General features: G+C 42.7%; 10 protein-coding genes and 1 long non-coding RNA gene across 31 annotated transcripts; 7 read left to right on the top strand and 4 right to left on the bottom strand.

Moving 5' to 3' along the window:
* Positions 1 to 37,757: 37,757 nt before the first annotated feature.
* LOC147874017 (transcription-associated protein 1-like) lies at positions 37,758 to 55,152 on the bottom strand. Of its 8 annotated transcripts, none has more exons than XM_087346960.1 (10): positions 54,944 to 55,115; positions 49,490 to 49,919; positions 48,588 to 48,737; positions 48,006 to 48,103; positions 46,988 to 47,182; positions 46,410 to 46,621; positions 45,662 to 45,875; positions 43,584 to 43,668; positions 43,344 to 43,482; positions 37,758 to 38,074 (listed from the first exon to the last, which is right to left on the bottom strand). In XM_087346960.1, the coding sequence occupies exons 3-6, from the start codon at positions 48,628 to 48,630 to the stop codon at positions 46,559 to 46,561; spliced, it is 399 nt and encodes a 132-aa protein (XP_087203086.1). In that variant the 5' UTR covers positions 48,631 to 48,737; positions 49,490 to 49,919; positions 54,944 to 55,115; the 3' UTR covers positions 37,758 to 38,074; positions 43,344 to 43,482; positions 43,584 to 43,668; positions 45,662 to 45,875; positions 46,410 to 46,558. The 8 variants fall into 8 exon arrangements, with proteins under 8 accessions (XP_087203086.1, XP_087203090.1, XP_087203089.1 ...); XM_087346964.1 differs by lacking the exon at positions 43,584 to 43,668 and adding an exon at positions 47,453 to 47,533 and having other exon boundaries at positions 46,988 to 47,208; positions 54,944 to 55,106; XM_087346963.1 differs by lacking the exon at positions 43,584 to 43,668 and having other exon boundaries at positions 46,410 to 46,618; positions 54,944 to 55,152.
* A 100-nt stretch (positions 55,153 to 55,252) lies between these two features.
* On the top strand, positions 55,253 to 57,538 carry LOC147874018 (uncharacterized). The gene is made up of 2 exons (XR_015534658.1): positions 55,253 to 55,394; positions 55,972 to 57,538. It is a non-coding gene; the product is annotated as an uncharacterized LOC147874018 (long non-coding RNA).
* A 2,220-nt stretch (positions 57,539 to 59,758) lies between these two features.
* Positions 59,759 to 75,876, bottom strand: LOC110838207 (X-linked retinitis pigmentosa GTPase regulator). 3 transcript variants are annotated; one of them, XM_087346955.1, is made up of 16 exons: positions 75,802 to 75,876; positions 75,557 to 75,627; positions 75,152 to 75,277; positions 72,991 to 73,083; positions 72,475 to 72,537; positions 71,903 to 72,055; positions 70,306 to 70,458; positions 69,196 to 69,348; positions 68,621 to 68,779; positions 67,647 to 67,768; positions 64,743 to 64,844; positions 64,124 to 64,381; positions 63,530 to 63,692; positions 61,875 to 61,988; positions 60,950 to 61,028; positions 60,190 to 60,858 (listed from the first exon to the last, which is right to left on the bottom strand). In XM_087346955.1, the coding sequence occupies exons 2-16, from the start codon at positions 75,609 to 75,611 to the stop codon at positions 60,735 to 60,737; spliced, it is 1,917 nt and encodes a 638-aa protein (XP_087203081.1). In that variant the 5' UTR covers positions 75,612 to 75,627; positions 75,802 to 75,876; the 3' UTR covers positions 60,190 to 60,734. The 3 variants fall into 3 exon arrangements, 2 of the variants coding, with proteins under 2 accessions (XP_087203082.1, XP_087203081.1); XM_087346956.1 differs by lacking the exon at positions 60,190 to 60,858 and adding an exon at positions 59,759 to 60,145 and having other exon boundaries at positions 60,916 to 61,028; positions 75,557 to 75,844; XR_015534657.1 differs by lacking the exon at positions 60,190 to 60,858 and having other exon boundaries at positions 60,993 to 61,028; positions 61,875 to 62,496; positions 75,557 to 75,844.
* A 1,201-nt stretch (positions 75,877 to 77,077) lies between these two features.
* barc (RRM1_TatSF1_like and RRM2_TatSF1_like domain-containing protein barc) lies at positions 77,078 to 143,666 on the bottom strand. 6 transcript variants are annotated; one of them, XM_022081201.2, is made up of 11 exons: positions 143,486 to 143,665; positions 115,573 to 115,650; positions 114,870 to 115,055; positions 92,367 to 92,892; positions 91,217 to 91,437; positions 90,459 to 90,615; positions 89,303 to 89,508; positions 80,084 to 80,253; positions 79,208 to 79,394; positions 78,862 to 78,998; positions 77,078 to 77,805 (listed from the first exon to the last, which is right to left on the bottom strand). In XM_022081201.2, exons 4-11 carry the CDS (start codon positions 92,839 to 92,841, stop codon positions 77,634 to 77,636), a joined length of 1,725 nt encoding a protein of 574 aa, XP_021936893.1. In that variant the 5' UTR covers positions 92,842 to 92,892; positions 114,870 to 115,055; positions 115,573 to 115,650; positions 143,486 to 143,665; the 3' UTR covers positions 77,078 to 77,633. The 6 variants fall into 6 exon arrangements, with proteins under 6 accessions (XP_021936893.1, XP_021936892.1, XP_021936890.1 ...); XM_022081200.2 differs by lacking the exon at positions 115,573 to 115,650; XM_022081198.2 differs by lacking the exons at positions 114,870 to 115,055; positions 115,573 to 115,650 and having other exon boundaries at positions 92,367 to 92,834; positions 143,486 to 143,666.
* Positions 85,121 to 89,773, top strand: LOC110838210 (lectin BRA-2-like). Its single transcript, XM_022081205.2, has 3 exons — positions 85,121 to 85,595; positions 86,986 to 87,192; positions 87,796 to 89,773. Exons 1-3 carry the CDS (start codon positions 85,517 to 85,519, stop codon positions 88,110 to 88,112), a joined length of 603 nt encoding a protein of 200 aa, XP_021936897.1. The 5' UTR covers positions 85,121 to 85,516; the 3' UTR covers positions 88,113 to 89,773.
* A 766-nt stretch (positions 143,667 to 144,432) lies between the features above and the next one.
* On the bottom strand, positions 144,433 to 184,428 carry vg (transcription factor vestigial). Of its 2 annotated transcripts, XM_087346957.1 has the most exons (7): positions 183,868 to 184,428; positions 169,726 to 169,948; positions 168,908 to 169,111; positions 164,705 to 164,936; positions 161,560 to 161,804; positions 150,964 to 151,017; positions 144,433 to 148,254 (listed from the first exon to the last, which is right to left on the bottom strand). In XM_087346957.1, exons 1-6 carry the CDS (start codon positions 183,994 to 183,996, stop codon positions 150,995 to 150,997), a joined length of 1,056 nt encoding a protein of 351 aa, XP_087203083.1. In that variant the 5' UTR covers positions 183,997 to 184,428; the 3' UTR covers positions 144,433 to 148,254; positions 150,964 to 150,994. The 2 variants fall into 2 exon arrangements, with proteins under 2 accessions (XP_087203083.1, XP_021936844.2); XM_022081152.2 differs by lacking the exon at positions 150,964 to 151,017.
* An 8,385-nt stretch (positions 184,429 to 192,813) lies between these two features.
* Positions 192,814 to 195,312, top strand: LOC110838205 (uncharacterized). 2 transcript variants are annotated; one of them, XM_022081188.2, is made up of 4 exons: positions 192,814 to 193,113; positions 193,467 to 193,625; positions 193,973 to 194,255; positions 194,825 to 195,312. In XM_022081188.2, the coding sequence occupies exons 2-4, from the start codon at positions 193,468 to 193,470 to the stop codon at positions 195,044 to 195,046; spliced, it is 663 nt and encodes a 220-aa protein (XP_021936880.1). In that variant the 5' UTR covers positions 192,814 to 193,113; position 193,467; the 3' UTR covers positions 195,047 to 195,312. The 2 variants fall into 2 exon arrangements, with proteins under 2 accessions (XP_021936880.1, XP_021936879.1); XM_022081187.2 differs by having other exon boundaries at positions 192,814 to 193,010.
* A 2,094-nt stretch (positions 195,313 to 197,406) lies between these two features.
* On the top strand, positions 197,407 to 200,179 carry LOC110838199 (uncharacterized). The gene is made up of 3 exons (XM_022081179.2): positions 197,407 to 197,591; positions 197,837 to 198,109; positions 199,581 to 200,179. Exons 1-3 carry the CDS (start codon positions 197,574 to 197,576, stop codon positions 199,665 to 199,667), a joined length of 378 nt encoding a protein of 125 aa, XP_021936871.1. The 5' UTR covers positions 197,407 to 197,573; the 3' UTR covers positions 199,668 to 200,179.
* Positions 200,180 to 200,992: 813 nt separating this feature from the next.
* Positions 200,993 to 215,544, top strand: LOC110838198 (popeye domain-containing protein 3). 5 transcript variants are annotated; one of them, XM_022081175.2, is made up of 9 exons: positions 200,993 to 201,965; positions 202,632 to 202,706; positions 210,952 to 211,095; positions 211,752 to 211,933; positions 212,570 to 212,701; positions 213,278 to 213,385; positions 213,843 to 213,995; positions 214,757 to 214,898; positions 215,211 to 215,544. In XM_022081175.2, the coding sequence occupies exons 2-9, from the start codon at positions 202,646 to 202,648 to the stop codon at positions 215,414 to 215,416; spliced, it is 1,128 nt and encodes a 375-aa protein (XP_021936867.1). In that variant the 5' UTR covers positions 200,993 to 201,965; positions 202,632 to 202,645; the 3' UTR covers positions 215,417 to 215,544. The 5 variants fall into 5 exon arrangements, with proteins under 5 accessions (XP_021936867.1, XP_087203092.1, XP_021936865.1 ...); XM_087346966.1 differs by having other exon boundaries at positions 202,639 to 202,706; XM_022081173.2 differs by having other exon boundaries at positions 200,994 to 201,965; positions 202,596 to 202,706.
* Positions 215,545 to 216,498: 954 nt separating this feature from the next.
* Positions 216,499 to 233,084, top strand: LOC110838202 (uncharacterized). The gene is made up of 7 exons (XM_022081184.2): positions 216,499 to 216,748; positions 225,234 to 225,740; positions 225,944 to 226,270; positions 226,572 to 226,680; positions 226,764 to 226,875; positions 228,945 to 229,166; positions 229,500 to 233,084. The coding sequence occupies exons 2-7, from the start codon at positions 225,253 to 225,255 to the stop codon at positions 229,796 to 229,798; spliced, it is 1,557 nt and encodes a 518-aa protein (XP_021936876.1). The 5' UTR covers positions 216,499 to 216,748; positions 225,234 to 225,252; the 3' UTR covers positions 229,799 to 233,084.
* Positions 233,085 to 240,103: 7,019 nt separating this feature from the next.
* Positions 240,104 to 243,295, top strand: LOC110838206 (endocuticle structural glycoprotein SgAbd-2). The gene is made up of 3 exons (XM_022081190.2): positions 240,104 to 240,199; positions 241,052 to 241,179; positions 242,963 to 243,295. The coding sequence occupies exons 1-3, from the start codon at positions 240,191 to 240,193 to the stop codon at positions 243,177 to 243,179; spliced, it is 354 nt and encodes a 117-aa protein (XP_021936882.1). The 5' UTR covers positions 240,104 to 240,190; the 3' UTR covers positions 243,180 to 243,295.
* Positions 243,296 to 264,229: the final 20,934 nt, after the last annotated feature.

Below are 264,229 nucleotides of genomic sequence, written 5' to 3' on the forward strand. Positions count from 1 at the left end.
ACCTGAGTAACCTAACCTAACCTAACCTAACCTAACCTAACCTAACCTAACCTAACCTAACCTAACCTAACCTAACCTAACCTAACCTAACCTAACCTAACCTAACCTAACCTAACCTAACCTAACCTAACCTAACCTAACCTAACCTAACCTAACCTAACCTAACCTAACCTAACCTAACCTAACCTAACCTAACCTAACCTAACCTAACCTAACCTAACCTAACCTAACCTAACCTAACCTAACCTAACCTAACCTAACCTAACCTAACCTAACCTAACCTAACCTAACCTAACCTAACCTAACCTAACCTAACCTAACCTAACCTAACCTAACCTAACCTAACCTAACCTAACCTAACCTAACCTAACCTAACCTAACCTAACCTAACCTAACCTAACCTAACCTAACCTAACCTAACCTAACCTAACCTAACCTAACCTAACCTAACCTAACCTAACCTAACCTAACCTAACCTAACCTAACCTAACCTAACCTAACCTAACCTAACCTAACCTAACCTAACCTAACCTAACCTAACCTAACCTAACCTAACCTAACCTAACCTAACCTAACCTAACCTAACCTAACCTAACCTAACCTAACCTAACCTAACCTAACCTAACCTAACCTAACCTAACCTAACCTAACCTAACCTAACCTAACCTAACCTAACCTAACCTAACCTAACCTAACCTAACCTAACCTAACCTAACCTAACCTAACCTAACCTAACCTAACCTAACCTAACCTAACCTAACCTAACCTAACCTAACCCTAACCTAACCTAACCTAACCTAACCTAACCTAACCTAACCTAACCTAACCTAACCTAACCTAACCTAACCTAACCTAACCTAACCCTAACCTAACCTAACCTAACCTAACCTAACCTAACCTAACCCAACCTAACCTAACCTAACCCAACCCAACCTAACCTAACCTAACCTAACCTAACCTAACCTAACCTAACCTAACCTAACCTAACCTGACCTAACCTGACCTAACCTGACCTGACCTGACCTGACCTGACCTGACCTGACCTGACCTGACCTGACCTGACCTGACCTGACCTGACCTGACCTGACCTGACCTGACCTGACCTGACCTGACCTGACCTGACCTGACCTGACCTGACCTGACCTGACCTGACCTGACCTGACCTGACCTGACCTGACCTGACCTGACCTGACCTGACCTGACCTGACCTGACCTGACCTGACCTGACCTGACCTGACCTGACCTGACCTGACCTGACCTGACCTGACCTGACCTGACCTGACCTGACCTGACCTGACCTGACCTGACCTGACCTGACCTGACCTGACCTGACCTGACCTGACCTGACCTGACCTGACCTGACCTGACCTGACCTGACCTGACCTGACCTGACCTGACCTGACCTGACCTGACCTGACCTGACCTGACCTGACCTGACCTGACCTGACCTGACCTGACCTGACCTGACCTGACCTGACCTGACCTGACCTGACCTGACCTGACCTGACCTGACCTGACCTGACCTGACCTGACCTGACCTGACCTGACCAGACCTGACCTGACCTGACCTGACCTGACCTGACCTGACCTGACCTGACCTGACCTGACCTGACCTGACCTGACCTGACCTAACCTTGTCCCAAGTCTTGAGACGTTCTTGTCCCAAGTCTTGAGAAGTTCATGTCCCAAGTCTTGAGAAGTCACTCGTCCCAAGTCTTCAGAAGTTATTGTCCCAAGTATTGAGAAGTCACTCGTCCCAAGTGGCGTGAAACGCGAAGAAAACTAAGAAAAATCGAAATTTTCGAAAACAATTTGAATTCAGCTAAGATGAGTGAGGCACAGCCCTAAAAAAGCAGACAACACTTGGGACAAGAACTTCTCAAGACTTGATACAAGAACTTCTCAAGACTTGGGACAAGAACTTTTCAAGTTTTTCTTAGAATTTTCCGAACTTGTACCAAAAACTAAGTTTTTGGCAAAGTTCGAAGAAATTCTCAGTTCTACCTAGAGTGTATGGAAGGAATTCAGGATTACTAAATGATAACATTATTCAAAATAAAAAAGTCTTTATTATGCAAAAAAATTCTGTTTGTACATCAGTTTACAAAATATAATTCATTCACTTATTTCATCTTCTTAATCTCGACTGGAAAAAAGTATCATCACCTGAACAAAATCAAAAAACAAACATTAATTTCAATCAAACCAAATAAAATTAACTGAAAACAAAATAAATATATTCTGCGTAGGACTTCTCAAGACTTGGGACAAGTGACTTCTCAAGACTTGGGACAAGTGACTTCTCAAGACTTGGGACAAGGACTTCTCAAGACTTGGGACAAGGGACTTCTCAAGACTTGGGACAAGGGACTTCTCAAGACTTGGGACAAGAACTTCTCAAGACTTGGGACGAGTGACTTCTCAAAACTTGGAACGAGTGACTTCTCAAGACCTGGGACAAGTGACTTCTCAAGACTTGGGACAAGAACTTCTCAAGACTTGGGACAAGGACTTCTCAAGACTTGGGACAAGTGACTTCTCAAGACTTGGGAGTCTAGTCCTGATAAGGATGGGACAGGTCAAATTTAGAAGAAAAAATTTTCAAATTTTTCGAAAAATCAAAAAACGCTGCAAACCTACTGAAATGCGCACAAAACCAAAAATTTTCGGAATATTCGGAAAAAAATTAAAAGTTGAAATTTTTCAAAAATTCTTAGTTTTGTGTGCTTTTTGGACGATTTGCTACGTTTTTCGATTTTTTGAAATTTTTCGAAAAAATTGAAATTTCTCAAAGGGGTACCCCTTTGAGAATTTTCAAAAATTTTCGAAATTTTAAAAAAATTAAAAAAAACTGCAAATGGCGCGAAACGCGAAGAAAACTAAGAATTTTCTAAAAAATTTGAATTCAGCTAAGACAGGTGAGGCACAGCCCTAAACAAGCAGACAAGACTTGGGACAATAACTTCTCAAGACTTGGGACGAGTGACTTGTCAAGACTTGGGACAAGAACTTCTCAAGACTTGGGACAAGAACGTCTCAAGACTTGGGACGAGTGACTTCTCAAGACTTGGGAAAAGAACTTCTCAAGACTTGGGACAAGTGACTTCTCAAGACTTGGGACAAGAACTTCTCAAGACTTGGGACAAGAACTTCTCAAGACTTGGGACAAGAACTTCTCAAGACTTGGGACAAGGACTTCTCAAGACTTGGGACAAGTGACTTCTCAAGACTTGGGAGTATAGTCCTGATAAGGATGGGACAGGTCAAATTTAGAAGGAAAAATTTTCAAATTTTTCGAAAAATCAAATAACGCTGCAAACCTTCTGAAATGCGCACAAAACCAAAAATTTTCGGAATATTCGGAAAAAAATTAAAAGTTGAAATTTTTCAAAAATTCTTAGTTTTGTGCGCTTTTTGGACGATTTGCTACGTTTTTCGATTTTTTGAAATTTTTCGAAAAAATTGAAATTTCTCAAAGGGGTACCCCTTTGAGAATTTTCAAAAATTTTCGAAATTTTAAAAAAATTAAAAACGACTGCAAATGGCGCGAAACGCGAAGAAAACTAAGAATTTTCGAAAAAAATTGAATTCAATTAAGACAGGTGAGGCACAGCCCTAAACAAGCAGACAAGACTTGGGACAATAACTTCTCAAGACTTGGGACGAGTGACTTGTCAAGACTTGGGACAAGAACTTCTCAAGACTTGGGACAAGAACTTCTCAAGACTTGGGACAACAACTTCTCAAGACTTGGGACAAGAACTTCTCAAGACTTGGGACAAGAACTTCTCAAGACTTGGGACGAGTGACTTGTCAAGACTTGGGACAAGAACTTCTCAAGACTTGGGACAAGAACGTCTCAAGACTTGGGACGAGTGACTTCTCAAGACTTGGGAAAAGAACTTCTCAAGACTTGGGACAAGTGACTTCTCAAGACTTGGGACAAGAACTTCTCAAGACTTGGGACAAGAACTTCTCAAGACTTGGGACAAGAACTTCTCAACACTTGGGACGAGTGACTTCTCAAGACTTGGGACAAGTGACTTCTCAAGACTTGGGACAAGTGACTTCTCAAGACTTGGGACAAGTGACTTCTCAAGACTTGGGACAAGAACTTCTCAAGACTTGGGACGAGTGACTTCTCAAGACTTGGGACAGTGACTTCTCAAGACTTGGGACAAGAAATTCTCTACACTTGGGACAAGGACTTCTGAAGACTTGGGACAAGTGACTTCTCAAGACTTGGGACAAGTGAATTCTCAAGACTTGGGACAAATGACTTCTCAAGACTTGGGACAAGAACTTCTCAAGACTTGGGACGAGTGACTTCTCAAGACTTGGAACGAGTGACTTCTCAAGACTTGGGACAAGTGACTTCTCAACACTTGGGACAAGAACTTCTCAAGACTTGGGACGAGTGACTTCTCAAAACTTGGGAGTCTAGTCCTGACAGGGATGGGACAGGTCAAACTTAGAAGGAAAATTTTTTGAAATTTTTCGAAAAATCAAAAAACGCTGCAAACCTTCTGAAATGCGCACAAAACCAAAAATTTTCGGAAAATTCGGAAAAAAATTAAAAGTTGAAAGTTTTCAAAAATTCTTACTTTTGTGCGCTTTTTGGACGATTTGCCACGTTTTTCGATTTTTCGAAATTTTTCGAAAAAATTGAAATTTCTCAAAGGGGTACCCCTTTGAGAATTTTCAAAAATTTTCGAAATTTTAAAAAAATTAAAAACGACTGCAAATGGCGTGAAACGCGAAGAAAACTAAGAATTTTCGAAAGAAATTTGAATTCAGCTAAGACAGGTGAGGCACAGCCCTAAACAAGCAGACAAGACTTGGGACAATAACTTCTCAAGACTTGGGACGAGTGACTTCTCAAGACTTGGGACGAGTGACTCCTCAAGACTTGGGACAAGTGTCTTCTCAAGACTTGGGACAAGGACTTCTCAAGACTTGGGACAAGTGACTTCTCAAGACTTGGGACAAGTGACTTCTCAAGACTTGGGACAAGAACTTCTCAAGACTTGGGACGAGTGACTTCTCAAGACTTGGAACGAGTGACTTCTCAACACTTGGGACAAGAACTTCTCAAGACTTGGGACGAGTGACTTCTCAAGACTTGGGAGTCTAGTCCTGACAGGGATGGGACAGGTCAAATTTAGAAGGAAAATTTTTTGAAATTTTTCGAAAAATCAAAAAACGCTGCAAACCTTCTGAAATGCGCACAAAACCAAAAATTTTCGGAAAATTCGGAAAAAAATTAAAAGTTGAAAATTTTCAAAAATTCTTAGTTTTGTGCGCTTTTTGGACGATTTGCCACGTTTTTCGATTTTTCGAAATTTTTGGAAAAAATTAAAATTTCTCAAAGGGGTACCCCTTTGAGAATTTTCAAAATTTTTCGAAATTTTAAAAAAAATGAAAACGACTGCAAATGGCGTGAAACGCGAAGAAAACTAAGAATTTTAAAAAAAAATTCAATTCAGCTAAGACAGGTGAGGCACAGCCCTAAACAAGCAGACAAGTCTTGGGACAATAACTTCTCAAGACTTGGGACGAGTGACTTCTCAAGACTTGGGACAAGAACTTCTCAACACTTGGGACAAGGACTTCTGAAGACTTGGGACAAGTGACTTCTCAAGACTTGGGAGTCTAGTCCTGATAGGGATGGGACAGGTCAAATTTAGAAGGAAAATTTTTTGAAATTTTTCGAAAAATCAAAAAACACTGCAAACCTTCTGAAATGCGCACAAAACCAAAAATTTTCGGAAAATTCGGAAAAAAATTAAAAGTTGAAAATTTTCAAAAATTCTTAGTTTTGTGCGCTTTTTGGACGATTTGCCACGTTTTTCGATTTTTCGAAATTTTTCGAAAAAATTGGAATTTCTCAAAGGGGTACCCCTTTGAGAATTTTCAAAAATTTTCGAAATTTTAAAAAAATTAAAAACGACTGCAAATGGCGTGAAACGCGAAGAAAACTAAGAATTTTCGAAAAAAAATTGAATTCAGCTAAGACAGGTGAGGCACAGCCCTAAACAAGCAGACAAGACTTGGGACAATAACTTCTCAAGACTTGGGACGAGTGACTTCTCAAGACTTGGGACGAGTGACTTCTCAAGACTTGGGACGAGTGACTTCTCAAGACTTGGGACAAGTGACTTCTCAAGACTTGGGACAAGGACTTCTCAAGACTTGGGACAAGTGACTTCTCAAGACTTGGGACAAGAACTTCTCAAGACTTGGGACGAGTGACTTCTCAAGACTTGGGACGAATGAGTTCTCAAGACTTGGGACAAGTGACTTCTCAAGACTTGGGACAAGAACTTCTCAAGACTTGGGACAAGGACTTCTCAAGACTTGGGACAAGTGACTTCTCAAGACTTGGGTGTCTAGTCCTGATAGGGATGGGACAGGTCAAATTTAGAAGGAAAAATTTTCGAAAAATCAAAAAACGCTACAAACCTTCTGAAATGCGCACAAAAACAAAAATTTTCGGAAAATTCGGAAAAAAATTAAAAGTTGAAAATTATCAAAAATTCCTAGTTTTGTGCGCTTTTTGGACGATTTGCCACGTTTTTCGATTTTTCGAAATTTTTCGAAAAAATTGAAATTTCTCAAAGGGGTACCCCTTTGAGAATTTTCAAAAATTTTCGAAATTTTAAAAAAATTAAAAACGACTGCAAATGGCGTGAAACGCGAAGAAAACTAAGAATTTTCGAAAAAAATTTGAATTCAGCTAAGACAAGTGAGGCACAGCCCTAAACAAGCAGACAAGACTTGGGACAATAACTTCTCAAGACTTGGGACGAGTGACTTCTCAAGACTTGGGACGAGTGACTTCTCAAGACTTGGGACGAGTGACTTCTCAAGACTTGGGACAAGTGACTTCTCAAGACTTGGGACATGTGACTTCTCAAGACTTGGGACAAGGACTTCTCAAGACTTGGGACGAGTGACTTCTCAAGACTTGGGACGAATGACTTCTCAAGACTTGGGACAAGTGACTTCTCAAGACTTGGGACAAGAAATTCTCAAGACTTGGGACAAGGACTTCTCAAGACTTGGGACAAGTGACTTCTCAAGACTTGGGTGTCTAGTCCTGATAGGGATGGGACAGGTCAAATTTAGAAGGAAAAATTTTCAAATTTTTCGAAAAATCAAAAAACGCTACAAACCTTCTGAAATGAGCACAAAAACAAAAATTTTCGGAAAATTCGGAAAAAAATTAAAAGTTGAAAATTTTCAAAAATTCTTAGTTTTGTGCGCTTTTTGGACGATTTGCCACGTTTTTCGATTTTTCGAAATTTTTCAAAAAATTGAAATTTCTCAAAGGGGTACCCCTTTGAGAATTTTCAAAAATTTTCGAAATTTTAAAAAAATTAAAAACGACTGCAAATGGCGTGAAACGCGAAGAAAACTAAGAATTTTCGAAAAAAATTTGAATTCAGCTAAGACAGGTGAGGCACAGCCCTAAACAAGCAGACAAGACTTGGGACAATAACTTCTCAAGACTTGGGACGAGTGACTTGTCAAGACTTGGGACAAGAACTTCTCAAGACTTGGGACAAGTGACTTCCCAAGACTTGGGGCAAGAACTTCTCAAGACTTGGGACAAGTGAATTCTCAAGACTTGGGACAAGAACTTCTTAAGACTTGGGACGAGTGACTTCTCAAGACTTGGGACGAGTGACTTCTCAAGACTTGGGACAAGTGACTTCTCAAGACTTGGGACAAGGACTTCTCAAGACTTGGGACAAGTGACTTCTCAAGACTTGGGAGTCTAGTCCTGATAAGAATGGGACAGGTCAAATTTAGAAGGAAAAATTTTCAAATTTTTCGAAAAATCAAAAAACGCTGCAAACCTTCTGAAATGCGCACAAAACCAAAAATTTTCGGAAAATTCGGAAAAAAATTAAAAGTTGAAATTTTTCAAAAATTCTTAGTTTTGTGCGTTTTTGGACGATTTGCCACGTTTTTCGATTTTTCGAAATTTTTCGAAAAAATTGAAATTTCTCAAAGGGGTACCCCTTTGAGAATTTTCAAAATTTTTCGAAATTTTAAAAAAATTAAAATCGACGGCAAATGGCGCGAAACGCGAAGAAAACTAAGAATTTTCGAAAAAATTTGAATTCAGCTAAGACAGGTGAGGCACAGCCCTAAACAAGCAGACAAGACTTGGGACAATAACTTCTCAAGACTTGGGACGAGTGACTTGTCAAGACTTGGGACAAGAACTTCTCAAGACTTGGGACAAGAACTTCTCAAGACTTGGGACAAGAACTTCTCAAAACTTGGGACGAGTGACTTCTCAAGACTTGGGACAAGAACTTCTCAAGACTTGGGACAAGTGACTTCTCAAGACTTGGGACAAGAACTTCTCAAGACTTGGGACAAGAACTTCTCAAGACTTGGGACAAGAACTTCTCAAGACTTGCGACGAGTGACTTCTCAAGAGTTGGGACAAGTGACTTCTCAAGACTTGGGACAAGAACTTCTCAAGACTTGGGACAAGAACTTCTCAAGACTTGGGACAAGTGACTTCTCAAGACTTGGGACAAGAACTTATCAAGACTTGGGACAAGAACTTCTCAAGACTTGGGACAAGAACTTCTCAAGACTTGCGACGAGTGACTTCTCAAGAGTTGGGACAAGTGACTTCTCAAGACTTGGGAGTCTAGTCCTGATAAGAATGGGACAGGTCAAATTTAGAAGGAAAAATTTTCAAATTTTTCGAAAAATCAAAAAACGCTGCAAACCTTCTGATTTGCGCACAAAACCAAAAATTTTCGGAAAATTCGGAAAAAAATTAAAAGTTGAAATTTTTCAAAAATTCTTAGTTTTGTGCGCTTTTTGGACGATTTGCCACGTTTTTCGATTTTTCGAAATTTTTCGAAAAAATTGAAATTTCTCAAAGGGGTACCCCTTTGAGAATTTTCAAAAATTTTCGAAATTTTAAAAAAATTAAAAACGACGGCAAATGGCGCGAAACGCGAAGAAAACTAAGAATTTTCGAAAAAATTTGAATTCAGCTAAGACAGGTGAGGCACAGCCCTAAACAAGCAGACAAGACTTGGGACAATAACTTCTCAAGAATTGGGACGAGTGACTTGTCAAGACTTGGGACAAGAACTTCTCAAGACTTGGGACAAGTGACTTCTCAAGACTTGGGGCAAGAACTTCTCAAGACTTGGGACAAGTGAATTCTCAAGACTTGGGACAAGAACTTCTCAAGACTTGGGACAAGAACTTCTCAAGACTTGGGACAAGAACTTCTCAAGACTTGGGACAAGGACTTCTCAAGACTTGGGACAAGTGACTTCTCAAGACTTGGGAGTATAGTCCTGATAAGGATGGGACAGGTCAAATTTAGAAGGAAAAATTTTCAAATTTTTCGAAAAATCAAATAACGCTGCAAACCTTCTGAAATGCGCACAAAACCAAAAATTTTCGGAATATTCGGAAAAAAATTAAAAGTTGAAATTTTTCAAAAATTCTTAGTTTTGTGCGCTTTTTGGACGATTTGCTACGTTTTTCGATTTTTTGAAATTTTTCGAAAAAATTGAAATTTCTCAAAGGGGTACCCCTTTGAGAATTTTCAAAAATTTTCGAAATTTTAAAAAAATTAAAAACGACTGCAAATGGCGCGAAACGCGAAGAAAACTAAGAATTTTCGAAAAAAATTGAATTCAATTAAGACAGGTGAGGCACAGCCCTAAACAAGCAGACAAGACTTGGGACAATAACTTCTCAAGACTTGGGACGAGTGACTTGTCAAGACTTGGGACAAGAACTTCTCAAGACTTGGGACAAGAACTTCTCAAGACTTGGGACAACAACTTCTCAAGACTTGGGACAAGAACTTCTCAAGACTTGGGACAAGAACTTCTCAAGACTTGGGACGAGTGACTTGTCAAGACTTGGGACAAGAACTTCTCAAGACTTGGGACAAGAACGTCTCAAGACTTGGGACGAGTGACTTCTCAAGACTTGGGAAAAGAACTTCTCAAGACTTGGGACAAGTGACTTCTCAAGACTTGGGACAAGAACTTCTCAAGACTTGGGACAAGAACTTCTCAAGACTTGGGACAAGAACTTCTCAACACTTGGGACGAGTGACTTCTCAAGACTTGGGACAAGTGACTTCTCAAGACTTGGGACAAGTGACTTCTCAAGACTTGGGACAAGTGACTTCTCAAGACTTGGGACAAGAACTTCTCAAGACTTGGGACGAGTGACTTCTCAAGACTTGGGACAGTGACTTCTCAAGACTTGGGACAAGAAATTCTCTACACTTGGGACAAGGACTTCTGAAGACTTGGGACAAGTGACTTCTCAAGACTTGGGACAAGTGAATTCTCAAGACTTGGGACAAATGACTTCTCAAGACTTGGGACAAGAACTTCTCAAGACTTGGGACGAGTGACTTCTCAAGACTTGGAACGAGTGACTTCTCAAGACTTGGGACAAGTGACTTCTCAACACTTGGGACAAGAACTTCTCAAGACTTGGGACGAGTGACTTCTCAAAACTTGGGAGTCTAGTCCTGACAGGGATGGGACAGGTCAAACTTAGAAGGAAAATTTTTTGAAATTTTTCGAAAAATCAAAAAACGCTGCAAACCTTCTGAAATGCGCACAAAACCAAAAATTTTCGGAAAATTCGGAAAAAAATTAAAAGTTGAAAGTTTTCAAAAATTCTTACTTTTGTGCGCTTTTTGGACGATTTGCCACGTTTTTCGATTTTTCGAAATTTTTCGAAAAAATTGAAATTTCTCAAAGGGGTACCCCTTTGAGAATTTTCAAAAATTTTCGAAATTTTAAAAAAATTAAAAACGACTGCAAATGGCGTGAAACGCGAAGAAAACTAAGAATTTTCGAAAGAAATTTGAATTCAGCTAAGACAGGTGAGGCACAGCCCTAAACAAGCAGACAAGACTTGGGACAATAACTTCTCAAGACTTGGGACGAGTGACTTCTCAAGACTTGGGACGAGTGACTCCTCAAGACTTGGGACAAGTGTCTTCTCAAGACTTGGGACAAGGACTTCTCAAGACTTGGGACAAGTGACTTCTCAAGACTTGGGACAAGTGACTTCTCAAGACTTGGGACAAGAACTTCTCAAGACTTGGGACGAGTGACTTCTCAAGACTTGGAACGAGTGACTTCTCAACACTTGGGACAAGAACTTCTCAAGACTTGGGACGAGTGACTTCTCAAGACTTGGGAGTCTAGTCCTGACAGGGATGGGACAGGTCAAATTTAGAAGGAAAATTTTTTGAAATTTTTCGAAAAATCAAAAAACGCTGCAAACCTTCTGAAATGCGCACAAAACCAAAAATTTTCGGAAAATTCGGAAAAAAATTAAAAGTTGAAAATTTTCAAAAATTCTTAGTTTTGTGCGCTTTTTGGACGATTTGCCACGTTTTTCGATTTTTCGAAATTTTTGGAAAAAATTAAAATTTCTCAAAGGGGTACCCCTTTGAGAATTTTCAAAATTTTTCGAAATTTTAAAAAAAATGAAAACGACTGCAAATGGCGTGAAACGCGAAGAAAACTAAGAATTTTAAAAAAAAATTCAATTCAGCTAAGACAGGTGAGGCACAGCCCTAAACAAGCAGACAAGTCTTGGGACAATAACTTCTCAAGACTTGGGACGAGTGACTTCTCAAGACTTGGGACAAGAACTTCTCAACACTTGGGACAAGGACTTCTGAAGACTTGGGACAAGTGACTTCTCAAGACTTGGGAGTCTAGTCCTGATAGGGATGGGACAGGTCAAATTTAGAAGGAAAATTTTTTGAAATTTTTCGAAAAATCAAAAAACACTGCAAACCTTCTGAAATGCGCACAAAACCAAAAATTTTCGGAAAATTCGGAAAAAAATTAAAAGTTGAAAATTTTCAAAAATTCTTAGTTTTGTGCGCTTTTTGGACGATTTGCCACGTTTTTCGATTTTTCGAAATTTTTCGAAAAAATTGGAATTTCTCAAAGGGGTACCCCTTTGAGAATTTTCAAAAATTTTCGAAATTTTAAAAAAATTAAAAACGACTGCAAATGGCGTGAAACGCGAAGAAAACTAAGAATTTTCGAAAAAAAATTGAATTCAGCTAAGACAGGTGAGGCACAGCCCTAAACAAGCAGACAAGACTTGGGACAATAACTTCTCAAGACTTGGGACGAGTGACTTCTCAAGACTTGGGACGAGTGACTTCTCAAGACTTGGGACGAGTGACTTCTCAAGACTTGGGACAAGTGACTTCTCAAGACTTGGGACAAGGACTTCTCAAGACTTGGGACAAGTGACTTCTCAAGACTTGGGACAAGAACTTCTCAAGACTTGGGACGAGTGACTTCTCAAGACTTGGGACGAATGAGTTCTCAAGACTTGGGACAAGTGACTTCTCAAGACTTGGGACAAGAACTTCTCAAGACTTGGGACAAGGACTTCTCAAGACTTGGGACAAGTGACTTCTCAAGACTTGGGTGTCTAGTCCTGATAGGGATGGGACAGGTCAAATTTAGAAGGAAAAATTTTCGAAAAATCAAAAAACGCTACAAACCTTCTGAAATGCGCACAAAAACAAAAATTTTCGGAAAATTCGGAAAAAAATTAAAAGTTGAAAATTATCAAAAATTCCTAGTTTTGTGCGCTTTTTGGACGATTTGCCACGTTTTTCGATTTTTCGAAATTTTTCGAAAAAATTGAAATTTCTCAAAGGGGTACCCCTTTGAGAATTTTCAAAAATTTTCGAAATTTTAAAAAAATTAAAAACGACTGCAAATGGCGTGAAACGCGAAGAAAACTAAGAATTTTCGAAAAAAATTTGAATTCAGCTAAGACAAGTGAGGCACAGCCCTAAACAAGCAGACAAGACTTGGGACAATAACTTCTCAAGACTTGGGACGAGTGACTTCTCAAGACTTGGGACGAGTGACTTCTCAAGACTTGGGACGAGTGACTTCTCAAGACTTGGGACAAGTGACTTCTCAAGACTTGGGACATGTGACTTCTCAAGACTTGGGACAAGGACTTCTCAAGACTTGGGACGAGTGACTTCTCAAGACTTGGGACGAATGACTTCTCAAGACTTGGGACAAGTGACTTCTCAAGACTTGGGACAAGAAATTCTCAAGACTTGGGACAAGGACTTCTCAAGACTTGGGACAAGTGACTTCTCAAGACTTGGGTGTCTAGTCCTGATAGGGATGGGACAGGTCAAATTTAGAAGGAAAAATTTTCAAATTTTTCGAAAAATCAAAAAACGCTACAAACCTTCTGAAATGAGCACAAAAACAAAAATTTTCGGAAAATTCGGAAAAAAATTAAAAGTTGAAAATTTTCAAAAATTCTTAGTTTTGTGCGCTTTTTGGACGATTTGCCACGTTTTTCGATTTTTCGAAATTTTTCAAAAAATTGAAATTTCTCAAAGGGGTACCCCTTTGAGAATTTTCAAAAATTTTCGAAATTTTAAAAAAATTAAAAACGACGGCAAATGGCGCGAAACGCGAAGAAAACTAAGAATTTTCGAAAAAATTTGAATTCAGCTAAGACAGGTGAGGCACAGCCCTAAACAAGCAGACAAGACTTGGGACAATAACTTCTCAAGACTTGGGACGAGTGACTTGTCAAGACTTGGGACAAGAACTTCTCAAGACTTGGGACAAGTGACTTCCCAAGACTTGGGGCAAGAACTTCTCAAGACTTGGGACAAGTGAATTCTCAAGACTTGGGACAAGAACTTCTTAAGACTTGGGACGAGTGACTTCTCAAGACTTGGGACGAGTGACTTCTCAAGACTTGGGACAAGTGACTTCTCAAGACTTGGGACAAGGACTTCTCAAGACTTGGGACAAGTGACTTCTCAAGACTTGGGAGTCTAGTCCTGATAAGAATGGGACAGGTCAAATTTAGAAGGAAAAATTTTCAAATTTTTCGAAAAATCAAAAAACGCTGCAAACCTTCTGAAATGCGCACAAAACCAAAAATTTTCGGAAAATTCGGAAAAAAATTAAAAGTTGAAATTTTTCAAAAATTCTTAGTTTTGTGCGTTTTTGGACGATTTGCCACGTTTTTCGATTTTTCGAAATTTTTCGAAAAAATTGAAATTTCTCAAAGGGGTACCCCTTTGAGAATTTTCAAAATTTTTCGAAATTTTAAAAAAATTAAAATCGACGGCAAATGGCGCGAAACGCGAAGAAAACTAAGAATTTTCGAAAAAATTTGAATTCAGCTAAGACAGGTGAGGCACAGCCCTAAACAAGCAGACAAGACTTGGGACAATAACTTCTCAAGACTTGGGACGAGTGACTTGTCAAGACTTGGGACAAGAACTTCTCAAGACTTGGGACAAGAACTTCTCAAGACTTGGGACAAGAACTTCTCAAAACTTGGGACGAGTGACTTCTCAAGACTTGGGACAAGAACTTCTCAAGACTTGGGACAAGTGACTTCTCAAGACTTGGGACAAGAACTTCTCAAGACTTGGGACAAGAACTTCTCAAGACTTGGGACAAGAACTTCTCAAGACTTGCGACGAGTGACTTCTCAAGAGTTGGGACAAGTGACTTCTCAAGACTTGGGACAAGAACTTCTCAAGACTTGGGACAAGAACTTCTCAAGACTTGGGACAAGTGACTTCTCAAGACTTGGGACAAGAACTTATCAAGACTTGGGACAAGAACTTCTCAAGACTTGGGACAAGAACTTCTCAAGACTTGCGACGAGTGACTTCTCAAGAGTTGGGACAAGTGACTTCTCAAGACTTGGGAGTCTAGTCCTGATAAGAATGGGACAGGTCAAATTTAGAAGGAAAAATTTTCAAATTTTTCGAAAAATCAAAAAACGCTGCAAACCTTCTGATTTGCGCACAAAACCAAAAATTTTCGGAAAATTCGGAAAAAAATTAAAAGTTGAAATTTTTCAAAAATTCTTAGTTTTGTGCGCTTTTTGGACGATTTGCCACGTTTTTCGATTTTTCGAAATTTTTCGAAAAAATTGAAATTTCTCAAAGGGGTACCCCTTTGAGAATTTTCAAAAATTTTCGAAATTTTAAAAAAATTAAAAACGACGGCAAATGGCGCGAAACGCGAAGAAAACTAAGAATTTTCGAAAAAATTTGAATTCAGCTAAGACAGGTGAGGCACAGCCCTAAACAAGCAGACAAGACTTGGGACAATAACTTCTCAAGAATTGGGACGAGTGACTTGTCAAGACTTGGGACAAGAACTTCTCAAGACTTGGGACAAGTGACTTCTCAAGACTTGGGGCAAGAACTTCTCAAGACTTGGGACAAGTGAATTCTCAAGACTTGGGACAAGAACTTCTCAAGACTTGGGACAAGAACTTCTCAAGACTTGGGACAAGAACTTCTCAAGACTTGGGACAAGGACTTCTCAAGACTTGGGACAAGTGACTTCTCAAGACTTGGGAGTATAGTCCTGATAAGGATGGGACAGGTCAAATTTAGAAGGAAAAATTTTCAAATTTTTCGAAAAATCAAATAACGCTGCAAACCTTCTGAAATGCGCACAAAACCAAAAATTTTCGGAATATTCGGAAAAAAATTAAAAGTTGAAATTTTTCAAAAATTCTTAGTTTTGTGCGCTTTTTGGACGATTTGCTACGTTTTTCGATTTTTTGAAATTTTTCGAAAAAATTGAAATTTCTCAAAGGGGTACCCCTTTGAGAATTTTCAAAAATTTTCGAAATTTTAAAAAAATTAAAAACGACTGCAAATGGCGCGAAACGCGAAGAAAACTAAGAATTTTCGAAAAAAATTGAATTCAATTAAGACAGGTGAGGCACAGCCCTAAACAAGCAGACAAGACTTGGGACAATAACTTCTCAAGACTTGGGACGAGTGACTTGTCAAGACTTGGGACAAGAACTTCTCAAGACTTGGGACAAGAACTTCTCAAGACTTGGGACAACAACTTCTCAAGACTTGGGACAAGAACTTCTCAAGACTTGGACAAGAACTTCTCAAGACTTGGGACGAGTGACTTGTCAAGACTTGGGACAAGAACTTCTCAAGACTTGGGACAAGAACGTCTCAAGACTTGGGACGAGTGACTTCTCAAGACTTGGGAAAAGAACTTCTCAAGACTTGGGACAAGTGACTTCTCAAGACTTGGGACAAGAACTTCTCAAGACTTGGGACAAGAACTTCTCAAGACTTGGGACAAGAACTTCTCAACACTTGGGACGAGTGACTTCTCAAGACTTGGGACAAGTGACTTCTCAAGACTTGGGACAAGTGACTTCTCAAGACTTGGGACAAGTGACTTCTCAAGACTTGGGACAAGAACTTCTCAAGACTTGGGACGAGTGACTTCTCAAGACTTGGGACAGTGACTTCTCAAGACTTGGGACAAGAAATTCTCTACACTTGGGACAAGGACTTCTGAAGACTTGGGACAAGTGACTTCTCAAGACTTGGGACAAGTGAATTCTCAAGACTTGGGACAAATGACTTCTCAAGACTTGGGACAAGAACTTCTCAAGACTTGGGACGAGTGACTTCTCAAGACTTGGAACGAGTGACTTCTCAAGACTTGGGACAAGTGACTTCTCAACACTTGGGACAAGAACTTCTCAAGACTTGGGACGAGTGACTTCTCAAAACTTGGGAGTCTAGTCCTGACAGGGATGGGACAGGTCAAACTTAGAAGGAAAATTTTTTGAAATTTTTCGAAAAATCAAAAAACGCTGCAAACCTTCTGAAATGCGCACAAAACCAAAAATTTTCGGAAAATTCGGAAAAAAATTAAAAGTTGAAAGTTTTCAAAAATTCTTACTTTTGTGCGCTTTTTGGACGATTTGCCACGTTTTTCGATTTTTCGAAATTTTTCGAAAAAATTGAAATTTCTCAAAGGGGTACCCCTTTGAGAATTTTCAAAAATTTTCGAAATTTTAAAAAAATTAAAAACGACTGCAAATGGCGTGAAACGCGAAGAAAACTAAGAATTTTCGAAAGAAATTTGAATTCAGCTAAGACAGGTGAGGCACAGCCCTAAACAAGCAGACAAGACTTGGGACAATAACTTCTCAAGACTTGGGACGAGTGACTTCTCAAGACTTGGGACGAGTGACTCCTCAAGACTTGGGACAAGTGTCTTCTCAAGACTTGGGACAAGGACTTCTCAAGACTTGGGACAAGTGACTTCTCAAGACTTGGGACAAGTGACTTCTCAAGACTTGGGACAAGAACTTCTCAAGACTTGGGACGAGTGACTTCTCAAGACTTGGAACGAGTGACTTCTCAACACTTGGGACAAGAACTTCTCAAGACTTGGGACGAGTGACTTCTCAAGACTTGGGAGTCTAGTCCTGACAGGGATGGGACAGGTCAAATTTAGAAGGAAAATTTTTTGAAATTTTTCGAAAAATCAAAAAACGCTGCAAACCTTCTGAAATGCGCACAAAACCAAAAATTTTCGGAAAATTCGGAAAAAAATTAAAAGTTGAAAATTTTCAAAAATTCTTAGTTTTGTGCGCTTTTTGGACGATTTGCCACGTTTTTCGATTTTTCGAAATTTTTGGAAAAAATTAAAATTTCTCAAAGGGGTACCCCTTTGAGAATTTTCAAAATTTTTCGAAATTTTAAAAAAAATGAAAACGACTGCAAATGGCGTGAAACGCGAAGAAAACTAAGAATTTTAAAAAAAAATTCAATTCAGCTAAGACAGGTGAGGCACAGCCCTAAACAAGCAGACAAGTCTTGGGACAATAACTTCTCAAGACTTGGGACGAGTGACTTCTCAAGACTTGGGACAAGAACTTCTCAACACTTGGGACAAGGACTTCTGAAGACTTGGGACAAGTGACTTCTCAAGACTTGGGAGTCTAGTCCTGATAGGGATGGGACAGGTCAAATTTAGAAGGAAAATTTTTTGAAATTTTTCGAAAAATCAAAAAACACTGCAAACCTTCTGAAATGCGCACAAAACCAAAAATTTTCGGAAAATTCGGAAAAAAATTAAAAGTTGAAAATTTTCAAAAATTCTTAGTTTTGTGCGCTTTTTGGACGATTTGCCACGTTTTTCGATTTTTCGAAATTTTTCGAAAAAATTGGAATTTCTCAAAGGGGTACCCCTTTGAGAATTTTCAAAAATTTTCGAAATTTTAAAAAAATTAAAAACGACTGCAAATGGCGTGAAACGCGAAGAAAACTAAGAATTTTCGAAAAAAAATTGAATTCAGCTAAGACAGGTGAGGCACAGCCCTAAACAAGCAGACAAGACTTGGGACAATAACTTCTCAAGACTTGGGACGAGTGACTTCTCAAGACTTGGGACGAGTGACTTCTCAAGACTTGGGACGAGTGACTTCTCAAGACTTGGGACAAGTGACTTCTCAAGACTTGGGACAAGGACTTCTCAAGACTTGGGACAAGTGACTTCTCAAGACTTGGGACAAGAACTTCTCAAGACTTGGGACGAGTGACTTCTCAAGACTTGGGACGAATGAGTTCTCAAGACTTGGGACAAGTGACTTCTCAAGACTTGGGACAAGAACTTCTCAAGACTTGGGACAAGGACTTCTCAAGACTTGGGACAAGTGACTTCTCAAGACTTGGGTGTCTAGTCCTGATAGGGATGGGACAGGTCAAATTTAGAAGGAAAAATTTTCGAAAAATCAAAAAACGCTACAAACCTTCTGAAATGCGCACAAAAACAAAAATTTTCGGAAAATTCGGAAAAAAATTAAAAGTTGAAAATTATCAAAAATTCCTAGTTTTGTGCGCTTTTTGGACGATTTGCCACGTTTTTCGATTTTTCGAAATTTTTCGAAAAAATTGAAATTTCTCAAAGGGGTACCCCTTTGAGAATTTTCAAAAATTTTCGAAATTTTAAAAAAATTAAAAACGACTGCAAATGGCGTGAAACGCGAAGAAAACTAAGAATTTTCGAAAAAAATTTGAATTCAGCTAAGACAAGTGAGGCACAGCCCTAAACAAGCAGACAAGACTTGGGACAATAACTTCTCAAGACTTGGGACGAGTGACTTCTCAAGACTTGGGACGAGTGACTTCTCAAGACTTGGGACGAGTGACTTCTCAAGACTTGGGACAAGTGACTTCTCAAGACTTGGGACATGTGACTTCTCAAGACTTGGGACAAGGACTTCTCAAGACTTGGGACGAGTGACTTCTCAAGACTTGGGACGAATGACTTCTCAAGACTTGGGACAAGTGACTTCTCAAGACTTGGGACAAGAAATTCTCAAGACTTGGGACAAGGACTTCTCAAGACTTGGGACAAGTGACTTCTCAAGACTTGGGTGTCTAGTCCTGATAGGGATGGGACAGGTCAAATTTAGAAGGAAAAATTTTCAAATTTTTCGAAAAATCAAAAAACGCTACAAACCTTCTGAAATGAGCACAAAAACAAAAATTTTCGGAAAATTCGGAAAAAAATTAAAAGTTGAAAATTTTCAAAAATTCTTAGTTTTGTGCGCTTTTTGGACGATTTGCCACGTTTTTCGATTTTTCGAAATTTTTCAAAAAATTGAAATTTCTCAAAGGGGTACCCCTTTGAGAATTTTCAAAAATTTTCGAAATTTTAAAAAAATTAAAAACGACTGCAAATGGCGTGAAACGCGAAGAAAACTAAGAATTTTCGAAAAAAATTTGAATTCAGCTAAGACAGGTGAGGCACAGCCCTAAACAAGCAGACAAGACTTGGGACAATAACTTCTCAAGACTTGGGACGAGTGACTTGTCAAGACTTGGGACAAGAACTTCTCAAGACTTGGGACAAGTGACTTCCCAAGACTTGGGGCAAGAACTTCTCAAGACTTGGGACAAGTGAATTCTCAAGACTTGGGACAAGAACTTCTTAAGACTTGGGACGAGTGACTTCTCAAGACTTGGGACGAGTGACTTCTCAAGACTTGGGACAAGTGACTTCTCAAGACTTGGGACAAGGACTTCTCAAGACTTGGGACAAGTGACTTCTCAAGACTTGGGAGTCTAGTCCTGATAAGAATGGGACAGGTCAAATTTAGAAGGAAAAATTTTCAAATTTTTCGAAAAATCAAAAAACGCTGCAAACCTTCTGAAATGCGCACAAAACCAAAAATTTTCGGAAAATTCGGAAAAAAATTAAAAGTTGAAATTTTTCAAAAATTCTTAGTTTTGTGCGTTTTTGGACGATTTGCCACGTTTTTCGATTTTTCGAAATTTTTCGAAAAAATTGAAATTTCTCAAAGGGGTACCCCTTTGAGAATTTTCAAAATTTTTCGAAATTTTAAAAAAATTAAAATCGACGGCAAATGGCGCGAAACGCGAAGAAAACTAAGAATTTTCGAAAAAATTTGAATTCAGCTAAGACAGGTGAGGCACAGCCCTAAACAAGCAGACAAGACTTGGGACAATAACTTCTCAAGACTTGGGACGAGTGACTTGTCAAGACTTGGGACAAGAACTTCTCAAGACTTGGGACAAGAACTTCTCAAGACTTGGGACGAGTGACTTCTCAAGACTTGGGACGAGTGACTTCTCAAGACTTGGGACGAGTGACTTCTCAAGACTTGGGACAAGTGACTTCTCAAGACTTGGGACAAGGACTTCTCAAGACTTGGGACAAGTGACTTCTCAAGACTTGGGACAAGAACTTCTCAAGACTTGGGACGAGTGACTTCTCAAGACTTGGGACGAATGAGTTCTCAAGACTTGGGACAAGTGACTTCTCAAGACTTGGGACAAGAACTTCTCAAGACTTGGGACAAGGACTTCTCAAGACTTGGGACAAGTGACTTCTCAAGACTTGGGTGTCTAGTCCTGATAGGGATGGGACAGGTCAAATTTAGAAGGAAAAATTTTCGAAAAATCAAAAAACGCTACAAACCTTCTGAAATGCGCACAAAAACAAAAATTTTCGGAAAATTCGGAAAAAAATTAAAAGTTGAAAATTATCAAAAATTCCTAGTTTTGTGCGCTTTTTGGACGATTTGCCACGTTTTTCGATTTTTCGAAATTTTTCGAAAAAATTGAAATTTCTCAAAGGGGTACCCCTTTGAGAATTTTCAAAAATTTTCGAAATTTTAAAAAAATTAAAAACGACTGCAAATGGCGTGAAACGCGAAGAAAACTAAGAATTTTCGAAAAAAATTTGAATTCAGCTAAGACAAGTGAGGCACAGCCCTAAACAAGCAGACAAGACTTGGGACAATAACTTCTCAAGACTTGGGACGAGTGACTTCTCAAGACTTGGGACGAGTGACTTCTCAAGACTTGGGACGAGTGACTTCTCAAGACTTGGGACAAGTGACTTCTCAAGACTTGGGACATGTGACTTCTCAAGACTTGGGACAAGGACTTCTCAAGACTTGGGACGAGTGACTTCTCAAGACTTGGGACGAATGACTTCTCAAGACTTGGGACAAGTGACTTCTCAAGACTTGGGACAAGAAATTCTCAAGACTTGGGACAAGGACTTCTCAAGACTTGGGACAAGTGACTTCTCAAGACTTGGGTGTCTAGTCCTGATAGGGATGGGACAGGTCAAATTTAGAAGGAAAAATTTTCAAATTTTTCGAAAAATCAAAAAACGCTACAAACCTTCTGAAATGAGCACAAAAACAAAAATTTTCGGAAAATTCGGAAAAAAATTAAAAGTTGAAAATTTTCAAAAATTCTTAGTTTTGTGCGCTTTTTGGACGATTTGCCACGTTTTTCGATTTTTCGAAATTTTTCAAAAAATTGAAATTTCTCAAAGGGGTACCCCTTTGAGAATTTTCAAAAATTTTCGAAATTTTAAAAAAATTAAAAACGACTGCAAATGGCGTGAAACGCGAAGAAAACTAAGAATTTTCGAAAAAAATTTGAATTCAGCTAAGACAGGTGAGGCACAGCCCTAAACAAGCAGACAAGACTTGGGACAATAACTTCTCAAGACTTGGGACGAGTGACTTGTCAAGACTTGGGACAAGAACTTCTCAAGACTTGGGACAAGTGACTTCCCAAGACTTGGGGCAAGAACTTCTCAAGACTTGGGACAAGTGAATTCTCAAGACTTGGGACAAGAACTTCTTAAGACTTGGGACGAGTGACTTCTCAAGACTTGGGACGAGTGACTTCTCAAGACTTGGGACAAGTGACTTCTCAAGACTTGGGACAAGGACTTCTCAAGACTTGGGACAAGTGACTTCTCAAGACTTGGGAGTCTAGTCCTGATAAGAATGGGACAGGTCAAATTTAGAAGGAAAAATTTTCAAATTTTTCGAAAAATCAAAAAACGCTGCAAACCTTCTGAAATGCGCACAAAACCAAAAATTTTCGGAAAATTCGGAAAAAAATTAAAAGTTGAAATTTTTCAAAAATTCTTAGTTTTGTGCGTTTTTGGACGATTTGCCACGTTTTTCGATTTTTCGAAATTTTTCGAAAAAATTGAAATTTCTCAAAGGGGTACCCCTTTGAGAATTTTCAAAATTTTTCGAAATTTTAAAAAAATTAAAATCGACGGCAAATGGCGCGAAACGCGAAGAAAACTAAGAATTTTCGAAAAAATTTGAATTCAGCTAAGACAGGTGAGGCACAGCCCTAAACAAGCAGACAAGACTTGGGACAATAACTTCTCAAGACTTGGGACGAGTGACTTGTCAAGACTTGGGACAAGAACTTCTCAAGACTTGGGACAAGAACTTCTCAAGACTTGGGACAAGAACTTCTCAAAACTTGGGACGAGTGACTTCTCAAGACTTGGGACAAGAACTTCTCAAGACTTGGGACAAGTGACTTCTCAAGACTTGGGACAAGAACTTCTCAAGACTTGGGACAAGAACTTCTCAAGACTTGGGACAAGAACTTCTCAAGACTTGCGACGAGTGACTTCTCAAGAGTTGGGACAAGTGACTTCTCAAGACTTGGGACAAGAACTTCTCAAGACTTGGGACAAGAACTTCTCAAGACTTGGGACAAGTGACTTCTCAAGACTTGGGACAAGAACTTATCAAGACTTGGGACAAGAACTTCTCAAGACTTGGGACAAGAACTTCTCAAGACTTGCGACGAGTGACTTCTCAAGAGTTGGGACAAGTGACTTCTCAAGACTTGGGAGTCTAGTCCTGATAAGAATGGGACAGGTCAAATTTAGAAGGAAAAATTTTCAAATTTTTCGAAAAATCAAAAAACGCTGCAAACCTTCTGATTTGCGCACAAAACCAAAAATTTTCGGAAAATTCGGAAAAAAATTAAAAGTTGAAATTTTTCAAAAATTCTTAGTTTTGTGCGCTTTTTGGACGATTTGCCACGTTTTTCGATTTTTCGAAATTTTTCGAAAAAATTGAAATTTCTCAAAGGGGTACCCCTTTGAGAATTTTCAAAAATTTTCGAAATTTTAAAAAAATTAAAAACGACGGCAAATGGCGCGAAACGCGAAGAAAACTAAGAATTTTCGAAAAAATTTGAATTCAGCTAAGACAGGTGAGGCACAGCCCTAAACAAGCAGACAAGACTTGGGACAATAACTTCTCAAGAATTGGGACGAGTGACTTGTCAAGACTTGGGACAAGAACTTCTCAAGACTTGGGACAAGTGACTTCTCAAGACTTGGGGCAAGAACTTCTCAAGACTTGGGACAAGTGAATTCTCAAGACTTGGGACAAGAACTTCTCAAGACTTGGGACAAGAACTTCTCAAGACTTGGGACAAGAACTTCTCAAGACTTGGGACAAGGACTTCTCAAGACTTGGGACAAGTGACTTCTCAAGACTTGGGAGTATAGTCCTGATAAGGATGGGACAGGTCAAATTTAGAAGGAAAAATTTTCAAATTTTTCGAAAAATCAAATAACGCTGCAAACCTTCTGAAATGCGCACAAAACCAAAAATTTTCGGAATATTCGGAAAAAAATTAAAAGTTGAAATTTTTCAAAAATTCTTAGTTTTGTGCGCTTTTTGGACGATTTGCTACGTTTTTCGATTTTTTGAAATTTTTCGAAAAAATTGAAATTTCTCAAAGGGGTACCCCTTTGAGAATTTTCAAAAATTTTCGAAATTTTAAAAAAATTAAAAACGACTGCAAATGGCGCGAAACGCGAAGAAAACTAAGAATTTTCGAAAAAAATTGAATTCAATTAAGACAGGTGAGGCACAGCCCTAAACAAGCAGACAAGACTTGGGACAATAACTTCTCAAGACTTGGGACGAGTGACTTGTCAAGACTTGGGACAAGAACTTCTCAAGACTTGGGACAAGAACTTCTCAAGACTTGGGACAACAACTTCTCAAGACTTGGGACAAGAACTTCTCAAGACTTGGGACAAGAACTTCTCAAGACTTGGGACGAGTGACTTGTCAAGACTTGGGACAAGAACTTCTCAAGACTTGGGACAAGAACGTCTCAAGACTTGGGACGAGTGACTTCTCAAGACTTGGGAAAAGAACTTCTCAAGACTTGGGACAAGTGACTTCTCAAGACTTGGGACAAGAACTTCTCAAGACTTGGGACAAGAACTTCTCAAGACTTGGGACAAGAACTTCTCAACACTTGGGACGAGTGACTTCTCAAGACTTGGGACAAGTGACTTCTCAAGACTTGGGACAAGTGACTTCTCAAGACTTGGGACAAGTGACTTCTCAAGACTTGGGACAAGAACTTCTCAAGACTTGGGACGAGTGACTTCTCAAGACTTGGGACAGTGACTTCTCAAGACTTGGGACAAGAAATTCTCTACACTTGGGACAAGGACTTCTGAAGACTTGGGACAAGTGACTTCTCAAGACTTGGGACAAGTGAATTCTCAAGACTTGGGACAAATGACTTCTCAAGACTTGGGACAAGAACTTCTCAAGACTTGGGACGAGTGACTTCTCAAGACTTGGAACGAGTGACTTCTCAAGACTTGGGACAAGTGACTTCTCAACACTTGGGACAAGAACTTCTCAAGACTTGGGACGAGTGACTTCTCAAAACTTGGGAGTCTAGTCCTGACAGGGATGGGACAGGTCAAACTTAGAAGGAAAATTTTTTGAAATTTTTCGAAAAATCAAAAAACGCTGCAAACCTTCTGAAATGCGCACAAAACCAAAAATTTTCGGAAAATTCGGAAAAAAATTAAAAGTTGAAAGTTTTCAAAAATTCTTACTTTTGTGCGCTTTTTGGACGATTTGCCACGTTTTTCGATTTTTCGAAATTTTTCGAAAAAATTGAAATTTCTCAAAGGGGTACCCCTTTGAGAATTTTCAAAAATTTTCGAAATTTTAAAAAAATTAAAAACGACTGCAAATGGCGTGAAACGCGAAGAAAACTAAGAATTTTCGAAAGAAATTTGAATTCAGCTAAGACAGGTGAGGCACAGCCCTAAACAAGCAGACAAGACTTGGGACAATAACTTCTCAAGACTTGGGACGAGTGACTTCTCAAGACTTGGGACGAGTGACTCCTCAAGACTTGGGACAAGTGTCTTCTCAAGACTTGGGACAAGGACTTCTCAAGACTTGGGACAAGTGACTTCTCAAGACTTGGGACAAGTGACTTCTCAAGACTTGGGACAAGAACTTCTCAAGACTTGGGACGAGTGACTTCTCAAGACTTGGAACGAGTGACTTCTCAACACTTGGGACAAGAACTTCTCAAGACTTGGGACGAGTGACTTCTCAAGACTTGGGAGTCTAGTCCTGACAGGGATGGGACAGGTCAAATTTAGAAGGAAAATTTTTTGAAATTTTTCGAAAAATCAAAAAACGCTGCAAACCTTCTGAAATGCGCACAAAACCAAAAATTTTCGGAAAATTCGGAAAAAAATTAAAAGTTGAAAATTTTCAAAAATTCTTAGTTTTGTGCGCTTTTTGGACGATTTGCCACGTTTTTCGATTTTTCGAAATTTTTGGAAAAAATTAAAATTTCTCAAAGGGGTACCCCTTTGAGAATTTTCAAAATTTTTCGAAATTTTAAAAAAAATGAAAACGACTGCAAATGGCGTGAAACGCGAAGAAAACTAAGAATTTTAAAAAAAAATTCAATTCAGCTAAGACAGGTGAGGCACAGCCCTAAACAAGCAGACAAGTCTTGGGACAATAACTTCTCAAGACTTGGGACGAGTGACTTCTCAAGACTTGGGACAAGAACTTCTCAACACTTGGGACAAGGACTTCTGAAGACTTGGGACAAGTGACTTCTCAAGACTTGGGAGTCTAGTCCTGATAGGGATGGGACAGGTCAAATTTAGAAGGAAAATTTTTTGAAATTTTTCGAAAAATCAAAAAACACTGCAAACCTTCTGAAATGCGCACAAAACCAAAAATTTTCGGAAAATTCGGAAAAAAATTAAAAGTTGAAAATTTTCAAAAATTCTTAGTTTTGTGCGCTTTTTGGACGATTTGCCACGTTTTTCGATTTTTCGAAATTTTTCGAAAAAATTGGAATTTCTCAAAGGGGTACCCCTTTGAGAATTTTCAAAAATTTTCGAAATTTTAAAAAAATTAAAAACGACTGCAAATGGCGTGAAACGCGAAGAAAACTAAGAATTTTCGAAAAAAAATTGAATTCAGCTAAGACAGGTGAGGCACAGCCCTAAACAAGCAGACAAGACTTGGGACAATAACTTCTCAAGACTTGGGACGAGTGACTTCTCAAGACTTGGGACGAGTGACTTCTCAAGACTTGGGACGAGTGACTTCTCAAGACTTGGGACAAGTGACTTCTCAAGACTTGGGACAAGGACTTCTCAAGACTTGGGACAAGTGACTTCTCAAGACTTGGGACAAGAACTTCTCAAGACTTGGGACGAGTGACTTCTCAAGACTTGGGACGAATGAGTTCTCAAGACTTGGGACAAGTGACTTCTCAAGACTTGGGACAAGAACTTCTCAAGACTTGGGACAAGGACTTCTCAAGACTTGGGACAAGTGACTTCTCAAGACTTGGGTGTCTAGTCCTGATAGGGATGGGACAGGTCAAATTTAGAAGGAAAAATTTTCGAAAAATCAAAAAACGCTACAAACCTTCTGAAATGCGCACAAAAACAAAAATTTTCGGAAAATTCGGAAAAAAATTAAAAGTTGAAAATTATCAAAAATTCCTAGTTTTGTGCGCTTTTTGGACGATTTGCCACGTTTTTCGATTTTTCGAAATTTTTCGAAAAAATTGAAATTTCTCAAAGGGGTACCCCTTTGAGAATTTTCAAAAATTTTCGAAATTTTAAAAAAATTAAAAACGACTGCAAATGGCGTGAAACGCGAAGAAAACTAAGAATTTTCGAAAAAAATTTGAATTCAGCTAAGACAAGTGAGGCACAGCCCTAAACAAGCAGACAAGACTTGGGACAATAACTTCTCAAGACTTGGGACGAGTGACTTCTCAAGACTTGGGACGAGTGACTTCTCAAGACTTGGGACGAGTGACTTCTCAAGACTTGGGACAAGTGACTTCTCAAGACTTGGGACATGTGACTTCTCAAGACTTGGGACAAGGACTTCTCAAGACTTGGGACGAGTGACTTCTCAAGACTTGGGACGAATGACTTCTCAAGACTTGGGACAAGAAATTCTCAAGACTTGGGACAAGGACTTCTCAAGACTTGGGACAAGTGACTTCTCAAGACTTGGGTGTCTAGTCCTGATAGGGATGGGACAGGTCAAATTTAGAAGGAAAAATTTTCAAATTTTTCGAAAAATCAAAAAACGCTACAAACCTTCTGAAATGAGCACAAAAACAAAAATTTTCGGAAAATTCGGAAAAAAATTAAAAGTTGAAAATTTTCAAAAATTCTTAGTTTTGTGCGCTTTTTGGACGATTTGCCACGTTTTTCGATTTTTCGAAATTTTTCAAAAAATTGAAATTTCTCAAAGGGGTACCCCTTTGAGAATTTTCAAAAATTTTCGAAATTTTAAAAAAATTAAAAACGACTGCAAATGGCGTGAAACGCGAAGAAAACTAAGAATTTTCGAAAAAAATTTGAATTCAGCTAAGACAGGTGAGGCACAGCCCTAAACAAGCAGACAAGACTTGGGACAATAACTTCTCAAGACTTGGGACGAGTGACTCCTCAAGACTTGGGACAAGTGACTTCTCAAGACTTGGGACAAGGACTTCTCAAGACTTGGGACAAGTGACTTCTCAAGACTTGGGACAAATGACTTCTCAAGACTTGGGACAAGAACTTCTCAAGACTTGGGACGAGTGACTTCTCAAGACTTGGAACGAGTGACTTCTCAAGACTTGGGACAAGTGACTTCTCAACACTTGGGACAAGAACTTCTCAAGACTTGGGACGAGTGACTTCTCAAGACTTGGGAGTCTAGTCCTGACAGGGATGAGACAGGTCAAACTTAGAAGGAAAATTTTTTGAAATTTTTCGAAAAATCAAAAAACGCTGCAAACCTTCTGAAATGCGCACAAAACCAAAAATTTTCGGAAAATTCGGAAAAAAATTAAAAGTTGAAAATTTCAAAAATTCTTAGTTTTGTGCGCTTTTTGGACGATTTGCCACGTTTTTCGATTTTTCGACATTTTTCGAAAAAATTGAAATTTCTCAAAGGGGTACCCCTTTGAGAATTTTCAAAAATTTTCGAAATTTAAAAAAAATTAAAAACGACTGCAAATGGCGTGAAACGCGAAGAAAACTAAGAATTTTCGAAAAAAATTGAATTCAGCTAAGACAGGTGAGGCACAGCCCTAAACAAGCAGACAAGTCTTGGGACAATAACTTCTCAAGACTTGGGACGAGTGACTTCTCAAGACTTGGGACAAGTGACTTCTCAAGACTTGGGACAAGAACTTCTCAACACTTGGGACAAGGACTTCTGAAGACTTGGGACAAATGACTTCTCAAGACTTGGGAGTCTAGTCCTGATAGGGATGGGACAGGTCAAATTTAGAAGGAAAAAATTTCTAATTTTTCGAAAAATCAAAAAACGCTACAAACCTTCTGAAATGCGCACAAAAACAAAAAATGTCGGAAAATTCGGAAAAAAATTAAAAGTTGAAAATTTCAAAAATTCTTAGTTTTGTGCGCTTTTTGGACGATTTGCCACGTTTTTCGATTTTTCGAAATTTTTCGAAAAAATTGAAATTTCTCAAAGGGGTACCCCTTTGAGAATTTTCAAAAATTTTCGAAATTTTAAAAAAATTAAAAACGACGGCAAATGGCGCGAAACGCGAAGAAAACTAAGAATTTTCGAAAAAATTTGAATTCAGCTAAGACAGGTGAGGCACAGCCCTAAACAAGCAGACAAGACTTGGGACAATAACTTCTCAAGACTTGGGACGAGTGACTTGTCAAGACTTGGGACAAGAACTTCTCAAGACTTGGGACAAGTGACTTCCCAAGACTTGGGGCAAGAACTTCTCAAGACTTGGGACAAGTGAATTCTCAAGACTTGGGACAAGAACTTCTTAAGACTTGGGACGAGTGACTTCTCAAGACTTGGGACGAGTGACTTCTCAAGACTTGGGACAAGTGACTTCTCAAGACTTGGGACAAGGACTTCTCAAGACTTGGGACAAGTGACTTCTCAAGACTTGGGAGTCTAGTCCTGATAAGAATGGGACAGGTCAAATTTAGAAGGAAAAATTTTCAAATTTTTCGAAAAATCAAAAAACGCTGCAAACCTTCTGAAATGCGCACAAAACCAAAAATTTTCGGAAAATTCGGAAAAAAATTAAAAGTTGAAATTTTTCAAAAATTCTTAGTTTTGTGCGTTTTTGGACGATTTGCCACGTTTTTCGATTTTTCGAAATTTTTCGAAAAAATTGAAATTTCTCAAAGGGGTACCCCTTTGAGAATTTTCAAAATTTTTCGAAATTTTAAAAAAATTAAAATCGACGGCAAATGGCGCGAAACGCGAAGAAAACTAAGAATTTTCGAAAAAATTTGAATTCAGCTAAGACAGGTGAGGCACAGCCCTAAACAAGCAGACAAGACTTGGGACAATAACTTCTCAAGACTTGGGACGAGTGACTTGTCAAGACTTGGGACAAGAACTTCTCAAGACTTGGGACAAGAACTTCTCAAGACTTGGGACAAGAACTTCTCAAAACTTGGGACGAGTGACTTCTCAAGACTTGGGACAAGAACTTCTCAAGACTTGGGACAAGTGACTTCTCAAGACTTGGGACAAGAACTTCTCAAGACTTGGGACAAGAACTTCTCAAGACTTGGGACAAGAACTTCTCAAGACTTGCGACGAGTGACTTCTCAAGAGTTGGGACAAGTGACTTCTCAAGACTTGGGACAAGAACTTCTCAAGACTTGGGACAAGAACTTCTCAAGACTTGGGACAAGTGACTTCTCAAGACTTGGGACAAGAACTTATCAAGACTTGGGACAAGAACTTCTCAAGACTTGGGACAAGAACTTCTCAAGACTTGCGACGAGTGACTTCTCAAGAGTTGGGACAAGTGACTTCTCAAGACTTGGGAGTCTAGTCCTGATAAGAATGGGACAGGTCAAATTTAGAAGGAAAAATTTTCAAATTTTTCGAAAAATCAAAAAACGCTGCAAACCTTCTGATTTGCGCACAAAACCAAAAATTTTCGGAAAATTCGGAAAAAAATTAAAAGTTGAAATTTTTCAAAAATTCTTAGTTTTGTGCGCTTTTTGGACGATTTGCCACGTTTTTCGATTTTTCGAAATTTTTCGAAAAAATTGAAATTTCTCAAAGGGGTACCCCTTTGAGAATTTTCAAAAATTTTCGAAATTTTAAAAAAATTAAAAACGACGGCAAATGGCGCGAAACGCGAAGAAAACTAAGAATTTTCGAAAAAAATTGAATTCAGCTAAGACAGGTGAGGCACAGCCCTAAACAAGCAGACAAGACTTGGGACGAGTGACTTCTCAAGACTTGGGACGAGTGACTTCTCAAGACTTGGGACGAGTGACTTCTCAAGACTTGGGACAAGGACTTCTCAAGACTTGGGACAAGTGACTTCTCAAGACTTGGGACAAGAACTTCTCAAGACTTGGGACGAGTGACTTCTCAAGACTTGGGACGAGTGACTTCTCAAGACTTGGGACGAGTGACTTCTCAAGACTTGGGACAAGAACTTCTCAACACTTGGGACAAGTGACTTCTCAAGACTTGGGAGTCTAGTCCTGATAGGGATGGGACAGTCAAATTTAGAAGGAAAAATTTTCAAATTTTTCGAAAAATCAAAAAACGCTGCAAACCTTTTGAAATGCGCACAAAACCAAAAATTTTCGGAAAATTCGGAAAAAATTTAAAAGTTGAAATTTTTCAATAATTCTTAGTTTTGTGCGCTTTTTGGACGATTTGCCACGTTTTTCGATTTTTCGAAATTTTTCGAAAAAATTGAAATTTCTCAAAGGGGTACCCCTTTGAGAATTTTCAAAAATTTTCGAAATTTTAAAAAAATTAAAAACGACGGCAAATGGCGCGAAACGCGAAGAAAACTAAGAATTTTCGAAAAAATTTGAATTCAGCTAAGACAGGTGAGGCAGAGCCCTAAACAAGCAGACAAGACTTGGGACAATAACTTCTCAAGACTTGGGACGAGTGACTTGTCAAGACTTGGGACAAGAACTTCTCAAGACTTGGGACAAGTGACTTCCCAAGACTTGGGGCAAGAACTTCTCAAGACTTGGGACAAGTGAATTCTCAAGACTTGGGACAAGAACTTCTTAAGACTTGGGACGAGTGACTTCTCAAGACTTGGGACGAGTGACTTCTCAAGACTTGGGACAAGTGACTTCTCAAGACTTGGGACAAGGACTTCTCAAGACTTGGGACAAGTGACTTCTCAAGACTTGGGAGTCTAGTCCTGATAAGAATGGGACAGGTCAAATTTAGAAGGAAAAATTTTCAAATTTTTCGAAAAATCAAAAAACGCTGCAAACCTTCTGAAATGCGCACAAAACCAAAAATTTTCGGAAAATTCGGAAAAAAATTAAAAGTTGAAATTTTTCAAAAATTCTTAGTTTTGTGCGCTTTTTGGACGATTTGCCACGTTTTTCGATTTTTCGAAATTTTTCGAAAAAATTGAAATTTCTCAAAGGGGTACCCCTTTGAGAATTTTCAAAATTTTTCGAAATTTTAAAAAAATTAAAAACGACTGCAAATGGCGCGAAACGCGAAGAAAACTAAGAATTTTCGAAAAAAATTGAATTCAGCTAAGACAGGTGAGGCACAGCCCTAAACAAGCAGACAAGACTTGGGACGAGTGACTTCTCAAGACTTGGGACGAGTGACTTCTCAAGACTTGGGACGAGTGACTTCTCAAGACTTGGGACAAGGACTTCTCAAGACTTGGGACAAGTGACTTCTCAAGACTTGGGACAAGAACTTCTCAAGACTTGGGACGAGTGACTTCTCAAGACTTGGGACGAGTGACTTCTCAAGACTTGGGACGAGTGACTTCTCAAGACTTGGGACAAGAACTTCTCAACACTTGGGACAAGTGACTTCTCAAGACTTGGGAGTCTAGTCCTGATAGGGATGGGACAGTCAAATTTAGAAGGAAAAATTTTCAAATTTTTCGAAAAATCAAAAAACGCTGCAAACCTTTTGAAATGCGCACAAAACCAAAAATTTTCGGAAAATTCGGAAAAAATTTAAAAGTTGAAATTTTTCAATAATTCTTAGTTTTGTGCGCTTTTTGGACGATTTGCCACGTTTTTCGATTTTTCGAAATTTTTCGAAAAAATTGAAATTTCTCAAAGGGGTACCCCTTTGAGAATTTTCAAAATTTTTCGAAATTTTATAAAAATTAAAAACGACGGCAAATGGCGCGAAACGCGAAGAAAACTAAGAATTTTCAAAAAATTTGAATTCAGCTAAGACAGGTGAGGCACAGCCCTAAACAAGCAGACAAGACTTGGGACAATAACTTCTCAAGACTTGGGACGAGTGACTTGTCAAGACTTGGGACAAGAACTTCTCAAGACTTGGGACAAGTGACTTCTCAAGACTTGGGGCAAGAACTTCTCAAGACTTGGGACAAGTGAATTCTCAAGACTTGGGACAAGAACTTCTTAAGACTTGGGACGAGTGACTTCTCAAGACTTGGGACGAGTGACTTCTCAAGACTTGGGACAAGTGACTTCTCAAGACTTGGGACAAGGACTTCTCAAGACTTGGGACAAGTGACTTCTCAAGACTTGGGAGTCTAGTCCTGATAAGAATGGGACAGGTCAAATTTAGAAGGAAAAATTTTCAAATTTTTCGAAAAATCAAAAAACGCTGCAAACCTTCTGAAATGCGCACAAAACCAAAAATTTTCGGAAAATTCGGAAAAAAATTAAAAGTTGAAATTTTTCAAAAATTCTTAGTTTTGTGCGCTTTTTGGACGATTTGCCACGTTTTTCGATTTTTCGAAATTTTTCGAAAAAATTGAAATTTCTCAAAGGGGTACCCCTTTGAGAATTTTCAAAATTTTTCGAAATTTTAAAAAAATTAAAAACGACTGCAAATGGCGCGAAACGCGAAGAAAACTAAGAATTTTCGAAAAAAAATTGAATTCAGCTAAGACAGGTGAGGCACAGCCCTAAACAAGCAGACAAGACTTGGGACGAGTGACTTCTCAAGACTTGGGACGAGTGACTTCTCAAGACTTGGGACGAGTGACTTCTCAAGACTTGGGACAAGGACTTCTCAAGACTTGGGACAAGTGACTTCTCAAGACTTGGGACAAGAACTTCTCAAGACTTGGGACGAGTGACTTCTCAAGACTTGGGACGAGTGACTTCTCAAGACTTGGGACAAGAACTTCTCAACACTTGGGACAAGTGACTTCTCAAGACTTGGGAGTCTAGTCCTGATAGGGATGGGACAGTCAAATTTAGAAGGAAAAATTTTCAAATTTTTCGAAAAATCAAAAAACGCTGCAAACCTTCTGAAATGCGCACAAAACCAAAAATTTTCGGAAAATTCGGAAAAAAATTAAAAGTTGAAATTTTTCAAAAATTCTTAGTTTTGTGCGTTTTTTGGACGATTTGCCACGTTTTTCGATTTTTCGAAATTTTTCGAAAAAATTGAAATTTCTCAAAGGGGTACCCCTATGAGAATTTTCAAAATTTTTCGAAATTTTAAAAAAATTAAAAACGACGGCAAATGGCGCGAAACGCGAAGAAAACTAAGAATTTTCGAAAAAATTTGAATTCAGCTAAGACAGGTGAGGCACAGCCCTAAACAAGCAGACAAGACTTGGGACAATAACTTCTCAAGACTTGGGACGAGTGACTTGTCAAGACTTGGGACAAGAACTTCTCAAGACTTGGGACAAGAACTTCTCAAAACTTGGGACGAGTGACTTCTCAAGACTTGGGACAAGAACTTCTCAAGACTTGGGACAAGTGACTTCTCAAGACTTGGGACAAGAACTTCTCAAGACTTGGGACAAGAACTTCTCAAGACTTGGGACAAGAACTTCTCAAGACTTGCGACGAGTGACTTCTCAAGAGTTGGGACAAGTGACTTCTCAAGACTTGGGACAAGAACTTCTCAAGACTTGGGACAAGAACTTCTCAAGACTTGGGACAAGTGACTTCTCAAGACTTGGGACAAGAACTTATCAAGACTTGGGACAAGAACTTCTCAAGACTTGGGACAAGAACTTCTCAAGACTTGCGACGAGTGACTTCTCAAGAGTTGGGACAAGTGACTTCTCAAGACTTGGGAGTCTAGTCCTGATAAGAATGGGACAGGTCAAATTTAGAAGGAAAAATTTTCAAATTTTTCGAAAAATCAAAAAACGCTGCAAACCTTCTGAAATGCGCACAAAACCAAAAATTTTCGGAAAATTCGGAAAAAAATTAAAAGTTGAAATTTTTCAAAAATTCTTAGTTTTGTGCGCTTTTTGGACGATTTGCCACGTTTTTCGATTTTTCGAAATTTTTCGAAAAAATTGAAATTTCTCAAAGGGGTACCCCTTTGAGAATTTTCAAAAATTTTCGAAATTTTAAAAAAATTAAAAACGACGGCAAATGGCGCGAAACGCGAAGAAAACTAAGAATTTTCGAAAAAATTTGAATTCAGCTAAGACAGGTGAGGCACAGCCCTAAACAAGCAGACAAGACTTGGGACGAGTGACTTCTCAAGACTTGGGACGAGTGACTTCTCAAGACTTGGGACGAGTGACTTCTCAAGACTTGGGACAAGGACTTCTCAAGACTTGGGACAAGTGACTTCTCAAGACTTGGGACAAGAACTTCTCAAGACTTGGGACGAGTGACTTCTCAAGACTTGGGACGAGTGACTTCTCAAGACTTGGGACGAGTGACTTCTCAAGACTTGGGACAAGAACTTCTCAACACTTGGGACAAGTGACTTCTCAAGACTTGGGAGTCTAGTCCTGATAGGGATGGGACAGTCAAATTTAGAAGGAAAAATTTTCAAATTTTTCGAAAAATCAAAAAACGCTGCAAACCTTTTGAAATGCGCACAAAACCAAAAATTTTCGGAAAATTCGGAAAAAATTTAAAAGTTGAAATTTTTCAATAATTCTTAGTTTTGTGCGCTTTTTCGACGATTTGCCACGTTTTTCGATTTTTCGAAATTTTTCGAAAAAATTGAAATTTCTCAAAGGGGTACCCCTTTGAGAATTTTCAAAAATTTTCGAAATTTTATAAAAATTAAAAACGACGGCAAATGGCGCGAAACGCGAAGAAAACTAAGAATTTTCGAAAAAATTTTAATTCAGCTAAGACAGGTGAGGCACAGCCCTAAACAAGCAGACAAGACTTGGGACAATAACTTCTCAAGACTTGGGACGAGTGACTTGTCAAGACTTGGGACAAGAACTTCTCAAGACTTGGGACAAGAACTTCTCAAGACTTGGGACAAGAACTTCTCAAAACTTGGGACGAGTGACTTCTCAAGACTTGGGACAAGAACTTCTCAAGACTTGGGACAAGTGACTTCTCAAGACTTGGGACAAGAACTTCTCAAGACTTGGGACAAGAACTTCTCAAGACTTGGGACAAGAACTTCTCAAGACTTGGGACAAGAACTTCTCAAGACTTGCGACGAGTGACTTCTCAAGACTTGGGACAAGAATTTCTCAAGACTTGGGACAAGTGACTTCTCAAGACTTGGGACAAGAACTTCTCAAGACTTGGGACGAGTGACTTCTCAAGACTTGGGACAAGAACTTCTCAAGACTTAAAACGAGTGACTTCTCAAGACTTGGGACAAGTGACTTCTCAAGACTTGGGACAAGAACTTCTCAAGACTTGGGACAAGAACTTCTCAAGACTTGGGACAAGAACTTCTCAAGACTTGGGACAAGTGACTTCTCAAGACTTGGGACAAGAACTTCTCAAGATTTGGGACAAGAACTTCTCAAGACTTGGGACAAGAACTTCTCAAGACTTGCGACGAGTGACTTCTCAAGAGTTGGGACAAGTGACTTCTCAATACTTGGGACAAGTCACTTCTCAAGACTTGGGACAAGAACTTCTCAAGACTTGGGACGAGTGACTTCTCAAGACTTGGGACGAGTGACTTCTCAAGACTTGGGACGAGTGACTTCTCAAGACTTGGGACAAGGGACTTCTGAAGACTTGGGACAAGAACTTCTCAAGACTTGGGACAAGGACTTCTGAAGACTTGGGACAAGTGACTTCTCAAGACTTGGGAGTCTAGTCCTGATAGGGATGGGACAGTCAAATTTAGAAGGAAAAATTTTCAAATTTTTCGAAAAATCAAAAAACGCTGCAAACCTTGTGAAATGCGCACAAAACCAAAAATTTTCGGAAAATTCGGAAAGAAATTAAAAGTTGAAAATTTTCAAAAATTCTTACTTTTGTTCGATTTTTGGACGATTTGCCACGTCATTGCTAAAATAAACCTCTTCCTTGTATTAAAAGTGGTGGTGTCTTGTGTGAATCTCGTACATCATTGTCAAAAGAAACCCCTGCCTTGTTTTGAAAGTGGTAGTGTCTTGTGTGAATCACGCACGTCATTGCTAAAAGATACCCCTGCCTTATCTTGGAAGAGGTAATCTCGTGTGTGAATCTTGTACGTAATTGCCAAAACAAACCTCTGCCTTGTATTAAAATTGGTAGTGTCTCGGTTGAATCACGCACGTCATTGCTAAAAGAAACCCCTGCCTTGTCTTGGAAGTGGTAGTGTCTGTGTCATGACCTTGACCTAACAGTGACATCAATGTTACAAGAGAATAATCACTCTGATAACTGATGAAGATGTGAGGGCGAAATAATGTACAACAGTGGTCCCCAACGCGGTGCCCGCGTTGATACGGAAAGAGGTTATACTGAATAATAAAGGCCGTTCAACCATGAACATTATAAAATCAAAGCACAGTTCTCTACGTACCAATGCCCATCTTGACGATTGCGAGCAGCAACATCATCCTACTCTCCCAAATTTGAAAAACTGGCCGCTGAAATGCAGTGCCAAACATCACACTAACTTCCCACTTGAATAATAATAATTGTACTTATAAAAGTACGTATTTTTGATTGCGTGGTTTCTTGTATCAATAAACGTCGTGTTGTTTTGTGTATTATTTGGTGTCCATATCTTATTTGTCCAGAGAAAAGGAAATTTGGCTTTGTTAATTGGTTGGCGCCCGCCACGATCTCATAAACTCTGAAATGTGCTCTTGGGCAAAAAAAGGTTGGGGACCACTGACGTAAGGCAATACATGCCAAACATTACCATCAGTGCGTTTGGTGTAATCACGCACGTCTGCTGATATCGAAGTTTCAACGTTCCTACGTGCGGACATCCGTATATCCCATGTACACATAAGATCGAGATTAAATACATTTCTTTTGTACATTCATGTATGTCTGATGGTACTCATGTTGATATGGGTTGCCATTATCCACACATTGAAGGCAGATTCAGATTTATTTATGACGGATTTTGCTCGACTGTCTTAACTACCACGCACCGTGGGACATAGCCGCAGAGCTCGACCGTCCATGTACGACGCAGTGCGAAGAATGAAACAATAAGAGAAGGGGGGGAACTCCAAATTAAAATATAAATAAACATCAGCAGCTTACCGTGTCTCGTTTGTGTGCGGTGTGCGGTAGTTGGCTGCCTGAGTCAAAGTCACACGGTGCGTGATATCTGACTGGCTAACTTCTTCGGTGCGTGCTACTTTCCGCGTTGCCTGACAGCACAAGTCCCTCGGCGATACCGACTACATAAGAATAAAATTAAGAATATATATACGCATGTGTATATAAATATGGATATATATTTTTGAGAGAATAACAAATTTTTGTAGAATCAAAAAAGAGTAAAAACATAATATAATAAGAAATCACATAAAGTACGTTGCCGTGGCTTCTGTGTGTGCGCGCGAGTGCGGTGCATGCTACTTGGTCGGTCGAGTTCCGAGTCAATGTCCGGCGGTGCGTCGTAGTCAGCAGGTCCCGTTCTGAGGCAAAGTCAGACGGCGCGCGGTAGTTTTCTGTTTTGCTTGGCACCACAAACCCCTCGGCGATACCGACTTGGTAAGAATAAAAATAACAATATATATGCATACATACATTTTTATGTACGTATTTATATATTTTTTTAAAATAAGTGTTAGTGAAGGCACGACCGGCGATTGCCGCGAGCGAGGCAGGCCTCGAAGAGGGGACAGATACAATGGTCGGCCGGTCGCCGGGAACTCTTTCGCGGGAAAGGCCCCATGGGCAGCCCGGCCGAGACCGTGAGAAGCAGAGATTGGGTGCTGCACAGACGGAGTCTCGCATGGACTGGGTGTCATTCAACGTTTCTGGTAGGTATAGAATGGGAAAAATTTCGACATTTTCATAAATTTTCATAATTTTTTTGAAAAAACTAAAATTGCTGGAAATTGTCAAAAAAAAACACAAAACCCAAAAATTTTGAAATTTTTCAATTTTTTTTTAAGTTTACATTTTTCTAATTCTTTAAGCTTTCTGCGTCCTTTCAAAGTAAAGAACTATATTGAGGAGACTTTATGGCCTTACAATTTAATGACATTGCACATTAAACAACAAAGGTCCTAATACAGATCCTTGAAAGATACCAGACAATAAATCAAAAGGAAATGACAAAACTCCAGAATAACGTACTTGCGAATGTCTGCTGGTTAGGTAACTAAGAAATCAATCATATAACCAGCAGACAGTTCATAGTCACCAAGTTTGTGCAAACGTAAGACATGCGAAACAACACTGATAAATGTCAAATCACAATTTATAATAAGATGATAAAATATAAAATATTTAAAATATCATTTCACGTTCCGCATCGAATGATCGATTTAGAAATTGGAACGTCTCTTACGACATGTTTCGGTTATATTTAACCGTTTTCAGGTATAAATTAGATTGGTAAATTTAAAACTCGAATTACAATCCTTTACAATGTTATGCAGTTTATGGAAGATGTTCTTATCAGAATTACTCTTATATATTAGAACGAAGGTATTGTTTTTTATATGGCGTGGTTCATCTGATGTTCATTATTAGTCTGTAAAGCAATGATTTAAAGAAAACATTAATAAATATGGAGTAATATAGAAAACAAAATGATGGAAGTAAATAAATGATAAAATCAACATAAAATGCATCAGCTTGAGACTGGGAACAAGCTATAGGGGAAAATACATCCAAAAACGTAACCAGATTAGAAGTGGTGGATTTGGATTTACTAAAACCATGTTGACAAGGGATTCATTTAGAATTAAAATTATAAGAAACATGGTATGTACAATAATTTCAAATATTTTGGAAACATTATTAATTATGGTAGTAGGTCTATAGTTTATAACAGAAACAGTTTTGTCTTCTTTTTTGAAAACTGGAACAATAGCTGCTTGTTTCCACAAAGTGGGAAATTGTTGCTGAGAGAAGCTAAAATTGAAAATAAATTTAAGAATAGTAGCAAGGATTTCAGAACCCTTAATAATAACTTGGTATACCATCTAGTGCAACGCTTTATAGCATTACGAATATGTCTGCGTTTGCGGGTAATATTTTCTTTGCGATATGGGAATGAAATAAAAGTAACGAAATGGATATATGGCTTTTATTTAGCACAACAAATATACAGCCACCTACAGATGCACCCTAGTCAAACAATATCTATGCCACTGAACTGGTAGCTAGCTAAGAACACAGACAAGCCAAATCAACTCATCCACATGAGAAAGTACCCTGCTTTGGACGCAACCAAACCCAACAAACCTAAGTTACTAAGGACGTATGCTGTTACGGACACAGCCTAGCCCAACCAACCTGAAGCGGATTAGACGAACGAATGAAGACAACTGTGGACGCAGCCTAGCCCAACTAAATAAAGCGTATGCAGTAGTATCCCGTTTCGGACGCAGCCATCTCCCAGTAATCTGTTTCGTACGCGGTTTACGGAAAATAACTCTGCTTCGAGCAAAGCCTTGCCTAACCAACATATGTTCGTAGTGAGGTCGGTGAATGGTGGTGACCTGTCAAGTATGTGTAAGAAGCCTCCTGAGCATAGAGCACAGCCAAACTAAATTATGCCCATAACAGAGCAGATCGCTGCAGAAAAAATTGTGTATATTGAAATTAAACAAAATTTTTGTTTTGAATCGTTTAATTCATTTGCAACTTACATTTATTGAATACAGGGTAGTGGTATGAGAAGTAGGATACATATGGCTTTGAAATTATTTGAATACCTCTTGCAAATGTCAAATCTATACAAGTTTTCCCTTGCGTGGTTGGTTTGTCCAAATTATTCACTAGTTCAAGTTTAAAGAATTTCTGAAGGTACGCACATCAGAGTTCTAAATTTTCGTCACTATTATATTCTAGTTCGAATGTTCGAACGTTTTCACGTCAAAAAGTATGGCCAAACATATCTGGAACTGAGCACGTAACCTGCGACGGACGTAGCCTACTCCAACCAATCTATGCAATTGAGCCTGTATCCTGCTTAGAACGCAGCCAACTATCAGAAAATTAAACACGCTAGGATGTAGCTCGCTTGCCTCGCAAAAATTACCGATAGCCTTAACCTGCTTCAGATGCAGCCTTGACCAACATACGACTCCCACGTACTTGATGCAGCCTCGGCTAAAGAACCTATTCACGCTTTGGACGCACACTAAAGTAAACAACCTATGCCAATCAGGTGGTAGCCTGTTTTAGACACAGCATAGCCCAATCACCCAATACACTCGAGAAAGTACCTTGCTGTGGACGTAGCCTAGCCACACCAACCTATGCCTCTAAGAATGTAGCATTTTAGGGAGTTGTCATCAGACCTCACTTTATCATAACTACATATCAACTGTATGATACTACAATTTTAAATTCAGTTTTACTTAATTGCATCTTTCCTTCTGTATCTTTATCAGTTGTATTGTACTATAAATCATCTTGTATCTTCTTAAATAAGTTGCCTGTCTGCTTCCTCGCACAAACAAGAAGCAATGACAATACAAACACATTTACAGATCACTTAATGTTACTGCTACAGTGCGCCGGCCATGCATAAGCAACAGAAGGAACCCATCACCAGTAGAAGGAAGAATTAGAACTTTGTTAGTCGGTTAATAGACACACAATATCTTTAAGAGTGATCTGTTAATGTGTATGTAAGCATCATCTGTTGCATTTATGGCTTCCCATCTCATGAACATAATGTACTACTTCAACTTTAATAAGTGTTTGCCAGAAATGTTTTAACGCTTAAAGATTACCATAGTAAAGTGAACAAGTTAAATAAATTTCTTTATTTTTCTTCTATCTAAATTAAACGTTAAGAATTAATTTAATTCAATTTTTCTGTATTTGAAACAATTTATTATATTTCAAAATTTCATGTGCTCTTAAACATTCTTTTCTGTGCTTCCGTGCACTCCAGTTCTTCTTAAATCACTTTCTTTCAATCATTCTTGTGATAGACTTCCTAAGATATCAATTATAGTGAGCAATTAGCCAGCTACGGACGCAGCATAGCAAAGGACACTGCCTAGTACTATCGTAATATCCACGTTACAAATTATCCTCCTCTGGACGAAGCCTGACACAACAAACCTATGCAAGTAAGGCAGTAAGCTGCTATGGACGCGGCCTTCAACACAGTCGATCTCTTCGGACAGAGCCTTGTCAACCCAACCTGTGATTTATTCAGCCACTAGGAATCTATGTACGCAACCCAGACTGACCAATGTTTGCCTGTGGTCTTGTTGCCTTCTACGGCCACAGCTGGGCCAAACTAAGCACGTGAAAAGATTTATTGCTACCGCAGCAACCTAGGATTAATAACAAACCTCTACAGTGGTGGCCTATTTCAGACACAAAGTAGGCAAGCAAACATAAACCTAACTGGTACAGCACTGCACATGCAGCATTACCAAACAAACCCATACAACTGACAAGGCACACGGCTACAGACGCAGCCTAGGCTAAGCAAGATATTCACGTCAACCAGTCGCCTGGCATGGACGAAGCATCGCCCAACAAAACTATACATGTCGACCACTAGCCTGATGGCCAGCTACTGACGCACTCTAACCCAGACTTCTTAAGCCCTGCAGATGCGGGATAGCCGAACGAAAGTGTGTACCTGAGATCGTAGCCAACTACGGACACGGCGCACCCTCAACAATTCATGCAAGTGAGCCAGCATCCTGCTACCTATTCACGCAGAGCACGTACCTTGCTGTTTCTATAACCTACAGAACATGATGTATCACCATTTTCTTTTAGCCTGATTCCAACGCAGCTACTCCTACTCCTAGTAAATCCAAGCTATCCTCCAAGAGCTGAAAATCTCGAAGACGCAGCATACGCAAACTACACCGTGACCCTTTTCGGGTGGCCTGATTCAAACGAATCCACAATAAAAACATACATATGCTAGTGAACATTTCGGTAGAGGTGGCGTGACATGTGAGAAAGTAGGTGTGCCTCTTCGCAAGCAGAAAAGACTAAAGGCTGATGGATACATGCCTACGCTTCCGACCTCCTTGTCATAGTAGAGTAGTAGTAAACTATGTCTTATGCAGGAAATGTCTGAGAAGTGTTCGCCAAAAAACAAAATTGACAGCACAATCTTCCACGTGCCTCATGGTGGTGGTCCAGGGGGCAAGTAAACAGAGCGAAATGCACAATGCAACCAATTTCCTTCCATCCATATCTCTGCTTCTTAAAATAAATTAAAAAATAAGTCACTCTGCCTCAGTCTCTCCTTGAGGCTGACACTTGCCGTGGTGAGCCTCGTGGTCAACCAAACTCAATACTTTACCTACTCAGAGTGTGTCATACTCTACATTTAATGGGGCTACACGCAATCTGCCTACATCTTTGACCGTTCTAAACAGCCAACAGAGGGCACATGTCAATGTCTGATTTCAAATCAGAATGAAATTTCAAAATTCCTTTGCGTTCGTCGGACTCCGTTAGAGACAATAATAACTCTACCTGATCGAAAAAATCAACTACCTTTGCACGTTGCACCAAGTACTGCACCATACGCCATTCAAAGTAAGCTAATGAACGATACCGCAACACACGCACAAAGAGCCCTTCGCTTCGAGTCCCGTCCAGAACACGCCGCGTCCACTGGTACGTGTCCGATGCACTGGCGTACATGAAACACAAACACAGAATATAAGTCAAACATACCAACCACCGATCGCCAATGCTCAGAAATGACATCGATAAAATGGAAAGAAAACAAACCTTTTAACAGTATCGGCCTTTCTGAAGTTAAAATGGGGAGGTTCTTGGTGTCATTACATCCACCGGCAATCCCATTTTATGTAAACTGGATGTAAATGAACAATGATAACGAGATATAAATACAATATCAATTTCAAAAGAATCAAACATGAGCAAACATTTACAAAGTTCAAATCCACGACAACGAAGACTCAAACGATATCTCAACCTCTCACAAGAAATAAATAAAACACTCTCTCAAAAAAGAGAAACTCAGCCTCAGTCTCTCACCGAGAGATAGGGCAGCTATCTTACCTATCCTAGAAAGCCCCTTTCTTGACCAAATTAAAATACCAATGCCAAACACATAAAATGAAGGCAGAGCTACCTCCAATGGAAAACATGGTAGAATACTATTATTATTATTATTCAGTGTTCTGTCTTACAACAGGTCAATTGCTTTGCCCAAAAAGAGCTCTCCAGTTTTCCCTATTCTCAGCTTCTCATTTTAATTCCTGGAACTTCATCTTCTTTCCTTGTTTCAGATCGTCGGTTAGCTGTATCAGTCTTCTTCCCAGTCCTCGCTTTCCTTCAACCTGACCTTCGATGATGTCACTCAGTAACCCATTCCTTCTCCTAATGTCCGAGCCAGTTAGCTTTCCTTCGTGTAATCGCCTGCAGAATGTTTCTTTGCTCGTCGACTCTCCTCAATACTTCTTCGTTGGTAACTCGATCCGTCCACCTGATCTTCTCTATTCTTCTCCAACACCACATTTCAAAACTCTCCAGGTATTTCTGTTCCTTCATCCTGAGTGTCCAGGTCTCTGCTCCATACGTAACACTTCACTAGTTTCTTCTTCATCTCCAATCCCAACTTGTTAGTGAGAAGTATCCTCTTCTTGACGGAAAACTGCCTTGGCCATGGCTATCCTTGCTTTTACTTCCTTGGTGCATAGGGCGTCCGTCGTGATTATGCTTCCCAAGTACTTGAAATTCTCCACATTCTCCAGCCGTTGGTTTCCAACTACAACGTTCAATGGTTCTGCTCTCGGTGCCATCCTCATTACCTTTGATTTTTCAATGTTGATTTCCATTCCATACTCTCTACCTGTTACCACTAACTTGTCCATCATGTTCTGTAATTCCTCCTCTTCCTTCGCCAATACTACCAAGTCGTCTGCATACTTTACAGTCATTATGATCTTCCTCCAATTTTGAAGTCTCCACAGCTTCCTTGGCAAGCCATTCCCCGTACAGGTTAAAAATAAGTGGTGATACGCAGCATCCCTGTCTTACACCTCTACCTATCTCAACGCTGTTGGTGTCTCCTGAGTCCAGTCTCACGTTGACTTTCTGCTGCATGTACAGGTTTTCGATTAGTCTTCTATCTCTCCAATCAATTCCAATTCTCTGTAGGATCCTCATTAATTTCTTCCATTTTACTCGATCGAAAGCCTTCTTCCTGTCGATGAAGCAGGCACATACTTCTTCCTTGACATCGAGAACTCTCTCTGAAATTATTCTCATAACTCCGATGGCATCTCTGGTTCCTCTTCCTCTCCTGAATCCAAATTGGTCGTCTCCCATCACTCTTCTTTTCTAGTCTTTTAGTCAGTATGGTAGAATACTAACATCAAATAATTAAAGAAATACATGTCTTTGACGGCCCCTACACCTCATGTAAACCAAATAAATTCACATTCCATTTTGAGAAGACATTTTTTGTCATGGGTCTATTTTAGGTTAAGACACCTTATATTATTAGGTCTGCCAGTACTCCACACCACACCCTAATACTGTCCTTCAAACTGTGAAACTTGTTCCAATGCAGATATCAAAACATCTTGTAAACATAAACAAGATCTTTACCTAAATTGACAGGTATTTCTACTTACAGACCAGTTTCATTACCAACGGCATTCTCTAAAAAATTTTCAAAAAGACATGCAACAACGTGCTATTGAATTTTACACACAAAATCTTAAGTGAACTAAATAATGAAGAGCATGTTGGTGGAATATTTCGCTATCTTGCCAAAGAATTTGATTGTGTGAATCATGAATTAGCACATCTGATAATCATATTTCTCGTATACTTACACAATGCATGTCAAGTTGACACAGAGATAAATCTCTCGCAGACATGAGGTCCTTCGTGATAACAGCCGATTGATTTCCTGTCGTCATATCAGTGAGCCACCATAGTGTTTCTGCACATACTCCACTCTTTTCCTGGCAAGCAGTAGTCATGTCAGGTGACGCATCCTTCAACCTCAGTAAAGTCCCATGGATCAATCAAGCTTCTTCTCTGCAGCTATTACCAGAAAAAAAATGCAATCACATTCAACACATCACCTAATTTAAAGGTTTCATAACCGATCCCCTTGCTCAAAATTAACCAAAAGCACAGAAAATATCCCAGCAGCTCCGGTCACTGTGCACAATACTCACACGTCAACAAAACTAAATTCCTCACCTTGGCAATTACTCACTTATTAATTAGTAAACACATCACATTAAAGGCTCCACAGCACTACACACATCACACATGTAACAAAACCACTCATTAACAAAACCTTATCACAAATAGTCACCACCCTCGTCTACAAGCTATACCTAACCTCCAATTTTGATGTCCTATGAACAATATATTCACTAGAGAATCATGAATTCCTCTAGCATACCACAGATACTGCAATTATGCCAATCTCTCACCGCACATAGGTCTTTCAACATATCAAATCTCACATTTAAGTTCACAACATCTGAAGTACCTAATAAAATTGGACAGACTCATCTCTCTCACACGACAACCACATCAAATACATTCTAATGCTCATGTACTCACACAACGAATGCCTCGTTCAGACTGATATCAGTTTCTTGCGGATACGATGTTCCTTCTTTGTCCCAGCAGGTTTAATCTTCTGACATCAAGTCGGTCCGCCAACTGTTGCCGCACGTACTTCAATGCTTGTCTGGCTGGCAGTACGCAGGTCACGTGACAAACAGCATGGTGCTCAGTAGAATCTGAAGGATCATTCTGTTTCTCGTAATCTGCTACTCCCAGAAAGAGAAAATACAGTCACATTCAAGAAATCAAGACATCACACTCTTCTAAGAGCACACAGTTTTACTTCACCAAGCAGTTAACACTCCTACCTTAGCCAATGAACAAGCACCTTCCATTTTCAGAAGACAAATTCTGTCAAGTTCATTACAAACCCATTCACAAGTTAACTTTAAATACGGGTCACGACAGTGTCACAACCAGCGACCTGACAAATTCTGAACTCCCTCACTCACAGATTCATACTGGAGCCTTTCTTTCCTCCCCCCCCCCCCCCCCAGCAAATTTAAAGCATTCGCCAAGTGGGCCATTATTCCACACGTCATAATACTGCAACTACAAACTCTACAACTCACACACATCACGTCAGTCCCACGCAACTTCTGTTGCCACTGATTCAGTGGATATTTAACGAACAGTTCGCTTGCCGTCTGTTTGGAGCCGAGGATGTTGATCGCTGTCTCCAAGATACACGGCTCCCTCTCCTCGTGCCCCATTATGACAGCAAGGGAGTCTACAAACACCAGTCGGTCCATGCCCCTCAGGTTCGCCTGTTTTGATGTCATGGAGAAAGGACCTAAATGAAAGATTAAGAAATGGCAAGCCACTACAACACAGCCAACATCTGTAGCACTTCTACTACTAAGGTGAATTCAACCGACAAGGGGCAAGAGGTAGCCGTAGCAATTAGATTTTTTTTCCATATCACCATGCCACTTTATCATACCTTCTGGAAGCAAAGGTGGAAACTTCACCATCAGTAATATAAATTGTTTCAATGTTGAACAATCTAAATTTATAAAACTGAACTCACCAGCTACCTGAGATATCGCCACCATTGTGTAGTGACAAACAAGGAACACACCGTCGTAACTCTTTCATGGCTGCAGCAACAAACACTCCTACCAACATACACAACAGGCCTTACTGGCTTTTCCAGATATGAAGCAGACGCTTTCAACAAGTTCACATACTAAATGTGGTTTTAAGAGAGATTTCAGGTTCTCACAGTGGTCTTTGGGTTCTAACACCACTTGGACTTACAGAAAACCAACACAGATTATGATATTATGATTTTTAAACATTTAATGGTTCGCTATATCAGCTGCAGTTATCCTTGTGACTAAGCGCAATGCCATGAGGCAGTGGGAGCATGGAGGTACACTCCATGCATTCTCAATTATAGAACAATGTGGAGGTCAGCCTCAAAATGTGGTTCCTTAAACTGGCAAAGAAAAATCACGTTCTTCATTGTTTCTTTGTAGTCTCAACCATTTACTACTTTTCAGGAAAAAAGGTCTTCTTCTTTCAATAATGGCATTGCAATTCAGAAAATAAGTTTATTAAACAATTTACTCAAATGGATGAACTTGCCTGTGACTGCCATCTGGTGAGTGGCTCTGGCTTGCTTATCCTGCAATCTGCACGCAATCCCATGGACTGCGGAGATCTCCACATGCGGATCATCAGAACTGCAACGGCGAATCACAATGAGTATAGATAATTACACTCACATCCTAATGTTCAGTGTACAAAATGTTGGTCACAACAGTGGCCAATGCAGTAGCTGCTTCCTAAATCAGCAACTGATGTAAAAGGGACAGAGAAAATGGGAAATCTGGGTTTATGATATGAGAAAGAAATACATTACGTGCAGATGCCTCCTGGTACTGGCAGGATACTAAACACAAACTAATTGTGATACAGCCTCTAACAGGCTCACTGTACCAGTAAATAATGAGTTCTGGGTGCTCAGAGAAAGATCTATACCAGTGCCTCATAGACTGCCATGGGACTCGCTTACAATTCTGCGTTGAAAAGCCAGTGATTAACAATCTGTTATGTCATGTTAGTACCATCAGGCTGGAAAAACATCTTTTATTTTGTACACTTTTTTAATATCAAGAATGAGGTTAGTTTTACAATATTCTTCTGCCTCCAACTGCTCTTATATACCTTGGACAGGAGAAAAGCTGCTGCACTGTATTCTCATCTTCATTAAAATTCAGGGATGCCACCAAGAAACAGCAAATTATTTCCCAGCACTGACGACGGTAACGGATCCGTCGTGCTTGACTTCAGAGCAATACATGCTGTCTCCACAACCTGGAAAACACAAGCAACAGTTTCAAGTTATAACGAGTGACAACGCAGGCCAGAGTCACTGGTAAGGGAAGTCAAATGTTTTAGTTACAGTAACTTTCAAGTACTGCACTTACTGTAATACTCTAAACACCTTTTCTCCACATCAGGGCGCATGTCATATTTATTTCCAGAACCTTTGGGTTTCATGGACACCAACATATCATTGACTAGACTTTTATTTTGTGGGCGCATGTCATATTTATTTCCAGAACCTTTGGGTTTCATGGACACCAACATATCATTGACTAGACTTTTATTTTGTGGGCGCATGTCATATTTATTTCCAGAACCTTTGGGTTTCATGGACACCAACATATCATTGACTAGACTTTTATTTTGTAAGTGGAGTTTGACAAATCTCAACAATAAAATAAAAATTAATTACAAGTATATAATTTTTCTATAGTCTATGCTAACCCTAATAAACGTCAAAAAGGAACGTATTATAAGCGTATCAAGTCATTTAATGATCTTCCACCAACAATTAAAACTCTAAATGATTTAAAGGTGTTCAAGCCTGCATTTAAATTATTTTTCATACTTGAATTGCAGAATCTGAAGGTTATGTACATTCACATGTGAAACACATCCTTGTAATTGTGTCAAAAGTACTGAAGTTTATATGTATTGTATGAAATGATTTGTTCTCCATCCTTTGGTTTAGTCCTAAGAAGGATCTATGGAATGTAAATAAACTCTACTCTCTAACATACCTGAACAATGCAATTCCTTATCCAAGTCACAAACACTACAGGTGCTTTGTTCTGTCTGGTTCTTCACATCTCCAACTCCAAAAAAGCTGCTTCCCCATCACGCACACAACTGATCTTCTGAAACGCTGATATTCAGACAAATTAGTCCTCCATGTCTTCGTTGATACCAGTAAACACACACTACAGCTACAGTTCACATGAAAGTTGCTACTCAGTACATCCCCTGATCTAAAACTACTCTTTGAGACAGACTAGGCACTCCCACTAAATCTATAACCGTACACCTCCTCGGAAAGCAAGGTAATCGCACGAGGGCCTGAGGTCTTCCTTGTGGCATTGTGAGGCATGCTACGAACACCCCATACTTGGTCACTAGGAATCAAAAGTGGGCAACGGCTATAGTATCCCACATGCTTGCAGGCACTCCTACCTGAAACAATACCAAATACCAAAATAAATATCCGCATTGTGACACCAGTCGTAACTGCTACTACGAATGCACTCTACACCTCATCAATAATCAACTGGCCAACTAAACCAACCCTCCATGCAACCAAAATATTTCACACATTACGTCCTTCACACAAGGGAAAGATGACACACATCAATTCAAATTAACTTCCACGCCCTGGCAATATATATGAGAGTAAATCTGCACTGGACTCAGAATGCATCCTAGCAACCAAAGAAATACAGAGGAGCAGAACGCCCACGCCATTTTATCATAGGCAGGGACGGCAACGTCTGAAAAACAGCGAACTCATCCGACCTCCTTGTCATAGCAGAGTAGTAAACTACGTCTTACGCAGGAAAAGTCTGAGACACATAAACCTCAACCGTTAAACGAGAACACCCCCATCATTCCGTAACCTGATGACAGCCCACCTAGATCGCTGTTCGCACACATAAACTTACAGCACCTCCAAGACTCCGAAGACTAGATTCACGCTTACCAACACACACTCACTCTCTCTCACTCACTCACTCACTCACTCACTCACTCACTCACTCACTCTCTCTCTCTCTCTCTCTCTCTCTCTCTCTCTCTCTGCGCGAACTTGACCACAGCGAATTCTAGTAGCGAACCCAGTAAACTACGTATTGAGCGGGAAACAGAAGGGCAGCCGAATGGCAGTTCGAGACCCAGCGGATTCTTACAGTAGTATTAAGTTCTAAATATAAAACGAGGGCAGGATTGAACCGATTTCTGATTTCTGCCCTCTAAAAAAATAATTGAGGGTTAACGGACGGGTGGGTGGGGAGCCGAAGATGACAGAATGAGGGGGTTATGCAAAAATATATTTATGAGGGAGCAGCCAAAGGTGGTCCAAACAGACATCATATCAATCAACAATCTTTAACCAAAATATGTTCAAAGCACTTGAGTCGAAAGAAAAAATCCAGCCAAATAAATCAACAAATCTGTCATCTACTGGGCATGAGATTTTTGCAAGCAAATCCAAATTCATAACAAACACCACACGCCAAACTTACAAGTTTTAAAACCTTTATCCTTGCTTAACACAGCAGACTCAAAATTAACCACAAGCACAGAAAATACCCCTGCAGCTCCGGTCACAGCACTACATAACAAAAACCGAAATCACTTCACAAATAGTCTCCACCCACGCCTACAAACGATACCTATACCAACTGGAAACAGCAATAATGTCAATCCCAAACTGCATTTACTTCTGTCAACATATCATCTCACGCTTACAATCACAACATTTAAAGTACATCCTATAGGTCAGGTAATTACACACTTCATTCATTGTCCCATCAGGTTTCCTGTTCAGATATCAAGTCATTCTGATATCAAGTCAGTCTGCGAACACACTCAACAGCTTACATGACAAGCATGCAGGTTTGATTTATTTCGCTGGATTGTATTGTTTCTTTTTCGACTCATATGCTTTGATGTCTGTATGTTGTTGGTATACCCCCAACTGAGCCCCCTTTTATATATTTGTGCATAACCCCCCTCATTCTATCATATTAGGCGCCCCACCCTCCCGTTAACCCACAATTATTTTTTAGAGGGCAGAAATCAGAAATCAGAAATCGTTTTGAGTCCTGAGTCCTGCCCTCGTTTTATATTTAGAACTTAATACTTAAGTAAGAATTAATACTACTGTAAGAATCCGCTGGGTCTCGAACCGCCGATGTCGTCCTCCGCACGCCAGCACGCTATCCATTCGGCTACCAGGCTCCTACAAGATTACGATTCTGGATCTTCCTGATATATCGATGCCCTGCTGTTTCCCGCTCAATACGTATTTTACTGGGTTCGCTACTAGAATTCGCTGTGATCAAGTTCGCGCAGAGATAGAGAGAGAGTTGGTAACATTTGTTGCGTGAATCTAGTCTTCGGAGTCTTGGAGGTGCTGTAAGTTTGTGTGTGCGAACAGCGATCTAGGTGGGCTGTCATCAGGTTACGGAATGATAGGGTGTTCTCGTTTAACGGTTGAGGTTGTGTGTCGATGATTCCCGAGGAATCAAATAAATAAACGCCATGAGGCGTTTACGGCATTGATAAGTGACATTTATATACTCAGAAGTGTGTGTGGTGTGCCCCCCTCCCCAAGAACAAAAGTACATGTTCAATCAACTGCGTCATCAGAATGCTGTTTATTTTTGCATTTGTGTTAGTTAAAAGTGAATGCATTTTGTCTTTCTGGGAATAGCTGAGAGAAGAAGCTTAATTGATCCTTGGGATTTTACTCGGGGAAAAGCTGTCTGTCACCTGACCAGCCTACTGCTTGCCAGGAAATCAGTGGAGTATGTTCAGTACACTTGGCAGGCTCACTTCATATCGCAACAGAAACCTGACCTGCCTACTGCTTGCTCAATTTATTTTTGTTTTGCCATATCACAATGTTGTTGCACATTAAATCCCTTACCAGCTGTAACATTAACTTCACAAAGTTTACAGAACAGAATTGTTCCATCAGAACTAAAATATTCCTCACCGAAATCTTTAATGAAAGCTCTTAACTTTGCACTTTCAGAACACCACTTTTGGCATCTGAACTAAATGAAGGATTCACTGTAAATGCCCGAGAAATGTAGTTTCAAGTAAGAATTTCATACCCAAAATATGAATTTTATCCTCAAAATATAACCAAAATGATCCTAACCATGAATCACCAGTATTGTTCCCAACAAACTGTGGTCAACCAGTGTCCTTGAAGATCTAAACATGATTTTGTGATTGTAAATAAAATTTTCATGAAGCAGAGTCCTTGAGAAGCTAATAGTAGATCATACAGTAAAGACTGCACCAAACCCTTAATTTAGTATGACTCCTTCTTGTTCCTGTACGAACAAATATCTTTGAACAGAATGAGCAGTTGATTGATCCACTGGTTGCTTAGCCGCCTGACTGTGATTAAGAGATCAAGTGGCTAAAAGGGTGAATGAACTGACTAATTGATTCGTAGGCTATTTAATAATTATATTTCAACCGTACAAATTACTTAATACTAAATGGGATTAGGATTATTGTGAATGGAGGATCCAAGACATGAAATTGTAATCTGAACAAAATTAAACAAACAGCGATGCAAATACATAGTAATTAAATGGCTAATTTGAAGGGAAAAAAACATGCACAAACAATATTGATTATATAACTATCCACTGCTAATACTGAAGTGCCACTACATTCCTTGGGCAACACCAACCACCCACTGGTTTCTTGATTTGAACACTTTCCCAAAAAAACAGCACAATTCATGAAGCTCCTCATTATGTAATTTTCTCTCGCTGCCTGTATGTTTCTCTTAGTTACATGTATTCTGCTCATCACAGACATCAGTGCAAGACACCAAGTTTAACACCCACACAAAACAGCAGGTGAAATAAGTAGCCATTATTATCTGTAATTAAGAACTTTTCCAAAAGCAGGAACTTTGAACAATGAAGCATGAACTGGCCTTCAACCTAATAGAGGAAATAAATGTCTTAAATATACTGTCTCTTAGTATAACGATATTGCACAGTTCAGTATCACCTCACAATTGAATAAATATAGTCATTTCTTGCACTCTGATGTTGGAAACATACATGGCACCTATCACACCGTGCAAAGACGTCCATTCGACACAGCCCACACTGACAGGTTAATATTTCCCACTTATAGGACCACAGTTCCCTTGTTCTGTAGTGTCCTCTGTATCAATGAAACATTTTGTCCATGTGACCATGCACTCTTTCTCCTACACAGTAACAATTCTAAGGCCATGTGATATCCCCAATTTCATCATGATCATGTAGTGACTGCTTACCATAATATACTACCAACATAATAAACAGCAGGAAGCAGCAATTACCTGGCATCTCACAGAATTAGTGGGGGAGCCTACACAGACAAGACATGCAACATAAATCACATGCGTTGCGCATATGCGCATGCCAATCCAAATGTTCTTGGATCAGCACACAAGAACAAAACACAATTCTAACACACATGAAGAATCACAGCAAGCTACATAAAGGTGAAAAATCACTAACACACTGTCTGACCGGTATTCTACACTACTGTGAATGAAACAGTGATCCACAGAGCAATAAAATTAATTTAGTGTCCTACAAAACAACTCATTACAAAGATGGTTGCCTGCGACGTTGCACAAACTGATTTTTACATTAAATGGTGCAACAACCTGCAAGACAGCCACCTCCATATTCACTATCATAAGAACCTCAAAACTCAATTCAGTAATGGCAGATGACAAAGTTAAAATGAACAGAAGATCAAGAGAACTGAAATGGTAGATATTCACACCAAATTTCACAAAAACCAGTCAACTGCTGTGTAACTGAATCAGGCTAGATGGACATACACATGCAGCGTACTTAATTAATAAGACTGCTTTATAAGTCATTCAAAAACCACTGGATCAACTGGCATATTCTGATACACTATGATCAGATTCAACTGGAAGATCTGAGGAAACTGACAAAAAAAAACCTCTTCAGTCAGGACAGCAAATCCCCTGCTGAGACTTGTGCATAGGACGTAATTCATTTGAGAAACAGGAGTGCTAACACCACACTGCTATAATTTACTGGTAGAATCACTCCTTCCCAAACGAGGATTTGCACAGAATAGTTTTGTCCATGTACTACACAACAATTCAGATCATTTTTTCCTTACGCATAGGAGATATTTATTTATGGGGGATTTACACTAGTGACAGACTTCCTTCCTGTTGCTATAAAACAAGTTTGTGTCCCAAATTCCCCAAACCCTATTTCCTTCATGTATTCTAAAACACAGGTAACCCACAAATTTAGCATTCTGTACTTGCTATAGTACATTCTTTTCCAACTGAAACACATTTGCTCATCTTACATTCAGTTCACATATGAATAAAATGGGAAGAACCCTGAGAGAAGGCACAGACAGACCACAGAAATCACGTCCACAACATTCACAATAACACTCACCTGCGAGCTTCTTCGTACTTAATCTGCTGTCGCAAGAACACCGCATTCTTCAGCAGTTCCTGTATGTTACCAAGGTTATCCTCTGCCCCCTCCATAGACTTCACTGCCCTGGAGAACAATACAACTGCTGAAAAAACTACACAAAGTTCTGGGAAGGTCTTGTGATTCTCACTTTTCTTCCAAATCATATATATATAGATAGATAGACACACGCACACACACCATATTTGGCGACTTTGTGTTAGGACTCAGGATCTTATTCCTTTGCCAGGCAGAAATGTCAAATGAATGAAGGTCTAAAATCACTAAGTTAATTGATTAAATAATAAGCTTTCCTTGTAACATAAAGACAAATGTATCTCATGTAGTAGTTGTCAGACCAAGGAAATATGGATACTTCAACTTCACAGCTGCAGAAGTCAACTACAGACAAACAGAGGATGCCTCTGAAGTGAGTTATCACTTGCATGGACTGTGGTCAAAATTTATAGAATTGTTTGTAATTTCCATTGTGCTGGTTCTAAATTATATATTTAGAATGTACAGGAAGTCATTGTAAAATAATGAGCATAAAACACAAATTCTTCAGATTGATAAAATAATTTTCATTTTGAAACATTTAAATATTACTTGGAAAATCCATCTATGGACACCATACCTGTTTCTGTCTGCTTCTCTGATATTCAAAGCTCATAATTAAAATGAACTGAGGACTGAATATAGCTAACATCAAAGCTAAAATTGAATATTAATCTCCAAACTTCTTACAAGTCTTCCAAGTGGTGTTCCTCAGGTTTCACCATCAAATTTCTGCATACATTTCATTTTTCCAGAACATCTCGACAAATACATATTCCACAAAGCCTGTAATCATGTAAAATTCCTAAGTTTATCTCTTGTTTTATAATGTTTTTTGGGTTTCTGTTAACATAGTCACACAGTTCTGTCTTAGAAACTGCTCCTGTAGGACAATAACAATTCAGGTACATTTGAGCAACAGAAATGCATAACAAGTCTTTCCGTTTCAGCTGCAAGTGGCCGTGACAAGCGAACCCGGCGAGGGTCTCATCATTGCCTTCCGTGACTATAATAAGAAGTTCTCTCCACATGTGGTGAGTCTCGTAACGCCAGAAACTTGCTACTACAACCATTTTTGTTCATATTAATCTCTAACAAGACTGGCAAGGTGAACACTTTCAAGTATACCGACATTCCAAAGGCATTCTTCGTGTAATCTCACTGTTGCACTTTGATCTGTGGTTATTGTTGCATTGTAGGTTTCTCTTGCACTACTGTTATTCCAGGAGATTGTTGAATGTGTTCCAAATGCAAACATCAGTATTGATCCAAGACTTCAAAGACTAGATTCACGCAACAAATCTAACCAACTTCGGACTTGCTTTCTCTATCTGCAAACTTGACCACAACGAATTATAGTAGCAAACCCAATAAACTACGTACTGCATCGACATAAGTGATCAAACCTGAATCCTAAGGTACCACACGCCTCGTAGCCGAAGAGGCAACGTACGAGACTGCGGCGGATGACATCGGCAGTTCAAGACCCAGCGGATTCTTACAGTAGTATTAAGTTGTAGAAATAAAAGGAGGGCAGAAACGGGTTTGGTTTTGTATGCTTAACCTTCCCGATTTCTGCCCTCTAAAAAATTAGATAGGGTTTCGTGGGTGGGATATGGGAGCCTAAGATGAGAGAAGGAGGGGGTTATGCAAAAATATATTTATGAGAGAGCAGCAAAGGTGGTCCACCAACACACTACACATACATCATTTCATTTGCTGGTCAACAATCTTTCACCAAAGAACTGGAGTCAAAAAAGAAACCAACCAAATACATCAAAGCAGTACCCCACACCAAATTCTGGCAAACAGTCATTTACATTTTGCATTTTACATTTTGAAGAACATCACACCAGGACTTCACTCTACATTGCTATCCACTGTCCTGACTAATTTTCCTAAGACTCCTTACTATACCAGCCTGCCTTCTCTTGTTGTCTGTACCTATGTGAGCACACAAGCATATTAATCTGGTTTCTATAAACGAGGGAGGTGTGATTAGATGATATTTGGTACACCTTACTTCATCAAGACTTGAGTGATTTATAAATTTTGGTATTGCCAATGTATCACATTGAGAGGGAGTGGAGGCAATCTGGCGTGTGAAAACCTCTCCTCCCGACCATTACTTTGATAAACATTTCGCACTCGAGGCGGAAATTAAAGATCTCCTTGATGTAGTATAACGGTAACCTGACAACGGTTGGCTTAATGTGACTGCACCAATGTACAAAATTTAATTATAAGACGTAAACATGACCTCTATGTGTCAAATGCTAACCCTCCTAAACGTTAAAGAGGAGCGTACTTTACACGTGTCAAGTTATTTAATAATTTTCAACCAACAATTAGAACTCTAAATTATGATATAAATGTATTCAAGCCTGCATTGAAATTATCTTTCATACTTGAATTGCAGAATCTGAAGGTTATGTACATTCATATGTGAAACACGTTCTTGTAATTGTGTCAACAGTACTGAGGTTTATGTATATTGAATAAAGTCCTGAAGTTTAAGTGTATTGTATGAAATGACTTGTTCTCCATCCTTTGGTTTAGTCCTAAGAAGGATCTATGGAATGCAAAGAAACTCTACTCTCTAACATACCTGAATAATGCAATTCCTTATCCAAGTCACAAACACTCCAGGTGCTTCGTTCTGTCTGGTTCTTCACATCTCCAACTCCAAATAAGCTGCTTCCCCATCACGCATACAACTGATCTTCTGAAACACTGATATTCTGACAAATTGGTCTGCCATATCTTCGTGTGACACCTTGATACCAGTCCACACACACTACAGATACAGTTCACATGAAAGTTGCCACTCAGCACATCCCATGATCTCAAACTCCTCTTTCAGACAGACAAGGCACTCACACTAAATCTATAACTGTACACCTCCTCGGAAGGCAAGTTAATCGCATGAGGGCCAGAGGTCTTCCTTGTGGCATTGTGAGGCATGCTACGAACACCCAATACTTTGTCACTAGGAATCTAAAGTGTGCAACTGTGGTGCGGTGGCCACATAACCAACATTACAACCTGTAACCCTAGCTGCTTACTTCTAGCTTCTTCACTGCGATAAGCTCTTGCACAAATATAAATCAACAGCTACTGAATTTCCACATGCAAGTCACAAAACCTGAGGCTGCCAACACGTGTCTGTGGGACATCCCAACCGCATCGCCTGATCAATTGTGTCCATTATGCACAATGGTCATGTCAGCTCTGTAGTAATGATGGACTCGAAACTGCGTAACGGCTGTAGTATCCTATATGCTTGCAGACACGCCTACCTGAAACAAATCCAAATACCGAAATAAACATCCGCATTGTGACACCAGTCGTAATTATTACTACGAACGCACTCTACAACTCATTAATGATCAACTGGCCAACTAAACCGACCTTCAATGCAACCAAAATATTTCCCACTTTACGTCCTTCACACAGGGGAAAGATGACACACATCAATTCAAATAAGATCAAATTAACTTCCACGCCCTGGCAATATATATGAGTGTAAACCTGCACCAGACTCAGAACGCATCTTACAATCATGCCGACCGCAGAAAGTCCACGCCATTTCCTAATACGCAGGGACGGCAACATCTAAAAAAACAGCGAACACAACTCGCCACCGCCGGTGAACTAGGGAAATTCAATGATCGTTATATGCGCACCCTGACGAACTCTCCTGTCATCTAACAATAGGCGAGAAGTAGATATCCCACCTAGCACACTTCACTGCACTGCCGAACAAAATGCTACCTGAAATACCACTCCACAGATTGTAATTAGTGACTTCTTCCCTCTCAAAAAGAGACACGAACTACAGACAAATTAAGGCGAAACGCGCCTACCAACTTCACCTATAAAAAGCCAACTACGAAACATTTCCATAACCTAAAAACCTTCCAATAATATATGAAACCAACCACACGGTACAGCTAGGATCATAAACAACAGCTCAATCAACTTAGTACGAATCACTATGAAACAAATAACCAACATTTCGCCACTGAATCGCCTACATCCTCGCGCACATTTCTCACATAACCTCTCGGTAGCCGGATTGTTACTGATCCCAGCAACCTCTAACACCCTGCTCAACTCGATACCAGACACAAATCTTCAATACCTGCACTTCAACCTATAAATCACCCAGCTGAATCGTCCACTGGTAACCGTACTTTCCAACACGAACTTATCCTCGTCACATTTCATGTTGGCACTCAAGACATCACGCAAATTCAGCAGCGAGAAAACCTGTTACAAAATCATTTCATATATAGTCAACACCATCTACAAACGATACCTAACCTCAAATTTCGATATTATACGAACCCTATACTCACTAGAGAATCATGAATGTCTCTAGCACACAGCAGACACTGCAATTATGCCAATCCCTCACCACACGTAGGTCTTCCTACATATCAACTCTCACACTTAGACGCACCATTTAAAGTACCAAATAAAATTGGACAGACTCATCTCTCCCAAAAGGCAAGCACATCAAATACATCGCAATAATCATGTACTTGCACAACGCATGCCAAGTTCAGTCAGATAAGAATCTCTTGAGGACAGGAGGCTCCTTCATTGTCTCAGCAAGTTTCCAGTTCTCACATAAAGTGAGTTCACTACAAAGTTATGAGAATAAATTATAAAAGTGACTTACTTTTCTACTTTAAAACTCTCATCATACTCACGAAAAAATAATCTTTCACATAAAGCATCAACAGACTTCTCCATTCAGTTTTTATCTTTTCATGTACACATTCTATTTTGCAGATTCTGATATTTACAAGAACACAGTTTATTTTTCTGTTAATCATATAAGTTATTCCATAAATTGTTAATTTTTTAAATATTTATCATCATTTTTAGGAATGAAAGGGCTCTTCAAAACCAGCGTGACTCATTAAACCGATGACTTCCTAACATGTGCCTTCACACTAAAACAAAATCTAAACATTACTACTGTATAATGCTGCAGCCACATGTACTACACTACACATAGATGCAAATGCATTTTCATTATTCTCTTTGTATATATCAAAGAAAGACTTCCTCCTAGATGATTCACCATGTCTACAGGATCATACATGTTTTTGACTGAAAAGAAAAGATTTTACATAAAAATAATCTGCAATAACAAATACTATAAAACACAAAATAAATAATTTATAAACACAGCCAGTACAACTTGTAACATAAAAAATAAAATAAAATAATTCTTCTAAAAGTACAATACACATTACAGACATGTCAGAAGACTTAAAAAATGTGTCATCAGTGTGAACAGTTCCACAGCTTCAGCAACATTATTTACAAAGAAAGTTAATTTAGAGTTTAGAAATTACAATTCAAAATCAGAAACTTAGCTAATAACTTTTACTTAATTAAAACAGAACTGCATTAAAACTGTTTGTAAAATTTAGTGTGCATGATTTCAAAGTTTAAAGCTCAATCAAAGAAAATTGTTTGATCTGAAAGGTGTCAGTGGTGGTGGTTGGTAATGGAGGTGAGTAATGGAATTGTTAATGGTCTCCATAATGGGACAGTTGAAAAACATTTCATCACAAACTCATAAAATGTTCTTACATTTAAAATCTGAATGCTTACCACAACTGCCTTCTGTTATGATCAGACTAAAATACATAAAAATATTGACTAACAGGTGAAAAATTAAATAACGCCTCACTCAGCACCCTTGCAGAACTATTCTGTTCATAATGCACAGTGGGCTCCTCCACATGGCAGAACTGTCCCATCCATAACAATGACAGGAGTGGAGTGCTGTGATGCTCTTAGTAAATGCTTCATTCCTAGGAGCAGAATATTGAGTAGGAGCAATATTATTTTAATGTACACTTTATACCAACCCTTTTTTCATTTCCTAACTTGCTGTTTTCTGACCTCCAACTGTCTCCTCTCCCTTGCTGAGCATCACGATGTCCTTGTTCATCTCTCCAAACTCTGCCCTCACTAGTTGCTCCTATTTGAAGAAACTTTCTAATTACTTGTATGTAAATAGGATTTTGGCTTGAAGTCACTGTAATTCCAAGTTTTGAATCACGCTGTCTGTGACAGAACAATAAAAGTATAAAGTTGTCCCTGGTACTTTACTCAGCATGTATCATGCAGATGCACAAGTGAGTGCAGTTACAGCTCCACACATTCTTAAACGTGGCACTAGATGGAGAACAGTGGTCAGCTTGAGGGACTGGCCACTTTACCCTGAGGAAAGTAAATCCCGCTACCCATTTTATAGAAAGGTGCATGGCCCCACAGTTGGTCTGGATGTTCTGTGCAGAAAATTCAGTCCTACTGGGAATTGAACACGTTATCTAGACCGTAATCTGGTCATCATTTACGCATTGCCATGCAGAATCATAGGTAGATACCAATATTTCAGAGAAACACAATGCCTATGATTCTCCGAAACGTTACATACCTACAGTCTATATGGTGCCACCACCCAGAAGAAAAATGTTATCATCCTCACTGCCATGAAAAACAAAAGTCTCACTACACTGACAACGATTCTTTCAGAGTATCTTTCACTTAAGATTCCCAGAAACCCACAATTTACATAATAATTTACTTCTTTATGCTTTTCAAGTACCAACATTTGAATAACACAATTGTTTAAATATTCTCAGTTTAGCAAATTACTTTTCAGAGTGTAGTAAAACTGCAAAAGCTGTTCTACAGTATCAGATATGAGAAATTTTTGGATTCAAAAGCTCTTCATAAGCATATGTAAACGGATCACAGCTCATAAATTTTTGTAACCAGAAATTATATCCACCATAATAACATTTATTTCTAATATACTTACTCTGACGTTTCTCTGTAACAGAAAGTCGCTCTCCACAGCTTTCAAATCCAGCAGACTGTGCTGAAGATGGTTTCTTGCGACGAAAAGCACTGAAGAATCGAGCTACTCTACCCTCTGTTCACAAATATAACACAAGCTGTTTTATAGAATGGCATAAAACAAACAATTCTTCATCTCAAAAAGTGAAGTATAATTACAACTCAATGTTCAGTAGCAGACTACTGTAGGCTGAGGACCTCTCCAGTCTCAAAAACATATTTCTCTTTCTAGTTTTACTGGAGTCCCGAAATGCCACATCTTTCATTTGTAATTTTTGGTCTGCTTTTACCATGTTTTTGTCTACTCAATAATAGTGGACTGCCTAAATATAATATTATGAGAACTGTTAACTCACACTCTGGAATTTGTATCTGGTAGCTTTCAGAGAGTTATGCGATAGAAGCCATACCTCAAATGAGACAGAATTAAAGCCTCAGATGCAGTTCTATTAAAAAATGGCATCCTTTAGCAGCTACATACTTCTGCTACCACTCATGGAGAAATTTAAAAATTTCTGGATGCTACCATGTACCAATGGCCTGCAACACCACCTTCAGAGTCACTTGAAACTGTAGTGCATCGCCTGCCAGAAAAAGTTCACTGGGTGAGAAGCATGAGATAATCACACTTTGTACCTTGCTGTTCACAGTGTATCTCAGCATTATCACCTCAGAGTCCCCAGCCTTTTACCACAACATTGCATAATCCTTCAGGTGATCTGCCCCTTATAAATGGGCAAGCAGTGCCTTGCACCTCTCTTCCTTAAATGAATAAATCCATCATCCACAATACCCTGCCAGGTAGGATTTTAGGTTCTCATGGCAGTGATCTTATGGGTTGTAGCTCCATGTAGTCTGGTAGAAGTTTACCAGTCTTTCATAGGTCCTTGCTACCTTAATCACCGGGGTGATCATAACCACTCAATTCCCTGATGATGGAGGTAGCAAGGACCTATGAAAGCCTGGTAAGCTTCTACCAGACTACATGGAGCTACAACCCACAAAACAGCCATCTTAATGCCCCGCCAGTTGAAAAAAACATTTATCACCTTCCCTTTCAAGTGATTCTGCCAGAATGTACAAATTAAAACAGTCAAGTGAATATGACAATTAATACTTTTCAGTGATAATTAGATTGAAAAATATGACTAGACACAGAAGGCACAATACTTAGCACATCTCCTTGCCCACAATACCTGAAATCAGTGAGCCAAAGAGATCAACACGTAATGATTTTCAACACCAATAATGTTGCACACTATGACAGATTAATTTCTGTACAGGTTTTGGTGTACTGCATGGGTAATGCTGTCACCTTTGTATAGAAATACACGAAGGTGAAGAAGCAATTCAAAACATAGGAACCCAGTCACAGTATTCACACCACCTCAGTCTGATGGAGCACAAACAGTGTGCAGCTATAGTGCTGTTGAGAATAATTCCACAGATCATATTTGAAATAGCAACCTACATGCTGAAGAATTCGATTACATCCAGAAAACTTTACAGTAGTCATATATATTGTAACTGCATTAAAAATGTTAAAATGATATGTGTTTATGGTCAGGTAGACCTTTCTATTTTACTATCAAAGACCCATAAATAAAGATACTTGACCTTTATTCTCCTCTGATTCCATTTTTACATCACTGTTGTCCTCTTGATTACCACCACCATCATCACAGTTACTTCTGTCACCTTCACTTTTATCATCAGTACTTTTTATTTCATCATTGACATCTGAATTTTCAGTAACACCCATTGACTTTGAAATAACTTCCTAAAAGAAATAATTAAGACCAAATTAAATAAGAACTGTAAATTCAATATACTGTGTACATCTGCACTTGTACATACTTACTAAACCCACTGTTATGGAGGAAAGCGCAGACAGAGCTTTGCAACACAGTGAAACGTCAACAGACACAGCTGCATGAACGACATTACTCTTTTAAGAAATGCATGTCCTTGTACACTTTAACCTTTAAAGGCCAAAAGGTACATCATGTCCCATAACACAAATTTGTAAGAGGCCAAATGAGACAATGATGTCCTTTTAATTGTTAAAAGATTCACGTACTTAGATAAATAGATCACTCATGTAACCCAAAACCATACATGAGAATGATGACAGCTACCACAAAATGTACCACAATCAGATTATTATGGCAGGAATAATTTAAATTTGAATTAAGTTTTCAAATAACATACCTTTTTACCATTTTTAGGTTTGGCAGACTTTGCTGACATTTCATCATCAATATCATCATCCACACCACTGCTCTCCTTGCTTCCTGACAAAGCAGACTTCACTTCAAGATCTCTTTCTATCACCATCTCATCCACACGACTACTTAGATCTTCTTGGAAGGAGCGAATTGATTCTGTATTGTTATTGGGACTTTGAACTTGAATATGTTGCAAAGGTGGTAATGTATTCCAATTATTGATGGGCCAGACTGAATTCTCCTAAAATTATTAGAAGCTACATTTGCAACTGGTGGTGACTACAAAACAAAATGTGCCAAGGCTCAAAGAGGACTGCCCACTGAACTGGAACATGAGGAATGCTACTTGCATTCAGATACTAACAATTGTAATAATGTCTCTTGAATTTCCAATTCAAACTGAATGGACACTGCTAGTCTCACAAAAACGTTACATTCATAGCGATTCATGTGACTGAGGAAATAAGAAGAAATGTTATTAGTGAAACACAAATAAATAAATAAGCCCCTTTTTCAATAATCACATGTTCTAAATATGGCTCACTGCCTAGCTCTGGTTCAAGTCAAACAAAAATACTCTGAGAAAGAAAACAATGAATTACCTCACTTTCAGAATCAAGTGAATGACTGATCAGGTCTAATCCATTTTCATCATCTTGCCTTGCACTGGCTAAGACCATTGTGTGGCATCCACCACAAGCAACCTACACACAATAAAACAACATTTCACACTCAGCAATTAGTTTTACAATATAAACCTTTACAAACCTTAAAAATGTAAGAAATATATATATATAATTTATTTATTAAATAAACTTGAAACACTTCTTTATTTACCAAAGCTTTAAACAAATCTTTTGTGGTATCAAAACTGTAAAACCATGGGTACAGGTACCTGTATCAATAATTGCCATAACCATTACTAATCCAACTTCCATGAATTCAAATTTCCTGTTCAATTCAAAAGAACACAATAACTTGGTGACATCTCATAGTGCATTGGTTCTCAATATGAGGACCTCCAATGTATTTTGTATGGCCTGCATACATTTTTCTAAGACCTGTGTCAAAGTGTGTAATGGAAAACACATCCCTGAGATCAGAGATCATCATGTAATCAGTATTTGGCATTATCCATTGCTGTGACCAGTTGTTCAGCAACATGAGATGGGATGGCCTATTGGTCTATCATGGGCCAGCAGTTTTCCTCTACTAGAACACTGCCCCCTACCAGGTCATCAATGCCTGAGATTACACCAGAATCTCCTGTGGATTTCGGTCTTCACTTTGGTGAGGACATGAATCAGTGCTACACTGCTATCAAGATTCACTGATTTTTATTCTTTCCTGCCTCATTTTTGAATGCATGTAAATTATTTATAATGAAGTACAGTGGCCTGAGCCACATCGGTCCTTGGGCCTATCACGTACTCGCCCCAAAACAAGGCCTAAAAGCTGGGAGTGCTGTATGTGTGTCATCACCAAGCCTGATAAATGTGGGCGCAATTCAAAACAATGTATGTTTATAAGTTGTCAAGGCCATTGTCTGGGGCAAGTACACAGTATGGTCATGAACCAACATGTCTGAGGCCACTATACTTTAATGTGAATAATATACATGAATCGACAAATGAAAGGACGAGGCCAAGTTCTACAATCTGGAGCACAGCCCTAAGCAGGAAACGCAATGACTAATGGATCAGTGAAGGGCCAAATTCCAAACTGCAATTCAGGCACTATAAGATGAACTTCTCTACACACAAACTCCTAAGCACTCACTTGCCAGACCTTCTTCAACAATTTAATTCTCAATATAGGCAAACATAAGAAATTACTCCATGGGATGAACTACTAGAAGGCCTGCTTCAAAGTCCACCTCTCCCTCTAGACACTGTGCCCAAAATCTTCAAGCTCCCACATGAAGTCAAGAGAATCACCTCACTGATCACCATCAACAAATCACAATTCCATCCCTTAACAACTAAATCACTCTCAACCCATCACCATCCCATCCCAACCCACTTCTGCCAAATCCCACCAAACCACCATAAAATCCATCACCATCCAATAATGATTCCATCACTGTCACATCCATTCCCATCACCACATCACCATTCCATCAGGAAACCATAAAAATCCTATCCCAACACATTATCATACCACCAAGAACACTCCATCACCAATACCATACCATCCCATAAACAAACCACCATCACCAACACATTCTATTGCAATTCCATACCATCACAATCAATCTCAATCACCATTCCAACACACTCACATCACCACTTCACCACCCTATCATCATAATAAGGGGCTAGTACGAAGGCAACACAATTGGCTGACATGGAGCTGCCTGGGTTGTTGGGTTCTTGGACCTTGGTGTATCACATCACCGTCAGAGCCCTTCAGAATAGACAGAGCTGTCTGTTAAGGCATTCAATGAGGTGATACAGAGGCACCTACGTAACCATTGCATCTGGCTGGTATGGAGGCCCCTGTTATCACCTTTAAAGTGTGTGGTCATGGTGGCATCTATGTTACCATCATAATGGGCTGGCACTGAAGCATGAATATGGCCATTGTAATGTCGCTGTATACAGAACTCTACATAGTCATTATAGTGGGTTGGTAAGAATGCATCTATATCAAATTTATAAGGGGTTCATATGCAGGTGTACATATCACAATGATATGGGGTTGTTATAAAACCATCTGTACAGCCATTATAACCAATTGGTTTAGAGGTGTTTATACAGTCATTAAACTGGGCTGGTACGGAGGCATCTGTATTAGCCAACGTATTATTGCTGAGGCAGTGGGATGGTGACGCAGATGGAAGGATAACACTGAATGGTAATGAAATGAGGTAGTGATGTGATGGGATGGAATGGAATTTTGTTGATGATGGGATGGTGATGGTAGGATTTGAGGTTTTCAAGGTGATGAGTACAAAGATGGCTGTACTCTGGGTTGTCTGGTAGAAATTTATCAATGTTTCAGAGGTCCTTGCCCTCGTGATGGAGGTAGCAAGGACCTCTGAACCACTGGCAAACTTCTACCAGACCACACAGCACTACAACCCTGAAGACAGCCATCTTCAAGCTAGTAATGGTTGGGATGGTTATGGGATTGTGATGAAGTGGGATGCTTTTTAGTGATGAAAACTTGGGAGTGGTACATGCAAATTGCAACAGAAATAAACTGGATAGTGAACGATTATTCAAGCAAAAGCAGCATTACATATCTCACCACTCAAGAATCTGCATCAGTTTAATGACAGATCATCAAAAACCTTTAGACAGACACATGAACCCATTTATCATTGTCAAAAACTGTCATAAAGATTTGATAAATTTTACTCATTTATAACCTTGTAGCCCGCAAGTCTATGAGCAAGTGTGAACATGGTCCTTGGTCTGAAAAATGTTGTGAACCCATCTTATTGTGCAGAAACAATCTTCAAGTTTATTAACAAAAATGTATGTGCATCCACACATTCTTACTTTCTGAACTGTGTATCCCTTGAACTTAGTAACTTTAAATGGAATCAACTGATTGTTGTTGTCTTGCTCACTACAAAGTTTCCCATGTCGACCTTCCCCGCATGTATACAGGCTGCCTGCATCTAAAAGATTAAAACACGGAGTGAAAATTTATGAACTTGCACACATTACAGCAGACTCTCAATTGTATGAGTAAACAGATGATAAGAGAGGAAGGAAGAACAACTAAAAACAATAACAAAAAAAATTATATTTTCTACTGACAAACATACCGATTTACAAAGTACTCACACTAGTGACATGCATGCACACAACCAACCCACAATTTCAATTATATGTATAAGCCTACTAAAAACCACAAAGGTTTAAAACAGATTTTTACTGTGTACATAACTGAACAAGAAAACATTTTAATATAAAAAAAGTGACTGCTCACACCACAGAATTTTATATGTACATTTACCTTGCAACAGTTTAACATCACATTTTAAACTTTCGAAGCAAAAAGAAAAATGATTAATTTTTATGTAAACAACATAAGTGACAATGTATAAATGGCCAAAACATTCATGGCAATAAATAATATTTAAACTGTACATAATAAAGTTGTAACTGATGGTTTAGCATTGAGCTGATTTACCTGATAAAAAGGTATGAACCGCACAACCAATTGTAAGTTACATTAAAATACAGTATTTCTCTTCATGTTAAGTGAACATTGTGTGTCATGTTCTTATAGAGACTTCTGACAATTTCAATGTATCCTGTAGCAATTTGGTCCAATCCCTTTAATTCCAAAGCTTAGTATTAACACCAAAAAGAAGGAACGCAGAGACAATAGATACTGGTGGATGAGCGAGACAAAACTCTTAACATGACAATGTCATAGGAAGAAGCACAATGTTCATAAAATCAATTTAATTAATGTATGAATGGTCTGGAAAGCAGCTCAGTGCAAAGAAGCAATGTCCCACCTGTTATAAATGCTGTATGGCTCTCACCACATGCCACATCTCTGATCACACAACCTTCTAAACTTGTGACCCTTGTTGGCAGTACACTTTGAGGAACATCTACTCCGAGACCCAGCTGACCATTAAAGTTATTGCCAAATGCAAACACCTCACCACCAGCTGAAAATTGATAATACACTTAGCTTCATGAATCATGACTCTTATCGCATATAACATTTTACACCAATCTGTAACTACAAAACACCTTGTATTCAATTAAACCAATCCAGAGGCAATAAATTTCAAACCCTATCACGTAGCTCAATCATTATTTTGTTAGTAAATGAACTATCAAACCTGTTTATATTTTGGCACCCCATGATCACTACATTATTTCTTGAACATTTTCATCCATCACCTACAAAAACCACTTGTACTCACAGATTTTCCTACAGTGCACCATTTAGATGTGCACACCTCCACAGTCACTTGTTACAAAGAGAGAATGTTATCTCAACTACATTTCTCTAGAAAGAATCAACAAACTCTTGAAGCCGAAGTGAGCAGTATCAACAGTTAAATGTAACATGCCTCACCTGCCAATGCAACTGTGTGATTTCCACCACAGAAAACAGATTTTATTGGAATTCCAAGCGTCACTTTCTGAGGAGAAGTAATGTTGGTAAGGCTGTCAGGCAGTCCTAACTTTCCTGATTCACTTTCTCCACATGTGTATAAAGTGCTGCTTGCTGAAAACATCAAAACATCTCCTAGTATGGAAATAACTGACAAAAAATTAAATAATTATGTTCATATTTTCAGCTTCCATTAGATCAATTATGCTACTAATAGACAAGTACACCATTCAGTAATGTAAAAGTTTATGTAAGGTGAGAATATTCACTTCTAAAAAGTAAGGAATCAGAATTATTTAAAAAAGTTCCTGCTTTCAATTTTTTTGGAAGCTGGTGGAAGAAGTCTGTTACATTCTTGATACTAGCTATCAAACAAATTTACACGCTCAGTTCATCAAGAAACTACCTCCGATTGATCCTAAAGGTTCACTAGTACATTCACAACAGCTCATTGCTGGATCCTATCCTGAACAAGTTAAATCCACAACCTCACACCCTATTTCTTTAAGATCACTTTTAACATTAGTCCATTTGCAAACAGGGACATCAAGCTCTTGAGAGCTACGACAGACTGTCACGTGAATCCCCGATGTTCAGGGCAGAGACGGTGTCTGGAACACTGGAAACTAATCCATGCTCACATGACTAATCACCCAACAAGACTTCATTACAAGTTACTATAAACTGTAATTCACAATTTCCCATAAACTACTATTACTATTACCATATATGGAATGAGATATTACATAAGCTAAACTCTCTACGACTTTACCTGTTGGAAACTTTCCATAACAAGACTTGAATTCAAACATCTTTGAATGCATTTCAATACTTCATTATGTGCCATATGCAATATCAGCACAAAGAAATAGAAGTATCAAATTGGCATAACAAAACACAGATACAAACGAGGATTCATACACGTTTAACACATAAAATATATTGCTTTTGCATGTCTAGAAAACTGTACTTTAAATTTAGTAATTTTTTGAAAAAGTTTGTATATATGTATTTCTTTGACTCATTTATACAAAATTCTTTAATTTCTATTACTCAAACATTCCAACACACCTGTAACAAACGCTGTGTGATAATATCCAAAACTGATGTGAACAATCTGCTGGTCAAAAGGCATTAAAACAGGATTCAAAACACTATCATTTGTTTCTGGGAGCCCAAGCTGACCATCTGAATTGCTACCCCAAACATAAACATGTCCACATGCTGTAAAAAACAATGTCAAGTGAATTATATGAAAAACTGGCATCAGCAGTTACATGTGCGCAAAGCCCGATACTTTTGATGTACGGCTCCATCTATAAAACGCCTACAGACAGAAATTTTTAATGTGTAGCGTACGATTCATAATGTCACAATCACTGACAGCATTAAATTTATAACAAAAGAAAAGGCGGTGATGTGGATATCAAAACAGCTTGAGAAACCAGTAGAGAAAATATCAAAATTTCAGCCAAGGAGAGTCTAGGTTATTACAAACTGAAGCAGCATAGATATTTAAAACTATCACATCAAACAAAACAAGCCAAACTGCAATGATTACAATGCAGGTGACAACAAATGGAAAACTTATGATCGCATGTACACACAAGCACGTCTTCATATCAAAATTTATAAATAAGTGTTAATATTATGAAACAGTACAAATCTGAATACACATTACAATCCTGGCAGAAGTACAATTATTGTGACAAAATACATAAATTTTCTTGATTGCAAATAAAAATGAAACCTTACTATCTTAACATTTTATTTACTTTTTTACCAACCACCAATGGTTGGACAGAAGTTACCTCTTTTGAAGACTTAACAGACATAATTTACCATGAATGACTGGACATGAACAGAGGCATCAAAGAAAGAATAAATTGCACGTACCTTGTGACATTTCTAACTTATTTCCACTAAAACTTGTTAAAATTTAGTCAACACAACAGAATTCATGAAGCCTGCTTTTTTACGACATAAACTTATAGTTTTGTTAATGTTATACTTACATATTACAGTTTATAACATAACATGAATACAACTGCAAATAAGGTACAGAATGTTGTCGTTGTTGCTGTTACTATGGTAGCAGCAGCAGGTTTTATTTTCTTTTTGAGAAGAACTTTCACTGTATAGATTTTATACTAAACTTGTCAGCTACATATAACTCAAAGTTTCATACTGTCTCAAGTTTGTAAGTGTTTATTTATATAAACAATATTTCAAACATGACTTGTACAAATTTTTATAATCTTTACACAAAATTTCAGATTCTTACCTCCAATACTGCAATGAGAAAGGTGATGAAAATTTTCACAAAGATAACATGTTACTGTTTCACATTCTGCAAAAGAAATTACCTTAACAAAAGGTGCATATTTTTGAAGGACATCAGTCATGTTGCTACCACTGATTGTAGGAATGTCCATAGAATTAAAAAGAAAAAAGGGGAGAAAAGAAACAAAAAGAAAAGAGAAAGAAGCCAAAATATGGAAAAAAGAAGGGAAGAAAGACAACATTGTAATCTCATAAGCCCACTACTTTCCTTAAAAAAAGGAAATTATTATAACAAGTATCATTACAATTAATAACCACTCATTTAAGACATAAAGAAACATGAAAACAACGTAATTTGAACAAACTGCAGCAAATGAAATCCTACCTGTGAGTGCAGCAGAAGAAATGCATCCTGCTGACAGCTGAATGATTTCATCACGTATACCCAAAACTCTTGTCGGTGCTGAACGATCAGCCACGTCACCAACACCCAACTGTCCATCACTGTTGTTCCCCCATGAAAATATTTTACCTGAATCTTAGTTATAAAAAAGAGGGTGAGGAAAAATATTTAAATGCATGAAAATACACACCACATAAAAATTTTGTTTGAACCGACATTTATAGAGAAATTAAGTTACAAGGTGAAGAGACAAAACTTTTACATGCAGACTGTACTCTTCTGGGTTCTGATGCCTCACAGTCTTACACAGAGTAATGTATCACCTCCGCCTTCAGATCTGTGTTCATCTGAAACGTGGCTAACTATAAAATTATGTAGCATCACATCAAATAAACTACAATCCACATTTTCACCACCATCAGATCCTCAAATCTCACAACTTTAGACATTTGTAAACCTTTAAAAAATCAAGTCAAACTATATTTCACCATTTATTCAGATACAAAGGCATAATTAATGCAGCACAACTGTGGGTGTGCTTGAAACATACTAACCTGTACTAAGCAATGTGTGTGCTCTTCCACATGCAACATGAGTAGCCTTTTCTGGCTTCAAACCTAAAAATTAATGCACACACAAATATTAGGCATCAAGTAATAATTAATGTATTGTAACAAATGTTATGGTCTTACATTTTCACGCATTAACACAAAATTTCATTTGGAATTGAGTTGTACTATACTTGATTCCAGAAGGGTTAACCTTTTTCATACTATAATAGGTGCTTAAATCCCCGAACTAAAGGCTGCCAGTTGGATTTAAGTACAAGGTTTAGCAGTTCAGGGATAAGCCAGTACAATGCATTGACAGCTGGCACAAGGTCAATAAAAGTTAAATATGGAATCACAGAGCATCCTCCAAATTACCCATAATTTAAACAGTTGTAAATAAAATGGTTCTGCAATAGAATCTGAGAAAGACTGGGTCAGTCTTTCATTACAGATGCTGTAATGCAGGTGTAATATTTTCAGTAAAACATTTCAATTCAGTGCAGGCAATGATGCACTTACTCTTCACACAGCTTGGCTTCACAGTAACATTCTTGTGACCGAGACCAAGTTGTCCATAATCGTTATTCCCAAATACAAACACTCTTCCTTTCTCTGGAATTCAAACAAAGTTCTACAAATATTCATCAGTCAGCTAAATAGTCACACAGAGCTAATGAAATCACATCATTAATAAAACTTCCAAGTCAAACAATAGTCAAATACTATATGAAATAAAAATAGCACCTTAGCATTCTTTGTTCACCTCTAATATTATTCTTAGTGTCTCTGGGGCATATCTATATTCATGTATATTGCCAGCCTGCTAATGGCCAGTTCAATCCAGTCAACATCCTCAGTTTCTTTAAAATCCATTTTAATATTATCATCTATATATATAACTGGCTCAGTATATGGTCCAGTAGCAGGCTGTCAATGTACAGGCCGTTCGGTGGGACATGAGCTATGGCCTTGAGATGTGCAGTGTATCTGCAACTCGAACAGTGGGTGGGGTGAACTCAGAGCTCAGTTACAAGGCAGACTCGACCCAGTTCACTTTGTGTGGTAAATTCCATTTCAATAACATTGACCCATTTATAATAGACCTGTCATATTCATTGCTGATGTTTCTACTCAGCACGAACAGAATGCAAAGCGTGGGCAGAGGTGTAAAGAAAATAGGGGGACTTAGAGTAATACACAGCAAAAGTAGAGAAATGGTGATAATTGTTTACAGTTGTATGAAGAAAGAAGCTGACAGCGGCAAAGTGATTAACGTTAATCAAATACAAAATTGTGCTTCTGAAGCTACTGGTGTGTCCATAAGTACTCTGAAACGCATTTTAAAAGAGTAAGAACATAATAAACGAGTGGGGAAAGAATTCAGCACACCTCACAAAAAACGGCCAAGAAGGAAAAATTAAAAATGATGTAGATGATTTTGACAAGTGTGTAATTCGAAGGACGATTAACGAATTTCACACTACACAAGGGAGCGTCCTACTTTAAAATCGTTGTTGGCAGTAATTAAAAAAAAGATTAACTTCAGTGGCGGGAAGTGGGCTGTTTGGAAAATAATTAAAGATTCAGGCTTCAGGAGGAGGAAATCGGAAAGTAATAGAAACGTTCTCATCAAAAAGGATGATATTCGTGCAGCTAGACTGTCTTATTTGAGAAATATAAGTCGTTACAGAAATGAGACGACAATGAAACCAACAGTTGTAGCAGTAGTGAGGAAGAGGAGAGGGAGGAAGAAGATGCAGAAGAAGATGCAGAAGAAGATGATGGGGAATTAAGTGGAATTGAAGCTTTGTAAGTTGTTCGTCAGCCGCTGTAAGTAATTCAATCTGTACTGATATTTTTGTGTTCAGTAGTACAGAGAAATCTGTTCCCCTACTCGCCCCACTATCGCTAGCAGACAGCGTCAGTACCCTCCCTCACGCGCATTTGAAAGCTCATGTCTCAGCGAACGACTAATACATAAATATAGAAAAACCCCATAGACCCTAATAAGCAGAGTGTAGGACAGGTCATAGAATAGCACATTGCAGTAACAGAACATTTTATTATAAGAACATAAAATAAATTTAAAAGGTGTCCCACTATATGTCATGTAGGTGCATGAGGGGGAAGGAGGTATAGCTCCTACTCATTCTTAACCTCCGCACTAAACAGGGTAAGTGGTCAGCATCACACCCCAGCTGTGCTTCACCCCTGGAAAAAGACCCCTGTACCCATTAGATAAAAGGCTGGGTGAACCCCGGAGCCGGTCTAGTCTCAAAGGCTAGAAGAAAAATCACCTGCCCGTCACAGATTGAACCCCGGCAGTACAGTCCGTAGTCAGTCACTATTCTGGCTGAGCTACCCCAACTCACTTATTATAAGAACACACACTAACAAACTAAATGACATAACAATAAAATTATTTTGGTTTGCATATCAATTTTACCTATTTGAAGATGGCTGCATTTTCACTACACTGAAAAATATGTTTTATCACAATACACAATTTACATATCTACAAAATAACATGCACTTATACATGTTTTACATGACAATAAACCATTTGGTTCCTCAAAACAAAAACTTTCTGCCTCTCAACAAGGGCCTTCCTCCATTTAGATAGTTATAACTTCATTCTATTTATACAACATACGAATAGATCAAAAGTTATTAAACTTACGACAGATAACAGCAGTATGTTCATCTCCACAAGCTACTTCCAAAATAGGATCATTTCTAATATAAAAATGACTTGGTATGTTATCAGCAAACCGGCTACGTCCAAATGTGAAAACAGCCCCTGTTTCTATAACAGGGAACAAAATCATTCAGCTGCCTATTATAGCATCAAAGGTCAACAGCAAGGTGTTTCTTCATTATTAAAATAACAAATGTTTTCACAAGCAACTTTAATATATTGTACCTTATATTATACACACAAACACAATCTTTTCTAAAGAAAATGTTTACAGAAGGACGGTAACATTTCACTTACATTACACGACAAAGCAGTTTTAATTTATGCAATACGTATCACTGAAACCAAACACCACCATGCGATTAACACAAAAAGAATTTGCAATACCTGGTAAAACGTCGTAGTTATTCTCCGCCATTTTGAAACAATCAATGGGTAACATGCCGACAAGAAACTCCCTAAAGAAACAAAATTTACATGTAAATTCTTAATTGCTCAAATTACATTACGTGAGTAAAAGTAACATCATTACCACCGTGGTTTGTTTACTCTTTTAACAGATATGTTAATATATCAAATAGATATACATTGGATCAGGCAAAATACAACAAAGAAACCAGTCGCTGCCTTACGAAGTTTTGCCGTAACCATTCTGCAACAGAATTCAAACATGTACAATGACATAATGAAAATAAAAAATGTCCGTGCATATACACAGTGAGTCAGAAGTGTTTACAAACTTCGTATTCCAGTATCAAAAATAAGAAAACATGTTCCTATGAACATGGGGTCGCAAATGTTTCATTTTCGAAATAATAGCCAAAAATAATTTTCGATGTATGCCTTTATTGCCAAGTATAAGGACAGGGATGTTTATAACAGATGCTCAAAGGTTTTCCCTCCATTTTTCACACACGAGCACGACGTACACAAGACTGACGGATTCGTTCGTACACGCCAGGGTTTCCTCGAATCATCTGGCATGCATTCTACACACATTCCCATAGGTCATCATCATTGTTTATGGGTGTTGCATAAACGACGGACTTCAAGTGACCCAACAGATAAAATTGAGTCAGGTCCAGTGACCTCGGTGGCCATGCTACTGGGCCACCACGCCCAATCCATCGTTGAGGGTACCATTCATTGAGATGATATCTGACGTGATGGGAGAAGTGTGCTGGGGCTGTCGTGCATAAACCACATGTCTTCTTGTATTCAGTGGCACATCTTCAAAGAGACGTGGCAAGTGTCCTCTTAGACGCGATGGCATGCTGTATAGGGTTTCACTCTACTAATTACCTTCATTCCCTGGAATCAATACTCCTCATGCCTTAATCTTAATGTATGAGGAGACAGAGTGTTTTTTCTCGGACAACAAAACGCCAAGGGTGAATTGCGGAACAGTATTGCCTAATCTCCTTTAGGTATTATCACATTTGTCTGGGAGGGAAGGGTGAAAGTTGGATTGGAATATGAACCACAAAAGGCAAGGTAAGGGCTCTGCTACCAACTCATCCTGCTTTGCAACAGTTTAAAATCGTACATAGGAGAATTGGTGTACATATCTCACTGTGAAATCAAGATGAATTTAAATTTAACAATTTATGAAATGCACACATGGCATAGCAATTCTGTAATGTCTGCCAGAGTTTGACCATTGACATTTCAGAAAGGCACAAGTAACACCAGAGCTGTCCGGGGTCAATGATCTTAGCATGAGTAAGATGTCTGACACCTGTCTAGCCGGTGATGAATTCACTACAGAGGAATCCAAGCTGCTGTTGCATGTTCCTTTGAGATCACTTGGTGACAAAACACTTACCATGTTTACTCAGAATTTGTGAACAACAAGTGATATCACACACATTTTACAGAATGCAGGTATCAGCACATCAAGAGCCTCCCTTTCTCATGACAGAGTGACATGATTTATTAAACTTTTGTTCAACACATAACAGGTATTGGTAAACAACTGGGAGTGTGGGCAGTTCTACTAGTCATTAAAAACACATATGAGTCATGTCCTTGAATGCACAAAAGTTCGTGCCATTCCGAAATGAAACCCAAGAAGTTTTCAGGAAGGTGCGACCAAGACTTCTACTGTAATTATTATGAACTGCTCGTAACAGTAGCTCACACACCAAGTAGTGTGCTGATGAATAAACAATTACTGTAATCACTTAGGAAGGTACTGTTAAAACAACATAAAATGTTGAACAAGAGCACTAATGTAAGATTTGAGGTTTTCAAGTTGGTGAGGCTGTTTTCTGGGTTTTTGCACCGTGTAGTCAGTCCAGTACCGATGTTGTAGAGGTCCTTGCTGCAGCGCAACAACCAGAAGACAGCCAACTTCAATAGCATTAATACCACGCTCCTCTTACCAGTTCACCATAAACTGTAACTAAGCATCCACAAACTAAATGACCTCTGGCAAATACTTTTTACCTTGAATCTTGTTTATCTATAAAGTATTGACATAATTCTTAACAACACCCTTCTGCTCTTCATTACTTGCACTGGTTACATTTTCTGTACGATAAGTTTTATTTTCTCCAGCTGCAACTTCTCCTGATACCAAAAATTTATCCCACTTCTGTAACCGCTGCTGGACTTCAACATCTGTTTCAGCAATCCTAAAATAAACAATAAGTGGACAATGACGCAGATACTGAAATAATTGAGACATATTATTTCAATGGTCCAACAGGCATCTGAATACTGCCCATAATAAATATTTTGGCTCATATGTATTACTAGAGTGAAGTTCTGTTATATCACTGCTGAATGTGTTAACTTTTAACTCCACATTCTTGGAACTACACACATTTAAATGTAATCCAAGTCTCATTTAGACTCATTTTATTTATTTATGTCAAGATCTCCCTATTACAATTTTCACAACTGCTGTGTAATTTTATTTTACTGTTCATGTTTTGTAATGGATCATACTTTCTCTTTAATTCCATCTCTACAACTTTCTGAATTTGTGGTTCATGTACTCATATTATCCTATTCTTTATTACATGCCAGTAACCATATTCTATTTCCACGCTCAATTTCTCCTTCCTACAGTCAAGAATGCTGAAGAACCATGTGTCACCTCTTCAGTCAATTGCCTCTATGTAATACCACACAGTCAAAACCCAATGTTCACTTCACGCTCCTTCTGGCCTTAAAATGTTACTTTAGTATTCACTTGTTACTGTCCACTTGAGGATACTATTTAGCAATTAATGCTTCTGAGTTTCTCTAAATGAGGGTGATAAGACTGATTGTAATAATTATCAAGGAATCTCCCTCTTATCATCTGCCTACAAAATTTTATCCAACATTTTTCTGGCAAGGCTGACTCCATATGCTAATGAAATTATTGGGGATCATCAGCGCGCGTTCCGTCGTAATACATCTACAACTGATCAAATTTCCCACATTGGATATATACTAGAGAAAAAGCGGGAGTACAATGAGAATCGATGGAGCAATCACAAGCAGTCTTTGTTCAGTATTTATATTTTCCAAGAGCTTTAAAACTTGAATTCTTGCTCTAAAAAGAGTGCAAAATTATTAAATGTAGTAATAATAATCATCATTATCATCATCAGGTCTTCCTCAAATTAAACTTATTGAAATTACTACACCAAAGGATGTCATGCCAGACATTTTATGAAAAAAGTTAACAGAATACTCACTTATATTTAGTTTTACCATCCCATGTTTCAGCTGTTATCTTCCTCTGTCCAAACCAACGTCCATTCAGAAGGGTAACACAAGCATCTGCCTCTTCAGGGTCCCTGAATGTTATCTGTGCAACTCCCTCAGGATGTCTCTGAAAAATGTGTAAAGAGATCTTCAATGCTATACCATGCAACAACCCAGAAGACCATCTTCTGTCTTGGCATTCCCATGAAAATCATAAATCCCACAACTTCCAAACTGTTTTCACAACCACATTCTCATTTATAGTATCTTAATATGTACATATTTACTGTTATTAAAATATCATGATTTCTTCCACAATACAGATGCTCTACTCACATCATAAATGGCCACTTTTCTAACAGTGCCGCATTTTGAACATTCTTCACGTAAATCTTGTTGGAATTCTAACAGCAAGGACACGTCTTTATCAAAGATAGCTGGATCAAATAAATTCTTTACAATGACAACCTTTTCATGTTTTGATCTTTCACCACGCAGCTTATCAGGGTGCCAGTCAAATAACCTAAAATGAACAAGACAGTAACATGAATTAAGTAGCACTTTTACATGTCCCCTGTTGCAATCTGTAACTTTTTAACTGAGACAATTTTCCACTCAGTTGGTGATCATATAGCAGAGTCACATCTACATTACAGTCAACGTTGAAATCCTACATGTTTTGACTTCATGTTTATTTGACAAAATATGAGAGAAAGAAACATGCATTTATGCAAAATAAGTGGTTTTCTTTAAGATGGCTGTATTCTGGGTTGCAGTGTCATGTAATCTGGTAAAAGTTACCATGACTCACTGCCCTGATGAGGGAGGCAGCAGGAACCTCTGAAACACTGGCAAACTTCTACCAGAAGACAGCCGCCTCCGGACTCACGGCCATGAAAACCTCAAATCCTACAAGTGTTTTAACTAATCGAACTGAGATTTATTGTAAGTTTAGTGCAAATGTCTTTCAACAAATTTTGTCCAAATCCATCAACTGAGTTTGGCAATGAAACTTGGGAAAAGCAGGATGAGTGTCACATGCACTATAAATCCTTTACATGCATCTGAGAAGTGAGGTATTTTAGAAAATCATTCTTACGTCATTATGTACTTTCACTTTTTGTGTAAACATAAATTATAAATAAATAAGTAAATATTTATATTTAAGAACTACCCAACAAATTAATAAATTACCACATACAATATACTCACTTTTCTTGCATTTTCTTTAATTTCTCTTTAACCTTTTTCTTCTGTTTCTTAGGTTTCAGATTTGGGTCATAATTACCCTTCATTTGGAATTTTGCTCTTTCCACATGCAGCTTATGGCCACGAACCTCACAGCCATCTAAAAGTTTCAAGGCTAGATCCACAGATTCTATCTGGAAAAGAAATGAAGAAATATGAATGAAATAGAATTTCCTTCTTTGTGACCCTTACGTAAATAATGGTCAGTCTAATCTTGAAAATCACTTCAGAGTTCAATGAATGAACCCAACTAGAGTTTTACATGGGTTTGTTAACACAGTAAAATTATTTCAGTCATCAGTACCACGGCACAGGGAAGAAGAGTGTTAACGTCTGACAAAGTTGCTTACCTTGACATATGACAGTCACTGAATTTTAAACACACGACACACATTTACTCAGTACACAATCATATAATTGCATGTAATATTGTGCACAAATTGGTGTCAATGACAACAACTCTGTATTTCCAACAATCAAAACAAACATGGTGGCATTCATGGCCAAAACCTTGAATACCGTGTGCCAACATAATCACTGAACCGTAAAGTGCCACAGTTGGAAACCAACAAGTTGAAGGAAGACAGACATTTACTAAGTAGGAACGGAGATAGTTGAAAAAGTAAAGATTAAATCTCTAATGACATGATATTTATACCGAATTTCATAAAAATCAATCATGTCCTCAGTTGAATCAAAGCACAAACCCAACCATCTCACTGACAGGCTTCTGAAGAAGGAAATATATTCCTTCTTCAGAATCCCAAACAGTACACTAACACAAAATCAATGTTATAAACTATGTCAATCACCAAAAAAATTATAAAGAATAAGCACTGCATTTAATGAATCAAAAGTGCCACAATTTGCACTTTTATTATTATTATTATTATTATTAAAAAAAAGACATGGCACATATGCCGTTTCTCCCTTACAGGCCAAAATGAAAGAATGGAATCTGATGATGATATGTTCTGGTGTTTTGTACTGTGCAGAAATGCAGGTAAATATAAGCACTTGGCATCAGATAAATGTTAAATGTACTTCTTACATCCATAATAACACTGCCTTGTACTGTTCTATCTATCAAAATAACTACACAGGTTTAATACAAACGCATGCTTTTTGACCAAAACTTGTAAGTTCATCGCAAACTCAAATGAACAGATGTTCATTCATAAGTAGCAAGATTTCTAGAGTACAGTTTATACAATCATTCAAGAATGCCAACTTGTATCTTTGGTACTCAATAAGAAGGGTTTTAGGAAATGCAATGTACGTCTGACTTATGCCCTTCTTGCTGAGCACCAAACACATTCAACCTATGACCCATATTCCAACAGCTTGTAATCTGAACTTGAAATGTTAACTAGGTCAAATGCCACTGCCCCACATGACAGAGCACTGAAGAAATCTTTGTGGACCACACACACACGCGCACGTACATTACTCATTACTGCCTTACTGTCTGTAATTTACATTTTTAATACAAACCAAGTATTGTATTTGTGCTGTTTAATGTTCTATATACATCCTTGGCTTAGGCCTATGAAGGATCTATGGGATATAAATGCATTCCATTCTATTCTGTTCTTACAAAGAATATCCACAACTGTAAATTTCCTAAAATCAAACGTTTTGAAATCAATCAGTCAAATTGTTCCACACACTTCTTGCCCAGATAAATATTCAGTAAATTACATTTGACACATGCACAGAAACAAATGTACGTCTTCATGTGAAGTGTCCACTTTTGTTGTCAGAATTTAACCAGAACTGATATACAGACAAATGGATGAAGAGACAACGAAACTAAGAGAATCATTTTAACCATTTTTCTTTGCAAACCTACCAAAATTGAAAAAGAAAGAGCACAGAGGAGAGTAAGCATTCTACATTCTGAGTCTATAGCAGGATGCTTTATCACATTTTAGCTGTAAGTTTATTTAAATAGAGCAACAGAAGAAACTGAAATAACGTGCGTTCCATTTCATATGTTTTGCGCAAGAACGTGATGAAATGCAAGATCATCCATACTGCCTAACTGCTATGTGTCAGGATAGAGATAAAATGGTATGTTAAACTTACGCTATATTTTACTTTTGACAGCAACATCAAGATCAGGAAATGGCAATTGCTCTGGAAATGCTAAACTAAACAGATACAAACTTGTCTGAAGCTCAAAACCTGATTTACACACCTCTTCAGCTATAACAATAAAACAAAGAGATGCAGTTGGTCTGGTCCTTATTCAATTGAAAGTGTACTGGGAAATTTCATTCCAGATAATTTTCATGTCCCTTCTACAGATTTCCATCACTGCTGCATCATCCTACATATTTATTATTATTATAGTATACTCATTTCCTCAATGGACATTTCCACTCAAGTCATCCTGAGGACATGATTCATCTTGGTATGCATCATCACTGCATGAATGAGATTCAAATACAGCACCTCTTATGACCTTGCACATAAAATTCCCTTTTATAGATACTATCCTACTGCATACATGACGCTGATCCATCATTCCATTAAGATAATGAGCAACATTTTTCATGAAGTGCACAAATGGAAATGAAAATATTCAGAAAATATAAAATGTAATCTTGTCTTTCAAGGAGAGATTTCAGGTTCTCAGTGATGCCTGGTGCTGTACAGTAAGGTAGACACTGACCAATGTTTCATCCCCACATTATTTTATAATTCATTAATTCTCATATAAGTAGGTACTAATTTATTTTACAACCAAGTTCACACTGTAACCATGAGTTCAAGAATATGTCCAAGACAGCCAAATTAAGATTCACACGAGTGGAGTTAAAAGCTAATAACTTCTGTCATGTACCAAATGGAAACCCTATGACCTTCATACCATAAACACAAGACACCCATTCATTCATACAGGATATGAGATGTAGAAAAAATAAACAAAATAAATATAAATTTGTTTTAAGAAAGATCTTTTGTATGTAAGTCACTTTATGACTATGCTACATGGCATACAGAGAGCAAACAGTCCACATATGGTTTCTATTGGCACATATTTATCTCTCTCATTCTGTCTGCTTTGCTGTTCCCTTAATCTCTAACATCCATCACTCTCTCCATCTCTCTCTGCTCTACATTCAGCATACCAACTACTGACAATGAAAAGGTATTTTTAACTCTTTAGTATCCTGCAGTGCACAACTGTTCAAAAAAAGACGTCTCAGAGACAGAGGAACAGACACACACAATAACCAGAGTCTCTCACACGGAATGAAGTGGCTGTACTGTCATGCAGCAAAAATGTAGGAATCAGAAATTAAAGAACTGAACCTGAAGTATGTCAGCAGGCAAGAATGCCCGACATTTATTACAAATGACAAATTACACAAATCGGAGGACCTGAATTCTAACACCTGTGTTTGTTCCTTAATTTGTATGTAATATCAAATTACATGATAAAGATGAGCTCAATTCTATACATCAAGATGGCCATTCATGTTTATTTTTAACGAGTTCAAATGAACAAGTCATTTGCATTTTATAACACACATTTACAGCTTCAAGATACCACACCTTGGTGTTCTTTCACACATGTGAATTAGTCATCACTGATGACACACCATTTTGGTTACTGAGAGGAAAGAATGTTCATGAACCTTTGACTTATTGGTTTATTACTCTAGCAAGTCAACATGGACATAGATTTAATTTCAGAATCACAATACAACAGTCAACATAAACTAGTCTTACTATAGGAGCAAGTTAGATCACCTATGGAACAGCTGTTATGCATGTAAACATCTTATGATCTGCTGTCCTCAATTTCCATCCCTTTTTAGAAGCAGTTGCTTCCATTTGGTTTGTAAATGTGACATTCCACAGCAAAGAGGTTCAGTTTGTTCTCTGATTAGTGTACGGAGCCATTTCGGTATTTTGGAATGCAATGAACATCACATACCCAACATTAAAAAAAATAAAAATATTATAATGGTCAAACAAAAAGGAATGAGGTGGATGGTGGGACATGTAATACACAAGTGAATGATGAGAAAAGTGTTCAAAATTTTGGTTGGAAAACCTGAAGGTAAGAGAACACTTGGAAGACCTATGCATAGATGGACTTCAGACAAACATGGTACGAAAGAGTGGACTACATACGTGCAGCTCACGATAATAAATAGACCTTGCAAACAAGAAAATTTGTCTTTGGATTCCACAAAAAAGCAAACAAATTGGAATTTTTTTGACTCTGCTCAGGGCTGACTGTTAACTTCTCAAGAACAACTCTGCTCTGTGGAGTTTGTTACTGTAATACGTGACACCCTTATCTTCTGCCTCCCCCATTCCCTTTTGACTTGTCCATCTAATTGTTATTAGACCATAATAGAAAAAGCATAAAGTGATCTATGTCACCAGGAAACCATGTATGGTTTAATGCATATCTGGTATTTAAAAGATTTATTAACATGAAGTGCCATGGCTGCAAATCACAGAATATATGACTGACATCATCTCTTGGTCTTTAGCCCCGAATTTAATTATAAGTCTCGATAATTCAGTAAAATTTATTCGAAGAAAACACTGAATGAAGAACAGATACTTTAGCCAGTATCATATAACGCACTGAACAGAGTAGACACAAAAACAAGCAAACTGGAAGTGTAAAAGAATCTGCCCGCACATAAAATAAACTAGCGTAGGATGACTGCAATTTGTGGCATGAATATATTATCATTTGTACGGTAATTCTGTGCCAAAACCTGGGTATAAAAATGGCTCCCTTCAATCGACTGCCAGAGGCACAAACTAGATTCCCATCAGACATAATGGCTACTAGTCCAATGACCTGGATCTAACTCATGTGGAATAATGCACAGTCTGTTAAGGTATCCATCTTCTTCCTGTTTGTTCTAATATGTCTCTAAACTCTAAATCAGGACTCTGAAAATAGCAGTCTAGCAGTCTAGCTGCCTTTCTTGGCAAACAGCCCACTTGTCCTCCCTCTCTTTTCCTTACTACCACATTACCACAGAAAACTGAAGCCACCGACACGCCTCTCACAGACTTGTCAGACTCTCTTTCATTCAGTGTGCCAGACAGTCACAAACACACACCACATGCCAGTGTGTTCTTAACACAGTACCACTCAAGCATCACTTCAAATACTGAACAAGAATTATTTTAAGAGTGATCACTGCATTTTGCAATACGTGTTAACTTCATTACTTTTACTGCTCAATTTTCTACAATGAATGGGTTGAATACTATTTAAGGACCCGCTATCTCCGCAAAGGATGTGTTAATAATTAGTCAGTGCACCAAACATTCAAACTAGTGATTCAGTACTGCTAACCTTCACACTACAGTGATGTAACAAAACAGTTTTATCATCTTTTGTTATTATACATGTGTAAATCATCAGTTGTAAGTGTTTTCAGCATGTGGCTCTTGGTGTTGCTCTTACTTACAGTGAACTATAGTGCAGGTAGGTGCAGTTCCCTTTTAACAATATCTTGATTGCATCTGTATCCTAAATATATAGCAAAGTGATGGGTAGAATCCTTACAATTCCCTTATTATACTGCAAAGTCCACGGTTAAATTCTATGTAAACTTTGTATAGATACGAAATCAATCTGAATATTTCCAGCCAAGCACAGCCTTGGTTCTGTGCGCGCGCGTATGTGAGCACTGGCACATGGACATGTTCCTAACTGAATTTACCCTTTTAATTCCTTTGGTAACTATATGCACCACCTGCTTTAACAATCAGAACATCTGAATTTTTCCCTTACACAGCGTTAAATAACTGAACCTTGTAGTCGAGATGCTTTGTTTTCTGTGAGGTAAAAACTGAATTTTTAAATATTATTTAAACAAATTACAGCTTCAAAGGGTTGGCATTAATCCCACTTAATGGGAAGCTTCATGATGTGCACTCATCACAGAATGCAACTCAGAAAGTTAAGCAACAGTAGACGTGTGGCACACACAGACGGATCACATCATTTAGATAGGAAACTTTGAGCAATGTGGCATAAATAGATGAATAATATTAAAATGTATTAAAAAAAATAGATTACAAGGATGTGAACTGCATTGAACATGACAAAGAAGTAGATCTGCAATAGACTTTTCTGGTACAGTAACCATGACGAATCTCATAACATGAAAATTTATTAAATTGTGAAGTAATATAATAACTGATCTGGAACTATGAGCGAGAAAGCAATGGAAGGGATGGAGGAAATTACAAGAGTCACTTCATAATTTATATTCTGCACCAAATAATATTGGAGCGATCAAATCAAGAACAATAAAATGGGGAAAGATGAGAAATGCACACAAAATTTCAGTGTGACAACCTGAAGAGAAAGAACCACTTTTGAGATCTAGGATCAGATGGAACTGGAATTAAATGGTTCAGGTATGGGTGCAGTGGAGGCTCTTTTGTGAACATGGCAATGAACATTTGGTATCCTGAAAGGCAGGGAATTTCCTGAGCAGCTACATAACTATCAAGATGACTGTGTTCTGGGATATCGTGCCTTGAAGTCCGGTAAATCTGACGTGTTTCAGAACTGCCCTAATGATGGAGGTAGTAAGCAGCTCTGAAACACGTTTGTAAGACCTTGAGAGTAACAGAACAGATTAAAGTGAATGATATTATGAAGAGAGAAATGAAAACACTTTGGGTCATTTAGTACAAAAACTGAATCTAGTGGACCTCCATTTGAAAATAAATCGTGAACTGTTAACGTTACATATGCCTACAAATAACAAACATTCTCAGGGGTTTTGACAATATACCGAGCAAAAGACTTGTATTACAATTGTTTAACTGTATGTATCAAAACATAATCTGCTTTACAACAGGTCTCAATGAAGAAGACATGAAGAAAATATACGTGTGTCCATCAGACTTTGTCCGTAACGGTAACAGTTGCTACTACTTCAGTACTCACATGGCAACATGGCAAGGGGCTCACTTTGCATGTAAAGATAAGGACAGCGAGCTGGCAAGGATGGAAAAAGGCTGGGAAGATCGAAACATGAGAAGTTACCTCAATAAACCAGAGTTAGGTAAGTCTGACAGTATTACATAAGTTATAATTCTGTTTATAATGGAAAGTTCTGAAAATGAGACAAGGCTGATCAAACTGGTTAAATGAACATCCCACATGTGGTTACACAACCAGAACAGACAAACGTAGTTTAACAAGTAAACCTATATAGCCCAGATGGGAAGGTAATATTAAAATGGATCTGCAAGAAATAGGAAGTGGCTCATTTAGCCCACAGGATAGGGTCTGGTATTGGGCTTTCATGATCAGAGTAATGAACCTTTTGGTTCCATAGAAGGCAGAGAATTTCTTGAGCAGCTGAATGACCATTAAATTCTCAACAAATAGATTGTTATAGTCAACATTAGACACAAACGTTACAGGTGCATAAGTAAAAGTCAGGAAGATTTGTTACCTCAGCACAGGACTAAACCTGTGATTCCAACTTTCCATCTCTTTTCTAGACCAGCATTACAGGAAGTAAAAGTAAAACAGCTCACAGGCACATGTTCTTATTTGTCTAAGAGGTAATACGTCAGAAGGATTCAATTCGCGTTCCGTGTTAAAATAATTATTTCATTAAAAAAGGAGTGAATAATCCAGACATGCTTCTGAACTGCAGCTCGTTTAGAACGCTGGATTGGAGGAATATACAACTGGGAGACCAAACGATGGGTTTGGGGAGCAACAGGACGCCGTCTTAGTTACCAGGGATTTTCTCGCCGTTCACCATCTGAAGATCCAACTTGGCACTGTATTGTTATGGATCCAATCATGATGTACAAATGGGGAACAAGGAGCTGTGTTCATCGCAAACATTATATCTGTGAAAAGCCTTTGCAGATGGTCATGGTGCCAGAAGACAACACACTGGGGCAACATTCTGAGAGGCGCTCAAACAGAAGACGTAGGCTGCGCTTACAAAACGTTCGCCAGTAAAACACCACTTGGATGTTCAAAAACGTAAAATAAGTACATGACGACATTCAATTCTGGGTGCTTCACACCGTGCTGGGAAATCTTGAGGAACACTTTTATGGAACCAGATAAGAACAATTACAAGTTTTAGTATGTAATCATAATAATTCATCAATGACACTACACACACTGGTTCGTTCATCGATAGTTTTATTAAGCATGTGTAAGGTCTCCCCCCCTTCATATGTCTACACTCTTATAGGACAAGGATTTGCAGGTATATACATATTTATGGCCTTGCGTAGTTTTGTTCCCCCTTTCCACGAGGCAAAATTCTGTCCTGTGCTGTAATGCGTCTCTGACAAATCAGTGTGTGTTACAGGCAAAGAAGGTTTGTGGAATACCGTATTATAGTGACAACATAAAACAGTACACTCTTTGGTTGTAAGTTGCCAGCGACCTACATTACTGAAGATGACAAGATAGCAAAAGATGCCCCTACGTTTATTACAAGTAAGTGCCAGCAAAGGAAACAAATTCAAGCTTCTCTTTGTTTGATCACTTGAATTTGTTCATGAATCTATCCAATTCAAACTGAAATCAATTTAATGGTACCAACATAAAAGTGAAGTTCCCATTCACACACAAATTCCGGCTGTAAAGAAAAAACATGTGAATTTCTTTCTGATGATTTTCATCCGATCAAGAGACCCACAAATTGACAATCACTACAGTCAGATCAGTGGTACAAAAAAGTCATCCCTTATTAAAATAAGCCACAGAGGGTGTGTTTATTCATTCATGTTCACATTGAGTAATGTAAAATGGAAACTATTCTTTGGTCCCATGCAACAAACGTCAGTTGTATCTAGCAAGCTTGTGACTTATGAAGAACCATACCATGTACTTATTACAGATAATGTAATGGGCTTTCGTCCTAAGTATAAGAAAATGTTCGTTCTCATCATAATCAAACATGAAACTGTCAATAATGCTGTAAATGTGAGAGAGAATCCTGTTTCTAATGAAAAAATATCGCTGACAAACAGAAATTCTTCTCAAATCAAAATGAGAAATAAAATTATCAAGTTGAATCAATGCCAGTGGAAGAAGGCGATAAAAGTATCATATAGTTCACAGCTAAGAACGGACAGCTTGGACGCGATCGTGGCAAACTCTAAAGCGCGCCACCCGAGTCAGAAATGACTTACCTTAATATAAGAGCACAAGCCATCCCCTTTGAGCTGATTGGTGTCTGGCTCTGTGTACAGCTTTATCTTCATCTTGCCTGTTTCCGCATCCTTCATCACAAGCCCACACTTCTGCATCACATCTAAAAACTCCTGATCTGTGATATCCAATGGCAAATTGCTCACATACACTTTTGTGTTATGTTCGTCATCCATTTCAAACCAACCTAAAATTACAATAAGCATTTATTACAGCGCGTGCAAGGACACCTTTTCAAACAACATTCAAAAAGTTAATATTTCACCAAATCTAAAGTTGGATCTAAAGTTGGCACTCGGTAAACCCCGCGACTGCAAAATATTGCAGATACAAACTGCTTAATCAATTTATTTTATTTTAATGTTTAATTCTTCTATTTTTAAATTATTAGTATGTGGATGTAATCTTGAATGTAATATTATTGAATAATAAATTAAACCGTACACTTCAAATTCTAGCGGACAGTCGTATTGAAACGTGGCTTAAGAAGAGTGACACAAGTAGGATTCAAGGTTTTCACGGCGGAAAGGCCAAAGATGACCATCTTCTGGGTTGTCGTAGTCTGGTAGAAGTTTACCAGTGTTCATCCCGACAATGGAGGCGGCAAGGACTACTGGACTGCACGGCGCAATGACCCAGAAGATGGTCATCTTCAAGAGTGACACAAATTTCACACGTTTTCATAAAGTTATGTGCGTACATTACAATGAAACAATAGACTGAGACTGAGGTTCTCTCAGTGGCGAAGATGTCAACGTTGTTCTGGTCTGCAATGACGTGTGGACTCAATGGTAGACATCAACATTTCAGAGATGTTCGCTGTTTCCAGATACACACATAGCAGAAATGACACAAAGTATGCAGGGGTTAACTAACTCCATGGACCACAGCCCTTCTTGAGAAGCTTACAGTTGTTCAACTGGTCACAAAATGTTTACAAGAGCCTATTACTCCATCCCGAGTCTCTTTAATTCAGTCCACGCCCCAACACCGCATATTTCTGAGACGTATTTTAGCACCACCCACAAACAAATGCCTACATCTCCCAAGTACTTTCTTCCCTCCAGGTTTTCTGATCAGAATGTCCCACCCTGGCCTCTGAATATCTGCAACAGCTGTCATACAGAACAAACTTACTGGGCTCTTGAGGGCCTGCCTTCCTCTTGACTCCCAGCTGTTCATCACTAGTTTCCTTTTTATCTCCATCATCAGCTTCCTTCCCTGCTGAAGCAGGAGTACTGGCTTCAGTAAATCCATAGTTCATCTGGTACAGTGCCAAGAAATCGTCGTCCACCTGCAAAAGTAAGAGCCACTGTTCTCAATCATTACACAACAGAGTTCTAAGCTGCAGGTTTGTGGTGATGGCACATTATTAAAATTGCAATATTTGAAGCTTTCACGGCAATTTCAATACGTGGCTGATAACCCGAAAGTCATCAATATGGCGATATATTGCAACACGGTTATGTACGAGAGTTGATACAGACTGCCACTAAACAGTTTGTGGTATCTTACGCACAATATCCTCGAGTCCATCTCTGAAGTGGTTGGCTGCAATGTGCAGTGACGTTTCATAGCCTGGCATCCATCTGATGCGCCAAAGTGATAAATAATGAAATACTGGTCAATGAGAGTACATTAGTCACAAGAATGTCACGACAAATAAGCAATGGCATTAATTCGGTAAAGTTTATGGACACTTGTGGTAACTTTGGTTACTTATGGAAGAGGAAACAGCCATTTCAATTAAACATTTAAGTTCCATCGATCTCATTTTGCATAATTCAGTATGTGCAATTAAGAACTACACTGTGTCTACTTTATTCTATTTCAAACTCCACAAACATACAACACCAACATTTTTGTTTTTAAAAACTAGTAAACAAGCATTTTACCTTAGGAAACCAGGCATTCCTCTCTCTGTCCCATATATAAACAGTTCCATCCGTTGCGTCAGTGTACGTATGAGTATCTCCCTCATAACCGTACGTACCTGAACTCATATCTTGCTTTATTACACTGTCACCACTTTCAACACATTCTTCATTACATGCACCACAATCGTCATCTTTTACCACCCACGACTGTTTACTGTTATCAAATTTGTAAGTGACACCTGTGACAAACAAACAGAAATAAGACATGTAACAGCAGAACCCGATATCTGAACAGAAATGGGTAGGCATAAGAGAAGTTTCCACTTCATCAGTAAGTTAACACACTTATCATCACCAGTATCCTGGTGGTGGTGATGATGATGACAGTACGTAGCAAAGAGCCCACATCAAGGAACAAAGAACAAGCTGCATGTAGGGAGAAAGATGGGTGTTAAGGGCACAGCAAGCATTTCATGTGCTTGAAAAATGGTTTCTGAATGCAATTGTGAGCATTCCTGTCTCCTATAGCTTCAAATCCAAAAATAAAAACTATATGTCGAATACTGTCTGTGTGGTCTCCTAGCACCTAATTTAATCTGACTTCCTCCACACATGGTATCCATAAATGTATGTCTCACCCATCCATCTTTATTACTTTCCAAGGAACCGTAAGTTAGACGATATTAAGATGTGGAGTAAGTTATGACAACATAATACATATTAAACAAGTATGATTCATATTATTATATAGTTTTCACAAAATAGTATATAAACAAAGGGTTCACATAAAGTAGTGATACGCAATAAATAAATCCATAAATTCTACTCTATTCTATTCTAAGCTATGCTGATTAGTTAATTTGTTTTTAGTATAATTTGAGGTTCTCACAGCAGAGTATGAAGACTGCTGTCTTCTGGGTTGTAGCACCATGTAGTGTGGTAGAAGTTTACCAATGTTTCACAGGTCCCTGCTGCTACTCATTGTCCTTTTGATGGAGCCTGCAAGGACCTCTGAAACGTTGGTAAACTTCTACCATACTGAACAGCACAACAAGCTAAAAGACAGTCATCTTATAATTTGTTTTTTTATTTGCATCTTCACTTATCAGATGCTTAGAGTACACAAACAATATTTATATGTTACAATGGTTATTTAAACAATTTTTACCTGTTTTGGGATCTTTATAGCAATAAGATTCGCCATCAAACTCATAATCATTGCTGGATATTTTATCATAATATGGCGGACAATGAAGTAGGCCAACACTTTCTGGATTTGTATTTTGCACTTCAGTTTCAGGCTTTAACACATGGTCCTCACATTTCTCTAAACTACCTTCTCCCGAAGGTACTATTCCATGTGATCGTACTACCCATTCATGTTTATTAGAGTCCCAAATATACTGATCCTTTGTTACTGGATTTGTGTAAACACAAACACTTTCTTCATAATGGAGGTTAGAGTTGTCAATTTCATCACGCTTGCTTGGTGAGATCGCATTAGTTGTTTTAGACCCATCATTTCGAAGACACAATGACTTTCCTGCAACCTCCTCCAAATCTCTTTCCAAGGCTTCGTCAGAAGGAATGTGTGAAATAGGCCGTTCATTTGACTGACTTGGATCTCCCGTATCATCTGCCATAATGAAGATATACTTCGTAACAGTTACGCAGAATGCTTCTAGCTACAAAAACTTAGAATAAAAAAATTCAAATTTAGTAGTTCAGAAACATGCAATATTCACATACTAACTTTCCATCACTAATTAATAACACATTAACAGAGGCTTAACTCAAATGCTATCAATACATGACCAATCCTGTCGACTGAAATGAATGTGCAGCCACGTAAGTACTTGCTGCCACCTACCGACCATCGAGAAATACACAACAGTGGTGGAGTGGTGATGGCAGATTTCAGTCGGTAAAAATATTGACTACTATTCAAACAATGTGTCACTTCTCTCACCAACCCAGGCTTAACACAAATACACAGATTTAAAACTCTGGTACTGGAGAGGAACTTCCTCCATTGCTGGCAATATGTCATATGGAATAACATTCTGGGGAAATTCAAGAGAGACAGAGAAAAAATATTTTTTGTCCTAAAGAAATTCATTAAAACAATGGCAGGGGTTAAAAGGAGAGATTCTTATAGGGAATTGTTTAAGAAGTTTAATATTCTGACAATTCCCATAGATTTCTTATGCTCATTGTTATCGTTTGTTGCGGACAACGTGGAAATTTTTCAAACAAACTCAGGTGTACGCAGTACAAATACAAGACGCAGACCTGAGCTCCTTGAGCCAAAATCTAACCTAAGCAAATTTCAGCCGGTGTTCCTGTAGAAGGAAATAAGACAAAACGGACGTTTCGTTGTTACTTACATGTCCCAATTTGTTTGTTATTCTGCCGTATCGCGTTCAATGAATAATTGGGTAAATGATATACGCCATCAACCTATTACAGGCTCCGGTCGGCTGTGTGCGGGACATCGCTTCTTAAGCATTTTCAACACATGAACTCAAGAGAAGGAGAAACGCAGGAGATGAAAAGATTTTAACGAATAACATTAATTAAAACTATTATGTCTTAGTATGTTTTCAAGAGCATTAGGGCAGTATAACAAACTCTGGACGAGTTCCAGGGTATACACACGTGTTGCCAAAGCAGATTTCCACACCCAACAAGCCTTGACACGAGATGACAGCAGACATATCGCGTGTCTCTCGCCTCGTGACGTAGCTAGGTGGTCCTGCACAGTGGCGCGGAATGCCACTCAGATACAGCATCTTACTTCCAGTCTGTTGTCATCACAACACACCATTTGCAAAGTCCGTATGTAATATTAGGCTCACACGTCATTTGCCGTGAAAAGGCAAACTTGGCTTCATCGCGGAAGAAGTACGACGCATATGTGGGGGAAGAAATTGTCTCAAAAACGACTGTAAGCCTAAGAATACCCCATGCAAATTTTAAAAAATCGAAGATGGAGTGAGCAAGGTCCTCTGAAACGTCGGCAAACGTCTACCAGAATACAACCCACATTTCCAGGAGCCCTTAAGCACTTTTCCAGCAATTTTCCAGGACACCCACACGTCCACGATAGGAATTCTCCAGGAAACTGCTGAACCCATTATAAAACCACAACCTTAACTAAACTAACCTAACCCAACTTAATAAAATGTAACCTAAACCATTCCAACATAACAGAAACGCAATATTATTGCAGAAATCGGTTGATTTGTATTCTTAAGGTCCCGGAGCCAAAGTTACAAAGCATTATGGCCACACCACGTGACTCAAGGCGTCGTTGATCCTCCCTAAGCGCGAGGCCGCCGGTGGCTCACACGGTATAGTCGGAGTCTGTAAAAATGTACCGACTCCATCTCCGACTCCGCAGCCCTGTTTTAAACAATAGAATAATCTCAGCAGAAGCAGAAGAATTCAAGTGTCAACACAAAAACTGCACAAATAAAGTTAAATAAAATCTAAAGTTTTGTTGAAATTACGATTTGAATTCCACGTTTAGGATATTAAAGTTATTAGCAACTGATCAGATTGCTGGCAAAGTAAAGCTGCACTTGCAGTTGAAATAATATTTTTCTTTTAGCGCGTGATGTTCTTTTGAGTGGTTCGGTTGTGGTGCGTGAGAACAAGAACATTTAAATACGTAGGGCAGTCAGAAAGTTGTCAGTGGAACGACGGTTCCGGAGAATCTGACGTAAATACGTCTATACGGAAAGGAAGTTTATATATTGGCTTTATTCTAAATGCTTTACAATTGAGTAAAGTTTGATTAAGACATTGCTTATTCAATTTGAATTAGTTACGCTTAAGATGGGTCTGTGGTAGCTGAAATATGTTATAAAATTTGTGCACTCTAGAGCATCAACATTTCGTGCAAGATTTTGATCTAGGATTTGACATCAACATTAAGCCAAACGTTTCCTCCTTCTTTAAATCAATGTTAAAATCTCCTGTCAATATTATCGGCATTGTATTAGGATTTTCTGTGTCTCAAATGACTCTTACAATCATCAATAGGTTTGTGGTTACAATTAAAACTTTTTCACCATTGACCATACGCTCTGGAGTTCATTATTTAATACTTCTGTTATTTTACGTTTTCTCTACTGTCTCACATATTCCGCGTTATGGAGTCTTTTAGCTTCAATGTCATCCATCTTGTACATAGTATGACGCAACAAATTAACGCAACAATAGATTTCTTAATAATTCTCCTGTGATATTGTAAAACGTTTTTACCAGCACAAAATTATCTACTCAACGACGCACTTCTTCAACAAGCGAATCATAGCTCAGCTCTTGCCGCAATAACGAAAGCGGATTGTTGACGGCAATAATGAAACACAACAATGCCGAGTAAACAGATGACGTTTCCTAGGTAACATAACAATGCAGTTACACTTTTTCGTAACACTTTTTTGCGGAATGACCCTTCCATTTAGACGTATTTACGTCAAAAGTTCCCGGAATTGTGGCACAGCACTGTAATGCTAGGACATATGGCGACGCTGACCTAATCACCTTCAAAGTAGGATCCTTGCCATTGTTGCAAGCACCGGCGGGAATCTTCCGGAGTTCGACTTGTTGTCCTCCATGGTTGCGAAAGAAGCTATAACCGAGGAGTGTAAACATATTGCACCCGAAGGAGGACAATTTGCATTCCACACAATAGAACGCACCCAATCCATTCGATCCATGGACAGTACATTGTCAGTGACAAGAAGATTGCACGAGGGAAGGTTTTCGTGTGGTCGAACAAAATGTAAATCGACTGTAGTAAACGTTAATTAAAATACAAATTCGGTTAAAATAGTGTCGGTGAAATCATCTGTTGTAAATTTATCATCATCAGTGAACGTGTCCCGTTTTTTAGTTTTTGAAATCTGGGCAATTCTGTATATTTTGTTCCCTTTACGTAAACCACAATTAAGGGCAAGTGCTCGAACGCTGTTGCCATAGCTGGATACAGTGCAGCTGAATTGATTTGCGTGATTCACGAAAGACACGCCCGATGTTAAGTCCTTGCCGATATTATCATCTGTCAGATGAAATGCATCGCGTTCTGAATGAACGAGCGTCACGCTGAAGGCGACATCATTCGACGCTACCAAGACACAGCCCCGTCTCTTGTTCTTGGCCGGCTACCAGAGTCTGGGAGAATTATTGTCGCCTGAAGGGTCGAAAATTGGATTAGAAGGGTAGAAAGGCTTTGAGTTATTACGTCATCACAGCAAAGCGAAGGCCATGAATCTTATCTCGTGTCAGGAAACTTCTAAAAAAGACTACGTATTAAAACGAGGCCTTGGCTTAGATGCGTTTGTTGTGATATTTGAATCAGCAGCCATTTTTTTCTCTTTGGCGTGTAATTGGTGCTTTTATAAGCACAGATATGTTGTGGTAAAAGAGTTCGTTGTCACGAATTACCACTTACGGAGGAAAGTCTCTGTCCCTGTGACGTATGCTGCCGTGCAAATCACGTGCTGCACTGCTATCAGAATGAGAAACGACGAGCTCTTTCTGATTTGATGTAAATTCCAGAGTGAAACTGTCAGATTTCGTACAAACTTGCCGCGTTTCATAATTTGCATGTTGGATATTTCTGTTTTCTGTCACATAAAATCCTGATTCGCGTCTCTGGCGCCCTCCTGATGCTGCTCCTTGCTTACGGGAACGAGCAATTCCTCTTCGGCACTGAATCACAGGCCTAATTGAATTCTGTCTCTTTGCTGTGAATAATCTCGCCACGTTCACGGCACGTGATTTATAACACGAAAACAAACAACAATAATAACAAAAAATATACTTTACGATTCTCCGAACACGGCAAATCATCACAGGCGGTCCTTATCGCCCGCACAAATCGGTGATGCGGTGATGCGTCCACTAGCGCCGGCAATTCTGTCTCTTCGTGGCTCATAAAAGTTGGTCCCAATGGACAACACGGAGTTTCACTGCTTATATTTTCTGAGACCACACACATTCGGTGACGTCTTCCTTCACTATTCGTAAAATAATAAAAGTTTTCCCACACGTGGATGAAGACGGCGTGAATACGAGATGCAAGCGAAGACAGGAAGGAACTCGGCTACCTGTCTAACTTCAAGAAACAGACGAGATGAGACGCTGTCAGTCGCTTACCTGCTCTAAATTTGCTTACATGTTACGGTATCCGAAGGTTAATTCATAACTGTCCGTATTCTGAATCTGATAAACCCACATCCTCATATATTATTTAAGACCCACTTTAATATTATCCTCCCAGGTTGCTGTAATCCTTTCGAGTAAAATTTTGTACGATATTTCAGATTAACGTCCAACTTTCTTTTCCGCAAAGCCAAATCCCTACTAAACGCACCAACATGAAACTGGCCGCCAGACCTCGCCACAGGCGCCACAACAACCTAGTTTGCATTTCTTCCTACCACAGCCGCCACCGTCAGGACATTAATATCATATTCTTCTGCATCGCAAGACTCTCACACTGTTCAACAGCCAAAATATATCGGAGATGAAAGTAACCAATTTTTAATAATTCTGAGCTGCTAAACGCGAAAATGACATCAATTTTGCAAGATTGGTTCGCATTTCTAAGATATTCATACCAAGCCGTTTCCCTCAGTTCTCGTAATTTTCAGAATTGTAATGGACTACTTACTTCAGAAACAGCCTGTACAAGGGTGGAGAAGGTTTTGTTGCTTCCTGAATTGGTTCAGTTGTCCTGTGTTTCACTTCGTCTTAGAATTCTTATTTAGTAAACAGCAAATCGTCGTTGTGAGTACTTAAATGAGATATTTGTAAGACTAAAATACACAAAATGTCGCGTGGATGTGTCAATAATCCTAACAACTTTTGTTAATCTGTGGAGAATTAACTTTTAAATCACAAAAACGAAACTCGACTCCCATCGTTAAGAGAGCTTTATTTTTGTTGCAAAGTGGGTCACGTGGGCACCCCATATTTGCTGTCTGAAGTATTCTACAAATCCACGTGAGTGGCTAAGAGGAAAATTGCAATCTATGCCCTCCGCTGTGCCCGTGGTGTGGATGCGGTTCATATGATAGAGACATGCGATAACATTAAACAATTAATTAACAGGGTGAATTATGACAAATATAAGTGGTGTGTATGTGCAGATTTAAAAGTGGTGGCTATCATACTAGGCCTTCAGCCTTTAGGTACCTCTTTCACAAATTGTCCCGACTAAGTGAAGCTAAAACCAAAGGAGGAGTTTTCGTAGGTCCCCAAATAAGAAACCTGATTGTTGATGAACATCTTGTTGACATTTTGACGCGAGAGGAGAAAATTGCTTGGGAATCCTTCAAGTCAGTTGTTAGGAATTTTCTTGGAAGCAACAGGGCGCCAAACTAGACAAATTGTTGAAAGCATACAGTAAAATGTCTCTTAAAATGCATTTCCTCCACTCTCACTTGGACTCTTTCCCTGATAATCTTGGATCGGTTAGTGATGAACATGGCGAACGATTTCACCAAGATATTTCTACTCTTGAAAGGCGTTATCAGGGGAAATGGAGCGAATCAATGATATCTGATTGCTGCTGGTCGGTGGTAAGAGATGGCCCTGAGATAAAGACAACGTCTATAAGGTAGGTGAAAAATTTTAAACATTTGCATGTCTATGAGGAAGGGTCATTCGGCAAAAAAGTGTAAGATGGTTACCTTGGAAACCATTGTTGTTTATTTGTTGATAAACAGATGACGTTTCCTAGGTAACCACCTTACCTTACCTTACCTTACCTTACACTACATTACATTAGATTCAGCTACCACAGACCCATCTTAAGCGTAACTAATTCAAGTTGAATAAGTAATGTCTTAATCAAACTTATCTCAATTGTAAAGCATGTATAAAGGAAATATTTCGAATAAAGCCAATACATAAACTTCCTTTCCGTATAGACGTATTTACGTCAAATTCTCCGGAACCTTGATTCCACTGACAACTTTTATTGTCATTTTCGAATTTAGCGGACGAAAATACATAAGACTTGATTGGTTTCATGTCCGATATATACAACTCAGGAAAGAGGTGCGGGCCTTTTCCGTGCCATTGAGATCACAAAGGCCGGCGCTCCTCCACAGTGTACTCCTTGCATTATCCTCGCAGAGGCGTCCACAAACCAAGGCATTCACGTCACATGCGGGCGCATAATGGCTCCCTTCATGCATTTGATGCGAAATATATTAGGTTTCCTGCACCCTCCGCCACATTACTGCTGTGTCACCAGCAACACGGGGCCCCACGAGAAATACGAAGCTCACACTCATGCAAACCGAACAGGTAATTAATTTTCTTTTCGAAAATGACGAGCGCTACAACAGAACTCGATCGTTCAAGACAGCTAATATAAAAATCCGCCACTGAACACGATCCTGAGCCAGTCCCACCCTCAAAAGAAATCTCCGTAATCTCAGCCACGCGTTTTGCAACTCCGCACTTCTTCGTCGGAAATGGCACCAGACGCTTGCAATGTGTTTTCTGCCCCAGGTAACCGACCACGTTCCACGCCTTGCAGAGGCCACATCGGAGTAGGTCGATCGAAAGCCCTGGTGATGGACGAGGAATCCGTCACAGAAGCATCGCCGTCTGCCTGCAAGTCCACGACGCGTGATTTCTCAGGAGACCAGCGTCGGAAGAAGGCGCTTGGTGTTTCTCCGAGTTTTATTGAAATCTCACCATTGTTTTTAAATGTCGTGTTCCAGATTAAAATTAATTTTAATTTTCACATTAAATATTTTAGGCTGTGGCTCTCAGAGGGCTCTTACGCCACGAATTATTATTTATTCTGAGGCACTTTGTTTCGCGTCTCCCACTGCCCGGCGGTTGCCACGGAGTCGAACGCGGTTTAATATATAAAATTTCCTATGTCAACCGTTGATTCGTCGCTAGGCAACGAATGCGGTACAACGTACAGAGTGATCAAAAAGTCACGCAACAAAACTAAAACAGTTTTTGTGGCTGCAATTCAATACAAATCGACTGGATTAAGGAGCACAAAATATCGCTGTGACTACACAAGGGGTCGCGTGATGCAACCGCCTCGCGCCAATCCGTCGGTTGTCTTTTCAATAACTGACGTTCGAGGGCGTCTTTTTCACAAGTGCAGTGCGTAAGATGTTAAGGCACAGCGTTGTTTCGTAATATTCGTTATTAATTGTCTGACAGAAAAACGCAGAAGTTTAGTGCACCAACAAACATCACGTGCGATGTAGCAATTCAATTATCTCAGTTTGTGACGGGCGTAGTCAGTCAATCATAATTTCACGCAATAAAGATTTGTAATTTCTGCGCCGAGACATTTATAAATACATCACCAGGCGAGGGGAGTTTTCTTGATTACGCGGAGGGAAACAATTCATCGATGAAGGAGGGCGGAGGGCGACTTTGAGAGGTATTAAAATCAGGGTGAGGCGATGTTATGCAGGACCCCGTGATATTGGGCTGACCCCTTGCTGAATGAAAGGGAAGTTTTTCAGTGGGATGTATTCCAGTGAATATTGCGTTTCAAGAGGGCGAATCCGCTGATCTGTTTATTGGGTGGCAAAATACAAGGGATGAGTTGCATGGATGAAGGGTGCTTTCTGCGTCATTTGTCGCGCTATTATTGTGCCGTATTATGTACAGCCGCGTTCAAAATGCTGCAAACAATTCGGAACGGTTCTCGGCTGAAACTTCTTTTGGAGATTCGCAATAATTCTTAACAGATCGAAGTGAATGTTTTATTTGTTTGTTATTTCCGCTACCGTCAGAGACTTCGTTTCTTGAACAGGTGACCTTAATCGAGACTTCCACATTTCGGATTCTTTTGTGCATCATGCAACAGTCAATGAAGTGCCCAACTGGAGACTGGAATCCTCCTACAGAGTCGTCTTTTAAGCCTAGACCTACGTGAATTTCTTCGTAAGCAAGTCCTCGCCTCCTTCCACTCGCACAGTAGAGCACATGACCGGGTTCCGTAATAAGTCGGGCGGGACTGCATTTCGCTCCCTTGCGAGATTTGTATCATCCAAATCGGGGGCGATGTAGGCTAAACGGTTCACAGCGTATCAGAAACAGAATGGACGGACTGAAGTGACTGTGTTCGACCTCCGTTCGGGTCACCGCGGTCCACTAGGCCCGACGACGGTGTTAAGTCCGGCCCGAGATGGAGACTGCGTGGAGATTTACTTCCCGCCCTCCATACGTCATCACGGCGTGCTACATTGGGTCAGGGACTCGCCGAGTTCTGAATAAATTACTAGTAGTGTCACGTAAGTAAGTCAATAAGTATACGGACGGTTGTACATGTAGCACGCGTGGCAGTAACTAAGAAATATGAACTTCCGACCGCAGACCTCAAGGTCAGGGACTACTTGCAGCCGGACTCAAGCGGTTGAGACCACTGGTGACCTCTAGTGAACACAGTAATGAACCTTAGGGACCACCAGGAATATCAGCGTCTCCCTGACCAGTTTAGCAACTGTCAGTTGCTCTTGGATACCTTGTAGGCGACCATACCATGGCGTTACCGACTCATGAGAGTAACGGAGTCAAGACAGAACACGTGGCACGGAAGACGTTTCGGCAGCACTTACCCTCACCCCAGGACAGAGTGTCCTAACACCGGTCGCCACGCAAATAACCCGGAAATCCGGGCACAGTATTTGTTTGGCCACGCTACACTGTTGTGTTGCCATAGATGCGCATTCAAGCCGCACACTCTCAGTCTACGTGGCATTAATTTCAGCGGCTGTGTGGAGCCAGGCTCCATAATGAAACGCCGAGTAATTATTACAATTAACACCAGTGCCTCTTGAAGGGAGGTCACACAATTGTCTGACATAATCAAATTAATTAATTTGTCTGGAACCAGCGGTATCTTCCGGCAACCGCTTCGTAAGAAGCAAGGTCTAGTGACGTCAATGAGAAATCTGAAACCAATTTGAGTTCAGAAACGCCCGAATTTTAGACTCTGGGAGTTTTAAAAATATTGCATTTATTACGTGTCTGTGTATCTGTTAAATTAGTGGCGATTTCCTGAAGTACAAACAGACCCCTGTCGGCTAGAACCCAACTAACCCCAAAACTTTCGACCATTCTGAGGTGAAACGCCACTGACTTTAATTTGCTTCCGCGTCGCTGATTTCAGTTTCTGGCTGTTGTGAACACGGTAATGAACCTTACCGCCGTACAGAGGGCGGGCAAGTTCTTGACCGGCTGACTTAAAATCAGCTTATCGAGAAGGACTACTTAGTCGGGCAGGAAGTTAAACAGATATTTATACGCACGTTTTGCGTAAATAATTTTATTACAAGAGAAAATTCCTACTTTCGCTTTTGACTTTATTCTGGGGCAAAAGTTCAGGCTTCCCCGACCTATCACAAAGTTAATTATTCAACACGTTGCCTCCAGGTATTTTTCCCTTATCCATTAACAACTTTACAAACCTGTACGATTTTATAAGAAATTCCATTATTACTATTTACATGTATATTTAATTTCGATCAGAACATTAATTACGTAACGTCATAAGGAGGATTCCGTTTGTATTATTACAAGCAACTGTGCTCCTTATTTGCAATCTTCGTGCGTTTTAAACGCAATACAGAATCCGAAATCTTACAAATACCAAAAGCGTGCACGTAAGTCACTACCAATCCTCCGTCGCCCTGACCACAGTCGAAGTCCCAATTCCTTAATCGCGGGTGGTCTGCTTCAGGAGCAGCTAAAGACTGGAACAAGGGTGTAATACGAAATCATATCTCATAAGAATCTGTATTATATTTTTATTTGACAGTGCGACGTATCCGGTGTTGAAGGCGCACAAGTTACTTTCTGGAAACACATGTTTCAGTTTCTTATCTCGAATTCCAACGCTTCCAGTCTGCGCATGCCTGGCATAGCTCCTACCACATTTCTTGAAACGCAGAGGCCACAGCGCTGTATAAATGATACGGCCCTGAACATCGCGTCTGAAGCAATCCACATACTTCGCGTTGATGCGGGAACGCTCTTTAGAGGTCCTCAGACGAACATCAAAGAGACATTAGCCAAAATAACGCGACGTCTTTGAGCATCGTCAAAATCACGAAACGCGAACACTTCCTCACAGCGGACAAACACCGGAAGTAGATCTGCACGCAACCGACGCCAAGGAGCTCAGTCCCTTTTGAGAAGCGGATAGTCGCTCAGCTGGTCAAAAATCACGCTCGATTTTTGGAAAAGGAGGCGCCGCAGTGCAGGATAAAATTAAAAAAACAAAAACATTGACAGGACGCTTCGCTCCGGACTCCGGACTTCACACACAGACAGAAATCTGTGTAAAGATTTCATCGCTTACGGCTGCTTCCTCTCGCCGGACTTTCGTCTCGACAACGTCTTTTAGCAACTTTATGCAGTTTCTTTGTGTTCAGATGCTTTTTTTAATTTCTTATTTTCAGTTTACATTTTGTTCTCTTTCCTCCGTCTCCCCGTCACATTCTCCGTCATGCTCTTTTAACTCTTCTTCTGTGCCCGCCTTTGAATTCGTCTGTCTGTCTGTCAGTGAGTGTACGAACCAACGAAACGTACCGGCCAAGTGCAACCGTACCTGACTTCGGGGTTCGTTAGCGGTGGTGACAACTGGCGACAACTATCGCAAGCTTCCTTTCAAGTCCGCCGCCCTCTGGGTCACAAGTCATCAGTTGAAACCTCTGAAAGCCTGAAGCTGGAACATTTAGCAGCGGCGATGTCAAAAGATAACGCAAGACAAGCGCTGAGAGGAACACCAAGAAGAAATGGCGGCCTAATGGCAGAGAATACAAGCAAAACGTTTTCGTTTCCTTCCTTTCTTGTTCTGTTCGACTTTTAAGTAGTCAACTTAGAAGATGCGATGTTAAGTTATTGAGTGATCGAAGACACTCAGCACTGAGAGAGGGACAGTGGAGGAAACAATGCGGGTAGTATTTCCTCCTGGACTTTTGGTTCGAAGAGTGGACGACGATGACAGTGTCACACCAGTTCACTACTAGACGAGTCGGTCAGTCATCAGTCTGCCGATGCAGAACATGGTTTTCAGACACAGAAGGCAGCTGTGAACACAATAAACAGTCGCCGACAGCCGACAAAGGGCAGTCCTCTACTTCCCATTAAACATACTAGCGTATTCATGCGCCTCACACGTGCCCGCAGGACAAAATGTGTGTCCCAGAAGCACGTGCATTTGGAGTTAGTGCGGACTGACACGTCCACAAAATCTCAGAAAGTGAGAATAGTTTCATTAAGAGCACGAATCAGAGTGTTTATTCGGAAGACATGAGTCCGCCATTTCAATTGGCGCTACAACCTAACCAAACCAAACCCACATCACGTCTAACAGACGACGAATTTGAACGCAGTGTCCACGCACCACGCGACGAAGGCGTGTGGGTGAACAGGGGTAAAGCTCCACGTATTCTTAACCTGGCACTTCAAGCTCCGAACTCTCTAGTGCCCGCTACCAACTGGCTGTTGCCCTGAGTCGCGGATAACGGGCGGTGGGGGGTGGACAGAGAGTCTCCGACCTCTGCCAGGAATCAAAACCCGTGCTGCAGCCTTCGAGAAATGATGTGAAGTCTTTTTGGGGTCCCAAGGAAAATATTCGTAATTTGTGGATGTGTGTTGTTCCCACGTGACTCACCCTTCTTATGCAAATCTTGTCGTGAACGGACAGAGCAACAGTAGCTAAGCTATTCCAGGAATGTGCTCAGATAAAATTCTTAAGTGACATTCAAATCAGAGGCTTTCAGTATCGGAACCACAGACCGACAAAAGGAACACAGAATAAAAAGCCAAACAGATTAGAACTTCCAATACCAGAATTAAAAAAAAAAAAAAAAAGTGGTCAGAGCCTATCACATCCGAAGAGAGACACAGAAATGGAAGCCAGTGTGGGGCTTGCATGAGAAGGCCCTCCAAAAGACATCGACCTGAGGATCCATATTATATTTCATATTTTGCACTCAAAACACGAAGTCCACTGCTTAACATCTGAACATCCGGCTGCCGCTGGATGCAAAGGAGCTAGTGCGTACGCCTGCGGTTGCCGCTGCCCGCTTTAACTTGCCGTTCGCGTCCGTCCGTCGAGGCAACACCTGGACAGCGGCTGAACGAGGCAGTTCCTTTGCATGGGCCATCTAATTAAGGACGGCGAGGAGTCGCTTCATTTGTCACTAAACAGACGTACTCTGGTACAAATTTCTTGAGACGGAGATTGTTAGCAGAAAGCAAATGATACGTCAACCCACTGACGCTTACATCTTCAGGCTTTCAAGTGTCCTTATTGAAGTTTCTCTGCCAGGGGCGAAAATCTCATAACTCTGAACCCGCACTGCTCGAAGACCCACGATCTATAAGGATTAGCAGACTTATATTGCCAGTACGGCCTCCAGTGACCTCTGAAACGTCGGTAAACGGCGCAACAGCCCAGCAGACAGCCATCTTCGTGCTCGGCGCCATGAGGACCTTATTCTCGCCAACTGAAGAGGATAGTTTCAAGTCATTTAACAGGGGCCCATCTCTGAGGAACGTTCTAGCTCGTGGGAATACAATATCACATCACGGTATTCAAAAAGAACTAAAAAATATAATCTTAAACCGGTTTTCGACACACCAAACACAGACGCACCTGATAAAAAGCAAAACCAAAAAAAATACTACACAACAGCGTGAGCATAAAAACTCTAACAAAGTAGTTGGACATATCAGTTGACCTTCTCAACAGGTAGCCATGTTGCAGCTTGCTCGTCCATTGTTTTTGTCATGTACCGCTTTCATAAAAAAAGAAAAACAAAGCCGATAGCTTGTTGTAGCGGAGTATAATTCGTCTCTTTGGAAACGTTCGCGGCTTGCCTTTGTCAACAGTTGAAGATCGAGAAAACGACTTTTGATGATGATGATGATTCTTATATACACTCAGTTCCACGGAACTATGAAGATCGTGCCGGTGGTTACTGACATTGGGTGGCGTAATGAAAATCGGCCGAATTTCTACCTTATTTGTCCTACGTTTTTAATAGGAATTTACAGTGTAAAATGTGGCTAAAAATCGTGGGACACTGCCGACAGCGAAGACTTAAGCTCTTGTATAAAAAATTAAATTTATTACAATTATTTAACTGAAAGCTGACACCGCAATTACTTTTATGAGCGCGTCCCCCCCCCCCTGGAGGGGAGGCTGAGGCAGTTTCAAAAAAGAATAAATTTATGATTCTGCAGGTCCTGAGCTTTCCAGATATGAGGAGTCGACATGGAGGACTTTGTGCTACATTACCCGAATTTTGTCTCCGTTTAATTTACTATTGAATGCTCTTATCTTCACCAGTTCCTGCCTTTTCGCAAATATTTTAATGTTGCCACATAAGGACTTATTTTCTTCGCGAAAAATTGCGATTTCGTACATTTTGGCGACAAGACACGAAGAGAATACTTGCTTTCCTCTGCGTCTGTTTCTAGTCCACCCTCACTAGCAATGCAGTTCTTCGTTGTTGCTTTTTCGTGATATTTTTTACATTTTCGCCAAATAAATAAGCATCATCAACAGAGACGAGAAGCTTATCTGTCCGATTCGATTTTAAACCATCATGATTTTTTTTAAGATTCTTATAATGGCGGGTCCACAAAGAATCAGTGGCCCATTTAAGAGCCGGCGTGTCAGCGCTGGAGCTGTGCCCCCCCCCCCCCCCCCGCACAACAGAGCTACGTCATGAGCAACATACCAGAGCTCCCGGCGCTGTGATGTGTGTATCTGAGTAATTTTCTTTTGTCAGATGGGCGCAGAATTCCGAGAATTGCTGGCCATTTAATGTGGCTGCGCTCAGCAGTAATTCACTGACAGGTTGCTGCTACAAACCACCGATATTCAGCCTGTGGCTTCTAGTTGCAATACACAGTAATTCGCGTTTGTCACCGAAATGCTCTTCAATTACAAACGGGGCATTAAATCATCAGCAGAGGGGAGACGCGAAGACAGGGGAGTCGGGCAAAGTGACCACCGGATGGTCGATACTGCATCAAATGACAAATCGACTCTTCTTCATTTTCATCAGTGCATGAAAATAAATCGCGAATGGGCGAACGAACATTTGGACGTTCACGTCAGAAATACGTGGATCATGGAAAAAATTAGAGCGCCTCCCTCATTGCAATTTCGTGGCGCCACACACACTGCACCAGGTTAGTATTAGTCGATGGAAATATTTACATGACAGTCAATAAATAAATAGGAAATCTGTTTGTGCAGTTTATTTTTTTGGAAAACCAGAATACGGAAGGAAGCGTACTTTTTAGTTTGTAATGAACAGCACCAATTTCCTTCTAATTCAGTTTATCCATTGAACATTTTCCTGTGTTAATCACAGTCCAGTAAATCGCCGAAATATTTATCGTTGGACGCGTCTTTCCGACGTTCACACGTCTCTCCAAACCGGCCCGAAGCTTTCCTTATGTTACATTACAGCGTCTTTGTTTCCCATAGATCAAAGTGTGTTGTCTCTGACCACAACGTTGCAGAATTTCCCAGTTGCTTCTATTTTTGTTGGACTCTGCTTCGGGTTTATTCTCGAGACACGGAAATCCAAAGCGGGGACCCGTTCTGCTAAACAGATCGACAACCCACCAGAGATTCAGAAGCCAGAGAAGTCGCAAGGTTTCCGCTCGTTGTTCGTCATACCTCAGCATCTAGACCGGGTGGCGAATGTTGTAGTTGGCGGCGTTCGAGCTGTCACTTGCCGACGAGCTAGTCAGTTCCCGCTGGAACACGTTCCGGGTGTTGTCCTGTTTAACTTGGCGGGAAATTCGGCCGCATTTGCCGTGCCGATTGTTCGCTAACGCTCGGCGACCTCTCAGGTTCACATCGTATTCTCATGAGCAGTCCGAACGTTTTAAGACGACGGACAGGAGAACTCAGACGGCGTCCGCGACGAACACTCCGCTGCCGGAGGAGCACAGCCTGGCCGGTCAAGAATTTTCCCGTGTATTACGCCAGTTAAACCCAAACACCTTACTTCCTTAAGAACCGCTTCATGTGTCCTACCATCTAAATCTACGTATCGTTGTGAGGCCTCTTGTTTTTAAAATGGGTGTCTCATGTCCCCTCCGTCTCATCCCACTTCATACTGTCAACCTAAAAACATTTGTTGTAAAGAATTCCACATTATGCAATTTTCCATTGTCCTGTGCAATTATTTCTAAAATAGATTATGTGATCGTTTTTAAAAGGGGCTGCGTTACTCAGCAACCAGCTGATACACTGAGACGCACTGTGAATTCTTGGCCTATTAGTTGCGTTAGAACCAGTGCACCAGGTGTGTTCAAAAAGCTAGCGATTTGTCCGTAGAATTAACGTTCAAAGGCGCATGCCAGGGAAAACCGAAGACCGTAGTTTAATCGCACTGCAACGAGAGAAGGCATCACCAAAGCCATTTTAATAATACACTGCTGGTTATTCAGATTTAAATATCTGGTGAATGACGACAGACAGAAGAAAAGGACTAAAGTGGCTAACAGGCAGAAGTGCGTTTTATTTACTGTTTCGATATGAGCTTCATCTGCGTCTCATCTTCCTTCAGACAAGTAAGCAACGATCAGCATGCTAGAAAATTACGCTTTCCGACACCTTGAGGGACGTTTTTCCACCATATTTTACCGAAATGATGTATTTCCATCAATAATTCGATGATAACTGGCTGGATAAAAGACGGCCTCCCCGTTCACCGGTCCTCAGCCAGTTAGGTTTTCTTTCTTTGAGAGTTACGCGGTTTCCATCCTCCTTATTCCCAGTCGCCGATGCCGACACCAGGGCGAAGCTTCGCGGCTGGGCGTTTCGCCCTGAACCGGCACCACACTTTCGCAAAGAACTAATTGCGCTCCCCTCTCATACGGCAAGAGAGCTGGCGCCAGATTAATCTACCTCGGAACATGCGACGAAATCAGTAACATGGACGCTAGTGGTCTGTTCGTGTCGTACCGCATTAATACAAATTTCTTGTTAATTATTTCGACTGTGAATTTCATCTTTCTCTGGCTACCAACTTCAGAGACCTCGTCGACGAGACGACAGGAGGAAAAACGCGCTGCCTCTCATTCTCGTGCGTGTAACTACGCAGACGCACGCAACGAGTGTCCGACTGGGTGATGACGTCATCACGGAGGATTCGAAGTTAAATTCCTGACGATAGATAGTAATTTCAATTAGCACAATTGGCCTTTCAGACTCAGCGCGTCGTTTGTTATTTCGAAGAGAAGGCAATTTCATTGCGATTTCCTCATTATCTTCAGTCAGTTGACGAAACTTCCTCGCGTTACTTAACTGACTCTTCCCGTCCGGTGATTAAGGTCAGCGATTTCTAACGAGTGGGCTCTCGCTCCAGCTTTTCACCTGATGATGAAAATATCCAGTTTCCGAAAGGTCGTGTTATTTTCGGAAAATCGAACCACGGACAAGCTGCAGACACACCCAATAATACTCAACGTTACAGTCACCTGCAGTCGCACTCAGATAAGCTAAATTAAACTTTTATTATTATTATTAATTGTAGGCCTGTGCGACATTTTAGAACTGCAAGCAATATCGATTTCAAGTACAATTCGATTGAATAATCATGTATGCACGAATCGACATTCCATATGGCACTTCATTGATGGATCATGAACTCACATTAAATTGTTACCTACAGCCTGTACGGGTCAGCATTTGTAACAAGATTTTGATATGTCTTCGAGTGGAAATCTCTGTACAAAAATACGCTTTCTGAGTTCATAACAATCCAGTAATTAACAATGAAACTAAGTTTCAGCAACCGCAGACAACCTGGGCATTTCGCTCGACAAACATTTGTGGTGGGAAATCTTGAATTTCCAAGTTAAAAATGCAGCACTTTTCAAGCTCTTTGGGCTGCGCACTCAACAGATAACGCCACTTTCTACTCCCGACTGAGTGTTACAGAACAAATAAAACACAAGGAGAAATACAGAATATCACAAGCCATCTGCTTAATTAGCTGGTGTTGATCTTGGAATACAGGCAAGCTGCAACGCGAACTCCTGGCCTGCATCATGCCAAGCCCGGTTGGCAACCAGCAGGTTCTTCTGTGCGTTTTCTCATTTGAAGACCTCCCAAGTAGAAGTTTGTCGAAACTGTGATATGACACGAAGGGAAAATTTCTTACCTACGGGCGAAACCTTGCGGCTTCTTAAAATTCACAATTATTTCTGAAATTCACGCAGACGTTTTATAGGGAACAACCCGTCGCAACGCCTGTACCCACACGGGACAGGACGACGCGGATGCAGACTTACCCCGTGCCTCCAGCGGGACTCAAAAAGCCGTGATCGCGCTGTTTGAGGAGGAAGGCGCGAGGCCGCTTCTTGAAACCGAGTAATAAACAACTTGCGAATGAGCCTGGTGGTGGAAGCAACAAGCACCTCTGAAACGTCGGCGAACATCCGACAAGACACATAATTGGTGTCTTACTTAGTGGATGCGAAGACACGCGTAATTTACATGAGAATCGGAATATTCTGTTGGCATGAAGTGAACAAATACAAGGCACTGGAAATGATGAGCATCGCGTTCCTGCTTGTTTCTAATTGGTTCCTAATGGCCGCAGACATTCTAACGTAGGCCGCTAAATTTAACACAAATAATGTCTACAGAAGCTCCAGAAATGTTTTCTCTTAACTGCGTGTCGGTGCATTTGAAGTTTCAGAAACATGACAAAGCCGGCGCATTTTCGTTTTTATTAACAAATTAAGAACGCTGAAGAGGGCCCCAACAAGAAAATAAAAACGCGCCCATTACGGGTGACGGAAGTTTGTTTCGCGAGCGCTGACATTTCGAAACATCTCGAGGACTCGTAGTAACGCGGGTTGTCCCGTATTTCTGCATATTCCGTTACTCTCACGTGGTTCATCGACTGTGCGGTGATAACAATAAACATTCTTCTTTACTGAACTTGCCGCTGCAGCCAACATCTCAAGTTGTGGCAACACTGCGACCTCCTTCACCTTTTTCAAGACGGTGGTATAATGAGCCGATCGTCTCTCAAACAGTAGGAACATTTTCTGTTGCTGATTTTCAGAGCTACGTTAGATTCTGGATAATTCTGTAGTTCGTTGACCCGTAATAAAACCTAGAATTAAATTTCGTTCAAAGGTTCCCGAAATGATTCAAAGGCCAATGAAGGTTCTCAGTGACATTGCAAGCGTGTTTTTATTTCAAAGACGTTTGTAACAATGATTCTGAGGTAAAAAGCCAAACACGCATAACCCGATGGTTGAATCTGGATATTTCAGGTGACCAGATTTCCCCTTTGCCCTGCTCATGTTCTCCTTTTAAGGGTACCTTGATGATGTTCTGGCTCTTCTCTGATAAGCCGATGAAATGTCCTCTCCCTAAATTTCATTCTCTCACACAAAATACCGAACGTCGTAATCGGGTGACAGTACGACGTTCCATGTACGTTCCAAACACATATACAAAATACATAATTTCAGAATATCGTGCACAAAAACTAAAGTAATGACCTTCAGAGGAAAATATCCCATTACAACAAAAATCACAACAGACAACGAACCAGTTTAACAAATCTCAAATTTTAAAATCTCGGCAGCGAAATATTCTGTGACACAAAAGCAGATACGCAAATTGTACATCGATAAGTGAATTTTTTTTATTTCTGGCCCGGAATATGGCAAAGTGTAAATTTAACAGTGAACTTGAAATAAAAATTTCTTGTTTCGAAGCTGGTAGAAATTACTTAAATCTCAATGTACTCATCGACAGGTAAGAGAGAACGATTCGTCATTCGCTCGCTGAGTCCGGACATCACAAAACGTATTCTTCTCCACTAATACGTTCTGTCGCGAGTAACAACTTCGTTACGACATTTGACCTGAGCTGCACCAGGAGCGAGTGAGCCACCCGATTATTATTAAAATAACTTTATTCAATTGCATCTTTTCTGTCGCTTGTTCGCATTTTAAGTATGGACAAAATGCAATAAAATGGTGTGAAAGTGTTTGGAACACAGTGACAATGACGTCAACATTTTATGGTCTGATTTATGACAAATAAATCGAAGACGAATCCAAATAATTGGACATAAAACACAACGTGTTCCATCGTTGCTACGCTGTAAAGATTACTCCAACACGCACGCAAATATTTATTTACCTCGTAACACTGCACAATTAAAGAAAGTTACCACTTCTTCTCTCAAATAAGGCAACACGTAGTATAATTTGCGCATTTACGGATGGTGGCCTACAGCGTAAAACTAACCTAACAATCTTCCCCCAGCGTATACCACGACGATGATGTGCAAATGCATCATTGAGAAATAGCACACGTCACCGGTGCACGGATAAAGCGTCGCTAAATAAACAAATAATCGGCAAATATGAATATTGTTGTGCTAATGATTTTAAACGAAGTTCGTACGAACATAACATTTAATGGAGTGACCATATTTCAGGAGAGCTGTCCATTCTAAATTCTTCCAGTCTATAAAGTCAAGTATCTCGCCTGCTCTCACGCAATCATGATGTCACATTTAGAGCGTTTTGCATGCAGACTCAAGCGGTCAAGCGATGCATCAGCCGACGACCTTTCAATGCTAAAATGTAATACGTGTTAACTCGTTGCGTCTACGGTTCAAGACGTCATTAAATTTTTCGCTGAAAGGCAACAGATAGCGTTCCAGGTGCCTGGGACAACCGCGAAACATCGCCATTCGTTTCTCAACACAACTCGTAGAATAAATTAAATAAGAAAGGCTAACAGGGCGGGCAGCGTCGATGCCACTCTTGCAGTAAAGCGGTTAACTTATTCACATATGCAGGCTGCAGCCGTGACCAATAAAAAACTGCTCTATATTTATGATTCTGAATGTGTTTTTCATGAGTGCCGTGAAATATATTACTCGGGATGCAGTTTCAAGACCTTCAGTGAAACAACGAACCAGGAACTTCTCACTGAAGGGTAAGATCGGGGTTTTTTATGGAACTCCACGGCGAAATTTATGACGACGCTGAACGCATAAAATTCAGCACTGAAAATTATTAGACGAGCATTAAAACAGCGACGAAGGCGGGACGTAGTGCAAAATTATGAAGAAATTAAGACTCTTCTTAAGGACAGGTTTTTCTAATGTTGCATTAGAAAGTAGAAAAATCAAAGGTAGTTTCAGTTTACCTCAAAAGTGGAGTTGGTACCATTGAACAAGATGACGAGTTATAACAATTTTAATGTTTCTCAGTTCCATTTATGTTAGTTGGTTCTGAGTAATAATAGTTCAACGATGCTGCTCCAACGACAAAATTCACAAAACCTTCGACATTTAGGCCTCCTTCCGTAACATTAAGCACTTCCTGTTTTATTCTGGAACTACTTCGTTCAAATCAATTATTCCGTTGCTACAAGCTTCATCAGATTTAGATAACTACTTTTTAATATTATCCTCCTAAGACGTCCCTTTAGATTTTCCAACTGAAAGCTACAGATCGATTTAACGCACCCTGGTGAGGGATGGGACAGAACAAAGAATGAACGAACACCGGAAGAAGGAAGCGGCACGTTGCTCCGAAACGTCTGTAGCCGCCCGGAAGACGACGATCTACGTGTTCGCCATCCTGGGAGCCTGTCTTTCGAAACTGCAAGCATTCGAAAGGAGTGTCGTCCATTTCCTTTACCGGAGGCAACGCCCCTCAAACTGATTTTGGAACGAAGGTCGCGTTTGACTGTTCTGTAAAACGACCTCGTGTATCTGTGAACCTCGGAAGGGCCGGCCAAAGGTTACCGGCGTCTGGACAACGAAGACTGCTGAGGGGCCAGAAGATGTGGAGCCTTACGAAGGGAGCAGGGTTTTCAAGACATCCCTGTTAACTACGTGGGCCAGCCAACGAACCAGGTTTAGTCATTCGTACAAGAGTACAAAGTGTGCACACGTGTCCAATGCAAATTTCGAATTCGGAATGCTCCTAGCCGAAACAGAAGAATTATATTTCGCATGCACAATCGGATTTTCTTAACACTAAGATTTGTTCGCTGGCTCTTACTTACTTACAGAGCAAACTATGAACACGTACGGGGGAGTGGAAGTGCAGACTGAGGACGTGTTAGCCTCACGCTCCGGACAGCTTTACCCCCCGTATCAACCAGATATGATGATCGGTCTGTACACGCGGGCGAAGAGTGAATTCTCGTCGCCCAGCTCACACACGAAACACGAAAACATTTTAAATTCGTCAGAATGTCAGAGGCCTGCGAGTACAACGCCCACGTGTGTTTCGTCCCCACATGGCCCAACGATAAACACGAGCCACGTACGACAGAACCATTTTACGACCCACAGATTCTACTCGTAGGTTATAAGGAAATCACCATGGCCTAAAATCGCATGCAAAAATGATTTGTGAGCAAAATTAAATTTGATTCGAACAGAATTTTCTCCGCTGCAATATTTTAGATTATTACAAGAGACTTTAAGAACTGACAAACTCCAGAGCAGAAGAATAAGCCATGCATTTTCACCAAAAGAAAACTGTTTTGGCAGTGCTCGTTTAAATGCGTTTATTACTGATCGGATTTTATTCCTTGTTTTAAAAAAAGAATTATAAAGTAACTCACGAGCTGCAGTTGATGCAGCCAACGGACAGTAAATTCTTCATCTTTCTCCCTCTCTCCCTCTTCTGATCTTCTTTGCAAAATTTGTTGAACTCCGAAGATAATTACTGTAAATAGGCCTCCAATGTAAAGATTTGCCAAAGGACTGTTTGCTACATTGCTGCACCCTGGCGACGGTTTCGCTCAACACTGAAAATAGGAAAGTCTTCGGAAACAAGGCACAAAGTATAATAAAAAATTCTTGAGTTAAAGGGGCGTTGCTATGACAACCTCTTTCAACCAATGGCAGTGGTTTGGAAACAGCAAGGGACCGACCCTACAAAACTGAAGGATATCGTTTCCAAGGCAACAAGGTTAACCCCCCATAAAATTTCCCCCCTCCCCCCTGCTTTGCATCGCCCTCACTTGAGACTTTGATCACCACTTGATTTAGAGCATTTGATTGGTTAAGCCAGTCGAGAAGGTAGTAAGTAAATACTTAGACAGAGCAGTACAGGACGTTCCATAAGAATTATAGAGAAAGGCCCCTTCAGATTCATTGCGAAGTCGAAGATGCACGTCACAGTCTGCAGGTCCACAACGCAGACACGAACCCACACAAGCAACGCTTTGTGTCCGCGGGTTCAGAGGTAAGGCCTGAGGAGAAAAGTACATCATGATGCCTACTCGAGATACGTGTAGACAGGAGGATAATATTAAAACAGACCTTAAACAGCGTGTGGACTGGATTCATCTGGCTCAGAACACGAACTATTCTTCTCTGTACACGTTGCCTGATGTTGCACTGTGCAGCAGAAACAAGAAAGCCAGTTAAAATTTACAGACTGCATATGCGCGCCTGCGAAATTAAGCAGAAATCGTCGCGTAAGTTGCATTTTTATTCAATTTTCTTAAGTCGCGCGCCGCACGACCTAATTAAGATGCTCTATGCCAGTTTATCTTATACAAATATACAGTTTGGGAAATCGCGCATTTTCAGTCCGTACCGCGTCGTATTCCTGGCACGACTGCCCGGGGAGTGGGGGGGGGGGGGTGTCCCAGAGGGAACAGCGCTTACTTGCAGTGAATGCTTAATTACTCGCTAAGTGAGAGACTTTCGTGGGCAGGGCGACTGCTTTAAAGACGCTGTGTCTCGGGCGAACAGAGAAATCTTTCTGGCATCAAAGTCGCTGTTACAGACGAAGCGACCTACAAATGATTAAGTCCTTCATTACGTACATTCTCCTCAGGGCCTGCCGACACACACACACACCACCAAAAGTCTTTCCTTAACATGAGAGACCAAGTTTCACACCCATATTTATATTTTTCTGCACGTTAATCTCTTAGACAGCAAATGATAAGGGAAGAGATTCTGAGTTGCGTGAACTTAATCAATTCAGTTGTTCTGTGTCCATTACTGACCACGTCAAGTGAGCTTATGAAGTTAAGTAAATTCCAGAGAGGATAGGAGATTTCCATCTCGTTGCGTCACATCCTACATTAAGCGGTATCTTTGGTCGGCTCGAAAGCACGGCATCAGATATTTGGGTAGAGATCAGGGCGTCGTAACATCGTTCACGCACACACAAAACAGGGAGACGTCGCTCAGTGCCAACAAGTTCACAAATTGTACTTGAAAACCGGAGTGAAATTCTTTGGCAGCTCCGCAACTGCGGTGGTGACTAAACTCGTCAGCTCGAGGATGAGTCGACCACAAACATTGAATTAGTTTTAAACGCTGGCTCAACCCAAATATCAGTGCAATTTCTCGTCACGTGGATGGCACCGAGCTATCGCTCCATTATCCCACTGTACGCACAAGCGCCTTCGTTTGTTACGAGCATTAACTAATCGATCAACTACGCAATTGCGACTTGAGAAGAATCTACTTCCTTCATATACTCTTTAAAATGATCTCGACCGCAGACTCTTTCATTTGGTGTTTCAAGGCTTGGAAAATGACATATGCCATATACCCTGAAAGTAAAGGAAAGGCATGCCCTATCCAGGGATCGAATCTGTACCTTAGGCCAAAAGGCCAGCTTGTATTTTTTTTAGTATATTCGCCGAATAATCACGTGTTCTGAGATCTGAGGTTCCCACGGCTTCGAAGAGTCGATGTTCTTCTTCTGGGCTGTGACGTCGTGTGGATTCGTAGGATGCTAACCGACGTTTCGGAGAGACACACTGACCTCACCCCTGAAGATGGAGACAGTATACTATTTTGTTTCTCAAAATGTCGGTGTCTACATACGAGTCCTTGTGGCGCCACAACCAAGAATACCGACATAATTAGGCCTACGTGCCGATTAATTCGCCGAGTACCAACTGATTCCATTAGTGAAGTCTTCTTGGCCGTGGGTTGTCTATTCCATAAAATGTCAGGCTCTAAGGAACGGAAAGGAGTTTTAAAAGACGGACTCTTTACCACAAAAAGTGCATACCAGTTTTAGCTACTTAAGTCACTGATCCCTCATTTCTAGAAAAAAACAAAACGGAATCTTCTACGAGGAAAAATGATTCCGAGTACAATTGGGCATTAGTGTTTAAAACACAAAACAAACCTCAGAAGCAACACAGGTTGAGTTTCAGTTGTCTTTTCCCCCTCAACATGTTGTTAAATTGAATAAGACAGTTTAAAGTTTGAAGGAAAAGGAAAAGGAGGATTTTGTTAGACAAGAGTACAAGAAACACTTAAAACTAATTAACAAAGAGGCCGTTGCATGAGCATTGTTGCGTCTAATGGACACAGCGACCAGGAAAACGCATCCTACGGTCTGAGCGGTCTTATCTAGAGAGCAATGTGGGGGCTCTTGGGAACACAGCGATGGACCCCGGAATTCATTGCCAGTGGCCTGCCCGCTCCGTTGAGCGAAGTGATCTCGGCATGTTTTCAGGAAACTGCGAAATGCACACAGAGGGGCTGAGGAAAACAACGACAAGGATAGGAGAGTCCGATTACAGACTTAAGCTCTGGACCTACCAAATACGAAGTATGAACTGTGACTTGATTTTTAAAGTTCAGTTTTCTGTGTGCCTCTCAGAATAAACAGCGTTAACCGATCGTTTCCTTTGAGGTACGCGTAGTAATTTTATTATTAAACATTTCTTCGTCTTTCGAGCAGATGTCGCCACCTTTAGAGACGCCACAAACAGCCAACTCTGTCCGGAAAGATCAAGTGTTAGGTTTTCGAGTGTCTCTTAAATACCACACAGGCCACCTGCATGTAACAATTCTCGAGGCTGCATTAGTAACGACGCCAAACATTCGGAGCGAAACAAAACAAAAGAAACATGACATTTAAAGCGAAGTTAGAGAGAAGATTTGTGGGTTGCATAGTCTTCGGTCACAAGTGAGCAGGGCGATAACAGAAAATCAGAAGAGGCGTATTGCGAATTGCACTAGGTGCCAGCAACAATGCGCTAAAGACACACTAGAATCGAAATAGAGCGTGTACCCATTTTGAAGCAATTTTCTTGTAACAAATCTGCCCACTTTTAGGGGCAGTGCAGTCAACTTGTGAAAGAACCGAGGGACACAAACGTGTTTAAGGTCTATTAACTCTGTTAACGTTCTAAATCGGCTCCTCCTACGCCCAACTGATCTCCCTGTTTCGATCCGCTGATGCTCGTTTTATCCTTACCGACCGCCGTTTCGATTTATGGAATTCAACGTCGCTGCTTTGTTTAAGTTAATAAAACAAAAGACAGACGTAACTACGAGACGTGCTGATGATATGTGGCAGATGTAATGACGGCGGGCAACGTAGGAGGACAAACCAGTGGTCTCACGAGGAGCGAGTCGGGATTCAATACGAGCACTCCAAGACGCGGAGCCATTGCGCTACGGAGCCAGTTAGTGCTCAGAGTAATTTAGCCAGCGTTCTGATAAATTAGTGCGTCAGAAAGACCTACCTAATTGCCTTGAAGCATAATTTACACGGGTACATACCGCGTTACATGTCGTCCGTCAGTAAATCACGTCGTAATGAGGTGTTTTCTTAGCAGAATTTAAAACTGGACGCGTCCAGCACGCGGGTGCCCGCTGTGAACACGCGGCAGACAAGCGCTGCTTTGCCGAACGATCGAAACCCGCCTCTAACAACGATCAGGCTCGTCTCATAAGACGGTCTGACAGAATATTCTGGACGTCGACGCTCGCGCCATTCAAACCACCAAATTTTTAAAGATCACGCCATGCACTTACGAATGTCTTATGACGGACAGCGAGGGGGGGGGGGGGGCACCGTGTCGTTAGTGACTGACGATGTGAAGTCGCCCGTGGCGTGCTGGCTCAGTGTTCTTTACCGACGTCCCTCCACGCTCGAGCATTTTATTCTTCAGTAATCCTTGCAAAAAGGGTCGCGGCCTCTGTGTGTCAGCTCCAAGCGACATGATTGGCCAGACACATCGTCTGACGAGAATAATGGACCAGATACAAGTTTCTTAAAGCCTACGTCAATTTTTACTTGTAATATCTTCACTAAGACACGTGATTATCATTCGGGTTTCCGCTAAACATCATCATCTCAACCCACTATATTTCATCCGCTCAAAATTCCCAAACAAAATTTATTCAAGAATGTCATACGTACAGCCTCAAAATTATCGCGATATTTCCAAGCAAACTTAAGCTTACTACAGCAAGTTCTTACGCGATAACATTTGGGTATGACCAGAATACAAAGTGTGGATCCTAAGCAGTGGACCCCGATGTTCGGAATATGACAAGTTCCTGTCGTAAACCTACGTTCAAGAAAGAGAAAACTTGAGAGACCTGGTCGTTGATGGGAGGATAAGACGCCGTTATGGAGACAGGGTGTGGACTGGGTGATGGCGGGGGCGAGTGGACACGATAACGAAACTTGCAGTTTCGTAAAAGGCGACGGGTAATTTCCTGAACAGCTGAGCGACTGCGTAAGACCTTCTGAAGGAGCTAGGGCGGACTCCTACAACCTTAAAGCGATGCTTCACGGGGTCCGCTCTCGCCGTGGCTGTTTGTGCCAACGGCGATGACCATAATCGCGGCTCTCTTCCTTTGCGACGAGCAGCCCATAAAGCTATCGTAAGTGACAGACAGCACGCGCGGCCATTTGGAATAGTTCGCGGTCTGCACTCCGTACCTCTTGATAGACACAGTGCCGTCAGCTGTGGCCTGCCAAGGCTGGTGGAGCAATCACCTGTTTCTGCCCTAAGTCTACTTATGTTAATGAATTATCTTTAAGTAACTCTCCACAATAACCGAAGCCGCAATATAACCGAATCGGTAGTTCTGTGGGCGTGCATCTGATCTACCTGTAGCAAAACCACGTAAAAGATACCCCTTTTCAAAAGCTGGTCGTGGTTCAAGACCTCAAGAAACCACCAGAATTTATAAGGTAAATTAATAGGCAAATTTTTTGTAATAATTCACAGGTAACCAGAGTCATACTGACAACATGAAGACGAAGATTTCTGTCTTGAATGGTTGAAGTTTACAGATCTGCTGCCAAAACAACACCCTGAACAAGACAGATTCAAGCGAAACATCTGCCAACGGGGCGGACATAAGACAGGTGCATTACCGCGTCCTTAAGAATAAAGGCAGAACATCCAATCACTCAAAAACCGAGAGCGTTATTTGCCTTGGCGAAGTCGTGACGCGGTGCTTCAGGCGACAACAGCGTTTAAATGTTGTTAATTAGTTAAATATCACAGTAACTTCCTGTTGGCTTAAGCAGAGCGTCAGTTAACTACCAGCTGAGCTACTACTCTGCCCCATGGGATTGGCCAGTTTTCTCGTTTTTCCTTTAGTCTGACACTCTCTTGCTGCTGTGAGCTGAAGAGACAGTGGACAAAACTGAGTGACTGGAAGGGACAGTAAGCTGTGTTGCTGTCTGCATTCAGCCCCTTGGACCAGGTCTGTACATAAGAACGGACTTGTTCAGAGAGGCACTTAACTAATGGAGCAGCTCACATGTAAAGAAAGAACTCGAGACTTGGCAACGACGTCTCTTGCAATTTACGCGTCTCTGATCGTACCTACGTGTTCTTTGCATGCGCGTTGCGTTTGGCCAAAACAGCAAGAGTGAATCAAGTGTACGTATACTAGATCGACCGTCAGCATTCGTTTTAAATTTTAGAAACTTCATCTGAATTTTTAAAATTCAAAAACTTTGCGTCAGGAACACGGAAAGGGATTTTTAAAAGCTAGCAATTTCGTATTTTGAACATGACAAGGAGAAAAGAGTAGAGTGTACGCCTATATAGCACACTTAGTTACAATAATAATTATTAATATAGCCTAAGAAGCCGATTGCAACATTTTATAAACTGCTAGCAGACATTAAAGTGTTAAAAGTCCAGACAAATTCGCATCCACAATTATTATTTTATAGGCCTATAGTTCATATGTATCTTCTAGTTTTAAATTTAAGTCTCGCACAAAACGAGGAATTTAAGTAACACATTAAAGCATAAAACGTCGGTTTTGGCCCTCCACATAATCGGAGCAAAAGAGTTGACTGACGTCCGAGGCGGAAAAATCCGCTTCTTGTAACCGCAGGAACGCAGTAGCTGCGTAGTTGAGTAGCTCGCACTTCACACGCTCCTTACGTCACTCAAGCACGTACGTGTTTACATGTGAGCTGTCCTGTTACAGCGGGATACAGGAGCGCCTGTTCATCCCACAGGACTGTTGTAATTATAGGATTCGCGGACTGCACGTCTTGCAGACTTGGTCACACGGGAGGGGTGTGAATGTGACATTCTCAGGCGACGGGGCGCAGTGAAAAACAAAAGAAAAACACTCCTGGCAGCTCTTCCGAGCAGACAGTTGTGTCGTCGCGAGAAATGGCACTATTATAATAGACATTCAGTCTATTATGATAGCACTCAGTTCTGCACACAACTCGTGTCTTGAAAATTAAAATGACAGGTCTTAGAAGGCGAACATCGGAACTACAAAAGAAAACCTGTATTTCTGACTGACAGGCACAGATGGGAAGATAATATTAAAATGGACTGCAAAAATATAGATGAGTGTGTAGAATGGAGTCATCTGACTCAAGATACGAGACATTCTTTTGAACGTAATGAATCTTGCAGTTCAGAAATGTTCAAGCCACAGGTAAGAAGTTGCAGTACTACAACGATTTGCTATAGCAAACTTAAGCAACCAACTGCTTCCTTCAACAGCTCGGTTCAGGCGCCCACTTGGCCAGCGGCATCGCGAATATCTAAGCCCACCGATTCAGTGCGGTTTATTTTTTGTGGAGACTTCGCTGATTCCTTGTTTCATAAATTATTATTCGTACTCGACTGCATCTACCATCTACGTCGAGGTCTCTCAAGTGGACCTTCTCTTCAGGCCTTTAATTCACAATTTTGTCCGTATTTCTCAAGTGCACGCCCAAATAATATTTGCCGAACAGCGGAGTTATGCGCTCCTCGCCGTGGGTCGTGCCTGCGCTTACCCCAAACCAGCACAAAGGACGGCTCTTGTAATAGGTTAATTAACGGCTTTAATGGCGCCCCGCTGAGCAAATCACACCTTTTCAATAGCCCTTGTCCCGACCAATCATAAAGTGCCACGTCATCGTCGGTTTGCCCAGCAACAAAGCAAACGAAACGCTCTGGACCATTGTCCGTCCGATGGCAGGCGCATTTTTCCGCATTCTCCAGGTGTCACCGCGGAGGCAGAGAATCACATCTTCAGCGGAATGCGCTGCCCGCAGTTTTCCGAAGTGCCGGAAGCATTTGCTACCGAAGTGAGTAAGAATTTTAACAGGCAAGGTCGCTCCTTATCATCAGAATTCGCGATCAGGTAAAGACATTTCAAATATTTATGCGATTCGTACAGATACAATTTTTGAATTTACAGGTGTTTATTCACACAGGCCTTCGGAACCCTGTGGTGGTTGCTCGTGTGGCAATTTTGTCGCATCGTCGAATCACGTGATCCTGCGCGATGCGTGGCAAAATCTGTACTTTTTGTCCGTCACAAAGCAGAAGTCAGCCTTAACTGCAGAGCCCTAGGGACGTCATTAATGTCCCCGGCGGTCCTTCTCCTAAGCTTAAGACAAAGTGAAACGGTATCTTTGGTCGGTGCTCTGCAAGGCCGTCAGAGCAGGAAGGACGCACATTTAGGGTCTTTGAGAACAGGGTTCTGATTTGGGCCTAAGAGAGGCGAAGCCGGAGGAATCTTGAGAAATGGGCTTTGGGAAAAAACTGCATTACATAATTTGTACTCTTCAGGTAAAATCACTGCTAGAGAAGACACACACACGCATATGAAGACAGCAGACACAGCGCAAATGGAAATACAATATTAAAACGGATCTTAAACTAAAGAGGGCGTGGACTGGATTAAACTGGCTAAAGGAAGGATGCAGTGGCGGGCTGTTGAGAACACGGCAATGAACCATCCGTTTTCACAAATGTCGAGGAATTCCTTTTCCATCTGAGCGACTATCAGCTTCTCAAGACTCTATCCCTTCCAGTGAATTATAGTGACGTCACTGTTCTTATCAGCACGTCAACAGCGTCGAATGACCGGTGCATTTTTATTTATTACCGAATAAAATCGCGAATATCCACGTTCTGCTCCCACCATATCGACCTCACATTCGGGTTAATAAAACCAACGGACGGACGGTCGGTCGGTCGGTCGTCACCACACCTACCAATACGTCAATATCGAATAAACTATGAAAAATTCATCACACATACTTTCAGCTGTGCTTATTGGTGATGAAGTGAACATTCCAAAGCCAGGAGGCGCCGCGAGCGACCGATTCATCTGCAGATAAATCTCATTCCGTCATTTCGACGGTTTTCCATCGTTAAAATCCGAAAAGCAAAAAGGCACGTCCTTTATCTAATATTAAATGTTTAATTGGAATTGTTTGTGTTTAATTTCTTCTTCAAGTTTTACTGTAGGCGGTTCCAAAATTCGTCGTGACAATTCCATGAGCTGCTAGGCCCTTTAAGAGGAGATGATGATGATGATGCTTTTGTTTGTTACGACAATGGCGGCGAACCAAGGCCTAGCAGAGGGTTGTCACCGCTCAAGACAAGGAAAACGAGGTTGCCAGCACTGACGGAAGAGACGAATTTGCCAACTTCTCATTTGAGTCACAAGAAATCGAGTCTAGCAGGAAGAAACATTTTGAATATTAATAACAAAACAATTTGTCAGACGCGTGCAAGAAAGGGTTTGGGGGGGGGGGGGTCCAGAAGCAATACGTAAATGAAGGCCTTTGACAAACTGAAGTGCAGACAGGACGGGACATATTACAAACGCCGCGGCACGAGCGGGCCTTTTCTCTCTCGTGCCCTTGAATCCTTAATTGCTCGCATAAAGAAACGCAATATTTCGATTATTTTAGTACGCAGTCGCCAAGGAAGTCGGTCCACGTTGGTTTCCCTCGACTTCCTCCTGCAATTGAAATGATTTCGTCTCAAAATGTGTTACTTCACCTACCGATAGGTGGTACTAATATCTTTCCGCTGTGAATAGAAACAAAAGCCAGTGACAATAATGAATGAACCGTAAAGCGTAAGTCATTGTGATGATAATGACGCAACGTTTTGTATTGTTGCCCGCACGTGCAAGTCCCGATAGAGGTCTCCAGCGACGCGGGCAGAATTGAACGTCACAATACTGAGCTAGTTGCGGGGGGTGGGGGCCTGAGAGCGGCATTTCACAAAGGGCGAAGCTGCAAGTGCGCGTTGATACGGAGGTCAAAGGAGCCCAGTGTCCGCTCTTGAGCGGTAATATCGTCCGGGCAAAGGACATTTTCGGGGCGACTGCTCAGTCGGCGAAGCGAGTGACTTCTGGTGAGTGTGGAAGTCCTCGGTTCTGACCCCGACACTGCTGACAGTTTTTCAGGTTACAGAAGAATAGGAATAATTTCTTGACAAGCTGAGCGACTGTCAGTGTTTGCATGATCGACGTTGATTCGTAAGGGGTCACTTCTCCGGCCTGGTACTTTTATCCACTTCGCAAACAAATCACATTTTACGGAGAGAAGAAACACAAGTGCTTAGTGAATATCACGTACTAAACAAACAAACTCAGAGCCAGAAGGTCACTTGAACGCAGTAAAACGCATTTTGTAACTGCCATAATTCCTTGGTCGCTTTTAATGTCCTCCGTAACTTTCCTTCCGCGTCACCGAGTAGCTCGCCCGCCCGCCCGCCTTTGCCGTCTGCAATAAACGTCTTCTCGCCGACCCGTTCCGAACCATCGTCATAAAACGGAGTGGCAACGATGTCACTCAGAGCGCGGTGCAAAAGTGAACTATATTCGCAGGCTGAGAGATTTTTCTCGTCTCGAAAAGACTCGTTTCGTTTCAGGTCCAGACACCGGGCGTCGCTATGAGGATCGTGGAGCCACGGCCAATCCCCGTCGCTACCTTGGCAGCACTGTTTCTTTAAGAACTGCCTCCTTCCACATCCCTACCTATTTCACATTCATGATCATGCTCTTTTCAGCGATTGGAGACCATATAACCTGCGCAGTTGACAAAGCATCGTTAAAACAGGAAATCAGTCGCCTCCAGCGAGTTTTCTGCAGTGCAATGTGCTCTTTGACCCCTGGCGTCAATTGTGCGTTCGTCTGCCCACTTGTGGGTTAAATTAGCGACTCTAATGACTGAAACGAAATTGAATGACAGTGGATGCTGTGCGTTTGGCCTACGCACGGGGAAATCTTTCGTTTATTTTGCTGGGTTTATGTTTAAATCCGTGAACTGATTTCAGTGGACTCTGACGAAGACAGAGTTAAACCGCAGGTCCATCTGCTGTATTCCATTTCAAACGATCTGTTATTTAGGTGTTCGGATTAAAGCGAATGGATAGGCTGGGAGTGTAGCACGTACGGTGTACATGAGAAAAGGAACAGCTCGCTTGGTGATCCTGGGCATAGATGGAAGATGAAAGTATATTATTAAAATTAATCTTATATGACGATGATACGACGGTGTGTATTGGATTCATTTGGCTTAGGATAACGATCAGTGGCGGACTCCCGTGGACACGGTAATAAACCGTTAGACTTCAAAAGACGCTAGGAATTTCTTCAGCGGCCAAAGCGATTTTAAGTACTGTACAGTTGCTTAGCTGTGGATTAAACTCAATAAAAATCTATAAGTCGAGGTACGTGCAGTTTCAATTCCATCAGCAGTGAAAATTTTGCGCCTAAAACAACTGAACGATAGTCCAAGGTGGATCAATAGTTTCATATTCAGTAGTACATAATCGAATTCTCCTCTCCGCCTTATCGACAATAATAATTGTGCTGAGGTCACCGTTGTAACATCAATCTTCGAGATGGCAGCATCGTACGTAGGCCCTGAAAAGAGCCGAGTAGAGTCTATCGATAGTCTCCTAGAGACAGGCGCTACGTCACAAAGGACATTCTTCTTTACTGCGGAGGTCGGCAGAGGCGCTGTCACCGGACAGAAGCAAATGCGCGCGGATGTCGCCTCTTCTCTTCTGCGATTGATCCAGTGTTCCCAAACGAGCACTTGTCAGCATCCCAGATGAGTCGAAGGCACACCAACGCGAAAACAGCGGGAAGGTGTGGGGGAGGCCCTTCGAGGTAGGACGTGTCGTCACGGCTTTTTAACGAAAGGACCTCGATGGTTACACCGAATGGCATCAATCATATCTTCTCGGGCTATCAGCCATGTTCCGCGGTTAAAAATCGACGTTTCAGACAGTAGCTCCGTCCACATTATCAGGATCTGACGTCGTAATTGTACAGTCGCACGGTCCCGTGCCACATCGCTTGTTTGTTTATTTAACGACGCTGTCAGTAGCTCCGACTGTACAGCGTCGGAGAATAATGGCTGGCGGACGTATTGGCTGAGTCGTGACTGGAAAGATTTGGTCGTGGGTTAAATTGTGATACTGTCACGGCATTTGCTGAGGAAAATCATGAAAAAACCTCGGTCAGGAAATCCGGTTTCTGGTTCAAGACGCGAACCGGGGACCTCTGAAACGTCGTTAAACTTCTACCAGACGAAACGGTCATTTCAATGTTGGTCGCCCTGAGGACCGTCCTACTTCCAAACGATGCAGCAGTCAGCTGTTTCGGCCTTAGCGTGTCCGCATGGCCGGGCTTCGCCACTAAGCTCGCGAAGTTGACTTATTTCGCAACTTCGGCTAAATTTACTTTTCTCGACGCGAGGGTTATTCTTGACTCCCAAATGCGTGGTTGCGTCCCTTGACCTTCAACCTCGATTGGCCGAAGGCGCTTACAGAATTAGCGGAACAACAGCAAAACACAAAATAAACGAATCTCGTTCAGACGAGAACCGACAATTTCAATTTAATTTTCGCAGTCTCTCTTGATTCTAGGTGATCCCTTTGGAAACTTACTCCAAATTCCTTTGGCGTGTAGAATTCACTGAACCTGAAACGTTTTCTGACAAGAACTGGTGGTTTTTAGAGGCTATTTCTAGACCTACTCGTGTCTTGTTCAGTGTTCTTCCCGGGACAAACGACCGTCAGATTTTAATGTGCGTGTTTGCTATGAGCCTTGCACCGTTCCACCAGCTGCGTGTCTCATACGTGTTTACTCTTCGGAGCTTCCTAACGCCAACCGTAAATCACCAGCGCCAAAGGTACAAGGAAAGCCGGGCCATTCTTGTCTTGAGTTTACGCGGAGGAAGCTAACGTTCGCAATTAAGGCAGTAGAAATATAACCACGGGCAGAGCGGACTGTGGGAAACAACGGCCGAATATCGGTCTGAGGCTTCCATCCAGCTTGTAACTGCACCGACAAATCAGCTCGGAGCGATCTGGAGGCGCAAGGCCCCGCTAGACGATCAGAGCCCTGGCTGGTTATTGAGGGGCCGCATCGGTCTGTCGGCCTGTTAAACAGCTGACATCTATTGGGGCTGGCCAATTTTACACACACGGCGAACTCCTAGCATTTGGACAATCTCCTGGACGCCCTGAGCGACTCGTTCTGGTGCCCAGATCAAGACACGGCAGGCAGCAAAGGCACTGACAACAACTGCAGGCTACTGTAAGAAGACCCCTTTATTTTCCGTCGAAACAGTTCTGTAGCCGAGTCTCAGGAAGGATTCCCCGAATTTGATCTACTCATAACTTCTTTGGTGACGTAATTCGATAGCACTTCGTACAGATCTGTTAAGCACACTTCTCCTTCCTGATCTCCATGCCGAGATACCGCTTTCCGGTCCCAGAGAGGTGTAATTATCCATCATAATTTGTAATCCAAACGAGACGTACACCGGAATTAACCAATTACGTTACAGGCGATTGTAAATCAATTCTGACTTCGAGGCCCCTCCCCGGGTGATAATGTTGTAATGCGCTGCTAAGTGACGGACGCACAAAAGGCCAGCCTCTCCTTTGTGCCTGGTTTTTATGATCGAGTGCCAAAAAATGTGCGTGTACTACAGGTAGCCGATACCATCGCATGGGACTTCCCCGTGGGAGGTCTGGCGATATCTGGCGGACCTCCTCGTTAACCAAACGCTATCTCTGCTCTGTTAACATGGGACCTTTGTTAAGTGCCCCCCGCTACGAGGACACGGCCCCCCGCCCTCACCGATGACGTCTACAACTCCAGCGCTCGGAAGACGCAGACCTTTCTTTGGCAGGTGTCCTCAGCGGCCCCAGACCGCTCCCATCCACGGATACATAAGTCAATCCGTCATGATTTTCTGACGTGATAGCTGTTCGAACGGACTACAAGCAGTTCGGCCGAGGCAAACCTAACGTCACGAAGATATCAAACTCTTTTTAATTTCTTGCCGGGACAAAGGTATTTTTCCGTTCTGACAGCAAGACAAATTTGATAAAAATCAGTCTCGATGGTAGGTTGATATAAAGCTGAAAGTCATCCCTTGGCTCAGTATCGCTGTCCAGAATAACAACTTCACAAGCCGCTCTCTTCACCGAAGAGTGAGTGGCCCATTACGACGAACAGACGAAGAGGGCAGAACTTTCACAACACGAAAGCTACGTAGCGTAAAAGTTTCGACACAAAGAGTGGAGGGAAGGCATGCGTGGGAGGATAATATTAAAACAAATCTTAAGAATAAAGATTGTGAAATTGGGGACTGAATGTGACTGAGGTATTCCGAGAATACGATGATGAACATTCAGCATCTTCCATGCGTGCTACATTATTTTCTGAAACTAGTAACAGGCTTATGAAGCTTCTACTTCCTCTGTCTTGAGTCCAAAAATTCTTCTCCGCGCCCTGTTCAAAGGACGCACGTCACCCACAGACGGTTTCTGCTGCCCGCCGTGGCCTACCTCAACCACTTGCCCGTGAGCTCGCTCATTTGCATCATCTTGCGTTTCGTGACTTCAAGATGAAGAAAGTGATTGAGCATTTCGTGTTTTCTTTTTTTCATATTCGAGCTGTCAAAAGTCCTTAAGCTATTGTGTCCTGCACAGAGCCAGGCTATATCAAAGGTCTGCGTCAAGATTGATCACAAAGCCAAGCCGTGTGAGAGCCGAATGCTTCGTGGCGGCACACCAAAGTGCACGCGCGTTTTGCCTTCCTATATCGTTCATTGCGTTCAGTGAAGTTTGCAAAACTTATTTACGGCAATTTCGATGCCAACAGCGCGAAAAAATCAGAATCAAATTAAAAATTTCTGCAAGTTTTGTCATCGCATCGAGCTCAGGGTGTCTTGACGCCATGAGACAAGCGAAACAAATGAATCGCTTGTAGATACAAAACGGGGTTGGATTGCAGACTCCTGTATTGCCGTGCTGATGTGAAGGTCGTCCGAAACTCCGGTCCGTTCTATCACGACACTTCTGCAGCCTTATCTCCTACAAAGGACCAGGTCAACGCGAAAGACGTTTTCTCCATTTAGTCGGGTCATGTCACCTTTCGGGCTTTCTGGAACATCAAAGGAACCCGACGTTCTTTCAAATACGACAGCTCAGTCCCGCGTGCGGTCTGATTCAGAGGAAAGCAAGAAAAGCTTTCGGACCTGGAAAACTGAGGGGCCCAAACTTTTCCTCGTGGGACAGCTCACTCAGTATTAGTGAATGATTACGGGTTCGATTCCCAGAGACTGGAAGGATCGTCCTTTCGACACAACGCCCATGATTTAAGCTCACTGCTGGAGATTTTGATGATAAGATAGACGAATACTAGCTGGGAAGAGCATATCACAGGGGTACTTGGCCCTACGAAGGACGAAGTGACCGGCAGGGGGGAGGGGAGAAAAATTCACAGCCAGGAACCTCGTAATTTGTACGCTTCTTCAGATATTGTTAGAATGATCAAATCGAGGAACAAGAGATGGGCGGAACGTGTAGCACAATAGGAAAGATGCTAAATGCATACAACAGAGCCTGAGTCTTGATCTTACGTAGACTAAATAAGAAGCGAGTGTGGACCAGATTCATCTCGTTTAGGCCTTCAGGTTTCCTGAAAGACGGGAAATTCCTTCGCCAGCTGAGCGACCACTGGCTTCTCAAGAAGGATTCTGATTCACAGAGTCAGCTGCTTGTAAATGATCTCGAGGTGACTGCGTCAAGGTTATTTCAGTGGCGTCATCAATGAGACGCTTCCACCAAGAAGTGCCGTGTTCTGCTCGCACGTGTTCGCGCGTCGTACCAGCTGGTCGACCGCGTCTCGTCCTTGTTCGCCGACCTGAGGTGACCCGTCTTCTGTTAATGAGACCAGACATGTGTTCGGCAGAGGGGGTGCCGTCTGCGGTAGCAGATCTCTGGGCTTATGTCTGGTGGCTTACCGTAGCTGCGAATTGCCCTCTAAATGTCTGACTGCGAGCCGGAGACCGGGATCAGCGTAACGCGAACGACCACGAAGTTTTCGGCACCTGAATGAAACCCAAGGTTCACTACCGCGTTCACAAGACCCTGCCATTGGACCGGAACATGTTCCTGGTCTTAACCACAAAGCAATACGCCCTTTTTTCGAAATTGTGGCAGACGTCTCTGCGTCAGAAAGAAAACAAAGACGGAAAACCGCAGTTGCATCAGCGTGGGTTGAACTCGGCCTTTCAGATCAGAGAAGGAACACGTAGGAGCTCTGACACTAAAATAACCGGAGTGACAAGGCACAAAACATCTACATCTGCTGAGTGGCCTGTGACTTCATCGCACGAACGCGTTTCGACGTTTCTTCGTCGCCCGGAAAACATTTTACATGAACTCACATTGCTCTAATGTATTTATGCCTTTCAAAATTACAATTTTTTAAAGGAAAATTTAGTTTCGGCAACAAGATTAAGTCACAAAACAAACGAAGGGTATGTCTGTATAGGAAGAAAAATCCACCTGTTCTGTGAATATGTTTATTTAACGACGCTCAAAATAGAGAGCTTTCCTTATGGAAACTTTTCCCCCCAAAATATTCGGATCTTCGAAAAAATTGTTTCAAAGCTCTGATCAAATTTATAGTCCCAGATATTAGGTCACGACAGTATCCTTCCCAATTATTCTCCCTTCATGCGCCCAGTTTCAAGGGCCCATCCACCAGCTTTGTCCTCTCTCGTTTTGTTTCACGAAATGCCGCGTTCTCGTTACAGAATCCGAACACTAAGTGAGACATTAAATAGGATCAGATGTGTTATTTATGTCGTTACGGAGTCAAACACTGGAAGTCTAGTAGTGTAGCACATATGTACGTAGAAACTGATCCCTGTCTGTCCGTCCGTCGCTGGGAGAAGCCCCCAGCCATTTCCGGCGCGTGATAAATGGTGGGACGAGCGCGAACAGCTCTGAATTCTGTTTGGCGTCTCTCGTGGTTCCCCCTTGCTGCGTCTTTCACCACCTTTTGCTCTGTTTCCTATGCACCACGTTTTTCTTTATTTCTCGAGATTGTCAGTCGTCACCTATCTTTCCAACCCCTTTGTGTTCCCAACATCAGCGATTGTTGGAATCTGTTGGTGCCGCGGGTAGCGTCCCGACCCGGGGTTTCTTCCTGCCGAGATCCCCGACCACCAGACGAGTCGCTCTCATCGCCGCAGAAGAACGAAGGCTGTCCTGGGTCCTCTCACTCTGAAGATCCGAAAACAACTTTCTTTGTGCATTACCAGAAAGGGGTTTCACGTCAAAACAAATTGATTTTTTAAAAAACGCAGAAAGAGGACGTGTGACATCACAATCGGGAGTTCTCGGTTCACGTCTCAGCCCGGAGACTGGCTACCTCGACCGAGGATTTTCGTGATTTCTCTCAGTCACTCCATCTGGACTACTGACAGCGTTGTCAAATGAATAAGTGTAAGAGTTGTGCTGGTACCCATGGACACGCCAGTGTGCAACCAAATTGCACGCAGTCAACGCCGGGGAACGTTTCGGACCAACCTAGAAGCCTCCGAAAGAAGATTGCGTACGTACGCACTTTTAATCTCGCAGCTTTTCCCCTTCTTTTGAAACACGCTGATTCTTTTTAACTCAGGCCACAAGCGATCACGGGCTCGCGGCTGCCTGTCAGGGTCACGTGGTTGGCGTGTCTCGTTTTATTACGCGCAGTGCCCGGGGTCGAACTGGCGACGGAGAGAAAGAAAGTAAACCGAGGAATCAAAGAGATGAGGAGGCAGGAAAAAACGCTGACGGAGAAAATGCACAAAAATTACCCGAGGTGAGTTTCACCCGTTCCGCTGCCCCCCCCCCCCCCCCCAAGCGCTACTGACGCCCCGGCCCCACTTGCCCCCGTGTGTTGACGTGTCTTTTTAAGGAAGTGGTGACTTGTACTTCCTTCGATGTGAGCCTTGGCGAAGCGAACTTGTTTGCCTGCAATGTATATATACGCTTCCTTGAACCAACAAATTTTAAGGCAATAATAAAAATATAGGCGGCTCCTACTCCCAGTTGCTTCCCATTCATTCCCACGACCGTCACCGCCGTTTGTTCATTCGGATCATTTGAGGTCGGTTCGGCGTACTATATATATATATATATATACTTACTGAAAGCGACGGGCAGCCTATATTAAATAGGCTGAAGTAGATAAAACACTAGAAATGAGAGAAAAAGATGCAGACACTAGGAAATACGACGAACGAAATCGACTCTTACAGAAAATCACTTCTTAAAACACCAAAACAGAAACTTAAAAGACTGAAGACAAAATTGAAGCAACACCGCGAAACGTCCGGAGACTGTAATCACGATACTTTTCGCCCATTTCGCAGATTTTACTGAAACTTATGCATTTCGCAAAACGTTTCTTGATGATATCCAACAGTGTTACATATATTTTAAATCAATTCGGGCTCCATGCAATCAACGACTGTGCGACGAACACCAAAAGAAAACTGGCGAAATTTAGTGTGACCCCCCCCCCCCCCCCCACCACCAATCCAATATTAAATTCTGCATTAACGTCAAGGACACTAGAATGACCAGCCCCGTCGCAACGGCTGCCACTTGTTGCGTCACAGGAACAGGGGCACGAATTTTGCCCAGAACGTGCTACTTGCTTCGAGAGCCTCTTGGCTGCAAATCAATCGAATCAGCTGGCAGCTCGTCAGACCAACCCACACACAAACAAGCCCTGCTTTATCTGCTCTGTGTTCCACATTCATTTAGATTGGCGTTTTAAGGGTTAAATTATGAGACGTAATTCAAGTCTTCGTCGCACACATGGCACTGTCTCGTTAGGGCAACATACGTCACAGGTCGCTATCTGTTAACCAATCAGGGAGCGGGCTTGATTTACTGTCTGAGCCACGCAACTTTGAAAGAAGGGGTTCTGTAATTAGTGTTTCGGCAAGAAGACAAGTTCTGCCCCAAAAGAGGATAAGGCTAGGAACGATTATTCCGTAAGAATCTCCATTTATTTGAGTCGGTCCGTGCAGCTGCGGAAGCCTGCTTCCTTGCAACGAGCAGCGTCGCTTCGCGTCGATACTCCACGAGTAACTCGGCCGCCGTCAGTCGATATTTTACTCGTTGTTTAGACGAAATTTAAAAACACTTTATTCAACGTTGACAATTCAATACTGTTCTATGTTTTACTGTCCTACAGACTGAAGTCAGCAACGTTCACTTTGTGCCATAAGCCAGTCTAACACGTTCGTGATTATTGTAAACTATTCTACTTCTGTTTTGTGTTCGCGTAGGAAACGTGATATTTTCCACAATTCGAAGGCAGTAACTACGGAGATAATCTTCTTCTTCTTCTTCTTAAAGTGCCTATCCGTTCTGGATGTTGGCGACCAGCATAGCAATTTGAGGTTGACTGGCTACTACTTGAAACAGCCCTCCAGTGGATAACTAACAAACATACATACGATAAGTGGCCATCGCTTTACGTCACACTGGCACTGGAAAATAATTAATACTTAACAGTTGAAAGTGAAAGGTCCTCTTGCAACAGGACTGGTCCCCGGTACGTAATAGAGACTGCCAAAAAAGTTTCGCAAAGCCAGAGGTCGTCTCTCCCACGTGAGCCGAAACGCCAAATTTGGATAAGACGAGGAGTGCCATCTTCAAAGCAGAAAGAAAGTCTTCAACAGATTTCTGAATTGAAGATTCCGCCACGAAATGACACAATCATAAGGAAATGATACGCGTTAAAACTCTCTTATTTGGTGGTGGTGATGATCATCAGGTCGAAATTGTTTGTACAGAGGTGATCTCCAGAGAGCCATCTGTGAAAGCTTCTACCTGAGAGCAAAATTATTTGCTTAGATCGGATAAGAGAATGGATGGTTTTGGTATAACAAAACACTGTAACAAGTGCGGAATTATTTAGAATGCAGCCGTCCATTACTTACGAAAGAGACGATGGAATTAAATACATTCTGCGAAGCTGTCGACGGTAGAAACCTCAGAGCGGTGGTCGAAGGACACGGAATGGCGGATCGTACGCGCAATGAAGATGGTGAGGATTTTCTTTACTTCGCCTATCGTCAGACGATAAACTGATTTTATTTCTCAACCTAACAATCAAGATGGAACAGAATTGGTTCCAAAGACACTAAACGCGCATGCGCTGTGCACAGTTTCATGATCCTCGGTGTAGACGACGATTACTTCTTTAAACAGGATTAACCGGTCGATCCTTGAAATGGAAACGCGTCGTGTTTTCTTTGAGGTAGGAGCTGAACTGTTATCAGAGTATTGCGTATCCTTTCGAATTCATGACCATCTGACGCGCAACAGGCCCCGACCGTCTGTGAGACCGCTTCCCACGCAGTCGGTTTGTGCGCGGCAGAAGAAAGCGACCAACGCAAAGAGAACTTCCTGTTCCTTTCGCTCTGAAGGACGAACCAACCAGAAGGGCAGCAGACTTCCGGTCCATGGATCAGATCGCGGGGGCAGGCCCCTTAAATGCATTTGAATATTTGGCACACGCGTTTTTATTCGAGCTTCTTGTTTCGCATTAGAATGCACCGAGGCACTTCTCAGGCCTATAAAGTGTGACGTTCTCAATTTCACGGTCCATTCATCTCTGTTCATCCCATCTTTGCTTGCAAAATCGATCAATATTTGTCGATGTCGGTCTTCTAGGCAGTTATGCCGGGTGGACCTAAGTACTAACGTTTCGGAGCGACATACTGGCTCCATCTTCAGGGCTGAAGACCAACATCGACATATTCACCGCCGTGAGAACATCAGACATGGACGTACGATCACTAATATCACAGAACTCTGTGTTGTCGGAAAGAAGCAGGACTTCCCGACAGAGCGAGACGAAAGGAAGTTTTGTGTCACCCGGGGAGCCGGTAGCAAATAACACTTGACAAACGGTCGACCTATCCGGCTATTGTTTTAATGACACTCGAACACGCGGAACAAAGGCAGTGCCGCCACTATCTGCGGGTTGCATCTACCGGAGCTTCGGCCGCAGTTGACACTGGAATTATTTACAGTCGACAGCTGCTCAGGCAAGTCGCCTTCAACAGCAGGCGCAGGCACTGAGCAAGATCTTCATTTTTAGCAGAAATCCGCAGCCCTCGATTAAAAGAAGCCAATCAGAAGTAGCAAATTCGGTAAACGCGACTATTACTGTCCGTCCTGTCGTAGTGACGAGAGGAAGCTGCTCGTTGCCGACGTCGCCGGGCGCCGGGAAGCAGAAAGAAGCCTGCCCGGTACAGAGACTACATCAACAACTCACCAGCTGCGGGACTATCAGCGTCTCAAGACGGACTCTGCTCTGTGAATTTCCCTGCGCAGACAGTAAGACTGAATGTACCATGAAATTATTTAAATACTTTGAAGATTAAAAATCAGACCGGTCTTCTGATTGTGACGTAATGTGCTCTCGTAGGTTCTCAAGGCGACGGTTACGAAGAAGACTGTCTTTTGGGTTGTAGGACTCTGATGATGGAGGCAGCAAGGACCTCAGAAACGTCGGTGAACTTCGACACAAACGTCACTCACAAACTCTTTGAAGGCATTATAAAGCAGCCTTCGTTTTTCTCATAATAAACAGGGATTATTTCCTCTGACAGAATTAACCATTCGATCCTCGTGACGGTGAAGTGTTGTGTTTTCTTCGCGGTACGGACCGAATTCTTAAATTTTAATGGGCTTCAAACAGTTAATGCGATATTTTCCACACACTTCTCTCATTCAGCATTGAGTGGCGATAAAAGCTATTTATCACTCGGAAAGTGTGAAATGAACCACCCAAATTAACATTGCCTTATATTACTCCGCTCCTGTTGATATATGTGACCCGCGGCGCGTGCTTTATTAACAATCTGCTGGTGCCTGTGATACAGATAATGCATTGGATGAGGTCCGCGCGTGAAATTTCATGCGGCACCAGACCCCATTAATCATCAATTCGGTCGGATATTGAGATGGAAGGGCCCCGACTGTCACTTTCGGGCTAATAATGGCCACAATGTATTCACAACGGACTGTTATGTGCCAGGGGCAAATGACCACGCAATCTGCACAGAGATTACTGTTCCGAGTTTCTATGCGATCGTTTGTACTCGGGGAGCAGGAAGAGCGGGTTATAACAGCCGTCCATTAACTGGATTAATTTTTAATATTATATGCAATTTGTATTTGAAGCTTCAAACTTGAAGACGCTTTTGTGTCTGCGGGTTGTTAAGACGACGGCTATAAATAATGAATTGTGCAGGATTTAAAATGAAGCGGCCGTGGCATATTTTAAGACCGAGGACGAGACTGCAGTGTTACAGAACCGAAGCTCGAGGCAGTCTTTAACACAGCGTTTCGTGTCGCACTGAGTTGTTATGACTATTTTTGGTGACAGAATGAGAGCCATTTAAATAATGTCGCTAGCCACGTGGCCGAAGTCCGGAACGGATGTGGAGACATCTGTTGGAGTAGGGGAACATCCAACAGGAGCAGCTGTTTTCTAGCTATAGGGTGACTCATTATTTGATATGCAATTTTTTTATGTAATTCTTATGCGCCCTTGCATATTTTAGTTGACAGTTTGTTTCATCAGGGGCGTTATTTAAAATGAAGGCACGCTGAAAATATGTCATGTTCGCCAAAGCTCGATCTTGGCAAACTGTCACTTTTTAGCTAAGCTAGATACGAGTTTCAGAGTAATTGCTTACAAAAATGTAATTATATTTGCAGCATTCCTGTGACATCCTCGCCGAAACAAACAGTTCTGGTCTCAACACACCGCGCTCACTTTCGGAACTACAGAAATCATTCCCACCAGGACTCGATCCCAGGATACTATTTTGAAGTCTGGCCCTTCCAGAACATTTTCCCGCTTTCAAGGCAAAATGCCGCGAAGTTTGCGGCAATCCGTCCTCGAGCTACAGGCGAAAACACAAGCTACAAACAAATGCACAGACATTTTGAACTGTGCACGTACAAGATGAGGACGCTGCGACTTTACAGACGCGTCCACAGGCAGAGGAAGGAAGATGCGAAGAACAAGGAGAGCGTCGAGATCCTTTATTAAAAATGTCCTGAAGGAACGAAGAATGTGAGATTTGAGTTTTCACGGCTGTGAGGACGATTACGATCTTCTAAGTCCTGGGACCGTGTCGTATGTATATGCCAGGGTTTCGGAGAAGTACAATGTTTCCATCTTCAGGGCTATTTTGACGTCCATTGGCAAGACTTCAGGTCTGAAAATGGAGACGAAACGTCTCTCCGAAACGCGTACGAGTCTACATGGCGCCAAAACCCAGAAGAACTCGGTCGTCAAAATGAAAAATGTTATATGGGCGCGTAGCTTACTATGTTTCTGCAAGCGCAGAAGATATTTCCGCGAGGGACGGACCTACTGCTACTTCAGCCGTGCGAGGCCTTGCCGGGGATCGACAAAGGGACTGTGCTGTGTATGAGTGGGGCACAGCGTTGCTCGGTCTCTTTGTTTGTTTGTTTGTTTGTATCAAAAACAAACACTCATCCCCTCTCCCGTATGCAAACCCATGAATGTCGCGTTCATTCTGTGGTGAGCTGTCCCATGTTTGTAATTACGCGTGACCCTTATCACTGGTTGGTTGGCATTTTGATTGCACGAGAGAATTCAACTTAAAGTCAGACGTTAAATGTATCCTACTGTAATTGTATTAAACTTCCTGATTAGTGGTTTTCAAATTATCAAATTCAGGTCCTTTGTAGCACGCAAACGGTAACATGAAGGGACCTGGTGATAATGGTGACTGTGTGCAGTCCGAGTCACTAACAGCGCAAAATAAACCACGAATAAATAACCTGAAAATAACAGGAAAACATGAGAAGACGCGGGCGTGAGTACGTGTTTCATCCGCAAGTCGACCTCAGTCCGCAGGAAGTGGAGGAAACTGATGAGAATGTTTGCACTGAGGCTCTCGTCGCCAAATTGTTTCGGTTGTAAATCAGGAGCTGAGACCCTGAGAAACGAGGAGCGGCTACGAAGCTTCAGTCGGCAAGCATGAAAAGAGATTCTTGCAAGACGCAGGCAGGGTAATGAACCTTGGGGCTCCTTAAGCGGCCAGAACCTCTTAGCAGCCGAGGCACTACCGTGAAAACGCGTTACTTCGGTTTCAGAAGCGCTCAGCTGTGACTTCAACACCGCAGGTAGCAGCTACTGGCTACTGGCAGCCAAGCGACACTTGGCACTTCGAACATTACACAAGAATTATTCGCCTGAAGCTGGAATTCCAAACACTGACAGTTCGGCTTGTTTCTATGGTAAAAGCCTCTTCTACACGACAATCTTCCCTTATCTTAACTCACCAGGAACTTGCGTGGGAAAGTCTGTGTCTCAGTTTGATGTGTGGTGTGAATCCTTACCACCTTGTAAATAGTACACAAACGTGCAAGCAAATAGCAACGCCATGACTATATCTGAGATTATTACCAACATACGTGGCTTTGCCAATCCCACAGCTGCTTACGGCGAAAGGACAGGAGAACTCGGCCTCAGAACTTTGCAATTTGTACACGCGATATTTTTTACGTCACTACATAAAGATGAGAATGAAGTGGAAAATCACGAAGTGGTGGTCCTCCGCTGAAACGTTTCTGCTAGACGCGTGCCTACATGAGATTATTCGATGTTCTTATCACCGATACGTTTTTATTTGAACAGTTTGTGTCAGGAGGACGTCAAAAGCAGAAAACTGCCGAGGAGGTTAAAGAGCCCATGGTAACACATGTACGGTTTGTTGTCTCTCATTAGACGACACTTCGGCTCCCTCTGACACTGATGCATTGGCTGATCCTTTTCCCCAAAGGAGCAGCCGAGACGAGCAACAGTCTTCCTTCTCGGATAGAATTTTCAACAGCTCACCTCTGAAGGAACACAAAAACCACTGCTTCCCATCGATGTGATAACACATTTGTGTATTTTGGGCTTTGCCTCCATTCCCCCCATTCGTCTTCATGGCGTGGGACTTAAAAGCAGAGGAACATTTTCAGCAAAAATCATATTCCTGGCTAGAAGGCTTTTAACTAGTGTTTCACGCAGAAGAGCCCTTCTTGAGAAGTGGATGGAATCACTGGTTTCATGACAGCCGTCCACATTCTAACGCTGTGATTATTTTGATATCATTTTCAATATTAGAGTGTCGTCTGCGACTTGGTCACACAAATTATCTCTTTCTTCAAGGTTTTCCAGCGAGGTGTGTCTCATAAACTGTGCGTGCTGCATGCCCCTCCCATCTCATTGTGATTTATTTTGTCCCCTAATTACAGGTGGTTAAGGAAACAATTTGTATTTTCTACAAAATATTTCGAAACTTAAATAAAGTATTTCTGTCGTGTAAAAACCTGCGCCATATGAAATGCATAATTTATATTTTGGCTCGGAGTCCTCAGGAAATGCACAGAAGCTTTGAAAGAAAGGAGACCGTGTTGAGAGACGACGAATCATTCAAACCGTCTTTACTTCTGTCTCAGTGTTCCCTAATTTCGCTTTGGAGTCTTGTTGCTGCGAAACCGCCGAAGTCTGTGGCTGAACGCAATCTCCTGCTTTACCCCGCTGCTCCGCGCGCCCCCTTTCAGATAATACGTCGCCTTCCCCACCAGCGTCTTGGCTTCTCATTATGCCGCAAACACACACAGCGGGAGTCGAGTTATATTGAAATAAACTTGACTTCACTCGGCTTAATTTAATTGAAGATTAGAAGCGCTAATTAAGTCTGAAGTTAAGGAGTCGGGGCGCTGCTGGCAGAACTGAGGCGAGGCGAGGCTAGACCACTTCAAAGGCGCCTTACCGAGTTTCATCGCGGCACGGCGGACGCTGCACGCAACAGCGGAACATGCGACGTCGGTCGGTTCTGGCTAGACGCGCGTCTTCAGGCCATTTGGTTGTCGTGACACTCACACGTCTTCCTATCTTTTGGCCCCCTTACAAAATTTTGAATCAACTGACCGATTTTCACAAAATTCCGTAGTCTTCATCCGTCCGAACGTCAGATTCATGCCCCCCCCCCCCCCCCCCGAGTCCATCACCCTGGTATTTTCCAGAAAAGCGGCTTTCTTTCTGTCATATTCTGCAGTTTCTGACTGCGCAAATTTTGTATTCATATTTATGTTATTTATTCAAAAAATTCTAGGAATATTGAAACTCTGACGGAAGAATATTCTGAACTATCCCATTTCCAAACTGGCAACGTCTTGAGAATATTCCCAGGACTGGAACCCGCATAATAACCTTCCCGATCCTTTACACACGTGGGATACATTACTTGTGACGCAAGTGAGTGATGGAACAACACGTGCACAAGCGAACGTTCCGCTCCATTTGACGGCCAAGGCACTCGCTAGCAGCGCGGCTCTGCTTAAAATCATTTGTTTATGCAGACGTGGGATACAAATAAAGGCACCTCTGAAACGTCGACCAATTTCTTCGAGACTGCACGGCGCAACATCCTGAAACGTCCCCGCGGCCACGGCCAGAACAATGAAACTAGCTCAAAGCTCAGAACAGTAAAAAAATCCGAGGAAATTAAAACAGAAGTCGCGGGCCTCGGGGTGAGTAACATTGCTCTGAGGCGTTGATGTTCAGTAACACACAAGATCGCCTGAGTAAACAGTCGTGATGCATCGAACCAGAACGCTACTGCGTCTAGGAAGGCGTCTTGACCGTCAGCCTGTCTCTTTCTGTCGGAGCTGAAACCTGTCCTCGCCTAATGACCATCACCTGTTCTGATTCCGTAGTTTAAAATGTATCCCTCGAGAACTCCTCTTTTTCTGTTTTTAATAGTCGGAAAGGTAAGTCTATTGTCGCAGGAGATGTAATCTCAACTAAGAGCAGTTTCAGGTACAAAAAATGGAGAGTTACAGCTTTCCTTTGTATTTGCCCGCGTTTGACTATTACAAATTAAACACGATTGCGAGGGAGAGGAGGGGGATGGGGGGACTGGCCCCTAATTAATTGCAGAATATTGGGCCCGATTTCGAAGTATTTCTTGTAAAAGGCTGCAGTACGAGCACAAGGAATAAATAAAATGTGGAGAGAACAACAGACGAAAGAATAGAGGACAAAAAGAGCAAAGAAAATAAAAAGAAGGTCGTTATTGGATGACAAGAAGCCATTACTTCTTCACTTTAATATCTTTGCTCTTGTCCCCCTGTTTTTATACGAGACGTCGTCGTATTCTCCTTTCCTGACTGCGAACAGAAACAAATGCAGTGCGCCATGAAAACTCTCCGTGGAAATTGTGACGAAGAGCGAAACAAACAGCTCAATAATTCTTTAAGTTTATGCCCCGAGAACCGGCGACAGCTCGCGTAATTCGAACTTTGCGGGAAGATGGGCCTAAGTCAGTCCATGTAACAGATTTTGCTTTAATAAACGATGTTTTCAGTCGGAGGTAAATATTTACCCTTTATGACAAAGTGGTAACTATATGTACCACTTGTTTTGACAGTCATCAATCGCCCACCGGACATATCTACGGGTTTCCTGCAATTCTCAGATCAAACGGCGTTTTCTCTGCGGTACGGACACAACTTGCAAATATTTCGAAGAGCGAATCCCCGTTTCAGAAAAATAAGCCAATGAAGTTGTCCACGTTGTAACAATCTGCTTCGTCTACGGTGGGGACTTACTAGCCCTCGGCCTCATCCCAAAATTGTAGGACCACCCCTTGTCAACGGTTCGCCACTACTTGCTTCCTCCATCCTGACGTGAAGAAGCGACACTTCACGTGGAGGAGTGAAGTGATTACAGACAGCCTACTCCTTTTAATTAAAGTATACCACGGCCGTTTGGTGCCACAAGAGATGCAGCGTATTTAAACAGACTAACAAGTCCTTGGACATTCAGTCGCCTGGGGCCTCGATACGTAGGCAACCACAGCGTACGAGCGCGTCGCCCGGGGGGGTAGAGCTGGAAAGGGGAAGCAGCAACTAGAAGTGGGGAAGGCTGCCGGGTCAGAGCACGGTCAAATGGAATTGCGTAAGAATTAATCAGGCTTGTCGAAGTCACCCCCTTCTTAAAACATTCAATTGAACTCTGACCCTATACCAATAACATGAAAACTATTATTTTTTTAAATGGGAATAATTTAAAAGTGCTTATTTTGGAAAAACTCCTCAAACGGTGACAGCAGAAAATTCAGAATTATACAATACACAGACGTCGAATTTATGAACTGCGTTAACTGTGGTAGCACAACCCAGAAGATGAATACTGCCAGGACCAAACGCTCCCATTACAAAAGATCCTTCGCTACTTCCATCCACACCTCCGATCCTCGTAACTTTCTCTGCATGATAAATCTTCGTGTTATCCCCATCTTTAAAGTGGTTTCCCGGCCAAAATTCTGTAGACACATTCACTGTCCCAAACTACCCCATTCGCCTGATCCTTCTCAGGAGCACTTTGCTTCATGTATTTTAGTCCTTCCCTCAAGCAAAAATAGAACGCATTTGAGGGCCACACAGAAGGGTGTTCAGAACTTAAAGTTAGTTAATTTGGAACAAAAAAAATTATGTTATGTATGATCCGACGCCTTCACGGCGACTATGAATAATGAATTCTTCCCGGGCTACTAGCCGTGTGAGGTGGCAAGGTCAAAGAAGGTTCTAGAAACGCTGGTGTTTCCTGCATTAAAACACGTTAAACGGCCCGAGAAGCATTTGTTATAAAACAATAATATACTTTTACTGGCAACCCTACTTGGTGTGCATATAACCTTCACAGGTCACACAGCATCATAACGCACAGTGACATTTGAAGCGGGCAGTCTCCGCTTCCACCAAATTCATATTTCTTCGCTGTTTATTCTGGTACTCACCTTCGCTGTTGGTCAGCAAATGAAGCTGCATAAACTATCACTGCACCAAAAATATTAGTACACCAAACGCGAAACTACAACTTCCACACAAAAAATCTTTGTCTTGCACACACGCGACCGGCTCGCCTTCAGCCCACCTACTACAACATGGCCGCCCAGCGCACGGGTTTCTTCCTCAAAACAAATGACTGTCTTCAGCGCGATCGCTGATCACGTGTCATGTCGCCGTGCACATAATGGAAAAGATATCATATTCCGTTGTTCATTACGCGTCCAACGTAGGTTTACTGTGTGTTCACTAGGTAGCACTGGGTGTCCGTTTGGGCACAGAGGTAATGCAGAAAATGTCCAGCAGTTGTAGAGGTTCTTTCTGAAGACAGTCCTTGTATACGGCGTGTCAACAAACTCCTGGACACTAATAAAGCCGCAACGGAAAACTTTAAAGGGCACGGAATCGAAATATATAATTCTGACAAACTTGACCGCTTGTATTTGCCGAAAAAATATTTTTAAAAATCTCTCGTCCTCTTTGCAGGCAATGGAAATGGAGCGGACGTGCAAGTCATCTGAATCCACACCGGTATTTATTTCCAGCTCAGAGCACGCAATCATCAAACTACGTTTACGTCATGAAAAATATACCAACGGTTATTTATTGTGGGTTCGGAGTGTCGAAGAAGAAATGGTCCTTCCCACGGGGATGATTATTGTACCCTTTGTCACGAAATGTTCATTCTGTTTCGCGTAACACATCTCTGCGAGTTGACTAACAGGATTTTACCAAGGGGCACCAATTCTCATCTCGTGATTTATTTTCATCGCACGAATTGTTCTAGATCAAAATATTCAGAACAGAATTACCTCGCCGCCATTTCACACTTACCCCTGTGGTATTTGTGTTCAACTCTGGTAACCAGTTCACTTGCTTAATGAAACAACACACAGCCTTCTCAGGTAGGTAGACTATTTAATTTGTAACACAGTGAATGGCAAAATGGCACAGTTATGAGTGACAATTACTCTATCATACACATAATTACAATTACACTTTGAAGTGCCGGAGCCCGTCTGAATGAAGGAGGTACGGGTACATTTGGTAAACGTGACGTATTCAAGAGTACGCATCACAGATTCAACACGGATAAATTCTGAATTATTTAAAGTGGGCGCTGCCAATTATTCGGCAACTTATCCCCGTGTTTAATTACGTGCTACGCTTTAAAGGCGTGGGACGCCAAGGCGAGTGGTCGTCGGCTTCATGTTCCGGCCGCTTTGCCCCGGGTACCCATTGAGTAAGGTCTGCAGTTAAGAGAAAAATATCTACCCTGCAGGGAATTCGAACCCCGGACGCCTGGGCCAAAGTCAGTCACTGCTGAGTCGACTGAGTGAGCGCAAACACCGAATTATCCTGAAGTTGAAGTTTGCGCTGACATCACCGAACACGATTGTTACGTGCGTATTAATTATGTAAGAACTGGCATTTACCAAGATGCGGAAAACGTTTACTGCGGCCAGAAGTTCACAAAACTTTCGCTGAGACGACTATCAATTTACTCGCGACAAAGATTACTTCTGACAGCTGTGTGGTAGGTACAAGGACTATATTATCGTATGTATCCGGTTCTTGGCGTCTTCTCTGAGATATAACAAAGTAACTTTAATTCCCTTTTACATAAACACCATTTTCTTTGATATTTTTGTAGCATATTACTGCAATAATTTCAGTGCCAACGTTGTGAGGTTTGAAATAATTTCCAGGTAAAGGGTCACACACAGAGCGAAGTCATTTTAATTCGTTCCAGGAGAGCCGAAATCCAATCGAAAGGAGTGACCGTTCGAAGCCCGACTGACGTCTTTTTTATGTTGGAGCCCTTTGTCAGACTTCAGGATTACGGCTTAATTTCTGTTTAAGCATTTCTGTCCAGTTCTGCAACACGAAATACCCACTGTTACCCGAACACTCTCCAACAGTCTTCGACATTGACCTAACTAGAAGAGTGACTGAGCAATAACTTGGACCATCGAAGACCGATTCGCCATCATCGCGTGGGGCCCTCAGCCTAGTACCCGATGCGGCCGAAACGCGTGGCTAACCGGTCACCGCCGTCCAGGGCTGAGATTAAGAATACCTGAAGTCATACCTCCGATGACCGCGTTTTGTTCGGGACGGATTTCGCCAGATTCATAGAATTTGGAAAGAGTGCAAAATTCATTACGCTGAAAAATGAAATGGCTTTCTTCTCAGACTACACGCATTACTACTACCTTAAGTTATTGTAAACATCAAATGCGCCGATGCCACTGCCGTGTTATCGCATGTGCACACAATAAACCGCGCACGGCCGGTGCTAAAATGTTATAACACGAATTTGTACCTGATTTTGAATATGCCAGTATTTAAAATTGTTGCCGTTCTTAATTTAGGACCTGACGTTTACGAGACACCTTAATGCTTGCAAACAGCATTTTGCGTATTTGTGATGCATACCCTTGAACTTCAGACTGATTTAAATATAATTAAAATTAAATTATGTGAGCATTTGGGTATTAAAACTAAATAGATTCTATTTTCTTTGAAAGAAAAATAAAGAACGAGAACAGACGCAAACACAGTACTTAATTTTACATGCCGTCAAACTGAATTACAGCCGCGAAGAAGAACACTCATTTCAGGTTAAGAAACGTTCGCCGCCAATTTCAACAGAACTAGACGTTATCTGCTGATTACTATCAGACTTTCTTTGAGAAACGGTACTTTGCTAAGTACGTCTTTTCTTCAAGAAGTTTCCTACAACTTACTAATATTTTTGTACGCTGTTGGCATGTTTTTGATTCCTCAACACGAGTTCCATTATTATTTTTAAATTTTTAATGCGTAGGATAAATGACCTACAGACCGCTTCATAAATATAAGATTAAAAGGCAGCACGTCTACTTTCTTAACTCGCATTTCGAAATCATGCTACGGATATTATTCTCAGCACTTGAAACGTAACTTTAAAATAGACACGCGTGCATTACGATGTAAACTAAACTTCAAGCAAATATTCTGTTTCACGGTTATTGATCAAAGTACTGAGAACCGAACACATGACGAAGCTTTTATTTTGTTGTAAACTGTATCAACATTTAAATACGTACTCCAGCTCCACAGAAAGCCCGCGTTTCTTTAGATTCCGTAACGTCAATGTGAAATGTGGTTGAAAACGAAACAAAATATGCCAGAGAAATGAATACGAGCGCTGGCTTATGAATTCTTTCGTAAGTAAAAGGAAATAAATTAAATATAGAATTTTGAAGAAAATGTTAGCATTACAAGTACGAAGCAGAACTTCTTAGCTATGGCTCTTATAAAACATCACACGCCATTAATCGAGTCTGAAATGAGAGCACAAATCTCGAAAGTTAACGACATTCAACAAACATCGTTTTATATAACACAACCATTTCGCAGCCATCGGTCAATTTACAAGGTAAAATCGAATGCAATTGCACATCCAATCAGAGAGGTGAAGGAGTAAAAGTGTTCATTTGTCTTTAATAATGTCCTCGTTGGCTACAGAACGAAAGCACTGCACAGCCGTGGAATGCCACGGAAAGAACACGCAAGCGACACTTCGTATTCTCTGAAGGAAACGTTACACGAGGTGACGTTCGATGTCAGTACACGACCGACTTGTTTGTGGATGCCAACTTTCTGAGAAACAAGTTCTCTGTAGCCTCCTCAAAATCTGCAAAACATCACTTTCCTTCACATTACATAAGATTGCACACGCATTTCGTATTGTTCATAAAGTACAGTTCTTGATGCAGATATATAACAAATTCGTCCTTATGTACATAAATCAATACTTCATAATATAGGCTTATTAGTAATAATATTAATAATAATCATATTTGTACAACTTGACAATAAATGTGGTAGAACTCTGAAATGACACGTGTTCCTTTCAAGCAGCTTTCGAAAGACACAGACGAGATGAAATTATCGTAAAAGGATGTTTCTTCACCACGAGTACATGAACGGCACCTCCATAATGTATGCACGTAACTGCATCGTAAGTCGACTGTCATATTCCAAAATTGTGTTTCTTTTGCTGTATAGGAGCCAAACGTCGAAAATGCATTAAAATGATATGTGAGTGTTTTAAGAAATCGTTTTATTAAAATTTTAAGCCCAGGAAAGCAACATTTGTAGTGCAGCACTACAAACACGACAACACGAAACTACAACAATGCAATATACGTCGGTCTCTCAACACTTACCAAAATATTTCCATTACGTCACTACAAAAAGTATGTTCGTGCAATTACATGACTTGGCCTTCCACAATATTCACGATACATTTCTCGAAAATTGGCGCGCGAATGTCTGTAACAATCTGATGACTATATTTGAATAAGTTTTGGGCAGAAAAACTGAGTCCTGTTCGCTGGGTTTGTCGTAGGCCCAATGTCGCGGTTCTGAGAGGTACCGATAATTCCTTCTCGTCGTGTCTTCCAACATTTACGACGCACTGGAAGTAATGACAAACCGAAGGCTAACTCAGTCGCCAACTCAACACATACTTCACAGACTTCAAGAACCTTTCAACGTGCCTTCAATCTGTGACATTAATTTCGAGTTTCTTCCTCGCTCCTTGTGGTCAGCGGTTTCCGTTTTTCAACGAATGATTTAACAAAAAGAGAGAACAACAAAATCACATCAACAAATTGTAATTAAAACCAATAGAGGTCCTTTGAGGATTCTTGAACTTGCGCCTCCAGCCCTGAAAAAGAAACAAACATTGCATCAGAGGCAAATTTACAGCTCCTGGACTACTGAAAATGCAGCCAAGACCCGGTCTAATTACCGGAGCAATGGCTCGCTATGATCTAGACAACAAAACACAAGACAAACATGAAATTTTCGACCCAGGCTTATGTAAAACACAGGTCAAAATACGTAAAGACTAAAAATTCGTGCGGCAATTGGTGAAATGTTAAGAATTGTGAACACGAAAATTAGAAAGGAAGGAATGCGGAAGGAGGTGACCGACAGACTCGCAGTTTGTTACAAAGCGGACGGAGAGGAAATTAATTCGGAAGTCTCGAGCCTAAAGCACTGACGGCACATGGAGACGGCTCTTCACGTAAACGGATTATGCGTCTAACACTAACAAGCACTGCAACACAACGCCGGCAGAAGGACTGGGCGCCATGTTGCTTGCTGCGTATCTGAGGGACTGCAAGCGACTTAAGTAACGAGCTTAACCTCTACGACTGGTCAATAAGTTCATCCCTCACTGCACGCCAACTCCACGTCGCGGTGAAACTACTTCGTGGTAGCTATCAGATAGCAACGCGTCACTCCAAAGAAGCACTGCCTTGGCAACTGCTGAGAGCCAGCTCAATCCAACCGTTGCCGTTGAGGTTTCAGGTTACAATTGAAACTGCCAGGAATTAAGGCTGAAAGTCGTACCTACGCTTTACGAGTACGTCTTACGCTATTTAGCACAAGCAAGCAGGTTCATAAAAATATGTTGTTGCCAATCCCACCGCAGCACAGTGCTGCCTCGTTTTACTCAACGCCTACAAATTAACGCCATGCAGACACTAGTTTCTGTGCATGACGAAATCTTGTAAGTTCAGTCGAAGCTTTGCGTAAAGCAAATTAAATTGGTCCTTTTGACTTCAGAGTAGATTCAATCGAAATTCGCCCAGAGCCCACAGCTCGAGTTCGCTTCACGGTTGCGCTGTCTACAGAACTCCCTGTCGTTTCGGACACGAAGCGCGCTCAGAGAGAGCGGGGGTTTTCTGTTTTCTGGGCACATATCGCGTAAAAAGTGTACGGTGCATATTCTAAACGCAGCTTAGACTAATTCTGGCAGGCAGGCAGGCAGCTGACGGGCGTTTTCGCTTGTATGATCGAGTAGTGCTGCCTGGTATTCGGGCCAGCGATGTTGCGTCCGCGTGCGGGAAAGGGTGGATGCTGTGCGAGGCTGCATATCCACAATGGGGATGGGGGCTTTGTGTGGTAGGCAACCAGCACAACAGGACTTGTGGGGGAGGTTCAGCTACCGACCGACCGTATTGCATCTACAGTTGACGTCGTTCAGAAATTATGCAAGGGTTAACACGATTAACCAGAATCATGTTCTTCCGTCGTCAGCGCCCTGTGTGGTTCAGTCAGCGGAACTAACACGCAGACGTATTGGCGTTTAAGGCTCATTGGATTTGCAAACCTAAAGGCATTTGTTTCAAATTCTGATGCTCAAAACAGAACAGTGAGTAGCAGACTACTCCGGGTTTAACAAGTGGCCATTTACACAAGCCTTTTTCACCAAAAATTTGTACGCATGTCTTGTGTCTTCCACCTTAGCCACGCCCGTAGACTTCACCGTCGGCGGCTGTATAACTCACGAACGCCCTGTATCGCGAACAGTCTGCTTGCTGTTGGTCCTGTGGTCGTGACGCTGGACAGACTTCAAGACGGTGGCAGCGCACGGCGCCGAAAACCCGTAAGACCACAACGAGCGCGCCGTCGGAACCTCAAATTCAACGCGGAAGAGTATTTTCGCTGCGGTAACGAATTAATTCCACAAGCAGAGGGCAGCAGTTTGCCGCGTGGCGCTGGCAATTTCAGAGCGTTTGCCAAATGTTGCCACGGAAGGGCAAAACGCCGGAGGACGTCCGACCCAGCAACTTCACGCCAGAGCGTGCTCGGATTCCAAGCACTGTAGCTGACTGCAGCGCACAGATAGCTGGGCGGTGGGGGGGAGACCCCCAGGAGGGCTGACAGGCAGCATCCAATATTGCCTCGATGAAGAGGGTAGGAGCAGGGGGAGGTGAGAGGCGACGAGTGGGGGTGGAGAATGGATAAGGCAAAAAGAATCTAATAAACGGTAAGTTTCTGTAACTTCGTTGATGGTTTACAAACTTCAAATAAGAAATTTGAAGCCTGTTCGCACCATCACACCGTTTCTTCAAGACCCGTATTCACGTTGTCCTTCTACCTAAGAATTCAGGGTGTATAATAATTAGCGAACACTTTCAAATCATCATCATCATCATCATCATCATCATCTTTGTTAGTTCAAGTTACTTTTCTTTTCTCTTTTCTCTCCATTTTAGAACAGCTGACTCGAGGCTTTCGAGGTTTTGCGGGTCACAGTTCCGAACTCACGACAAAAGACCGGCACAAATGTGTTTGTTCGTCTCTGGTGTGACTTAAGTTGGTCCCAGTCGGACACAAAGACACTTAAAATACTCGGCAAATCAAATCAGTCAAATCTTTCGGACGGGTTACGCGGCTTTCGTTTTGCAGATAATCAAGGGGAGGAAACGCTGGCAGACGCAATGAATCGACGACGCAAATGCGTCCAATTTTCAAACCAGATTCAGTGTGTGCGTGCGCCACTGTCAAAGCACGAACACAATTAACAAGAATGAATGAAGCAGCCATGAAACTGGTAAAAATATTAAATTTGTTCACGGACCTGCTCTATTAAGGTCCCCGTCAACTCCATTTCAGGGACAACAGGTTCGGATCCCTGAAATACAGCAGAGCCAAAAAGTTAGAATTCTAGAAATCCATTCACAAGAAAAGTGCATTAACGCAAACTCAGCTTTTCGTTTGTCGTCTAACCCAACCTAACTTTTGTTTTTGCTAACCTAACGCTTGCCAATGTAATTCGTATGAAGGCTATGTATTTTGAATTTTGAAAATTTTCGAAAACTTTTAATTTTATGAATTTTTGCAAATGTTTCTAATTTTTCGAAATTTTCAAAATTGTTTTCACTTTTGAAAAATCTTCAAAATTTTCAATTTTTAGAGATATTTGGATAATTCCGGATTTTTTAATTTTTCAAAATTCTGAAACCTTTTCCAATTTTGAACATTTTTAATTCCGAAAATTTTCTAAAATTATTAGTCTCATGAACATTTTAGCTAAGTTTGGATATTTACGTGATTTTAAAAATTTAAAATGTTTTGACCGAACCCAACATAACCTAACCTAAAGCTGATACAGCGATTAAAGAACACAGAGACACAACATCACAGACAACAAATAAATACACAGTTCTATTTTAATATTAGTTTGTATTACCCCATCGCAGGTCACGACGAACGGATATGAACAAGTTGTTATGAACCCCGGAGTTTAGTGTGTACTGCGTTCACGACACCCTTCACTGGATGTAACCTGAGCCGCTTTAATCCATGCAACACCCTCAAGACCCCTTTTAATATTATTCCCCACACAGAGCGGGCAGTTTGTTTGTTTGCTTTGTTGCTGGATTTATCACTCGACAGGCCACACTGACCGGAAGTACAGCGAGCTGTTTTATCGAGTTCATGTATTGTACAATCCGCACCCCTCAGCCCCCATAATCAGAGCAGTAATTTGTATGACCTCTAAGGTCTGGGGAGAACTGCACCCAATAATTCTGTCACAAAGACGCCCTCTCCTTTTCTATTAACCAACATCAACACCGATCTCATGGCCAAAGAATTCTAATAAATTTCGATTCGTTTTGCTTTCAATGCAGTTGGGGGGGGGGGGGGGATGGCGACCCATTAATTCACAAGAGGGCTAAGTTGGTGGAGGCAAAATTAAAGCTCGGATTCATATGAATGAGAGGTCGACGGAACACAAAAGAGTCGATTATAAACGTAAGAGAGACGACGACGTGAATGTTGGGGCTCTCTCTCTCTGATGAATGAACCTACGCTCGTACAGGTGCACGGAGGCCGATATTAAATCCCAAGTTTCCAACAAGGGAGAGCAGCCGACCGGGGGGGACACTCGGTAAGTGACGTCAGCAACGGACGGTTCTTGGGGGCAAGCGCCCCTGCCATGAGATATTCTGTAACAGGATTTTACGCCGACGTAAATCTTATTTCTAGGAATTAAAACACATTTATGTCAAAAGCGGCATTTAATAAGGACGCCTACGTGGTCGAAACAACAGAGAAATTATGTTAAGTAAGAACTGAAGTTTAAGTCACATTAATCCGTTGATGCAAACCTTTTAGTTGCGTTATGCAGGGAACGTCCTACTTTTTTACGTTCAGTAACTGCGCTCTGCCTAAGGCGTGTTTCTTGCTGTAATCAGATTAAACAGCGATTATTTTCTTAAACGACGTCAACCAGCTGATCTTTGTAACTGCGAAGTGTTGTGTTTTCTTTGAGGTACGGACTGGATTCTGACACACAGAGACGAGGGTCGGCTTAAAAGGGTTAAGTTACAGAACTCAGCGAAATTTTATGTCAGGAAGGAGACTGCCAGTCTGATAGGCCCACTTGTGTGGAGGCGCTGAACAAGAAACCTCGGCCATGACAACTGTTGCTACGTCCGAGTCCTTCGGAATCGCAAATCGCGATATTGAGTCCATAAAATGGCCTGCAGCTGGCCAGACAGACAGACAGACAGGCTGCACACCCCTGGAGAAGGGGCGCACGCGATACCCACGGAATGAAATGCGTTCTAAATTAATTCGCTGTAGCATTTTCTTCCTCACTCTGACAGAACATTTATGAGTCTGAAGCGTTATTTTAGTGCGTAGTAATATTTACGTCAGGAGTTCATAATTATTACATGAAGCAGACGTACAGGCCTTCTCTCAACGTATAAAAATGTGCTCTAAATTTGAAACCAGTTTCATAGGTGAGCGCTGTTCTGCCTGCCTACGGTAGGAATGTTAAGGCCGCATGCTTCGGATGCCTGCCATGTTTCCGTCAGCCTCCAGCGCCCCTCCCTCCCCCGCTCCTCGCCCCGACTGCTTCGCGCTGCGCTCTGTTTCCACCGCATCTCATCTTCATTTCATCTCATCTCATCTCATCGCATTGCCCTCACACACCTCCCGCCCCAATCAGCAACTACACACTAGACCTATTCATCATCACCTTTCCATGTCGCCCTTCTGCTTTTTCACGAAAATTCACTCGGTCTCAGTGAAATAAAAACGCAGAACGTGGGGAGAGAAAGCAGGATTACATTACGAAGGATGAGATGGACCTGTAGCACGCATGAGTAAAACGACAAAGGTGCAAAATATTCTGCTTGAAAACCATGACGGTAAGAGACCACTTGGGAGTCCTAGGTGTAGATGGAAGGATAATCTCCGCAACTGGAGACGAGGCACTAACCACCTGCTTCAATGTTTCCTCACAGTGTTTTTATGTTTCGTGCAAACAGCGATTATTTCCTTAAACAGAGTTAAGCAGTCGATCTTTTGCAATGGTGAAGAGTTGTGTTTTCTTCGCGGTACGGACTGAATTCTTAAATATTATTCCGACGAGCTTTGTGGTTCGAAAGGTCGCAGAAACGGTGGGAAAGTGACCTCAACTGTTCGCAGAGGGCCCAGTGGCTGGGTTATGTGCCAGTGTCTTTAAGAAGTAGGACGAGCGAGTAATTTTTAGTCTCAATATTTTATCTGGAGTAATAACAAAGTAACACTGGATGAACGGTTTCAGAAGAACGGAGGTGAAAAGTGTTCAGCTGAAGGAAACAGAAATCGAGGAAGACCTGGTAAAAGACGGGACTGACCCGTAATGAAGCCAAATTCCTTCATTAATAACGTCGTATGTGAAGTTTAATTAATCGTCAAGCCGAGAACCGGAGTCCTCGTGATAATTACTGCACACGCCAACAAACGAATCATAAAGTCAAGAAATTCTCATAATCTGCCCTGGCGAAACACGAAGCCCCCATTCAGATGCTTTAAGATTTGTCTGTGCGTCTCTCTCAGTGGGAGGACAGCTGTACTAAAGACATTTTATATTTACTTTAATTTGAGGCTTCACAACATCCATTTTAACGTTCAAAAAATAACAAAACTGGACTACGTGTTCCCACGCCCACAGTGCGCAGCTGCAAGCTACACCCGTCTTAACGCCAACACAGTGCCCACAGCGAGGACCCTGAGGCCCACTCGTCGTGCGCGTTAAACAGACAGAGAAACAAACAAACAAACGAACGAACGAAAGAATTTGGTGCTGCTGAAGAGCGCAGCAAGCGAGGACCAGTGAAGCTGCAAGGATCATTAAATCTCTTAAGCATGGGCTGACGTGGGTAGGTGCATGGCTGTGTAATAGAGTTATCAGGTAATTTATTCAGTGAAATTCTTCTCTCAAAGTCCTAACATTCTCGATACAGACCGACTAAAGAAGCGAGCGCTCTCTTGTTTAAGAACATTCTTTTCTTCCGCGAACTGATTATTCACTCGTCACGAGGAAGAAGCCGAGAGCAGAAGAATTATCAGAGGCGAGGAATAAAGACGGAAACTGTGTAAAAGGAAGATGGCGGGGGTTGCAGGAGCCTGCCTTGCCGATGTCTGTACAAAGTCTCATCCTCTGCTCAGTCCATAAGCCGTTCCTCTAAGCAGGTCTTCGTTCGTTTTAATATTATCCGTGCTCTGCAGGGATCGAAGCGTCGAGCTGTGAGAGTCACCCCCAGCAAACTGCTCGGGCCCGCGACGGACGACGTCCGAACACCAAAATATGACGAGCCCAATCATCGATATCGAAGGGCAAAAATATCTCTTTTCAGTGCAATATTGTCCCAGAGTCCCGCAGCATCGCGTACCATCCACCAATCGATGGACGGTCTTCAAGCTGACCAATCAGAGCTTACCATTCACTGACCACACCCTCCACATAGTGCGTATTTCCCTCTCTCTCTCATCCATCTGTACTTGTGCTGCAAACTGGTTGCCATGGTTACCTTGGGTCAGTACTGTGACGTCACAAAGCAATTCACTTATGGCTGCCATTGCTCATTCGCGCTCCGACGCCGGAGACAGAATTTCAACATAAATTTAGCTCCGACTCGAAAAGTCGGAACGAGAGACCACCCGAGCACGTCTCCCGCAATAGAAACACAATTACTCTCATCACGAAATTCTCATTTTCCCTTCGGGGTCAGCCCTGCTCAGTATTATCCAGCATAACGACCTGAAAACATTCCAAACTCATGATGATCTGTTTCTCCTAAACAAGACCATTCTCAGGGAGACGTTTCTCAGACTGCTGGTGTGTTTCACGGCGAAGGGTAACAATTTCTTGAGGATCTGACAGTCGCTCAGCTAGTCTAGAGATTCCTCCCAGTTTATGCAACCTAATTGTTCATCACCGTGTTCACAACAGCCGGTCACTGCAGCCAGGTAGCATCTGTGTCACATCGCTCTGCCCCTCTCAGCTGAGTTACGGGACCCGGCGGAGGGCTTAGCCCCCACCTGCCCGCTACAATGAGGCACATCACGTCGTCCGCCGAAGCGTCGAGGTTCGGCAGCGTTGTTAAATAAACAAGCAAATAATGGCCGTCTTCAGTGTAGCCCTGATGATGGAGGCACAACCAAGAAGACGGCCATCTTCGTCCTCACCGCACGAGAAAGCAAGTTTCGTTCTTAATCTTCCGGCATAATTGAATATTGACCTATGAAGGACCTGCAAACGCGGATTGTCCGATTCCTGTTGCGTGGCCTAAAAACTTGCAGGACGATTTAACAATTCTCCTAGGACACGAAGCAGCAAAGGCGTGAGTCAAACGAACGACGTCGCGGGGGACAAACTGGGGTCCGCAGGATCAACTTGCCAAGACATTTGAACGACCGAGGTCATTCCGAAAGCGACTCACAGCTGACGGAACAGGCGAGAAGAGAGAAAAACTGGATCAAAACTTCGTCTGAAGGCGGAAATGTGAGGAAGACAATTGTTATCCGCTGTCAGCCACGTGCACGTGCTTAAGGAACAAGAGATGGACGAATTGACGCATTTGTTTAGAAAATAATAAAATAATCGAGTTAATTGTTCATTAATAAACGAAAGGTAAGTTGTCGTACGTCGATTAAAGGGGAAAGAACAAAAGTTGCGTACTTTCTTTGCACCGAGCATTGTTTGAATGGTCCGATGATTTCCCTCCGCGTTTGAAACTGTTTGGCGCGAATTATCGGATGAGAGAAAAATGCACACAAAACTGCACTTGGACAACTGCATTAGTCCGGGCCTTAAGACATTCAATGAGCGCAGAGCCAGAGTTTCTGCGTTTACCTTGGTCAAGGCTGGCGCATTCAGAATCAGAGGACAGACGCAATCACAAAACTCAGATTTTCTGATCGTGAAAGCGGGAGTGGGGGGCTTCAAAGGGTTGACGGGACGCCGTTTTCAATTAAATTCCACAATACAAACAGTCGTTTACGAGCTCGGTAAATCCGAAAGCTTGGTACAGCAGTCTCGTGCTTCAAACACGAGAATTGAAGCAGATTCCTTTCGAGAAGCTGAGAGTCGCGTACGCGCAACGGAGTCTACCTTAAGACAGATTTGTTTCTATTTTGTACCGAAAGTAAACAGCCAGACGCTTAGAGACGTGCGTCTTCTCGTAATTAGGAACGCGATTCGCCAGGCAAACTGCAATCTCCGTATTTTATATTAATAATTCCATGTATATAAAATGTTAAAGGCACGAACACAAAATCACTAAATACGATGTTATTATATGTTGTAATTTACAGACGCAGCGTCCAACTTAGTAGCTACGCCATATACGTTTTTACTGTTACGATAAAATCTAACTGTAAGGGAATAATAAATCATCTCTGCAGCAGTTAGCCTGGTACAGTAGTAAATTCAATTAAACGCAGAGCGTGTAGACACCGGCTGAAACCGGGGGGGGGGGGGGCGCTACAAGTAGGTAAGAGGAGACCTGCGACGTCCTGTGTCTGGTACTTGCGTTAATGAACACGGCGAGGAAACTTTGGACAAATGCAGTGGGAGCGAGGGCGCTCTCGGTTACGTGCGAAAATAGGGCACGTCTTCACGACCGCGTGATTGTCTTGCCAAAGCCTTCTAACTCACTAAGTTGCTTAGTTACATGCTTCCTTATCGTCTGTCACTGACGAAAAGGGAGACGCTCCGGGTCTGACCCCAAAGTTGGGGCGAGGCGTCCCGGCGCCAAATCTTGACTCAAGGGGCACGAAACAGCCCCGATCGGTCGCCTTCCCCCCTCCCCCCGGGTTGGGGTTACCATCACATCAAGAAATGCGACGCCGCGCGGGTTTCTAGGAAGTGCAGGGGCAAAGCGAAGAGTCGAACCAGACATGAAATCGCGTGCATAACGAAGTTCGTCTGCGGGCAAAAGCGAGTTCGCTTGCATGTTGAATTTTCTTGATACCTACGCGTTCATAAGCGCACGCCTCTTCGTTACGTTACTTAAACAGTTTACTTAGCGAGATGTCAGTATCGTCTCCCGTTTTGTTCTACAGGAAGTAGGACTTGCGTATTTTACGCTGCGTCCATCATCAGGGCAATGAGTGACGAGTCATCGCCCTGACTATAGAAACAGTATCTATCTATCTATCGGCAGATCGATCAGTATCTACCTAGCTGAAGAGCGCAATATGTCAGAAGACAGAGATCGTCAGCATAAGAAGTGGCCTACAGAAAGAGCGAATGTCCCTGTGAGAAACTCAGTCACTCATTTAATCCACTTTCCGCACTAACAAACACTTGTAATCTTCGGAACAGCCAGTCCTTTTCCTCGAGAGCCGGCGAAGTTTTCCGTCAGGGATGTCGCCATGAGAACAAGAGTCTGACAGCGTCGTCAGCGAGTCTCAGTTCCGATTAACGGCTTACGAACACGAATTTCTGCAGTCTATGTCGTGTCACACAACTTGCGCACTGCCCAACAAACGCCACTGCTGAAAGCTACATCGAGAAAAGTAATTTAACCGAGATATATGGGAAAACAGACTGCACTAGTTCCTAGAATTTTTCTTTATTCTCCTGTGAGATTCTGAAGGAAAACCTCGCTTTCTCACGTCGACCTTAAACGATTCTGTACCACATAACGCAATTCCTTTCGTTGCTTGTCAACTACTCGAATGCACGAGGCGAACACTACGCGGGGCCACGGCCGCGGTGGTACCCAAGTTAATACGAAAGATGTGCGACTCCATTCGGGGGGGGGGGGGGGGGGGCTAGTGGAAACAGCTTTTTATGATACATAACAACTATGCCCATGCACAGTGAAAACCACACTTTCTTGCCGAAGCAATTTAATTACTTAACAGAGGACAGTTTACTTGAATAAAGCACAAAATTGATAATAATTGTATTCAGTTCAACGAAGCTCAAGGAACCGACATCTCCTGCTGACTACGTGCATCCACGTCAAATTCGAAGAAGGTAGTCGGCCCAGGACGCATGGAGGGCGTGGTGGGTAAATGCGATGAACACAAAATTCCAAATACGTACGCGTCGACTGCATTTTGGGGGAGCACAGTTCTGAAACCGCCCTGAAGCTTGCAGTTGCACGCCTGCTTATATCGATCGACTGTCACCACTGACGCCCGCGCCAGAACGAGAACCGAGTTGCTTGACAGAGGCTTCGACGCGCTGACTTTGTTCCAGCCCACGTAACTGCACAAGTCTACAGTTCACTTCGGCGACGTAGTCATAGATGGGAAGATATTATTAAAATGGGTGTGAGGGGTGTGGAACAGACAATAAACCCTAGGGATCCACAAAGAGTCGGGAATTTTTGGCCCGCTGAGTAACTATCAGTTTAACGTAGGTATCATCATGGACCAGCAAAAAGCTCGGATTTAGTCACCACAATCTCCACCCTCACTCATTCATCTGCCTTCTTCGATCGCATTGCATCACAGTTCTGCGATTTAACCACGCGGCATTTTGCTGACAAGTTCCGTGTTCCGAGTGTTCGTCGTCCGTGGCTGCTTCTAAGAATAAACACGAACCAGAAACTCTTTTATTTTATCTTACAGAAACCGTGCAGTGAAATGAAGGGGACATTTTCATTCGATCGACGAATTGCAAGGCGCAAAACCAAGATTTAGACAAACATAATTTATATTAATGAGAATTATGACAGCGATTGCCATGTTTAAAAAAGGCGCCACTGGACCCTATCGTATTTTTGTGGTTTACTCAATGACTGTCTCTAGGTCAGACTTTTCTGGAGACTACAGTGCACACTATCACAGCATTGCCTGGGAGGGCCTGAGGAATACCAAGGCAGTCGACCTCCGGATCGTGATTTGAACCTGGTGCCTTCCGGTTACGAAGCTTCTCAAGAAATAAGATTACAAGTTTGATCATGAAAGTTAATACGCGTTCCACATTATTTGTATAATCCCGCGCAATTGTCTGCAGTTGCAAACAAAAATGCACTTTAAACAAATGTCGTCCCTGATAATTTGGTTCACTCTCAGATTCTTGGAATCCGAACGGATGGCGCTACAAAAACCGAACACGATAAGTTGGGAGGAGAAAAAGAGAGTTGAAACTCGACTCTGCAGAGAAAGAGACGGCGACTTCTCGTGAAGAAGGACAAAACCGAATGAAGAATGTGACTCGCTGCGATGTCTGGGCGCAATGTGGTAAGCGGCGCAGTGATAAAAGAAAACAATAGAACGACTATTATAGGCTACCGGGAAAACAAGAAAGCGACGCATGTGGAATGTTGGAAAGTCGCGGAAGGTCACCGATAAATCACCGCGGCGAGTGGGGGTTGGAACACGGCCTGCGAGCACCAACGCCGCAACTCACTGGGACCGCTGACATAACCTAAACGGAAAAGCGTACGGATCAGGCGCCATGGCCAATGGCATCGGAGTTCGGGGTCAATGCCCTACTGATTGGGGCGTGATGTCACCGAGGAGGATTCCCCACGCGGGATTCCCCAAGAAGTTTTCAAGTGAAGTCGCCACAGTGCAGTTCGAAATCAAGCAAAATTGGGATACGTATGAATTTTGTTTCATAATTTGGGGCCGAATGAGGTGAAGGTGAGGCGTCGAAGTTAATGACCGGACGCAACGCATGTCGACAGAATGTAGCTGACGAGGACGAAAATATTAACACTGATGACGTTGAAGGCCTTCGTAACAAGGGCGGATTCTTGCAGTCTCCACCAAACAACAGAGATGAACGGACATACAGCACGCATAATGAAAATAAATCCATGCACAATTATGGATAGGCGGATAATATTAAAATGGAACTTAAGGCAGTGGACTTTGGCCTGGATTCAAATGGCTCAGGGCAGGGTCAAATGGAAGGCCCTTGTGAGGTCACTCGGTGACGCAGACAAAACTGCATCGCCTCGACAGTCGTGTCAGCATGACGCCGCAGCGACTGGCGGCAAGTCGCCAAGGCTACCAACTTAAATTACACACATCAAGTACGTGACATTTCCCAACAAATCCCTCGCCATTCGCGCCGAACCGATTACAAGAACACATCTGCCAGTGCCTCGTGCAATTATCCTCGGCGCCAGATTCTGCTCAAGCAGGCGCTGAATTTGGTCGCGTTTCCTCGACTGCTCGCACCGCCGATTCACTCGCAGCGAATCCTCAAAATCACGTAGGACGGAGACGCTTTGCCTCTTAAAATAAACTGTGCTGAAAGGAGGACATTTCTCGGTTATTGTGACGACATAATGAACATCGCCGTTGACCAAAGCAAGCCGTGTCTGACATGGAATGGATCAGAAAGGACACTAGCGGGTCCTTGGGATCAAGATCAAGCCCTCGTGTTTCATGAAAAGGAAGTGAACGTTTTGATGGCGTAAGCTGGCATCGCCGGATGAAGCCAATTACACGCCTAAATACGAACGCGGAATCTGAGCCCGATTAAGGACTCAGCTGAGCCCGGGGGCGGGGGGGGGGGGCGGAAGAACTGCGCCCAGAACCCGCTGCTCAGCACTGACGCAGAAAATTAGTTTGCGATCTAGAAACTAACGCAGATGCGTATCATTTACGCATGACTTCTGTTGACGCTGACACTTTCTCGTGCAGAGCTGAGCAGTCTCGTCAAAGAGCGACGGATTCGAGCAAGACTTCGCCCAATGCGGAAAAAGAGACAGGAGAAAACCAAAAACTAGATCACGTGAAACTGTTACAGACTTTGCACCTTGACCCCTCTCAAATCACGAGCAAGGGAATGGACATTGGTGATATTTCAGGTTCTCAAGACGAAGAGGATGGATATTACTGCCGCGCAATCTGGTCTAAGGCGACGTCGTCAGTTTCTAGCAGACGACACGACACATCGTGTCAAAAGCCAGCCACTTACCAGCCATGGTGGGGTAGGCGGAGTAGCCAGCTGAGTCCAGCGCGTGCGAATGGTGCGCTGAGGCTTGGTCGTGGTGGAGCCGGGAGGCGGCGCTGTGGCCGGCCGCCCCCCAGGGCTCAGGCACGCCGCCCTTGCTGTACTGATGAGACGCCGTCACGTGTGGCGGCAGTCTGGTCGACGGCGGTAGCAGCAGGCCGCCATATTGCGCCGCCATGTTGTGGTGGTGATGGTATTCGTGGACAGCTCTGCAACCACAAGCGAATGCGGTGATATTTGTGCTTCGCGGCGTCGGTCCCTCGCTCTTTCGCGGTCGCTCTAAATAGGGTAATTTAGGGATATCTCGACACCTTAAGAAAGAACTCTAGGTTTCAGGAATATTTTTTGAAAATTAAAAACAGAAATTTTCATATATTATCCATGGAGGTATGTTTTATTTGTACTACAATAATAAAGCAGGTAAGTTTAAGGGAAACAGTGCAATTAACAAAAAAAGAAATGGAAGCAAAATGTCGACTTCTCCCTGTGTTTGGGGAGATTTCGACATGTGCATGGGAAATATTAGGAGACTGTAACTACTGAACAGAAAACTTGAATTCATAAAATAATGTCAATAAACAGTAAATATGCAAAATTAAAAACAGGCGTTACATGTGAACTGATTATCTGCTCCATTTTCCACGCAAGTTTCATGAAACCATCTTCCACAGTCGCCGAGACATTTAACCCATTGTTCGCCAGCTTTGTCATCGTAATAGTAGGCACTGCACACACCACAGTAATTTTCAACACGGTTGATGTTACCTGAGGAGCTGGGAACATCCGTCCCGAGCCGTCGCTTTGAATGGCGGCTAATAATTGTCTTCATTTCAATACGCCTGTTTGGCTTTCCACTTTTCTGTCTGCTCTCTCTCAGTTTTGCCCTGAAGGCTGCTGATGTTACAACAGCCGATTCCTGTTTCTTCCTTCCTTTGCGAATAGAGGAGTCACTTCGGGATTTTACCACTGGAACTGGTGACAATTCTTCAAAGAACGTAGACGTTGATGAGGGTGCAGGGGAGTCAAGACGAACAGGATCTCCACCATTCAGAGCTGGCACAAGCTCATACTCGAAGACATCATCTGCCAGTACGCCAGGGTTGTATGGGTAGATTCCACATTTTCGAAACCCACTAGTCAAATTACCAACTGTTGCTGACTTATCCCATGCGAAGTGAACACCGTATCATAAGGTTCATAACCAGAAAAAGATATATTAGGGAGAACGCGACATGTCGAGTTCTCCCCAGTACACTGTGTCGAAACCTCCCTGACTTACACGATTACAATACACATGTCACCACTGGTCACAGTTGAAGTTTTTGTCAGTTCACATAGCATGGCTGTCCTTTAGAAAGTGCGAGTTGTCACCACAATAACTATTAATCCATAAATTCCATGTGCATCCAGTGTAATTATCATTATCTGGAATGTAATTATTATAGCATGTGCTATTTAGGGTATGTAAAACTCACCTGGTCGTCTTTGAGGGTTCCGTACGAGGTTGAGACTTGCAAAAACAGACTCCTTTGAAGTTGCACGTTGATCGCAGTATGGTAGGCTATCTTCTGTACAATTACAGTCTTTGCCACTACAATGCAGCTGTCGCTAGAGTGAAATTTGTTAAAAGTGTCGAGATCTCCCAGATGTCGAGATCTCCCTAAATTAGTCAGCCGTGGCTGTCCGCCTGTCTCCCTGGCTACGTCGACGTCGAGCCACGTCGAGTGTGATTCTGAATGAACATCACCTAACCCCGTCCTTCCCATAAGCTCTTAACTTCGCTCAATGCGGTTTTTCGGTTCGCGGAGCTTTCAAAGACGTAGCTCCGCGAAAGGCGAGGGCGTCTTATAAAAATGAACTCCACAAAGTATAGCCCAGCTTGAAAAACTAACAGTCGCTCAGCTGATCAAGAAATTCCCCACTCCATATGGAGGGCGAACGTTGCCTACCGTGTTCACAAAACGCGTTACTCGACTCATCATGAGCCAGCTGAACCCAACCCACGCTCTCACGTCGTATTGCTTTAAGACAATTTTAATATCATCCTCACGCCTGAGCCACGTCTCGGTTTTCTGATCCCTCGCGCGATCTGTAGCCCACGTGTCGGCGAGTGCGTATACCACATGACCTTCACCGTGCCGTTCCTGAAGAAGGTTCTGAAGCAGCGAAACGCAGCGACGCTGTAACGGAGCATGCTCAGTAACGATGTCGCAGTACAAAACTTGGGTTCAAAAAACCTCACAATTACGGAAGGTTTTAGGCGAGGCTTAAGAAGAGAATTTCTGAGAAGAGACGGCGACGATCGGCCGTGGTACGTGGATCGCAGTTCTCACGGGAAATTCGCGCACCTCGGCCTGCTACTGCATTCCATTAACAGGTATTTGCTGGCCTCTGTAATGTTCCTCGTCTGAGGTGAACAATTCCGATGCAAACAGCGTGCGACCTTTCTATTTGTGTATTAAGGCTGCATTATTATAACCCAAGGCGAAGTAAAGTTAATGACGAAATCTGCGTGCCAAACTTCGGAGTTGCTCCAGGAGGCTGAAGATCCCGACTTAATTGATTCTGATCGCCGTGGCAGCTTCGCGTATGAACGCGACAACCTCTGGCAACGATTTAAGAACCACGCCATGAAGGCGAGTGGCGTACACAGTAGAACAATATCGAAATGGATTTTGGCGAAATGAGTTTGGAAGCTGTGGATTGGATTCATCTGGCTCTGGAGAGGAACCCGTGGCAGGCTGTTGCGAAAACAAAAGGCGGGAAATTTCCTGATCAGTTAAGTGACTGTTAGCTTCTCGAAAAGGACTCAACTCCGCACAGTTAGTTACTTACGGATTACAACAATTTCATCTCGAATTGCCCAACAGCGAATGAAAGAAACTCTGATCGTGCGTTTGCACCCACGAAAGATTTATTCAGAGCAAAGTAAATTATTTAGAAAGAGGATTAAAAATGTGCGAAGTTTTGATTACGGATTATATCTCCGGTCCCCAGCAAGAAGGGCCCAAGTCATGACATCGATGGAACAAAAGCTGCCAACCAGCTGGTGGCCACAATCATACGATGACGTCATGACGTCTGCATGCAGAGTGGAATGTTCGGCTACCTGTGGTGGTGGTGGGCCGCCGCGGCGCTGTACTGCTGGTAGTGGGAGTGCCAGGGGTCGGAGCCCGCCCCCGCGGCACTGTGGGGGTGGTACGGGTCGCCGTACAGCTCGGCGGCGGCGGCGGCGGCTGCAGCGGCGGCCGAGTGGTGTGACGTCACGGAGGCTGTGCTCGGCTGGTAGTTGCTGTTCCAGAACGAGGGTGGAAAGTTGCGGGCGGACATCGGGGACGAGTCTGCAACCAGCAACAACAAGTGCAGGGTGTCACCTATCCACACGTCCCAATTTCAATTGCATGTAAACCTGTCACTTACTTATATTTCAACTGATTCGATGACATTCAGAAACGCGCGCTCGTGAGAAAAACAGAGAAACGAAATTTGCACGTCTTCAATCGGTCTTGGAATCAGTTAAAGATTATCCCGACGCGGTCACCCGCCTTTCAAGCGTCTCTCACTGGACGGTGAGCCCGAAACGTCGTCTGGGCTCCAGCATCCCAAGTTCATCAGATGAAGTGCTATTACAACGGACTTAAGAGAACGCGGTCCTCTTGACCACTGCTTCGTTGTCTGACGCCGTGGGTTCGCATATTGATCGCTTAATACAATACACGGTTGCCATGCAACGATCAGCCGTGGACTTACATCGTTTATGGTCGCGTAGCAACCAGAGAGAACCGGACGAAAACAGGTAAGAGCGCTGTAGCCTACCAGCACAGCATTCAAAAGGCCATGGGTTCGATCCCAGACGCCGCTACTAATATAAAAGTAGAAAGAATAATAACAAATCTCTCACTACGATGACGACAGCGCCCGGCCATCTTCCGCAACGTCGTTTATACAAAATACGCGTCGGACAGTGGACAACGTTCAATTCTGTTCTAAAATGCGTGTAATAAATCAACTACGTCGGAAACCTTGGAGACGCTTTCATTAGCTCAGACAAAAAATGATTAATGACTAATTACCTGCAAAGGAAGCTGACCTAATTTCAAGTATTATTCCGGGATTTAAGAAAACCACGAGAAACGTAAGTCAGAACAGCCTGTCTCGGTCAAGACCTGACGCCCATGAGAAAATAACATTCCACAATTGGAATTTCGGATTCCCTTCAGGAGACACGGAGAGAAATCCGGGAAGGAGCGCCCGAAAACTAACGAAGGACGGAGAAAGATGATGAACAAAAGAAGAGAGTTCGACGGACAGACTGCCGATGGGTAAAGACAGCGAAGAGGTCCTTCAAGCAGCAGCACCGAACACATTTCGTGACTGCTTTGAACTGAGTGATGACTGTCGCTGGACACGGCCCAGAGCTTTTGACACAAAAGCACGCTGAATTAAATTACTCGATTTTACGAAAGGCCTAGAGGAAGTTTCAATCAAGCGTTTGATGCGAAAATGGTCAAAATTATATTTCAGGATTCAGTGCGTACCGCAAAGAAAACACAACTCTTCACCAAACGAAAGCCTGTACCCCCTGAACCACGTGATCAACAATCTGCGACCTTTCCTCAATGCGAGAGCCCTAATTCCACGCTCATACGGAACGACGAGACAAAGCAAACTTGTGAATAAAGGTTAGAGTAAGAAAAGTCGAGTGAACGCACGCAAACGCCGCTTTATTCGAAGAGAGAAGGAAGTGAAGTTCGTACCGACTTAGAACACACTTAGGCCTCCTGCATCCGTGCGCCAGTCACCGGAGACTAAACTGAACACATGTCTACGTCACGTAAAGCAACGTTGCTTTTTGCTTAAAACTGTTCCTCTCTTAGCAGAGGGAGGGGGGGGGGGTGTCAATGTCTTTATAGTTGTACAAGTGAGTCACCAGGGAAGAGTTCTGAAGAAATTCCGTGGCAAGACGCCAGGACAGCACATTCCGACGTCGAGCGTCACGACGTGGCTGGAGGAAGGGGGGAAGAATTAACTAAATAGAACTGAGCTGACGAGAGCCAGTGATCGGTGAACACAGCTCTCATTTGAGCGCTCACACACCCACGAGTGCATGTAGCACGCACGGAGGCTGGGAAATTCTTACAGACGGAGGAAAAGGGGCCCCTTGACATAGATGGGGCAATAACACTGAAATGCATATAAATTAACAGCGCGTAGACTGGACTGAATTGGCTCAGGTGTTGATATTTCTTGCATTAGCTACTCTGAAGGGGCTTGTTTCTTTTATACTCTAGAATGAAACAAGTAAATAAATAAAAATGCAGAATGCAAGCCACGTGACACGCTGGGATCAGCGGCAAAGGCCCTTGTGAACAGATTGGCCGTCATTAAATGAAGTCGAAACAATCAGCAGCCAGCATTATTAATTAAAATTCGTCCCCGCGAATCGCGGATTTTTTGTGGCAGACTTAAGTTCTCTGTGAACACTAAACGGGCTAAGATTCATTGCTTGCGGCCAGAAACTGCAACAAACGCGCGGAATCCGCCAGGACGGAGGGCCGAAAGCTGGTTTAATTGGCGACACATTGCGTCCGAAATTATTTTGGTGTTTGTACCCGCGACGTCCACAGTTTACTGAAGAAATAGCTTCTTCGCTTCTGTAATAAACTACTTTCAATGTCACGTTCAGCGGAAAAGTATGAGGGACAAAATTAAATCATAAAAGACATCCCTGTTGATGGAAGCAGGGAAGGTACTCGAAACGCTGGCTTCTGCTCGGAATTTCCGATAGAAAAGGAGCTGTAAACGGGAGGCAAGTACGACGTGTGAAAAGCAAAGACGAAAGCGATTACAAGAAGAAGAATTTTGGAAACTCACTGCGGTCCACTGCACAGTCAACTGTTCATTTTTGTGCCCCCCCCCCCCCCCGCGCCATTCAGTGAGGATGAATTGTACGTCCATATCACATAATTACCGAAGTGCTGCTTCAGTGCATCGGAAAGCAGAAAACAAAAGCGAAATTAATGGCTACGCACGTCATGACAGTGTCCGATCCATTCGTTTCATCGCTAATTCACTGCCCTCCGGTCTGAATTGCGATGGACCGTCCTGGTGAAAAGCGACGCGCTGACTGAAGACACGCGGGGCCTACGCGTACTTCCGAAACGTCTCTTCATCTTTCACTGCAGTTATCCCCCCCCCCCAAAAAAAAAGAATTCCGTAGAAGCGTCAAACACAAGTGTCGGCGAACATACGCAAACATCGCCCATAAGCGCATTCTTAAATCACGTGATGGTTCTACAAAGCACACAATCCATACCCTGAGGAATACATGATAATGAAATTTATACACGACGTTTCGGAAGTCGATTGTTGTTGACGATGACGATTGAGGCGATTGTCAGTACAGTGACGGACTGTCCGGTGTTCAAGAGATGCCAGTAATCTTTAAACAAAAAGTGACGAACACAAAAGAGATTAATAAATACGCTGTATCAATGAATCAAACTGCTCGGACGATCGTTTCCACAAAGAACGTTTCACGGGGCACGGGCTAGATTTATATTCTGTGATACCTGGCATTAAACAAAATTAATCGGGGTACAGATTTCGTGGTGACCCCAAGAAATATGTGGACAGCGATCTGAAACATGCCTCGACGTTTCCTTTCGAATTTTTACCTACTCAGCATCTCCGCCCACGCAAAAGACAGCGCACGATAAATGACCTGACGTTTGCACCCGTTCTGTACCGGAAATGCGAATCTGCGCATCATCTGAACCTGTTCACCCACAGCTGGTCCGTTTCTTTTTCATCCCGTTCTGACCTTCCGAAGACGCCTTGAAAGCGGTTGAGCAGCACGTGTTCCTGAAGAAGGCCTACTTGCACGTGTCGATGTTGACTTTCTTGGTGGCAAGGCCGTGTGGACTTGTAGGTAGACACCGACGTCTCGGAGAAACACGCTGCCTCTATCTTCAGGGGTGACGATCTTCGAAATGCTACCCAAGAGTCCACACGGCGTCGCGTCACAGTCGGAAGAAAAACATCGCCGACGCCTAATTACGCCAAATCTAAAACACGTGACTGTGATTTTGTATTTACGCACCGTGGAGTAGTAGTAGGCCGACTAGTGGAATTAATTATACCGATAAATGATCTGGATTCTATTTAATGTCGTTCTTCACAAAACTGGGTGCAAAGGTCAGCTCGGACTCGCAACATCCTCGAAAGACCGACCGACAGACACACTCTGTATTCATTCATTTCTCGATGGGTTCTGCGCCAACGAGGCGAAGTGCTGGTCAGACTGACTTACCTTTGACCTGCGACGCCGCCGACGAGTTGGCCTTGTTCTCCGTGTAACTCAGCGCCCTGGAGAAGTGTTCGTCGACCACGGAGGCTACGTCCCCAGAGTAGTGCGTGAACACGACGCAGTTGGCGGACACGTACTGCGCCCTGCTGCCAGGACCCGCCTCCTCGTCGTCGTCATCGTCTTCCTCGAGACCCGCTGTGCCACCACCTGCAACGTAACGGCTGTGGCAGTTCAGTTCGTGTCTGCCGGACGCGCGAGGGCACCCGCCCTTTCGGGCATCGTCAGCACTTCTTCGCTGACGAGCGTAATCTAGCTACATCGACGTTTCCCGACACTTTTCAGGACAGTGTTCCGACGTGTACTTACGCATTTCCGAAGCTCTGCCATCTATAAACGTGTGATAACGTAACAAGTTGTGTCATTGATGGCTCTACATTTATCACGTAACTGGGTGGGGAGGTGATATCATTATCAACAGCTAAGGATCTGGAAGGAAGCAGTCGTGGTATCGCCATGAGACTCGGAGTTATAAGGTACTACCTCGAACTTCAATGCCGTAAACTGCAATGACACACATCGGCAGTGTTCTTGAGAGTCTTATGACGCCGATTCATGATAAGTAATCGCCTTAGAAACTAGGCCTCTAGCTTGTCCTCAGTCTTCTGAGGCAGTCGAAACTCTGGTTGTAAACGCCAGGAGAAAGAGAGAGAGAGAGGATGGAACCAGAAGGAGTAACGCCGATCGGCTGAATTTGTACCACCTGCCCACCCTTGGCAGCGCGCAACTCGCCTTATTCGAATCGTAGCAACCTGCGTGCCTACCTTCCCCGGAACTGGCGCCGGCGGCCGTGTCCTCCTCCTTGTGACGTAGCACGGACACGGGAGGCGACCCGGGACTCCCGACGCCTCCGCCCCCGGAACTGACGGAGCCAGCGCTGCTGTGGTGGGAGGAATGGTGTGCGTGGTACGCGTCGATACTCGCGGGTAAGGACGACGCGGATGACGAGGGCTGCTGGTGGTGCTCCAGGGACCTCTGGACGTTGAACTGCAACACAAAGCATCAAAGCGCCTGTCAGCCGAGTAGAAACTCGGTGTCATTTATACCTTTAACAGAACATGTTTCGGGCTCTGCCTGCATCCTTTCTGCAGAACACTTCCTCGCGGTTTAGGAACGCAGCTAAGATTAGCCCTTTGACATTAATTAAGGCCGCTTGAACTTCTTCCAGCAGATGGAGACACTTGTTACTTGCTTGCTTCTGCGTATAATAACTCTCATTATTTCAAACAAATGTCGTCCACTCTGCAAACGCAAGAACACACAATCTTAAATTGCGTATAATTACTCTAACCTGTACAATTAAACAAAACAGTTTATCGGCAAGGAAAGGGAAACTCACGAACGAGATGGCAATAAGAAAAGAGCGCCGACGGCCTTTAGTGAGGAGAGTCACTTGTTTTATTTCATGGACCAGCGAGCTCGCAGGCTCCATCTTATGGCTGGACGGCGTTCAGTCAAGATGTCGAAGGCGGAAACAATCGACTTCCAGTCTGCGCAGAATTTATAAACGCCCAATCTCAGCACCATAAAAATGAGCACAAAATACGCACACCCCAAAAAGAAGGAAGGTTTGTCGATCGGCTGCTGCGATGCGCACAGAATTTTAATAGGAAATCCTGAAGGAAAGAAAGAGTGCAGATGGGTAACCTAGACGTAGGAAAACTTTAGAACCAGCAAGGATATGGAATGTGTGGTAGGATAATATTAAAATGAAACTTAAAGACAGACGCGAGATATGTGGAAGTGGTGACACGACATTTTCTCTGAAGTGGACACTGCAGCCACGTTCGACAGCCCAGCGCTTTAAAACGCGATCCTGAAGGGGCACAACAGAACCTGGCGTCAGGCGCAGAAGAAATGAGATACAAAACAATTGAAAACGGGACGAGTCCACTGAATTTTATTGTTCACGAGAATCGAAGGAAAAAAAAGTAGAACAAAGAAACAAGAGTGCGAAGGAGTGAGAGACAGTGATAAATAAGGAGAGACGCTGGATGGAAGGAGAGACGATAAAACATCCGGCCGCAAATCGTGCCTTTGCCTGCGGGTGTGGAAAATTAACAAGTTTAATTCGTTTCACCAAAACCACCTGAAATCAATCGTCCAGACGCCGCACAGCTCCGATCGCAGGACGACAGAATTTCGCCTGTATCCGCACTTAACTGTCAGCCAGTGGCAAACAAGTCTACGTAACTCTGTAGGTACCATTTGCATTAACAACAAACATTTCTGCATTTTGCCCAAATGTACTTATGGTTTTTTATTATTCTCATTAAAGCTCGCGAAACAATTGTCAGTAACCCATGGTTCGACCTGTTCAAGCCAAATAACATTTGGAAATATCCATTACAAAGATCAATTGGTTAATATCGATGTTTATTCTGCAAATCATATGAAACCCACAAATACCCTCTGTGGGCAAAATGCAGTTATTGCTTGTTAAAGAAAGTGGTACATCTAGTTACCACTGAGTTTGAAAGGGATAAAGTGCGTGGGGAAAAACACACACACAGAGCAGCCACGTCACGCTTATGCCACTGTTGCAGTCTCACGCTCTGACGGCTTAAACCGTTCCCTAAAAACACACACATGATCTTTTTGTTCGCATTCAATACAGTCTAACAGGAAAACAGGAGGAGAGATTAGAAGATCATTCAAATAAAAAAAATTAGACTTTAAATTTAGAGGCGCGATTAAATCTACAATAAAATACGACTCTAGTCAAGAGCGGAAGACGGTCGGTCGTTCAAAGCACGACGCGGACACAGCTCCGAGCGGCCTCTTGAGCACACTGAAGACTTACTGCCCGAAGTTGGAGAAGCAAGGAAGACCTGTCCCTCGATCGCTGGACACACTCAGCCTCGCCTCGATTCAAAGCCGCACGTCACACTCACATGGGCGTCAAACCCCGAGTTCGACGTCGCCGCGACGTGCAGGAAACTTCGTCGCCGACAATAATCAAGACTTTCTTTCAAAATAAAATCGAGCACGAAATTGCTACTCACTGCAACGTCGGTTTACCTAGAGATTTAATTAATTTCCAGAATATTTTTCGACATGGAGTACGCCCGTATGTAACTACATGTAGCGGAGATGTTCTTGAGAAGCTGGTCGTCTCTCAACCAGTCAAGAATCCCTAATGTTCATCACAGTGCTAACAACAGCCCGAGAGTCGACCCTGCATGAGCCCTTATCCTCCTCACACCACAGTCCCTTAAGGTACATTTTTTAACAGTTATCTTTCCGTCTATCCTCAGGTCTTCCGAGTGACTTCTTCCCTTCATATTTTCCTGTTGAAATTCTGGCATCTCCTACAGACAGTCACACGTCCTGACCATGTCATCCTCTCTTCTTCTTACACGGAAATAATTTTTGAGAGTAAAAATTACGGCGCGCACAAGAACGAGCATGTCCACCGTCGGCCACGACTAAACATTAATACAAACTGCGTACACAGAAACACAAGAACACTTGTACGCCGAATTACGCCTGTCATAAACCACGATTCGCCTTAACACACAAACGAACGATGGAAGACGATGACTTACATTCAGTTGACGTATTTTAATCTGAAACACATTCCAATTCAATTACTCCTTCACCTGCGCCAATGCTGTTTCTTTGTTCTTTTAAGTGAGGTGGTAGCCCTGATTCATTCATTGTTCCCTGTTTCTGACTCAAGCTCATATTGCACAAGAACGGAAAACAGCGCAATTCAGAAGGCGTGGAGCTTCAAAAGTTTGTAACTCCTCGCAAAATATTAGACAGACCAAGTCAAGAGGATGAGATGGGCAGGGCTTGTAGCCCGCATGGGAGAAAAGAGGAATGCATACAGAGATTTGTTGAGAAAACCGAAAGAAGAGAGACCACTGGGAAGACCTAGACATAGGTGGGAGGATAATATTAGAATGGATCTTACAGAAATGGTTTGAGGGTGGCATGGACCGGATTAATCTGGCTCAGGACAGCGACGAATGGCGGGCTCCTTCGGGTTCCATAAAATGTTGGGAATTTCTTGATTGACTGAGAGACGATCAGCTTCTCAGGATGGAATCGGCTTCATGGAGTACAGTAAAGAACAGAAAGGCAAAGAAACTGCGTATTCCAAAACAAGGAACCTGACAACAAGACGAATTTTGGTCCTTCTTATAACAGCCGAAACGACGGAAAACATTTTCTGCGTGAAATTCTGCAAGGCACAAAATGTAACACCCCGGATTCACAACGCAACGAAGAAAAAGAATACTTCGCAATTAAGAGAAAAACCTAGCGGCGCAGCATCCAGGTACAGGATCTCGTAAGAGACTCGCTCTTACTACGACTGGGTTTTGTCCTGTCCCCTTGCAGCTTCCCAGACTCCGACTTCTCAGACGACTGACTTAATCAAGTAACTTATAACTTACGGTTGTCTTTATCACGGCCACACAGAATTTTAAATACTCGAAGAACACGTGAGCCATCAACACATTCAAGCATTCATGACGTGCGATGGCTCTCATGGAAACATTTGTGTGCGAAGTACAGACAGAGCTCTGTATCTCGCAACTACGAGTAGTTCTCAGACTGTCCAGTGCACAAACCCCGCGGTCTGCTCAACCTACCAGCGCCATATTACAGCCAGCTTTTTAAGACAACAAGACAACAGTCTGCAGACGATGATGACAGGCGAAGTTACTCGCACATTAAATAATTTATTCGCTTACCACGAACCATCGAAAGTGGGTAGAATCTGTCGTGCTGAATGAGTATCTGCATGCATCTGAGACACTGACAATGTGAAAGTCACTTTTCCTGTCAACAAATTCCTCGCCTTTTATGGAACCCGATGGTTCTTTACTGCAACCACAAGAGTTCGCCATGAATTCCCACCCTGAGACAGAGAAATCAAGGCTACAGCCTCACAAACTATTTCTTTAACGTCATCCTCACTTATAACAACTGCCAAAAACGTCATGTGTCCAGCAGAAGCTGTGTTTAAATCAAAAACATCTGCAGGTCTGTTCCTTCCTCACGATCTTGAAAAATCCTTACAAACTGCGTGGGTGGTAGCATCACAAAGCCCCATTTCTATTGGCTGTACTAGATAATAAATTCAATTCGTTTATTTGTGTGATCGTACACTTATCTGCCGCATAACATAAGGATTCAAAGCAAGTCATAATCGCCATCATTCAATGTTGCAGCCCACACTGAGATAAAAAAGACCCATCGTCCACGACTTTCTTCCGAGCAGCAGAAAGTTGACGAAAATGCGTTTAAAACTGAGACAGTAGTGCATTTTGCTGAAGTAGGATTAAGGCAAAGGTTGTTTGAGTCTGTGCGGGGATTCCCCTGATGAACTATGTGGAAGAAATTCCTCCCCGCATTCCAGCAGAGTCGCTACCTTGCAGCATCCCTACGGACTCACACTCGATCCCAACCTGCAGATATTTCCTCGCTGAAAATCCTCAACCTTCTACGTCGCGTTCTGCTCTTGCCGGCAAGTAAGCTCCCGTTTTTAACAGCGAACGTCCAATGCGAGTGACTACGTCCCTTCGATTTCACAAAATCTTATTAACTCGTAACCATTTTCTTCCGAAGATTTTCCAGAGTCGTAGCGACACATTCGGTGCGCTTGTGGCCAACAAAACCAAGCTTCCAGACGCTCGCTCGTGGCAATTCTATTTATGTAAACAGACCCACTGGTCTAGACGAGCAATCACAGCGAGGCGGACGGGGTTCATTCGCACGCGGAGACACTTGGAGCATTCTTACACCCACAGCAACCACCACCAATGTCCAGAACAGATTCACACCCTCGTGGCCTATCAGATGGGTAAAGACGGGCGCAGCGTAGAATATCGTCTCTTTTCTACTTGTCTCCACCAATCAGGGAGGAAGTGTGCGGGTACGACGTCGAAATACTCTTCTCCCTGTTGCCTTGTTAATTCGACGCTTCATTGCCGTCTCTTCGGGAATATTACTTATCTAAAGTTGCTCGTGTATTCTCTCAATGCCCGTGTTATTGTCTAATCGCGTCTTACAAATTTCATTATCTAACGCTTTCCTTCTTCTTCTTCTTCTTCTGTTTCTGTGCCCGTATCTCGTTAACTTATTTTACCACTGGTTTAACTTATATCTTGCATAATTTCAAATATATTATTGGCAATGATCGAATCTGATTAATTCCGGCTCCTTTCTGCCGTCTATCGGCCCATTTATCTCATTTCAGAAGAGGACGGACTTTCCTATCTGGGAATCAAACGCAACAGAAGGCCTTCCGACCACGACACAACCTCAAGTCAGCCAGCAAATGTCAGAGGCGAGGCAGCACGGACGGGGTCTCTTCAGCTCAAAGGGATTCCAATGAGATGCCCTGCGGGCGCAGCCTCAGGACCCGCGGGTGCTCGCTGCTTCGACACGCCGCCACACCCATCAGTCAGTACGAACCAGTTGGAGGCATTTCATTTCTCCCCGAGGAGCCAGGAAGTGCAATGGCGTCATTCAACAACATAACCGAGGACCCGCATCTCATTCCGTACCTTCGCTGTGGACTCGCACGTCACAAACCACCTGCTTACGTATCTCAGAGCTTTGACTCACTCGGCTGCACCTTCTATTAAGAAGAATCGAACGCGTTTGGAGCGACCTCCTGTCACCTTGGAGCACAAAAAATCCTGTCTGTTTCATCTTCCACTCTTCAGCGTCTTTGTTTTAAACACGCGAATGGACCGAATATCACAGCAGAAAACACGTCTGCCGGCCACAGCGAAGCCAAGAAACTAAGCGTACTCTTCGTTAATGGTCACGCAACATTTTCATACACCCGAGGCCACACGTGGCATAAGAAACCCTCAAGATGACACTGAACACGACGCTGGAGAAATGACGCCGAGCGTCGCGGCGAAAACTGTCAGGGCTCAGACCGCCGAGAGCGGGTTACTGGTTAACAAAGCAAACCTAACCTAACCTTTGCGCAACTAGACAAACTGGTCTCTCCTGCACAATTCGCCAAGGCCGCTCTAACACGGTGGCTCCACGTAAAATCATTAGCAACGGCTCTCCGTCATTATGTAAGGAGTCGGTTCGTACCGCAAAGAAAACACAGCACTTCACCTTCACGAAGATGTTTGTTGATGCTGTTCAAGGAAATAATCGCTGTTTAGGCAACATCAAAAGCGAAAGGTTGCCAGAGTCAGGCACGTAGATCAGATATCGTACGTACCAGCAACCTTTAATCGGCAGCGTCCTGGTGATAGAAAACGTCCGTCTGTCTGTCGAAGCTACTGCGACAGAGACAGACGGATAGACGAACAGCCGGGCTGGCAAGGCCCTCAACGGGACGGCCTTTAGTTCAGTTCCTGACAATCGCATAACAGGTGAGATTTGAGGGTCTCGCGGCCACTAGTACAAGATGGCTACATTCTGATACGTTGCGCCGCGTAGCCTGGTACGTACTGACCGACGTTTCGGAGTAGCTTACTGCCTGGTAAAGGAACAAGATATAATCTGAACTGCAGATCCTTGACGAAAGTCTTCTACGTGGATACGAAGCGATGCCAAGCGAGGACAATCATCCGCGTGCAGACCCGCAGGCCACAACAGAACAAACCGGATAATTAACCGCGGTAAGACACAGAAGCTTGTCGCACGAGGCCAGCCCAGCATTGCGACACGACATTATTTATTTCTGAAAGCTTGCCAAACAACTTCAGTACTTGTATAAAATTGTCATTCTTCAAATCTGCTTCAAGTTAATCCTGTATTGTGTTAACGGAATCTAATAATTAGAGCTGGATGCCAGAAGACGCTGATCCAGGCTTAAAATACGAGGGAAAGTAAGAAAGTAAAGGTACTTTAAATTTTCCTCAAGATTTATGTTGGCAACGCTGATAAATATGGCTCCATCGACGGAATGCGCATACAATGTCGTGAGATCCAACTTCTGTGGGCAGGCGACGAGGGAGCTGGTGTCAATGACAGTTAAAGAAGGCGAAGACTTCACGAATTTGTGGTAAGATGTGCCGTCAGTAGTACCACGAGATGTCGAGAAGAAGATCCGGGACAACTTCGGAATCAGAATTTATGAAATGAGATCAGTAACGGAAAGGCGTGCAAGAACGGCTTAAGTACTTAATTGTTATGGAATGGGGAGCTCTTGGTGCGGTAATTCAGCAACACAAACCCCAAGCCGGAGGACCACCCCTTGTCGAACATCCGAGACTATTAAAAACACTGGCAGCGCGGGGGGGGGGGGTCGAAGGGCCAGCACAGCAGTGCAACTTTTTTGGTTCCATTAAAGGTTAGGTTGATTAATTTATCGACCAGCTGAGCGGTAATTAACGTCTTAAGAGGAATACGTCCGTTGGTTGATAAAAAGCAAACGAATGCAAAAGTGACTTCTTAATTCAGACAGAAAATTAAGACTGAGCCTTACGACGCAGGACACCTGCCGAACAGATTCGCCTGATATTAATGCAGTTCAAAAGCGGTTCAAAGTACAGTCTCTGAATAATGCATGCGAACGCAGAAAAAAAGTTACAGCGACTTTAAAATTTTTGCGACAAAGACACTTAATATAAAGTGTTCATAACCTGTTATTTGGTTATTTCAAGACGCTGTTTGAACTGGAAAAGTCTAATAACACGAGAGAAAGTTTGAGTACGACGAAGTAAAGAAAAAATTTCAACTTTTTATCATGGAATTCGTTATAGAAAACCACGATTCCCTGTCATAGCAGTCGGTAACGAATCTCGACTCGAACTGAATATCACAGACTTTACTCTGTTTCATAGCTGACTTGCTTTGTAGCTTGAATAAACACATTTTCTCCAAATGGGCCTTAACGCTGAATTCCATCTGCAGATCTCAGGTAAAAAGCCAATGTATTATAGGGGTAACACGCGTCTATTACCTTCTGTAACAAAAGCGTGTTACGAACATCAAAGGGCACGGCGACTGAACGTAGCGGCGTTAATAACATTAATGAAAACTGAGCTCAAAGGGCGGGGTCCCTCAACATGCACGTATTTTTATAGCGACAGGTTCTAAGGGCCCAAACACATGAAAATTCAAGCCTTCCGTTTACTTTAGAATTAGTCATTAACAAACGATAAAGTAAGCAGTGCTTTTTTTACCAAACCAGGAAAGAGTATGGGAAGTGGAGGTACAGCCTGACTCAAAACATTCTTAACCTTTACATTAGATAAAGGTGTGATCAGCTACACGCTCCGGCCGCTTTATCCGAAAAGAAACAGCCTTACAGCCCTCACAGGCAGGAGGGGGGTGGGCCACAGACGCACCAAGAGAAGACACCCTGACGATGTCGAGAATCCGTCCACCTCATCGCAGTCACATCGGCTCAACAAATCTAATTCAGTCGAGTCGCATCGGGGAAGTCAAAACTCACAAGGGAAAGACTAAACAAGGGAAAAAAGTCTGAACTTCCTTGCAGCGTGGAGTTTAAATAAACGGTGAAAAGACGGGCGATTTATAGTTGAACACTCGAGAAAACAAATAATAGAATGGTCTTAAGACCAGTCCCACGATTGACACTTCGCTGTACCCTTCGCCCATTTCGTGGTCTGAAAAAGCTTCTCAGCGGCAAGACAATATTCGCGCCTGACTGTCAACTGCATTGAGTTATCCCTCCAGAAGACGGCCGTGAGAACATCGAACCCGGTTATGATTCTACCTCCTCTGGCCTCAAATAAAGACAAGTAGGAAGGCCTATAAATATCTTGAGGTTCTGTACACCTTTAACGTGGTTTACTAACTGAGAGCATTAATTTCTCGTTCTGCTTTGTTTCTGAAACAGGCCCGAGGCGTCGAAGGCATTTCTAAGGATCCTTCTTTTCATAAATTACTGCACAGTCTCTGCAGTACTCTTCAAGAGGCCTCATATTTATGACACTGTTTTACGAGATGGCTTTTTGTAACTCTAATGCAAATCAGCTCCTCAACCGAATGTATATAGAGACCTCTGAGTCCCGCCGTAACTATGGCAACAACACGAAGAAGAGGGCAAGAGAAGAAATTGGAAAACTCGAGGACCTCCTAGCAAGATGATGTAATTAACGTCATATTTAACCGCGAGTCTTGGAGGAAAAAATGCTGACGACGTAACTACATTGCGCCTCACCCGACTTAAATAAGATTATGCGGAACTTCAGTACAAGCAGTCTGTAGGAAAACGCTTACAACTCTCTTAAAACATGTACTGGAATGTAAACCGATAGGAAGATTACAGTTTCGGCTGTAACAAATGCAGCCTGCCTCAGCTGACTTTGGACACATTTCAAATAGCCTACGTATCAAATCATAAATCGTAATGCAACGACGTAACCAATTCTTCGGAACTAATTAGCCCTCTGAGGCCAATCCTCGTCTCAGCCATATTCAAAAATTCAGTCCGTACCTCAAACAAAACACAGCACTTTACCATTGCAAAGGTTGTTTAGGGAAGTAACTGATGTTTTTTTCCCGAGAATCGTGCGAAACACAAAAGGCACAAAGATTCATTAAATCCGTCAGTTTAAATGCTATTAGGCCGAGGGGGCACGTGGAATAAGCTAGAAGAGGGCTTCGGTTTGATTTCAGGTCAACTGCATTGAATTTCCGTAGTGCCAGAACGGAAGTGATTCTCACGAACACTTGCAGGCCGTACACAAAATCGAATGAATGTTGAACGCTGCTGTTCGGCTGAGGGCTCACGTCAGTCGGAGCGTGTACACTCGGTGTGGCTGTTCACCGGCCATGTGTGAACTGAAATGACGGCGTTTTCAGTCCGGTAACACCGCGCCACTGCAGCACTCTCAGCTTTGTCGCGTGGGCCGGGAAAATGGCTCGAAAGAGACGTCACTTTTTGTGTAATCAGGAGGTCCGTTGCGCTACCAGATGCTATTCAAAAGCCACTTTATTCAAGTCCACTCTTTTTAATATTATTCCCAGTCACTCAAGTGGACTCTTCCCCCCCAGAATTTAGATTAAATGTACGTAAGCATTCCTCACCCTTCCCATACGTGCTACATGTCTCGCCCATATCACCTTCATATTTGCAGGTGAGTACAGGTTATGGAGCGCTTAATTTAAGTTACTTAAAAGGCCACTGCTTTGCCATTCAGCGCCTGCAGATGATTCTGATCTTAGATGTAATTTGAGGAGCGATGGCTGTCTCAGAAGAGCAGAGGGCAAACCGCGTTACGAATTTTGTTAAAAACCATTTTACAAACACGCATTCATGTAAGACGGACAGGTCTTCGACGCCTCTACGGAATGCTCTTCAGTGAGCTGGTAGCACCGAGGTCTGCGGCGTCCGGCAGATGGAGTCCCGGTCCTGGGAGAACCGAACGCTCTTTTACCGGGTCCCGGACCACACAGCCTCCTAGCGGGAGTAAGACGGCCGGAGCCTCACGCGCGTTCAGTGCACAGGCTCTGCGCCATAAACGCAGTAACACCTGAATACAGACAGACGCTCTCAAGTTCCGGCATTCGTTTAGTTTGAATCGTAAGTGCGAGGCGGCAGTTTACAGTGAACATAAGACGGAACTGCAGGTAAGAAATCGTATTATATGTAACAGCAGTTTCGTTTAATTTATTTAGCGGAAGACTGACAAGGATAAAATTACGAACAGCTACGTTTTGTGTAAAAGCTGAATATTTACTAATAAAATTACGTGTTACGCGGTGCCAAATGTACAAACAGAAGGAAAAATATCGTAAAATATGCCTTAAAACCTTCCAGCGGACGTTTCGATCCGACACATGGCTACTATTGCACATGAAAACGTCCAACTACCAGCATCTCAGCAGCACTGAATAAATATCGCCACGACATTTCATACTTCATGTGACAGTTAATTAACAAACAAACTGACAGGCGAAGACAACGTACGAGAATGGCTTAGCGATTTGGAATGTTCTTTTTGACATGAGAACTCTCTGCGCCCTCAATGCCGTGCTGAATGACAGACACGAGAAAGGCAATTATACGAAAGTACGAAGCGGACGTCAGAGACACCCCCGTCTATTAAAGTAATCGACATTCGATCTTCGTCCGGCCCTTCACTGGGCTTTGTTTGATCCCCGGGACAGGCATTTTAAGAGTTCTCCGTCTCAGATCGACGTCGGCCTCCTCTAGCCAGGACCAAGAGACGACCACCAAGTGAAGAGACGCGCGTTCATTTCTTCGGAATGAAGACCGGGGGGGGGGGGGGCACAAAAGAGAGACGAGGCAGCAGGAGAGCCGAAATTCCGTGCAGCCAGAGACGAGTAGAGGGAAGAAGTTCGAAATGTTTCCTCCTTCTGCGCGCCAGGAATTTCAAGAATTGTGTGTAATGGAGAGATCAAAAACTCTTTCCTCATCTGAAAAGGAGAATTTAGCGAAAAACCAAAAGGGATAGGGGAAGGGGGAGAAACGACGCTGAAGAGCGGAGCAGCAGTTCCCTCCGTTTTCATTAGGACACGATTTTCTCCACGCGCGGCTTGAAAAGAACACGGGCTTACGTTTGCTTCCTACGTAATAAAGCGTCTGTTCCATACATTTTTGCATATCAGACTCTGCGAAACAAACCTTATTACCTTCTGCTCTGCGGCGGCACAGACTCCCTGAAGCCACAAAGACGCTCGCTTTTTCTTCATCTAAAATTCACTTTCCCCTGCGATTCGAATTTCATTCTCTTTATTCTCGAGCATTTAAAAAGCCCGACAGAATTTACGCGGGCCCACAATGAGCGTAGCCAATAGCCTTAATATGAGAGTAGAAAGATAAGAAGAATTTCATGTCCTGAGCTTCTTCGCGTCAGGACTGCGAAATGCCTTTATGTTCCACAAAAAATCACGCCTCGAATTTTACTCAGGGCGTGAAGAATTGCACTAAACGCGTTTTAAACTAGCGCATTCGGCACATGCAGGCGCAACATCAGCGCGACGCAGAGCGTCTTCGCGCGTCGCATCTTACGTTCCGTTCAGGGGCACAAACGGCCGCGTGTTTCTGCCGACATTCGCCAACCAAAAACGTTTCAAATAAACTCTCGACGTCTTCACGAGACTACGGAAAGCCGATGCTTGGTTTAAGCGCAAACACGCCTGTGTCCCTCACAACACTGCAAACAGTTTAGAACATCCGTAACATAAACATGGGAGAGGAGTCGTAATAAAATAATAATTTATAGCCTAAAACTAATTTCAACAAGTATCGATTTTATGGAAATAGTTTAAAAAGAAAAGAACATTCGCAAAATGGCAAGACCCCCGTTCCGAGGAGCTGGCTGCAGTTTCATTTGTCAAGAAATTTCCCGTCTTTTATAGAAAGCTCCCTCAAGTGCCCCACCGAACGTTTCGTCATGTCGCATGTAAATTCTGAACTACACGACGTAAAACACGGAAAAGTGTCGGTGGACACACGACACTTGTGGATCAGTGTCTGGGCCAATGAAGTTCCGCCTCCCAACCAGAAGCTGCTCTAAGCTCGTATTTTGCAGTCTGTGGACGGACGCGAAATGTTTCTGAATCTCACCAAAGAACACACAGGCCCAGGCAGGACGAGAAAACTGCGCAATGAGGAGCTTCGTAATTCTTAGACCACACTTCAACAAATTTGCGATGCGAACACAATTTAAATCAACAAACATGAAGCGGGAAGGGACCCCTTCGAATGAAAGGATAATATTAAAACAGATCTTAAATAACCAGAGTGTGAAGATATAAATGAACTGGATTCACCTAGCTCAGGCCGTACAGTCCAGTGGTGGATTTCTATGACCCTTAGATTTTATAAAATGAGGAAAATGTCTTGAGCAGTTAAGTGACTTCAGCCGACGAATTCTGCTCCAATGCTATTAAGTTAAGGGCTGACTTGGTCTGTAGTAATTGCTACTTTTCAATTAGCATAGTTACAGCCTAGTCTAAAAAATTATGAAATTAAGGCCTAAAACTTGTAGGCGTAGAAGACTTGTCCTCTTCAGTAAACGGGCTATTATTAGGGCGACAGCTTCGAGGAGATCAGGCGGATGGGACATGAAGAACGCGTACGAAATTCTGGTCGGACGACCTGAATCAAAAACGGTTGAGTGACTACAGAGGCGACGGGTCCTTTTTGAGCAGTGACTCCTTATTCTGTGTGCGATTGCAGGCCTCTTCTAGGCACATTAACAGTGAAATAAGGAATTTGCTCAGACAGTTTAAGGGTGTTCGTTACGCCCGTGTCTCAAGCATTTGGGGTATTAAATGACACTAAATCGCACCGAAGCTACCAGAAGCCAACCCGCAGTCCACACACAGCGGAACCTAACCAAGGATGTAGGCGATTGTGTCCTCTGACATCCGCTCGGTCACTGCGTGTCGTTACGTGTCTCGTGGTAAATGATAAATACGTAATTAGGCTAGCAGGTCTACTTGATAATTAGGTTGGACACAGCGTACAGCTACCGTCTTATGGACTAATTCTGATAACCATCACGGCCTAACGCGTTGTCTGCATAAGGCGACCTTCACTTCAAAGTTAGTAGCTGCAACTTAAGTTTTTATTGGCAAAATAGGCCCACAGCCCATGGCTTTCGAGTGGTCTGTGTGTCCACTTTCGCGCGTCAAATCGGCAATTTCAACAGATATCCGAAGTCTGCGAGCCAGCAGGCACAAGATAGCCAACTACTTAGGAAACTTATAATTCTAATTCGTGTCAGACTTATTTGTAATACTGTCAATTAAGAGACGACTTGTCAAGCCGTGCGCACTAATTTGCTAAGCCCCTCATTAAGAGCGCGTGAGGCCTATTTCAAGACACTTCACTTTGTTCTTTGCACGAAGTTGGCGCGCGGCTTCTGTTGCCGAGGTAACTCAGAACGATTCAGGTAAGAGACAGGAACGCGAAACGCGGCCAAACAGGAGGCAGTTCAGTCCTCGAACCCGGTTTCACGCCGGCAACTCACCCGGTCATACTGATGCGAGAAAGGCGGGAACGGGGTTGTCCTGGCGACGGTGGGTGCCGACGTACTAGGGCGCTGGTACAGGTACGGGTAATACGCCTGGTACACTACCTCAGGGCAGCTCATAGTCATGGGGGGACCGAACACACCGGCGTCCACTTCAGGCGTTGAGTTGGCTGAGCGGGCTCAGAGCGAGGCCACTGAACACTGCTTAAGCGAGTTTCGTCCCAAGTTTACATTAATTAACCTTCCACACTGCGCGGAACATTTAACTCGCCCGAAGGAATTTCTCCACCATCTTCTTTTTCACAGCATCCGTTATCAATGAACCAATTATCACTTCTAATTTCACTCCGCAGTCCGCTGACCGACAGACGGAACACAACAAATTCACGTTCACAATTATTGCACGGCCATCGCACGCGTCACAACTCCACTTTGTTTATCGATTGCTGATGGCACGCGCCGCTCAGTAAACAAGCCACAAAACCGCTGCATGCAACAAACGCAGTCGCTGGACCGGGAGACGCGTTCCGGTGCCACAACACACTGAGTCCTGTCTCCTACGGCTGGTCCAGGGCAGCAAACAAACCGCAGCCCCCCCCCCCCGGCGCTACCCCCACCACGACCCGACGCTGGGACGGCCCATTCTTCCCCACACTCCGTAACAATCAAAGCACCTCCCCCCCGGCTCTAGCCACGACCAATGAGCAGTGCGCTCTCAAGTGATCTCCGGCCAATGATTGACATGCAAAGTAACTTCCAGCCACGCCCATCATTCCTCTTCATTTTTGTTTTTCGCGATGATGTTCGTGTTTTTTCGAAAACTATTGTTGTCTACAGTCGGACCATGGAACTTGCAACAAAGTTCGCACGACGGACTTCGACCTGTCGCGGGGACTTAACGTCACACGGAAATCAAAACTGATTCGTTATTATTATAATTTATTCGGCCGAGCTGATGTCTAAATAATACAAATCTGTTCAATTTCGTTTTAAATTCGTGTTTATTTTGCAGTTGGCCGTGGGTTCATGACGTCACCACGCACGTAAATAAATTGAATTATTGTTCAGATTACGCCTCGACTTCGATGTAACTCTTGTCGTCGTACAGCCCACGGGCAAGCAATGCAACAGCCAAACTGAATTTTCTCAGAGACACCTCGGCCTGGCTCTGCTCAGAAACAGGCCTGCAGGCCTAGACAGTCCTAGGTCCAGAGAGCGGAGGACAAAATTCAGGCCCAGGACAGAGCCTGCTAGTGAACACGAGTTTGGAATTTCTTTGCCATCTGAGCAACTATCAGCTTCTCAATAAGGACTGCAGCTGTTATCGATGTGTCCACTCCGGGGCCTACGCCTCCGCCATTTTGGTCCCCAGGCCTATTCATAGGCGAGCCCAAGACAAAAAAAATTGCATTCAAAAGCGAATTTTCGGCAGACGCAGAAGACACGCGATCGATTCCAATTTAGGTCCAGTAAGAATATGAGTTAAGGCCTCAGCCTTCGTCACTCGGCCTCGCCCTGAAACGCGCAATTTTACTCCCGGTGAGATTTCAGATTCTCAAGGCGAAGATCAACTGTTGCGCCGCGCAGTCTGGCAGATAGTGACCGACGTTTCGGACAATCCTACTGGACTCATCCCCCCTGATGAGGGAGGCAATAATCTCCTCTGAAACGCTGGTCAATATCCATCAGCTTACACGCAAGTTCCCAGAAGAGAACCATCTTCGGTTCTGTTCCCTTCAGCGGCGAAGTCGAAGTGTCGCACGAAGGCAAATGCAAACCCAAAGCCACATTTTGACTCAGGATAAAGACTGGGCCCCTGTCATGTCTGCCAGGCAGAATTATTGGCTTGAGACTTGCTCAGTAGGCCTACGGAAGGCATTCTGAAAAGCCGTGGAGAGGCCACGTCAGAAAGGACCAAGGGGGGGAACTTCAGAACAAATTCAATTATCAAATTTAAAATACAGACTCCTTTAGCAACCAACCAGGATCTCAGGTCTCCACAGCGGCTGACTTCTTCTGGGCTGTGACGCCGTCTAGTCGCGGGAGTACTTGCCGCCTCCACCATCAGAACAATGGGTGATCGCCCTGATGATGGAGGCGGCAAATTTCTACCAGACTGCACGGCGCAACAACCCAGAAGACAGCCAAGACCCACATTAATCCTCAGGACGAACATAAATACAATCAAGAGACGCAGGTCAATGTTTTTGGACACTGCTATACGTACAGTCGCAAAACAATTGACGCGCAAGCAGCAGCTACGGACTAACATGGCGGACAGCCGACACTAACGTCGGCAAGAGCGAAATTCCAGCCAAGATGAAGACTTTAGGAGGGGGAGGGGGTGGCGGAGCGCAAATGGATGGGGTGGGTGGATGCTGATGAGACGCGAGAAGAGAAATATTTGTTGTTGGGGGACACTGATGGATGCGCGCAACTTTGAAAGTTGCGCGCGGTCTGCGCCGTTGAATCAAACAAACAGTTATCATTTGACCAACAGCTGGGGGTTGGGGCGGGGGCGGGGGCGGGGGTGATTGACACGATGCAGTGGTTTTTAAGCCGCCTGGAACCGACATCACATCGACCCGCGTCCATGAACACGTGACGAACGACAAGATCAAATCAAAACGATTTTTGGTGCGAGCTGGTGCTGCCGCCATTGGTCTCTCAGGGTACTTGACGTCGTGGTCGAATTTCAGACCTGGGACCTCCCGAATACGAAGGAAACGGCTGTTGCATTAGCGCCCGAAGTTTCATGCTACACTGGCCAGCCCATCACCGTAGCAATATCCGTTTCCCGAAATCCCGCTAAGATAACCTTGAAACTACGGACCAATCAGAAAATCTCACCCTCCTGGCTCCGCAAACATAGCAGACATAATGAACCTGTTTCGTATAAGTTGGCCGACGTTTCGGAGGTTCTTACTACCTCCATGAATTCACATGACGCAACATCCCAGAACGCTGTCACATTCACATTCGACGCCTTGAGAACCTGAAATCTCACTCAGTGAATCTATGGTTGGAAACGCGCAGAGTTAATACGATTTTGTGGCATGAATTCGATTCCTCCCTTCGCATTTCTGTATAGGCAACCACTCAAAGCAGCACCACAGCCGCTTTAGAACAATGGAGAGGCTAAACAAATCAAGTAAACAAGAAGAAGAACAAAGCCACTGTCGTGTACGAGGAAGTAATGAGAAGTTTCGTGAAAGTTATTCGAGTTATGTGTCGCCCCATATTCTTCACGGCTGGCTGGGTCCTTCCACGATTTTAATGAAGTCTGCAGTTTCTCCGAGAGACCCCATCGCGCAGAAACTCGCAATTCTACGAGCGTACGTGGCAGGCACAGGCCGGCGAAATTGAAAGCCTCGAAAGACGGGACATTTTCCGGAACAGACTTCAAAATGCCTTCCACAACAAATTTGTGTGTGTGACTTCGAGATTAAAATGGCCGGTCTAAAGGCTACAAAGACGACAATCGACATTTATCGTCAAAGTCGTGTGTCCTGGTGGTAGAAGTTTCGTATTACTACACAAGCATTCGGTGAGACTGAGGAAAATCACGACAATACTGAGCCCGTTTAGTTGGTATCTTGGTCGAGATACAAACGGAAAACCTCCCGAGTGCGAATCAGAAGAGACAATGCGCAATGAATGATGAAAGGTAAGGAAGGAAATGAATTTAAGAAAACGCCGCACGGCCGCTGGTGTTGAACCACGGACTCTGGAGGCCGAGTGGTTATTTTCACGTTCCCACTGGACGGTTAAGCCGCAATGATTGGCTGCCCTTGCAGAAAGAATAAACAGCGACTACAACGGCAATGTCATTAACTAAAAGTCAATAAGACGCGTTCATTTGCTGTTGGGTTGACAGCAGCGATGACTTCACTTCCGGTATTCTGCCTGCTTCAGGTTTGTTGGCGCAACATCTACTCAGACGCGAAAAATCATAATACTTCGCGAAGAGCGACGTTTCGGACGACCTGCACCTGCATTGATCGTATTCACCTCCGCCTCACAGTTTGAGAAACGCAGACGATAAAGAACGCCTAGACCTAACATCGCAGTCGAAGAAAAAACGCGTTTTGCCTACTAGCCCCGAGAAAGGGGTAAAGAAGGGAAGTTGTCACGTGTCTTCAATATGCTCCCCCCACCCCACCCCAGTGGGTCAGAGATCAATGGCGCAGATGGAGGATTTTCCTCTCAAATAATGAAGATTTAATGCTTCCGTTTTCAAGGCTCCTGTTTCCAGAGGACACCCGTGAAAAGATCAACAGAGCTCACTTATCAGCACGGGCAGAGGCTATTTAACGACGCACAGCGTCGCAAATGGTTTACGTTATTTAAATGTTTTTTTCAAATCCAGCGTCAAGCAATGGAACAATCTGTGACTGACAAATTGAAATGAACGCGGAAAGAAGAGGTCGCGGTCTATTTTAAAGTAACGCCGCTTAAATTTCCCGGAGAGGCTGAGGAAAACAACGCAGAACCGTAGCAATGCGATCCAAAGCCTGGACCTCAAATCAGGAGCGTAAACTGCCCTCGCTGTAGGAAGTCTTTGAAACCAATCGATGATGTGTCGATAAGTCGATATACGAACGCTCACGCAGTCTGAAGGCCTACTGGACAGGCCGTGCTCAGGCTTTTGAATGCCTCCCAAAATCTTTCCGACGCAGTTGCTCACGAGTGTATTTTTAAACCACGTTGTTTTCTGATAGACAATAGAAAAAGAGAAAAGCGACTCCTCTGTTTAGCGTCGGCACCACCAGGCGACAGTGAACCAACACGTAGCGTCGTTCAAATGCCACGAACATTAGAACTATTAAGAGTGATTCATGTCCTGAAGGAAGTTCACATATTTTGGCGACGCTTTAAATCGACCCCGCTGACAACCTCCAAGTTTACACACTTCCCAGGCAACGAAGGGGTACCACTCACCATTCATAACAATCTTCTCGTCTCATTCCAAGCCATATTATGACCAACAGAGGCGAAATAAAGTTCCCGAACAACCAAGAATCAAAATTCGTCAAATTGGACTCCACGTGCTTAATAATATCTCGGTACATTTATTAACGTGCATAAAAGCCTGGCTGTCTCCTGGGTTGTAGCGCTGTGTGTAGTCTGGTATAACTTTACCGACGTTTCAGAGGCCCCTGCTGCCTCCATCATCGGAGCGCTACAAACCAGAAGGTACCTAAAATTCTATTTGTAGCTCAAGTGCGTCATGTTTGTGTTAATTAAATATGTATTTATTTTCAGTCTATACACAAACGTTGTAATTAAAATGCTGTTGTTAAAATTATATAATATTATAACATTTGTAGTATAAAATATATTATATTATATTTTGGCGCTTTTTTATTTATTAGACGACATGTTTCGATGGTTATGACCTCATCTTCAGGTTTTTATCAACTTTATAATATTTTAAAACTATTAGTTATTTTTGGTATTTTTGTAGAATTTTCTGTCTTCATAATAAGCTGTTTGTCTGTAGTCAGAGGTTCATTTTCCGTGGAATTAATTTCTAATTATTATCATGAAATGAGTATGGAATTGACATAGGAAATAAATAAATAGAAATAGAAATATAAATGTAAAATATTATGAAAAACATACCACGTTGTGTTGTGCGGAGTAACCTACGTCTGATAGCGGGTGACGATGAACTGTAACTGGAGTACGTATGCTGTTGTTGGTTATATATATAGGGAGAAAGTTGTTTCACGGGGTTGGGTCAAGGAACTGTATGGTGTTGAAGATGGATGTTGTTATCATTTAGTGCAATGTTTTGTTTGTGTGTTCGTTGTATGTAGTATTTTTCTACTGTGTCTCTGTGTCGTTTATTATGAACTATTCTTATAATATCCATTGTTTGTTCGATTTTATTGTATGAGTGTCCAGTGTTTAATATATGTTTTGCGTATGCTGAGTTTTCTTTGTTATGTTTAATAGCTGTTATGTGTTCTTTGTATCTTTGATTGAATGTACGTCCTGTTTGGCCTATATAAGTTAGTGGGCAATCTTTGCATTTTAACTTATATATGCCTGGTTGTTCATATTGGTTTTTTATATCTAATTGTGGTTTTTGTTTTAAAATGTTTTTTATTGTGTTATTTGTTCTAAGTGCAACTTTTATATTGAAATGAATCTACAACATACGCTGTAACTTGCGAACAAGGCAATGAACGTTTCATTAGAAGGTGAGGAATTTATTGACCGTCTGAGTGACTATCAGCTTCTCAACAAGTGAAACAACTTACTCGGATGTCGGGGCCCTTTTCAATATCGCTCTCCGGGTCGCAGGGCTGTACCTACACCAAAATGACAAAAACGTAGTGTCCTGCGACGAAGAGCCGAGTTCAGTGCTCGGTGCGTATCCTGAGAGTCAACTGAGCGCCTTCCGTGTGGTCCAGACGCTTCTTAGTTACGTCACGACAACAGACTACTCCAGGCCTACGTGTTAGCCGCATCAGCAGCGTCCTTGAGAAGCTGACAGTTGTTTATCTGCACAATAAATTCCACAGAACCCAAGGCAGGGCCCGCTAATGGGCCATTTGCATCCAGTCCACACACCACTCCTTTATGATAAATTTTAATATTATCCTCCAGTACAAGTTGTTATAGAATTATCAGCTGCAGAGTTCGAAGCCTGCATTTCGGTAGCCAGTCCGACGCTGACTCTCATCGAGGGAAATAAACTCCTCCTAATTGCGACTCATCACAAGTTTTAATAACGCGCAAACTTCTCCGCCGGGGGAATTGACGGGTTTTCTCGGGGGTGGGGTGAGGTGAGGAGACGAACAGAGCTCGTGCGTTTCTTAATATGCATTCGCCCGGCTCGGAGCGAAGTGCAGGCAGGGCGAGCCGCCCTGCCACAGCTAATTTCCCGCGTCATATACTTCTAATTGCACGACAGTTCATTTTGCCCCGACTGCAGGACAGAGAGCGCTCTCAGCTGCCTGCGTATATCCACACTCAAACAAAATATGAGATCTCAAGTTTTCACTGCGCTGAAGATGGAAGCGGTACGCTCCTCCGAAACTCTGGTATCTACTCGCAAGTCTGACACGGCGTCATAACCCAGAAGGCGACAACTTATCAGAGGCACGCGGCAGAATAGAAATCACGAAACACTGTTTACTGCGTTCCAGCGATTTTGGCCGCTGAACTTTGTGAATTGGAACCTCGGAGCGAGTCACGTACCAGAGGTTTGCTGGAAGGGATGACAGCAGGCCGCGTACAGTACCCTCCAAATAAAATATCACACAGGAAAGTCGGTTTCACTACACTACACATTACTAGAAAATTATAACTGCGGAGAGTTTTAGACAATTTTATCTTCTTCACAAGTCTTCGGTCCTCTCAGATCATCGCTTTCTGACATCACTCGATTCATCACCACGGCTGCTGCTGTTCACTCCATTATCTTCGATTATAATACGTTCAATAGCGTCTTCGATTATGCCTGAACAATCACATAATATTTCTGCTTTGCCTTATTTAATTTGATTAAATCGTACAGTTGAGTTTTCAACACGTCATAAAATGCGGTGTTTATTTCCAATAGCCAGGCTTTCATTTCGTCCTTTAAGACGTCGGTGGTTTTTCTGTCTGGGTGTTGTGATTCGAGGCGTTATCAATGACCAGAAAGGAGACTGCAACGAACAGGTGGCATCTTGTTAACCCAGCAGTCGCAAGACAACAGTTATCAGGCTTCCACTCTGACACAGACTGTACTGACCGACGTAAATTATTTCCTTCCTTCACTGAGTGGTCCGCTTGTTGGGTTTTCCCTACAAGGTCAGCGGCCATGATCTGTGGATCCAGTTATACAGAATTCTGCAGTCAGATGAACTCTGATTTTAAGAAAGTTTTACAAATCAGTTGGCTCCTAAGTCTCTACGCTCTTGGGGGCTTACCTCATCGTCTTTATTAGTTCGTACCTAAAGTCTGACCAGACCGTGGTTCGATCGCTTCACAGTTAAATGACTCTGACGTAACTTTGAAAGGAGGAACGCCGGACACGCGAATGTTTGGAAGTCTCAAACAATTCCGAAATTTGCACGTTAAAATCGTGTGAAATTCTTAAGTGAGCATTCACGGAAACAACTGATTTTACGCTTTCATAATCATTCGATGTCCGTGTTATTTAATTTGGGGGTTAGGTGCTGGCAACGTCTGAAACCAAAATGTGCTGCCGACGTTTCGGTAGCACAGGCTGCCTCCTCCTTGAGGAACGAAGAGTGTAGGATAGGAATTCATCCGAGTTTCAATCACATCGTCTTCTTTTCAATGTTGTTATTGTGTGGGGGGAGTTAAGTCTATCTCTCTCTCTCTCTCTCACTCACACACAGAGAGAGAGAGAGACTTAATGATGCTATAAACCTGTTACAACAAAACAGTTAGTTGAAGGTATTGATTTGCGGGGACACGTAACGTCATCAGATTAAGTTTCTCCTCCTGCTCATAGATGTCGCATGCAGACAGACCTTTTCACCGACATACAATCGCGTCGTTGGGAGAGTAAAGATGGCAACCAGCAGAATCAGTGTGACCATCCTTACGAAACGTTACCCTATTTAAGTAACTACGCCTCACCACTTACTTTTGAATTAACAAAGCAACTGCTTAACCAACTGCAACGCAAAACTTTGGATGAAGCAAAATAGAAAAATTCTTGTTCATATTAAGTAAACGTGTAATACGCCTCCCTCCCCGTCCATTGCAAAACTATTGTTTACATTTGATATAGAAGACAGGGGATTGAAAGGTAACTCCAAAAAACACAAAAGATAAAGTACAGCCATTCCCAAAGTCTATCGAAAACTGCTGAAATGTCTCACAAACACCAAATATTGCGGACACATATGTCCCACCCTTAAACAGAGGTTGGAACTATGACATAGTAATGTCTCTCCGTAAACGTGGCTAACCTGTCAATGTGGTAATGGATGGTATGGCTTTCATTATGGCGGCTCTTGTCGTAATTGGAAATGGGTTGGATCAGTATGTGAACCACATAAGATTTGGTGAACACACATAACCAAGAAATTGCTATATTTAATAACAATAAATTGTTTCGTGATGATGAAGATGCATTTATACCTCTCTAATTGAAACACAAGGAGCTGGTGCGTTGTTATCATTGATATCTGAATAAAAATAGTATAAATATATAATAAAAATATGACAGTGAGGTCCAGTTAGTGATTGTGTTAGACAAAGAACAGACAGGTAGGTTATAAAACACTGTCTCTAGAAAGCAAACACTGACAAGCTAGGTGTTTGAAGTTTTAAAATATCCACCCATCATTGATTGTAATGTACATCATTTGAAATGTTAAATAACTTCATTAGTAGTTAAATAGCAGCATTCAACAAGCCTTTATGACCTAAGAATATTAATGCCCATGACATATCCTTTAACAGACTTATTTATAATATGTGTCTTTGATGCAGTTACATATTTTCAGCACCCCTTTTTTATCCAAAAATAAGTCTTACAAGTGTAAAATATATAATTATTTAAAGGACTGTATGCAGAAGTTTTATGTGTATTAGTAAGTGTTGGGTTTTGTTGGTTTCAGCATGAGAATTACACTAACTCGCGCTTTATCAGCACTCTGCTTGTCAACTGTTGTTTTACTTATGTGGACTGTATTAAGGCAGAGTCAGGTGAAACAGTTCACACAGACATGTCATCATCCTGAGCAGTTCCAAGAGGAACTTCACAAACTTGCAAACAGGTAATGTAGTTTTACAGAGACTGTATACTTTTTTCCTTAAAAACAAAAATGGGTGTCCAGAGCACTCATTCTCTTTTGGCAATGTTCCTTCAAGCTGTATTAACATTTTCATTCACTTTAATTTACAAGTCTTGCACATTACTTCCAGTATCCTACTTGCTTTCTGCAGAACCAGTTTGACATGATTATTCCAAAAGAAAAAGAACAAATATGATTGGACCAGCAAAATTGCAGTACCACGTTGCAAATGGAGAGAGAAGTGCTTAGTTTGAATGCTGATTTTTTAAAATTACCTCTTAGATAAGCTGACTGAAATATGTTCATCTTAGTACATTTTTATTTCTCAGAGTTCACCATGTCCTGTCTACATTGGGCCTCACACATTTTCTGTGTTACGGCTCATTATGGGGTCAGATACGAATCTCGCGGTCATTACCGTGGGAAGCTGATGTGGAATTCTGTCTTCTTAATGAAGAACTGACAAAATATGATGAAGTATTCCTAGTTCGGACATTTAAGAAACATAATCTTCAATTAACGTACAACTCGGGGGAGGGGCTGTATTCCGTAAGGGACCCTGTGTTCAGTGGTGCGTCCGTTCAACTCGTTGTTTTTGAGGAGGATCCACTGGTAATGTATAATAGTTATAATCCATGGAAATTCAATGTTGTGAAATGGAGACCTGATAATAAAATGTAATACAGAATTCCTCTGTCAAGCCAATTTCTTTCCTCCCAACATTTCTGCCTGTTCTCGTTGCTAAGAGACCAACCCAGATATATACAGCAAAGTGAGCGTTTTCCCGCGCTGTTTCTTTAATAGTTGCCCATAAGTGATCTAATCGATATTTACAAGACTCGGTGTCATGCGACGCCCTGGTAGTATATAATACAAAATACAAAGTTTGTGTTGGTCTTCTGGTTTGTAGCTCCACGTGAATTTGCAGTTGCCCGACTCTGATATGACAATTAAAAGATCAAACCCTTTTAATCTTAGTCTAAGGTTTGTCTTCAGAGTTGACAGTATTAAGCCCTGGGGTGCCATTTGCAGGGGACCGAGCGATCCGATCATGATGACACGGTGCATTATTTTAATTTCCTCTTTCACAGATATTAGTTTCATTGACCCATATCAACAGAAACAATACTAGAAGAAGAACATAAATTCATATGTATAATTCTTTTTTATGTTTATGTCAGATTGGCATGTTACGTCGTGTGGGATGGAAACATCGAATGTTGCCGCCAGACTGCGAGGAGATGACATCTCTGAACTGTTTTCCTCCGAGACTCATCGCGCAACCGCTACCAGTTAAGGAGTTTGGAGGTTTTGTGTTCCCTGTACCCAGAGAAGGAATTGAAATACAGAAGTATCATTATCAAGATAACTGGTGGAAAGAAGTTCTCCCCAAAAACTGTTAGGTGCATCGAGAATGGGGTGTGCACCCAACCGCTTACTGAATTTATGGCAAGAAGAAGTTTCATACCATCCATCAATTTACTTCTGTTGTTCCTATAGATATTATAACATTTATGTAGGAGAATGAAATACATAAACGATTTAATGATCTAACCTAAAATTTTAATTGCACGTAAATTATGTTGAGTGTTTCCATTGTCTGAGATATATTTAATAAAAAAATATTTTGTTTGTCGGCTCTACCCCAATCAGTTGTCATATTGACAGATTTTTGCTGTTTTTATTTTTGATATAAATGTAAGTGGGTCCAAGCCCCTTTGAATTCTGAGCCCATGCACTAACCACCTCATACAATGAATAATGACGTGACTGCAGTGTCAGGATGATGCGTAATTTTGCTTTTGGTACATTCTGCCCGCTACCAATGTACATTTGAACTATTAAAGCCGCCACACGCCATCTTGGAGGAGATACTTTTTAAAAAATGTCAGCCACTTCAGGTGTCTGTTCCCCTTAATCGGATGGTGATGAATAATGAACCATTTAGTCATGAGGCATTTTGTGAGGAGATTTTAGTTGACGTAACACACACCGAAGTTTATCCATGTCCTCAGACATTCAGTCAAATGACACACAATTGCACAAAGAAATTCTTGTTAAATGGATGAAGTGAAAAATGAATTATTTATCCTGAAAAGTTATTTTTAGGGACACAACCCACTTTTCTTATACGACCACAGATTTATTTAATTAAGGAATAAAATTAATTTTGTTACATACAACAGGTTCTGTGCCGTGTGTCTGACTTGAAACGGCAGATCGATGTCTCCGTGAAAATACGTCTCTATTAGCGTTAACATGAATGTAGCGGTGTGTTCTAATGTCAGGATGTTTGCTGCAAATTTTAAAAGAGTCCTGAGTTTGAATGCACCTGTAACTGGAGGTCTGACTATTAATAAAGCTACAGAAAATTCTACTGTAAATGCAGAAGCCGTGTCTGGTGATCACCTTCAAAATGATCTCCTCGGGTTATCTCTAAATCTTTTAATGAAAATATCTTTGATGTTTTAAGTCACCGGCCTGGAGGGAATGAACAGTTCTCAAAACGTACGATACCCAAATGTTAATACATTTGATTAGTTTTTCCTGTTTTTAAATTTGCTTTTTGGCAGAGAAGTTTTCCTTTGCCATCCACAGCATCTGTTTGAGAATCACAGACGAGCGTTTGGACGCTGCCCCTGCTCTACATGTTGAATATGTGACTGGTTTTACTCAGTCCGTACCATCCACTGTGCATGAAGACAGAACTTCCTGTTGGACATCTGGACAGTAACATTGCATGGACTTACAGGCAGATACCAATGTTTCAGAGGAATATGTTGCCTCCATCTTCAGAGATGAAGCATTACTACTCAGAAGACCAACACTGAGACCTTCACCACTATGATAACCTCAAATTTCAACGTCTGCACTAGTTGAAATTACTTAGAACTGCACGCCAGAGAGCAGAAATTTACTCTCAAATAAAATTAAAATGAATAACAATTTCGTATAGGGTTTAAACCAGCTCAGTTTCAGGATATTAGTAACTTAATGTGGTTCATAAAGTTATTGTTGTTAAGAATTCTAACTGCATTCAAATAAAGTGCTATATATATATATATATATATATATATATATATATATATATATATAATATTTAACTTCAGAGTGGACGTTCATAAGCCGTGTTTGGTCGGACACTGTCACCGCGGAATGGCGCGTCCTCAGGTTGTGGACGGAGGAACAGCCCCCAGTTATGGAGGTTAGCTGCGAATACATTGAATAAGCAGTCGCGGAGAGCCGACAAGGGCTGGTCCTCCAGCTTGGTGGTTGGGCATCAGGCTAACAACCTTTCACCGCAAAAAGTCTCTTGTTACAAAAAAGTTAACCAAACCTCGAAATTGGACGGACTCTGGCAATTGAAAACCGATTTGTGATGTGGAACGTGGGAATTAGAGAATTATGAGTTAGATTTTGTGGCAGTGCAGGAGGTGCGACGGGAGGGGGATGGCGCGATCCCGGCGGAAAATTTCACGTTTTTCTGTGGAAAGGGGAATGAAAATCATCAGTTAGGGACAGGATTTTTGTCGACGGCAAAATTAAGACAGCGGTTAAGAGAGTTACATAAAATTCTAGAAGGACGTTGGTGCGATATCGTTCTCCTTAATGTTCATGTCCCAACTGAGGACTAAAGCGATGATATTTATGAAGAAGTAGAATCAGTTAGTACAGGACTCTCTCTGCCGGCAAGGCAAATGACGCAGTCAATATTCTTTTGTGGGTAAGTGGGATACGCACTGCGCCGTTAACTGGTGGCGTGACGCATTGTCTTTTGAAATCTGCAAGTAAGTCTACATTGACCTGATTCCTCAACCGGCTGCGAGAGAAAATGTGGAACGTCGCAAAACGTATAAATACCGAAGTCGGCCACGTCTTTCCTCATTACGTGTTAATAAAACTCCGAACGTGGGAGCGTTTTTATTTGTGATGTCCACGACAGGAAACGTAAGTCATCGGGCAAAATGGTTTTCGAGTAGTGGGTAAAGGGGGGAAGTAGGTGCAGCTTTGTTTCGTCCTACACAGGAAGAAAAACGAAGCCCACTGTCCTGACATTTTGTTAGAGACGAAGGTCACTTTATCTGCAGCGTAGTTAAGTGTAACGATGTTTCATCGATTGTCCGAATCCTGTGATTTCAAGCAAGGCTGGTGGAACGAGTCGGGGTCACGAATAGCAGGTTCAACTGTTACAGGCTCTCCTGTTCCTGGCAGCGGTGGGCTCCGTAATTGCCCCGAACCACGGCTACGAGGTTGCGGAAGGGCAGCGAGACGTCGACGTCGGATACGAGTCATCACCTACGCGGCCCACTTTTGGGGGAGGAAGACGGGAAGTCTACCCTGCTGTGAAATATGTGACGCCACAGAGCACCGGCTACGGCTTCGGGGCCTCCGATCCCACCAGCTACTACGGGGAAGGAGACCACTTCGGTGGCGGGCAGGATCTGCCTGGGAGAGTTAAAATACAAGTAAGAAAGGGACAGACGACAGGACAAACGTCCGCCTCTCGTTAAAAACAAAGTCCTTGGTCACCCATTTTTAAAAATACAGCAGGCCTGCGACGTCACCGACACAAAAAATTGCACAAAGTATTGAAAATAATTATAATATTACGAGTGGAATCTGAAGTTAAATAAATGCAACTAAAACAAAGACGTCCCTGTTTACGAAGGGGCCGAAATTGAGTAGGGGTGAAAACTGGTGGTTCGGTGGACAGGGGTTGGGGTATTAAAGGAAATAAAATTGGACAGTGGGCAGAAAGGGAGGGCTACAGCTAGGGTGCAGAATTCAAGGTCAAAGTTGTAAAACAATTATGTAACTCGGTAGTAGGGGTGGAAATTTGGGGGTTGGATAATGGCCAGAAAGAAATAGGGAAAGTTTATGGGTTATGTTGTAAAATAAGGGATGGTGAAGCCAGGCACGACAGCAACGGAGTTTGTGCTAGAGCTGTGAAGAACAACCAGGAAGGGCAAACCGGCAGACAAAGACTGTTGGGCGATGCACTGACACGACGAAGTTTTGAGAAAGGGAATTAGAAATTCTGGGTATGGGGGGTGCGTGTAGAAAGAGACAAGATAATGAATCAAATGTTGAAAGAGCAGAAGAGACTAACGGTATAAATGTTGCAGTCAATTGAAGGGCAGATGGGAAAATAAAATATGCACCCAAAGGCTAGAAATGGAGGGTTGTACGGGGAATGCGTCCTATGTGTAATAAAGAAGGAGACGTGAGAAAACAAAAAATTGGATGGAGACAAAATATTCACACATATTAAGCCCGAAATAGGAATTACAAGGGTAGCAATAAACAAATATTACGAAAAACTGCAAGAAACTGGGATATATAAAAGTGCGTATGATGAGAAATGGGGGGGGGGGGATCGGACAGCATTATGATTCAAAGGAAAGTAGAGGATGTAAAAATGTGACAACAAATGTAAAAATATTCAGGAGCGGACATCAGACCATGGAGTCTCATCCAACATTGTAAACTTAATTAGGCTAATTATGTATCGGGCAAGTCAGAGAACCTAAGTCTCCTCGGGCGATCAACCACGTCAGTACGCAATGAGTGGTGAGATTTGGGAGCCTAGTCCCTCATTATGGACACAGACAGACAGACATACATCGAACCTCCGAAGGTTATTCTGCACTTCCTTCTGACACCGTTTTAAATGTCGCGATCTCACCACAGGGAAACGATGGGCTGTATCAAGAATTTTGATAGGGAAACCTCTTGGAAGACGTTGGCTGCAAGTGCGAGTGGAAGGTGAAAAATGACGTAAACATCAGATATTCCTGGGGGTGTTGAACCTTCGACTTCAGCCATCACTCTTACGCACTCCCCTGTGTTTGACCACATTTTCGAGTCGATACGAACTAAATCGACCTGCCAAAACGACGCAAAATTAATTACTCTTCATTTTGTTTCTCCTACCAGGTGTATAGGGGACCAAACTTGAAGTCGGACTACACACACTACGCACCATGGGGATATTACGTCATCCAGCCAAGTGACGGAAAATGACGTGATCTCCTGGATTAGAAACAGAATAAAGATAAACTTATCAGGTGCTACGAGGGTCAATATCCAACAGACTACACCATTCAGTATCCTCGGGACAGCCAGCAGCTTACGTGGGTTCAATAAGTTTTAATAAGCGCATCCACAGTGACGACGTAGAAAATAAAACTTGTTTTAGCCGTCAGAGTGGACCTTGGAGAATTATCTTCGTGAGGTTTGCCGACTCTGCAATTGAATTAGCCAATGGCAAGCCAGCTACCAGTCACGCGACTCGAAGACGAGTCCCACCACCGGCCAGCACTGCGTTGCCCGTCGTGAGGAACCTTCAGTCGTGTTGCTTCTCTTCAACCGTCTAGTCCCGGCTGGTCGTCTAGAAGACTACACTAACCTATACAATAATGTCTTAGGCACTTTAGCTAACTTTTTGCCTTGTTGTCAATTCACTTCAATTGAATTGGTAGCAGAATATTAAGGTTTGCTTCAACAGGACTCATCGTCGATGATCGAGCAGCATTCGAACTTCGCGTTAGTTTGCTGGCTCTCATCTTGAGTAAATTGCTCGACCTGCAAATGCGCCTGATTCTACATAATCTCGTGCTAAGGAAGAGCAGACAGACCCATTTTTTCTTTTCTTTTGTGTTTGTGATGTTTGTGCATTTGCAGGGTACGTGACGATGGTGATCAAGATGGCTGTCTTCTGGGTAGTTGCGCCGTGTGGTCTGCCTCCATCATGGAAGGCTATTTAGTCAGGCTACATGGCACATAATTTGGCAACATCGCAGGTGCAGTCATTTCAAAGGGGCTTTGTTTTGGTTTCTAGTGGCGCGTATGGGGCTGGTCACTCCGCCGTCCTGCTTCCTGTGCGAGCAGATAGTAATCGGTTTCCCTCGTGCGTTATCTGTTGAGCTAGCACAATCAAGGATTTCATAAACAATAACGAACGAACCCGCAATTGTAGCAGCTGCGACGGCGTTCGAATTTCCACCGCCTGCACATGTGCCACAAGTTCATTTTTGTAATTGTGAGTCATTGTTGAGTTCCAATAATCTAAGCATGTGTTAAAATAATTGTTGTTTCTTGAAGTCCAACCGATTCCCAAGATTTTTATTTAAGAGACGACAATGTTCACATAATGCACAGTACAGTGTTGTCACATTTGCTCCAGCAGCTCCAAAATATATATCGCGAGGGCGTCACACATGAACAACCAATTACGAAGTTTTGCATAAAGAACCCTTTTTAAATATTTTACAATTTCCGGGAACACCATATTTTCAAATGTCGATATACTGGAAGATTTGGTACTACCTAGAAAAAATGCTTGTAGGCTGATGATGTCATTGTCGTGTGTCTCGAGTTACGGTGGAGAAAGTTCTCGACCCAATAACTCCTTTCCCTCAGCGTATGCTACTCGCTAGGACGGGCCTGGCCTGTTCGACCAGAACTTTTAACATTGTTTACAATCCACGGAGGTTTACGAAAACAGTTTTTCGTATGGCCGCGTGCTGCTATGTGTAGGCACAAAACTCGTTGAATCTTGTTAAAATGGCCACACGAACAGTAAAATTAGCCCTCAGATGCATGAACCCAATCTGTACGATACTTGACGATTCATTCCAAACCGGAAACAACGCATTTCCATTACAAAAAGGACAACTGGTTAACGATGTCGAAGGAAATAACCTCCTTCTATTCCGAGAATCGTGGGAAATAATAAAAACTCTGGTAAAAATATTATGTTTCCAATGTTCAAGCAGGTGGTACATATACTTACCACCGTGCCTTAAAGGGCAAAGCAACGAATATGATCATATCCAGCACAATTTCTATAGTTCTTCCTCTGAAATCTGACATTGAGTTGTATGTTTCAGTTCAATATAACTAACTAAATGGGACTTTTAATGCCGAGAAATCTTACAGGTCGATGTTGGTTTTTGGGCTGTAATGTCGTGTGGAATTGTGGGCAGATACCAAACATCAGTCCTGAAGACAGAGACAAAGTGTTCGTCTGAAAAGTCGGCAAATTTCAACCAGTATACGTTGAAATGTCCCATGAGACCCGTCTTCTTCCTCCTTTACCTACCGAGCTGCCGAGACAGTAGTTCAGCTTACATTTACCAGGTGGCGAACATGAGTAACGCTCTGCCATCTATCATTTAATTTCTGTACTTTGCTTAACTGAGGTTCGTATTGACCGTCTTCAAAAGAATTCCGGGACCAATATGGCGGTTTGCTTTCGTGTATTTCGGATTCCGCGCTGAGTGTCAGTTTCTCTGGACTTTGGGTATAGTAAAGATACGGGTGAGTACCAAATTGGAATGGAAATTGTGCTGTATTGAAGAAAAAAAGTTTTAGTCCAAATGCCATCAAAATTTGCTACTCCAGCAGCCATGTTTCAACGTCCTACAGTCGTGGGGGTTACAAAGGTTATTACGCTGTAAAGCCCGCCTTTTTGGAACCGAAAAAATACAGCAATAAGGATGTACGGCTATTGTGAAAACACATGTTTAACAGCTCCTCAGTGTCTTGAATTAAAGGTTACTACAAAACCCTAAAAAATTAATGTCCTCAAACCTTTTTTTATGTTAAGAAATACCCAAATTTAAATTAAAACAAACTGAAATATGAGAACAGTTCTCGAGTCTGTCAAAATATTTTAGGTTTTCCAAGTGCAACGCATTTACAAAACACGGCCAGAAAATGGTATCCATCCTGTTGCTCTAACATGACTAACTCGAAAGAACAGAGGCTGTGTTGCCTGTTGGGAAGCTGACAGTATCTCAGCTTGTCTTTTATGGAGCCAGTGTTACCCTGTTCTGCATCTTTCATCCTCCGAAGCACACTTGAGTCTCGCATTTCCCTATGCGTGCTACGTGTCCAACCTCCATCGTCGTTATAACATTCTGCTATTTGTAATTATATAATTTACAGACACCACCAAGATCTACAGATTCTGTAAATGATCAGATTCCAGGCCAGTGATGGAGGCCATTCCTGAGCAGAACCGCACGCTGGAAGCCCAAGACACCCGCGATCACTACGGTAAGAAATATCCCCTTGCACAGCGTCCTTCCTCATCTCCGTGTTCCAGCCAACCTTTGACCCATTCTCTCCGAATGATCAGACCAAATCACACAAAAAATCAGTAGCCGAAAGTTGTAATAACATCAAGGCTGCCGAATATGAATGAATGCAACACCCCCCCCCCCTCTCTCTCGTCATTGCGCAAACCTTTTGATCAGCTGGACGAAATTGTCGTAAGGAAACCAGAATTGTTGAAACTTCCGTTTCAAATTCACTGCCAGGAGAAATGTGTGGATGCAAAGAGGATGCACTAATAATGCGCCTCGCAAGTGACATCTTTCTTCAAACTTCGGCTGAATTCTCTTTGCATGCCCTACTCGTCTTCTTTCCTGATTTCATCGCCATAATTAACATTTGCCATGAAGTAGAAATTATGAAACTGGGCATTAATCATTTTTCTGCAGGATTCTGTAGCTTCCTATACTCAAACACCCTCAATCTGCGTTCTTCCCAAATTTTCCACCCTTACAAAAACTTACACTGTTGTTAGGTTGACAGTCTACACAACAAGTTTTGTGATTATAATCTCAGTGCTTATTAAAAAGGACAACTTGTTCAGACCTTAACAGGTCATTTTGGGCGGCTCCCTTTAAGTGGTCGAAACAAACAGATATGAACGATAATCTCTGTACATTCTCATGGATCCGTGCGATCGCTTTGCAATTATTCGTAATCGGAATTTACCTGCAAGCACAGTTAGTGGACCTTACCGGAAACAATGTTTTAAAACACGTGCTCAAGAAGACGGGGGGGGGGGGGGGGGGGGGGCAACATGTGATGGCTACTTCAACAGATGTCGGGTACAACATTAAAGACCTCATTCTACCTCCAAGCTTTTACCTTACAGACATCTCTAGCATTATGTTAAACTTTGTGCTTCAAACACGACCAGAAACAAACTTCAAGTGCAGCTGTTCAATCGGTTGCCATGGCAACGTCTGTTCGCTTCACTTTCTACGCAGTATTAAAGCTGATAGGACACTCACTACATGACCACAGCAAATCTCAAAACACGAAACTCCGCTACTGCGGTACTGCATATGCGGAAGGAGCAGCTCAAAATTATGGCGAACTTTCCTTGAAATTTCTATGCCAGAAAACCATTTCCCCCCCCCCCCCCCCCAAGCATTCGTCATCAGATCGAGAACTCACAGACTGGGGCGTTGTCACTGAGACAGAAAAAGACTGTCGACTTTCCCAGGCGTCTCAGATTACGTCATGAAGGATTAATCATTTATCGTACACGTGTGTAGGTCGCCGTGACCTTTCCAGCCGATGATGCATGGGAAAGAAAATTGATTGCCCGGGGGGGGGAAGAGAGTCGATGATTCCCAGGATCTGCTGGAACGTTTAACGACAGTCAGCCTCAACCAGCTATCACAACGCTTCCCCACTACAACTACAACAACAACAACAACAAAAGAACGTCTCAGTCGAATGGTTGGCACTCCTGCATCGTATTCTCTCTCTCTCTCTCTCTCTATACCCGTCTCACACACAACATGCAGTATAAACAATGGTTAAAAGTCTAAATAAATACAGGTATTTCCGTCCTATTGTAATCGAACCTACGTTCGGCAGTTGCACGTAAAAATTGTAAGCGACGAATAATCCCGTTGATACGTACCTAAGGGACTCTGGCGTGGGTCAAATTGTTACAATCGAAGGGCAAAGCAAACCAAAGACCTCAGCATGTTTAAAAAACAATGAAATCAAAATTTTCGGGTTTCTACAAGGCCGCGCACCTAAGGAGTACATTTCATGTAAGAAGGGAACGCCATTAATCAGATGATGTTTGTAGTAGTGCAGTGTTGTGTTTTCTTTGAGGTAGGGTCTCAGTTTCTTTACTATACAGATGAGCGTCCTGCTTCAAAGAAATAAATTGCATTTTTTTACTTTTTTGCGAAGTTCCTTCCGCCTTCATCTGCTTAAAAACAGAGACCGTTTGCAACTCTAGTGATTTTGAAGAATGCTCTTGGCAGTGCATTTTGAACCCTAAAAACGTTTCACTGCAGAAACCAAACTCATTTTCTCCTACGCAACGCAACATCGATGGTAGTGCAAATTTTGTGCCAAAACACAAGGGTTGCAACAAAATGTATGTGACGAATTCCTAATAACAGTCCATACACGAGAGACATGTCAGCTATTCGATGCATCAGTGCAAACAGAAATTAGGGCTTCAGCGGATTACAATTGATAGAAACAGAAAAAAGATAAACTTGTCAGGTGCTACGAGGGTCAATATCCAACAGACTACACCATTCAGTATCCTCGGGACAGCCAGCAGCTTACGTGGGTTCAATAAGTTTTAATAAGCGCATCCACAGTGACGACGTAGAAAATAAAACTTGTTTTAGCCGTCAGAGTGGACCTTGGAGAATTATCTTCGTGAGGTTTGCCGACTCTGCAATTGAATTAGCCAATGGCAAGCCAGCTACCAGTCACGCGACATGACAACGAGTCCCACCACCGGTCAGCACTGCGTTGCCCGTCGTGAGGAACCTTCAGTCGTGTTGCTTCTCTTCAACCGTCTAGTCCCGGCTGGTCGTCTAGAAGACTACACTAACCTATACAAAATGTCTTAGGCACTTTAGCTAACTTTTTGCCTTGTTGTCAATTCACTTCAATTGAATTGGTAGCAGAATATTAAGGTTTGCTTCAACAGGACTCATCGTTCGATGATCGAGCAGCATTCGAACTTCGCGTTAGTTTGCTGGCTCTCATCTTGAGTAAATTGCTCGACCTGCAAACGCGCCTGATTCTACATAATCTCGTGCTAAGGAAGAGCAGACAGACTCATTTTTTGATTTGATTTGTTTTGTTTTGTGTTTGTGATGTTTGTGCATTTGTCCAACCACCTTCAGTCTTGTTGCTTCTGTTCAATCCTCCCGTCGTCTAGAAGGCTACACTAACCTATACAAAATTTCTTAGGCACTTTAGCTAACTTTTTGCCTTGTTGTCAATTCACTTCAGTTTAATTGGTAGCAGAATATTAAGGTTTGCTTCAACAGGACTCATCGTTCGATGATCGAGCAGCATTCGAACTTCGCGTTAGTTTGCTGGCTCTCATCTTGAGTAAATTGCTCGACCTGCAAACGCGCCTGATTCTACATAATCTCGTGCTAAGGAAGAGCAGACAGACTCATTTTTTGATTTGATTTGTTTTGTTTTGTGTTTGTGATGTTTGTGCATTTGTCCAACCACCTTCAGTCTTGTTGCTTCTGTTCAATCCTCCCGTCGTCTAGAAGGCTACACTAACCTATACAAAATTTCTTAGGCACTTTAGCTAACTTTTTGCCTTGTTGTCAATTCACTTCAGTTTAATTGGTAGCAGAATATTAAGGTTTGCTTCAACAGGACTCATCGTCGATGATCGAGCAGCATTCGAACTTCGCGTTAGTTTGCTGGCTCTCATCTTGAGTAAATTGCTCGACCTGCAAACGCGCCTGATTCTACATAATCTCGTGCTAAGGAAGAGCAGACAGACTCATTTTTTGATTTGATTTGTTTTGTTTTGTGTTTGTGATGTTTGTGCATTTGTCCAACCACCTTCAGTCTTGTTGCTTCTGTTCAATCCTCCCGTCGTCTAGAAGGCTACACTAACCTATACAAAATTTCTTAGGCACTTTAGCTAACTTTTTGCCTTGTTGTCAATTCACTTCAGTTTAATTGGTAGCAGAATATTAAGGTTTGCTTCAACAGGACTCATCGTTCGATGATCGAGCAGCATTCGAACTTCGCGTTAGTTTGCTGGCTCTCATCTTGAGTAAATTGCTCGACCTGCAAACGCGCCTGATTCTACATAATCTCGTGCTAAGGAAGAGCAGACAGACTCATTTTTTGATTTGATTTGTTTTGTTTTGTGTTTGTGATGTTTGTGCATTTGTCCAACCACCTTCAGTCTTGTTGCTTCTGTTCAATCCTCCCGTCGTCTAGAAGGCTACACTAACCTATACAAAATTTCTTAGGCACTTTAGCTAACTTTTTGCCTTGTTGTCAATTCACTTCAGTTTAATTGGTAGCAGAATATTAAGGTTTGCTTCAACAGGACTCATCGTTCGATGATCGAGCAGCATTCGAACTTCGCGTTAGTTTGCTGGCTCTCATCTTGAGTAAATTGCTCGACCTGCAAACGCGCCTGATTCTACATAATCTCGTGCTAAGGAAGAGCAGACAGACTCATTTTTTGATTTGATTTGTTTTGTTTTGTGTTTGTGATGTTTGTGCATTTGTCCAACCACCTTCAGTCTTGTTGCTTCTGTTCAATCCTCCCGTCGTCTAGAAGGCTACACTAACCTATACAAAATTTCTTAGGCACTTTAGCTAACTTTTTGCCTTGTTGTCAATTCACTTCAGTTTAATTGGTAGCAGAATATTAAGGTTTGCTTCAACAGGACTCATCGTTCGATGATCGAGCAGCATTCGAACTTTGCGTTAGTTTGCTGGCTCTCATCTTGAGTAAATTGCTCGACCTGCAAACGCGCCTGATTCTACATAATCTCGTGCTAAGGAAGAGCAGACAGACTCATTTTTTGATTTGATTTGTTTTGTTTTGTGTTTGTGATGTTTGTGCATTTGTCCAACCACCTTCAGTCTTGTTGCTTCTGTTCAATCCTCCCGTCGTCTAGAAGGCTACACTAACCTATACAAAATTTCTTAGGCACTTTAGCTAACTTTTTGCCTTGTTGTCAATTCACTTCAGTTTAATTGGTAGCAGAATATTAAGGTTTGCTTCAACAGGACTCATCGTTCGATGATCGAGCAGCATTCGAACTTCGCGTTAGTTTGCTGGCTCTCATCTTGAGTAAATTGCTCGACCTGCAAACGCGCCTGATTCTACATAATCTCGTGCTAAGGAAGAGCAGACAGACTCATTTTTTGATTTGATTTGTTTTGTTTTGTGTTTGTGATGTTTGTGCATTTGTCCAACCACCTTCAGTCTTGTTGCTTCTGTTCAATCCTCCCGTCGTCTAGAAGGCTACACTAACCTATACAAAATTTCTTAGGCACTTTAGCTAACTTTTTGCCTTGTTGTCAATTCACTTCAGTTTAATTGGTAGCAGAATATTAAGGTTTGCTTCAACAGGACTCATCGTCGATGATCGAGCAGCATTCGAACTTCGCGTTAGTTTGCTGGCTCTCATCTTGAGTAAATTGCTCGACCTGCAAACGCGCCTGATTCTACATAATCTCGTGCTAAGGAAGAGCAGACAGACTCATTTTTTGATTTGATTTGTTTTGTTTTGTGTTTGTGATGTTTGTGCATTTGTCCAACCACCTTCAGTCTTGTTGCTTCTGTTCAATCCTCCCGTCGTCTAGAAGGCTACACTAACCTATACAAAATTTCTTAGGCACTTTAGCTAACTTTTTGCCTTGTTGTCAATTCACTTCAGTTTAATTGGTAGCAGAATATTAAGGTTTGCTTCAACAGGACTCATCGTTCGATGATCGAGCAGCATTCGAACTTCGCGTTAGTTTGCTGGCTCTCATCTTGAGTAAATTGCTCGACCTGCAAACGCGCCTGATTCTACATAATCTCGTGCTAAGGAAGAGCAGACAGACTCATTTTTTGATTTGATTTGTTTTGTTTTGTGTTTGTGATGTTTGTGCATTTGTCCAACCACCTTCAGTCTTGTTGCTTCTGTTCAATCCTCCCGTCGTCTAGAAGGCTACACTAACCTATACAAAATTTCTTAGGCACTTTAGCTAACTTTTTGCCTTGTTGTCAATTCACTTCAGTTTAATTGGTAGCAGAATATTAAGGTTTGCTTCAACAGGACTCATCGTTCGATGATCGAGCAGCATTCGAACTTCGCGTTAGTTTGCTGGCTCTCATCTTGAGTAAATTGCTCGACCTGCAAACGCGCCTGATTCTACATAATCTCGTGCTAAGGAAGAGCAGACAGACTCATTTTTTGATTTGATTTGTTTTGTTTTGTGTTTGTGATGTTTGTGCATTTGTCCAACCACCTTCAGTCTTGTTGCTTCTGTTCAATCCTCCCGTCGTCTAGAAGGCTACACTAACCTATACAAAATTTCTTAGGCACTTTAGCTAACTTTTTGCCTTGTTGTCAATTCACTTCAGTTTAATTGGTAGCAGAATATTAAGGTTTGCTTCAACAGGACTCATCGTTCGATGATCGAGCAGCATTCGAACTTTGCGTTAGTTTGCTGGCTCTCATCTTGAGTAAATTGCTCGACCTGCAAACGCGCCTGATTCTACATAATCTCGTGCTAAGGAAGAGCAGACAGACTCATTTTTTGATTTGATTTGTTTTGTTTTGTGTTTGTGATGTTTGTGCATTTGTCCAACCACCTTCAGTCTTGTTGCTTCTGTTCAATCCTCCCGTCGTCTAGAAGGCTACACTAACCTATACAAAATTTCTTAGGCACTTTAGCTAACTTTTTGCCTTGTTGTCAATTCACTTCAGTTTAATTGGTAGCAGAATATTAAGGTTTGCTTCAACAGGACTCATCGTTCGATGATCGAGCAGCATTCGAACTTCGCGTTAGTTTGCTGGCTCTCATCTTGAGTAAATTGCTCGACCTGCAAACGCGCCTGATTCTACATAATCTCGTGCTAAGGAAGAGCAGACAGACTCATTTTTTGATTTGATTTGTTTTGTTTTGTGTTTGTGATGTTTGTGCATTTGTCCAACCACCTTCAGTCTTGTTGCTTCTGTTCAATCCTCCCGTCGTCTAGAAGGCTACACTAACCTATACAAAATTTCTTAGGCACTTTAGCTAACTTTTTGCCTTGTTGTCAATTCACTTCAGTTTAATTGGTAGCAGAATATTAAGGTTTGCTTCAACAGGACTCATCGTCGATGATCGAGCAGCATTCGAACTTCGCGTTAGTTTGCTGGCTCTCATCTTGAGTAAATTGCTCGACCTGCAAACGCGCCTGATTCTACATAATCTCGTGCTAAGGAAGAGCAGACAGACTCATTTTTTGATTTGATTTGTTTTGTTTTGTGTTTGTGATGTTTGTGCATTTGCAGGGTACGTGACGATGGTAATCAAGATGGCTGTCTTCTGGGTAGTTGCGCCGTGTGGCCTGCCTCCATTTTGTCAGGCTACATGGCCGAACATTTCCAAGCACATAATTTGGCAACATCGCAGGTGCAGTCATTTCAAAGGGGCTTTGTTTTGGTTTCTAGTGGCGCGTATGGGGCTGGTCACTCCGCCGTCCTGCTTCCTGTGCGAGCAGATAGTAACCGGTTTTCCTCGTGCGTTATCTGTTGAGCTTGCACAATCAAGGATTTCATAAACAATAACGAACGAACCCGCAATTGTAGCAGCTGCGACGGCGTTCGAATTTCCACAGCCTGCACATGGGGCAAAGTCGTGTTTTTTTAAAAAAAACCTAAACAATAGAACCCGTGATAAGTCAAAAGCGGCGGTATTTACTACGCCATTGAAAACAAAGGACACATGGAATTGTAAAGCATGTCACTTCCACTCGACTCTGAAAGAAAGGCGACAATTTGTATTTATCTTTGAAGGGCTGGGGGTGAAAATGTATTTCAAGCCAATGGATGCACCAGTTGGAACACTTTCATGGTTAGGCTTTACGATCTACAAATCTGTTGACCGCTGATATGATCTAATCGAGGCTTTTGACTCTGCGGGCTGCGACACTGCACGACAGCTCAGTTTGATTCAACGATTCTTGCAGTCAGACAACTAATTGATGTTATAAACAATTCCTTTCGAGCACATGCGAAGCTGGACAATGTAAACGTAGACTTTGTTCTTGCAAGTAATCTGCTTCCTCGTACTGGACTCCAAAACACAGTAAGTGAAGCCATAGTTTGAAGTGCAGTTCTTTTAGACAAGTGGTTACGTTACTTGCCTCGGTTGGGGGGCGGGGGAGAGAGAGGGGGGGGGCGGTAGCTGGAACATACCAGCAGAAGCAGACAATCGCCATTTTGATACGAAAACAAGCTTCATTGCCTTGATGGTCTCCGCCGAAAGACGCATTCGTCTTTTGTTAGCCTGCATCTTGGCATATCCCCCAAGCGGCATTTCGTTCAAGGTTACGCATTGTATTTCTCACATCCCCTGCGTGCTACATGTCCAACCCACTCCATCGTCCTTGGCTTGATCCCTCTGCAGTATTCAAGAAACTGGTGGTTTTTATACGACGCCGTGTTTTTCTTGTTCTATCGCTGAGCCGTGGCCTATTTTCATTCTTTAGTCGCAGGCCTGCTGTCCGTATGTGACGGGTGGAAGGACCCACAGCACATCCTGTTCCAACTCGCCAACGCCTGTTTCGTCATATCGTACGCTTCCCCGAGCAGTGTGTACGGCGTCCTCTTCATGCACTCGGCCCTCATATTTGGTAAGCTTTCGTGTCGAATGATCAGGCCTATTACAAGCTTTCGGGCAACAAAGGCCGACATCTGATGTAATAATTTGTCGCATTTCCCGGCAGTAACATCGCACGGCGACAAAACGCAAAATGAACACACGAAAATGAGGAGATTAATGCACCGCGCGTGCGCAGGACAAATCAAAACACTAGAACGTAGCAGTTGTTTCGTGTTAGACGATTATTTTGTAGAATGAGATAAAAAAGCAGGCAGCTAAACTTAAAGCCAGAATCAAAACTGACTCGGGCCATGACGAGTCACTAGGGCACTTTCAAAAAATGCACTGGTTGCTGCTTGTGTGTCTGTCCATACACGTGCAAACTAAAGAAATGCACATTTAAAGCTCTGAACCCAAATGGTAACTACGTATCACCTGGTTTAAAAATCATTAACGCTGAGTGCATTTATGAGGTTCAGTTGAATCTCGTAGTTGGAACTGCGATAATTTCCTTAAATTCAGTTTTAAAGGATATTATTTAGACGATATTTTGCTTCGAAAGGTTAAAGAAAGTTGTTCCTTTACTTAATTAGACCCGACGTAACCGATACTCGCAATCAGAAATCGACCCTTCGCATCAACAACACGCGAGGATCAGTGTTTGTCTCTGGTCGCCTCTGCTTTCAGGGTTCATGCTGTTTTCCTTCTGGGCATGGAACATCATCTGTGCCCCGGACATATTCTCATGGAACTTCACGTTCATGCTACTCAACATGGGACAGCTGGTGTACATCATCTACCAGCGAAGACCCGTCAAGTTCGACCCTGAACTTGAAGAAGCTTATCAGACGCTGTTCCATCCCTTTAAGGTGCAGTGGTCACCGACACAACCCAAAAGTGGGCCCTGTCAGTTGCTGACAGCTTTGATGCAGAGGAATGCGTGAATTTTACATTTTTCTGAGGACAGACAAAAAATGTTTTAAACATTCAGCAAAGCGCGAAGAACTTCTGGAGTTGATTTTATTGCCTAAACACGCTCACGTGTTTCTCGGTCTCTTACACCATTCTTTTTGCTGTTTTAATAATTTCTCCCAAACTGTGATGTCATTTTGGGATTTTTGCGCCAAAAACGCTCCCAGTGAACCCAGTTTCAAAATTTCGTGCTTTACTTCTTATCTCGGTATCTTTCGTTTTACGTTAAAGGCCGGCATGCAACACGCTTTCGTCAATTGGTGTGTTACTTTTCAGTGCATGTAAGTACATTCTAGATATGTTAATTCAAACGCTGAATGGGAGAAAAATTCTCTTCGTATTTGCTGTTGGAGGCACGGAAGGCATTTCCGCTCGAATCAGTATTTTGGGCTCCATGCTACTTCGTTTGTGGGTACTTCATTTAACGAGGGTTCGTATTTTCAAAAGGTCGCAACTGCCATATTTTGCATCACTAATCACAAATATTTTTGTTATCTCCAAAACAAATGCCACTCTGTAAATGTGTGTGCTAGGTGTCAAGGTTGCTATTCAAGAAGATGGTCGGTTCAGATTTCGCCCAAATCATGTCTCTGCACGCCGGCGAAGCTTACGCGATGCAGAATCTCACGAGGACCGACCGTCTCGGGCTCTTACTTTCAGGAAAGGTGAGTGTTATCGCCCGTTACAGCGACGACGCAGGCCATCTGGGTCTTACCGCTATCCCTCCAGTGCCCCTTAAGATCAAAGGCCGCTCCCGCTGTGCGCGATAGCCCTGACCAAGCAGCGCTAATTAGGGGCCTCTTCTCAGACCCAGCACCGAATTGATCTTTGATAAAGGCAGTTTCGAAATACAGTCACGTACATTCCTGTGCTTTAATTTTAATGTCTCGGTGAGCGATGAAAACAAATGTACTTAAGCCGAAGCAAAGTGGCCTTTAGAATTATAAATCAGTGTGATAAGGTCCGGCACAGTTGATGTAATTTCCAGCGAGAGTATCATTCATTGCAGAGAATGCATAGGCAAGATATTTTAATCGCTTGGCGAAAGAAATGCTGGTGACTCAGCAATGACAGATTCTGTAGTCCAGTGACTGCAGTCAGGAACAAGTGTCTCAGTCTTCAGATAGGCTACTCAACTGTCGTTTATCAGTCAATGGAAGGGCCAACAGAAATTACTTCTCAGATTACGATGCAGCCAACAGTGAGATGAGTCACTAAACTTGTCACTTACAACTGTGCAGGTGAACGTGATGTCCGACCATCAGTTTCTTCATCCCATCATGCCTTGCGAATTTATGGACTCTCCAGAGTTTGAGTCCAGTCGTGCTACAACTGACGATAAATTCAAGGTAAGGACATAGTTTATTTACGACTCTAGCTGTTCATTTCAGCGAGGCACAAGTCAACATTCGCAGTGGATGTGGGCTTCTAACTTCGGAACCACCCTGTAATATTTGTGACATCAACAAACTCGACACGAATTTCTAGTGTGAAATAAAACAAATTAGGAAATGTATGCATTGCGCAATAATCCTGACTCGTTCGCAAGAGTCTGACACGCGACCTTCAAGAACGGCAACAGTGACGCCAGAGTTTTCTACACGGAGGATTCCCCACCCCAATCACTTTCGCACGCACAAACGCATGAAGTACTCGTGAGCCTGAGATTGGGTTTACCAGCGGACACCGCGACTAGGTTGGGCGGCGGCTGACGTCTGTCCACTGAATCTCCCTATATTTTGGGATAATTCTCATTAACAGATTTTAATTGATTCTGCCTGCAATTCACTTCCCGTACGCTCACAGGTGTCCATAATTGCGGCCACATCGTGTCGCTACTTGTACTGGCAGAGGTCTTCCCTGGAGTACCTGTTCGTGAAGGAGACGTATCTGGCGACAGTGATCACCACCCTGATCGCCAGGGACATCACCACGAAGCTGTACGCCATGAACAAGAAGGTACGGTTTAAGCGAGAAATGTGGACAAGGCAGAAACATGCTTGCAGCAACGAACCCGGAAAACCCCAAATCCATTCAATATCGTGGTCAGATATTCTCCTCCGGTCTCTGCCTTCCTGGAACTTCACTGAAAGACAAGGTTGCCTTATTACCTACTTCCTTTCACGCATGGCCCTTCTACTACATTACTCCGTTACGAACTTTGGTTTACGCTGTCACAGACACGCACGCAGCTGTTAGATCCTGAAAGTGTAGCAAGAGATAAGGAGAACAAATGAGGACAGCGAAACGCTTCGGTTCTCTTTACTCAAGATCTTATCACTTTGTCGTGCCTTGGACCGCATGCAAATCTGTGATCACGACGACGTGTAGCGTGTAATTTTCATGCAAATTTAACTACGGCTGCGTTCGAACCATTTCACCTGCGCTAATCTTGATAAGCTTTGAAAGCTCCGATGGCACGTGCAATCGCTTAAAGAGGGAAAATTAAAAAAATTCCAGCGTGGGTGTAGTTCAACGGCCTGCACATTCTCGGTAATGTAATTCGTTTCTCGTGATCGGTTGCTGGCGGAATACGATGTGAACTTTCTTACGGCCTTCCTGCTGGGCACCAAAGATTGTAAACCATGAGCTGCTTTAAGGTTCCATCTACTTCCTGTTCTCAAACGCCCTCAGTCCGTGTTACCTCCTTGACGCGGGACCAAAGTCAGGTCGTAAAATTTATGCAGTGGGAAGACACAGTGCAACCATTTCTGCCGCAGATCGTGACAGACAAGGGTTCCCATCTAGACATTCGTCTGCCGAGTATTACGTCATCGCTGACGGCAGAATTTAAGAGCCCACCCGGGAATCTGAGGAAGAACACGGTGCTGTCCGGAGTGTATCCAGCGTCTCCTGACTCAGGTAAGGCCCCAACCGCAATTCACTCACTGTTCCAGACTCCAATCGACTGAGGAGGTCTGTTCCTCCTCACAGCCTCCAATTTATCAAACGTCCAACTTTAATATTATCCTCCCATATGCGGATGGGTCTCGCAAGTTCGTTGTGCCTCTCTTTCGTGGTGTCCGACTGTTGTTTTGTGAGGATTTCGCCAATGATTTCAGACCCATATAAACGACGTAACATTGAGGTTTTAGAGCAAGCATTTCATTGAATCTTTACGTTTGTGGATAGCAGACTGTCGATGTGTCCCGGTTCTTGCTTTCTACTTCACAGAAACTTCCTTCTTCGTTGCAGTGTTCAGCAGCCGAGAACGCCTCTGCTCCAAAGAGAACGGAACTGTTCTGCCGAACGGGAGGCTCCTGGAAATGGAGCCCCTGACGGAACTGCCGTCCAACGACGACCTGACTTCAAACAACGGCGTCGAGAGCTGGCTGGAGACGAGCTCCAAGTACCACAGCTGCGAAGTGGTGGACAGCTGAACCCTACGCCACGCCACGCCACGCCACGCCACGCCACTAGTTCATGCAGAGGCAGGCTCTGCTGCTGCTGTACTGTATGTTCGTTTGTACTGTGTAAAGGACAGTGATGAATAAAATATTAAAAAGTACTTCAAATCCGAACTCTGAACGTACAAACGACCACCAACTAACTGTTCATCTGTCGTGTAACACGAAGTTTGGCAATCACGTGATCTGATTGCGTATTCATATGACCTTGCGACGTAATTCATAAACAAGTTTTAATTTTACCTCTAAAATCTTACACGATGAAAAGAGAGTTTACTGCGTAGTCTGAAAATGAGGAACTCGACACATTCAAGCCTCCTCAGATCCAAGTGTTTATAATTTCCTCCTTCCTTTGAAGCAATTCCCCGCTTTGATACAAAAGATCCGTAGCCCACTGGCACAAATGCTGAACATTTTTCTACTCAAAATTTGAAGATACTTAATTCTAACATTTTTTTAAAAGAGTACAGCACAGTTACACTTATGCGTCGTCCTAAGGCAAAGTTACTTCGACTTCGTCCAATCACGGTTCACAGCGTGCCCACAGTATGTCGACTGATAATCCCTGTGTGTCAAAGCAGCGAAGAACGTTCATGCGGTTTTCAAACGCCACACGCACTTCGTATTAGTGCATCGCTAAGTTTCCTGACACACTACAGATTTGTATCGCTTAAAAGAAACGCGTAGGACTTCACCAGACATCTGACCCTGGGGTTAGGAAACAGCTGAATTCTGATGGGCGGAAAGAAAACATTACACACGCGCCCCTTGTCACTTTCTTGTTTTAATTCGAAAAAAAGTTGCCGGGGGGGGGGGGGGCGTGCAGCGCGGACTCCTTTAAAATCCTAACTCAGACAAAAACTACGGACTCTAAAAATCCTCGTTATACACATACGTGTTTACGTTGCAGCCCCGCGCTAGAAGTGCGTGTGTTATGTATTTGTCTCTCGCTTTACGACACAAAATGGCGAAGACGCTAACTCGTGTGTGTGGCAGGAGGGGTAGTTGCCCCCAAGCCCCGCGCGCTCCTATATTGATCGTGTTCTGCGCTGCTAGGGGGTTTCAATGGCTGGGTGGGGTGCAGTGTTTTCAGTTCGCGTCGGACATCCAACAGATGGATCGCTTCTCTACAACACAGAAAACACTTGAGTTTCCCGTGAATTAACAAAAATGTTCGTGTCTGGGGAGTGACGCTGTATAACCATGAACTGAATATTAAGGTGCCGAAGATGCTGCGACATCTCTGGATTCATCTCAGTCAGTGGAACAACAGGATCTTGACGTAGAATGACGTAATTTCGCCCGGTAAGTAACGTTTCTTGAATTTTGTGCCCTGTCTGGGTAAAGTAATTTATCGACGCAAGAAATTAGAACCCGCGCCTGCATCCAAAAAACAGCTTCCCTGTCCTCTGTCAGCCGTCACATGAAAAATATTCTCACACGGTCTAGGAACCACTGACGTTCATCCAGACACACAAAATATTTTGAAACGAGGTCGCAGTGGTCCTAATCAGCGTCTCTGAACGGGAAAGACCAGATGGGAGGCGTTGGCGTACGTACGAGGATAATATTAAAACTATGTGAGGGTCTGAGATGGATTGAACTGGCTCAGAAAATGGTTCAGTGGCAGATTCTCGCGAGCATGGCAAAGAACATTTGAATTCGGATAAAGGACGTAGAATTGTTTTGATTGGTCAGCCAAGTGCACACGTGGCAATGCTAATTGCCACACTACAGGCTCTACGACAAGTAAGTGCAGATTTTAATGGTTGCGGACATTTCATTTTACAACTGACTTTTTAATAAACGGGGCGCCCTCCCCCCACTTCGTAAATGTTGTCATTCAGGGCTGCACGGGGCGACGGATTCACAGACAAGGCGTTCAGAAACGTCCGATGTCGACAAATCTGACTCAAACTACACAGAAATAAATTCCAAGGAGATCTTGGCAGATTTTTGGAGTCGTTGCATGCTAACGTGAAGACGGAGGCCAGGCGAAGCCAAGTCGCGCTTAAAGTAAAACTGCAATTGGATAAAACGATTATATGTTTAAATGTCCTGTGCGTGAGGGACACTGAACAAGGCACTGTTTACAGCAGCGGTGTAACGAAAAATCGCTGATTCGGAATTACTGAATTCAAAGGGAAAATGCCACACAGGAACTAAAACATATTAACGCGTTCATACGATTCCCATCACAAAAGCCGACAGCCACTGAACAAGGAACACAGCAGGGAATGTTTTATCAAAATTCTAATCAGTGAACAGTAACAGAACTATTTAGCCTATAAATATGCCAAGTAACAAGCGAGCTTTATAAACAAGTGGTCCCAAGTGGGAAAATGTACAAACAAGTCTTGGATTTCTACTTCATCATGGGAAACGTTTTCGCGTGACCTAATGTTGCTCACGCGTTGTGTCAAGGGGCGAAGTAACTTCTCAAAGCTGAACGTAATTAGGAAGCATTAATTACGGATGATGACAGAAACACGGACGGGTGGACCAGCAGAGATTCCAGTTCAGGAATTGGAACTCAAAGGCCATCATACGATTCTGCTGCCCTCAAAATTGGGGGGGGGGGGTTTACCCCTAACCCATGCCCCTCCCCCAATTACGCTACCGTTCAGATGAAACTTAAAACTCATTTTCTGCGTGGTAGTGAAGAACTCTAATCTCTGTACTCGCCACTTCACTGTCATCACTTTAGTCTGCAAATTAATAAGTAACATTCGTATGCAGATAAAAGATTAAATTACTGTAAGTACGCAGTAACATCTTATCTATATTTCGGCATTATTATTATTATTATTAACAACTCGTAAAGATGAAGCGACAAACACTTGGAGGTTGGCTGTCTTCTGGGATGTAGGGCAGTGAGAACTTCATAGCCTACGCTGCACGTAAGTAAAAAGCCACCCATCCCTTGGCATCCCCGGAATTTAACGTGCCTTTACGTTTTCATAAACATAATTCTGATTTGTTCTACTTTTATCAAGTATCCGAACTGTTCCTCCTTGTCCTTTGCTTATCGCCACTGGTCCATATCAACACGGGGCCCACATCACGTAGTCGCTAATTTAAGTGCAAAGTTTTCAGATGGTCAGGCAAGAAACTGAAAATATCGTTGCGTGATGTGTTCTGCAATCACTTGTCATCAACTTGTTTCAAAGAAGTGAAATGCTCGCTCTTTGTTAACGACGTCTAGCGCACCAATAGCTTGCCTTCTCGTGGTACGAGCTTTGTCTATTGTCTGCAGATTTGCTTTTACGAGAAGCAGACAATGAGCCGGTCGTATTCATTACTGGGAATTCGCACGCATTCAGGGAAACCGCGTTTTCCTATCAGAATTTTAAACAACGTCCCACCCACGTCACCCATAAAAAATGAAGGGTTCAGTTTTTATGTTAAAAAAGCTTTCTGGTCGAAAGTCGAACAATCCGGTGCCCAATTCCGATATTTTGTATGCCACCCGGACGCCTATGCAGCAGTCCACATAACTCGTTCTGGCTCAGTATATCTGTAAAACCTCACGAAGTACTGAATAATTCCAGTTAGCAAAATAGTAAAAATATTTATCGACAGCTTTCACAGTCACACGTCTGAGAAGTGTATTTATACGTACAAAATAATTTAATTCATCCTCTGAAGCAGAAGCTGGTTTAAATATTAAAGAATTCCGTCCGTACCGCGAAGAAAACACAACGCGTCACCATTGCAAAGGCTGATTCGTTGATGCTGTTTAGGGAAAATCGCGCAAGAGGTCACGTGACTATGTCGCTTGGAAACAATGGCGACAGGTGGAATGATAATTTTGTTGTGGCGGTGACGTAATCTTTCGTCTTCCACAAGAGGAAGTTTTAACTGCTCCGAAAATACTCATATCAGGCAAGAAACTGTCGTCTCAATAATTTATTTTACGGTGGATAAGACAAGAAGGCTAGGATGGGGTAACTTGTAGCACGCATGGGGGAGATCATTTAATCCAGTCCAGACGAACACAAACTTTTTACTTTCATTATTTAGATCGACTTTATTCGAACAGAAAAGTTGGCAAAGTCTCGACAGACGATCATTTGAGAAGGAGGTCACTTCAAACCGGCGTCGCATCGCTGCTGAGATGCCGTACGAACGCCGTCGTTTTGTTCTGTTATCATCAGCGACGTCGATGCGTCAAGGCCAGGATATTCAAATCACCCCGAAAGGGAAGTGAGTGATCTTTCCTTTCACTTTTGTGCACGGCAACCATTTTTGCCTTCACGTGTTTAGCAAATCGAGGCACGAAACATTTCATGGCTCCTGAACCGTCGGACCTTCATTAACAAAAGTTATTCGGCGTCTCTGATTTTCGATTCGTGTCTTCAGCCTTGGCATCACGGAGGCCGAGGTTAAATTCTCATCCACCACCTGCCACGAAGCCTCTACATCACGAACCGCCCCATCCCTTATAACTCTCACGTACATTTTACTGTCACATGGACGCAAACTGAGGTAACAGTAGAGTGGCGGGGGGGCAAACGAATCTTTTTTGGAAACTTAAAAGTTGCCTCTTTACACCGCTTGTTCCGAGTCTTCGGGTTGCAAATTTGTGAAATTTCTTGACCAGCTGAGCGACTATCACGGTGTGGTGGCGAAGGTCAGGGTGGTGAATTAATTTTAATTTTGTTAGACACGTGGATGGGGTCGGAGGAAATCTGCAGCAACCGCCTGACCTGCGTCAGAGCAAACATTTCCCAATTTCCTGTAATTTAGCACAGAGCTCGCGTGTGCAAACTGAAATTACAACCCCCGACGCCTGAACTAGATATTTGCGTGATTCTCCCTGCAGCTACTAGAATATCACCCCCGAACGGGGTTAAGAAGTCACAGAGGGAGGGAGACAGAGAGATAAAAGGACGCATTACGCGTCACAACCCTGACTGAGCGTGTCTAGACGCACAGATCGGACAGCGTCGGCGTCTGCGTGCAGAAATGATTTCTTCACATCCACACACGAAATTCTTCAGAAAATTACAGTCGCCGAGAAATTTCACGCATATAGAAGGTTCATTGCCGTGTTCACAAGGGCCCGCCACCGGTCCGTATCCTGAGCCAGATGAATCCCCTCGCTATCTTCTTAACGTTCATTTTAATATTATACACCCAACTGCGCCTTGGTTTCCCTACACGACTCTCATGCACAAATAAGAAAGACCTTGTGGGGTTCGATTACTTGGAGACCTCTCACCTCACGCCTTGATAATGTTTGCCATCACAACACCTCTACACGGTGTGTAAACAATTAAAAGCTGTTAGGTGTTTTCATAACATCAAAATGACACCGGCTGCGAGCCTTACGTTGTCATCGCACATTTTAATGGCGTTCTCTCTAATTTAACTCAACTGACCCTGTCACAGTTAATTATGCACGCGAATACGTGAAATCGAAATGTCTCCTTCTTGTCCAATGAAACGTTTGGGCACAGCGCAACCAAAAGTTGAACCCAGAAAGAAAGATCCTCTTGAGATATCTTAAGTATTCTCGTCCGTATGACGTTTTACTTACAGTCTTTGTATAAATGTTGTGTGCAACGAACCATTTTAACTGAAACTGTTCACAACAATAATTACGTGACAGCGAACCTGGCAGCTTTTGTAATACAGGCGACGAACACGTTGAAATAACGTAGTTCGTAGCGCGATTAAAAATTGTTCTTCTAAGTTGAAAGGCACAGAAAAGGAAGACGGAAGGACCGGGGAAAGGGACGGAGTAAAGAGAATGCAAAAGGGATGAAGAAATTACGAAAGATTTCTTCTCCATCAAATTTCAGCTGCGTCGCTAATCAAAGGGTCCGCATACCAATCCTGAACGAACCAGAGTTTTGCATGTAGGAACGCAGGGGGTGAACCAGATCGAAGGGCATCCGAGGGCAGGTCGACAATTTAAAGCAACCGTTTGACTAGAATCAAACATTTTGCTTGCGCGGACATGAACTGCGATTTCAAAGTCATTAATGAGGTTACGAGGTTAGAAAGAATTTAAACAGTCGATAGAAAATTAAATGCAGAAAACTGCGTAATAGAAATTTAACGACGCACAGTCTGTCAAGTGAGAGCGAAGAAGAAATTCTTAAAATTGGTGTTACCTGTCAGAAACTTTAAAAAACTGAAGTACTTGTGTTTACGGTGCTCTGTAATTTTTATTAATTATAAATATTAATGAATAGATTAATCTCAGAATTGTATCAAGTGAAGTGTAATTATGCGAATAATTTGTTTCGGAAACAGAACCGTTCACAGCAGTGGACCTCCCCCAAATCCTCCCTTTACCCCCTCTCTCTCTCGCTCTCTCTCTCCTCTTCACACCATTTTCACGCCTCGTAAAACGAATCGATTTCTGGCTACACAGTGCGAACATTGTTGCCAAACTACGCCATCGAAAGATTTAAAGCTGTGATAGATGCAACGTTGGAAATCCTGAAAAATGGTTCGAAATTTACGGGAATGTGCGAGAGGCTTGTTCTTAGGGGCGCTGAAAACCAGCGACGAGCAACAATAAGTAAGGCGTGCCGTAGAAAAAGCTGACCGTCCGCGGTCTACTAAACGCATTTCACTTAAGCAGAAACAAATGACATCCCGTCCCACGCCTCACGTGACGAGGCCCTCTTATCAGCAGAGATAAAATGAAGTTACGTTCGTGTTTAAGAACAATTAATCTTCGTGGCGTTGCTGGAGCTTATCGCAAAAACCTTGGCGATGAATTCTCTCGTCACGTGACTCGGCAGCACATTTCGTGGAGTTCCTGATTGTTCCTCGTGATGTTCAAATCTTCCTGATGAAGTCAGGGGTGGTTGCTGCCACGAGCTGGCCATCAGGAGGAGAGTTTGCCTACGCCTAATTGTGTTTAAACAGCTGGTACTTTATTCATGGAATATTCACAGCGTTCAGCTCGAGACCGGTCCGAATCGAATATCGTACAAAAACAAAAAGTCGTCTTATTCAGAAACAGAGGGCGTCAAAAAGTGGGATCGTTCAACATCACATCGTTACGAGATTATTAACGAAATTCATGAAACGGAGTCTTCCTTGAAGCTGATAGTTACTCATCTAGTTACAAAACTCATTTCCTTCATCAGCGATAACCAGACCGAATACGAGCGTCGGCTTCAAACGTTCTATTTCACTAGAATCCAATTACCGCTTTCTACCATTAATTTTCATGTCGCAAGCGAAACTTGCATTCAGTAGACCGCCGATGGAGTTCTTATCACACGACATGTCGTCCAGTTAATTTAATTTAACATCATTAATTAATAACTGGTTAGTATCAACGCTTACGATGTTGCGTGCGTCAGTCCGATTTCCTGCTAAGTTAACTTGTTTATTCCACTTTAAGTGATACGTCAATGCGTGCTTAAAGCTACGGACACGAACTTGGAAGGCGGTGTTCTATTACGTACAAAGTATCGGCCGTCTAATTTAAGAAAACAGTGTTTGATCTACTTGTGAATTCCTTTCAAATAGTAACCAATAAAATACTCGTAACGAGAGGGTCATTAATATATATGAAGATTTCTGTCTTCTGGGTTGTTGCGATGTGTAGTCTGGTCGATGTTAACCGACGTTTCAGAGGTCATACTGCCTCCATCATCAGACGGAAATCTTCATACTCATCGCCGTGAAAACCTCAAATCTTACATTACTGTTTTGTATCCTTCACTGCGTCAGTCAAAGGCGTGTCATTTCTACGAGGTCCACTCACTCGCTGCGCCAAAGGTTTATGGTACGACGTACCCAAGGGCAGGAAGTAATTCGTGTGCAGTGAATCGGCGGCTGCTGAACAACGTCTCCCTTGTGGGCAAGTGGACCTCAAACACGAGCTTCGTATCGACAAGAAATTAAAATGAGCTCATCACAGTCTACGTCCACGGAGCAGTCCTTGACAAACTGACTATTACGTCTGGCTTGAAACCCCAAGATTCATTACCGTGTATACAAAAGCCTCAGAAGTCTCCAACCAACCCACAACCTCCATCCCAACTTCCTTGACCTCCCATCTACGCCTCGGGCAACCAAGCGCTCCCCTCCGTTCGGGCTTCATAACCAAAATTTTGTACGTATTTCTCCATTATAATTTCACATGTACGAAACTCTAGGCCTGAATGTAATTCAGCGGTCACACTGAACTATTAATTACATTGATGCACACAGGGACAAAGGGACTGGTCATTCGGTAAGCGAGTGTCCGCTGTAGGGGACTGGAAATATGACGACGAGAAGAGCAGACAGTCGATAGATACTCTGTCCGTCCGTCCGTCCGCGTGTGTGGTTTTTTTTTGTACGCTGTACCGTGGCAAAACACCAGCGAGGTGTCGGGGAAATTACGCCGGCTAAAACGCAGCAGACATTGATTTTGACAGAAAATTAATTCTGTTTGTATAGAACGAACAACGAACAGTAGAAGTATGAATCACAAGGAAGGATTTCCTGGGCATTCGTTTGAAAGCAACATTTTGAATTGGCCGTCGTCTGCTGCAGGTGTCAGCCGCTCAACACCACCCGAACGACGACACTCGATAGAATCTTAATCCTTTTCCTTACTGTTAAATTTCGCATGTTTCCGTTTATGACAACTTTGCTGGCAGAGGGCTATTAGGGTACACAGAGTTAGCTTGTTTACCACTTACAAAGGGGCTGGAGCTGTGCCGAACAGATTTTCCGACAGCTACCTCCGAGGACGTCGCCCTACCAGTTGTTTAGAAAAGGGAATGGCACGGTCTATTGTGTTTAGCTATTGCTATTATAAAACAAGATGTTAGGGAATCGTTGTCCTTTCCAAAGCAGAAAATGCAATAGGCTCTGCAAAGAACACAATCAGATCTGCGGATCCTTATCCACGAATCCCGTTCACCAAAGTGTACCATTCCTACGAATGAACAATTGTTAAGTGCGTTCGTTATTCCAGACGTCGCACATTTATCGTCATTGCCTGGCAGTTAATCACGACCTTGGACAAGTATCTCATTCCTACCCCGAGACCGAAGCTGATCACCGAACTCTACTGAGTCTGCGATTCCAGAGATGATGTGAGCTAGGACGTGGTCCTCGCATGCAAACGCCAATTACTTTAGAAGTCGGACCATAATTTCTAAAAGAATTAACGTGCTTATTTACCAGACAAGTCCAGAACAGTTTCAGCCCCTAGCGCGTACAGACAATGGAACAAACCAAACGCAGTCTTTATCACCGTGGAGTGAGTTATCGTACCGCATCGCGGTTGGCTTTCCTTCTGATCTGGATCGAATCCAGGCATTTCTCCTTCGGTCCCACCCAACGCTCGGATGTTTATTCGAGATTTACGACTGAAGATTCGAGTGCCAGGCGGTGGAGGGGGGGGGGGGAGTGTTCGAACTAAGCACTGCATTGTCGGCAAGTGAGACTCAGAACATCCTTAAACGGAACGCATAAATCCCAAAGAAAATCAGAGGATGATTTCACGTTTCCTTCTTTAAGAAATGTTTTATGAGGCGAGAGGCTTGTTCGCTTCCACCTGCCCCTTATGTGAGCGTGGCTAGGCTTCTTTTGAGACAATCCCGTCTCCAAAATACCCGGAGTATTGCGTCCAGTAGCGCATTCAAACGAGGGGCGGCGGGCAATCAGAAAACACAAGATTTCATCACCATCGGGGCATACGAAGCGGCTTTCTTGGTGAAAAAGTCTGCAGCCTCTGGCGAGAGGACCACCACGCACTTGCTTACGCGTTTTTCGAATGAAGGGAACATCACCAGTGACAATTCGTTTCGATCTCTTTCAGATTCTTCACGTGGTCTGTGATGGAGAAGGTTCCAAATACGTCCACACCCACGGAAGTAGGAAGCAGTGACGTCACCATAATATCCAGAACCTTTTTCGTCCCAGCAGAATCTGACGGGGTGGACCAGGATACTGGGGGCGGCGGCGGAGACGTCGTGACCCGTCAGGACATGGGTTCGACATCCAGCAGTCAGACCATGACGACAACAGCAAGTAGCACCACGGCGCCAGTAACGGATAACTTCACCGAGTTCTCTGTCTGGACCGAGGCCTTCTGGAATTCCTCCTCCTCATCGCCGACACTGAGTTTGCTATTGTCTGCGGACATCAGTCTTGCAAACGACACAGACGTTTCGGTGGTCACCGATCTGATTATTCCCGGTGAAGACGATGCGTCCTGTGTGGAATGGGAGGCTGCGCAACACAACCTCTTTCAAACGGCCAACCTCTTCTTCGCAGCTGCATTTATCGTCCCACGCAGTTTTAAACAGAGCTTACTTCTACTCAGGTAAGCCCGTGTTTCTTCCTGGCATTCGTTGCCTTGGCTAATTTAATTGGATTGTCGCACGACGCCGCGTCACTCTATTTCTCACTGTGGATCCGAACACTCGGCGGTAGCTGTAACAGCCGACATCAAGAATGCGTGGAGCTTTACCTTCGCTACCCCACACACCTTCGCCATGGAGTTGCAGACGACTTTCCTGTTTCCAGGGCGTTCCTGTGCGTGGGATTCTCTCTGTCGGCGCTCTGGGCTGGCATCCACGTCTGCGCGCCCGACGCCTTCGCCTGGAGCGTCGGCCTCGTGTTCCTGAACGCAGTGCACACGGCCATCCTGACCTGTCGCTTCCTGCCACCGCCCCTCTCCGTGGAGCTGACGGAACTCTACCTGAAGCTGTTCAAGCCCCTGCGAGTCAGCAAGAAGCACTTCAAGGAACTCACCCGCGAGGGGCAACTGCTCCACCTGGAACCGGGCGAAACGTACGCCGTGGAGGAGGTCACCCCTGCAGACGAGAGGCTTTCCGTGCTGCTGAAAGGAAAGTGAGTGGACTGCGTCTACGTCTTGCGGGGGCTTTGCGTTAAATTAGGACCAACTTTGCATCGCAATGGAGGAGGGTTCCTATACAATTTTTGTTGGCAGACCCGGGTGTGGGTGGGAGAATGCTACAAAAATTTGGCCTCTACTTACATTTCTGGTAAAACGACAGATAACATCTGGATGTCTCGTTAATTAACTTCGTCGTGAAAGTCGGGTTCGATCGTGCAAAGCAACACGTGAATTCCCCAGTCTTCATGCTCTCTCTCACACCGCTGTTTGTTTGTCTGTTTGTTTGTTTGTCAGGCTGCGAGTGACGTGTGACAACACGCACCTCCATTACATCCATTCTCACCAATTCATCGACTCTCCCGAGTGGGAGGCGAACCACGACAGAAGCGAGGACGTGTTTCAGGTACGAAACTTTCCTGCAGAAGGCAGCTCTTTTACGGGCACAAACAGAACACGGCGAGCTGTTACCCAACTTGTCTGTTGCAGGTGACAATAACGGCCGAGCAGGAGTGCCTCTACATGTGCTGGTCGCGCCTCAAGCTGAAGCGAGTTCTGAGGCACCGACCAGGGCTCCAAGTGGTGCTCTCCAACATCATAGGTGATGCAGCTTAATGTTATCCCCCCACTACCGTCTCCTTATCTGGATCGTAACTGCACCCATCACAAAGAAAATCAACAGCTCAGAACACGGGTGGTAAAACACGGCCGAAAAGGGGTTACTTCGACACTTTATGTCCGTCTACAAAAACCTGAGGAAACCAGTCAACATTCAGAATATAATAATTATAATTAGCAATAAATTAACTGTCGTGCACTTTGATACAAACATAAAGCGTCTTCACTCAATGTGAAGTGATCGTTGAAAGATGTACATCCTGCCCCCCCCCCCATACAAAACAAGTTAATGGAAAAAAAAATTATATAGGCAAATGCTTAAAAGGAACGCTTGGTTGATGCTGATTAAAGAAATAATCTGTGTCTTCTGATAACATTATGTGGGGGAAATACAGAATTATGCCTTTTAATTATTAAAATAGATGGTACATGTTGTTACCTATGAGATGAAAATATTAACAAAAAGAGATCCATCGTTTGGACCAAAACCGTCTTTCGCAGAAATGATCTAGAGAGTGGCGATTGATATTTCAAGTGTTTGGCAACAGCTCTTCAAATAGCTAACGACTTTCCTCACACCCAGACCGATTTCGAAAATTACCTTGTGACGACCTACACCACTTCGCTATTTTGTGTAATTTCTGATGATAACTTGTGTTTTCGCAAATTTTATGTAAAATCACAGCCCCCGATTTCGAACTACCCTGTTCTGTAATGCACTGCCATTGCAGTGGAATAGTTTTATTGGTCTAATGGAAAGAGGGGAGACATCTGTGGGCTTTGTGACGTATGCAGCAGGCACACTCTGCTTGTGTGGTTAGCGAAGGTTCGAGAAAGAAACAACGAGTGGATGAGGACAAGGGGAAATAAGAATGAAAACACCACAGAAGGGCAGGAAAGGTCTGGGATCTGTTGAAATAATTACTTGAAGAGGAAGACACAACGAACAGGTCAACAAAACACTTTCAACTGCACGACCACTCGGCTCCCTCAAGCTACGAACATTATTAGTAAACATTAATGTCTTACCTTACGCGGTGTCTGCCCAATTCATGGCGTAAAATGCAACTGGCCCTCACTTCCTCACACACAAACACTGCACACATTAGCTAGCACACCGTTACGAACATAATTCGCGTTTTTAAAATGATTCCAGCAACACAAATTGTACACCACCGGCCATGTTGAGAGCTGATGACGAAAGCGAGTGTTTCAAACGATCAACAAATTAAAATCGATATTGTTAATGTTATATCGACTTACGGCGGCATGTAGCAGTCGATAACATCCCTAACCAATTAGAAGGTCCGAGTAATGAGCTGACAAACACTGTTCTAGCAAAAATTGAGGTTACAAAACCGCCAATGGACGTTCCAAGAGCCAGTTCTATCCAAGACGGGGAAAAGAAAGGCCTTACGAGATATGACGTGGAGACGCACGGTTACAGATCAGATAAATAAAGGACGGAAATCATTGCACAAAGAGGAGCTTCATGATATAAACCCTCTGTTATTGAGGCTGTGATGGGTGGGACATCCATGGGGCTACTACATTTTTCTTAAGGTGGCGACTGACTTGTAACATTTGCCTGTAATGTAACGTGTTACAAATCGAGCATTACACAAGTGAATACAGCGAACGGAGCCGCTCGATGCGAGCCGCTCACGCTCGCGGGCGCTCCATCGTGTTGTCGGTTTTTTCGCGAATCCCTTTGAGTGTTACATTACAAGTCAGTCAGTCAGTCGAGCGGCGTCGTAACGAGCATTCACGAGTTCTTTAGATAAGAGTAGCGTATTAAATGAAACAAAGATAACACAACCTCCACGTCCGACATATTGAATGAAATGAATGGAGCACACATGAGCACAGTCGAGCCGAGCGTTCAAAACGAGCATTCGATACGCCTCACCAGTTGTGGTGTAATGTAACATGCTCGCCGCGAATGTTACATTACAAGTAAATGTTACAAGTCAGTCGCCACCTTTAAGAAAGCCTGAAGGCGAGATCGGAGAAGGGCTTTTGACTAAAGCATGTGACTGATTCTTTCTGCAGGTAAGGACATCACACAGAAACTCTATTCGCTGAACGAACACTTGGGAGCCATGGCCAACATCGAAATGGCAGCCAAGGCCTTGGGCCGATCTCCCGACCACTGGCGATCTATGAATCGAAGCCTCAGCATGGACGCCGTTCACACTGGGACGCGAGGCCACGTGCGGTCCGTATCATGGCGCGCACAGCAGCAGCGCAGGACTTCCGCTACTTATTCGGACAGTAAGCTGCCGCTGTAAAATCCAGTTAACTTTTCAGTCACCATACGTAATGTAACTCTTCCTTTCAGTGGCTCAGACAGAGTCGAATGAGAGGATTATGGTGAACACTGAACTGGACAGGACGTGGGCGGAAGTGGTAGTGGCCTAATTTAATGTGTTTTCCCGGAATTTGCCTCGAGGGACTGTATCTGTCAATCAATTTCAAGTCAAGCTTATCCGACAGAAATATCCTATGCTCTGACCGATCTGTACGCGCTCTTAATACGATCATGCAGGCACGTAACTATGATCGTAGGACGCGCAATATTTTAAGCGGTTCTGCTTTCATCCCCAGGATCTACGTCACCATCACGATTCACGCAACATCAGTGCTGGGTCCCAGTCGTGGCCAACCACTTCCCCGTGACGTCACCATTCGGCAACTATCCCCACACAGTCATCACCACGGCCTCTACAACTGTGGTAACAGCGGCCACCACAGCTGCTGTTCAGCAGTTCACGGCCTCGCCGCCTGTAGCGTTAGTGCCTGTCATCGTACCGGTTCTAGCGCCGCCACCGGCCCAAACTCATACTAGGTCAAGATCTATTCGGCGACCTGGAGGTCGAGAGGTGAAGTTCGAGACGCCGGTCTGACGCCAGCTTCCAGACGGGGGAGGCGAAGACGTCTTCAAAGATATCGCCCCGTACACACGCAGCAATTCTGTACAAACAGATGTGCAGTTGTTTGCGTTCCCCCGTTTAATTTAAATAACGTGACCATGCTATTGTGCAGCCGGTCATAATTTACGTATATGATACCAACAGCTTTCCAGGAAAAGAAAGTTGCTACGCCATTTCAAAACAGAGAAGTTCCCAAAAGTATCGACCGAAATATATGTCAGTGTCTCTTATATGAACCCAATTAGCAGTGTCAACAAAGATTAATGGCAGTTCCAACTCACATAACTTCCCTGGTGTAAAACGCACACAATTACCTGGATATTTAAGTCAACGTAGAATCCTCACGTACGAATTATCTGAATCAGTGTAAATGCCATACAAACACACCAAAGTTACAAAGTAAAAGATGCAACTGGATTGTGTTTATCGAAATGTGTTCAAAGACGCTTCATTAATACGACAGAAGTGACTGAGTGAGTAGATTTGTGTTGGTTTCTGCACACGGTCCTTTCTAAACGCACGTTTACCTTACTTCAGAAGACCTCTGTACAATGGCGAACCCAGTGGGGGCTGTTTCCACCACTTGTGTTGAGACTACCCTTAAAACTTTTCACCCAAGTATATTCCCAAGAAGGCATCAAAGTTTTATAAATTTTTAATGAAAATATTGTCCTAAAACTTCATTCCTCTCCGTGGTTCAGATTGTAGCGCATAACAAACAGCTAATGCGTTAAAATACGAAAGATGAGCCATCGAGTATTTATGACAATGACACAGGGGAGTACAATTTTCGTAAATGCTGGCCCTGGAAATACGCGACTAATTTAATTCAAAGAAAAACGAGCACATTTCCTTCTGTTCCATTTCCTTCACGCAACTGACGGCTTTGTGATAAAACTTATTAATTACTATCAGATAATCATTTTGTACAGAACGCACGCCTTTTCTCAGCAGAATTAAATCTAGTCTATTTTCATAATTCTGCCACAGACATTAAGAGACGTATCTATCCTTCCATGTTAGTATAGAATAATATTTAGAGAACGATTTCTTAGTAGCCTATAGCACGAGGACGTACGTACTTACTTATTAGTGCTACAGCCTTCATCTGCCTAATCAATGCGCTATCAGATAAAATGTTTAAAAAATCTCAGTTAAATAGACAAAGAATCAACTGTCAATCAAAATCATCTGCATAAGTTTTATCTGCCTTTAAAATTTAGATATTTCAGTGTTCACTCGCTTAAACTCAAACAGAAATTTCCTATTAAAATAAGGAGAATACATTTCACAGATGCCTTAAATTACTAAAGACTGCAAATTATGATTAAAGGCGGGGAACACAAGTCTCAAACATGACTGTAAGTGCACGAAAGTGACAGTTCACGCTGCACAAGAACCCCGTACGATCTAAAAGGAACTAACTCGACACGGTTTGAACTGTTCTCCGAGCTCACCAAACACGCACTTAACCACGACCTTTGTGTTTTCTGTGTTATAATTGCGTTGTGTGGCAAATCTCTGTTGTCGGGCTTTCAGTGGACTCACAACAGAAAATACTCAAGATGTAATCGCTGTTCGTAACAAATTATGGAATTATTTTTGAGAAAAAGTTGTTTGTGTCTAAGTTAGGCCTAATTATAGTCGAGTATCACCCAATAGGAAAAAAAACAAATGAATTATGTCTGTCTTAGAATGCTGGAGAGGTGTCTGTTGTCAGTATGATATTGTAATGGGTAGTGGGAATGTTTTGATGGAATTACACTTTTATCTGTTACTTGTATTCGGTATTTATGAGCGTATTCGGTGGTTCCTAGTTTCCTAGCGACAAACATACATAAGCAAGTGCACATGATATGGTATTGTGCTCATATATTTTAAGTTTCGTGCGTTTTCGTCTCTCTGAATTATGGATAAGTATATCTGCCATCAAATGTATGTCCGTCAGTTTGGCAACTGCAGAAACATTGCGACTGCTTCTGCATGGCAAATCACACGTTTTAACGAAAGTGAAGGCATCCTCAATGGATGTTATGCAAAGGGCTAAAATACACGACTGTAAGACGGACTTCCAGGCTCCTGGTGAAATAAAAACACGAAAAGAACTAATTTTAGTTGAAATTAATTTATTTTTCGTAAAGCCAAGTTAAAGGAATCCGTAATACGGGCTGCATAAACTCGCGTCCTGATTGCAACATTAGGTATCAGTGTTACATAAAATGGATTAAATGGTAACCGAACCCCGCAGCTCCCTTTTAGGATTCCGAGCCATTATGGAGGCGTTAGGCTCGATTCTCGTCACAGACAAGGTATAACTTATCTTCAACCGTATTTCCCTCCACATCGTTCCAAATTCGCAATTAAAATCATCATAAAATTTTACTCCTGTAGTGACCGGTCTCATCACAAAGCTTGTCGGTTTTAACAAGCTGCTGTTGTGTTCGACATTTCCAGAAATTGCTTTCGTCTGCCGAAACAACGCGGGCTCACAGTTTCTGCGATTACAACACGCAGATTTCCAAGACAAAGACACGTAAAGGATTGATTCTGAAGGATGAGGGGCTCCTCTAAGATCGATCAATCAAGCTGCAACCTAGAGTTTCAATTCTACAGTTATGTATTTGGGCCCTTTGGGGAGTTCGTGAATCTAACAAAAGAGATCGTTCATTTGAATGCGAGGTCTCTCACGGAAATGTCAGTCAAACTTTTTCTCGTTAAATTTTAACCCTAGTAAATTATTTTGTTCGCACGAAAAAATATTTTGCAGTCCTTAATGGCCACTGCCCACTCCACCCCCTTCAATCAATCTTTATGTGGCCAACCATAAGTTGGGAATCAGCAATCAGCGTAATTAGACAACGACCAGTTTCTTGTGTAAATGCACTGCAGTTTGTGTTCAGAAATGTGAAATTCAAGGACGCATGCGCAATATTTACGTCCGAGTAGGCTGTGTTTCCACCTTAATACAATTAAAATAGAAGTGGTATTCGACAGAAAAGCGATGAAAATGATAAGATATAAACATGTGGATGCAATGGACAAAATGTAGTTACCTATTCAGAAGTAAAGTTTGTATTACCAGTTTGTTACTAAATTTTGTAAATAACTTTGTAAAAGTCGATGATAAATGTTAATGTTTTATCACGTGAACATTTCATGTTATTGTTAAGAGAACACGTAATCTATGTTTCATGATGTGTGACTAAGAAATGTACAAAATGAGATCTGACCATTAAATGGTAGTGTCTGAGTAAGAGCACACCACAGTGCAACATTCACTTGTGCTAGGGGACTCATGTGGCTTGGGTTTTCCTTCTTCCTTATCCTGCTTAAAGCGTACACGTGCGTGGAAAGATACTCCCCCACACTGCGCTGCACTCGAAAACAGCCCAAAATTTGTTACGTCAAAGCATTAACTCACTGAACCTCGGGAGGTTGTCCTCCATCCATGAAACCTTCAATCCCCGGATTCAATTCGGATGTGAGTGTTACTAGGAGACTAAGTTGGTTGCTTCATCGCAGGCAACCGAGCTTGCTTTCATGCATAAAGCGATCTACTTAGTAGTTACAACACTTATTAACACGTAGCGTCACTGCTCTTAGAACCTGAATTTAATGATTGGATGAATCCGAATTCTCATCTTGCATTGTACTCGAGAGAGACAGGCAATCAAACAAATTACTTCGTCCATTTTAATGAATTCGTGCCAACTTTTTTGGTGAACAGCCGTATACAGGATTCGTAAAATTATCATAACAAACTGGTCATTTCATTATTCCAATGCCCTTCCCAGTATTTGCGTTGGTCCTGTTTAGCAATGCAGCAAAGACAAGTCTGGTGCAATGAACTTGAAAAGCGAGCTGTTTCCTTGTGGACGCTGTTCGATGTATTATTTCGCTGTCCGAATGCGTGAACAGCCAAGAGATGGCCCTTTCCTGGACAACCAGACTGCCAGCTAAAATGTCTCTCCTCGCAGCCAAGCTCAGTCTGTCCTAATGACGTTTTCGTTCGCACGACCGCACAAAACGATCTGCTACGATACAGAGGCATTAACCGTGGCGAACAAAAGATTTGTAAAGCTCAATTAAAATCTGTACCGTAAATTTCCAGGCTCTGAAATGAAGTGCAATTGCACAGGTACGAAGCTTCAAGGTCGCTTGTCTGAGTGCGTCCGACCTTGTGGTCGGGAAATCGATTCCCAGATGCTGCCGGGCGCTTCACTGCGCCGTGAAATAACTGCGTTTCTTTAATGGGCTTAGAGCAGCAGCCGAATGCGACGAACGTACCAAAGAAAACCACGTCGCCTATAATTTTCGTATAAACTGATTACACACGTGAGGCCACTTAGCCGCCCTATGGACCTACAAAGAAGGAGAAAGTGCATTCTTTTGTACGGACCCCGTGCTTTGCTACGCGAGCCCATTGCACTCTGTGAAACCAAACTACGTTAAACGCACTATTTATTTATTTATGCGAAGCTTTGAACAGCCCAGACTATATACCATCTAATTAAACTACGATTAATGAAATTAAGGCACGAGAACCTTGAGCCAGGTTAGTCGAGATATGAACACAGAATCTGTCGAATACAATGCAAGAATGCTAACCAGTGTCGTCTGCTGACGAAGACAGCCACCTTCATACTCGCCGCCCTGAGAACCCGAAACCTCGACATGTGAGAATGCAGTAGGCCTGCAGATAGCAAGGAGAAACACGTCAAGACGACAAACAGACAAGTTCCTGAATAAATCTTGTGTTTCCCTGGGCAGTGAAGCCGCGAGTAATGCGCTGTAGTTGTCTGTTTCAGGCAAACCCACAGGCGGCAGAAACTGGCTTTCGTACTGAGTGTAAATTTGCCCACTCGTAAATCATGTTAAATGAGAAATATACAAGGAAAATGGGATAAAATTGTGCACAAATGGCGTAAGGAAAGGCGAATGTCTGAACACACCGACTTGCTTATCTCGTACAGAGGAGGAAACAGTTCCTGGTCGGTAGATTCAACATTTTACCCGCGGCAAAGTGCTTTAAATTTTCCACTTTATGACAGACATGTCGGCGCATGATGGCTGAAAACGCGGACGTCTTACGAATATAAAATTACATTCGACTGAAAACCCCTCAGACATCGTTCTCAGAATTGAGTGAGGTCAAGAAACCGGTAACAGCGTTTAGACAAGAGCAGCCCCGAAACTAATTAATTTTTATCTGTAATCGCATTGGGCTGTAATCGTACGTGACTGGAACAAACTTGAGATTCTGCCAGCAACAAACCAGGAGCTCACAGCTGAGAATCAACGTGGCACTACAAGCCTGAAGCAACACCATCTGACGCCTTGAGAAGCTGACAGTCGCTAAGTCACTCGAGAAATTCCAAGACTTTTACGGAACCCGAAGGTTCCCAAGATCCCGCAACCGCTCCCTGCCTTCAGCCAGATGAATCCAATCATCGTCCATGCCCTCAACAGAGGACCTGCATCGCATTTCGAAACACCGTAGTGGCCAGTGTGAGAGTGTTTAACCTCTCACTTGACTAACAACCTGGAGGATCTCGGGGCGTCTCCTCAACCCGAGGACGCGCCAAGCCGTGACGAACCTAAATTCTTACAGGAACGGGTGCGTGTTCAAGCTTGACCGCTTTGTTATGATAAACATAGTAACAGAACAGCAAAACACAAGCACATACTTGAAATTGTGGCCTTGAGATTTCAGTAACACAGAACACAGAGCGGCGGTCCAGTGCGGGCAGTCTATCACGCTAGGCTGAGCTGTAGAACGCAGCAAAGCCACGTCAATGGAAAAACAGCGATGCATATTAAAGAACTATGAGAAATCAATGAGAATGAAAGAGATATAAGAAAAGTGTTTCAAGCATGCGAATCAACTGAGACAGTTTAAAAGACTAAAAGGGACATGCAGTGATACCAACATTTAAAATCCGAGAAAAGAAATACCGTATTGCAAATGACTGAAGGAAATATGGGTTACTTTAAAGAAAAACACGTACGATATTTACACTGAGCAGCTGATTGAGTGCAGTGACAAGCTACGGTGTTCGATTCCTGACAAGACACTAATAAAATGTCTCTTTGCCACAGCATCCGCCCTGCCCTCTGTCCAGCGGATACCGGCGATACCTCTCAGGAGGCAAAGTGGTCAGAGCGTGAATCCAACCGCTTGCCTCCACCTACGTACGAGGTTAAAATAAATGGAGTTCCACCCCCTCGCAAGCGTTCACGGACTATACACGAAATGCTTTCTTTGGCATAACGAAAACACGAGCTGTGGGTAACAACAGTCTGCAACCTTGCCGGCGGCAGCTGTCGAGTTACAATGCTCGTTGTATAAGCGCGACATAGCGCAGAGAAAGCGATGCTCTCGTGTTGCAACGCACTTTAGAAATGTGAAGTAAGAGATCAGGACAACGCTTGCACAGGCACACTGGGCGCGGGAATCCTCCTTCATGTTCAGAAACGTGACTGGCCAGCTAACACAGCAAACCTTTAAACCGAAAGCAATCGGTGACAGATCTTTACAAGGCTAATTTTCAGTTAGTTCGTTTGCAACGCTCCGAGACTCCATCACTGAAAGTCGAAGACCATCACCAATGCCAAACGCCTCCCATCTTCCCTCAATTCCACCTCAATCGTTAAGGGCGTCGACGTAGGACCCTGAATTCAAAGTACGAGATTCTCAGCAAATTTTCCGAAGTGCAGACGGCGGATGACAGCAGACTGCCCTTAAAACCAGCCCCGTCTGTACTTCACACTGTTTTAATGTTCTCTTACGAGCGAAAGGGCGCGGGGCTTAGACGTAGCGCACCTTCCGATTCTACATAAACTGGACATTTCTTGAACAGAGGAACGACTATCAGCTTCTGAAGGAGAATCCTCCTCCACGGGGCTAATTAGTTTAACTTCCCAGTGAGAAGAGAAATCGATGACTATTTGAAATGTACTTTGTTTCAACAGCGACATGGAATAATCGTGAAATGTGTTGAAATCAAGGCTGTGCGTGGTAAAACTTCAGGTGGCGTAAACACGCGTTTGCTCTGAACACCACACACCATTTAACATCCTCGTGGAAACAGATCTCTCTGGTAGCCTCACGGAGACGCTTTTGCGCTGTTCTGACTTTTCGTATGACCAGAATTCTTGTAGCGCTATGATTTTCACGCGTCGAAATTAGTTTATAAGACGCACTAAACGGCGAATTTAATGAATCAGAATCAATCGAGCCAGAAGATACGCTGACACTTTGTAACAATTTTTGATCACTGTCAGCTACCAAATTAAGATAGCAACTCGAAACGAGACGGCGGCCATCAATTCAAAGTTGCAAGAAATCGAATGTAATATTACGAAACTCCCATTATAGACGCACAAGTCTTTCAAAGAAAGAAGTTTTGAAAGACAAACACACGAAAATTGCTGACGCGAGATTAAAAAACACTGAATGTAACGCTGTCTACTTTTTGCGGTGACGTAATGAGAGACCCACCTCTAAACCGAACTTACTGCGAGGGCCAGAGTGCTTTCTGCTAATTGCTCAGCTGGTCACGAAGCTTGCCAATCATAGGCCGCTTCTGAGCCAGACAAATCCAGTTCAGATCCGATTATCCCAGCCGTAGAAGCACGTACCACATTTGTGGTTTGCACGTCGACGCTGTGAAGCCGTGTAGACGTGCATGTGCATACTGGAACACACTGCCTTCACCTTCAGGGATAAATGGCCATGAGGTGAGATAGAAAACCTCGGTAAGCTGTGGAGACCAGTGGAGAGCCTCACGCTCTGGCCGTCCTACTCTGTGGGATATCAGGATCTGTAACCTTGACGCTGAGCCGTCGTAGTTCCTGTTCTGTGTAGAGAGAACATTCACCCAGGTAACACAAGGGATCATCATCCGGTGCAGATAATCAAATGACTCGCGTTTCTGAGAAAGCGCTGACATTTCCTTCGCACCAGAACACGTTTTAAAGTTGGTGGGTTTTTATGCTGTGCTAACAACAGGCCTGATCTTCACGAATCTGCACCCACACGTTGTGCTGTCAATGGACTTAAAATTAAACCCGTTACGTGAGCCACCATCGAGCGAGGAATTCTGTTAAGTCAGCCAGCGGTTTGTTCTTAAAGACAGTTCCGGAAACAATGGACAAATACGACGACGTGTTAAGAGAGTGCGAAGGTCAGGCGTTCTGTTTCGTTACTCGCCCCAGGAACTGTCGCTGTGGCATCCTAAAACAAGCCACAGTCGTATTTTTGACTAACAAGGTCGTTTTACGTCAGCCCCCGATTTTGTCTTTGAGCAAAAGAAAAACAATTTTAATCTAAAAACCTGTGTCACCAACAAAAGCAGTGGAAGACACGTTTTATACGCGATTTTCTCTCTCTCCTGGGGCGGGGCGGGGCGCGGAGCTGACCTACCAACTTACCCACCAAGGTGAAGAATGCATGGAGCCCTATCACCACTGCCCCATCCGCCTCACGCAGAAACCCGGGCGCTTCTGGCAGCCAACTGAGTCTCGATGGGAGGCCCACAAACTGGCGTTATCGTTGCAAAATCTCGCGATGTGATACCAAAACCAAGAATTTTTCGCTCCTTATCGTAGAGTGGCATTAAACCGATCGAAGCATTCCGTGTGTGTCTTTCAGGTAACCTAACCCAAAGGCGAAAGTAACTCCGAACGAAGGCAGAAATGCAAAGAGCGTGTCGACTGCAGCACAATTATTCAGTTTAATTAATTACCTTTAGTTTATTTAACGACGCCTCCAGGGGTAAAATGATTGGACGATTAATTAAATTAAGCGATCTGTAAAGGCTGTAGATAGAGCAATTTGCCCTTTAGACTTTCGCAGCATTTGCCTGGAGTAACTGAGAAAAACAACGAAAAACCGTAGTCAAGATAGCGGAGCTCAGGGCCGAAATTCAGGCCCTACAAATGCGATCAGCTGCTCGGTCGGTACATAAATCGACTTTGATGATAAGATTTTCACGAACATCACAACCCCGTAACTTCGCACCATCAACTGTACCAAAAAACACAGGTCCCTTACAGCCGCTTGTTGACAACACCGATCAAGGCAGACCTCGATGTTTTGGGGCGGAAGTGCCAGTCCTCGGGTCAAAACAGAAAGGCATCTGGAATGAAGGGAGTAAACAGCACGGCTGTTTTTTTACTCAAGGCAAAGGCAGGCGGAACAGCAGCGAGCGAACTGCAACTGCGAAGAAGCCAGAATGCTCAAACTGAACGCATAACAGGGGGGTACGTCATGTCTGTCCGCATGTTTTTACCCCTTGGATAACTTGAGCGGATTCCGGTTAAACTTGGCATGCGCGGTCTACTGTCAACACGAAGGGCGCCCTTTATGAGCAGCTGGCGCAAGTAGTCAATAAATTAGCTGCGTTCTACATGAGCACTCCAATCCAAACGTAGAACCTGTCAATGGAATGGAGTAACACCTTATGGGCCCGTCCATGCGCCCCGTGTGACGGCTCAGTCGGTCCATCCGCGCAAGCGCAAAAGCAGAGGGAAGAATCCCTGCTCCGCCAGGACTCAAAATCAAGTCTAAGCAAAGCAACAACACAAGTTCCATAGTGCACAATACTTCTTGACAAGCTGACGGTAGTTCAGCCTGTTAAAAGATTCAAGACCCCGCCACTTGATGATCAATTTTAATATTATCAACCTCGCGAAAGTCTTTCAAGCGGTGTTTCAAATTCAGGCCTTCCGTTTTAAAGTCTGAGTGCGTGCTACATGTCTCGCCCATCACCCCCCACACGTAGCGACATGTCGTATTATTGCATTGCTTTTCATCCTGTGCCGCGCGCTTCACGCCAGCAACTCGACATAAAAGCTGACGGTACCTTAAAATAGGCCACGGCCCCTCTACCTCATAATTCTCCATCACACAAGAATTTGACAATATATTACACGCTTTAGAAATCTGTACTTTAAGAAACCATTATATACTGAAATTAATTTCGGGGTCTCATTTCTCGGTTTTCCCCAGTCACTTAAAATGTAATTCGAGTGTTTCCCTTCATACCCCTGTTTATCCATCTTCCATACTCACAAGATGTCAAAAAGCGATTTAATAAAAACTACACGTTCTCCTCTGCAGTCTGATGTAACGTCGTTAAATAAGTACGGTGACGTCAGACGGGGCACAGCACGTGCAGATTTATGAAACACCTCCGCTCGCTTTCCACAAGGCAAGTGGCGACTATTTTGGGGACAATTGTTTGTGACAGACGAGCTCGAGGGAAAGCCGATTTCGTGCTCAGGAGGGTGTATATATAGGGGTGAAGATGTGTCCAGGAACACACTGAGTTCATCTGTCACCGGGCACACCAGTACGTCACCATGTACACAGTGAGTATCCACAACCAGAGAAAGTCGGCTGTTTCAAATTTAGCCACAGCATACCTGAGTTAAATTTCACTTCATTTTAAGAATTGCTTGAAGCTATTAATATTTCGCTTATCTTTAAAATTTGTTTCAATAAATTAACAAAGTCGAAGTCCGATAACATTCGTTCGCTTCATCAATCAACGGCATCAGCTTCACTCAGTGCTGATGTACAGCGAGAAAAGAAATTGTATTTCCCGTAGAACGAAATTCCAGTCAAAGACAGACTGTACAGCATTTATGAGTGGCGAGCTCTTTCATAACCTAATATATGAAAGACCATAAACTGCTTCAAAATTAAGATTTCCTCTGCAGCTCTTACACATTAGTGCTTGAAGTTTTCTGAAACAATTTAATCTCTACCAGTTGCTCATTAATTTTGCGCGGAACACACGATCTCGCACCGAACTTGGTATGTAAACTTCCGCGTGACGTATAAATTAAACTTTCGGGACTATTTTTTTGAGAAGATTAAATGGAGTCGATTAACTTCTGCATCTGTTAAATATCAAAAATGAAAAATCTTATACGTAATGACGCAGCACTCGGATGTTTTCCTAATTAACTCCAGCGACATTTCGAGAAGCTGTGGGCATATTAAGAGGCCTTGGACAGCAAACGAGCCGCGGCGGCAAAGAATTTCGCGCGTAACTCAACAGAAACACTCCGCAAAACGAGGAGAATTCGTGAGAGCCTGAGCGAGTTAACTCAGCGGCACGATTCACATTAAGACGCTGGGGCAGCCAGCCAGCCAGCCAGCCAGCCAGCATCTTCATTGAACAGGTCATGGTCACGTCACTGTCCTCTCTGCTCCAGGCCGCCCTGCTTCTCGTGATTGTGGCCGTCGCAGTCGCCGTTCCTCTTCCCCAGGACGTGCGTCAGGGCGTGATTCCGGTCTTGCAGCGCACGGAAGTCAGGGACGAAGCAGGACAGTTCTCCCTCAGGTAGATCGCAACTTCCATTACACTTAATTCTTTCAGCTGAAACAGGGTTTTGCCCACCCCTTCTTGTTGCTCCGTCATTGTTCAGTCTCCACTCGACTCCTGGTACCGCCCTCATACAACTTCGCTTCGACCACCAAGATATGACCCACATTAATTAGCGAAAACGCGTGATTAAGGCAGGATACGGTTCAGAATACAAACCTACGTCGCACAGAAATTTCGCCTTATTAAAATTATCTGTTTGTCCCAAACAAAGGTCATTTGTTATTTGTGGAGTGACACTTTACAGAATGGTAACCATTCCAGTAATATTCGAGTGGCCTCTTATTTTCATTTTTCAGACCAAAATTCACTGACAAATGTCACGTGACTGAATTCTCAGTCCACAAATGACGAATCAATTTGTTACGGAATCCTGTCCACTTCACATGGTCTTCTCTCAATCAAGGAGACGACGTTTTATATCCAAACAAACCACCGGGTGCTGTTTTAACGAGAATATTTTAATTTATTTATATATTCATTACAAATACCGTCTTGCATCCAGCACAAAATCTTTAGTAATGAGATATCAAATACCCAGTTCACAGATGCTCTGCGTTCACATGGGAACACATCGTGTTCCACATGAACGTAACCACGTATTAAGGGGCAAATGAGACTTGTTAAAACGTGGAATAAGGTACAGAGACTTGAGTGTATTCAATTCGGGATGATCACATACTTGGCTGTTGCTGCCTGCGACCGTAACGAATTTTATTTACGGAAAGTTCGCAAGACACGGAATTAACACGACACGTCGATTTCCATACCTGTCCTTGTATCAAGAACTCGGCTTATTAAGCCAATTACGTCGGAAGCATAAGCCGGAGTCTGTCATTCGCTTTACACAATTTTATTCCACCAAACTACGTTACTATAATTCATCTGTCGCCTGAAGGACTCACCCTTTCTGCCATTCGCCTTACTCTCAAGTACCACATTAATATTCGACATAATGCAAAACATTGGTCTCTCATAAACTGTGTCCTACAGCTGTTTTAGCTTTCCGTATCAAATGCACGGCTATTAGCGTAATTCCGGAATGACAGCATAATTATGGGGGCGAGTTCGTAATCGCCCCTGAGAGGAAGCGTTTTGAAATCCTTTGCAGGCCAAATCAAAAATCCATGACGTATGGTTGCAGACCCTGTTGTTAACTTAGTGGCAGCTGATGCTTTGCAAAGTCCCATCGGCCTTTGAACATAATATTAAAACTGTTTTACTGTTATTACCTGCTATATATTTGGGACTACAGCATTCCAGACAAAATTCTGCTCTGAATACCAAGATGTGTTTAAAATACACTGTAAACACAATAATTGGCATGAACTTATAATTTATGTGTTTAAGGAAAGCATTATCACTGATTGTATTATCAACTTTTACGATAGAAGCACGCAGATGTGAGACGTGATCTTATTTTTCTGAAGACAGCAACTCCACCCTCGCGTAACCTCAGCACGTGGTGTATCGCCCAGAACATTCGCCCACACTCGCCCCCCATTCTCCCGTAAACTTCGCCAGTTATCACATCGTCTGCCCACAGACGTCGGATCTGTTCTGTGCATTCTGCAGTTGGAACAGCATTGTTAAACACGTGGCTACTATCACTACTCAGCGAAAACCAAGTAATAAGTAACAGAATAATTTGGCACAGGCGACTAAGTCCGGCTGTCTCTCACGCCCGTGGTTTTCCTCAGTCCCGCCGTTCACACATAACGACGCCTGTTCTATGCTGCAGCTACCTGTCCGGGGATGGGACGACGTTCAACGAGCAGGGCGCCCTGAAGCCCACGGCCGACGGGACTGACAACGTGCTGGTGAAACAAGGCTCCTTCTCCTACACGAGCCCCGAGGGGAACCCCATCCAGCTGACCTACGTCGCCGACGAGTTCGGATTCCGCCCGGAAGGGTCGCACCTACCCATAGCCCCCGCCGTCCCCGCACCGACCTTCTAACACGGCAGCCCAAAATATCTGTGTAAAATATGTCAGTGTTGTATTCGTATGCATTTCCGTTTAGCTTTGTAATATGAAGTTTTCGTCTTTTTAATAAACCGAAATTTTACTGAAAACTCAGTATGTCAAGAGAAAAATGTATTCCTACGGGAACATTCAACATGTAAGCGTGTTCTGCAAGCACTTCGTGTTTCGCAGCAACCTGTTTCAGATCTGACGTCGGGTGTCGTGTTCCGGGTTTTGACTCCGCGTAGCCTCCACCAGGAACACGACAGTCAGTAGTTATAACTTGCTCTGCAGGTGTTCATGTGTGTGCAAACAGAAATCCCAAATCCACGTTCCTTGCAATAATACAAAATGACAAAGCGGAGAAATTGCTCAGCGAGGAGACAACCACACCGTAAGAGGATTTCAGGTGTTTAGGGCACTGAGCACGAACATGGCTGTCTTCTGGGTTGTTGCGCCGTGTAGTCTGGTAGAAATTTGCCAGCGTTTCAGAGATCCTTGCTGCCTCCATCATCAGGGTGAGGCAGCAAGACTTCTGAAACGTAGTTAAACGTCTACCAGGCTACACGGCGCAACAACCCAGACGCCAGCCACTTGTCCGTAGATCAAGATAATAACCAAGCATTTGCATAGAACGACGAAGAAAAGGCATCAGTCAAAATTCCAGTTCGTAGCCTGCAGAATCCGATGCAATCTCAGAAGGAAGCTCGAGTTTTATCATTAATTAGAATTGGAAGACTTCTGAATAACTTATCAGCATCGGCAAACATAATTCGCGTGTGAAGTCAGAGAACAGGAAATCGCGTTCAACGTTCGGGCGCCTCGTGTGAATTGCCTGTGCTACCAGCTACAAGGTACTAAGTCACGTAGCTTAAGATATAAATAAATTCAAAAGGGCACTTATATTATGGTGTTTACGACTTTACAAGCCGGATTACAGCTTATTTATGACGGCGAGCAAGAAAGGTAAGTGCAGGGCTTACATACAGATAACCGACGGCGTTCTGTCCGCTCAGACAAACGTCGACTCCACGCGCCCTTGACTCTGACTCTCACACGAACCTGCCAGCAGGCCCAAAGGGGCAGCCCGTACCTTAACCGACTGAGCTTCATCTGAAATGGAGGTTATTACGCACGCAGTCTACACAGAAACTGATTCGGGGACGAACAATCCTTACTGAACAGCTGACAGCCGCTCAGCTAGTCAAGAATTTCCCACCTTTTATGAAACTTCCTGCCGAACGTCGAGGTCGAGTGGTTATCACTAAATCTAGTGCCAGAAGAATGGGCACATTGTGTTAGGACATGTAGCACGCATGGGGATGTGAGAGATTCTTACAACACTTCAGCCAAAATCCCTGAAGGGAAGAGACGATAAATTGGGAGAACTAAAAGCAGATGGGAAGATAAGATGAAGTTGCGACGGTGCGGACTTGGCTCGACCAACACAAAATAGGGCCCGACGCTTCCTGACCAGCTGGGCGACTGTCAGTTTCTCAACAGGACTCTTCTCCATGGAGTTAGTTAATATCTTGGAGGCGAGAAATTTCCTCAGAGCGTCCTGTTGAAAATACCCGGACGTATTACAAGCTGACGCAGGGGACACAGTGCGGAGAATCAGCTCGAGTAGTCAGCCATCGAGAACGACGGAGGGGATACCTGGCTTCCAAACAGTATAGCCGGCTTGGCCATTAACCACATCAGAAATCTGGATGGCTTGAAATGACTCGGCTGCATTGGATTAAAGTCGGTTTCCTCACAGAACCAGATGGCTTCCCCCTTATCTTGGCGGAAATAAACCAGTCCAATGAATTACTTGCTACTAATTGCGCTGAAATTCTTGTTATCTGCTGGAACACTGAAATGATTTCTGCGAACAGTGTACATGTCGGCTCCAGGTACACCAAACGGGAATATTTGGTAGGAATAAATAAGGTGTCAGCCGGATGCTATCCTGTAATTTATGATTCGCTAATTTAATGTTGAAGTGTTTCTAAAATTCAAGTACTTGTTTCGCTGAAACACGTACGTTCCGAAATGTGAAGATTAGAGTACAACATTTTTCAGCCTGTCACATTACGAAGCTTCATCTCCTGTACAGTCACAGAAAATTAAACGAAAGCAATTCGTTATGGACAAAGTTGAATCATAACTCGAGATGTTCAAGTGATAAATACAAAATACGCGTTTGGAAAAGTCCCGAGGATATTTTCCTACGCTATATTTGACAAGCAGCTCACAACACAGAAGTTCACACTACCGCCATCTTACGTGCGCTGGTTCGACAATAATTCATCTGCTAGTTGAAAGATTACGAGTCAGCACACGGCAATCTACGCACATATGACCGGAATATATCTGCTGCTCTAGAACAGCGCTTCCTATATTGAAACACCCAAAGATTTATCTGTCAGAATCCGAATACAGACATTTTCAGATAGTAGACATGTCTGGACTGTACGTAAATGGGAAATGTAATATTCTGAATTATTATTTCACCATCAGTACACTAGTGTGCCGTGAATATTATAAGCTTCCAAAAACCTGACGTAACTGTACAAAAAGACAAATGATTTCTCACAAGACGTCTTTAATTCCGGAAATACCTTATGAACTCCCCCCCCCCCCAAATTATTCTCTTTAGATTATATCCTGCCTTAATATGTCGGCTGATAGCAGTGCAGAATGCAATGAGATCACAAAATGGCGACCATCGCCACAATTTCGCGTTCCTGACTGTACACGTGTGTCCGGCAGAAACTTTTGGAGACACCGAAGTCACCGCATATTTGGCACTGTCAAGAGAGGAACAACTTTTGGTAAACAGCCTCATTATATTAAGTTAGCAGCGCCGATCACATTACTTGTCAGACCGAACCTTTTCAGGTGCAAATTCCACTCGCTCGAAGGTCCTTGAACTCGCATTTCAAGCCAAAAGTATCCTGCCCGAAGATTACACTTCCTTTTCTTAACCAATACCTGTCAGACGTCTAACAAACTGACAGGGAAACGAGTTTCGTTCGGATTATGACGTGATGTTGATCTGCGTCCGGTCGCCCGTGAAGGCTTAATTGCATTCTGTCGCCGTGAAACATTTATGTTCTCCAGCAGTTCCATACGCATCAAGTGCGTGAAGGCGCAAGGAGTCAGCTTCCTCAAGTCCCAGGCCACACGACGGGCGTTTGTAAATGATCTGAGGTCTGTCTATTCTCCTCAGCCGACGAGGCATCAGATGAATGACTCGATTTTCCTGGACAACGAAACTCGGCTTCGATCTGCCTCTCACCTTTGCAGTTTGCGTTCCTTCGAGACGCGTCAATCGTGGTTCTGTTTTTCTGTTCGCATGCAGGACGGACATACTCGTTTCACGGAACAAATGCTGTCACAGCTGATTGCTTCCCCCAGATGAGGCTGTACCGGGATCACAGGAAACCTATAGGATCTAAGCTCCACTACGAATGCATTTTACTTACATACAAGAATAAACCAAATCCGTGAAGTCATTCTTCAGAAATTCGCTCAACTTGCCCATACATTCCCTGCCATTTATTGAACCTGAAGGTTCTTCACCGAGCCTGCCCGAACCCTGTCTTGACCAAGATGAATCTAGTTCACACCTTCGCAATTTATTTCTTTAAAATCCACTTTAAAACTGTGCTGCTATCTATTCCATGCTAAGATTTTACGGACCCTATCTTCCCTATGCGTGGTACACGTCCTGAAGATGTCATCTTCCTTAGACTGACGAAGACTTCAAAGAATCAAGTCCGCATTTTTCTCCATCCTGCTGTGTTAACTTCTCCCTCAGCGCCCAGCAATCAACCACCATCAGCGTGTTCTTTCTTCAGGGCGCAGACGAAGTATTCAAGAGAACACGCGTGTTAGACGCTTCGTGATCGTCACGAGTTGATAAGTCAATCTCCACAGCGTGTCACTGTCCACCTGTTATCGCGTCATCTTATGCAGAGAAAAATACCGGCAGATCACGTTTGTGGTGCAAGTGGCGTACCTAATATCCAGACCATGTGCATTACCTAAATAATAATTCTGCAGATTCCATGTGACAAGGGCAGTGCAGCGGATAAGTTACGTGGCCTACGCAAGACCAGTCACTCCTACGTCACACAGCACAACTGTCCGGATGATGAAGTGTCCTTATCGCGAGTTCGCAATACACTACATTAAAACGCTGACCGGTTCGTTGCGTGATGCGATCAACAAATGTTCCACCTTCACATAGAATCAGCTCATTCAAGCACATTTTCTTGACACAAGACAAATTGTTAGGAATGGCAATCCAAGCGTTTTATATTACACAACGACAAATGAATTCACATTACAAATTCAATCAGGATTAACGTCCCGAATTTGATGGACGACGGATGAAATGCAACTTTCGTGTAAACTCAGTAATAAATTAATCGATCAGGAAGTCAAGATCAGTACAAAGCCAACAGCTTCTTAAATGCCCTACTACATGGTCTGGTCAGGAACCTGTTTGAGCATTTCGGAAAGGGGCAGATCCCGTGAGACACAAATGCTGCACTGCCTGTTCTTTGAGTCTGATAATAATAGATTCGTTTCTGCTCTGAGTGCAATGCTAAAGACATGACAGCAAGAAGTCCGCGGCGGTCTCACGGGTAGCAAGTGGAGGCCGTAATGTCCTGCCTGCCCCACAACGTCACGCGAAGTATTCCAGGATTAAGGCCCAACGAAACTTCCCGCCATTACTAGAGCACCAGGTTCGGTTCCCAAACAGATGGCTGTCTTTGCTGCTTTTGTCAAAAAAGAGCGTCTCGTCCTGAAGCCCTACTCTCCAAAGCAATTTGTTCAGAATTCGGATGTTAACACCAACATAAGGTAACGAACAAGACGATACGAAGTTGTCTTAAACGTTACTGACAGGAGACGTCAGTCACCCTCACCCCAAACATGCTGCAAGCGTTGGCAGATATCTACGAAACTTCGTCACTTCAGCTGAACCCCCGCCCTTTCACTTAACTCCCTAACCTTTCACAATATAAACACCATAGTTGCCAACCGAACTTCTGAGATGTGAATCGCTCATGTCCCACATGATTTGTAGTCCTGAAATTCGTTGTGATGAAACATTTAAAAAAAACATACGTAAACTTTGTTTGGACAATTACAATACGTGAAAAAATAAAATAATGGCCGACCGACAAAAAAATTATCAACTCATCTGGCAGCAGTGAATAATGAACCGTGTCAGAGAGTCACATGAATTTTTATGTGAATTTATACCGCGCATGTACGTTGAAACTTGTATAAAGCAACTTTATGTTCCTCAGGAATTACAAACATGGCGCTGTCTAAGAATCTTCCTGTCACGGGAAGTGCGCACTAAACAAATCGTTTAGTTGCTTAGCTATCCATTTAACTGCCAGCCTCCTCATGCGTGTGCAGGCGTCGTAAGTTCTTTCCAGAATCCCATAATTCCGTTGGTGTCCCAGCCTTTTTACGTGGGACAAATGAGCGTCGACTGGTAATTGGCGAGGCTTCTTCATGACGTGTTTCGAACGTACATTACAGCAGCACATGCTTATAAGTGTTAAAAACCTAATACAATGGTCTTACTTCAGACTAAGAATGTTCCTCGCCACAGGGCAAGAATGAGTCGAACAAATAATCTTCTTGTAAAGCTGAAATGGCACCAGCCAGTCATAAAAAGTGCCACGTATCACGTGATTTAACACGCGAGTTTCAATGTCATGAGAATCCCCGACGAGTTCATAACTTGAAAAAGACACGTAACATGTCCCTCGAGTTCAGAAACTCGTTAAAGTAAGCAACTAAGAACGTCCTTACCCCACACCAAACATTAAATCTGAAGACGACTGCCTTCTGGGGCATTGCGCCGCGCAGTGTCGAGGAAGTTACCCGACGTTTCAGAGGTGCTTACTGCCTCCATCATCAGAGAAAAGGTACAGGAACTTTTAAGAAGACGTGTCTCTTCTTTTAGGGACTCTGGCCTCTGGTGAATCAAATTAACTTCTGGAACTGGGGACCCTTAGAAAATCGCTAGGTCGGAGTACTGCATTGAGTGGGATTTGAACCCGCGTTCAGTTAAAACCGACGTGACTGGTAACCGGTCTTGTGGAGAAAGACTTCCCTTTGTTTCAGCTGCAACGAACAAATGAAGAAGGAGAAATATGTAGAGGACCGGGGGGGAGGGGAGGATGTGTTAATGAAAACAGAAAATATTACCTCGTCAAATTTGCCCCAAGGTCACACGGTTATTTTGACAAAGTGCCACCCCACCTTCGCAAACTTGTTTTGACGTTCGTAACATTGCAGAGACGACTCTGTGATTTCCTGTCAAGTAATGATGGGTTGCCAAAGGAAACTCGGGTTTTGTGGCTCTCCAAACATATTTCATTTTACCCAAGTTTTGCCCTTCAGTTATGAATGCTCGCGTATTTCTAAGCCAATTTGAATAACCTGAAATTCAAATTCTGTGAAGCGGATCACAGCCCATGACAAACAGGAGTGGAGAAACGGAGACCACGCGGAGGGGCGGGGTTGCCGGAAAATCTGACCGGGAATTTTTGTAGCAGCTTGTCAAAAAACCTTCTCACAAGTTTCATTTTCGCAACCGTTTGTACAAATGTGACTGTAAAGAAACCAGAGAGAGAGAGAGAGAGAGACGCGCAGGAAAATAATTTGCATTCGGTAGAATGCGCATCAGCGGTCACAAAAATAACGTTGTCCGAGTGCATCGGTCCATGCGAGTGACCTCTGCCCCACCTCGTTAACGAATTCGCCAGGATGAGCCCCCGCTGGGTCAACACACGTCAGTGTTTTGTGTGCAGAAGCAATGCTTTAATAAGCACCGTGGCTGTGCGTCAGAACAGCGATTTATCACGTAACCACGACTGATCGCAGGTGGCCCTAAAACTACTTGTGGGTTCCATGTGAACGAACTGCGTGTCACGTCTTTTTATGGGCCCAGGCACCCCCCCCCCCCAACAGATTAGCATTCTGTAACCACATCCTCAAACAGTGAATATTCTCAGCTTCATGAGATCTGAGGTTCTGATGGCGGTCACGATGTTGATGTTAGGAACGCTTAGAGAACTTCAGCCCGGAAGATGGACACAACATATTCCTTCGAAGCGTCGGTATTTACATCCAATTCCACATGGCGTTATGAAAAACGTCAGTCAGGACAGCGTGTCTTCGAGCCGAGATCTAAACCCATGACCTCGGACGTGAGAAGCAGGGGTGCCAGCCTTGTGCTTCTAAATTATTTATGTTTAACCACGTACAAGGGCTGCTTCTTATATTAGCTTCAGATTCTACGTGAACAAACAAACAAACAGAAGTCAACTGAAACATGGCTACTGCCTTTTGAAGACACACAATTAGTCATCAGATAACAGAATGGAAGTGTTACAAAACTGTACGAACATCGCTGATAAAACGAAACGAGGCAGCGCTGACTGATGCCTAATTAACGTGCGTCTACCTTGACACAGTGGGCAAAGCAGCGAGCGCAAATCCACTGCGCTAGCTGATGCCAGAAATCTCCTTCTGTGCCCACTTACTGCAGTAATTTATTTTTTGGCTGGCAAAAACTAGTAACGTCCAATGAACCGAGTCTTTCCTGAAAAGATGACAGTCCCTCACATGATAAATAAGTGCAGTTCTGTGTAAGATCCATTTTAATCTTATCTTTCCAGTTCAGCTCTGTTTTCCAGAGTGTTTTTTGCCTTCCTTAAGGCACAGATCATGAAACCGCTGACGTAAACGGATCAACCGGCAGTTCGCACATTTGCCTTTCTTGCTCGAACATCGCCTCTGCGGTCATCCTCCGGCGCTACCAGTCAATGCCGTACACTGACTGGTCATTGCCACACCCGCGCCGAGAGAGCGAACCCCTGCTGTTCTAGTAATGGAACGCACAAAAGAAAATTATCTCCCTGGCAGTGCATCCTGCAACGCAAACACTGCGAACCATTATTTTAGTGCAAGTGTCCTTCGTGACGCATTATGCGCTGAATAATAACAGACGGACTCAGCTTTTTAACTTATAGGAGCAGCCATCCCACGCTTACGGATTAGTTGGTAGGCGGCGTGAGTGAACATTACTCTGGCAAATGGCTTCGCCGCTTTGACCCAATTCCACTGACAAGGTCACCTGCCTTAACCACCTTCGACTTCTCATTATGGGATTTGGTGCAGAAGGATAAAGTATCTGTGCTTCATTTGGTGCGGGCACCGAAGAGCTGAAGATTCACATAAAGGAAGTCATGTAACACGCTTAGCCTCGATTTGGAGAGAGACAGAACGAAAGAAAACCGAGTTACAAATTAAGAAACAAGACACCAAATACTGCAGTCCGCGGAGACAGAGATTAAAGAATACGAACAGCTCTGTTACCAGCGAATATCAAACTTCACGCCCGTCAGTGACCTCATCTGCTCTTAAAAAGTAGCGCGGTTTGTCCGTCACACTGTGAAGATGACTGCTTCGTGGTAAGAACGTATTGCGTCTATGCGCCAAAGTAACACGTTCAATTTCAAGGCCGTACTTGGCCAATGCGACGTCCTGACAGAAGAACCATTTTTCCCCAACCTTGAATAACATCGGACGATGACGAAGAGGAACACCTGCGTGGCCTTTAAACATTCCTTCATGTCCTGCAGACGACGGTCCACAGTTACACAAATCGCCAATTCTGCAAGCATCTCTTGTGTTGGGTAAAGACTGCCACAGCAGACTTCTTCACAGTCGCCCACTCGTCCTTCCGCCTTCGCATTAGTGTGAATCTGATCTAGTTTCGACTGTATTATAGTATTCCTTCTGCAGGAAGTAAAACATTGCCTTGGTTAGTCCAGCAACATTTCCTTCCGAAATCAGAATATGTCATATAACGTAGTACAGAATCGTTGAACGGACAATCATTGCCGCATTATTATTTAAACGTCACATACAGGATTTGTTTACATAATAAGAAATCTCACTCTGTCTCCTAATAAATTTCGTCACAAAACACGCGAACAAAAAGGTAGAGAGAAACGAAACCAAGTTCAAATTGAGTCAAGCTGTTGCTCTAATGTGAAACGAGCAGCCAAACTACGAGATTGCATATGCTGACATATTCCCTCATTCTGAAATTCGACAAAGTTCAAAAACTCATACCGTATCTATTATGGCTAATTTCTTGTGACGATTTCTCAGCTAACCCATTCCTGTCCTTCGAAATATTACGCTGGGGAGTAATAAATACATGCAGTGCGTGTACATCCTTAACACAAATATCCTTTCACCAATCAGCTGCATTGACAGATTTTGTTCAGAAAGATCTGCAATATCGTGAGAAAGGAAAGGAAAGGAAGATGAACTATGTCGATCCCCTGCGTGTTTCCCGCGGCTCCATGAGCAGATCACCTGCTCTTCTCAAACAACTGAACACAAAAGTAAGTTAAGGCCGGGGAGGACGTGAAATTGCAACACAAAATCGTATCTGAAGAAACGTCGGCTTCGAGCAATGCAATCCTCAGAACGCAAGTCTCGGCAAATAACAACTGGGCCAGAACCCTCGCTTAACACCGCAATGCCAGAACACATCGCCGCACCAACTCTGCGATGTATGCATTAACAGATAATTTAACGACTCACTCTCTCAGCTACAGAAGTTAAAGAGGGCATTCATAATCACCTGAACCGTCTACGTAACGGGCCGCAGGTTACTTAATCATAACAGTTGCAAGAAACTTTTCAACACAAATTCCATGACCGAGTATGGAAGGCGGATGCTCCTTGCACAAGAGAGCTCACCACTGACCTTGAGCGGTTTCTCCAACCCCACAGTTCGGTTAATCGCACTTGCTATGAACGGGAATACGACCGCTTCACCGGCCTGAACCGCTAGAGCCCGCTTTACCTCTGCGTCCTTAAAAATATTAAACCGTTTTCTCCAGTGACCCTGACACACTGTTGCATCGTGGCCCCACCGGTAAATTCAATCACCGAAGTGTAGTTAAGTGCTTGTTGGTGGTGCAGTCAACATGCTTTCTGCCTTAGACGAGGAATCCCAACGAAAGTAAAAGTGGGGCACTGAGAGGCTGCGCGAATCTTTCGTCGGGGGAAACGGATCTTAATCTCGCCACCAAGAGACAAGCGCGAGAGTGGCCCAAGCGACGAGCGGCAACAAATGAAGGTTAGGTTGGCAGTTCTGTAATCGTCCCGGGGCAGGTTTTTTAGGCCGTGCCGAAAATTGTTCCATAACTCCTCACTCGTATGTGAAAACAGCAAAAACATCCCTGCACCAAACTTACACCATTAAACACGCCCCTCCTTGGAAAACGTTTGCAACGACAAATCCAATCATTTATCTCTAATTCTAGGCATTCACTTACTGACCTGTACGGATCACGACATAAAAATATGGCTCCAGTACATGACGCACACAGTTACAACATCTTTCCTTTTTCCGCAGTCTAGAGACAATGTCATTTGCTGTTCTTGGTAATGGAAATGGTACTCACCTGAAACAAGGAAAGAAAACTGTTACTGACAAAAATTCCAGAAATGACAACTTTTAGGCGGGAAAACAACAGCAGAATCACATTTAAACATCACTCAGTTCCATAAACTGACTACTCGTTTGTAGTAAGAATTAAACCACATGAACTAAAAGGCCATTCAATTTTAATGGTAATAAAACTTGTCATAAATGAAAATATCAAAGAAACAAACAAACCAATTTCATACATCACTAACTCAACTGAGAAGCTGTTCGCAGTTTACAACAAAATATATTCGTGCTTCGTCTCCCGATGCAAGAAATGCCTGTCGGAGGACACAGAATAATGGATTAGAAACGCAACGAAGAGAGACGAACCGGAAAATTACGAACAGGCTAAAAGAGGTTAGAATGTTTGGAAACAGCGCCTTTTCGAGGAACTTCCTTTAGGCCTACACGTGTAGAGGCAGAGAAGTTCAACAACCAAAGACGAACAAAGAAGAAAAGATGTTACAGACGGTGAACGCATGTGGCATTATTCTTTTATGCTGGAAGAACAGTCATTAATTAAAATTAACACCGAGAGGACCCCTGAAATGATTTCCGTTTTGTAGCCTTGAGGGCGCATTCACATGTCAGCGAAATGTAATTCTTACAGATCTCCTTCGTCCTAATCAGACTTTCATTCTTGAGAAACTGAGAGTCGCCTTTGGTAAGCCAGCTGATTCCACTCCGCACTCACGCACCACAACTCTTAACATTTTAGGTCGGCATTAATCCATCTACGTTTGGGTCTCCCGAATGATCTTTCAGGGTCTAAATTATATATAAAAATTCAGTTCCGCGTCTCCATTCCAACCATCGGTTGGCTGTGCTGTTTAGGGAAGACCGGGTTAGCTCAGTCAGTAGAGTGACTGACTCCGGACTGGATGAACGCGGTTCGATCCCCAACTTCTACATCATCTAGTTTTTGTTTAATTAATTAAATTGTAGGCCATAGTTTATCATTTATAATTATAGTTTTATTACAATGCCGGGACCATCTGCGTCCAGGAAGTCGGGCACAGTCATGACTCATCACCCCCTCCAATCGAGATTATGAGAGGCGCAAAATTGAAGCGGCGCAAATCGAGTTCTACCTTTAAACTGGATTACCAAACATCTGATCCTGTTCTCGTTTTAAATTACACCCACAGACCGTTTTATTGTTCACCTGTGTACAACATGCACATACGTAAATTATTGATTTATGTGCATTTCAACATTTTCGTAACGCTGCAAGTGTTCGCTTGTGGACAGGCGATAAAGCCTGGGCAGAGAGCAGCAGTTGGTGAACAGCGTTTGCTGTCCGCGGCATATGTTTCGGAATGCTAACTAGGGCAACATCGTACGTACTGCAGCATTACAGTCATTGACTGAACGGAAGACTCTGGTTCAAGTCTGAGTCACTTGCGTTCTGATATGCGCAAGTATGCTACACACACAACTTATGAAAATCGTTTTGTTGTTTAATATCACATTATTTACACAATCACGTGAAGAACTCATACAATATACCACAGCAGTGGGTTACTGGAGATAGCGTTAGAATAAGCCTGGGACACGAAACACGTAAAACACACGCACAGCCGATTTCAAATCGCGCGTGTCTTGACGCATTGCGAGGTGCAGAAAGTCGTTTTATATCTTCAAATCCGTATTTACAAACTTAATCAATCCACTCTGCATTTCTCGAAGACCAGTTGTAATAAACATGGCCGGTCTGTGTGACGTAAAGTTTCAGAACCTCAGAACTTCGTGAAATTCAATTATCTCGCCGCAGGGAACATGAAGAAGGCTGTCTTCATCCTCTTCGAAACTTTGTGTCTGTGGCTGACAATCAAACTCCAGGCTTCTGTCTGTGCGCGTGGTAACCAAACATGGTAGTTCCTGCTGACCACTCACGAAGCACGTTTTAAGGCAGTGTAACACGAAAAGTAACATCTGCCTTGTGAACTATTGTTCGAAGGGCGTGTTCGGTCTACTTTATTCCGCGTTGCAGGAAGTGAGTTAAGGGCAGCCTATGGCACTTTGCCTGTAGTAGGCGTAACAGTCGGCGCAAAAATTGTAGCGTCGGGTGAAACGAGCATTTCGACAAACAGCTGTTTTCATTTGACGTCTTTTCCAATGAATGTCAGCATTATGCTGAGTATGCCATTTGAAACGAAATGCAATAACAATCATAAATAAAATCAGGACCAGGTACACCCCTGTAATGTTCGTGTCAAGGTCACCCTTGTTGCTAGGCCGCCTCTAGTGCCAGTTGCGCAAAAGCTGTGCACGTGTCTTCGAGAAGATGGTGGAATCTTAGCACCTGCTGTAAAACTGAACTTCAAGTCTTTCTAAGAAGAAGAATTTTTGTTAAATTGACATCAGCAAACTCACAAACACTGTTTCTGTGTTGTAGTTGCACTTCTTAGGACGTTTAGGTGCCAAACTCTGTGTTCCTAAAGAGAACGGCAATTAATTCACCGTGCCAACTCACTCAGTGCAGCAAAATAATTATCGAGGGGCTGATGTTCGCTCGGCCAGTTAAAAATTTCCCCACATATCGTAGGTTAAACGTCGTACATATACAAATAGCCTATCAGTGGTTCGTATCCCGGGTCAGGTATCGGGCACTCGGACAGAAGTGCAAAAATGGTGGGATGCTAGTGAAAGCTGCGATCCAAATCCCACACGAACGTCCAATTGTTCCACCCACGAACGGTGCTCTTCCGCGTCGTGACCCTGACGACCGCGGAAGTATCCATCACCAGCGCAGGCCGAGGAATGACGTAACAAAGAACCGATTTCTTCTGATGCTCAGAGCAGCGCCATCTCCTGACACACGTTACCTCTCTAAATGGCGTGTACTGCCTAAGGAATGTCTTAGTTTTACTCAGTTCCACGGCACGAATGTTAGGACACAGCCTTACGTGAGCGGGGCAGGTAGCGCGCATGGGGAACTGAGAGAGACATACAAAATTTTGCGATGAAAGCCTGAAGGGAGGAACCCTGTCGGAAGACCTGAGCGCAGATGGGAGTATGTTATCAAAATGGGTATTTGGGGTGTGGATTGGATTCTTCTGACTGAGAACAGCAATGATCAACCAAATTTCCATAAAATATATGGAATCTGTCTGAGTGCACTGCTAACTGTTCAAGAAGGACTTGCTTAATGACGTTCATTACGACGAAGCACGAAGTCCAGTTTCATAAACGCAGTGCTAGAATAATTCAGCAACAAATTCAGCTTTGCATCAAACTGAATTGGGAGTCGGAGGACAAACATGTTTGCAGATAATGCGAAACGAAATTCCGAGACTGGAAGTTGTCGTAACCAAAATTCGACATCACGACGCGTTACGTGCAGTATATGGGGCAGACGCGCAGTTACAAATGAGTGGGAAGAACAGGAAAGGAACGCGGCGGGCCAGGGCGTGGGAATCAAGCAAAGCGGTACTTAATTTTACGCGATGAATACACGAGTAGCGAAGCACAAAAAGATTGACGGTCAGTGATTACAATCAGGAAAACGGCAATTATAAACTATCTTAAGGTTTGATCTTCCAGCATCCAATCAATAAATTATGGCCATAAATAAGAATGATTTAATAAACGCCATCGAGAGCGAAGAATCTTCACTATGAAGCTTCATAAACGTAATTTTATGCTAATCACACATTCTGATAAATCAACCGCACATGTAAAAAGACTCGAACTGCGCCCCGCAGAAAGATTAGCCGCTGTTTCACAAGAGCGAGGCTCAGCCCCCGACGTTCTGCCAAACTAATGGTCTGAGCGCTCGATGCCTTCATAATTCCAGCCCTCAGAACTGTTATTGAGCGTCGAGTATTGGAAACGCCTGGGGTATTAATTGCTGTGCTGGACTGTACCACAGAGATCCAATGAGGATAAATGCGCGCCTCTGTTCTGTGATGAAGTGGATCCCACTGACAGGATTAGTTGCAACTGAGCAATTACGTTTCAAAGTCCACTATTATTACGATAATGCCCAAAGCGACATTATGGTTTATAACGACCTTCGAACAACAAAGTTATTTTTCGTAAGACTTTTGTCGTTCAGCTGGTCAATTCCCCTCTTTTATGAAACCAGAAGTTCATTGCCATGTCCCTCCATGCAATTTTCTCCTTCATTTGAACACAGATTCTGACGCACTCCACCTGTGTCGAAACTGCACTCAGGACGTCCAACCCCGTAATGCTATGCAACCCGGACAACGATATCTCCGTCTTCTTGCAACACGACACCCGCAGAAGTCAGAACGAGAATTGTTCTCGGGACAGACCTGTTGTGGAGATGGCTCCAAGCTGCATCCATGCAATAAAATGTCTTCGCTGGAGACCCGTCTCCAGTGCGTTAAGAAGGCAGAAGGGGGCATTGAACCGGAACCACGCAGAGGTCATTCCGCTGTGTTACGATAGTGACCTTCAGGAAGGGCCGGGGGGGGGGGGGGTTCCCCCACGCGTTCAGAGGCGCGGCTTGAAGTTTCCTGCAGCGAGATCATGTTTCTTAAAGCCATCTATCTCCGACTTTCAGTTCCAGTGTCGTAAGAAATTTCGGCCGTTTGATTTGAATAAATATAAAAAAGCGCTGACGATTCAGCAGGGATGCAAAGGCCTGAATTGTGAGCCAGAGGCTCCGCCCCTCTTCGCGGCGTTAAGAGGTTCTGACTTTTAATCCTGTAATCCCATCGTCAAGGAAAGTTAAGTTTGGTCTTGAAGTGCCTCCTTTCCGATCTACAAAATACCACCTTCGACGGGATTTGAACCCAGGGCAGGTTTCCAGGGATGCACAAACAATTCGTGTCCCTGTTCCCCTTCTACGTGGTTCAGTAAGTGCACTTTGTAGGTAACACGTCTTCCCTTTAATGTATAACGGAAATTTCGGAGCTGCAATGCCAACGCCTACGAGACCACACTACGCCACGGCCGACATTCCACCGCCATGAAAACGGGCACACTCCAACACACGGGCGGCCGTCAAGTGACTGCTTTATTTGAACTGAGAAGTCTGTTACTTTAAGTCAAAGGCTGTAATCTTCCGCCCACTTCATGACGAGGCTTCGATGGACTTGTGCTGCTGTTATCAGTGCACAGGGCATTTATTCAGGCGATGCTGAGGGTTACCTGTTACACGACACAAAACCTGTCATCATCACTGGCAAACAGCCAGACCTGAAGGTGATGTATCACTTTCGCAAGTCAATGTCCCCTTGCGGCCGGTTCCACGTTCCAGACAACGAAACACGACGCATCCGTTGCTCTGGAGAACGGAAGAAATCAGAGTCGTAGAAATCTGAGCAGAGATGAGGAACACACCGCCCCTACAGAGCAGTGCTTCTTCACAAGCCGGCACCATGCGTGCTACAAGTCCCGCTTCCCCATCCTCTTTGATTTTATCACCGTAAGCATCCTTCCACGCACGTTTAACGACGCACTACACTGAGGCGAACGACCAATTTGTAATTTCCCAAAAAACTGATCTGGCTGTGTGTACCACAGACTGTCATGTAACCCCTCATCTCCATTTAGTGCCAGGCGATGAATGTGTGGAGCTTACCTCCACTCACCGATACGACTACATGACGTAATGTTTACAAAAGCGTAAGGCACAACATAAGCACACTTCGTAGGTATGAAAACAAAGCACCGACCACGCGGGCCGGCACACGTCACTGGGAAGTGTTGCCAACCCCATGTTTCGGTTTCTGATCAGCCCTGACTTTTTTTCAGATTACTTTTGTCTAAAATGGTTCCATATTTAAATACGCGCCTCATTCCGTCTCAGGGGCTAATTTCTTTCTTCGATCTAAATTAAAGTTGGATCCGATTTCATCCCCGCAATCAGGCAAAGCCTCACGACCCAACACCGCGACGAGTGAGGCGGCAGATCAGACTTCGCTGACGTCGTTTCAAGTCAGTAATATTTCAACTCAGCGTCTGAATCGTTGTGAAATGTTACAGGGGAGCATTCTGAAGTAGAAATTAATGCAAAAGGTCGAAGAGCGAGTGAGAGAGAGAGAGAGAGAGATGTCTCTTCGTAACAATCCTTCGGACTCGAACAAAACGTCATTTTAAAGATAACCATCTCGCAGAGTGGTCCATAATTTTTCACTATGAAATTACTTCAGCTCGTAACATTTCCAGATGTTTGCATTTACCTCGTCACAGTATTTGTCTAATTTTATCAGATTAAGCGTACAATGACGTTAAATGTTCTCACTTAAAGTTCACCGCGTGATACATCTGGCCTCTCTTACAACACGACCGATGCTCGGTTCCTTTCGTCCATTCCAGTCAGCCAGCCTGTCTTAGAGTCGTTCTGCTCATGAATGCATCGTGTTAACATATGTGTAAGATGTCTTCACACGAACAGAGAACAATACGCTCAAAGGAAACTTATGCAACCATTTGAACGGAACTTCAGGAAGTGACTTCGATGAGTTGAGGAGAGAGTTCAATAACTGTATTACCGCTAACTATCCATATACAGTATTTGTCGGCTTATTCTATTACGTAAAACGCAGGGGATGCAAATCGATTTTACTGAAAGCTCTAGGTGACACATTTATTTATTATTTGTGGATTATTTAACGAAAATTACAATTTTGCATGAATTTATTAGCGCTCTCATGAATGCTACATGTCCCGCCCATCGATGTCATTGAATTCTGCCACGAACCCTGCACATACAACGTCTGGCCAATATAACCGGGGTACTTATTGCTACCCACACGTACCCCGGCTGAACACACCCTTGGAGCACGCCCTACGCTGCCGATTTCACGGGGTTTGGTGCTTATACAGAGCGAGAGAGTCCTCTAGGTGCGCAATTAGTCAAGCCACGGACGGGCTATGCTAATAGCAGAGTCACGGCTGTACCGAACACCTCGACGTGCATTTATTTACTACGCTAAAATATTTTAATAACCACAACTGTAACCCGGCTTTGACCCGCGTTAAATTTGAGGGGTAAGACTGAATGTTAAACGCGAATTTCCTGTCCTTGTAGGAGACTAAATATGTCTGCGTCTTCAAATTATAATAACAATAAAAATAATAATTACTTAATTTACACATTCTGTGGTGGAGACAAAATGAGCATTACCAGCCGCAAGACCTCTCTCTCTCTCTCTCTCTCTCTCTCTCGGCTACGAGCAGGTGACATGAGTAAAACCCTGAGCCTCCATGTTTGAGCTCGGTGCATGTAACCTAACTGGGCGTTTCTAGCATTGCTAATTGCGAGCATCCGTTATCAGTGTCTGTTACGTCACTGGGCACGCGCGCAAAGAGTTTAAGATTTATTGCCTACAATTAAAACGCAGAATTAAAAGGACGCACGCAGCGCCCATTTCCACTTTAAAAACAAACGCGCGTGTAAGACACAGACTCACAGAAACCCAGCACTGGACGTTGTTCTACACTGTTCATGTCTACACCGCACTCATTTAAGATCCATTTTAATATTATCGTTCCATCCACACGAATATCTCCAAAATTGTCTCTTCCCCCAAGACTTTGCATTAACTTTTATCTCCCTGTGCGTGCTGTATACCCCGCCCACAGCGTTAGCCAGTTTATATATGTAACGGCGAAGTGTTCTGTTTTCTTTGCGGTACGGACTGAATTTTAAAATAATATTCAGATGAGCTTGGGCTTCAAGGGGTTAATTAAAGAGAGCGCATACCACGATAATAGTACTTCGACGATCACACTACAGGCTGCAACCTGTCAGTGCTCAGAAATAATGCGACAGAAGAAATCTCTTGACCACTGTCGGTGATCAGATTTCCATAAGAACACAGTAGCTGGGCGTGTGCGTGCGGAATTCGAACCTGCGGTCTACAGCAAGCAGCAGAGACAGCGTGACGTGGCACAAACAAGAAAACAGCCCGAAGACTTGAGGATTCGCGTAAGTTACATGTCCTCCTGAGATGCTGTACTCAGTAACTAATAGAGACCTCGTCACTCTCTCTGTAGCAAACACAAATTAAATCGAACACGACCTCAAAAATATCGATCAGTCAGTCTACGATACTGCGTGGTGCAACATCCCCGAAGACGGTCAGTCATCTGACGTGCAGAACTGTCGCACTGCGGACCTACAGACAAATCATCGACATTCATTCACTTTATCAAAAGGTCAATAGGGCGTTGAAGAATGTCCCGTCCCTCGGCCCGTCTTCTTGTGTTCGAACGTAGGGCCCACACTACAAAGTTCATACGGTGTTATTAAAAAAACTTCAGGGCGTGAGATCACGAAGTGATACACGAAAGTGACATCACTTCAGAAATTCTTGCAGCTCTCAGTAATGCTCTCATGAATCTTTGTAATAACATTCATGAAGATGAACACTTGCTCCTTTGTCATCAATGGACACTGAGTACAGAATGTAACTGAATACTTGTCAAATATCTTGTGAGTCCTGCGTTCCGTACTGACTAGACCGTCGCTACAGCCAGCTTTACCCTGAGAATTGTTAGAACGAGGAGGAAGACGCGGCCAAAAACAGACGCGGAGGTGTCTGAAAAAAAAACCACTTTTTGAAACTGTGGATCAAAAACTGCCATCGGACATTGTAGTAGGACTGGTGGCATCTACGGCCAGCACTTCTGCAGCAGAGCTATTAAGGAGTACGAGACTGCAACCTCTCTTTCTTGATCTACCAAAGCGACTGGTGACAGAAACCTCGGCGGTGTCAACAGATCGCAACTTACACACATCAACAAGAAGAGACGAGAAACCGTGACGAGAATCGACCACGGGACGCAGACTGAGATGTGTCGAGGTTTTACTTGGTAATTGCAGGAGACTGACCGGGCAGTATCTGGAAAGAGGGCGTTGTTGCTGCTTCCTGCGAAGTCCTTTCTAGTTCATCAAACGCGATCACCCGGAGATACGCGGGGACAAGGAGGACGAGTTGCCGTACGCCTTTATCTTAATAGATTAACGACGTGCAGTTAATGACAAACGTCGCGAACCTGCAACGTGTTTGAGCATGATCCCGTATGGAGGATAAGCCCTGATTTTTCCTTCACTCCCCCCCCCCTTCCCCGGCCGGCATACACACGCACACTGCCCTTCATCCTTCAGGCAGACGCTGACTTCGGGAATGTGGATTTCCCTTGCAACAGAGCGGCTTCGTGCCGTGTCCTGAATGTATCCACACGACGCGCACTACAGCGCTGCCCTGCATACAAATGTAACTTAATGAAGCGAAAATAGATAGCGGAAATAATCAAGTCAAAAAGAACAAACGAAGAGACGAAAGCGACTCACACGTGAATGATCAAAGGTGGTTTTGGACTCATCCAATCTAATACGGAAGGATGAGACGGGTGAGATGTGTAGCATGCAGTGCGACGAGAAACACATACAATATTTTGGCCAGGAAGCCCGATGGGAAAGGAAACACTCGGTAGACCTAGGCATAAATGGGACGATAATATTAAATTAATTTAAAATAAATGGTGTGTGAGGGTGAGGACTGGCACAAGGTACGGTCCGGTGCCAAGTCTACAAAAAATACGTTAATGAACCTTGGGGTTCCATAAATATCCCGATCAGCTGAGCCACTGTCAGCTCCTCGCAAGGACGGAAATCAAAGGAATCGCCACGCCCCCTTCAGTTCCTACTCTTGACTAAGAACGCACTTACCATTACGCAGGATAATTAATAATCCGCGAGTGAAATTTTACCTCAGTCGCAATACAGTGCCCCTATCGGTAGCCAGATCAATCGAGTCCTCAACCTTTCGAAATCAATATGTACGTCCACCTACTTCCAGGTCTTCCAAGTGGTCTCTTCCGTCCAGCCTTTCAACCAATATTTCTAAACACATTTGTCATCTACCCCATGCGTGCTCTTTGCACCACCCATCGTGTGATCCTCCACTTGATCATCATAATAAGCCTGTTAGGATAACAGTGCAAATTATTGGGCTCTTCGTCATGTAATATTCTCCAGCTTCCTGCATCTTCCTCCCTCTTAGGTCCTAAATATTCCCCTAAGCCTGCGTTTTCCCCTTAACGTAAGAAACAAAATTTCATTCCCACGCGGCATGACATGTAAAATTATAATTTAGTAAACTGTTCTGAAATAAACCTGCTTATTTACCAAGACAGTTTTATGCTCGTATTTCCCAGTTTACCAAGAAATTCTTACTGGACGTAATTTCCAGAAGCCGTGTGAGGGCCCCACCAGCACATTCTAACGTCTGTCACACAAGAAAGCAAAACGAAAGAAAGAGTCCCCATCCGCGGAGTAATATACGTGCATTGAAGTCACTCCTACCCTCCCTTACGACTGGGCTACTTGTCGCTGGCGTAAGGGGTGTCCATATCGTCATGAACCTGGGGTAAACGACGATACAAAAGCATTTAATTATAAATCACGCAATCCGTGCCAAGTCACTGAACCCAGTCGCCCTAAACTCACGTGGACCATCCTTCGGCGAACACATCCTGACACGACCTCTGAGCGAAGTGGCAATTATTACAAAGAAAC

Source organism: Zootermopsis nevadensis, unplaced genomic scaffold (genome assembly GCF_977971745.1).
Source record: "Zootermopsis nevadensis isolate Lab colony 2312 unplaced genomic scaffold, Znev_1.0 Znev_ptg000011l, whole genome shotgun sequence".
Lineage (NCBI taxonomy): Eukaryota > Metazoa > Arthropoda > Insecta > Blattodea > Termopsidae > Zootermopsis > Zootermopsis nevadensis.

Bases quoted from the DNA above. Each gene is read 5' to 3' on its own strand.
- LOC147874017 (XM_087346962.1), bottom strand. From the start codon at position 48,630: ATGAAGATGAGAATACAGTGCAGCAGCTTTTCTCCTGTCCAAG. The intron at 48,104-48,587 runs GTATATAAGAGC...TCGCCGTTGCAG, and splicing joins CAGCTTTTCTCCTGTCCAAG to TTCTGATGATCCGCATGTGG. The intron at 46,622-46,987 runs GTGAGTTGTAGA...TTCTGGGAGTAG, and splicing joins GTGGGACTGACGTGATGTGT to CAGATTACGAGAAACAGAAT.
- LOC110838207 (XM_087346955.1), bottom strand. From the start codon at position 75,611: ATGTTACCCATTGATTGTTTCAAAATGGCGGAGAATAACTACGACGTT. The intron at 73,084-75,151 runs GTAAGTTTAATA...TTTGAATTCCAG, and splicing joins ACATACTGCTGTTATCTGTC to AGAAAGGAAGAGTGTTTGTA. The intron at 72,056-72,474 runs GTTAGTATGTTT...TTTATAACTAAG, and splicing joins ACACACATTGCTTAGTACAG to ATTCAGGTAAAATATTTTCA.
- LOC110838210 (XM_022081205.2), top strand. From the start codon at position 85,517: ATGTGTAAATCATCAGTTGTAAGTGTTTTCAGCATGTGGCTCTTGGTG. The intron at 85,596-86,985 runs GTAGGTGCAGTT...GCTTTACAACAG, and splicing joins TACAGTGAACTATAGTGCAG to GTCTCAATGAAGAAGACATG. The intron at 87,193-87,795 runs GTAAGTCTGACA...TCTGAACTGCAG, and splicing joins CCTCAATAAACCAGAGTTAG to CTCGTTTAGAACGCTGGATT.
- barc (XM_022081198.2), bottom strand. From the start codon at position 143,516: ATGCAGCTTCATTTGCTGACCAACAGCGAAG. The intron at 92,835-143,485 runs GTGAGTACCAGA...TCATTATGGCAG, and splicing joins TTTGCTGACCAACAGCGAAG to ATGATACGGGAGATCCAAGT. The intron at 79,395-80,083 runs GTGAGTATATTG...TGTTCATTTTAG, and splicing joins TTAAAGAAAATGCAAGAAAA to GTTATTTGACTGGCACCCTG.
- vg (XM_022081152.2), bottom strand. From the start codon at position 183,996: ATGACTATGAGCTGCCCTGAGGTAGTGTACCAGGCGTATTACCCGTAC. The intron at 169,112-169,725 runs GTAGGCACGCAG...GTTACGTTGCAG, and splicing joins CGGCGCCAGTTCCGGGGAAG to GTGGTGGCACAGCGGGTCTC. The intron at 161,805-164,704 runs GTAGCCGAACAT...TTGTGGTTGCAG, and splicing joins GCGGCCCACCACCACCACAG to AGCTGTCCACGAATACCATC.
- LOC110838205 (XM_022081188.2), top strand. From the start codon at position 193,468: ATGAGAATTACACTAACTCGCGCTTTATCAGCACTCTGCTTGTCAACT. The intron at 193,626-193,972 runs GTAATGTAGTTT...TTTATTTCTCAG, and splicing joins CTTCACAAACTTGCAAACAG to AGTTCACCATGTCCTGTCTA. The intron at 194,256-194,824 runs GTAATGTATAAT...TGTTTATGTCAG, and splicing joins TTTTTGAGGAGGATCCACTG to ATTGGCATGTTACGTCGTGT.
- LOC110838199 (XM_022081179.2), top strand. The intron at 198,110-199,580 runs GTAAGAAAGGGA...TTCTCCTACCAG, and splicing joins CTGGGAGAGTTAAAATACAA to GTGTATAGGGGACCAAACTT.
- LOC110838198 (XM_022081175.2), top strand. From the start codon at position 202,646: ATGGAGGCCATTCCTGAGCAGAACCGCACGCTGGAAGCCCAAGACACC. The intron at 202,707-210,951 runs GTAAGAAATATC...TTCATTCTTTAG, and splicing joins AGACACCCGCGATCACTACG to TCGCAGGCCTGCTGTCCGTA. The intron at 213,996-214,756 runs GTACGGTTTAAG...TTTCTGCCGCAG, and splicing joins TGTACGCCATGAACAAGAAG to ATCGTGACAGACAAGGGTTC.
- LOC110838202 (XM_022081184.2), top strand. From the start codon at position 225,253: ATGGAGAAGGTTCCAAATACGTCCACACCCACGGAAGTAGGAAGCAGT. The intron at 226,876-228,944 runs GTGATGCAGCTT...TTCTTTCTGCAG, and splicing joins GGTGCTCTCCAACATCATAG to GTAAGGACATCACACAGAAA. The intron at 229,167-229,499 runs GTAAGCTGCCGC...TTTCATCCCCAG, and splicing joins TTCCGCTACTTATTCGGACA to GATCTACGTCACCATCACGA.
- LOC110838206 (XM_022081190.2), top strand. The intron at 241,180-242,962 runs GTAGATCGCAAC...TCTATGCTGCAG, and splicing joins GCAGGACAGTTCTCCCTCAG to CTACCTGTCCGGGGATGGGA.